Source organism: Dendrobates tinctorius, unplaced genomic scaffold (assembly GCF_039654945.1).
Source record: "Dendrobates tinctorius isolate UK_male_01 unplaced genomic scaffold, ASM3965494v1 ptg000041l, whole genome shotgun sequence".
In the NCBI taxonomy this organism is placed as follows: domain Eukaryota; kingdom Metazoa; phylum Chordata; class Amphibia; order Anura; family Dendrobatidae; genus Dendrobates; species Dendrobates tinctorius.
Window position 1 is genome coordinate 1,908,388 of NW_027361709.1, and position 243,793 is coordinate 2,152,180.

General features: G+C 46.1%; 5 protein-coding genes and 2 long non-coding RNA genes across 10 annotated transcripts; 4 read left to right on the plus strand and 3 right to left on the minus strand.

The window, feature by feature from the left end:
- Nucleotides 1-19,429: 19,429 nt before the first annotated feature.
- TRH (thyrotropin releasing hormone) lies at nucleotides 19,430-27,033 on the plus strand. Its single transcript, XM_073574977.1, has 3 exons — nucleotides 19,430-19,552; nucleotides 25,083-25,288; nucleotides 26,153-27,033. Exons 2-3 carry the CDS (start codon nucleotides 25,090-25,092, stop codon nucleotides 26,692-26,694), a joined length of 741 nt encoding a protein of 246 aa, XP_073431078.1. The 5' UTR covers nucleotides 19,430-19,552; nucleotides 25,083-25,089; the 3' UTR covers nucleotides 26,695-27,033.
- A 19,157-nt stretch (nucleotides 27,034-46,190) lies between these two features.
- Nucleotides 46,191-76,141, plus strand: RBSN (rabenosyn, RAB effector). Of its 2 annotated transcripts, none has more exons than XM_073574980.1 (12): nucleotides 46,191-46,347; nucleotides 55,949-56,186; nucleotides 56,738-56,881; nucleotides 57,285-57,385; nucleotides 57,920-57,965; nucleotides 58,164-58,325; nucleotides 58,429-58,673; nucleotides 59,942-60,012; nucleotides 60,306-60,392; nucleotides 62,272-62,374; nucleotides 62,523-62,627; nucleotides 68,497-76,141. In XM_073574980.1, the coding sequence occupies exons 2-12, from the start codon at nucleotides 56,024-56,026 to the stop codon at nucleotides 69,520-69,522; spliced, it is 2,253 nt and encodes a 750-aa protein (XP_073431081.1). In that variant the 5' UTR covers nucleotides 46,191-46,347; nucleotides 55,949-56,023; the 3' UTR covers nucleotides 69,523-76,141. The 2 variants fall into 2 exon arrangements, with proteins under 2 accessions (XP_073431081.1, XP_073431082.1); XM_073574981.1 differs by having other exon boundaries at nucleotides 46,336-46,408.
- A 1,366-nt stretch (nucleotides 76,142-77,507) lies between these two features.
- MRPS25 (mitochondrial ribosomal protein S25) lies at nucleotides 77,508-81,386 on the minus strand. Its single transcript, XM_073574984.1, has 4 exons — nucleotides 81,252-81,386; nucleotides 81,011-81,117; nucleotides 78,748-78,835; nucleotides 77,508-77,822 (listed from the first exon to the last, which is right to left on the minus strand). The coding sequence occupies exons 1-4, from the start codon at nucleotides 81,383-81,385 to the stop codon at nucleotides 77,630-77,632; spliced, it is 522 nt and encodes a 173-aa protein (XP_073431085.1). The 5' UTR covers nucleotide 81,386; the 3' UTR covers nucleotides 77,508-77,629.
- A 163-nt stretch (nucleotides 81,387-81,549) lies between these two features.
- On the plus strand, nucleotides 81,550-109,661 carry LOC141088801 (uncharacterized). Its single transcript, XR_012232065.1, has 2 exons — nucleotides 81,550-81,682; nucleotides 108,651-109,661. It is a non-coding gene; the product is annotated as an uncharacterized lncRNA (long non-coding RNA).
- On the minus strand, nucleotides 89,876-114,370 carry NR2C2 (nuclear receptor subfamily 2 group C member 2). Of its 2 annotated transcripts, XM_073574982.1 has the most exons (14): nucleotides 114,168-114,370; nucleotides 109,901-109,990; nucleotides 108,816-109,013; nucleotides 108,631-108,733; nucleotides 107,821-108,000; nucleotides 105,837-105,984; nucleotides 105,242-105,335; nucleotides 105,024-105,157; nucleotides 104,439-104,610; nucleotides 104,221-104,342; nucleotides 97,006-97,145; nucleotides 96,778-96,915; nucleotides 96,359-96,464; nucleotides 89,876-95,420 (listed from the first exon to the last, which is right to left on the minus strand). In XM_073574982.1, the coding sequence occupies exons 2-14, from the start codon at nucleotides 109,970-109,972 to the stop codon at nucleotides 95,246-95,248; spliced, it is 1,782 nt and encodes a 593-aa protein (XP_073431083.1). In that variant the 5' UTR covers nucleotides 109,973-109,990; nucleotides 114,168-114,370; the 3' UTR covers nucleotides 89,876-95,245. The 2 variants fall into 2 exon arrangements, with proteins under 2 accessions (XP_073431083.1, XP_073431084.1); XM_073574983.1 differs by lacking the exons at nucleotides 109,901-109,990; nucleotides 114,168-114,370 and adding an exon at nucleotides 109,261-109,319.
- Nucleotides 113,904-149,647, plus strand: LOC141088802 (uncharacterized). Its single transcript, XR_012232066.1, has 2 exons — nucleotides 113,904-114,019; nucleotides 149,169-149,647. It is a non-coding gene; the product is annotated as an uncharacterized lncRNA (long non-coding RNA).
- Nucleotides 121,474-229,311, minus strand: FGD5 (FYVE, RhoGEF and PH domain containing 5). 2 transcript variants are annotated; one of them, XM_073574978.1, is made up of 21 exons: nucleotides 229,135-229,310; nucleotides 221,347-224,143; nucleotides 183,505-183,634; nucleotides 169,701-169,759; nucleotides 169,311-169,341; nucleotides 152,697-152,848; nucleotides 149,446-149,602; nucleotides 149,217-149,304; nucleotides 145,162-145,212; nucleotides 142,361-142,419; nucleotides 140,847-140,918; nucleotides 136,899-136,967; nucleotides 133,467-133,550; nucleotides 133,125-133,204; nucleotides 131,213-131,309; nucleotides 129,297-129,434; nucleotides 129,024-129,126; nucleotides 127,888-128,018; nucleotides 124,911-125,039; nucleotides 123,718-123,872; nucleotides 121,474-122,513 (listed from the first exon to the last, which is right to left on the minus strand). In XM_073574978.1, exons 1-21 carry the CDS (start codon nucleotides 229,184-229,186, stop codon nucleotides 122,477-122,479), a joined length of 4,671 nt encoding a protein of 1,556 aa, XP_073431079.1. In that variant the 5' UTR covers nucleotides 229,187-229,310; the 3' UTR covers nucleotides 121,474-122,476. The 2 variants fall into 2 exon arrangements, with proteins under 2 accessions (XP_073431079.1, XP_073431080.1); XM_073574979.1 differs by lacking the exon at nucleotides 123,718-123,872 and having other exon boundaries at nucleotides 229,135-229,311.
- Nucleotides 229,312-243,793: the final 14,482 nt, after the last annotated feature.

Below are 243,793 nucleotides of genomic sequence, written 5' to 3' on the forward strand. Positions count from 1 at the left end.
AAGCTACATTCACACCATGGGCGTAGCCAGGATGAAACCTGGGGGGGGACAGAACCTCATACTGTTCCGCCGAACCTCATACTGCACACCCCTACACTTGAAAATAAAGCGTGCACCTTAAGAAGATGTGGTGAGGAATGCAGTCTATTTATTCCAACTATCAATTGATGTTGATGTGTTACTGAAGACAAGCAATGCCTGTCCTGGGCGTCCTTTTGGGCAGCTATGAGGTGTACCTGACTGGTGCTAAAAAAAAGGAGTGTTAGTCTGTGTACTACCCGGTTTTCATTCTTTTTGGTACAGATACGATATGGATAGACAGATATGGATCAATGGATATATAGATAGAGCAGATTTCTAATCTGCTTTTGCTATTGAAAACATTATCTATGAGCTCAAAAACTTTTCAGGTGATGCAGTTTTTTAAAAAGCTGATCTGCTTTTGCAGCTGAAAAACATATCCTAAAAAAAGCAGGAAAAACGCTGTGTGTGAATGTAGCCTTAGATCAGGAATAGAACAGCCATTTATAGGACATTTCATAACTTTCCCAAATTCCTATGAAAAAATATTCAGCACATTCTGCATTGAACTACTGTACCCAATTTATTATATATTTTAGGAGTCGGAGTCGGTCCATTTTATACCAACTCCAACTCCGACTCCACCAAAATGAGCACCGACTCCACAGCCCTGCTGAAAATGATTGCAAACACAAATTCTTTGGTATTATTATCTTCATTTAATTTGTCTTAAATTAAAAAACACAAAAGAGAATGAAGCAAAAAGCAAAACATTGATCATTTCACACAAAACTCCAAAAATGGGCCAGACAAAAGTATTGGCACCCTCAGCCTAATACTTGGTTGCACAACCTTTAACCAAAATAACTGCGACCAACCGCTTCCGGTAACCATCAATGAGTTTCTTACAATGCTCTGCTGGAATTTTAGACCATTCTTCTTTGGCAAACTGCTCCAGGTCCCTGATATTTGAAGGGTGCCTTCTCCAAACTGCCATTTTTAGATCTCTCCACAGGTGTTCTATGGGATTCAGGTCTGGACTCATTGCTGGCCACCTTAGAAGTCTCCAGTGCTTTCTCTCAAACCATTTTCTAGTGCTTTTTGAAGTGTGTTTTGGGTCATTGTCCTGCTGGAAGACCCATGACCTCTGAGGGAGACCCAGCTTTCTCACACTGGGCCCTACATTATGCTGCAAAATTTGTTGGTAGTCTTCAGACTTCATAATGCCATGCACACGGTCAAGCAGTCCAGTGCCAGAGGCAGCAAAGCAACCCCAAAACATCAGGGAACCTCCGCCATGTTTGACTGTAGGGACCGTGTTCTTTTCTTTGCCTCTTTTTTTCTCCTGTAAACTCTATGTTGATGCCTTTGCCCAAAAAGCTCTACTTTTGTCTCATCTGACCAGAGAACATTCTTCGGTTTTAGGCTTTTTCAGGTAAGATTTGGCAAACTCCAGCCTGGCTTTTTCATGTCTCGAGGTAAGAAGTGGGGTCTTCCTGGGTCTCCTACCGTACAGTCCCTTTTCATTCAGACGCTGACGGATAGTACGGGTTGACACTGTTGTACCCTCGGACTGCAGGGCAGCTTGAACTTGTTTGGATGTTAGTCGAGGTTCTTTATCCAACATCCGCACAATCTTGCGTTGAAATCTCTTGTCAATTTTTCTTTTCCCTCCACATCTAGGGAGGTTAGCCACAGTGCCATGGGCTTTACACTTCTTGATGACACTGCGCACGGTAGACACAGGAACATTCAGGTCTTTGGAGATGGACTTGTAGCCTTGAGATTGCTCATGCTTCCTCACAATTTGGTTTCTCAAGTCCTCAGACAGTTCTTTGGTCTTCTTTCTTTTCTCCATGCTCAATGTGGTACACACAAGGACACAGGACAGAGGTTGAGTCAACTTTAATCCATGTCAACTGGCTGCAAGTGTGATTTAGTTATTGCCAACTCCTGTTAGGTGCCACAGGTAAGTTACAGGTGCTGTTAATTACACAAATTAGAGAAGCATCACATGATTTTTCGAACAGTGCCAATACTTTTGTCCACCCTCTTTTTTATGTTTGGTGTGGAATTATATCCAATTTGGCTTTAGGACAATTCTTTTTGTGTTTTTTTCATTTAAGACAAATTAAATGAAGATAATAACAAAGAATTTGTGTTTGCAATCATTTTCAGGAAGAAACTGAGTATTATCTGACAGAACTGCAGGGGTGTCAATACTTTTGGCCACAACTGTATGTTCAGAGCACGCACGTGAATGAGAAACTGCAGCCTCGTATGTCCAGAGCCTGCACATGAATGAGAAACTGCAGCCTCATATGTCCTGAGCATGCACGTGAATGAGAAACTGCAGCCCCATATGTCCAGAGCACGCACGTGAATGAGAAACTGCAGCCTCATATGTCCAGAGCATGCACGTGAATGAGAAACTGCAGCCCCATATGTCCTGAGCATGCACGTGAATGAGAAACTGCAGCCCCATATGTCCAGAGCACGCACGTGAATGAGAAACTGCAGCCTCGTATGTCCAGAGCCTGCACATGAATGAGAAACTGCAGCCTCATATGTCCTGAGCATGCACGTGAAGGAGAAACTGCAGCCCCATATGTCCAGAGCATGCACGTGAATGAGAAACTTCAGCCTCATATGTCCAGAGCATGCACGTGAATGAGAAACTGCAGCCCCATATGTCCAGAGCATGCACGTGAATGAGAAACTGCAGCCTCATATATCCAGAGCATGCACGTGAATGAGAAACTGCAGCCCCATATGTCCAGAGCACGCACGTGAATGAGAAACTGCAGCCTCATATGTCCAGAGCATGCACGTGAATGAGAAACTGCAGCCCCATATGTCCAGAGCATGCACGTGAATGAGAAACTGCAGCCTCATATATCCAGAGCATGCACGTGAATGAGAAACTGCAGCCCCATATGTCCAGAGCATGCACGTGAATGAGAAACTGCAGCCTCATATGTCCAGAGCATGCACGTGAATGAGAAACTTCAGCCTCATATGTCCAGAGCATGCACGTGAATGAGAAACTGCAGCCCCATATGTCCAGAGCACGCACGTGAATGAGAAACTGCAGCCTCATATGTCCAGAGCACGCACGTGAATGAGAAACTTCAGCCTCATATGTCCAGAGCACGCACGTGAATGAGAAACTGCAGCCCCATATGTCCAGAGCATGCACGTGAATGAGAAACTTCAGCCTCATATGTCCAGAGCACGCACGTGAATGAGAAACTGCAGCCCCATATGTCCAGAGCATGCACATGAATGAGAAACTGCAGCCCCATATGTCCAGAGCATGCACATGAATGAGAAACTGCAGCCCCATATGTCCAGAGCACGCACGTGAATGAGAAACTGCAGCCCCATATGTCCAGAGCATGCACATGAATGAGAAACTGCAGCCCCATATGTCCAGAGAATGCACATGAATGAGAAACTGCAGCCCCATATGTCCAGAGCCTGCACGTGAATGAGAAACTGCAGCCCCATATGTCCAGAGCATGCACGTGAATGAGAAACTGCAGCCTCATATGTCCAGAGCCTGCACGTGAATGAGAAACTGCAGCCCCATATGTCCAGAGCCTGCACGTGAATGAGAAACTGCAGCCCCATATGTCCAGAGCCTGCACGTGAATGAGAAACTGCAGCCCCATATGTCGAGAGCACGCACGTGAATGAGAAACTGCAACCCCATATGTCCAGAGCACGCACGTGAATGAGAAACTGCAGCCCCATATGTCCAGGGTATGCAGGTGTATGAGAAACTGCAGCCTCATATGTCCAGAGCACGCATATGAATGAGAAACTGCAGCCCCGTATGTCCAGAGCATGCACCTCCGCCATGTTTGACTGTAGGGACCATGTTTTTTTTTCTTTGAATGCCTCTCTTTTTCTCCTGTAAACTCTATACAGAGAGATTGTGTACTTTCAACCCCTCATCCCCCAATAACATGTTGAATATTGAGGCTGGGATTATAATTTGCCCTTTCATCCTCTAGGGGTTCTTTTTACACTTTTTGCTGAAATCAGACGTGAAACTTAAAAAGTAAAGTTATGTATTTTTTTTTTAGATTATTATTTGTTTATGTAACTATCTTATTACCCCATCGTTATCTTTAACTCTGTTCTTAGCTCTTCCCTTACCGGGTTAGAAAATGTGTCCAAACATAAAAGCAGCTCTTAGTAATGAATGAAGCCGGCGCGGAGTCGTGTGCAGTTTCTTCATCCATTAGCTGCTCCACGTCTGTCATCTTGGTCACTCCTTACACAGACAGCTGCATTCCAGATGAATTTGTCATCCGCTGCTGCGCTCTTCATAGGCAGTGACCGAGATGAAAAAAGTGCACATCATTATGCTGAGATCTTTGTCATCTGTCTATGCAGAGCGCAGCAGCCAATGATAAAGTTCCACACTTGGAACGATACGTTACCCTGGCATGATGGGTCAATAAACCACTATATTTTGGACTTTTGGAGAGCTGCCGTCCTCTTTTCTGCATATGTTTTGAGGTTTGGTTTTGCCTGGTAGGCTTTGTACCGTTTATAATCTTTTACCTTTGCTGGTGCTGCACGCACCTATATTTTGCTAGATAAATAGATGGATAGACAGATATCCAGAAGAACGATGGATGTTTAGATGGATAAAGTTGTGTGAAAAAGTGTTTGCCCCCGTCCTGATTTCCTATTCTTTTGCATGTTTGTCACTTAAATGTTTCCGATCACCAAACAAATGTAAATATTAGACAAAGAACAAGAAAACACAAAATGCAATTTATAAATGAAGGTTTTTATTAAGGGAAAAAGAAATCCAAACCTCCAGGGTCCTGTGTGAAAAAGTGATTACCCCCTAAACCTAATAACTGGTTGGGCCACCCTTAGTTGCAACAACGGCAATCAAGCGTTTGCAATAACTGGCAATGAGTCTTATACAACGCTCTGGAGGAATTTTGGCTGCTCATCTCTGCAGAATTGTTGTAATTCAGCCACATTGAAGATTTCTGATCATGAACCGCCTTTTTAAGGTCACAGCATCCCAGTGGCATTAAGGTCACGACTTTGACTAGACCACTCCAAAGTCTTTAATTTTGTTTTTCTTAAGCCATTCAGAGGTGGACTTGCTGGTATGTTTTGGGTCATTGTCTTGCTGCATAATCCAAGTGTCTTCTTTCAGCTTGAGGTCATGAACAGAAGGCCGGGCATTCTCCTTCAGGATTTTTTGGTAAACAGCAGAATTCATGGTTCCATTTACCACAACAAGTCTTCCAGGTCCCGAAGCAGCAAAACCAAGCCATCACACTACCACCACCATATTTTACTGTTGGTATGATATTCCTTTTCTGAAATGCTGTGTTACTTCTGTGCCAGATGGAATGGGGCATACACCTTACAAAAAGTTCACATTTTGTCTCGTCAGTCCTCAGAGAATTCTCCTAAAACTCTTGGGGATCATCAAGATGTTTTCTGGCAAAACTGAGATGAGTCTTTATGTTCTTATTGCTCAGCAGTGGTTTTCTTCTTGGAACTCTACCATACCATGCAGGCCATTTTTGTCCAGTCTCTTTCTTATGGTGGAGTCATGAACACTGACCTTAACCGAGACAAGTGTGGCCTGCAGTTCTTTGGATATGTTGCGTGGTCTTTTGTGACCTCTTGGATGAGTTGTCCCTTCACTCTTGGGGTAATTTTGGTTGGCCAGCCACTCCTTGGAAGGTTCGTCACTGTTCTATGTTTTTGCCATTTGTGGATAATGTCTCACACTGTAGTTTGCTTCACTTTGTCAGGATGGTCCTATTTAAGTGATTTCTTGATTGAGAACAAGTGTGGCAGTAATCAGGCCAAAGATGTGACAAACCACAGTAAATTTATTTTTTAGGAGAGGGGCAATCACTTTTTCACAGATAGATAAATAGGTATATAGATGATGGATGGATGGATGAATGGGTAGGTAGATACTGAACTGTTTTCCAGGCTGTAGAGATAATTGATTTCCGTCTTGTGGATCTTACTCTTATGGATTTTAGTACAACCCTTCAGTGACTCAATTCTCTGTGCAGTTAATTTCCCAACGTAACAGACTTGCAAAAAAAAAAAAAAGAATAATAATTCACAGCATGAGAAATTCTCGGAGGATCCCTCTGGGCAATATAAATCTTCTATACAATCTCCTCCGCCCTCCAGAGCCACAGACAATATTACAATGTACAATCTTACAAATTGCCGGCGATTCGCATTCTCTTCACCCAGGAGGAGCCGCAGCCTCATTACCACAAGGAGGAAAGTTACAGAATACAAAACCTGGGGTGGAATATTCCGATCTGCGCTGAATATGATTAGTGATGGCCGCCACATTGAATTACAGATCAGACGCCAGCGACGCTCATTCTTAAATTGACTTCAGAAACTTCTGCCGTCGAGTCCCTCCGGTGTCTCCGCAGTATATTAAATCCTAATATTTCTCTGTCTAAGAGAGGACAGCGCACACCAGACCCCGCTGCAGACTCCCACTGCTGCCTCCTGTGAGCGACCGTGCTCCCATCCAAGTATATACCCCCCTATCATTTACCGTATCTATTATGGTGCACGGACCTCACTTCTTCTACCACTTTCAGGAAAGGTTAAGTGATAACCAATATGACCTCTATCTCGGCTTCCTCTGGGGTAATAACCCAGCAATCCAAAACTTAGAAGACTTGTACTAACTTATTGCTCATTGAGGGCCCAAACCCTGAAAACCCTGAAATGGGGCTCTAAAGGGATTTGTCTGAATACAGTGCAGGTCGACTGCCCCATTCACGCCCATGCTCTAGCACCCGTTCTTATGGTTTCTGGCTATCCCACCAGTCAGAGCCCCAGCAATCAATAAGTTATCCCCTACCCATCATTTGAGAACATTTTATTATTTTGGTACAAACCCTTTAACATCTCATGTGGTTGCACCCCTGGACTAGTGGTCTCCTTTCTCATCCCACAAGCTTGTGTATATCAGTATCCAAGGTGTCTCCTAACTCTTCCCCTTCTCCCTACCAGTCACATGTTATACCCCCTTCTCATTATCAGGCCTCTTTGTCTGCCACTGGAATGGCTCCATCTACTGTTGTGATACATTTGTAATACACAGCACACACAGACTTGAGGGATTCCTCCTCTCCTGTCTCTGGCAGGTGTTTAGATGCTGCAGTGACACGGAGGATGTTATAAAGGGGAACTAAACAGTGTGGCTGTGAATCCAACACTGAGGTGTGCTAAAACACATACTAGAAAGCAGCAGCATGGAGAACATTATACAGGGGTACTGTGCAGTGTAGCTGTTAATCTAGCACTGGGGTGATGTAAACACTTACTAGAATCATCAGCATGGAGGACATTATGGCTGTGAATTCAGCACTGGGGTGATATAAAACCATTAGAATCAGCAACATGGAGGACATTATACAGGAGTACTGAGCAGTGTAGCTGAGAAACCAGCAATAGGGTAATAAAAACACTTACTAGGATTAGCATGACATTATATAAGAGTACTGAATAGTGTGGCTGTGAATCCAGAACTGGGGTGATATAAATACATTAGCAGCAGCAGCATGGAGGACATTATACATGAGTACTAAAAAGTTTATCTGTGAATCCAGCACTGGGTATGATAAAAACATTTACTAGAATCAGCAGCAAGGAGTACATTATACAGGAGTACTGAGCAGTGTGGCTGTGAAACCAGCACTGGGGTGATATAAACCCATTAAAATCAGCAGCATGGAGGGTATTATACAGGAGTATTAATCAGTATGGCAATGAATACAGCACTGGGCATGTTACTAGAATCTGGGGCATGGAGGACATTATACAGGAGTACTGGGCAGTGCAGTTGTTAATCCAGCTCTGCAGCAATTTAAAACATTAGAATGAGCAGCACGGAGGACATTATACAGAAGTACCGAGCAGGGGTGAGATAAAACCCAGTAGAAAGAAGTATCACCTGTCTGATTGTGTCTCATCTCTCCCTTCCCTCTGCATAGACTTCCATAAACAGCTGTAATCAGATCCCTCACTGTTCTGGCAGTCTGTTTTGTTTTGACCAAGAAAGAGTTATTCAGAGAAAATGGTGAGTTCAGAGCAGAGGAAGGAGAAGAAATGTCTGATAAGTGGAGAAAGAAGCAGATTCCTCTGATAAGATAAATGACAAAGTTTCCTATATTCACTTGTAGTATTGATTTCTGCAGTTTACTGAAAGGACAGTGAACATTTAGCTGCAGACTTCTACCATCTGTATACCTAGAAATCAACCTGACTGTGGCAGAGCGTTCAGCACCGCGGACAGCGGCACAGCCCTATTGAGATTAATGAGGCTGCACCCAGAGGATGAGGAGGCTGAAGGCTGACTTGTGTAGATACAGGTCCAGTCCTATCACTCTGTTGTTTCACCTCTCCATTATACATGGCAGCTGTATTTTAATGGTCGCTATGAGCCGTGCTGTAGTTTGTTTTTTTTATTTGCACGGTTTTGTAATTTTCCACTATTGTGTATAGCGGGTATATATGTAAGATTGGTGCAAACCCATTATGGGAAGGGTGAAGAGGCGCAGACATGCACAATCTCATGGGCCCCGGTCAACCTTTATTGTGCAAAGCAGCAGGTAACCATAAAGTGGAGCTCCCCTTTAATACCCACTACCACACCTAACCCTGTGCCCCCACCGGTCACCAAGTCCGACCCTCGGTAATGTGTATACATCACTGGCCCACGTGAGGCCATCAGCGCCTCCGCTCCGGGGCACGCTGCCACTTCACATGAAATGCATCGTGACACATTGTGAGATTGTTGACAAATATATGAATATTAATATCCATGGTTCATATTCGACATGTCAGCCGGGGTCTCGCTCATTGTACGACGTCTTACGAAGACGCCATAGCCCCCGTGGGGGTAAGAAGCGTTTTGTTGACCGTGCTTATTAACTCTTTCTTCTTTGTGAATTGTGGGGTCGCCCATAAATCTTGTAGCGTCCTATCCTAAAATCTTCTCTGTGCGAAGGAGAGAATGGCGAATGAAATCAATTATTAACCCTACATAAGCTGGTTCAGGTGTTGTGTGACAAGATGGTGTCTGCGCACTTTCGAGTAACCCTCGAGGTGCCAAAATGTTTAAAGTAGGATGAAATATTACTTGTAGACATTTCAACAAAAACTCAGGAGGATCTGCTGCACCTCTAGGGTGGAAGAATAAAGTTTGCAAAAAAAATGTGCTCAACGATACCAGGTAATGGACCCCAGGTGTGCGCAGAAAGATGGGAGGAAAGGGGTTTTTTCACTTTAACTGGAACTTACAGAGGGAATAGAAGGAGCATGTCAGGGACAAAGCGGAGATAGTATGGCTGGTCACTGTCTGACAGCGGCTTCAGGTCGGTTTTATTCACATGGTGAGGTGGATTCTCATAGCCACAGGTTTGGATGAGCAGCACAGACCAATGGCGATGATGCAGCATAGACCAACTGCGCTGGATGGCACCTAGCGCAACGTGGAATAATCCATAATGGATGCAGCAGAGCCCAGCTGTAAAGCAGTGATGGATTTGTCAGTGCTGCTACACGACAATAATTAGGCACTGCTCTGCTGCTTCTACATGACAAGCTCAGCTCTGCTGCATGTAATAAAGTAAGCGCTGCTACATGACAAGCTCAGCTCTGCTGCATGTAATAAAGTAAGCGCTGCTACATGACAAGCTCAGCTCTGCTGCATGTAATAAAGTAAGCCCTGCTACATGACAAGCTCAGCTCTGCTGCATGTAATAAAGTAAGCGCTGCTACATGACAAGCTCAGCTCTGCTGCATGTAATAAAGTAAGCGCTGCTACATGACAAGCTCAGCTCTGCTGCATGTAATAAATTAAGCGCTGCTACATGACAAGCTCAGCTCTGCTGCATGTAATAAAGTAAGCGCTGCTACTCGACAAGCTCAGCTCTGCTGCATGTAATAAAGTAAGCGCTGCTACATGACAAGCTCAGCTCTGCTGCATGTAATAAAGTAAGCGCTGCTACGTGACAAGCTCAGCTCTGCTGCATGTAATAAAGTAAGCGCTGCTACTCGACAAGCTCAGCTCTGCTGCATGTAATAAAGTAAGCGCTGCTACTCGACAAGCTCAGCTCTGCTGCATGTAATAAAGTAAGCGCTGCTACATGACAAGCTCAGCTCTGCTGCATGTAATAAAGTAAGCGCTGCTACATGACAAGCTCAGCTCTGCTGCATGTAATAAAGTAAGCGCTGCTACGTGACAAGCTCAGCTCTGCTGCATGTAATAAAGTAAGCACTGCTACGTGACAAGCTCAGCTCTTCTGCATGTAATAAAGTAAGCACTGCTACACGACAAGCTCAGCTCTGCTGCATGTAATAAAGTAAGCGCTGCTACACGACAAGCTCAGCTCTGCTGCATGTAATAAAGTAAGCGCTGCTACACGACAAGCTCAGCTCTGCTGCATGTAATAAAGTAAGCGCTGCTACGTGACAAGCTCAGCTCTGCTGCATGTAATAAAGTAAGCGCTGCTACATGACAAGCTCAGCTCTTCTGCATGTAATAAAGTAAGCACTGCTACACGACAAGCTCAGCTCTGCTGCATGTAATAAAGTAAGCGCTGCTACACGACAAGCTCAGCTCTGCTGCATGTAATAAAGTAAGCGCTGCTACACGACAAGCTCAGCTCTGCTGCATGTAATAAAGTAAGCGCTGCTACATGACAAGCTCAGCTCTGCTGCATGTAATAAAGTAAGCGCTGCTACATGACAAGCTCAGCTCTGCTGCATGTAATAAAGTAAGCACTTCTACATGACAAGCTCAGCTCTTCTGCATGTAATAAAGTAAGCACTGCTACACAACAAGCTCAGTCTGCTGCATGTAATAAAGTAAGCGCTGCTACGTGACAAGCTCAGCTCTGCTGCATGTAATAAAGTAAGCACTGCTACGTGACAAGCTCAGCTCTTCTGCATGTAATAAAGTAAGCACTGCTACACGACAAGCTCAGCTCTGCTGCATGTAATAAAGTAAGCGCTGCTACACGACAAGCTCAGCTCTGCTGCATGTAATAAAGTAAGCGCTGCTACACGACAAGCTCAGCTCTCCTGCATGTAATAAAGTAAGCGCTGCTACATGACAAGCTCAGCTCTGCTGCATGTAATAAAGTAAGCGCTGCTACATGACAAGCTCAGCTCTGCTGCATGTAATAAAGTAAGCACTTCTACATGACAAGCTCAGCTCTGCTGCATGTAATAAAGTAAGCACTTCTACATGACAAGCTCAGCTCTTCTGCATGTAATAAAGTAAGCACTTCTACATGACAAGCTCAGCTCTTCTGCATGTAATAAAGTAAGCACTTCTACATGACAAGCTCAGCTCTTCTGCATGTAATAAAGTAAGCACTGCTACACAACAAGCTCAGTCTGCTGCATGTAATAAAGTAAGCGCTGCTACATGACAAGCTCAGCTCTGCTGCATGTAATAAAGTAAGCGCTGCTACATGACAAGCTCAGCTCTGCTGCATGTAATAAAGTAAGCGCTGCTACATGACAAGCTCAGCTCTGCTGCATGTAATAAAGTAAGCACTGCTACATGACAAGCTCAGCTCTGCTGCATGTAATAAAGTAAGCACTGCTACATGACAAGCTCAGCTCTGCTGCATGTAATAAAGTAAGCGCTGCTACATGACAAGCTCAGCTCTGTTGCATGTAATAAAGTAAGCTCTACTACAAGACAAGCTCAGCTCTGCTGCATGTAATAAAGTAAGCACTGCTACACGACAAGCTCAGCTCTGCTGCATGTAATAAAGTAAGCGCTGCTACATGACAAGCTCAGCTCTGCTGCATGTAATAAAGTAAGCGCTGCTACATGACAAGCTCAGCTCTGCTGCATGTAATAAAGTAAGCGCTGCTACATGACAAGCTCAGCACTGCTGCACGTAATAAAGTAAGCACTGCTACATGACAAGCTAAGCTCTGCTGCATGTAATAAAGTAAGCACTGCTACATGACAAGCTCAGCACTGCTGCATGTAATAAAGTAAGCGCTGCTACATGACAAGCTAAGCTCTGCTGCATGTAATAAAGTAAGCGCTGCTACATGACAAGCTCAGCTCTGCTGCATGTAATAAAGTAAGCGCTGCTACATGACAAGCTCAGCTCTGCTGCATGTAATAAAGTAAGCGCTGCTACATGACAAGCTCAGCTCTGCTGCATGTAATAAAGTAAGCTCTGCTACATGACAAGCTCAGCTCTGCTGCATGTAATAAAGTAAGCACTTCTACATGACAAGCTCAGCTCTTCTGCATGTAATAAAGTAAGCGCTGCTACACGACAAGCTCAGCTCTGCTGCATGTAATAAAGTTAGCTCTGCTACATGACAAGCTCAGCTCTGCTGCATGTAATAAAGTAAGCACTTCTACACGACAAGCTCAGCTCTGCTGCATGTAATAAAGTAAGCACTGCTACACGACAAGCTCAGCTCTGCTGCATGTAATAAAGTAAGCGCTGCTACATGACAAGCTCAGCTCTGCTGCATGTAATAAAGTAAGCACTGCTACATGACAAGCTCAGCTCTGCTGAATGTAATAAAGTAAGCGCTGCTACATGACAAGCTCAGCTCTGCTGCATGTAATAAAGTAAGCGCTGCTACATGACAAGCTCAGCTCTGCTGCATGTAATAAAGTAAGCACTGCTACATGACAAGCTCAGCTCTGCTGCATGTAATAAAGTAAGCGCTGCTACATGACAAGCTCAGCTCTGCTGCATGTAATAAAGTAATTTGTGCCAAATTTTTATCGCCTCTCTAAACTGCAGTACATAGTCTGTTCTCCCCCAGCCGACATCTTTTACACATCTTTGTTGTTGATATCAGTGCAATCAGAAAATTCCATAAATCATCCAGAATTTAACTTTTTAAGGATACATTTTATTGCAAATGTAGAAATTTACATATAGGAAAACCCGTCCCCCGCTCCGACCCCTCACCATAATATAAAAATACATGAAAAGAGAGAAAATTTCATCAAAATTCCCCACGGATCCATTTTGCACTTTCTATTGTACCAAATCCTCTTCCAAGATTTTGCCAATCCGCTGAGAACAGGATCGTAAGGCCTCTTTCACACATCAGTTTTTTGCCTTCAGGCGCGATCCGGCTTTTTTTGGAAAAAACGGATCCGGCAAAATGCAATGCCGGATCCGGTTTTTCCCCATTGACTTGCATTAGCGCCGGATCGTGCCGGATGGCATTGCGTTTCATCCGTTTTTTGCCGGATCCGGCAACTTGTCTCATTCCGGCGTCTTGAAAAAACGTCTACTGTAACGTTTTTTGTCTCCGGCGAAAAAGCCGGAAGCGCCGGATCCGGCGCTTCCAGCTTTTTGCTACAATGAAAGTCTATGGGCGCCGGAATGCGCCGGATCCAGAAAAAGACGGATCCAGCCACCGGATCCGTTTTTTTTAAGTCTGCGCATGCTCAGATCCAATTGGCCAGCCTCCAGGAACAGAGACGGATCCAGCAAAAAAAAAAAACGGATCCGTTTCTACAGTTCTCCAAAATTTATGCCGGATCCGTTTTTTCTAAAAAAAGCCGGATCATGCCTGACGGCAAAAAACTGATGTGTGAAAGTAGCATAGACAGAACGCTGCTCCGTGCATTGAAGGTTACGACCTCTGAAGACCAGAACACACTCAAGCAACAGATAAAAAGTCAAAATTGGGCTTTGAGGGCAATTACTGTCTTATATTTTCATGTTTTGAATTAAGACAGAGGAGTAATATTTACTATGGAAGAAATCACATTGGATCCAGCTGCGATTTGCACTAACAGCAATTAGTTGTGATTGGAATTATTACATTGTTTTATAAATTCACTCCGCGCCCTTCTCCCACTTTATTGGGCTTTTAAGTATAGATTTGTCATCACAGACTTAATAATAACGGAGTCAGATTGTCTTATGAGAAAATGATTTTTTTTTTCTAGAATGTTAACAATGACCATATCGTGCCGTGATGTGGATTGTGATAATTCTTTAAAAAAAAAAGACAGAAAACATCACTATCCCTGGTCATTCCATGGCTAAGGTTCTCCACATTTCAGCAGTTTTCCCCTCTGCTGTCTCTTCTCTGATTTTCACTTGTCTCTGAGCTGGTGGCTGGAGACTAAATGCTATGCTGTCTCTCATACACTGCACAAGTCCAGAAGCAGCTGCAGCATGGAGGACATTATTCAGCAATACTGTGCAGTGTAGCTGTGCATCCAGCTTTGGTTAAAACTTACCGGAAAGCAGCAACACAGTCTTTATGTAATTCTCTGCATCTCTATCCTGCTTTCTCCTTTCCCCATAGACTTTATTTGATAGCTGTAATGTGGTTCTTCAGTGAGCTGGTAGTCTGTGTTGAGAAAAATGGAACTGAGCTGTTTTTCTGAATGAATGGAGAGCTCAGGAGGCAAAAAAGTGTGCCTCTGGTAATAAAGCATAGTCACCATTTCAACTGTCCTGTGTCAGATAGATCTGCTCTGCTACAGCAGTGATGTGCAAAAAAAGCAAAGAATACAGCAGCACACTGGGTGTGCCAAGATTTATGCAAACATTGAATATTTGAATTAATGTAAAAGACAATTCCTTTATTTAAGTGCCAATTCATGTACGCCCACCAACCACGACAAGACACAACTTGCTTTGATGAGACCAAACCTATTTTTTATCAATCATACCAAGTCAAAAACCTATAAACTTAAATGGGCAGGTAGAATCCTGGACTAATTTAAAGCAACCTTATACTGACAGGAGGAACTCAGAAAAACACAGAGGCCATCACCACCTCCAAATATATAATGCAAACAACAAGAACTGACCACAACGTCCTGACAGAATGAAGTGTGAACAGATGAAAGTGACTTTGACTGCAGTGGATTGCAAAAGTGTTCACCCCCTTAGCATTTTCTCTATCCCTGTATTTTGCACCATTCATCTTTCCTTCAACTTGGACCATTTTCCTGTCCCTGCTGACAAAAAACATCCCCACAGCATGATGCTGCCACCACCATGTGTCACTGTGGGGATGGTGTTCTTGGGATGATGAGCTGTGTTGGTATGGTGCCAGATATAGCGTTTACCTTGGTGGCAAAAAAGCTCAATTTTGGTCTCATCTGACCACAGCACCTTCTTCCATACATTTGGGGAGTCTCCAACATGTCTTTTGGCAAACTCAAAACAAGCCTTACCATTTTTGTAAGTAAAGGCTTTTTTCTGGCCACTCTTCCATAAAGACCACCTTTGTGGAGTATACGGTTTATTGTGGTCATATAGACAGATACTCCAGTCTCTGCTTGGGAACTCTGCAGCTCCTTCAGGATTACTTTTGATCTCTGTCCTTCCTCTCAGATTTTTGCCCTCATTGCCCGGGCTGAGAGTTTTGGTGGACGCCCTCTCCTGGCAGGTTTGTTGTGGTGCCATGTTCTTTCCATGTGATGATAATGGAATTGATGGGGCTTCGGGGGATCATCAGTGATTGGGAGATTATTTTTATAACCCAACACTGACTTGTACTTCTCAACAACTTTGTCCCTGAATTGTCTGGAGATCTCATTGGTCTTTATGGTGGTGTTTGGAGATCTCATTGGTCTTCATGGTGTTGTTTGGAGATCTCGTTGGTCTTCATGGTGTGGTGGTGTTTAGAGATCTCCTTGGTCTTCATGGTGGTGTTTGGAGATCTTCTTGGTCTTTGTGGTGGTGTTTGGAGACCTCCTTGGTCTTCATGGTGGTGTTTGGTTAGTGGTGCCTCTTGTAATGGTGTTGCAGCCTCTGTGGCCTTTCAAAGAAGGTAAAGTGTATATACTGACAGATATCTGACACTTACAGTTAGGTCCATAAATATTTGGACAGAGACAACATTTTTCTAATTTTGCTTCTAGACATTACCACAATGAATTTTAAACAAAACAATTCAGATGCAGTTGAAGTTCAGACTTTCAGCTTTCATTTGAGGATATCCACATTAACACTGGATGAAGGGTTTAGGAGTTTCAGCTCCATGTGCCACCCTGTTTTTAAAAGGACCAAAAGTAATTGGACAGATTAAATAATTGTAAATAAAATGTTCATTTCTAGTACTTGGTTGAAAACCCTTTGTTGGCAATGACTGCCTGAAGTGTTGAACTCATGGACATCACCAGACGCTGTGTTTCCTCCTTTTTGATGCTCTGCCAGGCCTTCACTGCGGTGGTTTTCAGTTGCTGTTTGTTTGTGGGCCTTTCTGTCTGAAGTTTAGTCTTTAACAAGTGAAATGCATGCTCAGTTTGGTTGAGGTCAGGTGACTGACTTGGCCATTCAAGAATATTCCACTTCTTTGCTTTAATAAACTCCTGGGTTGCTTTGGCTTTATGTTTTGGGTCATTGTCCATCTGTAGTATGAAACGACGACCAATCAGTTTGGCTGCATTTGGCTGGATCTGAGCACACAGTATGGCTCTGAAGACCTCAGAATTCATTCGGCTGCTTCTGTCCTGTGTCACATCATCAATAAACACTAGTGACCCAGTGCCACTGGCAGCCATGCATGCCCAAGCCATCACACTGCCTCCGCCGTGTTTCACAGATGATGTGGTATGCTTTGGATCATGAGCTGTACCACGCCTTCGCCATACTTTTCTCTTTCCATCATTCTGGTAGAGGTTGATATTGGTTTCATCTGTCCATAGAATGTTCTTCCAGAACTGTGCTGGCTTTTTTAGATGTTCTTTAGCAGAGTCCAGTCTAGCCTTTTGATTCTTGATGCTTATGAGTGGCTTGCACCATGCAGTGACCCCTCTGTATTTACTTTCATGCAGTCTTCTCTTTATGGTAGATTTGGATATTGATACGCCTACCTCCTGGAGAGTGTTGGTCACTTGGTTGGCTGTTGTGAAGGGGTTTCTCTTCACCATGGAGACTATTCTGCGATCATCCACCACTGTTGTCTTCTGTGGGCGCTCAGGTCCTTTTGCATTGATGAGTTCACCAGTGCTTTCTTTCTTTCTCAGGATGGACCAAACTGTAGATTTTGCCGCTCCTAATGTTGTAGCAATTTCTCGGATGGGTTTTTTCTGTTTTTGCAGCTTAAGGATGGCTTGTTTCACCTGCATGGAGAGCTCCTTTGACCACATGTTTCCTTCACAGCAAAACCTCCAAATGCAGCACCACACCTCAAATCACCTCCAGGCCTTTTATCTGCTTAATTGAGAATGACATAATGAAGGGATTGCCCACACCTGTCCATGAAAGAGCCTTGGAGTCAATTGTCCAATTACTTTTGGTCCCTTTAAAAACAGGGTGGCACATGATAAGGAGCTGAAACTCCTAAACCCTTCATCCAGTGTTAATGTGGATACCCTCAAATGAAAGCTGAAAGTCTGAACTTCAACTGCATTGGAATTGTTCTGTAAATCTGCAGAACACCTGGAACGGGGAATATATTTCCCTCTTTGTACGGTTTTATCATTATCAATGTGAATAGGAGGTTTCATTCCTGTGTGTTCTGACGCTACACAACCCGTGCACTCAGCTCCTGAGTGACAGCCCCCTGACGCACGGGCACTGCAGCCCTCTGCACGCTGCGTCGCTGTGCTAATTGCACTTGGATATTGCCCTTGTTGAGGCAGGGGTCATATGCAGGGGCACAACGGGGTCATGTTGTGTGCTTGGGGATTAGATATTGACATTGGTGCTCTTATAAATGCAAAGAATAACCCTGCGACCATGGCGCACAATGACCCCCGGATTGTGGGAGAGCTGACCTTTTCCTTACGGGCACTGGCTGTTTATGAGCATTTTCCTGATATTTGATAGGACCTAACCCGTTGCTCATCACCCCTGGTCTAATGTTCTTTGTTTTTAGGAATTCCCTCTTTTAATGTGATATTAGGGATTTCTCTTTTCTGCTGATAGAAGTGACCGGGAGCAGCGTCCCACCAGGAGACCAGAGTTGCATTTTTACATCTTTTATTTTATGCTTTTTTAATACAAATTAAAGCTATGAGATTTTAGAAATCGCACGCACAGAATTGCTTATTTTTTTCCTGACTAAATTGGGAATCTGTTGCTTTTTAAAAAAAAAACTGCAGCGTGTCACTTCTTTCAGCATTTTTTCCACAATAGAAAGCAATGAGAACGTGCAAAAACCGCGACCGTGTACTGTAAACAAATGACACACTCTGCACCAAAAACGCAGCAAGAAACACAGCAAAACGTGCGAAAAGCAAGCACCTTTTTATTGCAAAGAGAGCAGGTTTTGGCTACAGAACCAAATGCAGAAAAAAAAAAAAAAAAAAGCAATGTGTGAACATAGCCTTATAGACGCTTTGGTCAGACAAACTGAACTGCGGATTTATTGGTAAGTCATCCTAACATCTGCTATGTACAGTGATACACAGAGGATGTAGAAGCCGAACAGCTACGTAGATTGTCATTACTGCACCCTACTTCAGCATCCTTATCCATCTGTGCCATATTGGTCAACACAACTCACCCTCATCATCCTCATCATCCAAATTCCTCTTCTCTCTCTTGCTCCTTCCATCTTGCATCTTCCCACAAGGACACAGCTTGGGTTTCCTGCACATGCAATGAAGGCAATGGGCCGTCCGTGAAATGCATGGACATGTGGGCTCCTTCAGGGCTTTATGATAATGATCACTAGGGCTTGGAATGGAGGAGCCCCCTCTATTTACTGGGAATCTCCTAGGGGTCTGCGCACATGTTACGTATTTACTGCACAAATTTCTGCACCATTTCTGCATCACTTGGCAGGAAAATCGAAGCCTAGAATACAAAGGTTTTCGATTTGTTTTTTGCATGTTTTTTTGTTGTTGCAGCTTTTCCCCCCACTCATTAGTATTTGTGAAACCTGCAGCAAAAATGCTGAAAGAATTGTCATTTAAATCTGCGAGTAAAAAATAAGTAACGTGTGCATGAGACTTCAGGAATGGCCTTCACTTTGCTGATACTAGGAAATCCTTCAGTGTTTGTGACAAAACTGCACAGACAACAATGAGGAAAAAAAACACAAGGTGTGCACAGGCCCTATTGTGTTCACAAAACATGTTTCATAAAGCAGAGGCCGGGTGGGTTACAGTCTGACATTAGTGGGGGATTGTGGAAAGTGCAGGAGTAGTGGACACACGGAGGACACTCTAGGTGAGGGAACAGCTATAATCTCTGGGTTTCTAGAAGTAAATCTACATTACACAGTCCAGTCTGCATTCTGTTGGTGCGCACGGTTTTCCCATCTGGAGCAGAAAAGGTTAAAGTTATTTTAAAATCTTTTCTGACATCAAACATATATGTATAATACAAGGAAAAAAAAAGAAGACGAAGACGTACCCCAATGACATCACAGACATCAACATAATTGGGCCAGGAGGGGTATAAATGAGCAGAGGCTGGAGGAGGCTGCAGAGCACAGAGCAGATCCCAGCCAGAAGCTGCTCCACAAGGAGGTGACATCCAGCCAGAAGACAGAGCCACACTGCCAGGTAACTGCCTCCCCTCCTGCTACCTCCCCACCTGCTGCCTCACTGCTGCCTCCCCACCTGCTGCCTCACTGCTGCCTCCCCTGCTGATGCCTCCCCACCTGCTGCCTCACTGCTGCCTCCCCTGCTGATGCCTCACTGCTGCCGCCCCACCTGCTGCCTCACCGCTGCCTCCCCTGCTGATGCCTCACCGCTGCCTCCCCTGCTGATGCCTCCCCACCTGCTGCCTCACTGCTGCCTCCCCTCCTGATGCCTCACTGCTGCCTCCCCTGCTGCTGCCTCCCCACCTGCTGCCTCACTGCTGCCTCCCCTGCTGATGCCTCACTGCTGCCGCCCCACCTGCTGCCTCACTGCTGCCTGCCTGGGATTTATAGCCCTGAAGTCTTTACAGAAGAGAAAGAATCTGAATAACTGAGGCTCAGAAATGGCCAAAGAGCAGAGGGGCAAGAGAAAGGGAAGGATAGATAGATCGATCAGCTGAAATGTAGTTCAATTATCCAAATTATCTCACTTGACAAAAATTAAAGTATTACTTTTTTGAGGTAGGAAAGGCATTATGGTTCCCCAAGTGGAGAAACATTTTTGAGGAGTTCTCCTTCAGTAAGAAGTGTATAGATAGATATTTATTTATTACATAGATATTAGGTAAATATATATATATGTATATAGATATCCAGATAGCAAGTAACAGGCAGCTACAAACAGAGATAGGTAGATAGATAGTCTGGTGATATTAGAAAATTAGATAAAAAAATAGATAAAGGATGGGTAGATTTATATTGAATTCTAGGCTAGGCTGGAAGGTTAGTTAGCTTAAAAAGATAGATAAAAGGTTAGGTTTGATAGACAGATAATAGATGGATAGATAAATAGACTTATAGATGATGGATAGATAATAGATATATACAGCTCTGGCAAAAAATTAAGAGACCACTTTCAAATGTTCATTTTGTCTGATTTTTCTCCTTATATTTTTGAGTAAAATGTAAATTGCTCTTTTATTCTATAAACTGCTGACCACATGTCTCCGAGTTTCCAAGCAAAAATTTTGTATTTATTTTCAGAAAATGATAAATGGTGAAAATAACAAAAATATGCAGAGTGCTGGCAGACCTCAAGTAATGCAAAGAAAACAAGTTCATAATCATGTAGAAACAACAATACTAATGTTTTAACTCAGGAAGAGTTCAGAGATCAATATTCTGTGGGATCCCCATGATTATTAACCCCAGCTTTCTTGCATCTTGGCTGCTTTCCTCCAGTCTCTCACGCTGCTTCTGGGTGACCTTATGCCACTCCTGGTACACACATGTCAGCAGTTCTTCTTTGTCTGATGGCTTGTGACTATCCTTCTTCCTCCTGATTACATTCCAGAGGTTTTCAGTGGGGTTCAGGTCTGGAGATTGGGCGGCCATGACAGGGATTGGATGTGGTGGTCTCTTAATTTTTGCCAGAGCTGTATATAGATAATGGATAGATTATAGATAGACAGATAGAAATGTTGGGGTCCTCCTATATTTTGGGATCAGTGCAGATTGGCAGGACTCACCTGGGCATTTTATATATGAGGCTGATGCTGGATCACAACTCTCCTCCTTTCCTAGGACTCATCATGTCCTTCATCTCCATCAGTCACAGTAAGGGTATGTGCACACGTTGCAGATATATGTGTGCGGATTTGGCCCTGCGGATTTGCTGCAGATTTGCAAGTGATGTACAGTACTATGTTAGCCTATGGAAAATAAAAACCGCTGTGCACATGCGGAAAATTCCACGCGGAAACACAGCGGTTTATTTTCCGCAGCATGTCAATTCTTTGTGCGGATTCCACAGCGTTTTTACACCTCTCCCATTCTAGGAATCCACAGGTGTAAAAACGCAGGCAAAATCCGCTGGAAATCCGCAGGTAAAACACAGGCATTTTGAGATGCGGATTCTGCAGATTCCGCATGGAAAAATCCGCACACAAATCCGCAATGTGTGCACATACCCTTATGGCACATTTCACTGCTCAGCCAGGAATACTAACAACCTCTGCGGAACTGTTTCTTGCAGTGCAGCTCCCGGGGCAGAGGGTGCAGATTTGGGGGATCAGTCATACATACACTGCATGTAATATAGTAACATCAGCTACATGACAAGCTCAGCTCTGCTACATGTAATATAGTAACATCTGCTACATGACAAGCTCAGCTTTGCTACATGTAATATAGTAACATCTGCTATATGAAAAGCTCAGCTCTGCTACATGTAATATAGTAACATCTGCTACATGACAAGCTCAGCACTGCTACATGTAATATTGTAACATCTGCTACATGACAAGCTCAGCTCTGCTACATGTAATATAGTAACATCTGCTACATGAAAAGCTCCACTACATGTAATATAGTAACATCTGCTACATCACAAGCTCAACTCTGCTACATGTAATATAGTAACATCTGCTATATGACAAGCTCAGCTCTGCTACATGTAATATAGTAACATCTGCTACATGACAAGCACAGCACTGCTACATGTAATATTGTAACATCTGCTACATGACGAGCTCAGCTCTGCTACATGTAATATAGTAACATCTGCTACATGAAAAGCTCTGCTCCATGTAATATTGTAACATCTGCTACATGACAAGCTCAGCTACATGTAATTGTAACATCTGCTACATGACAAGCTCAGCTACATGTAATATTGTAACATCTGCTACATGACAAGCTCAGCTACATGTAATATTGTAACATCTGCTACATGACAAGCTCAGCTCTGCTACATGTAATGAATTAAGCTCTTCTACATGACAAGCTCAGCTCTGCTATATGTAACATAGTAACATGTGCTATATGACAACTTCAGCTTTATTACATACAATATAATGCTTTCAGTGTGAAAAACAACACCATTTGTTAGCCATTGAAAGGTTCCAAGATTATCTTGTGTAATTCATTACTAACAGCTGCTTTAATGTTTTTACACTTTTTCTAAAGGTACGTGTGCATGTAATGACCGGCAGCCGTAAATGGCCGCTGATCAGCTCCCTGTTTGCTGATTGACACAATTATGTAATATTTTCTTTACACCCGTTTCACTGATAGACCGTTCAGTGCCCATAGGTCGCCATTGTCCTAGGCAGTGGAAATCCTGTTTACACAGGACAACGTGCTGCCGAGAACGATGATCTTTTGTGCAGACCAAATAATCAGTTCACCCAACAAATTAGCTTTTTGCCCGTTCATCGAGTGATCAGCAGCCTGTGTAGACGTCATGATTATCAGGAAATGAGGAATCTTGTAGTGTAAGGGCTAGCGTTATAAAGTTACATAAAAATGTAAGAAATGCAAAAAAAATAATAGAACAATGTTTAACTTTTTATTTTCACATATCAAGAAAAAAAAACGCTGAATCTATCGATCTATCTATCTATCTAGGCATTGTTTCCCTGCCAGGTACCGGCTGCATTGTCTAAGCAGTGATGACTTATGAGCCCTCTGCGCTGCGCTCATTATAAGCACATTGTCCAATTAGTAGATAATCCGCGGTGATACCTGCTGAGATACATCCGATGAATGATTCCACATATTATCTACACCTATTGATCTAAGAAGTGGTTAACAAGAAATCTATAGCAAGCTCTCACTTCTCCCTTCCATCATCTTTTCTACACGTTTCCAGAGCCGGGCGAGCGTTCATCCGTGTTTATTGCGCTACAACAATAGAGAAGCTGCAATCCCAAACCTGCTGATAGTTAATGGAGGCAACAAGTTTGTAGACAATTCCCTAAGGGCTTATTCACACCTCAGTATTTGGTCAGTATTTTTGCTTCCGTGTTTATGTTAATACCAGGAGTGAAGCTTACAGGGAAAAACTGTAATTGAAAGATTGACACCTGCTGTGTGTTTTGGAGACTTTCCTGCTTTTGCCGTACAAATACTGATGTGTTAATAAAGCCGATCTGTTTAGTTAAACACCTAAAATATAAAAGGGAGTAGTTTTCTCTAAATCAGAAGACTGTAGAGACTGGTGTAAAAGCTGCTAATTAAAGGGAATCTGTCACCCCTTTTTTCGAATATGAGCTGCCGTCACCGCCATCAGGGGCTTATCTGCAGCATTCTGTAATGCATTCTGTAACGCTGTAGATAAGCCCCCGATGTAACCTGAAAGGTAAGAAAAAAAGAGCTACATTATACTCCCCACGGCGTACGTTTCGGTCCGATGGGTGTCGCCGTCCGGTCCGGCGCCTCCTATCTTCATACGATGCCGTCCTCTTCTTTCCTTCCTGTCGTGGCTCCCGCGCAGGCGCACTGCTCTGCCCTGTTGAGGGCAGAGCAGAATACTGCAGTGCCCAGGCGCCAGGAAAGGTCAGAGAGGTCCGGCGCCTGCGCACTGCAGTATTCTGCTCTGCCCTCAACAGGGCAGAGCAGTGCGCCTGCACGGGAGCCACGACAGGAAGGAAAGAAGAGGAAGGCATTGTATAAAGATGGGAGGCGCCGGACGGCGAAACCATCGAACCGAAACGGACGCCGTGGTGAGTATAATCTAGCTCTTTTTTTCTTATCTTTCAGGTTACATCAGGGGCTTATCTACAGCATTAAAGAATGCATTACAGAATGCTGTAGATAAGCCCCTGATGGCGGTGCTGGCAGCTGATACTCGAAAAATGGGGTGACAGATTCCCTTTAATAGTTTGCATATCACCAGAATAATATCTGTGCAACTATAAGGTGCTGCTGAGAGATTTCAGCTCTGTAGAATTGGGAATGCAGCTCTGTATAAGATAAATAATGTGCATGACAACTGTGCATGATGACATCAAGCCATAGGACCCACACCCTCATTAATTTAGAGTGTTGGTCCTGCATAATCAGTTCATTCTTGTAATACACCAATTCCACCTTCTTGCCATATGCTCTTTATCTTGATGGCCAGTCCTGTTATTTGTATTGATGGCCAGTCCTGTTATTTGTAAGTGCTTTGGGGTAGGAATGATATATACTAATCTGCTGCAGCATCTCCAGGTTTAGAGGGGCTTTTGGGCACGGTCGGACCCCTGTCTCCTTCATCCTCCTAAACCCAACCCACGGTGCTGTCCACCCTTCCAACTCTGGAATAAACGTTCAAACTATGGGTTCACGAAAATGTCTTGGGACACTAAATATTCTCTGTATATTAAATACAAATCTGAGAAAGATTAGAAAATTATTTTTCCTCCAAAGGGGTTAACAACGTTCTCCTAAAGTTTGACTTAAATTTGCGTTTTCGGGTGATCTCTTTACAGCGTAATTACAGAGCGTGCTGCTCCCCGGAGACGGGTTCAGGGCTGTGCAGTAAATTATTGTGTTGATACGTAATAATTATCCTCTTGTTTTCCGTTTTATACACAAGGCGCTGATTTTTAGTAGATTGTGGTGCTACCTGCAGATTCCAGCACTGCACAGCGGTGATAATTATTTGCAGTAATGTGCAGCACGAAGGATGATTTTAGACCTTCTTGGGAACTAAAATAAAATCTAATTTCTTCATCCTTCTTCTGCAGTGCAGTTATGTCGTCGTTTACTTGGTGGTTGCTGCTTTTAGGGGCAGTTTTGTCCCATCTGGTGGTGGCTCAAGAACAACCTCTGCCCGATGAGGAAGACAATGCATCCGAGGACAGTATTGAAATCAGTAATGCACTAAAGAAAGCCCAGGGAAATCTAATCCGCAGTCTTATCCGTCGAATTGAAGAGGAGCAGAGTGACAGAGGTAATGATTTCACATGGGACAATACTTGTCCTGGGGTAGGACTGTGTATTTTGGGTACTTTGGTGGCACTGTCCATGGGAACAAATTATCTACGTGATCATCACCGCTATTATAATAGTGGCCTTTTCATATATTATAGGAACAACAGTAGCCCTTTCTAGGCATGGACCTTCCTACCGTGTCTGTCCATGAAAACAATCTGACTATGGCAGAGCGGTCTACTTTTAAGGGTATTTTAGATCTTACTATTGTGGTGGCATATACAATGACTTTTTATCACCTAGTGGTAGGAGACCAGGCTTTTATAGATGTACTGCTGAATTATATCACATGGCTACAGACTATGACAACCAATGTTCTTCCATTTCTATTGCCATCACAATAAGGCCGACTTCAAGTAAATTGATTTTTATTGAGATATTAAAGGAGTTCCCATAGATAAACCACCTTTTTTTTGTGTCCACTTGAAGGTGGATTCTTATCAGTTGCGCTACTACAATGTTATCCATGTCCTATGATTATTAACTTCGCTACTATATTGTTATCCATGTCATATGATATTGCAATATATTTATTTTTGCACCAAATGTTTCCAAATGGAGTACGCGGGTTGGTTAATTTTGCACAAAATAAAAATATTCTCGGTCTTTAACTTATTTAGTGCAACAAGTCACATGTTCCACTAAAATGTTATAAAGTTTGCAAATAGAATTTTTGGCAAACATAAAAAAAAAACCCAAAACAGGTAAAAGCATAAAACAAACTTTAAAAGTGAAAAACAGTAAAAAAGAATTACCAAAAATGGCACAAATGTAATAATGGATCTGACCGTTAATGTATACTTTTTGGCTTTGAATTTTGCAGATGCAGATTCTCCAGGGCTGGAATGGTTCTCCAAGAGGCAACATCCAGGTAAAAGACTTCTTGAAGAAGTGGAGAAAAGACAACACCCAGGCAAAAGAGAGGAAGGCGACTGGTATATGGAGCTTTCTAAGAGGCAGCACCCAGGCAGGAGGTCAATATTAGGTGATCAGTTTCTAGAGAACTCTATTCCTTCTTTCGGTCACATAAATGATGTCTCAAAGAGGCAACACCCAGGCAAGAGGAACCTGGCCTACACCAAGCGCCAACATCCCGGTAAGAGAAGCTGGGATGATGATGAATATACTGAGATGGGTGACTTCCAAGATGTAGAAAAACGTCAACATCCGGGTAAGAGGTATCTAGAGTCAGAGAATTTTGACTATGTGCCGCCATGTGACGGACCAGACCCTTTCAACTGTAGCAAGGGCACCCTCCTGCTGGAGCTTCTAGATAACGTGAACAAGGGACGGATGGAAGAGAAGAGACAACACCCCGGGAGGAGGTCAACTTGGGAGGCAGAAGTTCCTGTTGTCCAAGAGTAATGGTTCCAAGTTTTTTCTGACCAGTTCAAGTAGCACCTGAATTCACCCCTTCAATTGTGGAGACCACATCAACTCTACCTGCAACCATGAATCCAAGTGAGCCCACTCTAAGACCCTCTAATTATAACCGGCACTGTGTCCACAAGGAACCAACATTATGTTCCATCTCAACACAATTTTTGGTGTAAAATAATCAAACTTCCCTCCACTCTGTCCCCAAATCAACCCACCCCGTCAAAGGTGACATATCATTGCTAGTATCATTCCATCATTCGACCCCCCCCCCATATAATATTCTTAGTTTTCATGCTGTATTAATACACATTGGCCTTTGTTGGATCTTCCTTGTGTTGCGTATTAGTGTAAAAGCAGGTGATGAGCGTCAGGGTATAACATGGCGTCATACCCACCCAGACTTGCCCTATATCCAGATAAGTATGCCCCATATTTGTATACATCGCCCCGACAAATTTGCACCAATAGGAGAGAGATATAACTCTTGGTGAATTCCCTCTTAGGCTAGTTTCACATTAGCGTTTACGGCCGCAGCGTCGGGCTGCGCATGGCCGCCGCTAAGCCGCGCCTCCGCCGGTAGCTCTGCCTACGGACGCATGACGCTGCATGCGTTCCCTATCTTTAGCACTGGGGACGCAGGCTGTGCGCAGTATGCATTTGGCGGCGCATGCGTCCTTTTGACGCTGCGCCGACCAGCGCCAAACACAACAGGTTGCAATTTGGTGCGCTCTGCGCAGCGTCAAAAGGACGCATGCACCGCCAAATGCATACTGCGCACAGCCTGCGTCCCCAGTGCTAAAGATAAGGGACGCATGCAGCGTCATGCATCCGTAGGCAGAGCTACCGACAGAGGCGTAGCAGGGGGCGGGGCCTAGCGGCGGCCGTGCGCAGCCCAACGCTGCGGCCGTAAACGCTAATGTGAAACTAGCCTTACACCTTTGAGAGTAATACAAAATGGGGGTAGTTAGTAGAATATGGGTAACAGCAGTCACAAATGCAACCAGATCTCCGTCCCTGTCCCAAACTCTCCTAACACAAAGAAGGAAGAAATAGCAATGGTAGATCACTGTTATTTACCATCTTGTAGAAATCCTCCATTATTAAGGCTCATTTCCCTCACAGATTATCTTTAGCCAATGTAAAACAAGCAGAGCTGTAGTGTGAAGCATGGAGGAAGAACATGGCTTGAAAGTTTGGATTTCCGACAAGCTGTGATATAAAAAAAAAAAAATCATCACCATGATTACCCCAATGCAGCAAGTTTTATGATAGTTATACATATTTTTATCTGGTAAAATGCCATCTTTATGAATAAAATAGTGAAGGTTGTTACACACTCAACAATAACACAAAATCCAACTCTTAGATGTGTGAAAGTGGTAAGAAAATATATTTATTACATAATTTATTAGTATTAAACTTTAAGTTCAAGTTTTTTTTTCTGTTTTCTTTGTAATAGTGTTATAATCCCTGGACAAAAAAAAACAAAACAAAATTGTCTTAACTCCATCTTGGATGCCTGAAGCTGACTAGGCCTCATGTATAAGTGTTGCCTATAGCAACCAATCAGAATCTAGCTTTCATTTCTAAACCTGCTCTGGAAAAATGAAAGCTGAAATCTGATTGGTTGCTATAGGCAACACCTCTGCTGCTTGTTTACCTTTGTGGGTACACATGAGGCCTACATGAGGCTTTAAGTATTTCTTGATTCGTTTCACCCCGGTCAAATTCCCTAATACTACATGGGTGGTCTTTAATTGCAGCACAATTTCCCTTCCCTAAAGAGCAAATAACTAATAAAATGAATAAAAAAAATCCACCTAAACAATCCTCAGTAAATATAAATCCCTGAGCCGTTCTCTTCTGCCATGTTGTGGTAAATACTTTTCAATCATGCTATTCTATCTCCTGTTTCTAAGAAAGCTGAGAGGAGCCAACCAACATGGCTGCTGTTCTAGGCTTGATTGGGTTTCTGCTGAGCTCAGCGTTCCCCGGTACGCGCAGGGCCCGCTCCAGGTTTCTGCTGAGCTCAGCGTTCCCCTCTCCACTTTCGATTTTTCATCTTCATCGCCCAAGATCTGGAACTATTTTATTATTAGCTGAGTGAAATATATCAGGGCTGCTTTTTACACTACAAGCTCTAGTTTTAATCATTACCATTATAAGGTCCTTCTTACTTTCTGATCTAATTTTATTCCATTTTTTTATCATAAAACAGCAATTCTTGCTTTTCCATTTTTTTTTTTTGCTACAGCATTTAGCATAAGGGATAAATATTATAAAGTTTTATTAGTTCAGACAATTATACACAGCGATACCAAATAAGTTTTTTTTTCCCTCAGATTTTATTTAAGCATTGTGAAAAACGGGGCACGTTATATGAACTTTTAGATTTTTTTTTAATATTTTTCTTTTTGATGCTTTTATTTTTTTTTTTATTGGTTCATCTATGAGACATGAAAACTGTGATCGCTTCCACAATACACTGCAATACTATATGGTAGTGCATTGTAAAATTGCCAATATATTACGGAGCCAAAGGCTGGGCATAAATGGCAGACACGGAGGCCTTCATAGGCTGCCATGATAATGCATTCATGCACTACAATCATGTGGCAAGGGAGCATTGGGCATCCATGTCCCGTGCTCTCAGTGAGAGAAATCTTGATGGTACGATTGACAGTGGCATCTAAAAGGTTCTATTGCTGTGATCAGAGCTAGCTCCGATCTCAGCAGTTAGACTCGTGTGGCGGCTGTATACCACAGCCGGTGGCTGTATACCACAACCGCCACCTGCTTCATGTACAGGATGTTGCAAATTGAAACCTGAGCAGAGTAGTCCCCACCAAGTGCCGTGGGCCCCAAAATTTGCCTAAGTTGGACGCAGCGTCGGACTGGGGTGCCAAGGGCCCACCAGTAACCAACTCTTGAGCCCCACTGTTTAGCTACATGCAAATGTGAATTTTTCCTCAATCACAGATTTATATAACAAGGCTCTAGGGAAGATTGAAACAAATAAGATGCAGCCGTTGTCTGTTCATAGTGATTCAAGTACATAGTGCCAAGTACTGCTCATATAAGAGGGTGGTGGTACATCGGAGGATTCTCCTGTGAGCCAGCCCAAGTGCTGGGGTTAGCCCTAACTACACCAAAATAACATGGCTCTATCACTGCCAGATTTTATTCCGGGTCTCGAAGAGGTACATGGGGTTTATTTTCCTCATATTCCATGCAAATCTGCCAGAAAATCCCCCGTAAGAGTAGCACAGGGGAGCACGGCTCACGGAATGTATTATACTGGAGACAGGATCATATGTTTTTGCTCATAGTTACCCAAGTCCTGGAAATAAAAAAAAAAAAAATAATTCAATGAATGTGAAAAAGTATTTTTATAGCCCAAAAAAATGTTGTGTGTTGTCAGTAAATATCTGTGTATTCTGTACAGAACTATTTTATTATTGATATTGAGATCTTGTACATACGAGACACATGGTCCTTTTACAGCCTGTATATGATACAATAAAGGTTGCATCGAAAGATTGACGTCTCCGCAAAACACTCCATCCTCGAAGACCAAAACCAGAAATGTATGCTTTTATATTTAAGGTTTATGGTCTTTACTAAGGGGGTGTGGCTCACATGATCCTCGGGGGCGTGTCTTTAGACTGTTCTGTATAGTTATGCTGTGAGCACTGCCCCTTTGCAAAACCATAAAAATTAGCACTAAGTAAGAAAAAGCCCACAGAATTCCCAGGAGATCAGAAAAAAAAAACTAGGTGACACCAGGTGACAAGAGACTTTTGTGGAAGCCATTTTAAGGGTTACCTTTCATGGGAAATTACAGCTCATGGTACTGTCTTTCCTAAGCCTTTCTTCATGAACATACCAAAGGAAGCTGGGTCGAGTAAAAGCGGCATCACTGCACATGTTCACGAGGGCATCGCACACATGCGCAAGATTTGCAGCAAGGCAGAAATGATGCGGACCGTCGGGGACAACGTTGATTGCACCCAGGGGGCTATGCTTAAAGCAAATGAAGATAGACTAGCCCTATGTAATGTGTGTATGGCTATTTGACTGTAACTTGTTTGCACATAATCACATTGGTCTGGAGCATCGAATACATTATTAGATTACAGGAAGAGGGATGTAACGGTTATCAGTGACAGCTTTTGGGGACCTGATGGGCTCCCTTTTAAAGCAATGATGAGCCATATACATGCAACCACCAGGACCACAGTGGATTTCCCCTTTAAGGCTATAAACCTTTTTTAAAAAAGGATCTGTCACTCGCCATAAACAAGTAAGTTTTTTTTTTTTACATGGTGTAAATGCCGCTGTCCTCCTGAATCAGGTGATGTTTTTCTTTTGTCCCTGCTCCTCTCTGTTCCTGAGATATTGCCCTCCCTTCCCTGCATATAAAACTAGTCTTGTTAGCCAACTGGGCGTAGAAGAATGGATGAACTCCATTTATTCTCATTTGCACAAGGAAAGACTAGAAGCAATGGGATGAAACTGAATGGGAGGAGACACAGATTAGATATTAGAAAAAACTTTCTGACAGTTAGAGTGATCAATGAGTGGAACAGGCTGCCACGAGAAGTGGTGAGTTCTCCTTCAATGGAAGTCTTCAAACAGAGGCTGGACAGACATCTGACTGGGATGATTTAGCGAATCCTGCTTTGAGCAGGGGGTTGGACCAGATGGCCCAGGAGGTCCCTTCCAACTCTACGATTCTATGAACTCACCCCCTTGGCTAAAAAGACAAGCTTTCTATACATGGAGGAGGAGGAGGAGGCCATATCTCAGGAGTGCAAAGGAGTAGAAAAAAAAAGAAAAATATGGATGGAGTCAGGAGAACAGCAGCAATTATATCAGATAACTAATACATATTTATGGCAATTGACAGATTCTCTTTAATTCAATTTTGACCAAAAATAGAAAAAATAGTTAATTTAGCATGGGCCTTGAATGATCTGTCTGTTACTCTCTGGGGATTCAGCACATCGGGGGCCATGATTCATGAATGTCTTCCTCATCCTACCCCTAATTAGGTGCCCAATCAATTAATGGGAAAGGTTCGGGCAATTAGCAGCTCGAGAGCGAATCTTCAAACATGGCCTGTTAATGCAGAGTTCTGCACCAGGTACTTATAATCTGCGGGCACATCAAAGCCAGAGGATCGCCTGGCCTCCCCATGCACCGCGGCCCCCCGTGTTTTCATTAAAGTTTCCTTTTCCAATCCTAATGAGGGGAGAAAGTCGGAAAATCTATGCGAGCGGATCGTGGAGAATAATAAGTGAGGTCACGGAGAGACGAAAGAATCAACACATCTCAATGCAAACTTTCCAGGTTGGTGATTAGCGGCTGTGCAGTTAGGCTGTGTGCACACGTTGCGGATTCTGCTGCGTTTCCGCAGCGCTTTTGGCCCTGCGGAAACGCAGCAGTTCCGCAGACATGGTACAGTGTTAGGCTATGGCAATGCAAATCCACTGTGCTCACGCTGCGGTTTTTTTCCACGCAGTTTTGCTGCGGTTTACAAACCGCAGCATGTCAATTGTTTGTGCAGATTCCGCAGCGGTTTCATACCTTTAACATAGTAGAGGTGTGAAACCGCAGGGCAAAACTGCAGGCTAATCCGCAGGAAAACCGCAGGTCACTTTACCTGCGGTTTTACCTGCGGATCCCGCAGCGTGTGCACATAGCCTAATATAGGGCGAAAAACGGCCAAAAATAATGACCTGGAATCTGCGTCCTTACATCTACCCACCAATGCCATGGGCCAGTGCAAGGACTGATGCATGCTGCATGGATCCTTAATACAGTGCCCATACCCTGCATTGTGCCCGCAGGTGTCTTCAAGCGCATGCTGATAAATTTGTAGGTATGAATGAAAAAAGTAAGAAAAACATTAATGGCGTGCTCCGATGCAGAATGTGGCACCTTGATGGGTACTGGCCTTGCTGGGTGCAAACAAGCTCTAAATGAATGGCACAGGTCTCTCCCAGTACAATCAGTCACTCGGGGCTGCAGGACATGATTGCAGAGCAGGTAACCAAATACAGGTAGGGAAATGATAATGCCAGCCTTAATGTGTGCAACCGAGGGGGATCATGGAAACCAGCTCTGTGGGGGAGAACCGGACCCATGGAAATCCGATATCGACCCTAGAGACGTTAATCTGTCATATAATTTTAAGTCCTATCGGGGTGACATTCAGGCAATTTGCTTTATCAGACGTATTGTTCATTTTGTCCAGGACATCAGGAAAAGAAGAGTAAGGAGAGACGCGGCTGCTAACCTGCAACAGAAATCCCATAGAGCAAACATGTACCCTGCGGACCCTTTTATTATACCTGCCCCCAAAATTACATCTAATAATCTACTAATGAGAGAAGTAAAAGGGCAAAAACTGCAGCAAGTTGTGTAAAGTGTGAATATTCAATGGTTGTTGTCTCTGTGCTCCACCTACTGTCCAGGATGAAAATGACAACGTGTCCAGATAAAACATCACTAATTATACATACAGGGGGTTGGACAAAATAATGGAAACACCTAACGTTTTGGCATCATAATCTTCGAACATGTTATAAACATGCAAGCTGTGACATATGGTAATGTTTTGTAGTTGATTATTTGTGTTATGTGTATGTAAATTAATTTTGTTTTGCAGAATTGTAAGAACATTGATGAGAACCTGAAACCAATGGCAGACCTCTCGGATTTTCAAAGAGGCCAAATTGTTGGTGCTCGTATGGCAGGCGCTAGTGTAACAGAAAGTGCCCGAATGCTTGGCCTGTCAAGAGGTGCTGTCTCCATAGTAATGGCTGTGTTTGAAAGAGAAGGAAAAACGTCCGCAGCAAAGCACAGGTCCGGCCGAAAGTCGCAGTAGACTGAGAGAGACCGTCGGACTCTAAAGCGAACTGTGAGAGAGGATCGCAAGACCACGGCTCCGAAAATCACTGCTGAGCTCAATGAACACCTACAGAACCCAGTTTCCACGAAAACTGTTCGTCGGGAGCTGCACAAATCTGGATTCCACGGAAGAGCTGCAATTAGAAAACCGCTGCTCTCAATGACAAATGTTTCCAAGCGTTTAGAGTGGTGTAGAAGCCTCCAGAATAGGTCCCTCGAGCAGTGGAAACCTGGGATATTCTCAGACGAATCATCGTTTACCCTATTTCCGACCGAGTGTACGCTTGGAGACAGCCGAAAGAAGCATTCCATCCAGACTGCCTTCTCCCAACAGTAAAACATGGCGGAGGTTCTGTGACGATCTGGGGTGCTATTTCGTGGAGATCCGCCGGGCCAATGATATCCCTTCATGGAAGAATTAACAGCCGAGATTATTTAGGCATTTTGGGCGACCAAGTGCATCCTATGGTGCAAGCACTGTTCCCGGAGGGGAACGCCATCTTTCAGGATGATAATGCACCAATTCCTACAGCTAGAATCGGTAAAGCATGGCACGAGGAACATTGTAATGAAGTTGAGCATCTCATCTCGCCCCCACAATCCCCAGACCTCAACATTATTGAGCATTTATGGCCGATTTTAGAGATTCAAGTTAGACGTCGATTTCCGCCGCCATCGTCGCTCAAAGAACTGGAGGGTGTTTTACCTGAAGAATGGGCGACAATTCCTTTGGAAACAATTTACACCTTGTATGAATCCATACCTTGGAGAATTGAGGCTGTAATTGCCGCAAAAGGTGGACCTACACCATATTAAACTAACTGTTGTTGAGGTTTCCATTATTTTGTCCAACCCCTGTATATCCTTAATAATAATCTTTATTTCTATATAGCGCTAACATATTCCACAGCGCTTTACAAACTCCTTGCAGATGTTGTCTTTGGTGGGATGTGAACCCAGGACCCCAGCGCTGCAAGGCTGCAGTGCCAACCACTGAGCCACATGCTGATATTCGGGGGACAGGATAATGACGCTGACACTCGGGGTGCAGGATAATGACGCTGACACTCGGGGTACAGGATAATGACCCTGACACTCGGGGTACAGGATAATGACGCTGACACTCGGGGTACAGGATAATGACCCTGACACTCGGGGTATAGGATAATGACACTGACACTCGGGGTACAGGATAATGACCCTGACACTCGGGGTATAGGATAATGACACTGACACTCGGGGTACAGGATAATGACACTGACACTCGGGGTACAGGATAATGACACTGACACTCGGGGTACAGGATAATGACACTGACACTCGGGGTACAGGATAATGACACTGACACTCGGGGTACAGGATAATGACACTGACACTCGGGGTACAGGATAATGACCCTGACACTCGGGGTATAGGATAATGACACTGACACTCGGGGTACAGGATAATGACACTGACACTCGGGGTACAGGATAATGACACTGACACTCGGGGTACAGGATAATGACACTGACACTCGGGGTACAGGATAATGACACTGACACTCGGGGTACAGGATAATGACACTGACACTCGGGGTACAGGATAATGACACTGAGACTTGGGGCACAGGATAATGATGCTGAAACTCAGGGTACAGGATAATGACACAGACACTCGGGGTACAGGATAATGACGCTGACACTTGGGGTACAGGATAATGACGCTGATACTCAGGGTACAGGATAATAACACTGACACTGGAGGTACAGGATAATGACACTGACACTCCGGGTATGGGATAATGACACTGACACTCAGAGTGCAGGATAATGACGCTGACACTTGGGGTACACGATAATGACACTGAATAATGACGCTGACACTCGGGGTACGGGATAATGACGCTGACACTCGGGGTACGGGATAATGACGCTGACACTCGGGGTACAGGATAATGACGCTGACACTTGGGGTACAGGATAATGACGCTGACACTCGGGGTACGGGATAATGACGCTGACACTTGGGGTACAGGATAATGACGCTGACACTTGGGGTACAGGATAATGACGCTGACACTTGGGGTACACGATAATGACACTGAATAATGACGCTGACACTCGGGGTACGGGATAATGACGCTGACACTCGGGGTACAGGATAATGACACATTTATAGATACTTTTCTGCACATTGAGGTGAAACATTCCCATCTGGATTACATTATGAACATTCTTGCTCTCATATTGCACGTTCTTTGCTGGGGCTGGACATTCTGCAGATTACAGTTGTGGAGCAGAGAAACCTTTCTGGGTCTATGGAATAAAAAGACAATGACAGAAGATGTCAGAATACAAATGATTTGAACCTCAACGCTGGGGAGCGGCTGCCGTCGTTTCTGAGGGCCGAGGTGCTGATCCTCCAGTGTACTAAGCAGGACCGTCGGGCGACATATCTGCACTAAGTTTTACAATCCAGCATTCGCGGATGTTTCTTCACATAGAAACTATTCAATTCAACATTCTGAATAGTGAAAAAAAAAAAACTTGAAATGAGAATTTGCATTCATAGTGCCGGTCATGGAAGCCTCTTATCAGTAACCTACTATAAAGGATGGAAAGACTGTATCTTCAATGCTAGAATTACAGGTTCACGAAAAAATGGGCGCCCGCTGCCCTCCCCCATATTAATTGCCTTACACCCCCTACAATGCACATTACACCCCCCACGGCTCGCGATCGTCTTCTGTCCATGCGCTTGACTTTGATGAGTTAATCTTGCTCCATACACGCCTGATACATGATATAATACCCAAGATAATGGCTGCACCACAAATAAAGCGCAAATTAATATGGAAATGGCGCCGGGTGATGATTTACATAATCCTTTGCCATTATGTGACATGGACCTGAGAGAGATTGCAGGTTTGTGATGACCTTGTAGAATGGATAACACAGAGATGCAGCAGAGCTGAATGTGTCATTTCACTCTTAGGAGCCATATAGCGGTACGTTTGGCTGCAGTCCTATGTAATGCCACCATGAGCTGCGCCATGTCATAAACTTAGTACCTGGGTATAAGGTCACCCACCGGGTGGGCGGCAGCATTATAATGGGCCTACCACTTGCCTGAACTTCTTTCCATAATGGTGCAAGTTATGTTTTCAGTTTTTGTTGCATTTTTTTTTATTAGAAATAACGTTTTTACCAAAGAATCTAAAAAAAAAAAGGTGCAAAGTGTGAACAGACTCGAAGAAGGATGAGGGCAACTGTACGGTTTTCCACAATAATAACAAGCATGATTTATTATTCATTTTTTCAGAGTTTTTCAGGCACCTCTTTGCCGTACTTTATGGGTAACATGCAAAAAAAAAAAAAAAAGAAAATGTGACATTTTTTATTTGCGCCATTTACTCACCATTATAAATCTTTGCGTTATATGGCTGATATGTTTAGAGGATTTCTAGTGAACTGATATATATGTATAGGCAGGGGATAAATTACTGATCTCTGGTGGTCTGACCGCTGGGACCACCACTGATCCATTCATCATCTATAGGACCGCCAAGGACAGCCGAGCGCCGCACTGCTCTGTAGAGCCCGTTCTCAGGATCAGTTACACCCCCAGTGATCAGTAAGTCATCGGTTAAGGGCATTACTTATCTTCTTAGTACAGCCCCTTTAAGGGGGAACCAGATGTGTCAATGTTATATTCTGTGTTTTCATGGCTTCTTTTTTTTAATACATTGTTTGAAAATGTGTTTATTCTCATTGTTTTTATTGCTAGTTATTTTAGTCACTAAGCTTGTGATAAAAATCACTTATAACAATGCGACTTTCACTTTAGATTTTTTTTATCACCTGTAATGTTCTGACAAATAAGGATTTACTGTATCTGAATATAGCAGAGAAAAAGAATCCTCCTGGGATCATTGTATGGAGAATCCCCTCTCATAGACAGCAGTGCAGCCTGTCATCACTATTAGTGTCTCTGCCTCCCATACAGCAGTGCAGCCAGTGATCACTGTTAGTGTCTCTGCCTCCCATACAGCAGTGCAGCCTGTGATCACTGTTAGTGTCTCTGCCTCCCATACAGCAGTGCAGCCTGTGATCACTGTTAGTGTCTCTGCCTCCCATACAGCAGTGCAGCCTGTGATCACTGTTAGTGTCTCTGCCTCCCATACAGCAGTGCAGCCTGTGATCACTGTTAGTGTCTCTGCCTCCCATACAGCAGTGCAGCCTGTGATCACTGTTAGTGTCTCTGCCTCCCATACAGCAGTGCAGCCTGTGATCACTATTAGTGTCTCTGCCTCCCATACAGCAGTGCAGCCTGTGATCACTGTTAGTGTCTCTGCCTCCCATACAGCAGTGCAGCCTGTGATCACTGTTAGTGTCTCTGCCTCCCATACAGCAGTGCAGCCTGTGATCACTGTTAGTGTCTCTGCCTCCCATACAGCAGTGCAGCCTGTGATCACTGTTAGTGTCTCTGCCTCCCATACAGCAGTGCAGCCTGTGATCACTATTAGTGTCTCTGCCTCCCATACAGCAGTGCAGCCTGTGATCACTGTTAGTGTCTCTGCCTCCCATACAGCAGTGCAGCCTGTGATCACTATTAGTGTCTCTGCCTCCCATACAGCAGTGCAGCCTGTGATCACTGTTAGTGTCTCTGCCTCCCATACAGCAGTGCAGCCTGTGATCACTGTTAGTGTCTCTGCCTCCCATACAGCAGTGCAGCCAGTGATCACTGTTAGTGTCTCTGCCTCCCATACAGCAGTGCAGCCTGTGATCACTGTTAGTGTCTCTGCCTCCCATACAGCAGTGCAGCCTGTGATCACTATTAGTGTCTCTGCCTCCCATACAGCAGTGCAGCCTGTGATCACTGTTAGTGTCTCTGCCTCCCATACAGCAGTGCAGCCTGTGATCACTATTAGTGTCTCTGCCTCCCATAAAGCAGTGCAGCCTGTGATCACTATTAGTGTCTCTGCCTCCCATACAGCAGTGCAGCCTGTGATCACTATTAGTGTCTCTGCCTCCCATACAGCAGTGCAGCCTGTGATCACTATTAGTGTCACTCCCTCCCATAAAGCAGTGCAGTCTGTGATCACTGTTAGTGTCTCTGCCTCCCATACAGCAGTGCAGCCTGTGATCACTATTAGTGTCTCTGCCTCCCATACAGCAGTGCAGCCTGTGATCACTATTAGTGTCTCTGCCTCCCATACAGCAGTGCAGCCTGTGATCACTATTAGTGTCTCTGCCTCCCATACAGCAGTGCAGCCTGTGATCACTGTTAGTGTTCCTCCCATACAGTAGTGCAGCCTGTGATCACTGTTAGTGTCTCTGCCTCCCATACAGCAGTGCAGCCTGTGATCACTGTTAGTGTTTCTGCCTCGCATACAGCAGTGCAGCCTGTGATCACTGTTAGTGTCTCTGCCTCCCATAAAGCAGTGCAGCCTGTGATCACTGTTAGTGTCTCTGCCTCCCATACAGCAGTGCAGCCTGTGATCACTGTTAGTGTCTCTGCCTCCCATACAGCAGTGCAGCCTGTGATCACTGTTAGTGTCTCTACCTCCCATACAGTAGTGCAGCCTGTGATCACTGTTAGTGTCTCTGCCTCCCATACAGTAGTGCAGCCTGTGATCACTGTTAGTGTCTCTGCCTCCCATACAGTAGTGCAGCCTGTGATCACTGTTAGTGTCTCTACCTCCCATACAGTAGTGCAGCCTGTGATCACTGTTAGTGTCTCTACCTCCCATACAGCAGTGCAGCCTGTGATCACTGTTAGTGTCTCTGCCTCCCATACAGCAGTGCAGCCTGTGATCACTGTTAGTGTCTCTGCCTCCCATACAGCAGTGCAGCCTGTGATCACTGTTAGTGTCTCTGCCTCCCATACAGCAGTGCAGCCTGTGATCACTGTTAGTGTCTCTGCCTCCCATACAGTAGTGCAGCCTGTGATCACTGTTAGTGTCTCTGCCTCCCATACAGTAGTGCAGCCTGTGATCACTGTTAGTGTCTCTGCCTCCCATACAGCAGTGCAGCCTGTGATCACTATTAGTGTCTCTGCCTCCCATACAGCAGTGCAGCCTGTGATCACTATTAGTGTCTCTGCCTCCCATAAAGCAGTGCAGCCTGTGATCACTGTTAGTGTCTCTGCCTCCCATACAGTAGTGCAGCCTGTGATCACTGTTAGTGTCTCTGCCTCCCATACAGTAGTGCAGCCTGTGATCACTGTTAGTGTCTCTGCCTCCCATACAGTAGTGCAGCCTGTGATCACTGTTAGTGTCTCTGCCTCCCATACAGTAGTGCAGCCTGTGATCACTGTTAGTGTCTCTGCCTCCTATACAGTAGTGCAGCCTGTGATCACTGTTAGTGTCTCTACCTCCCATACAGCAGTGCAGCCTGTGATCACTGTTAGTGTCTCTGCCTCCCATAAAGCAGTGCAGCCTGTGATCACTGTTAGTGTCTCTGCCTCCCATACAGTAGTGCAGCCTGTGATCACTGTTAGTGTCTCTGCCTCCCATACAGTAGTGCAGCCTGTGATCACTATTAGTGTCTCTGCCTCCCATACAGCAGTACAGCCTGTGATCACTATTAGTGTCTCTGCCTCCCATAAAGCAGTGCAGCCTGTGATCACTATTAGTGTCTCTGCCTCCCAAACAGCAGTGCAGCCTGTGATCACTATTAGTGTCTCTGCCTCCCATAAAGCAGTGCAGCCTGTGATCACTGTTAGTGTCTCTACCTCCCATACAGTAGTGCAGCCTGTGATCACTGTTAGTGTCTCTACCTCCCATACAGCAGTGCAGCCTGTGATCACTGTTAGTGTCTCTGCCTCCCATACAGCAGTGCAGCCTGTGATCACTGTTAGTGTCTCTGCCTCCCATACAGCAGTGCAGCCTGTGATCACTGTTAGTGTCTCTGCCTCCCATACAGCAGTGCAGCCTGTGATCACTGTTAGTGTCTCTGCCTCCCATACAGTAGTGCAGCCTGTGATCACTGTTAGTGTCTCTGCCTCCCATACAGCAGTGCAGCCTGTGATCACTATTAGTGTCTCTGCCTCCCATACAGCAGTGCAGCCTGTGATCACTGTTAGTGTCTCTGCCTCCCATACAGCAGTGCAGCCTGTGATCACTATTAGTGTCTCTGCCTCCCATACAGCAGTGCAGCCTGTGATCACTGTTAGTGTCTCTGCCTCCCATACAGCAGTGCAGCCTGTGATCACTATTAGTGTCTCTGCCTCCCATAAAGCAGTGCAGCCTGTGATCACTATTAGTGTCTCTGCCTCCCATACAGCAGTGCAGCCTGTGATCACTATTAGTGTCTCTGCCTCCCATACAGCAGTGCAGCCTGTGATCACTATTAGTGTCACTCCCTCCCATAAAGCAGTGCAGTCTGTGATCACTGTTAGTGTCTCTGCCTCCCATACAGCAGTGCAGCCTGTGATCACTATTAGTGTCTCTGCCTCCCATACAGCAGTGCAGCCTGTGATCACTATTAGTGTCTCTGCCTCCCATACAGCAGTGCAGCCTGTGATCACTATTAGTGTCTCTGCCTCCCATACAGCAGTGCAGCCTGTGATCACTGTTAGTGTTCCTCCCATACAGTAGTGCAGCCTGTGATCACTGTTAGTGTCTCTGCCTCCCATACAGCAGTGCAGCCTGTGATCACTGTTAGTGTTTCTGCCTCGCATACAGCAGTGCAGCCTGTGATCACTGTTAGTGTCTCTGCCTCCCATAAAGCAGTGCAGCCTGTGATCACTGTTAGTGTCTCTGCCTCCCATACAGCAGTGCAGCCTGTGATCACTGTTAGTGTCTCTGCCTCCCATACAGCAGTGCAGCCTGTGATCACTGTTAGTGTCTCTACCTCCCATACAGTAGTGCAGCCTGTGATCACTGTTAGTGTCTCTGCCTCCCATACAGTAGTGCAGCCTGTGATCACTGTTAGTGTCTCTGCCTCCCATACAGTAGTGCAGCCTGTGATCACTGTTAGTGTCTCTACCTCCCATACAGTAGTGCAGCCTGTGATCACTGTTAGTGTCTCTACCTCCCATACAGCAGTGCAGCCTGTGATCACTGTTAGTGTCTCTGCCTCCCATACAGCAGTGCAGCCTGTGATCACTGTTAGTGTCTCTGCCTCCCATACAGCAGTGCAGCCTGTGATCACTGTTAGTGTCTCTGCCTCCCATACAGCAGTGCAGCCTGTGATCACTGTTAGTGTCTCTGCCTCCCATACAGTAGTGCAGCCTGTGATCACTGTTAGTGTCTCTGCCTCCCATACAGTAGTGCAGCCTGTGATCAATGTTAGTGTCTCTGCCTCCCATACAGCAGTGCAGCCTGTGATCACTATTAGTGTCTCTGCCTCCCATACAGCAGTGCAGCCTGTGATCACTATTAGTGTCTCTGCCTCCCATAAAGCAGTGCAGCCTGTGATCACTGTTAGTGTCTCTGCCTCCCATACAGTAGTGCAGCCTGTGATCACTGTTAGTGTCTCTGCCTCCCATACAGTAGTGCAGCCTGTGATCACTGTTAGTGTCTCTGCCTCCCATACAGTAGTGCAGCCTGTGATCACTGTTAGTGTCTCTGCCTCCCATACAGTAGTGCAGCCTGTGATCACTGTTAGTGTCTCTGCCTCCTATACAGTAGTGCAGCCTGTGATCACTGTTAGTGTCTCTACCTCCCATACAGCAGTGCAGCCTGTGATCACTGTTAGTGTCTCTGCCTCCCATAAAGCAGTGCAGCCTGTGATCACTGTTAGTGTCTCTGCCTCCCATACAGTAGTGCAGCCTGTGATCACTGTTAGTGTCTCTGCCTCCCATACAGTAGTGCAGCCTGTGATCACTATTAGTGTCTCTGCCTCCCATACAGCAGTGCAGCCTGTGATCACTATTAGTGTCTCTGCCTCCCATAAAGCAGTGCAGCCTGTGATCACTATTAGTGTCTCTGCCTCCCAAACAGCAGTGCAGCCTGTGATCACTATTAGTGTCTCTGCCTCCCATAAAGCAGTGCAGCCTGTGATCACTGTTAGTGTCTCTACCTCCCATACAGTAGTGCAGCCTGTGATCACTGTTAGTGTCTCTACCTCCCATACAGCAGTGCAGCCTGTGATCACTGTTAGTGTCTCTGCCTCCCATACAGCAGTGCAGCCTGTGATCACTGTTAGTGTCTCTGCCTCCCATACAGCAGTGCAGCCTGTGATCACTGTTAGTGTCTCTGCCTCCCATACAGCAGTGCAGCCTGTGATCACTGTTAGTGTCTCTGCCTCCCATACAGTAGTGCAGCCTGTGATCACTGTTAGTGTCTCTGCCTCCCATACAGTAGTGCAGCCTGTGATCACTGTTAGTGTCTCTGCCTCCCATACAGTAGTGCAGCCTGTGATCACTGTTAGTGTCTCTGCCTCCCATACAGTAGTGCAGCCTGTGATCACTGTTAGTGTCTCTGCCTCCCATACAGTAGTGCAGCCTGTGATCACTGTTAGTGTCTCTGCCTCCCATACAGTAGTGCAGCCTGTGATCACTGTTAGTGTCTCTACCTCCCATACAGTAGTGCAGCCTGTGATCACTGTTAGTGTCTCTGCCTCCCATACAGTAGTGCAGCCTGTGATCACTGTTAGTGTCTCTGCCTCCCATACAGCAGTGCAGCCTGTGATCACTGTTAGTGTCTCTGCCTCCCATACAGCAGTGCAGCCTGTGATCACTGTTAGTGTCTCTGCCTCCCATACAGTAGTGCAGCCTGTGATCACTGTTAGTGTCTCTGCCTCCCATACAGTAGTGCAGCCTGTGATCACTGTTAGTGTCTCTGCCTCCCATAAAGCAGTGCAGCCTGTGATCACTGTTAGTGTCTCTGCCTCCCATACAGTAGTGCAGCCTGTGATCACTGTTAGTGTCTCTGCCTCCCATACAGCAGTGCAGCCTGTGATCACTGTTAGTGTCTCTGCCTCCCATACAGTAGTGCAGCCTGTGATCACTGTTAGTGTCTCTACCTCCCATACAGTAGTGCAGCCTGTGATCACTGTTAGTGTCTCTGCCTCCCATAAAGCAGTGCAGCCTGTGATCACTGTTAGTGTCTCTGCCTCCCATACAGTAGTGCAGCCTGTGATCACTGTTAGTGTCTCTGCCTCCCATACAGCAGTGCAGCCTGTGATCACTGTTAGTGTCTCTGCCTCCCATACAGCAGTGCAGCCTGTGATCACTGTTAGTGTCTCTGCCTCCCATACAGTAGTGCAGCCTGTGATCACTGTTAGTGTCTCTGCCTCCCATAAAGCAGTGCAGCCTGTGATCACTGTTAGTGTCTCTGCCTCCCATACAGCAGTGCAGCCTGTGATCACTGTTAGTGTCTCTGCCTCCCATACAGCAGTGCAGCCTGTGATCACTGTTAGTGTCTCTGCCTCCTATACAGCAGTGCAGCCTGTGATCACTATTAGTGTCTCTGCCTCCCATAAAGCAGTGCAGCCTGTGATCACTGTTAGTGTCTCTGCCTCCCATACAGTAGTGCAGCCTGTGATCACTGTTAGTGTCTCTGCCTCCCATAAAGCAGTGCAGCCTGTGATCACTGTTAGTGTCTCTGCCTCCCATACAGTAGTGCAGCCTGTGATAACTGTTAGTGTCTCTGCCTCCCATACAGCAGTGCAGCCTGTGATCACTGTTAGTGTCTCTGCCTCCCATACAGTAGTGCAGCCTGTGATCACTGTTAGTGTCTCTGCCTTCCATAAAGCAGTGCAGCCTGTGATCACTGTTAGTGTCTCTGCCTCCCATACAGTAGTGCAGCCTGTGATCACTGTTAGTGTCTCTGCCTCCCATACAGCAGTGCAGCCTGTGATCACTATTAGTGTCTCTGCCTCACATACAGTAGTGCAGCCTGTGATCACTGTTAGTGTCTCTGCCTCCCATACAGTAGTGCAGCCTGTGATCACTGTTAGTGTCTCTGCCTCCCATACAGTAGTGCAGCCTGTGATCACTATTAGTGTCTCTGCCTCCCATACAGTAGTGCAGCCTGTGATCACTATTAGTGTCTCTGCCTCACATACAGTAGTGCAGCCTGTGATCACTGTTAGTGTCTCTGCCTCGCATACAGTAGTGCAGCCTGTGATCACTATTAGTGTCTCTGCCTCCCATACAGTAGTGCAGCCTGTGATCACTATTAGTGTCTCTGCCTCACATACAGTAGTGCAGCCTGTGATCACTGTTAGTGTCTCTGCCTCCCATAAAGCAGTGCAGCCTGTGATCACTGTTAGTGTCTCTGCCTCCCATACAGTAGTGCAGCCTGTGATCACTGTTAGTGTCTCTGCCTCCCATAAAGCAGTGCAGCCTGTGATCACTGTTAGTGTCTCTGCCTCCCATACAGTAGTGCAGCCTGTGATCACTGTTAGTGTCTCTGCCTCCCATACAGCAGTGCAGCCTGTGATCACTGTTAGTGTCTCTGCCTCCCATACAGTAGTGCAGCCTGTGATCACTATTAGTGTCTCTACCTCCCATACAGTAGTGCAGCCTGTGATCACTGTTAGTGTCTCTGCCTCCCATACAGCAGTGCAGCCTGTGATCACTGTTAGTGTCTCTGCCTCCCATACAGTAGTGCAGCCTGTGATCACTGTTAGTGTCTCTGCCTCCCATACAGCAGTGCAGCCTGTGATCACTGTTAGTGTCTCTGCCTCCCATACAGCAGTGCAGCCTGTGATCACTGTTAGTGTCTCTGCCTCCCATACAGCAGTGCAGCCTGTGATCACTGTTAGTGTCTCTGCCTCCCATACAGTAGTGCAGCCTGTGATCACTGTTAGTGTCTCTGCCTCCCATACAGCAGTGCAGCCTGTGATCACTGTTAGTGTCTCTGCCTCCCATACAGCAGTGCAGCCTGTGATCACTGTTAGTGTCTCTGCCTCCCATACTGCAGTGCAGCCTGTGATCACTGTTAGTGTCTCTGCCTCCCATACAGTAGTGCAGCCTGTGATCACTGTTAGTCTCTGCCTCCCATACAGCAGTGCAGCCTGTGATCACTGTTAGTGTCTCTGCCTCCCATACAGCAGTGCAGCCTGTGATCACTGTTAGTGTCTCTGCCTCCCATACAGTAGTGCAGCCTGTGATCACTGTTAGTGTCTCTGCCTCCCATACAGTAGTGCAGCCTGTGATCACTGTTAGTGTCTCTGCCTCCCATACAGTAGTGCAGCCTGTGATCACTGTTAGTGTCTCTGCCTCCCATACAGTAGTGCAGCCTGTGATCACTGTTAGTGTCTCTGCCTCCCATACAGCAGTGCAGCCTGTGATCACTGTTAGTGTCTCTGCCTCCCATACAGCAGTGCAGCCTGTGATCACTGTTAGTGTCTCTGCCTCCCATACAGCAGTGCAGCCTGTGATCACTATTAGTGTCTCTGCCTCACATACAGCAGAGGAAGTACCAATAAAGGACGTGGAGACTTTTGCAAGCAATAACATTGTGCATTATCTCACCGCTTTGCGTCTATTCCCCTAAATGTTACATGAATTGGAGCAAAATCAAAACCTCGTTATAAAAGTGACTGCAGCTTATAAATTAATTGCAATTATTGAACATATGAATGATACAGTGATGATGATGATGTCCTCACCAGCCCACACATGGATCTCCTCCTCTCTCCTGAGTGTCCGCCCACTATCACCATCCATTGCTCGGCGCTCTGCTCTCTGTCACTGCGGCCTAGGAGCGAGCGCCGAGCTATCGATTCCGGGAGTGACAGCGATGGCGTCCAGCAGAGGAAAAGGGAGGGACGGCGACACCCGGGGGTAAGAGGAGGCACGGGAACACCGAGGGGAGAGAGACAGCCTGGGAATAGGAGAGGCCGAGGTGAGAGAGACAGCTCTGTGATAGGAGAGAGACAGCTCTGGGATTGGAGAGGGGGAGAGAGAGAGACAGCTCTGGTATAGGAGAGGGACAGACAGCTCTGGGATAGGAGAGGGGGAGACAGCTCTGCGATGGGAGAGAGGGGGAGAGGGAGACAGCTCTGGGATGGGAGAGAGGGGGAGAGACAGCTCTGCGATGGGAGAGAGGGAGAGAGACAGCTCTGCGATGGGAGAGAGGGGGAGAGAGAGACAGCTCTGGGATGGGAGAGAGGGGGAGAGAGAGACAGCTCTGGGATGGGAGAGAGAGACAGCTCTGGGATGGGAGAGAGACAGCTCTGGGATTGGAGAGGGGGAGAGAGAGAGACAGCTCTGGGCTAGGAGAGGGAGAGACAGCTCTGGTATAGGAGAGGGACAGACAGCTCTGGGATAGGAGAGGGGGAGACAGCTCTGGGATGGGAGAGAGGGGGACAGAGAGACAGCTCTGGGATGGGAGAGAGGGGGACAGAGAGACAGCTCTGGGATGGGAGAGAGGGGGACAGAGAGACAGCTCTGGGATGGGAGAGAGGGGGACAGAGAGACAGCTCTGGGATGGGAGAGAGGGGGACAGAGAGACAGCTCTGGGATGGGAGAGAGGGGGACAGAGAGACAGCTCTGGGATGGGAGAGAGGGGGACAGAGAGACAGCTCTGGGATGGGAGAGAGGGGGACAGAGAGACAGCTCTGGGATGGGAGAGAGGGGGACAGAGAGACAGCTCTGGGATGGGAGAGAGGGGGACAGAGAGACAGCTCTGGGATGGGAGAGAGGGGGACAGAGAGACAGCTCTGGGATGGGAGAGAGGGGGACAGAGAGACAGCTCTGGGATGGGAGAGAGGGGGACAGAGAGACAGCTCTGGGATGGGAGAGAGGGGGACAGAGAGACAGCTCTGGGATGGGAGAGAGGGGGACAGAGAGACAGCTCTGGGATGGGAGAGAGGGGGACAGAGAGACAGCTCTGGGATGGGAGAGAGGGGGACAGAGAGACAGCTCTGGGATGGGAGAGAGGGGGACAGAGAGACAGCTCTGGGATGGGAGAGAGGGGGACAGAGAGACAGCTCTGGGATGGGAGAGAGGGGGACAGAGAGACAGCTCTGGGATGGGAGAGAGGGGGACAGAGAGACAGCTCTGGGATGGGAGAGAGGGGGACAGAGAGACAGCTCTGGGATGGGAGAGAGGGGGACAGAGAGACAGCTCTGGGATGGGAGAGAGGGGGACAGAGAGACAGCTCTGGGATGGGAGAGAGGGGGACAGAGAGACAGCTCTGGGATGGGAGAGAGGGGGACAGAGAGACAGCTCTGGGATGGGAGAGAGGGGGACAGAGAGACAGCTCTGGGATGGGAGAGAGGGAGAGAGAGAGAGACAGCTCTGGGATGGGAGAGAGGGAGAGAGAGAGAGACAGCTCTGGGATGGGAGAGAGGGAGAGAGAGAGAGACAGCTCTGGGATGGGAGAGAGGGAGAGAGAGAGAGACAGCTCTGGGATGGGAGAGAGGGAGAGAGAGAGAGACAGCTCTGGGATGGGAGAGAGGGAGAGAGAGAGAGACAGCTCTGGGATGGGAGAGAGGGAGAGAGAGAGAGACAGCTCTGGGATGGGAGAGAGGGAGAGAGAGAGAGACAGCTCTGGGATGGGAGAGAGGGAGAGAGAGAGAGACAGCTCTGGGATGGGAGAGAGGGAGAGAGAGAGAGACAGCTCTGGGATGGGAGAGAGGGAGAGAGAGAGAGACAGCTCTGGGATGGGAGAGAGGGAGAGAGAGAGAGACAGCTCTGGGATGGGAGAGAGGGAGAGAGAGAGAGACAGCTCTGGGATGGGAGAGAGGGAGAGAGAGAGAGACAGCTCTGGGATGGGAGAGAGGGAGAGAGAGAGAGACAGCTCTGGGATGGGAGAGAGGGAGAGAGAGAGAGACAGCTCTGGGATGGGAGAGAGGGAGAGAGAGAGAGACAGCTCTGGGATGGGAGAGAGGGAGAGAGAGAGAGACAGCTCTGGGATGGGAGAGAGGGAGAGAGAGAGAGACAGCTCTGGGATGGGAGAGAGGGAGAGAGAGAGAGACAGCTCTGGGATGGGAGAGAGGGAGAGAGAGAGAGACAGCTCTGGGATGGGAGAGAGGGAGAGAGAGAGAGACAGCTCTGGGATGGGAGAGAGGGAGAGAGAGAGAGACAGCTCTGGGATGGGAGAGAGGGAGAGAGAGAGAGACAGCTCTGGGATGGGAGAGAGGGAGAGAGAGAGAGAGACAGCTCTGGGATGGGAGAGAGGGAGAGAGAGAGAGAGACAGCTCTGGGATGGGAGAGAGGGAGAGAGAGAGAGACAGCTCTGGGATGGGAGAGAGGGAGAGAGAGAGAGAGACAGCTCTGGGATGGGAGAGAGGGAGAGAGAGAGAGAGACAGCTCTGGGATGGGAGAGAGGGAGAGAGAGAGAGAGACAGCTCTGGGATGGGAGAGAGGGAGAGAGAGAGAGAGACAGCTCTGGGATGGGAGAGAGGGAGAGAGAGAGAGAGACAGCTCTGGGATGGGAGAGAGGGAGAGAGAGAGAGAGACAGCTCTGGGATGGGAGAGAGGGAGAGAGAGAGAGAGACAGCTCTGGGATGGGAGAGAGGGAGAGAGAGAGAGAGACAGCTCTGGGATGGGAGAGAGGGAGAGAGAGAGAGAGACAGCTCTGGGATGGGAGAGAGGGAGAGAGAGAGAGAGACAGCTCTGGGATGGGAGAGAGGGAGAGAGAGAGAGAGACAGCTCTGGGATGGGAGAGAGGGAGAGAGAGAGAGAGACAGCTCTGGGATGGGAGAGAGGGAGAGAGAGAGAGAGACAGCTCTGGGATGGGAGAGAGGGAGAGAGAGAGAGAGACAGCTCTGGGATGGGAGAGAGGGAGAGAGAGAGAGAGACAGCTCTGGGATGGGAGAGAGGGAGAGAGAGAGAGAGACAGCTCTGGGATGGGAGAGAGGGAGAGAGAGAGAGAGACAGCTCTGGGATGGGAGAGAGGGAGAGAGAGAGAGAGACAGCTCTGGGATGGGAGAGAGGGAGAGAGAGAGAGAGACAGCTCTGGGATGGGAGAGAGGGAGAGACAGAGAGAGACAGCTCTGGGATGGGAGAGAGGGAGAGACAGCTCTGGGATGGGAGAGAGGGAGAGACAGCTCTGGGATGGGAGAGAGAGAGAGACAGCTCTGGGATGGGAGAGAGAGAGAGACAGCTCTGGGATGGGAGAGAGGGAGAGAGAGAGACAGCTCTGGGATGGGAGAGAGGGAGAGAGAGAGACAGCTCTGGGATGGGAGAGAGAGAGACAGCTCTGGGATGGGAGAGAGAGAGACAGCTCTGGGATGGGAGAGAGGGGGAGAGAGAGACAGCTCTGGGGGTAAGAGGAGGCACGGGAACGCCGAGGGGAGAGAGACAGCCTGGGAATAGAAGAGGCCGAGGTGAGAGAGACAGGTCTGTGATAGGAGAGAGAGAGAGAGAGAGACAGCTCTGGGATAGGAGAGGGAGAGACAGCTCTGGGATGGGAGAGAGGGGGAGAGAGAGACAGCTCTGGGATAGGAGAGGGAGAGACAGCTCTGGGATGGGAGAGAGGGGGAGAGAGAGAGACAGCTCTGGGATGGGAGAGAGGGGGAGAGAGAGAGACAGCGAGACAGCTCTGGGATGGGAGAGAGGGGGAGAGCGAGACAGCTCTGGGATGGGAGAGCGAGACAGCTCTGGGATGGGAGAGCGAGACAGCTCTGGGATGGGAGAGGGGGAGAGCTCTGGGATGGGAGAGGGGGAGAGCTCTGGGATGGGAGAGGGGGAGAGCTCTGGGAGGGGAGAGGGGGAGAGCTCTGGGAGGGGAGAGGGGGAGAGCTCTGGGAGGGGAGATGGGGAGAGCTCTCGGATGGGAGAGGGGGAGAGCGAGACAGCTCTCGGATGGGAGAGGGGGAGAGCGAGACAGCTCTGGGAGGGGAGAGGGGGGAGAGCGAGACAGCTCTGGGAGGGGAGAGGGGGAGAGCGAGACAGCTCTGGGAGGGGAGAGCGAGACAGCTCTGGGATGGGAGAGGGGGAGAGCGAGACAGCTCTGGGAGGGGAGAGGGGGAGAGCGAGACAGCTCTGGGATGGGAGAGAGGGAGAGAGAGAGAGACAGCTCTGGGATGGGAGAGAGGGAGAGAGAGAGAGACAGCTCTGGGATGGGAGAGAGGGAGAGAGAGAGAGACAGCTCTGGGATGGGAGAGAGGGAGAGAGAGAGAGACAGCTCTGGGATGGGAGAGAGGGAGAGAGAGAGAGACAGCTCTGGGATGGGAGAGAGGGAGAGAGAGAGAGACAGCTCTGGGATGGGAGAGAGGGAGAGAGAGAGAGACAGCTCTGGGATGGGAGAGAGGGAGAGAGAGAGAGACAGCTCTGGGATGGGAGAGAGGGAGAGAGAGAGAGACAGCTCTGGGATGGGAGAGAGGGAGAGAGAGAGAGACAGCTCTGGGATGGGAGAGAGGGAGAGAGAGAGAGACAGCTCTGGGATGGGAGAGAGGGAGAGAGAGAGAGACAGCTCTGGGATGGGAGAGAGGGAGAGAGAGAGAGACAGCTCTGGGATGGGAGAGAGGGAGAGAGAGAGAGACAGCTCTGGGATGGGAGAGAGGGAGAGAGAGAGAGACAGCTCTGGGATGGGAGAGAGGGAGAGAGAGAGAGACAGCTCTGGGATGGGAGAGAGGGAGAGAGAGAGAGACAGCTCTGGGATGGGAGAGAGGGAGAGAGAGAGAGACAGCTCTGGGATGGGAGAGAGGGAGAGAGAGAGAGACAGCTCTGGGATGGGAGAGAGGGAGAGAGAGAGAGACAGCTCTGGGATGGGAGAGAGGGAGAGAGAGAGAGACAGCTCTGGGATGGGAGAGAGGGAGAGAGAGAGAGACAGCTCTGGGATGGGAGAGAGGGAGAGAGAGAGAGACAGCTCTGGGATGGGAGAGAGGGAGAGAGAGAGAGACAGCTCTGGGATGGGAGAGAGGGAGAGAGAGAGAGACAGCTCTGGGATGGGAGAGAGGGAGAGAGAGAGAGACAGCTCTGGGATGGGAGAGAGGGAGAGAGAGAGAGACAGCTCTGGGATGGGAGAGAGGGAGAGAGAGAGAGACAGCTCTGGGATGGGAGAGAGGGAGAGAGAGAGAGACAGCTCTGGGATGGGAGAGAGGGAGAGAGAGAGAGACAGCTCTGGGATGGGAGAGAGGGAGAGAGAGAGAGACAGCTCTGGGATGGGAGAGAGGGAGAGAGAGAGAGACAGCTCTGGGATGGGAGAGAGGGAGAGAGAGAGAGACAGCTCTGGGATGGGAGAGAGGGAGAGAGAGAGAGACAGCTCTGGGATGGGAGAGAGGGAGAGAGAGAGAGACAGCTCTGGGATGGGAGAGAGGGAGAGAGAGAGAGACAGCTCTGGGATGGGAGAGAGGGAGAGAGAGAGAGACAGCTCTGGGATGGGAGAGAGGGAGAGAGAGAGAGACAGCTCTGGGATGGGAGAGAGGGAGAGAGAGAGAGACAGCTCTGGGATGGGAGAGAGGGAGAGAGAGAGAGACAGCTCTGGGATGGGAGAGAGGGAGAGAGAGAGAGACAGCTCTGGGATGGGAGAGAGGGAGAGAGAGAGAGACAGCTCTGGGATGGGAGAGAGGGAGAGAGAGAGAGAGACAGCTCTGGGATGGGAGAGAGGGAGAGAGAGAGAGAGAGACAGCTCTGGGATGGGAGAGAGGGAGAGAGAGAGAGAGACAGCTCTGGGATGGGAGAGAGGGAGAGAGAGAGAGAGACAGCTCTGGGATGGGAGAGAGGGAGAGAGAGAGAGAGACAGCTCTGGGATGGGAGAGAGGGAGAGAGAGAGAGAGACAGCTCTGGGATGGGAGAGAGGGAGAGAGAGAGAGAGACAGCTCTGGGATGGGAGAGAGGGAGAGAGAGAGAGAGACAGCTCTGGGATGGGAGAGAGGGAGAGAGAGAGAGAGACAGCTCTGGGATGGGAGAGAGGGAGAGAGAGAGAGAGACAGCTCTGGGATGGGAGAGAGGGAGAGAGAGAGAGAGACAGCTCTGGGATGGGAGAGAGGGAGAGAGAGAGAGAGACAGCTCTGGGATGGGAGAGAGGGAGAGAGAGAGAGAGACAGCTCTGGGATGGGAGAGAGGGAGAGAGAGAGAGAGACAGCTCTGGGATGGGAGAGAGGGAGAGAGAGAGAGAGACAGCTCTGGGATGGGAGAGAGGGAGAGAGAGAGAGACAGCTCTGGGATGGGAGAGAGGGAGAGACAGCTCTGGGATGGGAGAGAGAGAGAGACAGCTCTGGGATGGGAGAGAGAGAGAGACAGCTCTGGGATGGGAGAGAGAGAGAGACAGCTCTGGGATGGGAGAGAGGGAGAGAGAGAGACAGCTCTGGGATGGGAGAGAGGGAGAGAGAGAGACAGCTCTGGGATGGGAGAGAGAGAGACAGCTCTGGGATGGGAGAGAGAGAGACAGCTCTGGGATGGGAGAGAGGGGGAGAGAGAGACAGCTCTGGGGGTAAGAGGAGGCACGGGAACGCCGAGGGGAGAGAGACAGCCTGGGAATAGAAGAGGCCGAGGTGAGAGAGACAGGTCTGTGATAGGAGAGAGAGAGAGAGAGAGACAGCTCTGGGATAGGAGAGGGAGAGACAGCTCTGGGATGGGAGAGAGGGGGAGAGAGAGACAGCTCTGGGATAGGAGAGGGAGAGACAGCTCTGGGATGGGAGAGAGGGGGAGAGAGAGAGACAGCTCTGGGATGGGAGAGAGGGGGAGAGAGAGAGACAGCGAGACAGCTCTGGGATGGGAGAGAGGGGGAGAGCGAGACAGCTCTGGGATGGGAGAGCGAGACAGCTCTGGGATGGGAGAGCGAGACAGCTCTGGGATGGGAGAGGGGGAGAGCTCTGGGATGGGAGAGGGGGAGAGCTCTGGGATGGGAGAGGGGGAGAGCTCTGGGAGGGGAGAGGGGGAGAGCTCTGGGAGGGGAGAGGGGGAGAGCTCTGGGAGGGGAGATGGGGAGAGCTCTCGGATGGGAGAGGGGGAGAGCGAGACAGCTCTCGGATGGGAGAGGGGGAGAGCGAGACAGCTCTGGGAGGGGAGAGGGGGAGAGCGAGACAGCTCTGGGAGGGGAGAGGGGGAGAGCGAGACAGCTCTGGGAGGGGAGAGCGAGACAGCTCTGGGATGGGAGAGGGGGAGAGCGAGACAGCTCTGGGAGGGGAGAGGGGGAGAGCGAGACAGCTCTGGGAGGGGAAAGGGGGTGGGAGAGACAGCTCTGGGAGGGGAGAGGGGGTGGGAGAGACAGCTCTGGGAGGGGAGAGGGGGTGGGAGAGACAGCTCTGGGATGGGAGAGGGGGTGGGAGAGACAGCTCTGGGGTGGGAGAGACAGCTCTGGGATGGGAGAGGGGGAGAGCGAGACAGCTCTGGGATGGGAGAGGGGGAGAGAGAGACAGCTCTGTGATAGGTGCAGGTCATAAAAAGTTACGAAAACATGAAGTAACAAAATGACATACACACAAGACAAAAAGCCCTTAGGCTATGTGCACACGTAGTTTTAGGTGCTGCGGGTTTTTCCGTGCGGATTTCGAAAAATCCGCAGGCAAATTCTCAGGTCCAAAGACCTGCGGATTGCCTGTGGTTTAGCCCTGCGGTTTGACACCTCTACAATGGAGAAGGTGTGAAAACGCTGTGGATTCTGCACAAAGAACTGACATGCTGCGAATTTGAACCCGCAGCATGTGCACAGCGTTTTTCAGTTTACCATTGAAAACAATGGTACTGTACAACGCACCTAAATCTGCTGCGGACCCGCAGAGCCTGAAACGCTGCGGATCCGCAGCAGAATCTGCACCGTGTGCACATGGCCTTACAGATTAGATCAGGGAGTGACTCTTTGCAGAGGATAAGATGCACAGTCATGGCTGAAAGTGTTGTCAGCCTTGAAAATGTTCCAGAAAATGAAGTATTTCTCCCAGAAAATTATTACAATTACACACGTTTTGTTATATACATGTTTATTTCCTTTCTGTGTATTGGAACAACACAAAAAAACAGGAAAAAAGGCAAATTGGACATAATTGCACACAAAATCCCCAAAATGGGTCGGTTAAGATTGTTGGCACCTTTCCAAAATTTTGGGTAAACAACTTTGTTTCCAGCATGTGATGCTCGTTCGCACTCACCTGTGGCAAGTAACAGGTGTGGGCAATATGAAAATCACACCTGAAACCAGATTAAAAAAAAAGTGGAGAAGTTGATGCAATCTTTGCATTGTGTATCTGTGTGCCACACTAAGCATGGAGAAGAGAACTGTCTGAGGACTCGGGAACCAAAATTGTTGAACACTATCAACAATCTCAAAGTTACAAATCCATCTCCAGAGATCTTGATGTTCCTTTCTCAAGAGTGCACAACATAATCAAGACGTTTACAACCCATGACACTGTAGCTCCTCTCCGTGGATGAGGACGGTAGAGAAAAATAGACAAAAGGTTGCAATGCAGGATAGTCCGGATGGTGGATAAGCTCCAAGCAAGGTCCAAAGAATTACAGCTGTCCTGCAGGCTCAGGGGCATCATTGTCAGCGCAAACTATCCGTCCACATGTCAATGAAGTGAAACGCAATGGATGGAGACGCAAGAGAACTCGACTGCTAACACAGAGACATGAAAAAGGTGAACTTCAGTTTGCCAAAATGTACAGTACATGAGTAAGCCAAAATCCTCCTGGGAAAGCGTGTGGTGGACAGATGAGACCAAGAAAGAGCTTTTTGGTAAAGCACATCATTCTACAGTACAGTTTACCGAAAAATGAGGTCTACAAAGAAAAGAACACAGCATCTACAGTCAAATATGGTGGAGGTTCAAAGATGTTTTGGGGTTTTGTTGCCTCTGGCACTGGGTGCCTTTACTGTGAGCGAAGCATCATGAAATCTGAAGATTATAAAAGGCTTTTGGGTGGCAATGGAGTGCCCAGCGTCAGAAAGCTGAGTTTGCGTCCTAGGTCTTGGGTCTTCCAGCAGGACGATGACCCTAAAAGTACTTCAAGAAACCCCCAGAAATGGATGGAAACAAAGTGCTGGAGCGTTCTGAAGTGTCAGCAATGAGTCTGGATCTAAATCCCATTAATCACTTGTGGCGAGATCTTAAAATTGCTGTTCACATAGGAGAGACCTGGGGCAGATTGTAAGACGAGTCGTCCAAGATCCCGGCTGAGAGGAGTAAGAAGCCTGTTGGTTATAGAAAGAGATTGATTGCAGTTATTTATTCCGAAGGGTGCAACTAAATATTAAGTTGAGGGTGACAACAATTTTGCCCGGACCATTTTTTAGGTTTTGGGTGCAATTATGTCCGATTTTCCTTTTTTCCTCTTATTTTTGTTTTGCTCCAAAACACACAAAGGACATAAACGCGTATATAACAAAACATGGGGAATTGCAATCATTTTCTTGGAGAAATACTTCATTCTCTGGAACAATTCTTGGGTGCCAACACTTTTGGCCATGACTTTCTACAAAGGGGCTGCCCCTGGAGGACGACCCGTACAATCGCTGTTGCATGCGATCTGTCACCTTCTTCTGTCGTAGGTGCGTCTGAGGATCCGTAGGGGTCGTCGCGCATTCTCAGCCTCGTTTTAGAGGTGGGGTGTGCCCGGGTCGCTCATGGCGGCGCAGTATAATGCCCCGTTTGATGAAGAAGGTGAAGTTCGGGAAGGTTTCCTGTGCCCGCTGTGCCTGAAGGATCTGCAGTCCTTTTACCAGCTGCAGTGTCACTACGAGGAGGAGCACTCCAGCGAGGACCGGGATGTGAAGGGGCAACTCAAAAGTGAGTGGACATCTCCCCTACATCATCTGGGGTACAGGATGAGAAACATATCAGTCCTTTCTTCCCAAAACAGCGCCACCCCAGTGCAGAGATCATGGCTGGTACTGCGGTACCATTTATTAGAGCTGAGCAGTAATTCCAGATTTGCTGTGCGGTGTGGATTACTATAAGCTTCTACCTACAGACCTGGACGTCATTTTTGCTTTTTCCTTCCTTATTTCCAAGAGCCATACCTTTTTTCTATTTTTCTGTCCCCTTAGTCGTATGACGGCTTGGTTTTGATAGCACTAGTTGCATGGTATTACTTTGGGGTCCATACGACTTAAGGAAATTCCATTTTTGGGAGAATGAAATAAAGACGAAAATCGTTTTGCTGGATATTACATATCGATATTAGCAAATTGTGTTAATTCTGCCAATTATTAATACGACAGCGCAGCGCCATATGTTACTCTCTGGTGCCTGCAGTGTAAAACAGCCGGCATCTGCGCTCCTTACAAGTCTACATTGGATGACGCCAAGGGGTTAATATTTCTCTTTTTTTCTGTAAGATCTGGTGCAAATTGCTAAGAAAGCAAAAAACAAACTACTAAAGAAAGATGGAGGCGAGCGGGCCGAGGGTGGATCCCAGGATCGCTACGAGGCTTTCAGCTATGGAGGAGTGGACCCTTGTATGTGGGACCCGCAGGAAATTGGTGAGTGGACCAAAGTGCTAACTTAAAGGGGGCGTTGCGGAACTGGACGTGGTGACATCCTGTCCATTCAGTCACCCGACTGATGAATCCACTGATCGGCTGCAGGGTCCAGTGACTGATATGATTTAGACTCTGCAGCCAATCAGTGGACTGATGAGTCAGGTGACTAAATGGATGTGATATCATCACGTCTGGTCCTGGCAGAGTTATTGGAGTAGTCAATAACTTTGGAAAAGGGTGAACTTTCTACCTCTGCCGGCTGGGGTAGACGACTGCACCTAGAAGCAGAGTCGGAGAGGGGTGTCTGTTATACATTTGTGCTCCCCATCCCTTCATGAAACTTGGCGTGCAGATAAAAGAGCATTTTTTCTTTTCTATTCTAAACTTTTCCTTTTGTTCCCAGGGGCGGTGCGGAGTCACCTGTCTGACTTTAAGAGGAACCGAGCTGCTAGAATTGATCACTACGTGGTGGAAGTCAACAAGCTCATCATACGCCTGGAAAAGGTGAGTGTTCTCTGAGATGAAGATTACTTCCACCTTCACATCCATTTTTTTCCTCTCTTTGCCCCCAAAATATGAAATCAAGCAACTTTGTAATCAATTTTAAAGAAAAATTTCCTATTGTTTTGCGTATACAGCTCCTTTCATCTTGCCTAAGTGTCGCTTTAGGAACAGCGAATTAAACCCTGAGCATTATCATTCCCCACCTTTTATGCTTCATGAGATAAGTTACCAAGACGAATAATACAGAATGTGACTTGCGGCTCTGACTACGTCGGCTTTGTTGTCTGTTACCATGGAGACGCATAGGTCTGTATAGGAGCTGCAGAACCGAAACTGTAGGAAATCTGCAAAAATAGCGATTACAAAGCTGCTTCATTACTGATTGTAGATGCGGTTGGACAATAAATAATTGCCTCCTCCGCAGATTTCATGGTCTGATAGATTCATGTGTTCTGCGGTGGGATATAGTGAATCGTTAATATAACTCCGTTGTTTGCAGCACATCGAGGATTAACGTTCTCTGTTTGTCTCTAGCTAACGTCATTTGACCGCACTAATACAGAGTCTGCCAAGATAAGAGGTACGCCGCGCCGCCCCGCTGTTCTCACCACAGAGAGCAGTCAGTATTGGGATTAAAGGGGTATTCCGAGGATTATTAATCAGTGCTGACCATTGACATCTCCACTAGATGTTGTATTATTGCCGCCAGGGGCAAATGGATCAGAGAGTGATGGCGCGGCTTCTTCACCTACTAACCCGTGTCTTCCTTCTCTCTCAGCGATAGAGAGGTCTGTGGTGCCGTGGGTCAGCGACCAGGACGTGCCCTTCTGTCCAGACTGCGGGAACAAGTTCACCATCCGCAACAGGCGACACCACTGCCGGCTCTGCGGGTCCATCATGTGCCGGCGATGCACCGAGCTGATCACCATTCCATTTGCCAGTGAGATATGAGATGGTTTTGTCCCGTGGCGTCTGTCCGCGTCCTCTGCCCTTCGAGTGTCGTGGCTGCACGTCACTTCTGTCTCTCGCTTTTTCCTTCACAGATAAATTAACCAGCGCCAGCAAACACTCCGTCTCCACCCACGGCAGTCCCAACTTATCCCCTAACACTAGTGCTCAGACCTCCCGTCGGGGCAGCATCAGCAGTCTCAGCAGCGTCAGCTCCATCCTGGAGGAGAAGGATGACGACAAAATCCGCTGCTGTCAGCACTGCAAGGACACACTACTAAAGAGGGAGACGCAGATGGACGAGAAGGAGCACACCCCGGAAATTGTGAAAGTCTACCAGGTAAACTCAACACACGGATGCTGACACTGGGTGTATGGGATAATGGCACTGACAATCGGGGTACAGGATAATGGCACTGACACTGGGGAGTACAGGATAATGACGCCGACACTGGGGGTACCGGATAATGACGCCGACACTGGGGGTACCGGATAATGACGCCGACACTGGGGGTACCGGATAATGACGCCGACACTGGGGGTACCGGATAATGACGCCGACACTGGGGGTACCGGATAATGACGCCGACACTGGGGGTACCGGATAATGACGCCGACACTGGGGGTACCGGATAATGACGCCGACACTGGGGGTACCGGATAATGACGCCGACACTGGGGGTACCGGATAATGACGCCGACACTGGGGGTACCGGATAATGACGCCGACACTGGGGGTACCGGATAATGACGCCGACACTGGGGGTACCGGATAATGACGCCGACACTGGGGGTACCGGATAATGACGCCGACACTGGGGGTACCGGATAATGACGCCGACACTGGGGGTACCGGATAATGACGCCGACACTGGGGGTACCGGATAATGACGCCGACACTGGGGGTACCGGATAATGACGCCGACACTGGGGGTACCGGATAATGACGCCGACACTGGGGGTACCGGATAATGACGCCGACACTGGGGGTACCGGATAATGACGCCGACACTGGGGGTACCGGATAATGACGCCGACACTGGGGGTACCGGATAATGACGCCGACACTGGGGGTACCGGATAATGACGCCGACACTGGGGGTACCGGATAATGACGCCGACACTGGGGGTACCGGATAATGACGCCGACACTGGGGGTACCGGATAATGACGCCGACACTGGGGGTACCGGATAATGACGCCGACACTGGGGGTACCGGATAATGACGCCGACACTGGGGGTACCGGATAATGACGCCGACACTGGGGGTACCGGATAATGACGCCGACACTGGGGGTACCGGATAATGACGCCGACACTGGGGGTACCGGATAATGACGCCGACACTGGGGGTACCGGATAATGACGCCGACACTGGGGGTACCGGATAATGACGCCGACACTGGGGGTACCGGATAATGACGCCGACACTGGGGGTACCGGATAATGACGCCGACACTGGGGGTACCGGATAATGACGCCGACACTGGGGGTACCGGATAATGACGCCGACACTGGGGGTACCGGATAATGACGCCGACACTGGGGGTACCGGATAATGACGCCGACACTGGGGGTACCGGATAATGACACTTATTGTTCTGCAGAGGCTCCGGGCCTGTATGGAGAGAGTGGATGAAAAGGCTCCAGAATACATCCGCATGGCACAATCTATAAAGTAAGTCCTGTAATTCTAATTAGCAGTCAGTACATATCTGTCTGATCCGTACAATCCTGAGCTCTTGCACAGTTTCTGACTTTCCTTCGAGGATCCTTTACCTACGACCGGAGACGTCTCCTCTGATTTGCACTTTATTTCTCGCATTTACAAACAAAATGTTGATAATATAAGAAGTGAATGTGGGAGTGGAGGCTGTTCCGCGTCTCTCTGACACAAGCCCTATACTGCGACAGGCGATAATTATCTGACAAACAGTCTGCAAAATGCTTTGTGTTTCTTTTATTCTGCAGCGCTGGCGAGACAACCTACAATTTAGACCACGCCAACGGCCTGAGAGTGGAGGTGCAGAAACTCTATGAGCTAATAGATGCTTTAAGGTGAGAAGTGACACCGAGACGGGGGCTGCGGTGAGGAAACCTGGGGGCAGGGAAGGCTCTGGTGTCGCTCCATGCATGGGCCATGATTGCGGGGGGAAATAATAAATGTATGTGTGTATATAGCTAGATATCTGTATACACTGCTCAAAAAAATAAAGGGAACACTTAAACAACAGAATATAACTCCAAGTAAATCAATCTTCTGTGAAATCAAACTGTCCACTTAGGAAGCAACACTGATTGACAATCAATTTCACATGCTGCTGTGCAAATGGAATAGACAACAGATGGAAATTATTGGCAATTATCAAGACACCCTCAATAAAGGAGTGGCTCTGCAGATGAGGACCACAGACCACATCTCAGTACCAATGCTTTCTGGCTGATGTTTTGGTCACTTTTGAATGTTGGTTGTGCTTTCACACTCGTGGTAGCATGAGACGGACTCTACAACAACCCACACAAGTGGCTCAGGTAGTGCAGCTCATCCAGGATGGCACATCAATGCGAGCTGTGGCAAGAAGGTTTGCTGTGTCTGTCAGCGTAGTGTCCAGAGGCTGGAGGCGCTACCAGGAGACAGGCCAGTACACCAGGAGACGTGGAGGGGGCCGTAGGAGGACAACAACCCAGCAGCAGGACCGCTACCTCAGCCTTTGTGCAAGGAGTAACAGGATGAGCACTGCCAGAGCGCTGCAAAATGACCTCCAGCAGGCCACAAATGTGCATGTGTCTGCGCAAACAGTTAGAAACCGACTCCATGAGGATGGTCTGAGTGCCCGACGTCCACAGATGGGGGTTGTGCTCACAGCCCAACACCATGCAGGACGCTTGGCATTTGCCACAGAACATCAGGGATTGGCAAATTCGCCACTGGCGCCCTGTGCTCTTCACAGATGAAAGCAGGTTCACACTGAGCACATGTGACAGACGTGACAGAGTCTCGAGACGCCGTGGAGAGCGATCTGCTGCCTGCAACATCCTTCAGTATGACCGGTTTGGCAGTGGGTCAGTAATGGTGTGGGGTGGCATTTCTTTGGAGGGCCGCACAGCCCTCCATGTGCTCGCCAGAGGTAGCCTGACTGTGCCATTAGGTACGAAGATGAGATCCTCAGACCCCTTGTGAGACCATATGCTGGTGTGGTTGGTCCTGGGTTCCTCCTAATGCAGGACAATGCCAGACCTCATGTGGCTGGAGTGTGTCAGCAGTTCCTGCAAGATGAAGGCATTGAAGCTATGGACTGGCCCGCCCGTTCCCCAGAGCACATCTGGGACATCATGTCTCGCTCCATCCACCAACGTCACGTTGCACCACAGACTGTCCAGGAGTTGGCGGATGCTTTAGTCCAGGTCTGGGAGGAGAACCCTCAGGAGACCATCCGCCGCCTCATCAAGAGCATGCCCAGGCATTGTAGGGAGGTCATACAGGCACGTGGAGGCCACACACACTACTGAGCATCTTTTCCTTGTCTCTTTTCCACTGAAGTTGGATCAGCCTGTATTTTGATTTTCCACTTTGATTTTGAGTATCGTTCCAAACCAGACCTCCATGGGATATTCATTTTGATTTACATTGATAATTGTTATGTTTTATTGTTCTGAACACATTTCACTAAGCAATGAATAAAAATTTGCAACTGGAACATTTCATTCAGAGATATCTAGGATGTGGTATTTTAGTGTTCCCTTTATTTTTTGAGCAGTGTATATATACTGTATGTGCACGCACACTATATTTTCACCCCTTTTTGCATGCTAGAAAGGAACAGATTTATCAGTAAGTATCAAATTAGTAAACCCCAAAAAATGTAACTATTTGATAGAATTATTTTAATTATTTTTAGCAATTTAATCATTATCATTTATTTTTTATCTGCCACAGTAAGAAAATACTAACCTTGGGAATGAACCAAGAGCCCAAACCCCACCCCAAACATCTCCAGCTGCAGAAGATGGTCAGATACTCGGCGACGCTGTTTGTGCAGGTAAATACTGGAGGAAATGTCCGTCCATTGCACACCGTGACTGTTATATGCAGTGAGATCCCACCCTGCGGAGCCGCATATTGCATCAAATGATCCTCCATCACTTTTCTGTCCCTGGGAGGTACAACTTTTTTTTGTATTGCCTCAGGAAAAACTATTAGGTTTAATGTCGCTGCCAACTAAGGAGGCGTACGAGGAGTTAAAGGAAAAGCGGAAACTGGAAAATGAGCAAAAACTACAACGAGAACGACAGGTGAGATTGCATGTGTGAAATTGTACCTGACAGCAAGCAGAGATCTTGTAACTAGTAGGAAACTGTAAAGGTGGTAGGGTGACAAGGCCGACTGAGCCGCAATGTCTTACGCCAGAAATTGGTGTAAATCATAGCAGGGATCTACTCCAGCCCGTAGCCCCCATGTAGTTTGGCTGCGTATACACCGTATATACTTGTGTATAAGTCGACCCGATTATAAGCCAAGGCACCTAATTTTGCCACGAAAAACTGGGAAAATGTATTGACTCGAGTATAAGCCGGGTGTGCATTGTCTCCTCATCCCTGTTTGGTATGCATGGCTCCTTATCCCTCTCCTTGTATGCATGGCTCCTTATCCTCATCCTTGTCTGCATGGCTCCTCATCCCTGTCATGGTATGCATGGCTCCTTATCCCCATCCTTGTCTGCATGGCTCCTCATCACTATCCTTATCCCCATCCTTGTCTGCATGGCTCCTCATCCCCATCCTTGTCTGCATGGCTTCTTATCGCCATCCTTGTCTGCATGGCTCCTTATCGCCATCCTTGTCTGCATGGCTCCTTATCCCCATCCTTGTCTGCATGGCTCCTTATCGCCATCCTTGTCTGCATGGCTCCTTATCGCCATCCTTGTCTGCATGGCTCCTTATCGCCATCCTTGTCTGCATGGCTCCTTATCGCCATCCTTGTCTGCATGGCTCCTCATCCCCATCCTTGTCTGCATGGCTCCTCATCCCCATCCTTGTCTGCATGGCTCCTCATCCCCATCCTTGTCTGCATGGCTCCTCATCACTATCCTTGTCTGCATGGCTCCTTATCCCCATCCTTGTCTGCATGGCTCCTCATCCCCATCCTTGTCTGCATGGCTCCTCATCCCCATCCTTGTCTGCATGGCTCCTCATCCCCATCCTTGTCTGCATGGCTTCTTATCGCCATCCCTGTCTGCATGGCTCCTTATCGCCATCCTTGTCTGCATGGCTCCTTATCGCCATCCTTGTCTGCATGGCTCCTTATCGCCATCCTTGTCTGCATGGCTCCTTATCGCCATCCTTGTCTGCATGGCTCCTTATCGCCATCCTTGTCTGCATGGCTCCTTATCGCCATCCTTGTCTGCATGGCTCCTTATCGCCATCCTTGTCTGCATGGCTCCTTATCGCCATCCTTGTCTGCATGGCTCCTCATCCCCATCCTTGTCTGCATGGCTCCTTATCCCCATCCCCCATCCTTGTCTGCATGGCTCCTTATCGCCATCCTTGTCTGCATGGCTCCTCATCCCCATCCTTGTCTGCATGGCTCCTTATCCCCATCCTTGTCTGCATGGCTCCTTATCGCCATCCTTGTCTGCATGGCTCCTTATCGCCATCCTTGTCTGCATGGCTCCTTATCGCCATCCTTGTCTGCATGGCTCCTTATCGCCATCCTTGTCTGCATGGCTTCTTATCGCCATCCCTGTCTGCATGGCTCCTTATCGCCATCCTTGTCTGCATGGCTCCTTATCGCCATCCTTGTCTGCATGGCTCCTTATCGCCATCCTTGTCTGCATGGCTCCTTATCGCCATCCTTGTCTGCATGGCTCCTTATCGCCATCCTTGTCTGCATGGCTCCTTATCGCCATCCTTGTCTGCATGGCTCCTTATCGCCATCCTTGTCTGCATGGCTCCTTATCCCCATCCTTGTCTGCATGGCTCCTCATCCCCATCCTTGTCTGCATGGCTCCTTATCCCCATCCCCCATCCTTGTCTGCATGGCTCCTTATCCCCATCCTTGTCTGCATGGCTCCTTATCGCCATCCTTGTCTGCATGGCTCCTTATCGCCATCCTTGTCTGCATGGCTCCTTATCGCCATCCTTGTCTGCATGGCTCCTTATCGCCATCCTTGTCTGCATGGCTCCTTATCGCCATCCTTGTCTGCATGGCTCCTTATCGCCATCCTTGTCTGCATGGCTCCTCATCCCCATCCTTGTCTGCATGGCTCCTTATCCCCATCCCCCATCCTTGTCTGCATGGCTCCTTATCGCCATCCTTGTCTTCATGGCTCCTCATCCCCATCCTTGTCTGCATGGCTCCTTATCCCCATCCTTGTCTGCATGGCTCCTTATCGCCATCCTTGTCTGCATGGCTCCTTATCGCCATCCTTGTCTGCATGGCTCCTTATCGCCATCCTTGTCTGCATGGCTCCTTATCGCCATCCTTGTCTGCATGGCTCCTTATCGCCATCCTTGTCTGCATGGCTCCTTATCGCCATCCTTGTCTGCATGGCTCCTTATCGCCATCCTTGTCTGCATGGCTCCTTATCCCCATCCTTGTCTGCATGGCTCCTCATCCCCATCCTTGTCTGCATGGCTCCTTATCCCCATCCCCCATCCTTGTCTGCATGGCTCCTTATCGCCATCCTTGTCTGCATGGCTCCTTATCGCCATCCTTGTCTGCATGGCTCCTTATCGCCATCCTTGTCTGCATGGCTCCTTATCGCCATCCTTGTCTGCATGGCTCCTTATCGCCATCCTTGTCTGCATGGCTCCTTATCGCCATCCTTGTCTGCATGGCTCCTTATCCCCATCCTTGTCTGCATGGCTCCTCATCCCCATCCTTGTCTGCATGGCTCCTTATCCCCATCCCCCATCCTTGTCTGCATGGCTCCTTATCCCCATCCTTGTCTGCATGGCTCCTTATCGCCATCCTTGTCTGCATGGCTCCTTATCGCCATCCTTGTCTGCATGGCTCCTTATCGCCATCCTTGTCTGCATGGCTCCTTATCGCCATCCTTGTCTGCATGGCTCCTTATCGCCATCCTTGTCTGCATGGCTCCTTATCGCCATCCTTGTCTGCATGGCTCCTCATCCCCATCCTTGTCTGCATGGCTCCTTATCCCCATCCCCCATCCTTGTCTGCATGGCTCCTTATCGCCATCCTTGTCTGCATGGCTCCTCATCCCCATCCTTGTCTGCATGGCTCCTTATCGCCATCCTTGTCTGCATGGCTCCTTATCGCCATCCTTGTCTGCATGGCTCCTTATCGCCATCCTTGTCTGCATGGCTCCTTATCGCCATCCTTGTCTGCATGGCTCCTTATCGCCATCCTTGTCTGCATGGCTCCTTATCCCCATCCTTGTCTGCATGGCTCCTTATCGCCATCCTTGTCTGCATGGCTCCTTATCGCCATCCTTGTCTGCATGGCTCCTTATCGCCATCCTTGTCTGCATGGCTCCTTATCCCCATCCTTGTCTGCATGGCTCCTCATCCCCATCCTTGTCTGCATGGCTCCTTATCGCCATCCTTGTCTGCATGGCTCCTTATCGCCATCCTTGTCTGCATGGCTCCTTATCGCCATCCTTGTCTGCATGGCTCCTTATCCCCATCCTTGTCTGCATGGCTCCTCATCCCCATCCTTGTCTGCATGGCTCCTTATCCCCATCCCCCATCCTTGTCTGCATGGCTCCTTATCGCCATCCTTGTCTGCATGGCTCCTTATCCCCATCCTTGTCTGCATGGCTCCTCATCCCCATCCTTGTCTGCATGGCTCCTTATCCCCATCCCCCATCCTTGTCTGCATGGCTCCTTATCGCCATCCTTGTCTGCATGGCTCCTTATCGCCATCCTTGTCTGCATGGCTCCTTATCGCCATCCTTGTCTGCATGGCTCCTTATCGCCATCCTTGTCTGCATGGCTCCTTATCGCCATCCTTGTCTGCATGGCTCCTTATCGCCATCCTTGTCTGCATGGCTCCTTATCCCCATCCTTGTCTGCATGGCTCCTTATCCCCATCCTTGTCTGCATGGCTCCTTATCCCCATCCCCCATCCTTGTCTGCATGGCTCCTTATCCCCATCCTTGACTGCATGGCTCCTTATCCCCATCCTTGTCTGCATGGCTCCTCATCCCCATCCTTGTCTGCATGGCTCCTCATCCCCATCCTTGTCTGCATGGCTCCTCATCCCCATCCTTGTCTGCATGGCTCCTCATCCCCATCCTTGTCTGCATGGCTCCTCATCCCCATCCTTGTCTGCATGGCTCCTCATCCCCATCCTTGTCTGCATGGCTCCTCATCCCCATCCTTGTCTGCATGGCTCCTCATCCCCATCCTTGTCTGCATGGCTCCTTATCGCCATCCTTGTCTGCATGGCTCCTTATCCCCATCCTTGTCTGCATGGCTCCTCATCTCTATCCTTGTATACATGGCTCCTTATCCCCATCCTTGTCTGCATGGCTCCTCATCCCTATCCTTGTATGCATGGCTTCTTATCCCCATCCTTGTCTGCATGGCTCCTCGTCCCTATCCTTGTATGCGTGGCTCCTTATCCCCATCCTTGTCTGCATGGCTCCTCATCCCTATCTTTATATGCATGCCTCCTTTTCTCCATCCTTGTCTGCATGGTTCCTCATCCCTATCGTTGAATACATAGCCCCCAATGAGAAAAGCATAAAAAAACTCTCCTACTTACCATATACACTCACGTATAAGCCGAGATTTTCAGCCCATTTTTTGGGGCTGAAAGTCCCCATCTCGGCTTATACGGGAGTCATATATCGGGGGATGTCAGAGATCATACCCCCTCTTGGCGCATCTCTGCAGCCCCCCCCCCCCGCTTCTCTCACTGTCTCAGGCGCCTTCCTTCAGTGGTCACGTGGTACCGCTCATTAGTCATGAATATGCGCATATACATGACTTTAATGAGCGGTACCACGTGACCGCTGAAGGAAGAGCTGTGGGAGAAGTGGGCGGTTGCAGAGACCGCGCCAGGAGGAGGTAAGTATATGCTATATTCATCTGTCCCCGGTCCACCGCTGCTCTGTTCTCTGTCTGTGATGTTCAGGACAGAGGGCGCGATGAAGTGATTAGTGAGCACCGCGCCCTCTGCTTGAATAGTCACTGACAGAGGTACCCGGAATACAGAGCAGTGCACGGCGGTGGAACGGGGAGAGGTGAATATCTCAGGTGCTGGGGCCCTGAGCCAGCGGCAACACTGGCACCTGTCCCCCATAGCGCACTGGTGTCCCCGCCTGCTTCGGACACCGGCACCCTGGCCCGCAGCAACGAGAGGCGAGTATGTCATTTTTTTTTATATTTGCAGCAGCATATGGGGCAAAATCTATGGAGCATCTTATGGGGCAGCATGTGGGGCATAATCTATGGAGCATTTTATGGGGCCATAACCTTTATGGAGCAGCATTTGGGGCATATTATTCTATGGAGCATGTTATGGGGCCAATATTAACCTTTCTGCAGCATTATATGGGGTATATTTTGTATGGAGTATCTTATGGGGCCATCATGAACTGTATGAAGCATTATATGGGGCTCCTGATTCAATATGGATATTCAAAAACATTTAACCTACTGATGTCTCAATTAATTTTAGTTTTATTGGTATCTATTTTTATTTTTGAAATTTACCAGTAGCTGCTGCATTTTCCACCCTAGGCTTATACACGAGTCAATACGTTTTCCCAGTTTTTTGTGGCAAAATGGGGGGGGGCTTATACACGAGTATATACAGTACCTTCCCTGCGCACTCTCGCTGCATCTTGTTCTGGCTTCCAGCAGATCCTGTGGCCGAGCGATCAACAAAATGGAAATCAATGTCCGTTATTAACAGATTTAGATGGACTGAAATTTCGGGCCTAAATTTCCCCAAACCCGTCAGATCAATAGTGGCCATATCTAAACAAATTATAAAAAAAAAATATGTAAGTCACAATGTGTGACTTTCACACCAGAAAAATGACTCTAAACCTTTAATAAACTCCCCCCCCCCCCCCCTCCAAAGTTTTACAGACGTTTAATAACTTTATTGTAAATGCTAAGGAAAAAGTTTGGAAAAGTTGCTAATCTGTCGTTTTGTAACAGTGGCATACCACTTGTGTTTCTGCAGGCGGCTCTTGAAGCTCAGAGGAGGCGAGATGAGAAGAAGAGAGATGCCGTACCCCGCGCCTCCGAGGCCTTGAATGGAGAGCCTCGGCCAACGGGCCGCATTCGAAAGGTGGAAGGGTGGTTACCGACATCTGGTGTTCCTCGGAATCAAGAGACCTCCGACCCCCTCCTCCAGCAAATCGAGAACATCACCTCCTACATCCAGCAGGCTCAGGTGGTCGGACGCACGGATGAAGTCCGCATGTTAGAAGAAAATCTGAGGCAGCTGCAGGATGAGTACGACCAGCAGCAGGTGGAGACAGCTATAAGGATGTCCAAAGTGCTGGCGGAAGAGGAGGCCATGCAGAGAGAACAGCTGGAGGTACTGAGAAAGCGGGAGGAAATCCGGGAGCAGAAGAGGAGCTTGGCCCAGCACAGCAGAGCTCACTCCTTGGACTTTCGGGACCACCGACAGGTGGTGGCCTGGCAGGATAAGCACACGGCAGCGCTGGATCTCCAGCTCCCGAGACACGACCTCACTCCAGTACGGTTTCCAAGTCCTTCAGACACAAAACCAGACCTCTCCTTACACATCTCTCCGGTTCTTCCCAGCAAATCTCTGCCCTTAAACCCCTTTGAGGATGAGGAGGATGAGTCCGAACCGGTCCCTTCAGACCCAATCCAGCAAAACGGCAAAAGGGAATACAACCCATTTGATGAGGATGATGAGGAAGACCAAGACTGGAGCTGCTACAAAGTCACACAACCCTCTTCCAATCCATTTGAAACGTCACCAGAACGAGACTACTCACCACCGGCTACAAAAAACCCCTTTGAGAAGGACGAGGTCCCCTGCACTGGGAATCCCTTCGAGGAGCCGGATGAGGAGGTGATCGAGGAGGATCTGCTCCTACAACAGATCGATAACATCAAAGCCTACATATTTGACGCCAAGCACAGCGGACGTCTGGACGAGGTGGAGCTCCTGACCGAGAACCTTAGGGAACTGAAGAAGACTTTGGCCAAGCAGAAAGAACAGACCCAGTGAGAAAGACCCCACGATACCAGATTCTTACCAGCAAAGCCCATGGTATCAAGAGCATCACCCTGATTATACCAACGTGCTGCAGAATGATGGCGGAGCGCTGCTGCATGTCTCTGCGGAACAATGCACCGCACAGGTCAATGGAAATAGGTGGGTTGGATTGTTATCATACCTTGTGCTCCCTGATCGTATCACTCCTGAATGTGAAGAGCCCTTATAAAGGTTCTATGAGCCCATTATATGGATTAATCCGTGGGGGGAGGGAAGTAGCCACTGCCTATAGGAAGCGAACTTCAAGGACCAGAATATTGCGTGACGTGATTTCTGCAATACGATGTCTGGACGAAAGGTCTGCTCCAATTACCCTACACTACACATGGAGAACGCCGGCTGCCTGCTCCTGTCTAATCCGTGACCATTGTGGAAAAGACAGGAGATTTCTGGTATAGTCTGAACAAGGTTGTATCATTTTAAGGGTCAGTATGCCTCTGATCACCACAGATATATATATTCAGAACATCTACATAAAAAGTGGAGTCATGGTGTATATACATTGTTATCTAATGGTGAACTCCAGAGCTGCACTCACTATTCTGCTGGTGCAGTCACTGTGTACATACATTACATTACTGATCCTGAGTTACAGCCTGTATTATACCCAAGAGCTGCACTCACTATTCTGCTGGTGCAGTCACTGTGTACATACATTACTGATCCTGAGTTACATCCTGTATTATACCCAAGAGCTGCACTCACTATTCTGCTGGTGCAGTCACTGTGTACATACATTACTGATCCCGAGTTACATCCTGTATTATACCCCAGAGCTGCACTCACTATTCTGCTGGTGCAGTCACTGTGTACATACATTACTGATCCTGAGTTACAGCCTGTATTATACCCAAGAGCTGCACTCACTATTCTGCTGGTGCAGTCACTGTGTACATACATTACATTACTGATCCCGAGTTACATCCTGTATTATACCCCAGAGCTGCACTCACTATTCTGCTGGTGCAGTCACTGTGTACATACATTACTGATCCTGAGTTACATCCTGTATTATACCCCAGAGCTGCACTCACTATTCTGCTGGTGCAGTCACTGTGTACATACATTACATAACTGATCCTGTGTTACACTCCAGAGCTGCATTCACTATTCTGCACTCAGTGACTCCACCTTTTCTGTAGATATTCTAAGTTTGTAATTGGTGACTCTACAATACGTTGGGTAACTCCGTTCACTGCAGCATCCAGAACACTACATCGAGGTTGTGTGAGTCCTTACGGCTCTGGACGGTGGCAGTAATGTGAGTTATCTGTGGGGACCCCTGTAATGCAGCGTTAGTGCCCCTTTATCTGCGCCTTGGTGACACTTTGTACTTTTGCTGTTACATTGTGGTTGCTACATTGTATTAGTTTGTGTCGTGACCACAGGAGGGAAGTGAAGCGGCCGTAGAACTATAACCGTGGGATTGTAGGTCTCCGTTCTGCCCACTCCTCGATTTGGTCTCCTGTAGGAGACGGCATTGGTGCCCAATGTGACAGTGACTTAAAGGGGCGGTGTCATCAGGGCTGGGTCCTTTTAGATTAGGTCATCTCTCCAGGTCTTATCTGAGCGTAACTTGTGCTCTTTGCCTCAGTGCATCAGTCTGGAGTCTGTTTCGCTCAGGGAGGATTGTCCAGACCAGATAACATTGTAGCAAACCCTCTGCTGTGATGTTTATCACCCATACAATGTGCTAGCCTTCAGAATGTTCCCATTCACTGACAGGAAGCAGCGAGTCGAAACAAAGTATTTTTGGATGTTGCAGAACTTTATCATAATTGTAAGGATTCATGTTTTTCTGAGGCGTCAAGAAATTATGGCATTAAAGGGACGGATTCGCTTTATTTTGTTGGGATAATTAGTAGGGTACCTGAGCATATACCCCCACAAGTGCTAAAGTAAAGGGGCCTCTACTGAAAGTCATGCCAGAAAAAAATACAGGAGTGCTCTTGCTTTACTGCCTGCTGTGCTGCTTGGTGATTTTGCAGCGATTTTCTTTGTGGCACAAATTGTTCAGTATTTTTAGGTTCTGTTATAAGAAGCTCCAGTATTAGTGTGTGTGTCATGTCTGTGTGCTGTTGTCTCCGTTGTTTTATTTATTCCTGATCTGCTGCAGAATTGAGGAGGAAGGTTGTATAGCTCAGAGATCAAAGCGCCCCCCCCCCCCATTAGTGACCCTATACGGCTCCCTGCCCCCTCCTCCAGTCAGAGGGAGACACATAGGAAACCCCCACTGCAGCTTTTCTTTCATCTTACATCTTCTACTCTAGTCGCTTCCAAAGCGGCTTTCGAAACGCCACCTATCCCTGCGTTCAGTTCCGTCACATACTTGCCATCCAGGTATGATATGCAGCTTCGGATGTGACTAGAGAGGAAAACATAAAGGAGGGTGGGGGGGATATTTCTCTATCTCCCTGCACCATTTTGAGTCTCATCAGTGCAGGTCAGGGACACTTGCTCTTTCTGCCTTTTTATAGTCTTTTTTTTTTTTATACCTTGGGTTGCTGATGGGCAGCCATCTTGACTTCGTTTCCCCACAGCCTTAAGCATTACATGCTGACCGTTCATGACCAGCGCTGCGCACAAACCATTACAACCAATCGGCCGGATGACGCCAGATCCTCAATGAATGCCGACGGACTGATTGGGCAAACGACCGGCCTCCAGTGGCATTATTACTCTGCGGAGCTTTATTTCGTTTTTTCTATAATGGATTCATGGAGACAACAGGGGGCGCTGCTGACCTGCTAGAAAGGCTATGTGCACCTTTTCTACCATTGCAGTATTTTTGCTCCAACTTTAGATAAGCAATTTGGTCATTTTAAAAGTTTTGGTATACAGCTGCTATGATGAACTATGTATTTCCATGGTTACAGACTACAAACAAAACCTGTGTGCAGTCTGTCGTCTTCCTCTGTGATCAGCGCAGGTTGTTGTTCATATACAAAAAAAAAAAAAAAAAAATGAGGGGCATGACATACTAAGAAGGGAGAGAAAGAAGAGGAAATTTAGTCTAGAACATTGAGAGCAGGTCCACAGAGAATTTCCAAAATGAGATAGAATAAAACATTTCTGTCTGCAGCTAAACAAGCAGGGAGCGCTCACTGAGCTCTGAACATCCACTGGGCTCTGAATGTGTCACTCTTACAGCAGCGGACACCCACTGAGCACTGGACCTGCAGCTCTACAGTTAACATCCGTTAAACTCACACCCACAAGTTCACTGCTTGTGTAGCTGCAAGTTCAGTTTTCAATAAGTGCTCCTGTTTGTGGAGCTGCAGGTTCAGAGCTCAGTGCGTGCTCACTGCTTATATAGCTGAAGACAGGAATATCTTATTCTCTCATTTTGGAAACTGGGTGTATTCTGTTTGTGATGATTCATGCTTGTAGAGGCTAAACAAGTATAGAACTCACTGAGCTCTGAACCTGCAGCTGTAGAGGCAGAGAACACCCGCGGAGCTCTGAACCTGCAGCTGTAGAGGCAAAGAACACCCGCGGAGCTCTGAACCTGCAGCTGTAGAGGCAAAGAACACCCGTGGAGCTCTGAACCTGCAGCTGTAGAGGCAGAGAACACCCGCGGAGCTCTGAAGCTGTAGAGGCAGAGAACACCCGCGGAGGTCTGAAGCTGTAGAGGCAGAGAACACCCGCCGAGCTCTGAACCTGCAGCGGCAGAGAACACCCGCCGAGCTCTGAACTTGCAGCTGTAGAGGCAGAGAACACCCGCCGAGCTCTGAACCTGCAGCTGTAGAGGCAGAGAACACCCGCCGAGCTCTGAACCTGCAGCTGTAGAAGCAGGGAACACCCGCCGAGCTTTGAACCTGCAGCTGTAAAGGCAGAGTCCTCAATGAGCTCTGAAGCTGTAGAAGCAGAGAACACCCGCTGAGCTCTGAACCTGCAGCTGTAGAGGCAGAGAACACCCGCCGAGCTCTGAACCTGCAGCTGTAGAAGCAGGGAACACCCGCCAAGCTCTGAACCTGCAGCTGTAGAGGCAGAGTCCTCAATGAAATCTGAAGCTGTAGAAGCAGAGAACACCCGCTGAGCTCTGAACCTGCAGCTGTAGAAGCAGGGAACACCCACCGAGCTCTGAACCTGCAGCTGTAGAGGCAGAGTACTCAATGAGCTCTGAACCTGCAGCTGTAGAAACAGAGTACTCAATGAGCTCTGAACCTGCAGCTGTAGAAACAGAGTACTCAATGAGCTCTGAACCTGCAGCTGTAGAAACAGAGTACTCAATGAGCTCTGAACCTGCAGCTGTAGAAACAAGAGTCCTCAATGAGCTCTGAAGCTGTAGAAGCAGAGAACACCCACCGAGCTCTGAACCTGCAGCTGTAGAAGCAGGGAACACCCGCCGAGCTCTGAACCTGCAGCTGTAGAAGCAGGGAACACCCACCAAGCTCTGAACCTGCAGCTGTAGAGGCAGAGAACACCCGCTGAGCTCTGAACCTGCAGCTGTAGAGGCAGAGAACACCCGCTGAGCTCTGAACCTGCAGCTGTAGAAGCAGAGAACACCCGCTGAGCTCTGAACCTGTAGCTTTAGAAGCAGAGAACACACGCTGAGCTCTGAACCTGCAGAAGCAGAGAACACCCGCTGAGCTCTGAACCTGCAGCTGTAGAAGCAGAGAACACCCGCTGAGCTCTGAACCTGCAGCTATAGAAGCAGAGAACACCCGCTGAGCTCTGAACCTGCAGCTAAGCAAGCAGAGAATCAGAAAAAGTAATTTAATATTGAAATCAGCCAATAACAGAGCAGACTGCACCTGTCCTTATCTAAATAATAATTTCTATGTGCACATACACTTTAAGCTGCAGGTCTTGAAATGAAAGGTCTTTGCTCCAATATGGGTGCAGCTACTTGCGTCGTTTTCACTTTGCGCAAATGTTTTCGCAACTCTACCACAATCATACCCACTGTGCGTTTTTCTAGAGCGGACGCTGAATGGCGGCATTACAGATGTAGATGGCAGCGGAGAAAACCTGCAACCAGGACGCAAAAAATGTGCAATTGACAAACGGAAAAGTGCAAATGAGGTTTTTTGATTTAATATCTTAATGCCATAGTTATTACCTAGTAAGAAAAATGCTGCAAATAACTGCAAGTGTGATCCAGGACCAAGCTGGCAAGTCTTCTGTGTATTACTTATATTAATAGGGAGCAGTGGCCAACGCTGGGCCGGCACCGCTGCTCATTAACAAGCCAATTACTAACAGATGTGTAACGACTAAGCTAATCAGCCCTAATCTGAATCATTCATTGATTAATCGCCCAGTAAACACGATCAGTAGAACACATCTATCTAGGTAAGAGACCGCACCATAGAAGTTGTAGTTCTAAGAAACGCACGGGAGCCGCAGAATTACCCAGGACTGATCACATCCTATAAACCTGTGCGGTGGCCCGAGGACTACAGATCAGATGCAACTTATTTTTTGCCGTGACCCCCAATATTTTGGGGAGTGTTCTGCTGCCGCAGTAAGGGGTCTCGGTTTTAAAGGGCTTATAAAGTTTTGTCATCTGATATTGACTCCATTTTATATTCAAGATCTCCGATTGCTTTCGATGAACTGAGGCCGTTCTTGTTTATCTCACATAGGCCGGTTTCACATTTGCGTTTCAGGGCGCAGCGACGGCCTGCCCACCTCCGCCTATCGGCGCATGACGCTTCCTGCGTCCCCTATCTTTATCACTTTGGACGCAGGCCGTGCGCAGTATGCATTTGGCGGCGCATGCGTCCTTTTGACGGTGCGCCGACCAGTGCCAAATGCAACCTGTTGCAATTTGGTTGCGCTCGGCGCACCGTCAAAAGGACGCATGCGCCGCCAAACACATACTGCGCACGGCCTGCGTCCCCAGTGATAGGGGATGCATGCAGCGTCATGCGCCGATAGGCGGGGCAGGGCTTAGCGGCGCCGTGCGCTGGCCGTCGCTGCGCCCTGAAATGCAAATGTGAAACCGGACTTAATCTGTCTCACGACTGAGATTCTGCTACAATCGCATCCTCTCTATGAGAACTCCTGCACTGATACATTGTATCAAACATCAGCACCAGGAATTTTTTTTTTTTTTTTTACGGATATGATTGTAACAAACTCTCAGCTGTGAGAACTACTAGGTCTGTACCATTATCTGTCCCAGCACAAATCTCTCCCCTGTCCGATCAAGACTGGTTTACAATTGTAACAAACCCTCAGCTGTGTTAGATCTGTGCCGTCTTTAGCATCTGGATATAAACAAGATGCTCCAAATTCACTGCCAGCAAACGGAGATCTTGGAATACAAAGTATGTGAAGTCATTGCAGGATTTCTTTTTTCTACTTTACATAAAACTGGACTGCCCCTTTACATTTTCTCAACAGTCTCTTAAAGGGGCAATTCCCAGTGTTATGTTCTCACGTGACGGTGACCCTTTAATGCCGCCCGGAGCTCTCCCATCCTCTGTGAGAGTCTGACTGTAACTCATGTATTGAGGCGAAAGACCTTCCGCCGCGGCCGATTTTGCATGTGATGAACGTCTCATTCTTCTGTGACCACTGGAAACTTTTCTATAACTAAAAGTGAAATAAGTTGACTAAATGCCGTCTGTGTCATTTATTACAAAAAAAAAAACCCCACTCTGCCAAAGTCACATGTAACCGCTATAATCCAAGATGTCGTCTGGGAATGACACTAATCCAGAGAAAGCACCACCCCTGCCTACAGGTCGGGTGCGGTACTGCAGCATTCATTTTAATAGCGCTGACCCAACCTGTGGACAGAAGTGATGCTGTTTTTACAGGGCGGAAAATAAAACAGCTGATTTTCTAATCAGATCTGCTCACTTCCAAAGAGATGCCTGCAGGTGTCGTGGTCATCTTGCACGCATCTCATGGGGGGCGCACAGGAAGCGAGCGACTCTGGACAGCACATGATAACCCCAAAACTATTAAGAGAAGTGCAAGTCCCACCTGCTGATCCTCTCATGGTGCCTCTCCTGCTGTGCGGGGAAATGCAGCCACATTCCCCTATACTGCAGTTCCTCTGCACAGCAGCTGGCTGGCTGGGGGCGCTGCTGTTAGGTGGGAGCACCCTCCACTGAGACCCCTTCATTCTCAGCATCGGTGGAGAGGTTGGGTCACATCCTAATTGGCTGGTTGCATTTAATTGGCCACATATTTACTAAAACTTTCCAATGTGGCACAATGCAGATAACCTGTTGTCCACAGCAGGGATTGTGGCGTGATCTGCTGGGATTTGTAGTTCTGTCATAGGTGCAGAGACTGAAGGAAGGGTTAAGGCGCAGGATGAATACACAGCTGCCCTACTTCGGCGGAGGCGATACGTCCCTCTGATCTGCTTCCGTATCTGCGATCACCGCACGGCAGACATGGAAATGAGCCGCTAATTACTGCTCGCTGCGACATCAAAAGACCCCGGCTGATCAAAAGCCTCGGAGAACTCGGATGTAAATCCCCCCGGAATACCTGCCATCACACACCAGCGCACGGCGGGGCCGGGGGGACGACTGACGGAATCTGGAAAACTTCCTATGTTTTACTCCAGACGTTTCTGCACAATAAACAGAAATGTGGGAGCGGACCGGCTGCAAGATTGTACCCCATTACTCTATGCTGGTGGGCTCCAGCAAGGGGCAAATGAACAAGCGCCGGGTCCTGGTCGGTGCAGGGGTCTCCATTCACAACCCTGCAGCTGGCCGGGCATGCTGAGAGTTGTAGTACTGTAACAGCTGGAGGGCACCACACAGAGACCTGTCATTGATATTCAGTGGGGCAGTAGTTTTATCTCTGGGGCCTGCATCTCTCCTCCATTATGGCGGTGCAGCCAAACCTTAATATAGTGAATAGAGTCAGCCGGGACAGCAAAAGCAAACGTCTCTCCATCCAAATAAGGGGGGGGGGGGGACTCAAAAATTCATCCCCCACAACTGAGGACAAAACCGGCATGAAGATCGCCAGAATGACTTAATTTAATAGAGTATAGAAAAATATAACAATGATTAAAAAAAACAAAACAATGACCACGGGCTGGGGTCTCCCCCCACCGCAGAGCCTCGTTCTGGGGGGGTCACACCTCTGACCCGGCTTTTAGTTTAGCTTTGTATTTCCCAGTCATTTCTTTTGGCAGCGGCACCACTCCGGGGCACGGGACCTGCCCATCTACCTCACACAGACACTCACGCAGGTAGTACTTTTTGGGGCCAAAATTGGCAGGATTGGACAACACCATTTTCGCCTTTTCTTCTTCTTTTAGGGTCTCTCTGCAGAGAGAAAAAAAAAAAAAAAGGTTTACAATGAATAAGGGACTCGATAAGAAGCAGCCATCCTCATACTGGTGACTACAGACAGTCTTGCGTATCTCTGTATACAGGGAGCTCCCCCTAGTGGTGACTGCAGACAGGATCTTATCATGTATCTCTGTATACAGGAAGTTCCCCCTAGTGGTGGCTGCAGACAGGATCTTATCATGTATCTCTGTATACAGGGAGCTCCCCTAGTGGTGACTGCAGACAGGATCTTATCATGTATCTCTGTATACAGGGAGCTCCCCTAGTGGTGGCTGCAGACAGGATCTTATCATGTATCTCTGTATACAGGGAGCTCCCCCTAGTGGTGACTGCAGACAGGATCTTATCATGTATCTCTGTATACAGGGAGCTCCCCCTAGTGGTGACCATAGGCAGGGTCTTATGTATCTATACAGGGAGCTCCCCCTAGTGTTGGCTGCAGACAGGATCTTATCATGTATCTCTGTATACAGGGAGCTCCCCCTAGTGGTGGCTACAAGTCAACATAATTTTATCTTGTAATACGTCAGCTATTGAGTATTGATCATATGACACGGTGTTCATCAGTTTTCCTGTGATAATGACTTATTGTTTTTAAAAAATAATGAAATCGCATGACATACGTATACATAGAGGCCAATACTTGCAGCAGTTAGGGGTTTGTTGCAAAGTATCCAGTCTGTACAATCCTCTGTAAGCTGAACATTCCGGACTGATACATTGTAACAAACTATCAGGACAGCAGATTACTGGTGCTGATGATTTTGTCTCACACAGGGTAGGGTATGCAGGATGCAATTATAACAAACCCTCAGCTGTGAGCCATTAGATCTGTTCAGGATTTAAGCAGTATTTTACTCCATTCACTGACAGTAAGCAGATGATGCCGCCATCTTACTCTGTCTTGCCCAGGATTTTCTTTACATGATACAAGATTTCCGTCCGGCTTTTGTCTTCAATGTCAACCAGGACCTGCTGCCCGTCATCTGTGAGACAAGAGACGACTGAGTGCGGCGATGTGACTGTGCCTCCCGCCACAGTCTGCAGCATAGGTAACAGTGTAGCGTCTAGTGCTGTTCAGCCTGTGCCTCCTGGTGCATAGACAGTGAACACTGACACAGGCCGAGCAGCGGTGAGGGAGCGATGGTGGTGAGGGGTCGCTCAGGATGTGATCTCAGGAAGAGAAAATGAATAACGATCTATGATTGGTGCCCCTGCCCCACTCACACTCAGAGAAGAGGCGAGCGGCCCCCGCGCCCCACTCAGAGAAGAGGCGAGCGGCCCCCGCGCCCCACTCAGAGAAGAGGCGAGCGGCCCCCGCGCCCCACTCAGAGAAGAGGCGAGCGGCCCCCGCGCCCCACTCAGAGAAGAGGCGAGCGGCCCCCGCGCCCCACTCAGAGAAGAGGCGAGCGGCCCCCGCGCCCCACTCAGAGAAGAGGCGAGCGGCCCCCGCGCCCCACTCAGAGAAGAGGCGAGCGGCCCCCGCGCCCCACTCAGAGAAGAGGCGAGCGGCCCCCGCGCCCCACTCACAGAAGAGGCGAGCGGCCCCCGCGCCCCACTCACAGAAGAGGCGAGCGGCCCCCGCGCCCCACTCACAGAAGAGGCGAGCGGCCCCCGCGCCCCACTCACAGAAGAGGCGAGCGGCCCCCGCGCCCCACTCACAGAAGAGGCGAGCGGCCCCCGCGCCCCACTCACAGAAGAGGCGAGCGGCCCCCGCGCCCCACTCACAGAAGAGGCGAGCGGCCCCCGCGCCCCACTCACAGAAGAGGCGAGCGGCCCCCGCGCCCCACTCACAGAAGAGGCGAGCGGCCCCCGCGCCCCACTCACAGAAGAGGCGAGCGGCCCCCGCGCCCCACTCACAGAAGAGGCGAGCGGCCCCCGCGCCCCACTCACAGAAGAGGCGAGCGGCCCCCGCGCCCCACTCACAGAAGAGGCGAGCGGCCCCCGCGCCCCACTCACAGAAGAGGCGAGCGGCCCCCGCGCCCCACTCACACTCAGAGAAGAGGCGAGCGGCCCCGCGCCCCACTCACACTCAGAGAAGAGGCGAGCGGCCCCGCGCCCCACTCACAGAAGAGGCGAGCGGCCCCCGCGCCCCACTCACAGAAGAGGCGAGCGGCCCCCGCGCCCCACTCACAGAAGAGGCGAGCGGCCCCCGCGCCCCACTCACAGAAGAGGCGAGCGGCCCCCGCGCCCCACTCACAGAAGAGGCGAGCGGCCCCCGCGCCCCACTCACAGAAGAGGCGAGCGGCCCCCGCGCCCCACTCACAGAAGAGGCGAGCGGCCCCCGCGCCCCACTCAGAGAAGAGGCGAGCGGCCCCGCGCCCCACTCACACTCAGAGAAGAGGCGAGCGGCCCCGCGCCCCACTCACACTCAGAGAAGAGGCGAGCGGCCCCGCGCCCCACTCACACTCAGAGAAGAGGCGAGCGGCCCCGCGCCCCACTCACACTCAGAGAAGAGGCGAGCGGCCCCGCGCCCCACTCACACTCAGAGAAGAGGCGAGCGGCCCCGCGCCCCACTCACACTCAGAGAAGAGGCGAGCGGCCCCGCGCCCCACTCACACTCAGAGAAGAGGCGAGCGGCCCCGCGCCCCACTCACACTCAGAGAAGAGGCGAGCGGCCCCGCGCCCCACTCACACTCAGAGAAGAGGCGAGCGGCCCCGCGCCCCACTCACACTCAGAGAAGAGGCGAGCGGCCCCGCGCCCCACTCACACTCAGAGAAGAGGCGAGCGGCCCCGCGCCCCACTCACACTCAGAGAAGAGGCGAGCGGCCTCGCGCCCCACTCACACTCAGAGAAGAGGCGAGCGGCCCCGCGCCCCACTCACACTCAGAGAAGAGGCGAGCGGCCCCGCGCCCCACTCACACTCAGAGAAGAGGCGAGCGGCCCCGCGCCCCACTCACACTCAGAGAAGAGGCGAGCGGCCCCGCGCCCCACTCACACTCAGAGAAGAGGCGAGCGGCCCCGCGCCCCACTCACACTCAGAGAAGAGGCGAGCGGCCCCGCGCCCCACTCACACTCAGAGAAGAGGCGAGCGGCCCCGCGCCCCACTCACACTCAGAGAAGAGGCGAGCGGCCCCGCGCCCCACTCACACTCAGAGAAGAGGCGAGCGGCCCCGCGCCCCACTCACACTCAGAGAAGAGGCGAGCGTCCCCCACTCACCCAGGTAGAAGCGCAGGAAGGGGGACGGCGTCATGTTCTTCAGCAGCATTATCTGCAGCCAGGGGTTCTTATACTGGATCTGGGGGACCGAGAAGAAGACGAACTTCCTGCAAGAGAGAAACGGGGGAAACTGGGAGACAACCCGGGACCCCCCAGTCAGAGCCCCCCCACCACCACCGGAAGAGCCGCTCCATCCACCGCCCCCTGTGACCTGTTCACCCTTCTCCTGACCTCCGCTCACCTGGCGCCGTCTCCGTGCTCTCCCCGCGAGTTGTAATTGACGGTCATGATTTTGACGCTGTTCTTGAAGACGATGTCCCCGCTCTGCAGGTACTGGAGGGTGCGGCGGATCGGGAAGGGCCCCTTCATCGGCATCTCTGCGCCGGGACACCGAGGAGCACGGCCGCAATGCACGCTGGGTGGAGACAGCGGCCGCCGCAATGCACGCCGGGAACTACACAAGCTGACAGGAGACAGTGGCCGCCGCACTGCACGCTGGGAGGAGAGGACAGGCGGCCGCCGCACTGCACGCTGGGAAGTGGAGTCCTGTCACATCTGCCCACTCCAACTGTCATGTGACCTGCGCTCTGCTCCTGTGCTGCAGCCTGATCTCAAGAAAAAAGGCAGGAGAGGGGCCACAGGAAGAAGGAGGAACCTGCATCCACCAGAATAGTGAGTGCAGCTCTGGAGTATAATACAGGATGTAACTCAGGATCAGTACTGTAATGTATGTACACAGTGACTACACCAGCAGAATAGTGAGTGCAGCTCTGGAGTATAATATAGGATGTAACTCAGGATCAGTAATGTAATGTATGTACACAGCGCATGCACCAGCAGAATAGTGAGTGCAGCTCTAGGGGTATAATACAGGATGTAACTCAGGATCAGTAATGTATGTACACAGTGACTGGACCAGCAGAATAGTGAGTGCAGCTCTGGGGTATAATACAGGATGTAACTCAGGATCAGTAATGTATTGTATGTACACAGTGACAGGACCAGCAGAATAGTGAGTGCAGCTCTGGTGTATAATACAGGATGTAACTCAGGATCAGTAATGTAATGTATGTACACAGTGACAGGACCAGCAGAATAGTGAGTGCAGCTCTGGTGTATAATACAGGATGTAACTCAGGATCAGTAATGTAATGTATGTACACAGTGACTGCACCAGCAGAATAGTGAGTGCAGCTCTGGGGTATAATACAGGATGTAATTCAGGATCAGTAATGTAATGTATGTACACAGTGACTGCACCAGCAGAATAGTGATTGCAGCTCTGGAGTATAATACAGGATGTAACTCAGTAATGTAATGTATGTACACAGTGACAGGACCAGCAGAATAGTGAGTGCAGCTCTGGTGTATAATACAGGATGTAACTCAGGATCAGTAATGTAATGTATGTACACAGTGACTGCACCAGCAGAATAGTGATTGCAGCTCTGGAGTATAATACAGGATGTAACTCAGGATCAGTAATGTATGTACACAGTGACAGGACCAGCAGAATAGTGAGTGCAGCTCTGGTGTATAATACAGGATGTAATTCAGGATCAGTAATGTAATGTATGTACACAGTGACTGCACCAGCAGAATAGTGATTGCAGCTCTGGAGTATAATACAGGATGTAACTCAGGATCAGTAATGTATGTACACAGTGACAGGACCAGCAGAATAGTGAGTGCAGCTCTGGTGTATAATACAGGCTGTAACTCAGGATCAGTAATGTAATGTATGTACACAGTGAGTGCACCAGCAGAATAATGAGTGCAGCTCTGGGGTATAATACAGGATGTAATTCAGGATCAGTAATGTAATGTATGTACACAGTGACTGCACCAGCAGAATAGTGAGTGCAGCTCTGGAGTATAATACAGGATGTAACTCAGGATCAGTAATGTAATGTATGCACACAGTGACTGCACCAGCAGAATAGTGAGTGCAGCTCTGGTGTATAATACAGGATGTAACTCAGGATCAGTAATGTATGTACACAGTGACAGGACCAGCAGAATAGTGAGTGCAGCTCTGGGGTATAATACAGGATGTAACTCAGGATCAGTAATGTAATGTATGTACACAGTGAGTGCACCAGCAGAATAATGAGTGCAGCTCTGGGGTATAATACAGGATGTAATTCAGGATCAGTAATGTATGTACACAGTGACTGCACCAGCAGAATAGTGAGTGCAGCTCTGGAGTATAATACAGGATGTAACTCAGGATCAGTAATGTAATGTATGTACACAGTGACTGCACCAGCAGAATAGTGAGTGCAGCTCTGGAGTATAATACAGGATGTAACTCAGGATCAGTAATGTATGTACACAGTGACAGGACCAGCAGAATAGTGAGTGCAGCTCTGGAGTATAATACAGGATGTAACTCAGGATCAGTAATGTATGTACACAGTGACAGGACCAGCAGAATAGTGAGTGCAGCTCTGGTGTATAATACAGGATGTAACTCAGGATCAGTAATGTAATGTATGTACACAGTGACTGCACCAGCAGAATAGTGAGTGCAGCTCTGGAGTATAATACAGGATGTAACTCAGGATCAGTAATGTAATGTATGTACACAGTGACTGCACCAGCAGAATAGTGAGTGCAGCTCTGGTGTATAATACAGGATGTAACTCAGGATCAGTAATGTAATGTATGTACACAGTGACTGCACCAGCAGAATAATGAGTGCAGCTCTGGAGTATAATACAGGATGTAACTCAGGATCAGTAATGTATGTACACAGTGACTGCACCAGCAGAATAGTGAGTGCAGCTCTGGGGTATAATACAGGATGTAATTCAGGATCAGTAATGTAATGTATGTACACAGTGACTGCACCAGCAGAATAGTGAGTGCAGCTCTGGAGTATAATACAGGATGTAACTCAGGATCAGTAATGTAATGTATGCACACAGTGACTGCACCAGCAGAATAGTGAGTGCAGCTCTGGTGTATAATACAGGATGTAACTCAGGATCAGTAATGTATGTACACAGTGACAGGACCAGCAGAATAGTGAGTGCAGCTCTGGTGTATAATACAGGATGTAACTCAGGATCAGTAATGTAATGTATGTACACAGTGACTGCACCAGCAGAATAGTGATTGCAGCTCTGGAGTATAATACAGGATGTAACTCAGGATCAGTAATGTATGTACACAGTGACAGGACCAGCAGAATAGTGAGTGCAGCTCTGGTGTATAATACAGGATGTAATTCAGGATCAGTAATGTAATGTATGTACACAGTGACTGCACCAGCAGAATAGTGATTGCAGCTCTGGAGTATAATACAGGATGTAACTCAGGATCAGTAATGTATGTACACAGTGACAGGACCAGCAGAATAGTGAGTGCAGCTCTGGTGTATAATACAGGCTGTAACTCAGGATCAGTAATGTAATGTATGTACACAGTGAGTGCACCAGCAGAATAATGAGTGCAGCTCTGGGGTATAATACAGGATGTAATTCAGGATCAGTAATGTAATGTATGTACACAGTGACTGCACCAGCAGAATAGTGAGTGCAGCTCTGGAGTATAATACAGGATGTAACTCAGGATCAGTAATGTAATGTATGCACACAGTGACTGCACCAGCAGAATAGTGAGTGCAGCTCTGGTGTATAATACAGGATGTAACTCAGGATCAGTAATGTATGTACACAGTGACAGGACCAGCAGAATAGTGAGTGCAGCTCTGGGGTATAATACAGGATGTAACTCAGGATCAGTAATGTAATGTATGTACACAGTGAGTGCACCAGCAGAATAATGAGTGCAGCTCTGGGGTATAATACAGGATGTAATTCAGGATCAGTAATGTATGTACACAGTGACTGCACCAGCAGAATAGTGAGTGCAGCTCTGGAGTATAATACAGGATGTAACTCAGGATCAGTAATGTATGTACACAGTGACAGGACCAGCAGAATAGTGAGTGCAGCTCTGGAGTATAATACAGGATGTAACTCAGGATCAGTAATGTATGTACACAGTGACAGGACCAGCAGAATAGTGAGTGCAGCTCTGGTGTATAATACAGGATGTAACTCAGGATCAGTAATGTAATGTATGTACACAGTGACTGCACCAGCAGAATAGTGAGTGCAGCTCTGGAGTATAATACAGGATGTAACTCAGGATCAGTAATGTAATGTATGTACACAGTGACTGCACCAGCAGAATAGTGAGTGCAGCTCTGGTGTATAATACAGGATGTAACTCAGGATCAGTAATGTAATGTATGTACACAGTGACTGCACCAGCAGAATAATGAGTGCAGCTCTGGAGTATAATACAGGATGTAACTCAGGATCAGTAATGTATGTACACAGTGACTGCACCAGCAGAATAGTGAGTGCAGCTCTGGGGTATAATACAGGATGTAACTCAGTAATGTAATGTATGTACACAGTGACAGGACCAGCAGAATAGTGAGTGCAGCTCTGGTGTATAATACAGGATGTAACTCAGGATCAGTAATGTAATGTATGTACACAGTGAGTGCACCAGCAGAATAATGAGTGCAGCTCTGGGGTATAATACAGGATGTAATTCAGGATCAGTAATGTAATGTATGTACACAGTGACTGCACCAGCAGAATAGTGATTGCAGCTCTGGAGTATAATACAGGATGTAACTCAGGATCAGTAATGTATGTACACAGTGACAGGACCAGCAGAATAGTGAGTGCAGCTCTGGTGTATAATACAGGCTGTAACTCAGGATCAGTAATGTAATGTATGTACACAGTGAGTGCACCAGCAGAATAATGAGTGCAGCTCTGGGGTATAATACAGGATGTAATTCAGGATCAGTAATGTAATGTATGTACACAGTGACTGCACCAGCAGAATAGTGAGTGCAGCTCTGGAGTATAATACAGGATGTAACTCAGGATCAGTAATGTAATGTATGCACACAGTGACTGCACCAGCAGAATAGTGAGTGCAGCTCTGGTGTATAATACAGGATGTAACTCAGGATCAGTAATGTATGTACACAGTGACAGGACCAGCAGAATAGTGAGTGCAGCTCTGGGGTATAATACAGGATGTAACTCAGGATCAGTAATGTAATGTATGTACACAGTGAGTGCACCAGCAGAATAATGAGTGCAGCTCTGGGGTATAATACAGGATGTAATTCAGGATCAGTAATGTATGTACACAGTGACTGCACCAGCAGAATAGTGAGTGCAGCTCTGGAGTATAATACAGGATGTAACTCAGGATCAGTAATGTAATGTATGTACACAGTGACTGCACCAGCAGAATAGTGAGTGCAGCTCTGGAGTATAATACAGGATGTAACTCAGGATCAGTAATGTATGTACACAGTGACAGGACCAGCAGAATAGTGAGTGCAGCTCTGGAGTATAATACAGGATGTAACTCAGGATCAGTAATGTATGTACACAGTGACAGGACCAGCAGAATAGTGAGTGCAGCTCTGGTGTATAATACAGGATGTAACTCAGGATCAGTAATGTAATGTATGTACACAGTGACTGCACCAGCAGAATAGTGAGTGCAGCTCTGGAGTATAATACAGGATGTAACTCAGGATCAGTAATGTAATGTATGTACACAGTGACTGCACCAGCAGAATAGTGAGTGCAGCTCTGGTGTATAATACAGGATGTAACTCAGGATCAGTAATGTAATGTATGTACACAGTGACTGCACCAGCAGAATAATGAGTGCAGCTCTGGAGTATAATACAGGATGTAACTCAGGATCAGTAATGTATGTACACAGTGACTGCACCAGCAGAATAGTGAGTGCAGCTCTGGGGTATAATACAGGATGTAACTCAGTAATGTAATGTATGTACACAGTGACAGGACCAGCAGAATAGTGAGTGCAGCTCTGGTGTATAATACAGGATGTAACTCAGGATCAGTAATGTAATGTATGTACACAGTGAGTGCACCAGCAGAATAATGAGTGCAGCTCTGGGGTATAATACAGGATGTAATTCAGGATCAGTAATGTAATGTATGTACACAGTGACTGCACCAGCAGAATAGTGATTGCAGCTCTGGAGTATAATACAGGATGTAACTCAGGATCAGTAATGTATGTACACAGTGACAGGACCAGCAGAATAGTGAGTGCAGCTCTGGTGTATAATACAGGCTGTAACTCAGGATCAGTAATGTAATGTATGTACACAGTGAGTGCACCAGCAGAATAATGAGTGCAGCTCTGGGGTATAATACAGGATGTAATTCAGGATCAGTAATGTAATGTATGTACACAGTGACTGCACCAGCAGAATAGTGAGTGCAGCTCTGGAGTATAATACAGGATGTAACTCAGGATCAGTAATGTAATGTATGCACACAGTGACTGCACCAGCAGAATAGTGAGTGCAGCTCTGGTGTATAATACAGGATGTAACTCAGGATCAGTAATGTATGTACACAGTGACAGGACCAGCAGAATAGTGAGTGCAGCTCTGGGGTATAATACAGGATGTAACTCAGGATCAGTAATGTAATGTATGTACACAGTGAGTGCACCAGCAGAATAATGAGAGCAGCTCTGGGGTATAATACAGGATGTAATTCAGGATCAGTAATGTATGTACACAGTGACTGCACCAGCAGAATAGTGAGTGCAGCTCTGGAGTATAATACAGGATGTAACTCAGGATCAGTAATGTAATGTATGTACACAGTGACTGCACCAGCAGAATAGTGAGTGCAGCTCTGGAGTATAATACAGGATGTAACTCAGGATCAGTAATGTATGTACACAGTGACAGGACCAGCAGAATAGTGAGTGCAGCTCTGGAGTATAATACAGGATGTAACTCAGGATCAGTAATGTATGTACACAGTGACAGGACCAGCAGAATAGTGAGTGCAGCTCTGGTGTATAATACAGGCTGTAACTCAGGATCAGTAATGTAATGTATGTACACAGTGACTGCACCAGCAGAATAGTGAGTGCAGCTCTGGAGTATAATACAGGATGTAACTCAGGATCAGTAATGTAATGTATGTACACAGTGACTGCACCAGCAGAATAGTGAGTGCAGCTCTGGTGTATAATACAGGATGTAACTCAGGATCAGTAATGTAATGTATGTACACAGTGACTGCACCAGCAGAATAATGAGTGCAGCTCTGGAGTATAATACAGGATGTAACTCAGGATCAGTAATGTAATGTATGTACACAGTGACTGCACCAGCAGAATAGTGAGTGCAGCTCTGGAGTATAATACAGGATGTAACTCGGGATCAGTAATGTAATGTATGTACACAGTGACTGCACCAGCAGAATAGTGAGTGCAGCTCTGGAGTATAATACAGGATGTAACTCAGGATCAGTAATGTAATGTATGTACACAGTGACTGCACCAGCAGAATAGTGAGTGCAGCTCTGGAGTATAATACAGGATGTAACTCAGGATCAGTAATGTATGTACACAGTGACAGGACCAGCAGAATAGTGAGTGCAGCTCTGGTGTATAATACAGGATGTAACTCAGGATCAGTAATGTATGTACACAGTGAGTGCACCAGCAGAATAATGAGTGCAGCTCTGGGGTATAATACAGGATGTAATTCAGGATCAGTAATGTAATGTATGTACACAGTGACTGCACCAGCAGAATAGTGAGTGCAGCTCTGGAGTATAATACAGGATGTAACTCAGGATCAGTAATGTAATGTATGTACACAGTGACTGCACCAGCAGAACAGTGAGTGCAGCTCTGGTGTATAATACAGGATGTAACTCAGGATCAGTAATGTATGTACACAGTGACAGGACCAGCAGAACAGTGAGTGCAGCTCTGGTGTATAATACAGGATGTAACTCAGGATCAGTAATGTAATGTATGTACACAGTGAGTGCACCAGCAGAATAATGAGTGCAGCTCTGGGGTATAATACAGGATGTAATTCAGGATCAGTAATGTAATGTATGTACACAGTGACTGCACCAGCAGAATAGTGAGTGCAGCTCTGGAGTATAATACAGGATGTAACTCAGGATCAGTAATGTAATGTATGTACACAGTGACTGCACCAGCAGAATAGTGAGTGCAGCTCTGGAGTATAATACAGGATGTAACTCAGGATCAGTAATGTATGTACACAGTGACAGGACCAGCAGAATAGTGAGTGCAGCTCTGGTGTATAATACAGGATGTAACTCAGGATCAGTAATGTATGTATGTACACAGTGAGTGCACCAGCAGAATAATGAGTGCAGCTCTGGGGTATAATACAGGATGTAATTCAGGATCAGTAATGTAATGTATGTACACAGTGACTGCACCAGCAGAATAGTGAGTGCAGCTCTGGAGTATAATACAGGATGTAACTCAGGATCAGTAATGTAATGTATGTACACAGTGACAGCACCAGCAGAATAGTGAGTGCAGCTCTGGAGTATAATACAGGATGTAACTCAGGATCAGTAATGTATGTACACAGTGACTGCACCAGCAGAATAGTGAGTGCAGCTCTGGGGTATAATACAGGATGTAACTCAGGATCAGTAATGTATGTACACAGTGACTGCACCAGCAGAATAGTGAGTGCAGCTCTGGGGTATAATACAGGATGTAACTCAGGATCAGTAATGTAATGTATGTACACAGTGACTGCACCAGCAGAATAGTGAGTGCAGCTCTGGGGTATAATACAGGATGTAACTCAGGATCAGTAATGTAATGTATGTACACAGTGACTGCACCAGCAGAATAGTGAGTGCAGCTCTGGATTTGTACTGTATGTGCAGGGTGTATGGATGAGGATTCATGGTGACTATTAGTTGCTCTTTGGGCCCCAGCCATGAGATAAATGAGAGGACGCTGAGATTTGGGAAAGTTTGTTATCCACTTTAATAGTATAAACCTTCAGGAAGTTATTATGAAGCAACGAGAGGACAATGCCACGAGGAAGGAGCATTTGATAAAATGCGTCAGCTACTCCATGCACTGCAATACTCTATATACAAAACAACAATGCAGATCTCTCCGTGACGAAGAACATGATTAGATAGAAAAGTCAGGTAAAAAATAACACACATGCCGAAGTCTAGAACATCACAGAGACGGGGCTGGTGAGAGCGGAGGACTGAGGTGGAGGGCGGAGGAGCCCTGCTGTCCGGCTCAGACCCCCTCATCATATACAATGCCGCATCTGACAGGTGACGCTTCTGTCCTCCAGATCCTGCAGCCACCAGGGGCACCACATCCTTCAAATGCTAAAGCAGCAGAACCTCGGCCGCTAATACGCATGGTAGCAAATTATAAAAGAAAAATAAATGTTTTCGGCATAAAAACAGGAGTGAAAGTTACCGACCCGGAGAAAAGCCCTCAGTGCAATCGGGTGATGGATGGGGCTGAGCGACATGTGAGTGGGCATGTGGCTCCCGGGCCTTGCACGGACAACCCCACACCTAAGTTCTCAGTTGTCCATGATTTCCCGCTGTGGTTGCAACGTGGAGTGTGACTGTAGCATCTGACTACCATAGAAACACACAGCTCTGCAGAGGAGCTGCATACCCAAAACGGGAGATATTATTCATGATTATTTACAAAAGTTGCTGCATTAGAACAAAAAAAAAAAAAGAACAAGACTAGAAAGGAGTTACATGGCGTCTAATACGGCTTTCCTGCACAAAAAGACCGTCCGCTCTGCGAGCCTGGGCAGGTGGAGACAGAATGAAAATCAGCGGACCCCCCCACTACTAATCAGACCCCAACCATGGCATATCCTGTGGATTAGTACACGATCTGACCAGCAGGCGCCCCTTTGGGGTGGGGTACAGGGCGGACACGCCAGCGCTCCCACAGGCGGGGGTCTGTGCAGAGCTTCACCTGCCGCCTCCTGTGTAACGCATCAGTCATCGGCAGCATATAAGGCACATTAGGAATACTGCCCCCTGCTGGCCGTACTCGATGGATGTCAATCTGAGGTTCAGCTCCTTACAGATCATAAAATCGCTTCAATAGCAACTCCCTCACATCAAGTAATGGAATTAGGGCTGATGGAGAATGTTTGGGGGCACGTGGCGTCCATAGTTTCAGCACGCCATATGCCAACACAGGACAATGTATTCATTCTTGCAACCTTCTTAAAGGGATTGTCCAGGAATGCGATACTGATGGCCCAACCTTATTCATCAATGTCAGATTGGTGGAGGTCCAACCCCACGATCAGCTGCTACCGGCATCGGCAGTGACTGGATGTGAACAGTGTCCAGAGCCGAAGCCGCACAGCGCCGTACACTGTGTAGTGGCCGCTCTTGGTACTGCGTCTCACGTCAATAGACGCTAAGCTGCAGTACCAAGAACAGCCACTACACAGTGTACGGCGCTGCAGTGTTCTGGCTCCATCCACTCTGTACATCAGTGGGGAAAAGATGGGCCGGGCGTCAGAGCCCACCGACCTGATACTTGTGACTTATCCTAAGAAGAGGTCATCAACACCGACCTGATACTCGTGACTTAACCTAAGAAGAGGTCATCAACATCTCGTAACCTTACAATGTTTTTTTTTTTTTCATTTCTCCCCTTCTTAAAAGAGACATAACTTTTTTTTAATATTTTTTTTTTTAAATATGTTAAAATCTTTTTTAAGGTTTTTTTTCTTTTTTACTTTTCAATTTATTTTTTAGTTCCTCCAGAGGACTTGACCCTTTACATCAATACTGTGGTATATAGCAAAAGTCAGGGTTTCCTACGAAGCACACCCTATGCAAGGGGAGCACCAGATGGCGGTGACCCGGATCTTAAGCCCCTGAATGGACGCCCCCCTCTGGGATTACAGCACTTAAATGGCGCCGGTTTGATCTTTACGGCAAAGCTTCTCCAGGAAAGTACGACTGCAGCGGTAACAAACTTGTTTTGTTGGTTTTTTGTTATTTCAGAATTTTATTAAAAAAAAAAAGAAGAAAAAACCCAAAAAATAATTTATTTGTATCTTCTTTTTCTGACACCCGTAACTTTTTTCCTTCTTCCGCTGGCGGAGCCGTGCGAGGGTCTTTCTTATGTGTGTGCCGAGCCGCTGTGCTGTTTGGGGTACATGACAGCGTCTTGATCCTTTTTCTTTTATTGTGGGAGGTGTGGTGAGAAAAATAAAAAAAAAACAAAAAAAAACAGCAGCAATTTTTTTTTTCTCTATCTTTACACGTGTATGGGTGCGGCGAAACCGAGCACTTTTATTTTATTTTTTTTTGTTATTTTTTCATTGGGGAAAACCAGGGAGATTCTAGTTTTTTATTGACATTTTTTAAAACTATTTTTTAGTTTACTCTTTGTATTTTTAGTCCTTAGAGGACTTGGACCTGTGATTGTTTGATCGCTTGCTCTATATACTGCAGTATATAGTAGGAACGGCGGTCTCCCGGGTATGCTGAGGACCATGATGACAGAAACGAGGGGTCTTCAGCAGGTTCTCCACCCATTGGCAGCCTGCAATCACATCGCAGGGGGTGGCTGATGGGCACCTAAACGTACGTACAGCCAGGATCAATGACTTAAAGGGGTTGTTCGGTCTTACGTACAGACAGGTCATCAACATGTTAACTTTAAAGTCAAATAAAAAATAAAAGCAAAAAACAAAAACTATATAGAAATGACTTCCAGAGCCAAAACTTACGACAAAAAAACAGTTGTCAATCTGAATAACCAGCTACACATGAACAGAGCTGGTGGGGGCGCCAGGTGTCAGACCACCACCTATCCTATGGATAGGACATCAGTATGTTAAGAGTGGACAACCCCTTTAAATGCTTCTGTCTAAACAAAAACCTTATTATAAGTGCTTTCTCGTTCATAAGGGGTTAAAACAGGGGGGGTAAGTGCATCATTTCAGGAGTCAAATCCACATAAACAAAAAGGAGAGGAGCTAAATGAATGCAGCAGATTTGGATGTGAACAGAGAAAACAAGAATAAGGCCGGGGTCACACTGGCGAGGAATACGGGAGAGTGAGAGGCGCAAAAAGCACGCATTAGACACGGACCAATGATTTTCTATGGGGTCACTCGCACCAGCCGTATATTTCTCCTCAGTATCCTACGCTCCGTGCCACTCGCAGCATGCTGCGATTCTCAGCGTACTACGCTCGTAGTACGCCAATGCAAGTCTACGGGTGCGCAAAAAATACGGATTACACACGGACCACACGTGTGACTTGCGAGAAATACGCACCAGGTGTCTTTTAGCAAAGCCGGCAATTCAGTGCGCTATACAGTAAACTCACACTGACAGGTTTAATAAAGAAACGAAAGAATAGATATAGACACATAGAATACATATATATATAAAAATATATATATATATATATATATGCATTCTATGTGTCTATATCTATTCTTTCATTTCTTTATTAAAACTGTCATAGGGCTCCATTATATGTCCATTTTGCAAGCCTGCGAGAAAATCTCGCCATACGGATGCTGACATGCGCAAAATACGCGACCACACCTTGATTACGGATGACATACGGAGCACTGTTTAGGGGTCTGTCATCCGTATTACGCATGTAAAATACTGACCGTATTTTGCGCAGGTTAGTGTGACTCCAGCCTAACGGAAAAAGTATCTGCAAAGTTTTCCAACTTCTCCCGCAGGACTTCGCCTCGTCTCAGGACGCGGTCGGTCGGGTTGTGATTCTTTGTAATCAGCGATTAGTGCGCGATCGCTTTACTAACGACCTGGAAATGTTTCAGGTCAACCTGAAATGAGACGGACTGATGATTTGTAGCAATGGCAGCTCCAAGACGAAGAATAGGACTGATAGTATGAGCGGGTGCTGCACTACTACTCCCAGCGTGTACTCCTTGATGTCGAGCTTCCGGGAGGATCAAAAGTGGCACAAAAGACCTAAGTCATAACAAGTTCTGCAACTTTCTAACACACTTTGTGGATCAGCACCTCTGCTTGCTGTCAGTACATGGAAACATTCGATTTACAGCACAAGCGGAAGAGGTCTGACAATTCTCTCTCTTGTCCGGATAGTTTCATACACTTGATCTGCACTGATACATTGTAACAAACTCTCAGATATTATCCCTTTCTTCTCACAAAGGATTATGGAAAAGTGGCCACATCAATAGTACGAGGCCTGGCGGACCACCTCCGACCTGCCACCATCCCTGACGCCTCTTCTGATTAGGACGTCATGCGAGGGCTACAGATAAGAAAACGTGGACTATCATCGCGGCCGCTCGACCACAGTACTGCAAATTGATTTGCTCATCTTTAGTCTGTACAGGTTTCCTTAGGGAAAGCAAGAAGGTTTTCATTCACTGACAGCAATCAGAACGCTTGCTATTGGAAAGGTATTTAATCACAAAGGGGCAGATTCATCATTATTTTTGTAGGCCAAAAAAATATCCAAAAAAGCGACTTTTACACTTGGAATCTATTAAAATTATTTTTTGAGAGTTATTTTGGCCAATTCATCATCCGTTCAGTACAAAATTTGTTTAATAATTATTATTTTTTCGCATTAGTCGAAGATGAACCTGCAACATTTTATTGAAAGGACTGTTCAACTTATTACTCCGAAAAAGGCGCAAAAAAGGCAAAAAAATAATCTTTGAATCTGCGCCAATTCATCAGACATCCCGCGCCCATATTGATGAATTTGGGGCAAGAGGAAACACAAGACAAACAAAAAGAAAAGAGAAAAAAAACCACACAGATGATGAATTGGAGCCAAAATAATCTGTTAGAAAGTTGCAGAACTTTTATTAAGCACCAATTAAGTTTTAATTGGAAAATTAGGAGGAAAATTCTGACCGAAAAGGGAAATCTGGGAGAAGTCACCTCATTATAAAATATCCCCTCCGCCGTCCGTCTGTGCACGACAACATAAATACTTTCCGTGATGCGTTTCGGGAATCCTGGCCTCCATGTGGAATAGTATGTAGCATTACATAAAAAAGCGGGGGTACCTGGAATTCAGATACATGGGGGTACACAGCTAGAAAACATTGACCTGTAACAGATATACGCTCCTACCTGATCATCGGGTTATGGCTGCATAACAGCGTCACTGTCCGGTAATGGAAATAAGGGGTTACAGCTACTGAAATGTTCACTGGTTGAGGAAATAAAGGAAGGAGCGTCTACTCCTGAATGAGGGTCTATGTGTTCCCCAAAATGTTAGTGCGCTTTCTCACACCCTGAAAAGGGTACGATGAAAAGTGCTTGATCCGTGTGCAAGTGCTAGTTCCGGCTATACGCTGGTCCCCGTGATCTGCCCGTTGTATTCTGCCGTCTCCATCTTCAGGATGTAAGGGATGATGCTGTCAATAGGAACGTTGCCAATAAGGCCGGTAAAAAAGAGTTCTTCTGTTATGCTGGAGCTCATGAGTCTGAGAGCCGGGAGCCGCACCAGGATACGAGCCAGTCTGAGCAACAAGATGGGGAGATGACAGGGAAAAAGCAGAGATCAGAAAACAAGAAAAATTATAGAAAAAACCTACGTTGAATAATAAAAGTTACATCCTGTATTATACTCCAGAGCTGCACTCACTATTCTGCTGGTGCAGTCACTGTGTACATACATTACATTACAGATTCTGAGTTACCTCCTGTATTATACTCCAGAGCTGCACTCACTATTCTGCTGGTGCAGTCACTGTGTACATACATTACATTACTGATCCTGAGTTACCTCCTGTATTATACCCCAGAGCTGCAGTCACTATTCTGCTGGTGCAGTCACTGTGTACATACATTATATTACAGATCCTGAGTTACATCCTGTATTATACTCCAGAGCTGCACTCACTATTCTGCTGGAGCAGTCACTGTATACATACATTACATTACTGATCCTGAGTTACATCCTGTATTATACCCCAGAGATGCACTCACTATTCTGCTGGTGCAGTCACTGTGTACATACATTACATTACTGATCCTGAGTTACATCCTGTATTATACTCCAGAGCTGCACTCACTATTCTGCTGGGGCAGTCACTGTGTACACACGTTACTGATCCTGAGTTCCATCCTGTATTATACCCCAGAGCTGCACTCACTATTCTGCTGGTGCAGTCACTGTGTACATACATTACATTACTGATCCTGAGTTACATCCTGTATTATACTCCAGAGCTGCACTGACTATTCTGCTGGTGCAGTCACTGTGTACATACATTACTGATCCTGAGTTACATCCTGTATTATACTCCAGAGCTGCACTCACTATTCTGCTGGTGCAGTCGCTGTGTACACACATTACAGTACTGATCCTGAGTTACATCCTGTATTATACTCCAGAGCTGTGCTCACTGTTCTGCTGTTGCCTACATTACATGACTCCTCGGAGTGTGCTTTGTACCTGTACGTGTCCTCTGGATACGCTTTCTGTACATAATCTTGAAGCTCCATTTGTGCCTTTTCCTGGAACTTCTCGATCTGCTCGGTACTGGAGATACCGGGGTGATCTGTTAAGATATAACACGCAGTGGATTTATTTTTAAGCCTCAAAGATTAAAAAAGTCCTTAACTTAAAGGGGTTGTTTCTTCTCTGTATAAAGTATCTCATTTAAGGACCATTGATGAGCACGGGGGCCCATAGCCTGCTCTAGCACTGGGGTCATCTGCTCCCCTGTTCACACTAGGTATGGGGTCAGGCGTTGCTGTTTTAGGGTCTCCAATGCAATATTGCAGATGAGCCTCACAGCTTGCAAAAATCTTCAAACAGCAGCTTAGATCTGAGCTTCCTGCACTCACACCTAACAGACAAATCCTTCTAACCTGGGCTGAAGAGGACCACGGCCTTCAGATAGGCGTATTCGTAGCCGTCGATATCCAGTTTGGCCATACTGTTACAGAACTCCTGCAGCTTCCATATGTGCTCCATCACCTGCTTAATGCGCTCCCCGGAGAGTTTATCTGAAAGACGGAAAAAGAGAGACCGCAGTAAATCCGATCTACAAGCCCCTGCTCGGCCGCACGTGGAGCGGAACGTGGAGCAGAACGCACCTTCCTGGATGCTGTTTTGCAGATGGTTGACTATGGCGGCCAGAATGGTGGAGAGGCTCATCACCTGCGAGCACTGCGCCAGACCCAAGGTGAACAGTTCGTTCCAGCAGGCGCGGACGAGGCTTGTGTTACAATCCTGCCTGGAAGGAAACGGAAGAGAAAAAACTGCAGAAAGACAACTGGGAAATGTAGCAGGTTAGACACACGTGCTCCAAGGTTGTACACTGAGCCTCAAACTGTGCAGAAACTTCCAAACATAAAAGTAGCAAACTTTGAAAAAGTTTCGATTTCTCTATCGCTTCATTGGGGGACACAGGAAGCCATGGGTGTATGCTGCTGCCACTAGGAGGCTGACACCATGCAGAAAAAAAGTTAGCTCCTCCTCTGCAGTGTACACCCCACCGACAGGAAGTAGGATGTTCAGTTTAGCTTAGTGTCAGTAGGAGGTGGACACGGGTCTTTCACTAGACCCTTATCTACCTCAATGTGCGTCGTTTCTTTTCAGGTTTTCCGGAGGGATACAGTGTGAATGGTCACTACTGTACTCCCACACGGAGACTATGAGTACGGCGTGTACTGCCACCCCGTATCCTCATACGTCTGGACGGCAGGACCCCATTGCCTAGCACAGAAGCATGCTCAGGTGCTCCAGACCCGGTCCTGGCCCACCGTCTCCCACCTACTCGCCCAACAGAGCCTGTTAGTTGGATGAGACGTGACGTCCTGCAACAAGATTTTTCCGGATGTCTGGCATCACCAGGAAAAGAGGTACCTTTTCTTCCCTAGGCCCCGGCAGGACGACTTCATCATAAGAAGTTAGGTAAAGAAAAATGGTTATAGGGGACCCCCCTTGTCAGGTGTAGGGTCCGGAGCAGCCTACCACGGTCACCTTGTAATCTAGGTCCCGGCTTATATTCCGGCCTAATCCTCCCTTTACCCTGGCCGCTCTCCTGCTGAACTTGTGGGGAGCTCACTTCCCGGCCGAGTGTCGGCGAATAATTCTCCCATCTCTCGCCGGGCGCTGTGCGCTTCAGGCTTCCCCCAGTTAGGAATAGGCGATAGTGGGCAGCAGCCTGCTCTCCTCAGGGCGGTGTTCCCGCCCCACCGCTTCCTCCTGCACCCGGCTACCTTTCTGGTAGGATCCGGGTGATAGCACCAGCGTTCTGGGCCTCCGCGCCGCCCCCTCCCTCGGCGGTCTCCAGGGCCTAATCTAGGCCCCGGCCTCAATTGGGGCCTAGTCATCGGTAGCTCCGCCCCCCCGTCCTCTGTCTTCGGGCGGGATTTTTTCCTACCAGTCTCCCCTCAAAGCTCCTCCCACTCCACCCAGCCTCTCTGGCGGCGCAGACAAAGTAGCATCACCGCCATCTTCCTGCACCCAGAGCTGACGATTAGCTCTGCCCCCTTTCGGGCTGTACAGAGCGGTGTTTTTCTCAGCACGCCCATTCTTCTATTGGGGCAAGAAGGGTCGTCCTCGGCATCCACCACAGCGGTCGCATTCTCCCAGCTTGGCACACGGTTAGTGCCTTCACCGGACAGGACCAGCTCTTTCCTGCCTATCTCCCCTCAGCCGAATCAGGTATAATGCGGAGTATAAGCCCCTCATGGTAAAAGCAGGGCCACACTTTCCGCAGGTCCAGTGATGGAGCAGAGGATCCATCTCAGCTATTGCGTCTCATGTGAAATGCGCTATAGTCGTACAGTCTCCGGAGCCGTGCAGTCTCTAACGTAATGTGGAGCCGTGCAGTCTCTGAAGCAATAGTACTCTAGAGTCATGTAATTCACTGGCGTAATTGTAATCTTCTGCCGCAGTCTCTAGTGCGTCCGTATGTCTGGCACAGCACACAGAGGCTTGGAGAGCCACGCTGCTGTCTTCGGTATTTGCCGCATGGCCTTGGCCTGGTAGGAGGTTTCACTCGCACGTTTTTTCCTCGGAGACCTGGTTTTGTCACACGGTTGTTGTGTTTTCGGCCACTGCAGATATGTGCCTTGATTTCAGCAGAGCAAGACCCAACCATTGCTTCACACATAAAGGTGCTGGAGCCCTGGCATAGCATCTGCTCCCACATCTGCGGCTCACAGGCACTCGCCCTTCCTTTTTTACTGCAGCCCCCTCCGGACGCTGGCTTCATACTGCTCCAAGCAGAATAATGTGCGGCTTCTATCTCTTCGCGTCTGCAGTGTTTGGGCCGGACTTCCAGCTGGATAGAAGTCCGTGTTACCTGGCAATTGTCTACTGTGGTTCAGTGGATAGAGAAGCTGACCACAACTCGCTGGTCCAGAGGTTGGAACCATAGCACACAACAGAGAGTGCAGTTAGTCGCTTTCTGATCCCAGGCCTAATGTTCTACCGTCAGAAGAATTGACTGGTCAGAACCTACTTTTGCTACAGACTTCGTGGTACGGCTTACTACACGTGAAGCCGTTATTCTGCCTAATGCCGTCAGGTATCCAGGCCTAGACCGCACCGCAACACAGAAATGGCGGTCTCCTACACCCTTCTCCGGGTTCTCTCCATGCTGATTTGTTCACAGGATACTTAGAGCCAATGGCAGCTGTGCTATATCCGCTATACAGGCTTCAGACGCATCACCTACCAGGTACAGTAGTAGTTCAGACGGCCGTATTACTGTGAAAACGTGTCGGGGCTTGACTGCTTCAGTGGTTCTGTACCGTATTCAGGTGAGTTAGACGCTCTCGCCTTCAGGTTCCTCGTGCTCTATTGCAGCGGTATTCGATCCCTTATCGAGCACTTGGATAGACCTCTACCAGACATGTTTAGTCAATACATGCAGTCTCTCTGGTGACTCAAACGTACCTGAGGTCCATCTACTACACCAGTCCGGCTCTACTGTCCCATTTTCAGGTGAGTCAGGAGCGTCCTCTCTCACGTTCCTCTGGGTATTTTGCAGCTTTTGCCTAAGCTCCCGTCTAATCACCACTCGTGGTGAGGTGCCGGCATTTATTGCTCCTGACGGGCTGCAGCTGCGGTTACAAGACGCTTGAAAGGTGAGTCAAACACACCTCTCAGCTGCATATTTCATTGTCAATAACATCTGTGGTTAACGTAAGCACTACCATGTCCAAACGGAGCGGATCTCTGTCCCACAGAGCGGATCTCGGTAGCAACATATCTGGATACTCCACCTTCAGGTGGGTCAGACACTCTCGTGTCCGGTACGGATGGTCGTGGTTTGACTGCGGCATGCTCTGGACCCTGTGAGTTGCTCCACAGGAGTTTTTTTGCCACACCTTCTGATCAGTTTACCGTACTGTCCGCAGGCTGTCTTTACTGCCCGTGTTATGCCTATCATTAATGTTTGGCCAATAGTAGTTTATAAGTCCTAGTCTGTCCTAAGGGCCTTCGAGCTAACACAATGCCTAAGCTCCTTATCTGTCGGAACTTACCTATTCTTTCTTACAGACCCCGGGTAAAGCCTCCAGCAGCTCAGACAGGTAACTTCTGACCGTGACTGGAAAAAGTATCCCACCTCAGACAGGCGTGGGATCTGACTCTGCGCAAGCATCGACCAGGGTAGAAAGCGGCTCCAGTCTGGGATCCAAGGATGAGTCTGGTGATAACGCGTTTCTTCCTTCAGCTAGAATTGTATCTTTTCCCGGTTATCCTCGGGCGTGTTGTCTTAGACTTAGGTAAGCGGGTCTACTCACCGCAGTCCCCTCCCTGCTCCAGAGGGTCCAGGATGGATTCGGTCGTTTACATCGTCATACGGATTGACCTGCCTTTCGTCAGCCTAGTTGTCTTCTGGTGTCTATTTGATCTACCTAGAGCCAACTTTCCTTACAGTTGACATAATCCATGTTTTGCATGGACTTTCCTTGCTCGACTAATCGCTTTTCTAAGTCCAGCTGGACTATTTTTTCCATATCCACCCTCATCCCTGTATGATGGGTTTATCTTCCTTTTGATCTCAAACGTCATCCAGTAGTCTTCGTTCTACCTGCCTAGTCGAGCAATCAGTTGTTTCTTCATAGCCATCCTGAGCCTACATTGCGGCGATGAGATCCAGGTTATCCGCAGGTGCCATTCAGTACGTTTCCAGTGTTCGCCTCTTTAGCCGGTTCTCAGTGGCCTGCTCTCAGGTCCTGTCATTTTCTCACAGAATGGACTTCAGCCGTTTCCAAACAAGGGGGCGCCTCGGTATAGCTCTTTTCTACTGAGCGCTTCGCAAATTAGACTACTTCTGCGGCTACGAACCCTCCGGTTCCAAGTTTTCCACCACTATGGTCCTTCCTCTCCCCGAAGTGCATCCCTCAGGGATGCCAACGGCAAATTCACACAGTAGTTGGCAAGGGCAACCTTGAAACCACCCGCCGCTATATGGTGTCCTGCCTTAGTCTCCACCCGTGCTGCAAAATTCTATAGCCGCGTGGCCTAGCTTGCTCATCAGAGCATTCTTTCTGGAGACCGGTCGGAAGATTTGACCGTCCTCACTGTCCAAAAATTTTTCTTGCATGGAGACATGGGTTTTCGCCTAATCGTTCCTATCTAAGGTTCCATTTGGCTTTCGGTTTCACGAGCGAAATTATCCCCAAAGAAGTCCCTCACCAACTTTCCGCTCTTTCCGTGTGGCTCCAATAGGCCAAATTATTAAGGAGGTCACCGGAAAGACAAGCGCTCTCCTTCCTCAGGCTAAACCACGTCATTCTTCAGCGCATTTTCCTCAGCATGACGTTTGGGGATCTAGGTTTCAGTCCATACTTGTTTTTCTCAGGAAGAAATTTTCTTCGTTCAGCATTTGCCTCCTGTTAATCGCATGATTTTTCCCTTGTTCCATGAAGCCCTTATCCAGGTCCTGATTTCTTCAGGGCTTTGGCGATATCTGCGTTTGCAATGGACGGGTTCTTTTTCCTTCCAGTTGGTAGGCTGTCCTTTCAGACTCTCAACCACCCCTGGGGTCTCACAGAGTCTGTAACAGCTGTGGTACACTTCCTGTGGATCAAGGGTCCACTCTCCATCATTCTGAATTCCCTTTCTTTCGTCCGCCTTGGACTTTTCCTTCGTGACGCTCTCTCATCAGGCTACCTGGCCACCGCAACGGTACTTATCAAGCTCGGGCTTGAAGTGTAGAGGTCCTCTGGCCTCCAGGTCAGCGTCTGCTCGCAGAATCTGGTCGGCATCAGTAGGGTTGCCAGCTCAGGAAGGACTGCGTTCTTTTAAGTATGACGCACTCTGCCTGGGCAGTGTGTGTCCTCCTGGCGGTACTCTTTTTGGGCCTTCGGATGATATGTCCTCCACAGGTCTATGAGGTTTTTCAGAGCCCATGCCTAGCTTCGGCAAGTGCCGGTTGGGGTAAAAAGACTTCACAGGTGACCTTGCAGGTGATGAGGGTGACTTCCTTGTCCTGATTGGAGTTGTTTGCTGTTCCCTCCCCTTGGGGACTGCTTTGGGACGTCCCATGGTTTCCTGTGTCCCCCAATGAAGCGATAGAGAAAACAGGATTTTTAGTTGCTTACCGTAAAATCTGTTTCTCTGAGCCTTCATTGGGGACACAGCACCCTCCCAAGTTAAACAGCTCGGTTACTGCATAATATTGTTACAGTGTGGATTTGTGTTTTCTGTGGTTTTTATCTCGTTCATAGATTGCTTCTCCTACTGCTTTCTCACTAACTGAACATCCTACTTCCTGTCGGTGGGGTGTATACTGCGGAGGAGGAGCTAACTTTTTTCTGCATAGTGTCAGCCTCCTAGTGGCAGCAGCATACACCCATGGTTTCCTGTGTCCCCCAATGAAGGCTCAGAGAAACAGATTTTACGATAAGCAACTAAAAATCCTGTTTTCTGCACCGAAAGTTGAAAGAGAGGATAAGGAGAACCTGGAGGCAACAAGTTATAGGGCTTGTGCACATGCAGCATTTTCTTTGCATTTTTTTCAGTGTTTTTACTGTAGTTTATTCCCACTGAAATCAAAATTGTTTAGCAGTAAAAAAAAAAATCAATAAAAGCTAAAAGCGCATAAAACACGCAGGTAAATCCCGCTGTGGTTTTAGGTCCAATAGTCTGTTTTTGTTAGACAATAAGAAAAAAATGCATGAAAATTGCAGCGTGTGAACAAACCCTAAATCTTGCAAATTTCGTCAGATTTTCTGACTTTGGCCGGGGTCACACTTGCGAGTGCAATGCGAGGAACTCTCATCAATACCCGGCACTTGGGACCGGAGTGTGCGGCTGCACGTATTTCTATGCAGCTGGACGCTCAGGTCCCGAGTGCCGGGTATTGATGAGAGTTCCTCGCATTGCACTCGCAAGTGTGACCCCGGCCTTTAGGACAATCTAAAACTGCACACAATGGTTTAAGTGGGTTTCACCTTTCAGTAAATTTGGCGCCATTTCCTCCAATGATCTATGTATTTATGACACTGTTAGTAAATCTGCACAAGCAGATATGGCGCACAGTCACCACAAACGGACAGATTTCTGAAGTCTGGTGTTTTGTATAACAGCTTAAAAAAAAACAAAACCTCATAGGCAGAGGAGGATGCATGGCTGCGTCCATGATTGTCAGGACTGCCGGGGGTCCCTGAGGTCAGTCCTAGCATTATGCTGGCAATTTACAAACTGGAAATACATGTTTAGGGTAAGTTCACACTAGGCGTTTTTCAGCGTTCTTTTCTGCAGCAAGACCTGCTCTCTGTCAGGAAAGAAGCTGCAGAAAAAAGAGGTATTCCTTATTTTTTTTTTCTTTCTGCGGTTTTTGCATGCTACATTTGTCTCTTATGAATGCTGATAATGATTAGTGTTGGAAAAAAAAAGTCCTATTCCATAGAATAAGGTTTTGCCACAAAAAAAACGCAGCAAATCCTGATACCTTCATTTTTGGTGCATTTTTTAGTGATTTTTGTTTTCACCTCCCATTCATTTCAATGGTTGAAAAATGCTGAAAGTGACATGCTCCATTGTCCAAAAAACCATGCAAAGCACAAAATCCTGATGATTAAAAAAACAAGCTATGATCAAGAGATTTCTGAAGCCTCGTAGGCTTTGCTGGTACTGTAAAACGCAGCTGAACATTTGCATAAAAAAACCCAAAAAATACTGCAAACAAAACTAGTGTGAACTTAGCTCTTGAAATCGGGGAAAAATAGAATTTTCCTTGTTGTTGTGCCATCTAGTGGTGACCGATAGTAATACCAGGACACTAATGATGATGCACTCTCATGGGGCTACTGTATTTCCCCAGTCGGACAGGCAGTGCTTACCCCAAGGCCTGGAAGGCAGGTATAGAGCGAGCCCAGTGCATGGAAAGAAAAAGCAGGCGAGATGCGGACTCGCATATATAGTGTACGTTCAGATATTCTGGCATCGGGCTGGGCATTGTGAGCTGCAAGAGAGGAGGAATATCATAAGGCGGCCATAGCTGATACAGAGGAAGACCGAATGGTTAATAATTCACCCTCGCCCCTATTATCACACGGACCTTAAAAGTGACATGTGTGTCTGAGAGCAGCGGTCCTTCCACCTCCAGAATGGGTGTAGCCTGATCCCGACTAATGACGTGAATGTTCCCGCCGGCCGTCGTGTCAAAGCCGTCCGACACGTTCTGTCCAGCGTCCGGCGTGTTAAGTGCTTTCGCTAAGGTGTCAAACGCCCTGAAAGAGGGAACAGAAAACAGAATATTGATCCTCAGTCATTCTGAAAATCAGTAAGAAGGGATTCCACTTTTTATATACAGTTCCTATTTCCATTTCTCACTACTTTCAAGATCTCTGCTTGCTGACAGTGAATAGCCTCATCTCTATTTCCATGGAGCACAGAACTAACACTTCTCACAGCTATCGTGGGGTCGTTACAAATATAAGCCCCCCGCTGAGATGAACACATCGGACGCACAATTCCCTCTGCCCTTTATTGATAGTTTGTTACAATGTTTCAGGGCAGGTAAAATGTATCCGCCCGCAGACTCGTCACTATGTATCACAGCTATCTAAGGAGCGGTAGCATTCACTGACTGCAAGCAGAGAGCTTGGAATAAAATCAGAGTATAATACAGCATTGTACTCACCGGGTGATCTCGCTGGAGAATTGGTCCTCTTGTTGGACGGCCGACGAGTCCCCGTTATTCAATGACTCGGTCAGGTTGGCGAGGGACGTTACCACGTTTGCCAGGGTGCCCAGCCCGCTCTGACTCGTCTCTGTCTGCACGTTGTATGACACATTCACTCATACTTACAACCTATAGGAAACTAAGGTCCCCGCCACCCGGCAGATTCATCTCCTCACCTTGGCATCTGCAGACAGGACCACGGTGCCGTCTTCACGTATCAGCGGCTGCTGGATATTCACCAACATCCCCGGGTCTAAGAGTCCGGCTTGTCTGCAAGCGTCCATGCAAACACATAAAGCAGAATGCACCTTTAAGACTGAAACAATCGGCCCATAAGATTCAAATATGGTCTTTGGGATTAGCCCCAGTGATTATCCCGGGCCGTGCGGCAACAGGACATTAATGGTTGACAGGGCGGATGGCGGGAAAAAAAAACCTCAGAGAAAAGTGTTCTGAAGAGAAACTGACCCATCACCTCCCCTATATATCAGACGAGGGGGAATACATACACGACTGATGCAAAAACATTAATAGATTGGTCACCAGATAGCGAATATGACCCTGACAGTCACAAGGCAGAAATGAGACTAAGGCCGGGGTCACACCTGCGAGTGTGATGCGAGAAACTCACTCGGAACAGGAGTGTGCGGTTGCATGTATGTTTATGCAGCCTCACACTCCGGTCCTGAGTGCCGGGTATTGATGCGAGAGACTCGCATTGCACTCGCAAGTGTGACCCAGGCCTAAGACAACGGCTGCAGAGCCTCTCACCTCCCTCCTTCCTTGTCAGTCACAAATGTGGGTGTCGCTATGTGCGGGCTCCGCAGGTCTTTCCGGATGTAGATCTTCTCTGTGGAGGCTGCACAGTTTGAGGGTTTTTCCCGCTGGATGTCAAAGGGTTTCCTCTCACTCTGCACGGCTGAGAAAGAAGCACAAAAATATCTGATGCACAGGTACAGGGACCTATATACAGAGCGGACACGTCAATGTGACACCGTACTGGGCAGACAACAAAACCACTGTAATGTGAATACAGGTCCCACTCCAGAGCTGCACTCACTATTTTTCTGGTGCAGTCACTGTGTACATACATTACTGATCCTGAGTTACATCCTGTATTATACCCCAGAGCTGCACTCACTATTCTGCTGGTGCAGTCACTGTGTACACACATTACATTACTGATCCTGAGTTACATCCTGTATTATACTCCAGATCTGCGCTCACTATTCTGCTGGTGCAGTCACTGTTTACATACATTACATTACTGATCCTGAGTTACATCCTGTATTATACCCCAGAGCTGCACTCACTATTCTGCTGGTGCAGTCACTGTGTACATACATTACATTACTGATCCTGACTTACCTCCTGTATTATACTCCAGAGCTGCACTCACTATTCTGCTGGTGCAGTCACTGTTTACATACATTACATTACTGATCCTGAGTTACATCCTGTATTATACCCCAGAGCTGCACTCACTATTCTGCTGGTGCAGTCACTGTGTACATACATTACATTACTGATCCTGACTTACCTCCTGTATTATACTCCAGAGCTGCACTCACTATTCTGCTGGTGCAGTCACTGTGTACATACTTTACTGACCCTGAGTTACATCCTGTATTATACCCCAGAGCTGCACTCACTATTCTGCTGGTGCAATAACTGTGTACATACATTACTGATCCTGAGTTACATTCTGTATTATACTCCAGAGCTGCACTCACTATTCTGCTGGTGCAGTCACTGTGTACATACATTTCATTACTGATCCTGAGTTACATCCTGTATTATACTCCAGAGCTGCACTCACTATTCTGCTGGTGCAGTCACTGTGTACATACATTACATTACTGATCCTGAGTTACACCCTGTATTATACCCCAGAGCTGCAGTCACTATTCTGCTGGTGCAGTCATTGTGTTCATACATTACATTACTGATCCTGAGTTACATTCTGTATTATACTCCAGAGCTGCACTCACTATTCTGCTGGTGCAGTCACTGTGTACATACATTTCATTACTGATCCTGAGTTACATCCTGTATTATACCCCAGAGCTGCACTCACTATTCTGCTGGTGCAGTCACTGTGTACATACATTACATTACTGATCCTGAGTTACATCCTGTATTATACCCCAGAGCTGCACTCACTATTCTGCTGGTGGAGTCACTGTGTACATACATTACTGATCCTGAGATACATCCTGTATTATACTCCAGAGCTGCGCTCACTATTCTGCTGGCACAGTCACTGTGTACATACATTACATTACTGATCTGGAGTTACATCCTGCATTATACTCCAGAGCTGTGCTCACTATTCTGCTGGTGGAGTCACTGTGTACATACATTACTGATCTGGAGTTACATCCTGCATTATACTCCAGAGCTGCGCTCACTATTCTGCTGGCACAGTCACTGTGTACATACATTACATTACTGATCTGGAGTTACATCCTGCATTATACTCCAGAGCTGCGCTCACTATTCTGCTGGCACAGTCACTGTGTACATACATTACATTACTGATCTGGAGTTACATCCTGCATTATACTCCAGAGCTGCGCTCACTATTCTGCTGGTGCAGTCACTGTGTACATGTACACTATCCCTTCTAACAGCTCATTATTAACGGATGACAAGGGTTTATCCACTGATTGACAGAGGCCATTAGCTTGGTGGTCCCAGGACCCCCTTTTATCGGTTCTCTGTGCACCATTTATACCCCGGGAGCAGAACTCACATTCCATCTTCATGCCCATTTCTAAGCACTTTTTTAGCCGGCAGAACTGGCAGCGGTTCCTGTGGTGCTTGTTGATGACGCAGTCCTGGCTGCTGCGACAGCTGTATGTCAGGTTCTTCCTGACGCTTCTCTTAAAGAAGCCCTTACATCCTTCACAGCTAACGGCACCATAATGCCGGCCTACAGGGGAAGATCAGAAAAATGAAAACATAATGAAAATAGTCTATAGAGGGTGAACGGATGATGTCAGAGATGGGAGTTAGATTGTACTCTGTAACCACAGAGACACATAGATCTGCACAGGGGCTGTGTACACAAAATGGGCAGGAGGAGTGTAGTGAAGACTATTTGCAGCGCTGCTTCATCTTTTATTTTAGAAGCACTGGAAATATTTCCTTTTTCCCGATCTCTGCTTGCTGTCACTGGAAAAGGTTGAGTCTGATACTCGGCTCGTGGGAGCGCTGATTACTGTTCAGAACCCTGCGGCTGCTGCGCAATCAGATGGATTCATAGACAGCAAGCAGAGATGTGGAAAGCCCTGAGCAATTATCCATGTAAGGCTGGGATCACCCTACCGTGTGTCATGCGAGAAAGTCACACGAGTCTCTCGCATCAACACCCGGCGCTGCCGCCGGCACTCAGGACCGGAGCAGTGGCTGCATAGAAATAACATGTAGCCGCAGCTCCGCTTCCGAGTGCCGGCGGCAGCGCCGGGTGTTGATGCGAGACTTGTGTGAGTTTCACGCATCACACACTGTAGTGATCCCGGCCTAAGAGGACTACCAGTCCCATCATCCTCCCCACAATCACCTGATGCTTTGTCTCCACAGACCACACAGTACTCTACGATCTGCGGCCGCTGCACCTCCGTCTTGCCCAGCAGTCGCTCCACCGAGGCGGCATCTGTCACTATCTGGATCAATACAAAACACCAAGAGAATAAGAGCCCCCTGAAACCAAGCCAGAAGCAGAAGGACCCCCGAGCACCCCCACACCTGGATCCTCCCGGGCACAATGTTCTCCGTGGTGAAGATCAGCTGCTTGGCATTGGCAGAGTCGGGTGTGGCCAGGATCACCTTCCCTGTCCCAGATCCATCCGGGCTGGCCAAGATAAACTGCTGCTTGGGAGACACCGAGGAGTCGACGGACGTCACAATCTGGATCTTCTGCCCGGTCTGCTGATCTGTCACAATCTGCAAACACAGCATGAAGCGTCACTGAGACTGCTGCTCTGACCTCACTCCATGCTTTACATTGCAGCCCTGCTCCATGAGGACACAGGTTGTATCAGTGACTAAGCTGCACCCATAGAGGCTCAGGTGGCTGCTCTGACCTCACTCTATGCTTTACACTGCAGCTCTAGTCATTAGGTCACAGATCTCAGTAGTGACTTCAGCTTAGCTGCACCCTTACAAGCTCAGGTGGCTACTCTGACCTTACAGCATGCTTTACACTGCAGCTCTGCTTCATTAGGTCACAGCTATCATCAGAGACTTTAGCTTAACTGCACCCTTAGAGGCACAGGTGGTTGCTCTGACCATACACCATGCTTTATACTGCAGCTCTGCTTCAATAGGGCAGAGTTATTACCAATGACTTCAACTTATATGCACCCACACAGACTCAAATTGCTGCTATGACCCTACATCATTCTTTACACTACAGCCTGGCTCCAATATGACCCATCTATGATGCACACTTTATTCTAGTCTTTCCTTTCATCAGAGGCTTAGACGCTTGCTTTGTCCTCGTGTCATGCTTTACACTGCAGCTCTGCTCTGTGAGGACACAGCTTTGATCTACGACTACAGCTTACTTAAATATGGATCTTCAAACAATCATCTGTCTCATCAGACCTTTTCTCTGTATATCCTCCATGCTTTACACTGCACCTCTTCTTACTCAGAAAGCTTTAAGTAGGTGATAGGGGGAGGAGCCTCAATAAAGGGGCAGAGTAAAAAAACAGCGGCTTTACAAAAACATTTAGGTAGTCGGAAGTCCGCCTGTTTATTTTATTTTTTGGGGGGTGGGAGGGATAACCCTTTAACTGCTGGATTACAATCTTCTGACCAGACAGTACCTGGATGCGCTGCGGAGTGGAGACGGCGGAGTCGGTGGAGATTATTTGGATGCGCTGAGAGGAGCTGGTCATCACTGAAGATTCCTGAACCTGGAGGACGAAACCCACAAAGCGTGAACCTCAGACATAATTGGCAAGTATAAAGCATCAAGCACCCCCGACCGACCACATCACAATCTGTGCAAAACCGAACCTTAATGTCACCTTCAAGGGTGTAAACACTTTCACAACTTAAAAAAATAAAACTCTTCCCGTTTGGTGTATACAGCTCTGATGCAGAGCTACAGCATGTGTCTGTCCTTACTCCAATCCAGCCGCCTCCGCTCCTCGATCACCTGAGAGAAGAGCATAAAGAGCAACAGCGGGCTCACACCGTAGAGTCTGTTTCTCATCTGTAACCATGGAGACACGTAGTTCCGGATAGGAGCTGTATACACAGAACAGCAGGACGTTTGTAAATCAAGACCAAGGCAAAATTACAGAACATTATTTTTACTTTTGATAACAAAACTACTAAAGCAGAAATTAGTGCAATGGACAAAGTACAAGGGACGGCACCACAAAGTTACCGATATCGGCCTCGGAAATGATTTCTGATTTTTTTTTTTTTAAATTGCAATTCGAATGGAAAAGCGGCAACAAAAGCTCCAGACTCTGGATGAATGAACTCTGTGCCATCTATGTACGTTGGCCCCGTATACGTGTTTTATGTAAATATGTGGGGAATGTAGGACGATCAGGAGAGAGGCGCGATGCTCTGCATCAGGAGCGCCGTCTAATAAACCCTATGGGACGCTGGGGCTGATCGGGGAAAGCTAATTATAAGCCGAGGACCAGGAGGCGCCTCATTACTGCTCGTCCATCAGGGCACAAGGAAAACGGATTAAAGGGATGACGCCAAATCTGCACCGATCGGCAGCAACATTGAAATGTTGTCCAAAGGAAAGAAACAATAGAAGAATGGAGGAGCAGCCCCATTCTGATAGGTACAGAGGGGAAAAAAGTATTTATTCAGCCACCAATTGTGCAAGTTCTCCCACTTATAAAGATGAGAGCGGCCTGTAAGTGACATCATAGGTAGACCACAACTACGAGAGTCACAATGAGGAAACAAATCCAGAAAATCACCTAGTCTGATTTGGTAAGATTTATTTTTCAAATTATGGTGGAAAATAAGTATTTGGTCATTAACAAAAGTTCATCTCAATACTTTGTGATATATCCTTTGTTGGCAATGACAGAGGTCAAACATTTTCTGTAAGTCTTCACAAGGTTGCACACATTGCTGGTTCATTCCTCCATGCAGATCTCCTCTAGAGCAGTGATGTTTTGGGCATGTCGCTGGGCAACGCGGACTTTCTGGACTTTCAACTCCCTCCAAAAGGTTTTCTATGGGGTTGAGATCTGGAGACTGGCTAGGCAACTCTGGGACCTGCATATGCTTCTTATGAACCCACTCCTTCGTTGCCCTGGCGGTGTGCTTTGGATCTATGTCATGCTGAAAGACCCATCCACGTTTCATCTTCAATGCCCTTGCTGATGGAAGGTTTGCGCTCACGATACAAGGTCCCATTCATTCTTTCATGTACGCGGATCAGTCGTCCTGGACCCTTTGCAGAGAAACAGCTCCAAAGCATGATGTTGCCACCCCCATGCTTCACAGTAGGTATGGTGTTCTTTGGATGCAACTCAGCATTCTGTCTCCTCCAAACACGACGAGTTTTGTTTCTAATAAACAGTTCTACTTTGGTTTCATCATACTGTATTACATTCTCCCAATACTCTTCTGGATAATCCAAATGCTCTCTAGCAAACTTCAGATGGGCCCGGACATGTACAGGCTTAAGCAGGGGGACACAGCTGGCACTGCAGGATCTGAGTCCCTGGTGGCGTAGTGTGTTACTTATGGTAGCCTTTGTTACGGTGGCTCCAGCTCTATGCAGGTCATTCACTAGGTCCCCCGTGTGGTTCTGGGATTTTTGCTCACCGTTCTTGTGATCATTTTGACCCCACGGGGTGAGATCTTGCGTGGAGCCCCAGATCGAGGGAGATTATCAGTGGACTTGTATGTCTTCCATTTTCTAATTATTGCTCCCACAGTTGATTTCTTCACTCCAAGCTGCTTGCCTACTGCAGATTCAGTCTTCCCAGCCTGGTGCAGGGTGACAATTTTGTTTCTGGTGTCATTCGACAGCTCTTTGGTCTTCACCATAGTGGAGTTTGGAGTGTGACTGTTTGAGGTTGTGGACAGGTGTCTTTTATACTGATAACAAGGTCAAACAGGCGCCATTACTACAGGTAATGAGTGGAGGACAGAGGAGCCTCTTACAGAAGAAGTTACAGGTCTGTGAGAGAAAGTAATCTTGCAGGTTATTAGGTGACCAAATACTTATTTTCTACCATAATTTGCAAAATAAATCTTACCAAATCAGACAAGGAGATTTTCTGAATTTGTTTTCTTATTTTGTCTCTCATAGTTGTGGTCTACCTATGATGTCAATTACAGGCCGCTCTCATCTTTATAAGTGGGAGAACTTGCACAATTGGTGGCTGACTAAATACTTTTTTTTCCCCACTGTATGTTTTGGGCTTTTTTTTACATTACCATGGACGCATTGATTTGTTTAAATATAGCAGAAAACCCCTTTAATTACAAAATGAATAATCAGATCAGACAAACCCACATCATTTGTAAGAGCAGAGGAGCTGCCACATTCTGAGAGTTGCAATCGTTGCCTTTCATTGTTCTACGTTTTACATATAATAACCTAATACTTTTATTAATGTTTTGCACCAGGTTGGTACAAAAGTAAAAAAAAAAACATACCTAGCGGACCGGTACCACCCTTCCATTCTGTTTCTGGCGCTCCCAGCAGGATGCCTAGTACTACATTAGTTAGGTTGGAATTTCAAAGTTGATCAGCAGTCAATGATCGGCTGCAGCGGTCATATGGCAATTTGACATCCCCCCCCCCACAGGAAAAGTTAGCTAATGAGCCAGGTGGGCGATGCCAGCAACTAGGTGACGGGCACCACCATGGGACAAATAACAAAGTGTTTATAACTAGTGGACAAACCCCTTTAAGATTTTATTGGTGCCGATCAAAAATATGAAAATTCTCTGGGAAGAAAAAGGGTTAAATCAATGTTGCTTGAACCCCAATCCTGCACTCAGCTCTTCAAGGGCTCGTTCACACGTCCGATTTCCATGTGCGATTGCTATTCAGGGAGAGCGCACGTTCCGGTTATTGTCTATGTGGCCACTCACATGTCCCTGATGTTACATAGACCGAAAGCTGCGCGGAAAATCACGTACACATGATCAGAAATGGAAATGTAAGTCTATGGGTCCGTGAAAAAAAAACCCTATATGGTCAGAAAGCAAAAGGTGCAGAAACTATTCTTTATTTTATCCATGTACAAGAAAATCTGGTGACACTCGAACCAAATGCTGATCAGAGTAATCACTCCATTATTCTCATAGGTTGAAAAATAGGAGCCGTGAATGAGCCCTTACTCTTTCCACTGTGTTCGCCATATGTCACTGTCGATAAACGGAAGGAGATTTTCATTATCTCCCGATATAAAGAGATGCGGATGTTCTGTAGTCCCTAACTCAACAATATCGCCATATTTATCATCATCCACCCTCCATACATTCCTTCCAGCAAGTTCATCTGAGGTTACAGGATTTGGAGGAAAAAATAAAAAGCAATTGATTTTTTTCTGTTTTTGCGAAAAAATAAAAACCCTTCTGGGTGCAATTAGATTTTTTCACCACTAGATGGCGATAATCACAGTGAGCAGCATACCAATAACCCGTCACACTATTGCCACGCCCTCATAGCATGTGATAGGTCAGATTAACCGTCAGTTCTCACATAACACCGCCCACTTTAGAGAAGCTAAAAGCTAATTGGCTGTATGGATGCACCCGCCCACCCATGACGTCACTAAATAAATATATAAAGGCAGCGCGTTTGGCGGAGAAATATGGCGGCTGTTGGCGAGCTGCCAGCGGCGGGGACGGAGGGTGCGGACGGCGGAGAGCGCGGGCGGGGGAGCGGGAGTCGGCGCGGAGGGCGCAGAGCGGCGGTCAGAGGCGGCGGAGGTCATCAGGTGAGCGGACGTTCGGAGGCGCCGGGGCGGCCGCGGTGAGCGGAGGGTTACCGGGCTCCGGTCAGGCGCGCAGTTCGTGATATGCAGCGATTTTCCGTCAGTCCGGCCGCTCCGCGGAGGCCTCACCCGCGGCGCCGCTTCTCCTTACCTCACCGGACGGAGGTTCCTGTCACAGCCGCATCCCCTCAGCTCCTGGCGGCCCCCGCAGCTTCCCGCAGCCGGGAACGGCCCGTGAACCCCGAATCTTACGGTAGTTTGGAGTTTTACTCCTCGGTGAGAGGTCAGAGGTCGTGACCCCGCGCTCCGCCGCCTCTTCCCCCCTCTCCTGCTTCCTCTTCCCTCTCGCTCGGATGGGGGCGGGAAGATGACGTCACTAAAAGGGAAAAGGATTGGCCGCGCAGGCAATGGGCGTGGCTAGCATCGACCCCGCCCATTTCGGATGTCAAGGCCTAGCTTTATTGATATTACACTTTATACAGATGTCACAATTCAAACCAACTTTATCGGCAAAGAACAAACCTGTAACACTGTGAGGAGCAAGTAGCTGATAACATGGAGCAAGAGAGGACACTCAGCTTCCCAGTAGGAGGAGCCGAAGCTTTATTCAGGGATGTCAGCACACAAATTGTGGGATTGTATTTATTTTACCGATAAAAGGGGGAGGGTAAGGGGTTAATTATTATTCTATGATTCTATTATTATACATTTATATAGCGCCATTTATTCCATGGCGCTTTACATGGGAAAAGGGGAAATATAGACAAGTACAATAAACATGTGTAAGACAAGGGACCCACAAGTACAGAAGTAGAGAAGACCCTGCCTGCGAGGGCTCACAGTCTACAGGGTGAGGAAACACTAGGAGAGGGTAGAGCTGGTCGTGCGGTGGTTCAGTAGACCGAGGATCATTGCAGGCTGTAGGCTTGTCGGAACAGGTGGGTCTTCAGGTTCTTCTTGAAGGTTTCTGTTGATGGTGAGAGTCTGATGTGTTGCGGCAGAGAGTTCCAGAGTGTGGGGGAAGCACGGGAGAAGTCTTGTATGCGGTTGTGGGAAGAAGAGATAAGGGGGGAGTAGAGAAGGAGATCTTGAGAAGATTGAAGGTTGCGTGTGGGTAGGTACCTGGAGACCATGTCACAGATGTATGGAGGAGACAGGTTGTGGACGGCTTTGTATGTCATGGTTAGGGTTTTGAACTGGAGCCTCTGGGCAATAGGAAGCCAGTGAAGGGCCTGGCATAGGGGGGAGGCTGGGGAATAGTGGGGAGACAGGTGGATTAGTCGGGCAGCAGAGTGTAGGATGGACTGGAGCGGAGCCACAGTGCTAGAGGGGAGGCCAGAGAGTAGGAGGTTGCAGTAGTCGAGGCGGGAGATGATAAGGGCATGCGCTATAGTTTTTGTGGTTTCGTGGTTGAGGAATGCGCGGATCCGGGAAATATTTTTGAGTTTGAGGCGGCAGGAGGAGGCGAGGGTTAGGATATGTTTTTTGAAAGAGAGCGCAGAGTCGAGGATCACCCCAAGGCACCGAGCGTGCGGGACTGGGGAAAGCGAGCAGCCATTGACATTGATGGATAGTTCTGGTGGAGGGGTAGAGTGAGATGGGGGAAAGATGATGAATTCTGTTTTGTCCATGTTCATTTTGAGAAAGTGAGCAGAGAAGAAGGCTGAGATAGCAGACAGACATTGTGGGATGTCAGTCAGTAAGGAGGAGAGGTCAGGTCCAGATAGGTAGATCTGCGTGTCATCGGCATAGAGGTGATACTGCAAACCGTGGGATTCTATGAACCGTTCCAAGCCGAAGGTGTAGATGGAGAAGAGTAGGGGTCCTAGGACAGAGCCTTGAGGAACACCGACAGACAGGGGGCGAGGTGAGGAGGTGGTGTGTGAGAGGGAGACACTGTATGTTGAGATCCAGGATAGGGCCAAGTCAGTGATGCCAAGAGATGAGAGGGTCTGTAGCAGGAGGGAATGGTCCATGGTGTCGAAGGCAGAGGACAGGTCCAGGAGGAGGAGGACAGAGTAGTGTCGCTTGCTCTTGGCGGTTAGTAAGTCGTTAGTGACTTTAGTTAGGGCAGTTTCAGTTGAGTGATGCGGTCGGAAGCCAGATTGTAACCGGTCAAAGAGGGGGAGGATAGGTGGGAGGACAGTTCAAGATACAGATGTGGCCAAAAGTATTGACACCCCTGAAATTCTGTCAAATAATACTCCGTTTCTTCCTGAAAATGATTGCAATCACAAATTCTTTGGTATTATTATTTTCATTTAATTTGTCTTAAATGAAAAAACACAAAATAGAATGAAGCAAAAAGCAAAACATTGATCATTTCACACAAAACTCCAAAAATGGGCCAGACAAAAGTATTGGCACCTTTAGCCAAAATAACTGCGACCAACCGCTTCCGGTAACCATCAGTGAGTTTCTTACAATGCTCTGCTGGAATTTTAGACCATTCTTCTTTGGCAAACTGCTCCAGGTCCCTGATATTAGAAGGGTGCCTTCTCCAAACTGCCATTTTTAGATCTCTCCACAGGTGTTCTATGGGATTCAGGTCTGGACTCATTGCTGGCCACCTTAGAAGTCTCCAGTGCTTTCTCTCAAACCATTTTCTAGTGCTTTTTGAAGTGTGTTTTGGGTCATTGTCCTGCTGGAAGACCCATGACCTCTGAGGGAGACCCAGCTTTCTCACACTGGGCCCTACATTATGCTGCAAAATTTGTTGGTAGTCTTCTGACTTCATAATGCCATGCACACGGTCAAGCAGTCCAGTGCCAGAGGCAGCAAAGCAACCCCAAAACATCAGGGAACCTCCGCCATGTTTGACTGTAGGGACCGTGTTCTTTTCTTTGCCTCTTTTTTTTCTCCTGTAAACTCTATGTTGATGCTTTGCCCAAAAAGCTCTACTTTTGTCTCATCTGACCAGAGAACATTCTTCGGTTTTAGGCTTTTTCAGGTAAGATTTGGCAAACTCCAGCCTGGCGTTTTCATGTCTCGAGGTAAGAAGTGGAGTCTTCCTGGGTCTCCTACCGTACAGTCCCTTTTCATTCAGACGCTGACGGATAGTACGGGTTGACACTGTTGTACCCTCGGACTGCAGGGCAGCTTGAACTTGTTTGGATGTTAGTTGAGGTTCTTTATCCAACATCCGCACAATCTTGCGTTGAAATCTCTTGTCAATTTTTCTTTTCCCTCCACATCTAGGGAGGTTAGCCACAGTGCCATGGGCTTTACACTTCTTGATGACACTGTGCACGGTAGACACAGGAACATTCAGGTCTTTGGAGATGGACTTGTAGCCTTGAGATTGCTCATGCTTCCTCACAATTTGGTTTCTCAAGTCCTCAGACAGTTCTTTGGTCTTCTTTCTTTTCTCCATGCTCAATGTGGTACACACAAGGACACAGGACAGAGGTTGAGTCAACTTTAATCCATGTCAACTGGCTGCAAGTGTGATTTAGTTATTGCCAACACCTGTTAGGTGCCACAGGTAAGTTACAGGTGCTGTTAATTGCACAAATTAGAGAAGCATCACATGATTTTTCGAACAGTGCCAATACTTTTGTCCACCCTCTTTGTTATGTTTGGTGTGGAATTATATCCAATTTGGCTTTAGGACAATTCTTTTTGTGTTTTTTCATTTAAGACAAATTAAATGAAGATAATAATACCAAAGAATTTGTGTTTGCAATCATTTTCAGGAAGAAAATGAGTATTATCTGACAGAATTGCAGGGGTGTCAATACATTTGGCCACAACTGTATACATGCTGTTCCAGTAGTTCTGAGGCGTAAGGGAGAAGAGATAAAGACCAAAATAGAAACAGCAGTATTATAGTAGTTATATTCCTGTACATAGGGGCAGTATTATAGTAGTTATATTCTTGTACATAGGGGCAGTATTATAGTAGTTATATTCCTGTACATAGGGGCAGTATTATAGTAGTTATATTCCTGCACATAGGGGCAGTATTATAGTAGTTATATTCTTGTACATAGGGGGCAGTATTATAGTAGTTATATTCTTGTACATAGGGGGCAGTATTATAGTAGTTATATTCTTGTATATAGGGGCAGTATTATAGTAGTTATATTCTTGTATATAGGGGCAGTATTATAGTAGTTATATTCTTGTACATAGGGGCAGTATTATAGTAGTTATATTCTTGTACATAGGGGGCAGTATTATAGTAGTTATATTCTTGTACATAGGGGGCAGTATTATAGTAGTTATATTCTTGTACATAGGGGGCAGTATTATAGTAGTTATATTCTTGTACATAGGGGGCAGTATTATAGTAGTTATATTCTTGTACATAGGGGGCAGTATTATAATAGTTATATTCTTGTACATAGGGGGCAGTATTATAGTAGTTATATTCTTGTACATAGGGGGCAGTATTATAGTAGTTATATTCTTGTACATAGGGGGCAGTATTATAGTAGTTATATTCTTGTACATAGGGGGCAGTATTATAGTAGTTATATTCTTGTACATAGGGGGCAGTATTATAATAGTTATATTCTTGTACATAGGGGGCAGTATTATAGTAGTTATATTCTTGTACATAGGGGGCAGTATTATAGTAGTTATATTCTTGTACATAGGGGGCAGTATTATAGTAGTTATATTCTTGTACATAGGGGGCAGTATTATAGTAGTTATATTCTTGTACATAGGGGGCAGTATTATAGTAGTTATATTCTTGTACATAGGGGGCAGTATTATATTAGGTATATATTCTTGTACATAGGGGGCAGTATTGTAGTAGTTATATTCTTGTACATAGGGGGCAGTATTGTAGTAGTTATATTCTTGTACATAGGAGCAGTATTATAGTAGTTATATTCTTGTACATAGGAGCAGTATTATAGTAGTTATATTCTTGTACATAGGGGGCAGTATTATATTAGCTATATTCTTGTACATAGGGGGCAGTATTATATTAGCTATATTCTTGTACATAGGGGGCAGTATTATATTAGGTATATATTCTTGTACATAGGGGGCAGTATTATATTAGCTTTATTCTTGTACATAGGAGCAGTATTATAGTAGTTATATTGTTGTACATAGGAGCAGTATTATAGTAGTTATATTCTTGTACATAGGGGGCAGTATTATATTAGTTATAATACTGCCCCCTATGTACAAGAATATATTAGCTATATTCTTGTACATAGGGGCAGTATTATATTAGCTATATTCTTGTACATAGAGGGCAGTATTGTAGTAGTTATATTCTTGTACATAGGGGCAGTATTGTAGTAGTTATATTCTTGTACATAGGGGGCAGTATTGTAGTAGTTATATTCTTGTACATAGGAGCAGTATTATAGTAGTTATATTCTTGTACATAGGAGCAGTATTATAGTAGTTATATTCTTGTACATAGGGGGCAGTATTATATTAGCTATATTCTTGTACATAGGGGGCAGTATTATATTAGCTATATTCTTGTACATAGGGGGCAGTATTATATTAGGTATATATTCTTGTACATAGGGGGCAGTATTATATTAGCTTTATTCTTGTACATAGGAGCAGTATTATAGTAGTTATATTGTTGTACATAGGAGCAGTATTATAGTAGTTATATTCTTGTACATAGGGGGCAGTATTATATTAGTTATAATACTGCCCCCTATGTACAAGAATATATTAGCTATATTCTTGTACATAGGGGCAGTATTATATTAGCTATATTCTTGTACATAGAGGGCAGTATTGTAGTAGTTATATTCTTGTACATAGGGGCAGTATTATATTAGCTATATTCTTGTACATAGGGGGCAGTATTATATTAGGTATATATTCTTGTACATAGGGGGCAGTATTGTAGTAGTTACATTGTTGTACATAGGGAGCAGTATTAGCTATTTTCTTGTACGTAGGGGCAGTATTATAGTAGTTATATTCTTGTACATAGGGGGCAGTATTATAGTAGTTATATTCTTGCACATAGGAGGCAGTATTATAGTAGTTATATTCTTGTACATAGGGTGCAGTATTATAGTAGTTATATTCTTGTACATAGGGAGCAGTATTATAGTAGTTATATTCTTGTACATAGGGGGCAGTATTATAGTAGTTATATTCTTGTACATAGGGGCAGTATTATAGTAGTTATATTCTTGTACATAGTGGCAGTATTATAGTAGTTATATTCTTGTACATAGGGGCAGTATTATAGTAGTTATATTCTTGTACATAGGGAGCAGTATTATAGTAGTTATATTCTTGTACATAGGGGGCAGTATTATAGTAGTTATATTCTTGTACATAGGGGCAGTATTATAGTAGTTATATTCTTGTACATAGTGGCAGTATTATAGTAGTTATATTCTTGTACATAGGGGCAGTATTATAGTAGTTATATTCTTGTACATAGGGGCAGTATTATAGTAGTTATATTCTTGTACATAGGGGCAGTATTATAGTAGTTATATTCTTGTATATAGAGGCAGTATTATAGTAGTTATATTCTTGTACATAGAGGCAGTATTATAGTAGTTATATTCTTGTACATAGTGGCAGTATTATAGTAGTTATATTCTTGTACATAGGGGCAGTATTATAGTAGTTATATTCTTGTACATAGGAGCAGTATTATAGTAGTTATATTCTTGTACATAGAGGCAGTATTATAGTAGTTATATTCTTGTACATAGTGGCAGTATTATAGTAGTTATATTGGTACTATAAGCAGAGGTGTCAGGGTGGTGTAAGTAGGACTTGGAGAAGCATCTGAGGTGTTTGCGTGCCCTGACCTATAGGGGTATGTTCCCACGGTCAGTATTAGGCAGCGTTTTGAATGCCGCACGTCCTCTCCGTCCCTAGCGCTGCCGGCTTCTGAGCGCAGGTGAATCCGCATGTGATCACTGAACCGCGTGGAATCACCGTGTCTTATACATTGTATGGGTGACTTTATCTTGCGGAGACTGAGCGTTCTCCACAAGATGAATAGACCTGCTGCGGTCTGAAAAGACGTGCCACATGTGCGTGTACGCAGGCAAGCCGGAGGCGTCCCTGCAAGCATAGTGGAGACGGGATTTCATAAAATCCCATCCACTATGCTGTAACATCTGGCCACTGCGGGTTTGACGCGGCTGATGTATACAGCATCCAAGCTGCAGGGTACGTTCCCACGATCAGTAAACGCTAAGTGTTTGTGCACAGATCTTGGTCACTTGCCAGCGGCAGATCTCCGGATTCTCTTCTTTTTGGTCTTTTCTTTCCATTCTCTTTTGTGTGTGTGTGTTAGATACTTTTGTGTATAGCGTTCTTGCTGTGTGTAGGTAAGGAAGCAAAGCTGTAATGTAAAGCATGGAGGCAAGAACTAAACAGTTACTGCTATGTGCGGACACTTTGCAGCTTTTTACACTTTGAATATTTTATTAATCTCTTCTGCACTTTTCAATAGATTTGCTTTTTGTCAATTTAAAGGAACACGCACACACGTATAAGGACAACACTGTTAAACATCTTTATTCCTACACATATGTCTTACAGATTCTTATTACGAGGTGAATCTGGTTGTACATTTTTTTGTTTGTTTGTTTTATCTTGAATCTGATGCAAAGAACCAACGAGTCGTTTTAAGGCTTTTCGTATTGTAAAGGATAGCGAGTTCTCTGTAAACAGCGCGGCACAGCTCGTATGTCGGAGAAACTAGCCTGGTCTGCAATGTGGGGGACTACTAGATCCAGCATGACATCCAGGGTGTGTGAGCTTTCATGGATTGCAGCAACATATTCAGCATTGTCCTAGTTCTGCCCCTGTGCAGGGCCTGAAGTGACGTTCATCCTGAGCTTCCTGGTGCATGAGTATGCCAGTTTTATTGATGTTGGGGGCTTATATAAAGCTGGGGGGTGATTACAATCAGTGCCGGCTGGTCAGACCTCCATTACATCACCCAGATATGAGAATATGACACGAACAATCAGAGGTTTGCTAGATTTGTCTCCTAGAGGTTAATCAAGTTGCTTAAAGGGGCTCTCCGCCATTTATAGAACATCCTGTTATAGGCATGTGACAACGGATCATCATCGGCACAGAACACGGGTGGAGATCCCACCATGGTAATGGTAGATGTAGAGCCGCTCCTGGACACGGCCAACCAGCACCTGCCTCCAGCGAGGCCGATAAAAATCATATAAAATTGCCTGCTTAAATGCAAGTCACCTGGCAAGTGTAAACAGGGGGGTCCGGAGAGGAGCAGAGAGCCCCCCGGGGTAATAATGAGGCTGTTTTGCAAACTGAAAGGTCGTCGGAAGCGAGGGAGCAGATGCCGCTGGCACCCACAATACATTCCACTGGAGACCCAGAGAGCGGAGGCGTCCAGCCAGCAGGGGGCGCTGCCACGGATTCCACTTTTTACATTAAAAAAAAAAGTTGCTACTGGAAATAATTGAATTTACATTCTGATAATGAAGTCAGTCGGTCGAAGTCTGCGGAGAGCAAATGCTATAACACTGACGCGGCTTTAATGGCTTCAACCCACCTGCAAGAGACAAGAAGGAGAGCGTTATTGGGCAAAGGTAATGAAGACCGACCGGTGGTAAAGCGTCGGAACTGCTGAAAAGTTTAGTAATGAGGTATATAAAGGGTTAATACACAATGGTGTCCATTATTCAGAATGGTGCAGATCGCTTCTCGTTCCGGTGAATGATAAACCTCATTGGTCTCAATGCCAGTTATAGATAATTGTCTACAAGCCATAGAGAAGCGGTGCATCCACCTGAGCGCTGTCAGGGGCTGCAGAACTACAAATCCCAGCAAGTCAGTGCATTCTAGGACTTGTGGTATTGCAACCTGTAGGAATAAAGAGACACTGAACATTTGGCAAAAAATTAGCAGCAAGAAAAGAAAGGAAATGAGAAAAGAAAGAATAAGGATGGAAGATGAAGCCCTGTGAACTCGACAGTGACAGCCAGATCTGGAAAATCGCCTGTCAGGGTGGATCTAAGACAAATCTGCTCTGCACACACTGCTAGAGACGGGGATCCCTGCAGCAAAAGACGAGGATCCCCACAGCAAAAGACGGGGATCCCTGCAACAAAAGATGGTGATCCCGCAACAAAAGATGGTGATCCCCGCAGCAAAAGACAGGGATCCCTGCAGCAAGTGCCAGCGAATGGTGCAACTACGGGAGCGTTTATTAAGCCCAACATTTTTATACGCACATATGCCTTAAAAGGGGAAATGAGCTTGCTGCTGCATACTGGATTAATTATCCCCTATAATTGTGCAATCGGTCTGCAGAATGTTATTGTTAGTTACCATGGAGACACATCACTCTGCACTGGACCTGTATACACACAACTTGTGTATTTTTTGATTTCTGCAGATACAAGATGCCTGGCTCCTGGCGTCGCCTCTGGGTGTGACTCCAGCAGCAGTCAACACTTTTGGGCTTTTTGTGAGGGTCTCGAGCAGCGGGATGTCACAGCATGCACGTTTTGACACTGCAGCTAAGCTTTGAATATTTGATCTCGGCTCCCCCCACTCCACTGCTCTTAGGGGGCTTGATAAGGGTTGTTGGCTCATTGATTTCCAACTGCTGTGAAACTACAACTCCCAGCAGGCTCTGGCTGCCACAGACTGTTCAGTAGCTCTGGGACTATTTCCTCTAGAAGACAAGGATAGACCAGATAAAGAAGAGAGGCAGCAGCAGCGACCGGAGACGGCGGAGGCCGCGGTGGTACCTGATGGCTGCACTGGTGTCTGCTGCTTTGAAGTTATAGAACAGGGACTGCTTGTGGTAAAGCTGGAACACCGTGCCCAGTTTGGGGTTCTGGTCCCAGTTGTCGGGCACAATGTGGAAACCTAATAGGGGTAAACTTTCTGTGGCAATTTTGTCCTGAAAAGGATAAAGAAAAAATAATGTGAATCGGCACCGGGGGGGTGCACTTTCCCTGGGGGCTTTAATCAAACAAGACAGATGTGAATGGAGATCAAACCACGGGACGCAAATAAGATGTTACCCAGAATGGCTACATGGGTGTCTCGGAGGGGACATCGCGGGTAGGGGCCGGCTATTGCCCCCCACACTGCAGGGATTCTAATATTGCTGCTTGCTGTCAGTGAATGGTAACGTTTCTTGTTCGCATCCCGTGTATCCTGTCCAGACGGAGAACGTTTATCTGCACTGACACATTGTAACAAACTGGTAGGACAGGAGAGATTGGTGCTGTTGGTCTGGTTGGCTCACAGAGCATTGTGACAAACCCTCAGCTGTGAGAAGTGCCATGCTCCTACAGATGGAAGTAAGAAGGTTCCCGCGCACCGACGGCAAGCGGCGATCTTGTAGATATAAGGGGGAATCGCACCACAAAAGTTTGTTAGAAAGTTGCAAAACTTTTCATTATACTATAAGTAAGGGGGTTTTCCAGAACATATCCGTTCACTCTCTTTGTTCTTTATTTGCATGGGACTGGAGGACCCATTTAACTTTTATTTGCATGGGACTGGAGGACCCATTTAACTTTTATTTGCATGGGACTGGAGGACACATTTTAACCTTCATTTGCATGGGACTGAAGGACACATTTTAAGCTTTATTTGTATGGGACTGGAGGACCCATTTAAGCTTCATTTGCATGGGACTGCAGGACACATTTTAAGCTTTATTTTCATAGAAGTGGGGATTTCTTTGCAAATGTTCCTCCGATTCCATTTTGGCCTGGGCTCCCTCAGCTCCCGTGTGTATTATCGGCTGAGGACGATACCTCAGATGCTTTAGGTTTCTGCAGGGAATGACTAGTTGAGCAGTTTCCCAATGCTTCTCCGCTGCGCAGGGTTCGGGGCTGAGCATATAGACTCCCCCCCCCCCCCCCCCCCCCCCCCTGTAATATGTGGGATATGTTTTCACACTGTCAGGTGATGAGCGCCCCCTCACCTCGCAGGCCGTGTACGTGTATAGCACTTTGCCCTTAATAACGAACCAGCGTTTCTTCCAGTATTTCTTGCCCTTCTTGCACCGATGTAAATAACCAGTAATGGAGGCGCTCTCTCCGGACGCTGCGGCCTGTGAATAAAACAAAGGTTAGGAGGCTGAGAAATGACTGAAGAATAATCCGCATTGGTAAAGCGGCGCCGTACGGACAGTGAGAACACGGCTGTAGATGAATGGTGCTGGACTCCCCTATAGCGGGAATCCGAAACCTCCGGCTGGTGTGAAACTACAACTCCCAACCTGCTGTGATGGCTGCAGGGCATGCTGGGAGTTGTAGTGCTGGAGATTACTGACCCCTTCCCTACAGGTTCTAGCTGATTCTTCCCAGTTCCAGCAATAGAAAATCTTCCGTCAGACGCTATAAGAAAGTCTAACGTGAGAGTCCGGACAATGTCAGGCTGATTTCTAGAAGAAGTTTTTCCGCCCAAGATAAGCGGCTCCAGAGGAATCGGGCGGCTAGTTTCCTCCTCTTGTGCCATTAAAATGAAGATTCAACCATTAGTTATCAAATAGCCAATATGACGCCGCTGCCACACAGCGGAGGGTTTGTTACAATTGCATCCGGTCTGGACATCCTCTGACTCCAGAGTGATACATTGTAACAAGAATGACAGGAACATTCCCAACATTGTATCCAATAGGACATTCTCCACCTGTTGCACAACTGCAACTCCCAGGCGGTCCCCTGGGGATGCTGGGAGTAGTTACTGGGCATCGGGTGCAGTGAGGGTGTGTGCACACGCTGCGGATTGGGGTGTGGATTTGGCCGCGCGGATTTTGTAAAATCCGCAGGTCAAAAGACCTGCGGATTGCTCTGCGGTTTTTCATCTCTACAATGGAGGAGATGGCAAACCGCAGCGGAATCCGCAGAAAGAACTGACATGTCAATTCTTTCTGCGGTTTTGAAACCGCGGAAAAATCCGCACCGTCTGCACTGCGGTTTTTAATATCCATAGGGAATAATGGTACTGTACACCGCAGCAGAATCCGCAGCGTGTGCACACACCCTGAGCCGTTCACTGACAGCAAGGAGAGATCTTCATTATGCGATGATGAAGTGCTGTCCTCCGACTCTTCTCACATCACTGACGGTACATTTCCATATCTTCTACCTTCCAGCTGCTTCGCACATCGGCGCAATGTGTGTGCTACTAAAAAGCCGCTATGAGACGTGTCCTACGCTACGCTTGGAGAGGCAGAGGCGCGTAATTCCATATTTCCCAGGGGTACAATTAGATATATTCCTTCAGTCTGCGCTCATGAATATGCTAATTAGCGCTCACATTCCTGCCAGGTGCTTAATTTGTAGAAGCGCTAATCAACGTCCATGTGAGCGGATACAGATATTAGCTGCTGCCCCCTGGTGGGCCGCTGGGGGACTGCGCTCTCACTAGAGGTTAATGCGACCTCTATTTAGTTATTGTTTACCTCTTATCGGATCTGGGTGTCTAAAAATGTAGGAGTTAATATGAAAAAGGTCAAAAATCAATTGTACTATCCAGGAGCCTTACATCAGCTTAATGTCAGATATAAATTATATAAAATATAACCTTTATTAAACCTTTAACTAAAACAAGACAACCACATAGTGAAACAACCAACCGCACCACCTACCATGGCCCTAAATAGGAGCCAGTAATGTATGTACACAGTGACTGCACCAGCAGAATAGTGAGTGAAGCTCTGGATTATAATACAGGAGGTAACTCAGGATCAGTAATCTAATGTATGTACACAGTGACTGCACCAGCAGAATAGTGAGTGCAGCTCTGGGGTATAATACAGGATGTAACTCAGGATCAGTAATGTATGTACACAGTGACTGCACCAGCAGAATAGTGAGTGCAGCTCTGGAGTATAATACAGGATGTAACTCAGGATCAGTAATGTAATGTATGTACACAGTGACTGCACCAGCAGAATAGTGAGTGCAGCTCTGGATTATAATACAGGAGGTAACTCAGGATCAGTAATCTAATGTATGTACACAGTGACTGCACCAGCAGAATAGTGACTGCAGCTCTGGGGTATAACACAGGATGTAACTCAGGATCAGTAATGTATGTACACAGTGACTGCACCAGCAGAATAGTGAGTGCAGCTCTGGAGTATAATACAGGAGGTAACTCAGGATCAGTAATGTATGTATGTACACAGTGACTGCACCAGCAGAATAGTGAGTGCAGCTCTGGGGTATAATACAGGATGTAACTTTCTATGTAGCTTGTGACTTGCTGTACTTTACCATATAACAGAAGTTTGTGAGTCTTTATCTCTGTATTTGTCATTAATAGGAGACAATGCACTTTTACAGAAATAAAAAATACAGCTCTGAGGACGCGTCGTCTGCTCTCGTTGCTGCCATAAAATGTTTGTCACTTTAACTGTGATTTATCTTTTGCATTGAGAACTTCATTAGTGTAATAACCTTCTCCGAGTGCCGGATCCTAGGACTGAGCCGCCATTGTCAGTTTGTTACCACTGAATCTTTTCCTGCAGTTCTTATTTTCAGTCGTGTGGTTCTATTTTGTTCTGAGCACGCTCCCCAGCAGCACAGAGTATTTCAGGAGAGTTTGTCTTGTAATTTGACAATACTATGTGTCATAGTGACAGGATTTACTTATAAGAAAGGACATGGAGACAAACATAGGTCACTGAGACAAAGGAAATCCTGAAAACGTGATCTGTTGGTGGGCCTTGAGGACTGGAGTTGGGGGAACCCTGTTCTAGTGGGTGCCCGAGTCCTCCTATCAGCACATTGTGGGGGTCTCAGACTGTAGGTTACTTGGTGAAAGATGCACAGCAGCACAGAGTATTTCAGACATTTTATCTTCGCACTGAATGACATTGATGCCACAATACAGAGGACACATCACAATACGCAGAGTTCTTGCCTTTTCTCAGACAGCCTTGGCCCTACCTCCATCAGAGCTGACGGGACTTTTTTGTGTCTCTTGAAGGCAGACGGGTGAAAACTGTGGAGCATCGATGTAAAGGCGCTGCCGGCCGACCGCGGAGACGGCGGCGAGGAAGTGTTCGCTGATGCAAGATCTATTAATGACAATGAACCAGAGAGAAGTCAGAGCAGACACGAGCTAAAACTCCTGAAAACGGCATCACAGGGAGCCGAGGCTTCACCTCCAGGGCTGTTTTATCATCCTAATAATTTCTACTGAGGATTTATTCCATCTGAAAAGTGCTGCAGAACATACTGATGCTACAGAGATATATAGAGAAAATAAAATGTAATCCAGAAGTGATGCAGTAAAGGATTTCTGCAGTTACCTGCAGTACCAATAGTTTGCCACTAGGTGGTGATGTGCACTATCTATAGTTTGCCACTAGGTGGTGATGTGCACTATCTATAGTTTGCCACTAGGTGGTGATGTGCACTATCTATAGTTTGCCACTAGGTGGTGATGTGCACTATCTATAGTTTGCCACTAGGTGGTGATGTGCACTATCTATAGTTTGCCACTAGGTGGTGATGTGCACTATCTATAGTTTGCCACTAGGTGGTGATGTGCACTATCTATAGTTTGCCACTAGGTGGTGATGTGCACTATCTATAGTTTGCCACTAGGTGGTGATGTGCACTATCTATAGTTTGCCACTAGGTGGTGATGTGCACTATCTATAGTTTGCCACTAGGTGGTGATGTGCACTATCTATAGTTTGCCACTAGGTGGTGATGTGCACTATCTATAGTTTGCCACTAGGTGGTGATGTGCACTATCTATAGTTTGCCACTAGGTGGTGATGTGCACTATCTATAGTTTGCCACTAGGTGGTGATGTGCACTATCTATAGTTTGCCACTAGGTGGTGATGTGCACTATCTATAGTTTGCCACTAGGTGGTGATGTGCACTATCTATAGTTTGCCACTAGGTGGTGATGTGCACTATCTATAGTTTGCCACTAGGTGGTGATGTGCACTAGCTATAGTTTGCCACTAGGTGGTGATGTGCACTAGCTATAGTTTGCCACTAGGTGGTGATGTGCACTAGCTATAGTCTGCCACTAGGTGGCGCTGTGGTACAGATAGCCGTGCTCACCTCTTTTCCGCAGCTCCGCGTAGCAGCCATTGCAGACCTTAGATGGACGATCCTTCAGATATTTCAAAGGATATTTGTTCCTTGAACAACTGCGGCAAACGATCTGTGAAATAGACGGCAGAGATGGGATGAGGGCTCTGATCGCCATGTATCTGCTATGTATCCACTTGTGATCTGATTCCATCTTTCATCCTCTGACAGCGGCGTCTCTGTCTTCCTCCGGATTGTCACTGGCACACCCTGAGCTAATGGTTCTCGATCTCCGGCTCTCACCTTGCCGCAGGCGTGACAGTGATGACGTCGCAGGGTCAAGGTGAAGTCGCTGCCGCAGTTCATGCACATCATGACGTGGGACACGTGCGCCACACTGGGGGGCCGCTCCCCCAGGAACAGTCCTAATCGTTCCCTCATCTGCGAGGAAAGAAAAGACGACTCTTATCCACCATGACGGAGGCGCCATCCCCGTGTCTGGGAGCGGATATACTATCGCTATTGGAAAGACCTCTGCTTGCTGTCAGTGACCAGGAATTATTCTTGTTTGCACATAAACAATGATCCTGATCTGTTACTTCTCACATCTGCATTTTGTTACAATGTATCAGGTCCTGAACACGACGGGACAGATTCATGATTCCTCTCGGACGGTCGGACGTCAGGCTGATCACTACCCAGCGATCTGATGAATCTTATCTTCTTCTCCTTCATCTCTTGGATGATTTTCCATCAATATTTTGCGCCATTAATGAATGCGACTCTGCGGTCCGGAGTAAATCTGCCCGAGCCGCGTAAGGAATGTTTCCCCAATTTCAGTGAGGATTCTGGCTCGTTTTGCTTAGTAAATTTCTCCCCCTCTCTCTCCTGCACTGATACATTGTAACAAACTGCACTGATATACGGCAATTAAAGGGGGACAGCTCTGGCTCCTTACATTTTTTTTTTTTTTTATTCAAAAGCTTAAAAAAAAAAGTATAAAATACCTGAATAAATGTCTCCCTACTGATTCAGGCATCCAGCAATCACTTTGTGAAATGTGACCGCTGCAGCCAATCGCTGACTATAGCGGTCACATGTCATCATCATCAGGCTACAAAGATTAGCAGAGATCTAGGAGCGGTGGACGGAATGGTAAAGCGAGAAAAACATTTAAAGCCGCAGGACAATCTCCTTAAAGTGATTTTTTTCATGTGGAAGTAGTGATATGGCGGTATAGGATCTTGTCTCCTGATAAAATTGACACCTTTTTTTGTAGAGATCCGATGTGCCAGTCATGAGAAATCCAGCATAGAAGACATGCAGATCAGACTGGAAGTGCACTGGGGGCGTGTCAAGGGAAGAAGCCGTCCAAGTGCATTGACACGCCCCCAGTGCACTTCCAGCCTGATCTGCATATGGCTTCTGTACTGGATTTCTCATGTCTGGCACATCGGATCTCTACAAAAAAGGGGTCAATTTTATCAGGAGACAAGATCCTATACCGCCATATCACTACTTCCATGTGTAAAAATGTAAAAAAAAAAAAGGTTCTCATGGGGAAAACAAAGGGACGAGCAAGAGATCATTCCTTACACGACCGGCCGCAGAAAAGGGATCAACACTCTGATCAGCAGGATATTCACAGGGAGGATACACACCGCTCCTCTGACCTGACCGGTCACTAAACTGCGTGAATGGGCACGGAAATAAATGGGGGAGGGGAACAGTCACCAATTCCATTGTCCCTATTAAATATGGCTTCTAGAGTCAATGCAATGTCAAAATCTGAGACTAGACCCCATTCTTCATCCACCCAGGTGACAACGTACACAATGGGACCCAAGGGTATAATCAATGCAAGCAATGCTGCAGTGTAAAGCATAGAGAAGCGATGGCCAGAGATTAGGACAAGACACCTTTGAAATGTCCATTTATCATCGACGGTCGGTGTGGAGAAGACAAGTAATCCACCGCACGGCATTGTCAGAAGATAAGTATGTTCTCATCCAAGGCTCAGGCTGCTGTGCTGTTCTCCCCTATGCTTTACACTGCAGCTCTGACCGTTCACAATGGCTGCTGTGTATAAAGAAGAAGTCAGTGCAAGAGAGATGGTAATGATGTGTGGGGTGATGGCGGCTCAGAACTAAAAGTGAGTGAGGGTCTTGCACACGTGAACGCTCGCATTTCCTGGGCGCAAGCGCAGAGCCGTCACTTACCTCCACGTTGTTGTAGACGGATACAGTCGGCGCCTTGTAATACTCCTGCACGGTTCTGCTGATGCCACTGAACCAGTCGTCCCTCTCTGAGCAGGAGCTGCCAAGGAGAAGAGGACAGAGCGGTGAGCAGGGGGCCCAGGCCACTTGTGATAATTGGGGGCCCGGGGCCCCACTGGAGATTTTACATTGTAAATATCAACTACATGAAATGAATGACGGGAACGCACGGACTAATGTGTGAGCACATCAGCCACGACAAGGCGACCTGACAAGACCCAAACCCATTGTATCATACAGTCTACAAAGATAAAGGGCAGGTAGGATCCAGAACTAATGAAAAACAGACTTTGTTGTGTTCCGTGGGCTCACACACTATTTTGTGCATTGTTCACATTTCTGGGCTAGGCAGCCAGGCCGTTTAGGTCTCTTTCACGAGTCCTGATATTCCCGGTAGTAGAAAAACCCTGGCGTGTATCGGACACACTGACGTGTGAAAGAGCCCGTTCCGTTCACTGTTGTTCTAGCATTCTGTTCATGAATCAGGAGGCTCTGGCTGAACACATTCACAGTGCAGAGCATCATGAGATGTGAGTGATAAGATGAATTCCCGGATATAAGATATCATTAGTGGGTTCTGGTGTCTGCAGAGATGGCGAGGTAATAACCTGTCAGCGGCTTCACGGGGATAAACGTACGGTGCGGCTTAACAATCACCTACAGATTTCATTAGCGGAGCGCGGTATTCGCGGGGTCCGCAGCCGTCTCTGCATCATTTCACCGCTCCGGGTGATAATCGCACATCGTCAGCTGCCAACGCGCGCAGCAAACACATGTCCGCCGGCCTCCGGAGGTGACTGATGTGCAAATTGGTTCCACCTTTCACAAAAGTAACGGCGGTCACAGCGGCCGGATCACACGCGGAACGTTCAGAAGGTGGAAACGTAACGAGCTCTGGAGCAGAACTACTGCCCGAGGAGACGGCCAGAAATGTATTTATAGATGAGATCACCCGTTATCAACCGTCCGTGTGAACGGAGGCGCTGCAGGCCGGCCGCCACCTCTGCTTGCTGTCAGCACACAGGAGCATCAGTCCATGTTCCCACATAGCAGTTTTTATTTTTTTTTGCATTTACCAGTTGAAGCAGAGTGGGTGTGAGTGTAAAGACGCTTGTTGTACTTTTGTTTTTTTGTTTTTCCTTTTTTGGCCTTTTATGTTGAGCCTGAAAAAATACACATAAAAAATCTGATTGCATTTTAAGGTAGAAAAAAAAAAACAAACAAACCCTCCATATTTGTGCACTAAAAATGAATAAATAGTGTGAGCAAATGATTCTGCTGACAGTTTGTCACAATGTGTCGGTGCTCAGGTGTTTACTAAACAGAGAGGATACAATTGGAGCCAATCGTCAGCGGGTTCTCGGCTCAGCAATGCTTCCATTTACTGACAGCAAGCAGAGAAAAGAAGGAGAATGTAGAAGAGGAATAAGAAGCTGTAGAACTATGCCAAGGTTACAACTTATTGCCTATCCATAGGATATCGGACGACTGGGACCCCACTGACGACAAACACAGGGGTCCCCAGTCCCCCATTTGAGTGGAGGTTTAGCCTGTGCACTATCGTTCCATTCACTGCCTATGGGACTAAGAGAAATAGGGGGGCTATGGACCCCAGTGCTCGTGATTGATGGGGGTCCAACAGCGGGAAATTATATCTTAGCATAAAGAGAATATATGTATATAATCATATGAGACATTATATATGGTGCGTAATACTCCAGTTACATCCAGAGCTGCTGGTTTTCTGTGACTACTGCAGCTTTGGCTGTGACTAGAGTTTAGGCCACAGAGCAGCTCAGTGTTTGCAGGATCCGTGTCCCCCCCCCCCCCCCCCCCGTCTGCGGCGCCGTACTACCTGGCGGATAACATGAGGCAGCACTCCATGCACTCGATCTTCAGGACGTGTTGGGCGTTCTCCACTATCGGTCGACTCACCTACAGGGGAGGAAACGGGAACGAAAAATGCCACATTTACTACATACAGAGCACAATGAATATCACAAGGGGGGAGAGCGGCTGCAGCTGTAACAAACCCTCATCTGTGACTAGCATAAAGTATCTACAGGGATTTATCCGCTGGGTGTAAAAGGTTAGGCAGTAAGGAACGGATGTGCAAGGTATATTACGAACTTCCACTATTTCCATAATTTACATGGGACTGCACAATCCGTGCAGTTCCAGATTGGGGGCCACGTACCCGCATCCCAGGGATGGAGAGCGTATTCTTCAGCCGGTATTTGCCGTCCTTCTGTGCGTAGGTGTAAAGCAGAACGTCGTTCATCTAAGGAGGGAAATAAAGCCTGTAATATACGGTGAGGGGTGCGGGTATAAAGGGTTACAATGGGGAAAAATCTTTTAAAGGGACAGCGTCCTATTGGGCTGCTGTATGTAATCCTGTTCTGTGTGACACGCTTTCTCAGCCCCCATCATGTTACCATTTCTGTGATGTATCCATGTAGGGGCGATCGATCCTTCTCATTGCTGGAAATTATTTTTTTTTTTAATCCGAAGTCATAAATCTTATAACCACAGATCGCCCCCTGCCGCCGCCGCCCTTCACTCCCATCTCCATACAGACTCCCCTGATCCGACATGTCAGGAGCGCCGTGTCCATGAGCGATCCGCGGTGCCGGCGGTGATGGACGGCCGCATGGAAATTTTGGTTATTATAGAAGCCACAAGTGAATTTTTCTCGGAGCGACTCCACCCCCAGCGCCATCTGTGACCTTGGCTGCGGCGCCGCATCGTTATACACAATATTCCGTGTAAATAATGCATGTCCTCGTATGTAATAAGCGCACAGGCAGCGCTGCCGGACTTGTCAATCATCCCGGGCCGGGCGCCGTCTTACGCCAAAGGCCGAGGGGATTTATGTGCCGGCGAGTGACGGATGACGGGCCGACCAGTGACGGATGACGGGCCGGCCAGTGACGGATGACGGGCCGGCCAGTGACGGATGACGGGCCGGCCAGTGACGGATGACGGGCCGGCCAGTGACGGATGACGGGCCGGCCAGTGACGGATGACGGGCCGGCCAGTGACGGATGACGGGCCGGCGAGGGTTTATTCACTTTACTTATTGCTTTGTGAATTACATTCTTTGCTGACATTAATCTGATCGGCGACATCTCCGCCCGGCCGATCCCGGGATCCTCCGCGGAAGCGGCCGACGTATAGATCACATAACAATCAATGATCCGCGCCGCGTAAATGCTCACCGCTGGTGTTTACGAGGGATCAGATAAATCACAGGAGTCTGCGGTGACTTCTCATTGCAGATAAATCCAATTTATTTACTAAGAAATTACATAGGAGGGTTGTAAATATTGGCGGGAGTGTCCCTTTAAGATATTGCCAATAATCACATCATAAGAGGTGACAATCTGCCACTCATAGAAGCCTATGCCCCTTCTATTCATCCGCGGGACCCCCGTAACTGTCCCTTGTGTGGATGTGCTATACATTTTTTTTTATTATTATTTGGAATATCCATTTAAAGGGCCAGCTCATTTGGAAGAAGTATCACCCAAGAATAGGCTCACCTAACGCTGAGCCGCTGCTTAGACCCTAAGTGATCAGCCGTGATCGCTGAGATAAACTTGCAGCAAGTGTTTAATTCTTCTGCAGCGCCCCCAGAGGACTGGAGAAGCATTACATGACTTCTATTAAATGAATGGATTGCCATTTAATGGCATGGAGCTTCCAGGTTCTACTGATTGGGAAAATCGCTGCTTGTAGCTCTTCTGCCGTCACCCGTAAGTGCTGTAATAATACAGGCTACAAGAGCATGCTGGGAGTTGTAGTTCTGCAAGCCACTGTTTTAATGCACACTTTGCTCCCTGCAAGCTCAGCAGTAATCTGCTCTCCTCCAGTTTCATGTCATCTGTATTAATTGAGTCCATTTTTCACGGTCTGCACAGGAGGGAGGGGGATTATTTTAATGAGCGTGTCATCGGCTGTGGAGTTATGGATGACGACGATGGTCATGATTCCCCGAGCAGCGGAGAAAGTCCACAAAAACGGAGACTTAATCTGGGGATGATCATGGGGAAAGGGCCGATACAAACTCATTATTAGAAGGGGAAATGATGAAAGTCACTACTGATTTTTCACTGAAGTTTTTAACTATTATCTTCATTCAGTTCTTATTTATGTTTGATATTTTTTTATTATTATTCATCTTATCTCTTTATTTTACTGAATTTGATCTATCGAGAAGGTAAATGATTATTGCTATCTTCTTGATCCCCCTTCTAGAGACAGAGTAGGCAAAAATAATAAATTTTTACTATTGCTGTCGTGAAACATATACATGATAAGATCCTGTCTGCAGTCACCACTAGGGGGAGCTCCCTGTATACAGAGATACATGCTAAGATCCTGTCTGCAGCCACCACTAGGGGGAGCTCCCTGTATACAGAGATACATGATAAGATCCTGTCTGCAGTCACCACTAGGGGGAGGTCCCTGTATGCAGAGATACATGATAAGATCCTGTCTGCAGCCACCACTAGGGGGAGCTCCCTGTATACAGAGATACATAAGATCCTGTCTGCAGCCACCACGAGGGGGAGCTCTCTGTATAGAGATATATAAGATTCTGTCTGCAGCCACCACTAGGGGGAGCTCCCTGTATACAGAGATACATGATAAGATCCTGTCTGCAGCCACCACTAGGGGGAGCTCCCTGTATACAGAGATACATGATAAGATTCTGTCTGCAGCCACCACTAGTGGGAGCTCCCTGTATACAGAGATACATGATAAGATCCTGTCTGCAGCCACCACTAGAGGGAGCTCCCTGTATACAGAGATACATAAGATCCTGTCTGCAGACACCACTAGGGGGAGCTCCCTGTATACAGAGATACATGATAAGATTCTGTCTGCAGCCACCACTAGGGGGAGCTCCCTGTATACAGAGATACATGATAAGATCCTGTCTGCAGCCACCACTAGGGGGAGCTCCCTGTGTACAGAATACATGATAAGATCCTGTCTGCAGCCACCACTAGGGGGAGCTCCCTGTATACAGAGTTACTTGTTACCACCTAGACTTACGTCTGATCGCTGTTTCTGGGATTACGCCGCTTTCATCTGTGATAAGATCACAGTTGATGCTTATTCCAAGGCCGAGGCTTTACCTTGTCATATTGCGCTATAAGCCGCCTTTGTGGAGCGATTCTTGGAAGTGTCAGATAAGGGTCCGGGGCGGTGCGGAATTGCTGGGGTCAGGGAAGGGTCCTTGTTTTCTATCTGAGAACTTTTAACATCCCAGTAAACAATAGTCTGGAATCAGGAAATCGGCCCCAGGAGCGCGGGTAAATTTCCTGCCAGGATGCTCTTACATAGGAATGCCTGGAAGGGACTACAAGGCCCAGGACGGCCCGAACCCACTGCTGACTCTGGACACACGGGGAGGGACGGAGCCGGGAAATCTCCCTGCAAGAAGAAATCCGCTGCAGTAAAGATCTCTGGAGACGAATGTAACGTCTGCGCGATGACATAAAAGAAAACTGCCTAAATAGTGATTACAGTGACCGGATTGTGCACGTGGCGGATTATCAGATGTTCTCTGTTATTTATGGAATATCGCCATTTTGTGGCGCGGCTCAGACATGGATCTTACCAGGAACAAGTGACGAGGATGACGGTTCTTCCCAGACACTTTCATCAACGTCCCCTCCTTAACAAACTCCTGTGAGAATAGAAAGAGAAGAATGACGAGCAAAAGAACGAAGCGTCCGCTCGTCACATGACCGACGGCTGCCGGCAATCCAACTACCGCTAAAACTAGGATCATTTACACTCAGCCAGCACCAAGTGCACCGGAGCGTGCGAGACAAGCGAGCGCAAAATTATCAGTGTACCCCGAGTGTCAGCGTCATTATCCTGTACCCCGAGTGTCAGCGTCATTATCCGGTACCACGAGTGTCAGCGTCATTATCCGGTACCACGAGTGTCAGCGTCATTATCCGGTACCCCGAGTGTCAGCGTCATTATCCGGTACCACGAGTGTCAGCGTCATTATCCGGTACCACGAGTGTCAGCGTCATTATCCGGTACCACGAGTGTCAGCGTCATTATCCTGTACCCCGAGTGTCAGCGTCATTATCCGGTACCACGAGTGTCAGCGTCATTATCCGGTACCACGAGTGTCAGCGTCATTATCCGGTACCACGAGTGTCAGCGTCATTATCCTGCACCCCGAGTGTCAGCGTCATTATCCTGCACCCCGAGTGTCAGCGTCATTATCCTGTACCCCCAGTGTCAGCGTCATTATCCTGCACCCCGAGTGTCAGCGTCATTATCCTGCACCCCGAGTGTCAGCGTCATTATCCTGTACCCCGAGTGTCAGCGTCATTATCCTGTACCCCGAGTGTCAGTGTCATTATCCTGTACCCCGAGTGTCAGCGTCATTATCCTGTACCCCGAGTGTCAGCGTCATTATCCTGTACCCCGAGTGTGAGCGTCATCATCCTGTACCCCGAGTGTCAGTGTCATTATCCTGTACCCCGAGTGTCAGTGCCATTATCCTGTACCCCGAGTGTCATTATCCTGTACCCCGAGTGTCATTATCCTGTACCCCATGTGTCAGTGTCATCCTGTACCCCGAGTGTCAGCGTCATTATCCTGTACCCCGAATGTCAGCGCCATTATCCTGTACCCCGAGTGTCAGCGCCATTATCCTGTACCCCGAGTGTCAGCGCCATTATCCTGCATCCCGAGTGTCAGCGCCATTATCCTGTACCCAGTGTCAGCGCCATTATCCTGTACTCCGAATGTCAGCGTCATTATCCTGTACCCCGAGTGTCAGCGTCATCATCCTGTACCCCGAGTGTCAGCGTCATCATCCTGTACCCCGAGTGTCAGCGTCATCATCCTGTACCCCGAGTGTCAGTGTCATTATCCTGCACCCCGAGTGTCAGCGTCATCATCCTGTACCCCGAGTGTCAGCGCCATTATCCTGCACCCCGAGTGTCAGCGTCATTATCCTGTACCCAGAGTGTCAGAGTCATTCTCCTGTACCCCGAGTGTCAGCGCCATTATCCTGCACCCCGAGTATCAGCGTCATTATCCTGTACCCAGAGTGTCAGAGTCATTCTCCTGCACCCCGAGTGTCAGCGTCATTCTCCTGCACCCCCAGTGTCAGCGTCATCATTCTGTACCCAGAGTGTCAGCGTCATTATCCTGCACCCCGAGTGTCAGCGTCATTATCCTGTACCCAGAGTGTCAGCGCCATTATCCTGTACTCCGAATGTCAGCGTCATCATCCTGTACCCCGAGTGTCAGCGTCATCATCCTGTACCCCGAGTGTCAGCGTCATCATCCTGTACCCCGAGTGTCAGTGTCATTATCCTGTACCCCGAGTGTCAGCGTCATTATCCTGCACCCCGAGTGTCAGTGTCATCATCCTGTACCCCGAGTGTCAGCGCCATTATCCTGCACCCCGAGTGTCAGCGTCATTATCCTGTACCCAGAGTGTCAGAGTCATTCTCCTGCACCCCGAGTGTCAGCGTCATTCTCCTGCACCCCCAGTGTCAGCGTCATCATCCTGTACCCTGAGTGTCAGCGTCATTATCCTGTACCCCGAGTGTCAGCGTCATTATCCTGTACCCCGAGTGTCAGCGTCATTATCCTGTACCCCGAGTGTCAGCGCCATTATCCTGTACCCCGAGTGTCAGCGCCATTATCCTGCTGAGTGTCAGCGTCATTATCCTGTACCCAGAGTGTCAGCGCCATTATCCTGTACCCAGAGTGTCAGCGCCATTATCCTGTACCCCAAGTGTCATTATCCTGTACCCCATGTGTCAGTGTCATTATCCTGTACCCCGAGTGTCAGCGTCATTATCCTGTACCCCGAGTGTCAGCGCCATTATCCTGCTGAGTGTCAGCGTCATTATCCTGCATCCCGAGTGTCAGCGTCATTATCCTGCACCCCGAGTGTCAGCGCCATTATCCTGTACCCCAAGTGTCAGCGCCATTATCCTGCTGAGTGTCAGCGTCATTATCCTGCATCCTGAGTGTCAGCGTCATTATCCTGTACCCAGAGTGTCAGCGCCATTATCCTGTACTCCGAATGTCAGCGTCATTATCCTGTACCCCAAGTGTCATTATCCTGTACCCCATGTGTCAGTGTCATTATCCTGTACCCCGAGTGTCAGCGTCATTATCCTGTACCCCGAGTGTCAGCGTCATTATCCTGTACCCCGAGTGTCAGCGCCATTATCCTGCTGAGTGTCAGCGTCATTATCCTGCATCCCGAGTGTCAGCGTCATTATCCTGCACCCCGAGTGTCAGTGCCATTATCCTGTACCCCGAGTGTCAGCGCCATTATCCTGTACCCCGAGTGTCAGCGCCATTATCCTGCATCCCGAGTGTCAGCGCCATTATCCTGTACCCCGAGTGTCAGCGTCATTATCCTGTACCCAGAGTGTCAGCGCCATTATCCTGTACTCCGAATGTCAGCGTCATTATCCTGTACCCCGAATGTCAGCGTCATTATCCTGTACCCCGAGTGTCAGCGTCATCATCCTGTACCCCGAGTGTCAGCGTCATTATCCTGCACCCCGAGTGTCAGCGTCATTATCCTGCACCCCGAGTGTCAGCGCCATTATCCTGCACCCCGAGTGTCAGCGTCATTATCCTGTACCCTGAGTATCAGCGTCATTATCCTGTACCCAGAGTGTCGGCGTCATTATCCTGCACCCCGAGTGTCAGCGTCATCATCCTGCACCCCGAGTGTCAGCGTCATCATCCTGTACCCCGAGTGTCAGCGTCATTATCCTGCACCCCGAGTGTCAGCGTCATTATCCTGTACCCCGAGTGTCAGCGTCATTATCCTGCACCCCGAGTGTCAGTGTCATCATCCTGTACCCCGAGTGTCAGCGCCATTATCCTGCACCCCGAGTGTCAGTGTCATTATCCTGTACCCTGAGTATCAGCGTCATTATCCTGTACCCAGAGTGTCAGAGTCATTATCCTGCACCCCGAGTGTCAGTGTCATTCTCCTGCACCCCGAGTGTCAGCGTCATTATCCTGCACCCCGAGTGTCAGCGTCATTATCCTGCACCCCGAGTGTCGGTGTCATCATCCTGTACCCCGAGTGTCGGCGTCATTATCCTGCACCCCGAGTGTCAGCGTCATTATCCTGCACCCCGAGTGTCAGCGTCATTGATTCTTCATTCTTTTGTCTCCACAGTATGTGGCAGCAGATTCTGTGTAATCTGCCCACTGTCATGAATCCCCTGTATTCCCACTGTGATAGGCCGGTCATGTCTGTGTACAAGGATCGTGCTGGTCACCGGCTGTGACAAGTCTCGGACGCTTCTAGCAATAGGACTATGAGCAGCAGGCGACCGGCACTGAAAATCCCGGGACTGGTGATATTGGGCGCAGTGCACACTGTCACGATGCAGTTGGCTGCAGAAATGTGCGGAGATCCCAGAAAACCCCTTTAAGACCCCGGTATGCTGTCGCTCATCAGGAGGGGCCCAGGTGCTTTATGTCTCGATATAATAGGAGAGTAGATCAGATTGCTCCTGACCGGTGCGGATGGCGGCGGCGCGGTACTTACTCGCCCCGGCTGGAGGAGGCTGCGCTGTCCCCGGACGCTGTACTCGATCTGGACCAACTTCTGCAGATTCTCCTGCAACACAAGAGAAGACGATTCACCAAGTCCTCGCCGCCATCGCATCGATAAATGTGATTATAAAGTCATCGCTTGTGCTGCGGAGCCGCTAATGATCTGACAGCACAGTGCAACTCGTCTGATTAACAACCACAAGACGCTCAGCAGGTGGCGGAAAAAGAATACGGCAGCGGAATGTTGGGAGAAATATCCCCCTCCTCCATTACTATAATTGTGTCCTGATAGCTGGATATTAGAGTGACCTAACATTAGGGAATTGTTAGTCATGCGATTGCCTAACATATACTGTGTATAATACATTACCACCAGGGGGCAGTATACACCACTGAGTACAGCAGCAATAGGATCACAATAGAAAGTTCCTGCGCCCCTAGAGGTCGCTGCTGGTACTCCACTGTACAGTATTTAGGAGATTCCAGGCACCTGCTATTACCTCTGCCAGTTACCACCACTTGGGGGCGATCTCCATACAGAGAGATATTTGTGCAATTAGCAAAAAGACATAACCATATTTCTTAACCCTAGAATCCCATCATTGGATTTCATTAAAAATGTTGAACCATTTGGCTTTTACAGAATCTATATTTCCTGTTGAGTCAACTTTGATGCTGTCTGTGGTGATAAACCAGCTGCTGGTCAGACCTAAGAAGGAGCTCACTGACAGATTCTCAGTTAACTCTTTCTGCAGCCAGTGCAGCACAGAGGCTACAGAAGACGAACGGTGCAACAATATCAATGAAACTCAACTGCAAAAATGATTTTTAGCCAATAATACAAGTATGTAAGTGAAAAAAGAAGATTGTGCCCCAAGGTGGAGAAGACCGTTTTATAATATCTAGCGGACGCGCCGGTGGAGTGCGACGCATGGATCCGATATTCCCAGACGCTTCCGTCAGAATCGCTGCAGAAATGTTCTGCATCCGTCCCAGTGAGTGTGAACGTGTCCTAAAGGGGGCGGCAGTAAACTACGCGGGACGTCCGATATTTCGCCATTACGTCACGCTCAGATTTGGGAGAAGCGATGCCGCCGTCAGGTTTAGTAGATAAAGTCAATTCACAGTTGTATCTCATAAGAGCCGCTCACCCTCCCGACCACATCTGATGGACTTATTGATCTCGCCCCGTATCGACCTGCAATGAGAAAATGTCCAGATGGAGAAGAAAACTCTCCGGGCTCCCGCGGGGCCGACGTGTGCGCGGCCAGGAGATTTCTCAATGCTGACAAGTCGTCTCTGGAGAAAACGCAGACGATTAAAAGGTAAAAAGAAAGCAAAGACGTCATTAAAAAAAGGAGAAATGGAGGCGAGGAGAAAGACGAAAAATGGAACGACCTCCAAGGGTCCAGTTATCTGGAGTGTGACATGGCCACCTAGGGTGCTCTACGGCTGCCGGACCCCCAACATCCGCCATGGAAATAGAAGTTCTCCAGCGTGACTTACCCCGTGGCGCATGCTCTCAATGGCGCGATCTGCGACTTCAGAGACGATGAGCAGCGCGGCTGTAACAGAAGAGGAAGGACGACAATTACGGCTTACATATCAGTCTGCGCCCTGAACGCGGCGGACCCCCGCTGCCAGGTGTCAGGGTCCATACTTCAAACTTCACGCTCTTTCTACATTTAGGAGCCCCTTTCCCTATTGTTCGGGTTTATCGCCTCGTTCCATCAATTTTCATCACAGTCAATTGATTATGTGTCGGCGTGATGAAACAATTTTGCAGATTTTCCCCGTCTGCTTCTCTGCTCAATTCGGAGTTTGATAAATTGACTGCAACTAAATGTGCAGAGGAGTGCGGAGCGGCCGCCTGCGACTTCCCAAAGTGTGACATTGATGGAGAGACTCGGGCATTAATTAACCTCTATGACTGTCATCTGTATGGAGCCCTGCACCCAGGTAGCACATGTAATGTGTGGGACCTATAGGCACAGACTATATACCTGTATACACCTGTACATAATGCACCCTACAATGAGGAACGCACTGGGGCGCACGTCAGGAGCATTAGATTTCATTTCTTCCTCCATCCTCATTGCCCCAGTATATAACGACCCCCTGGTGTATAACGTCTAGCTCTGTTTCCACCCCCAGTGTATAAGGACTGGCCCTGTTTCCACCCCCAGTGTATAAGGTCTGGCCTTGTTTCCACCCCCAGTGTATAAGGTCTAGCCCTGTTTCCACCCCAGTGTATAACGTCTGGCCCTGTTTCCACCCCCAGTGTATAACATCTGGCTCTGTTTCCACCCCCCCAGTGTATAACGTCTGGCCCTGTTTCCACCCCCAGTGTATAACATCTGGCTCTGTTTCCACCCCCCAGTGTATAACATCTGGCCCTGTTTCCACCCCCAGTGTATAACATCTGGCTCTGTTTCCACCCCCCAGTGTATAACGTCTGGCCATGTTTCCACCCCCAGTGTATAAAGTCCGGCCCTGTTTCCATCCCTAGTGTATAAGGTCTGGCCCTGTTTCCACCCCCAGTGTATAACGTCTGGCCCTGTTTCCACCCCCAGTGTATAAAGTCCGGCCCTGTTTCCATCCCTAGTGTATAAGGTCTAGCCCTGTTTCCACCCCAGTGTATAACGTCTGGCCCTGTTTCCACCCCCAGTGTATAACATCTGGCTCTGATTCCACCCCCAGTGTATAACATCTGGCTCTGATTCCACCCCCCCAGTGTATAACGTCTGGCCCTGTTTCCACCCCCAGTGTATAACATCTGGCTCTGTTTCCACCCCCCAGTGTATAACGTCTGGCCCTGTTTCCACCCCCAGTGTATAACATCTGGCTCTGTTTCCACCCCCCAGTGTATAACGTCTGGCCCTGTTTCCACCCCCAGTGTATAACATCTGGCTCTGTTTCCACCCCCCAGTGTATAACGTCTGGCCCTGTTTCCACCCCCAGTGTATAAGGTCTGGCCCTGTTTCCACCCCCAGTGTATAACGTCTGGCCCTGTTTCCACCCCCAGTGTATAACGTCTGGCCCTGTTTCCACCCCCAGTGTATAACGGCTGGCCCTGTTTCCACCCCCAGTGTATAAAGTCCGGCCCTGTTTCCATCCCTAGTGTATAAGGTCTGGCCCTGTTTCCACCCCCAGTGTATAACGTCTGGCCCTGTTTCCACCCCCCGTGTATAACGTCTGGCCCTCTTTCCACCCCCAGTGTATAACGTCTGGCCCTCTTTCCACCCCCAGTGTATAACTTCTGGCCCGCTTTCCACCCCCAGTGTATAACGTCTGGCCCTGTTTCCACCCCCAGTGTATAACATCTGGCTCTGTTTCCACCCCCCAGTGTATAACGTCTGGCCCTGTTTCCACCCCCAGTGTATAACGTCTGGCCCTGTTTCCACCCCCAGTGTATAACGTCTGGCCCTGTTTCCACCCCCAGTGTATAACGTCTGGCTCTGTTTCCACCCCCAGTGTATAACGTCTGGCCCTGTTTCCACCCCCAGTGTATAACGTCTGGCTCTGTTTCCACCCCCAGTGTATAACGTCTGGCTCTGTTTCCACCCCCAGTGTATAACGTCTGGCTCTGTTTCCACCCCCAGTGTATAACGTCTGGCCCTGTTTCCACCCCCAGTGTATAACGTCTGGCCCTGTTTCCACCCCCAATGTATAACGTCTGGCTCTGTTTCCACCCCCAGTGTATAACGTCTGGCTCTGTTTCCACCCCCAGTGTATAACGTCTGGCCCTGTTTCCACCCCCAGTGTATAACGTCTGGCCCTGTTTCCACCCCCAGTGTATAACGTCTGGCCCTGTTTCCACCCCCAGTGTATAACGTCTGGCCCTGTTTCCACCCCCAGTGTATAATGTCTGGCTCTGTTTCCACCCCCAGTGTATAATGTCAGGGCCTTGCCCTCTCCCGGCATAAAACATACGACCCCCAGTATATAACCTCCAGCCCCCCGCCATGCCGTCTGCCTTTACTGACATATGACAGAGCGGCTGGAGGGGTGCAGAGCTCCCTGATACCAGCGCGGTCAGTACTGAGGAGCAGAAGGCAGAAAAGTCCCCACCGCTCTGCTGACCCCATAACTCCAGAGTCCAGACCTCTTCTGGTATCAGCACAGACATGGCACCCCTGCCAGGAGCTTTACAGGATGGGTGTCATCCGTACGTGCCTCTAACACTTCATACACAGAGAACAAAAAAGAAAATAAAACAAATAATAATAGTAATAAAAAAAGAAACGTTTACACAGAAATCGTTACTATGATACAAACATAGAATAAATAAATAATGTTTCGCCCACCCTGAGTGTCTTCATATTCCTCCAGATCAGGACACAGATTGTTGAGATAATCTGCCAGAAAGAAAGAAACGATTCAGTGTGAGAACGGCGAAAGGAGAAACGGATCTGCGCCTCTGTCTCCACCGTCCGCCATAGATACACGTGCGGACCCTATAGCGGCCATAAAGGGTCATTTGGACCCTGAGCTCCGGTGTCTGATCTGAGACACTAACAGCAAACACGTCATTGTGAAGAACTGCGAGACAAAGCTGCGTAATGAATTGTACGAGGATTATAGATTATATACAAAACTGGACAATTCCTTTAAGTAACGTTTTCAGTTCAGGCACGAAGCTCTACATAGTCACAGGAATTATTCTATCGTTTTATTAAAAATCGGGAGCATGACACCAATATGTCACAATGAGACGAGCCGCTCATAAATCTGCCCCCGACTCCGCACCGAGCTGATAATCTGATGGAACAATATTACATTTCTCAATTGTCTGAGGACGAGTGAGGGAGCGAAACCGCAGCTCAAGACACAGCTTTAAATTCATTACTGTCATAGACACAGGAGTCCCCGGGGCTGAGGAGCGGCGCTCAGAGGCACGGACGTCAGCGAGATTCATAAAGAACACACAACTTTATTACTAAAGTGATAATGATTTACCTTTATTAAAGTTGTATCTTGGTGGGTGACCGAGCGGGCAAAAGTAGCCACATTAGGGGGCAGTAGTATAATAGTTATATTCTTGTACATAGGGCGCAGTATTATAGTAGTTATATTCTTGTACATAGGGGGCAGTATTATAGTAGTTATATTCTTGTACATAGAGGGCAGTATTATAGTAGTTATATTCTTGTACATAGGGCGCAGTATTATAGTAGTTATATTCTTGTACATAGGGGGCAGTATTATAGTAGTTATATTCTTATATATAGGGGGCAGTATTATACTAGTTATATTCTTGTATATAGGGGGCAGTATTATAGTAGTTATATTCTTATACATAGGGGCAGTATTATAGTAGTTATATTCTTGTACATAGGAGCAGTATTATAGTAGTTATATTCTTGTACATAGGGAGCAGTATTATAGTAGTTATATTCTTGTATATAGGAGCAGTATTATAGTAGTTATATTCTTGTACATAGGAGCAGTATTATAGTAGTTATATTCTTGTATATAGGGGGCAGTATTATAGTAGTTATATTCTTGTATATAGGGGGCAGTATTATAGTAGTTATATTCTTGTACATAAGGGAAGTATTATAGTAGTTATATTCTTGTACATAAGGGAAGTATTATAGTAGTTATATTCTTGTACATAGGGGCAGTATTATAGTAGTTATATTCTTGTACATAGGAGCAGTATTATAGAAGTTATATTCTTGTACATAGGGACAGTATTATAGTAGTTATATTCTTGTACATAGGGGCAGTATTATAGTAGTTATATTCTTGTACATAAGGGAAGTATTATAGTAGTTATATTCTTGTACATAGGGGCAGTATTATAGTAGTTATATTCTTGTACATAGGAGCAGTATTATAGAAGTTATATTCTTGTACATAGGGACAGTATTATAGTAGTTATATTCTTGTACATAGGGGCAGTATTATAGTAGTTATATTCTTGTATATAGGGGGCAGTATTATAGTAGTTATATTCTTGTATATAGGGGGCAGTATTATAGTAGTTATATTCTTGTACATAGGAGCAGTATTATAGTAGTTATATTCTTGTACATAGGGACAGTATTATAGTAGTTATATTCTTGTACATAGGAGCAGTATTATAGTAGTTATATTCTTGTACATAGGGACAGTATTATAGTAGTTATATTCTTGTACATAGGGGCAGTATTATAGTAGTTATATTCTTGTATATAGGGAGCAGTATTATAGTAGTTATATTCTTGTATATAGGGGGCAGTATTATAGTAGTTATATTCTTGTACATAGGAGCAGTATTATAGTAGTTATATTCTTGTACATAGGGACAGTATTATAGTAGTTATATTCTTGTACATAGGGGCAGTATTATAGTAGTTATATTCTTGTACATAGGGGCAGTATTATAGTAGTTATATTCTTGTACATAGGAGCAGTATTATAGTAGTTATATTCTTGTACATAGGGACAGTATTATAGTAGTTATATTCTTGTACATAGGGGCAGTATTATAGTAGTTATATTCTTGTATATAGGGGGCAGTATTATAGTAGTTATATTCTTGTACATAGGAGCAGTATTATAGTAGTTATATTCTTGTACATAGGGACAGTATTATAGTAGTTATATTCTTGTACATAGGGGCAGTATTATAGTAGTTATATTCTTGTATATAGGGAGCAGTATTATAGTAGTTATATTCTTGTATATAGGGGGCAGTATTATAGTAGTTATATTCTTGTACATAGGAGCAGTATTATAGTAGTTATATTCTTGTACATAGGGACAGTATTATAGTAGTTATATTCTTGTACATAGGAGCAGTATTATAGTAGTGATATTCTTGTACATAGGAGCAGTATTATAGTAGTTATATTCTTGTATATAGGGAGCAGTATTATAGTAGTTATATTCTTGTATATAGGGACAGTATTATAGTAGTTATATTCTTGTACATAGGAGCAGTATTATAGTAGTTATATTCTTGTATATAGGGAGCAGTATTATAGTAGTTATATTCTTGTACATAGGGACAGTATTATAGTAGTTATATTCTTGTACATAGGAGCAGTATTATAGTAGTTATATTCTTGTACATAGGAGCAGTATTATAGTAGTTATATTCTTGTATATAGGGAGCAGTATTATAGTAGTTATATTCTTGTATATAGGGGGCAGTATTATAGTAGTTATATTCTTGTACATAGGAGCAGTATTATAGTAGTTATATTCTTGTACATAGGGACAGTATTATAGTAGTTATATTCTTGTACATAGGAGCAGTATTATAGTAGTTATATTCTTGTATATAGGGGGCAGTATTATAGTAGTTATATTCTTGTACATAGGAGCAGTATTATAGTAGTTATATTCTTGTACATAGGGACAGTATTATAGTAGTTATATTCTTGTACATAGGAGCAGTATTATAGTAGTTATATTCTTGTACATAGGGGGCAGTATTATAGTAGTTATATTCTTGTACATAGGGGCAGTATTATAGTAGTTATATTCTTGTATATAGGGAGCAGTATTATAGTAGTTATATTCTTGTATATAGGGGGCAGTATTATAGTAGTTATATTCTTGTACATAGGAGCAGTATTATAGTAGTTATATTCTTGTACATAGGGACAGTATTATAGTAGTTATATTCTTGTACATAGGGGCAGTATTATAGTAGTTATATTCTTGTACATAGGGGCAGTATTATAGTAGTTATATTCTTGTACATAGGGGGCAGTATTATAGTATATTCTTGTACATAGGGGCAGTATTATAGTAATTATATTCTTGTACATGGGGACAGTATTTTAATTACATTCTGTTTCCATTTTTAATTATCTGCAAAAAAAAAAAAAAGACTGATGACTTAGAGGAGATAAGGGCAGAAAACCCCTGTCCTAATGTTGCACTATGGCAGCAGTAACTATACTCCGCAGTTTTACGGGAAGTAAATTAATACTACACAGCGTTGCTAAAGATGAGGAGACGTTCTCAATGACTGCAAATATAATAAAAAAAAGTTAAGACCATAAAAAAATCCATGTGCAGTCAGAGACCAGGAATTTGGAAGAATTTCATTTTGTGGATCCGCTGGGATCGCTCTGGCAGCCGGACGCTGTGGTCATTTTTCTTGGGTACAGAGGTGTCAGCTCTGCGGTGTGGATATAATGTTACTGAACAGATGAAAAGTTCACCTATATAAAGGTAATAAAATCTTTCTCAAACTACTCACACAGCATTAAACTTAAAAGGTGTGTATATTTTCGCAATACATATAAAATAAAACAGTACAGCAAATAGTGCAGAGTAAAAATCTTTTCCGTTTTTTTTGTTTTGTCTACAGTTTAATATTTAAGACGCAGCGGAGAATACAAGACTGCTGGAAAGTTACCTGTGAGGATCATGTGATACTGGAAGATTCTCTGCACCACTTTCACCAGCTCATGTTTAACACTCGACTGTCCACGCTGGAAGTTTCTCTGTGCTCCACAATAAAGAACAAAAAACGACGAGCGCCAGTATTAATGTCTGTGCGTGTATGAAAGCCACTATAACACCGCCATTACTATCACAGCCTGCTACGCGGAATGAGGCCAATAACTGGTTCTGCTGGAACTGACCTCAAAGTCTCTGATGACGGCCGTGACCTGGGGGGTCTTCAGGTTACAATCTTCAAGGGCAGATATTGTTTTATCAAAGGCGACAATAAAGGCCGTATGATGCTGGAATTTGGATTCTCGGCTTAAAAACACATCTGTAATTTTTTGGTTTTCCTCCCTTTGAAAAAGAAATATATATAAGGATTACAAATATAAGTAATAATACATTTTATTTCTATAGCGCCGACATATTCCGCAGCACTTTACATTTCAGAGGGGATTTGTACAGACAATAGACATTACAGCATAACAATAATCACATAGATCATAACAGATACCAAGAGGAATGAGGGCCCTGCTCGCAAGCTTACAGTCTATGAGGAAAGAGGGGAGACACGAAAGGTGGGTGGTAACAGTTCTCCTGATTGTATGGACCAGCCATAATGTTAAGTGTGTAACAGTACAGACACAGAGGGCTAATGGCTGCATAAAGCATGTGGGAACATGATGCGGGGAACCTGGTTATGGTAAAACTTTTGGCTGTGCCACACAGGGATAGATTAGGTTAATGTGTTGAGGCGATAGGCCAGTCTGAATAAACGCGTTTTTAGGACACGCTTAAAATTGTGGGGATTGGGGACTAATCGTATTGACCTGGGAAGTGCATTCCAAAGAATTGTCGCAGCACGTGTAAAGTCTTGAAGACGGGAGTGGGAGGTTCTGACTATTGAGGATACTAATCTCAGGTCATCAGCAGAACGGAGGGCGCGGGTAGGGTGGTATACTGAAACAAGGGAGGAGATGTAGGGTGGTGCTGAGCCATGGAGGGCTTTTTGGGTGAGGGTGATAAGTTTGTACTGGATTCTGGAGTGGATGGGTAGCCAGTGTAATGACTGGCACAAGGTAGAGGCATCGGTGTAACGATTGGCGAGGAATATGATCCTGGCTGCAGCATTCAGGACAGACTGGAGAGGGGAGAGTTTGGTAAGAGGGAGACCGATTAGAAGAGAGTTACAATAGTCGAGACGAGAATGAATAAGAGAAACGGTAAGAGTTTTTGCAGAGTCAAAAGTAAGAAAAGGTCGAATTCTAGAAATGTTTTTGAGGTGCAGATGACAAGAGCGAGCCAGTGATCGAATGTGGGGGGCAAAGGAAAGCTCGGAATCAAGTATGACCCCAAGACAGCGGGCCTGTTGCTGGGGAGTAATAGTGGAACCACACACGGAAATAGCAATGTCGGGTATAGGTACATTAGTAGAGGGAGGAAACACAAGGAGTTCAGTCTTTGACAGCTTCAGTTTCAGATATAGTGAGGACATGATGTTAGACACAGCGTTTAGACAATCGCCGGTGTTTTCTAGAAAGGCTGGCGTGATGTCAGGAGAAGAAGCGTATAATTGGGTGTCGTCAGCATAGAGATGGTCCTGGAACCCAAATCTACTGATTGTTTGACCAATAGGGGCAGTGTACAAGGAGAAGAGGAGGGGGCCTAGGACTGATCCTTGATGAACCCCAACAGTATATAACAGGAATATAAACAGCTGTACTGATCCTGAGTGACATCCTGCATTATCCTCCAGAGCTGCACTCACTATTCTGCTGGTGCAGTCACTGTGTACATACATTACATTACTGATCCTGAGTTACATCCTGTACCCCAGAGCTGCATTCACTATTCTGCTGGTGCAGTCACTGTGTACATACATTACATTACTGATCCTGAGTGACATCCTGTATTATACTCCAGAGCTGCACTCACTATTCTGCTGGTGCAGTCACTGTGTACATACATTACATTACTGATCCTGAGTTACATCATGCATTATACTCCAGAGCTGCACTCACTATTCTGCTGGTGCAGTCACTGTGTACATACATTACTGATCCTGAGTTACATCCTGTATTATATTCCAGAGCTGCACTCACTATTCTGCTGGTGCAGTCACTGTGCACATACATTACATTACTGATCCTGAGTTACATCCTGTATTATACCCCAGAGCTGCACTCACTATTCTGCAGGTGCAGTCACTGTGTACATACATTACTGATCCTGAGTTACATCCTGTATTATATTCCAGAGCTGCACTCACTATTCTGCAGGTGCAGTCACTGTGTACATACATTACTGATCCTGAGTTACATCCTGTATTATATTCCAGAGCTGCACTCACTATTCTGCAGGTGCAGTCACTGTGTACATACATTACTGATCCTGAGTTACATCCTGTATTATACTAGCTGCACTCACTATTCTGCAGGTGCAGTCACTGTGTACATACATTACTGATCCTGAGTTACATCCTGTATTATACTCCAGAGCTGCACTCACTATTCTGCTGGTGCAGTCACTGTGCACATACATTACATTACTGATCCTGAGTTACATCCTGTATTATACCCCAGAGCTGCACTCACTATTCTGCAGGTGCAGTCACTGTGCACATACATTACATTACTGATCCTGAGTTACATCCTGTATTATATTCCAGAGCTGCACTCACTATTCTGCAGGTGCAGTCACTGTGTACATACATTACTGATCCTGAGTTACATCCTGTATTATACTCCAGAGCTGCACTCACTATTCTGCAGGTGCAGTCACTGTGTACATACATTACTGATCCTGAGTTACATCCTGTATTATACTCCAGAGCTGCACTCACTATTCTGCTGGTGCAGTCACTGTGCACATACATTACATTACTGATCCTGAGTTACATCCTGTATTATACCCCAGAGCTGCACTCACTATTCTGCAGGTGCAGTCACTGTGTACATACATTACTGATCCTGAGTTACATCCTGTATTATACTCCAGAGCTGCACTCACTATTCTGCTGGTGCAGTCACTGTGCACATACATTACATTACTGATCCTGAGTTACATCCTGTATTATACCCCAGAGCTGCACTCACTATTCTGCTGGTGCAGTCACTGTGTACATACATTACTGATCCTGAGTTATCTCCTGTATTATACTCCAGAGCTGCACTCACTATTCTGCTGGTGCAGTCACTGTGTACATACATTACATTACTGATCCTGAGTTGCCTCTTGTATTATATCTGATGTAGGCGCTAGGTTCACATCTGGCAATAAGATTACTGATTAAGCAACAACCAGCAGATTAGTGAGCGCTGCTCTGGAGTATAAATAGACACTTTCTCCTGGCCAATATGATATAAGTAATGTAAAGTTTTTGCAAAGTTCCTTAGTGTGATTCTTTCAGTGATCCAGGTTTGTGGAGTTCCTCCTCTTTCAGACCCACCAATGCTTTAATCTCTCTTCCAGCTCCTGCAGAACCTCTTCATGTAGCAGGTAGACGTCCAGCAGCTGGCTCAGTCCATGCCGCAGCCTCAGCTCTTCCTCCTCGTCTTCCTCCTCACTGCCGAGCACCCTGAGCATGGATGCATGGAATTGCTGGAAGAAAAACAAGGTGAGTTATTACTCCTAGTGTCTGTAATGTGCCTCACACCACATAGGAGGCGCCAGCGGTCTTCTGCCTCCGGACGCCATCTGTAAAGTGCATTTCCTAATATACAGAAGGTATTAAACCAGAGCGACCCAACAATGTGGAGCCGACACCTCTCAGATTCTTCTATCTGTGCGATTAGAAAAACTCCAAGGGCCAAGACCCCGAGGTGGAAGGAGCTGGAGGTGTGTAAAGTGGGCAACCAGGGTTTGTGCCCCAAGGGCAGGGGGCAAGGTGTTTTAGATCATTTTTAGGAATCCTGGCTAAGACTCTGCCAAGTGCACATGTATTCTCCTAAAGGAAAGGGATAAGTGGCTGCCGGACGCTGCTGATCTTCCAGGAAAAAGTGCAAAAATCCAACTTACTCCATCAGATCCGGTTTATTCATAGACTATCAGGGGCAGCAACAAGCATGGCTGCTCCGGTACTAAGAATGTTGTCGCCACCACAATTTGTGTCCATTTTGGCGGTGCCATCGTCCTGCATTGCGCCGCGCAGTCTGTACAGCGACCGTCGCCGCTCTTCACCCTCCTAGTTCAGAACAGAGCAGAGCGGGCACCTAATCTGCTGAAGAAATCTATAAAGCCTTAACTGGCAGAACACGAAAAAGCTGACAAATCCCCCCCGAGGCGCGTCGGGTGCAAAGCGTGTAAAGACGTTTTATCTGCATGGAGGATCCTCGCTTACAGGCTGACGAGACTACATCATAAGAGAAAGAGCTGCGCAGTGTAAAGGGAAGACCCGAGCAACCGCAGCAACGACAACGCACCGGCTCCCCGAATCTTCAGTCAATTGGAAAATGAAGGTACTTTCCCTTTAAAATTCACAGCTGCAGCAAGAAACCATGTAACCTGCTACAAGAGACATTGCAACCTGCTACAAAGAGACGTTGTAACTGCTACAAGAGGTATTGTAACCTGCTACAAGAGATGTTGTAACTGCTACAAGAGGTATTGTAACCTGCTACAAGAGATGTTGTAACCTGCTACAAGAGATGTTGTAACCTGCTACAAGAGACATTGTAACCTACTATTAGAGACATTATAACCTACTACAAGAGACATTGTAACCTGCTACAAAGAGACGTTGTAACTGCTACAAGAGGTATTGTAACCTGCTACAAAGAGACGTTGTAACTGCTACAAGAGGTATTGTAACCTGCTACAAGAGATGTTGTAACCTGCTACAAGAGATGTTGTAACCTGCTACAAGAGACGTTGTAACCTACTATTAGAGACATTATAACCTACTACAAGAGACATTGTAACCTGCTACAATATTGTAACCTGCTACAAGAGACATTGTAACCTGCTACAAAAAACGTTGTAACCTCCTACAAGAAACCATGTAACCTGCCACAAGAGACATTGTAACCTGCCACAAGAGACGTTGTAACCTGCTACAAGAGACATTGTAACCTGCTACAAAAAACGTTGTAACCTCCTACAAGAAACCATGTAACCTGCCACAAGAGACATTGTAACCTGCCACAAGAGACGTTGTAACCTGCTACAAGAGACATTGTAACCTGCTACAATAGATATTGTAACCTGCTACAAGAGACATTGTAACCTGCCACAAGAGACGTTGTAACCTGCTACAAGAGATGTTGTAATCTGCTACAAGAGACATTGTAACCTGCTACAAGAAACCATGTAACCTGCCACAAGAGACGTTGTAACCTGCCACAAGAGACGTTGTAACCTGCCACAAGAGACATTGTAACCTGCTACAAGAGATATTGTAACCTGCTACAAGAGACGTTGTAATCTGCCACAAGAGACGTTGTAACCTGCTACAAGAGACATTGTAACCTGCTACAAAAGACGTTGTAACCTGCTACAAGAGACATTGTAACCTACTATTAGAGACATTATAACCTACTACAAGAGACGTAACCTGCTACAATAGATATTGTAACCTGCTACAAGAGACATTGTAACCTGCTACAAGAGACATTGTAACCTGCTACAAGAAACGTTGTAACCTGCTACAAGAGACGATGTAACCTCCTACAAGAAACCATGTAACCTGCCACAAGAGACATTGTAACCTGCCACAAGAGACATTATAACCTACTACAAGAGACATTGTAACCTGCTACAATAGATATTGTAACCTGCTACAAGAGACATTGTAACCTGCCACAAGAGACGTTGTAACCTGCTACAAGAGATGTTGCAATCTGCTACAAGAGACATTGTAACCTGCTACAAGAAACCATGTAACCTGCCACAAGAGACGTTGTAACCTGCCACAAGAGACGTTGTAATCTGCCACAAGAGACATTGTAACCTGCTACAAGAGACATTGTAACCTGCTACAAGAGACATTGTAACCTGCTACAAGAAACCATGTAACCTGCTACAAGAGACATTGTAACCTGCTACAAGAAACCATGTAACCTGCTACAAGAGACATTGTAACCTGCTACAAGAAACCATGTAACCTGCTACAAGAGACATTGTAACCTGCTACAAGAAACCATGTAACCTGCTACAAGAGACATTGTAACCTATTTCCTCTTATTTGTAAATAGAGTTTAATAACAATAAATAGCAACTTTCTTACTAAGCCTTTGTCGCTTTCCTCATTTTCCAGACCTCTGCTTGCTGTCGGTGAATGCTAACATTCTTATTTGCATCTAGAGGCTCGATTAATCCAAACCTTATACTTTTCACAGCTGAAAGTTTGTTACAATTACATCCAATCTACAGTCAGCAGCTGAACTCTCCCTTTTGTCCTGATAGAATTTTACAATGTATCAATCTCACAGATGATTGTCTAAACTGGATGCAACTGTAACAAACCCTCAGCTGTGAAAAGAATTTGGTCTGCGCAGGTTGGAAAAAGTGTCATATAGAATTGCGCTGCAGCCATGTAATCCATCTTCTATGTTAGCACATCCCTACATTCAATGAGGGCATGCTGAGACCTGTAGTACTTAGTGATCTTTCTACATCGCCATATACAAAGAATTAAGGTATTAGACAATTATTCCGTGACCAGGAACAGCCCAATGTCCTAAATACGGATTCTCTAAAATCGCCCGGACGGTCGGAAACGTCACATGAGCGGCAGGAATTCAGGAAGCGTCCGTCCTTCCTGCCTTACATCGCTCTGTTCTTCTCGTGCAATGCAAGGTGGGGACCGGGAATAATGTCACCCTGAAACTTGGCGACCTTCATGTTGACTTCACGCATAGTTATTCCGGGAATATAGTGAGATTGGCGCAGGGGTGACCTTTGACCCCTACCAAAAAGAAATATTAATGGGAAAGTGTCTCCGGCTTTATTAGTATAGATCCACAATATCTGACGCTTTCAGGTCTAATGTCCCTGAGGATTCCCGGTCCAGGGGTCAAGTGAGAATCTGTGCGTCCTAATCAATCAGAAAGCGTAATTGGTTCCTGAATGTCCAATATCGTAAACAAAGAGGTTAAAGGCGACGCCGCAGGGTGACGACAGAATGGAGTCTGTGATGGACCCTCACCCTCATTCCTATTCACCTTAGAACATATGGGTGGTCGGACCGTCCGTACAATTCCACCATCCCGAGATTAGTCTGGACATAAGGAGATGGACCTATCCTCCCTTATATAAGGTAAGCACAGCCTATGAGGAAGGGGCCCTGAAAACCGGGCCCCTGAAAACCGGAGCCCCTCAAAACCGGAGCCCCTCCAAACCGGGGCCGATTCCAGTGCGGTTTGGTCTCCATCGGTGCGGCAACGTTAACAAATATTTGTAAACCATACAGGACACCAGGACTTTCCATTGTGGATGGGGTCAGGCAGGCTGCATTTTTGTCAAACCTCATAGGTTAGTGTTAAAACCCGCAAACCATTGGATAACCCTTTTAGGGTACATGCTGAGGGGCCCCACATTAAGGTGCTGGGAAAGAGGGGCTTTCTGCTATTTTTCCCTTTCTTGACCCATAGGTTAATTTCCCCACACTGTTGCCAGTAACGCAGTTCCTCAGGGGAGGGGAGTTCGCTACAGAATCCGACCAATCACCACTCAGAAACAAGACAAGACCACCCTGCCTGGGACCTCTGCCTCCCAGGGCCCATCAGCCTCTGGTATGAAGAAGAAACAAAAACTATTACTAAAAAAAAATATTTAAGAAAACAAATTTAACACAATAACCTGTTAGAAATAATACAACATTTTCCGATGATACATTTCCTTTTAAGGCGGATTTCTCCTTTAAGTACTTTAAGGCGGCGATAAAAGGGAAGAGTTAAATCAGCAGAAAAAAAAAATTGTCCTCATGATAAAAGCAGTTAGGGGAATAATAAAGGCAGTTAGCGGAGCGGTTACGGGAGTGTGCGGCGGATTTATAGGATCAGTTAACAGAACACCTATTTTCAACGTATTTAATTATTTAATTGATCTGATTATATCCAGCGGCAACGAGGAAACTGCAAGAAGAATTCCAATAATTACCCCTGGGCGCACGGCCATAGATGCAATGTTATCTGGGGTACGACCACGAGCCTCCTCTGTGATGGTCGACCCTCTAATATCATAAAGTGAATTTAATTCAGTTCTTCAATGCAAGGAGTGACTCTCCTCTATTCTATAGAGTCATTACACACAGAGTGATCTATTTCACGTGTTTATTTCTGGTAATGTTGATGATTACGGCTTACAGCCAATGAGAACCCAAAAGTCATTATCTCAGTAAATTAGAATACTTTATAACACCAGCTGGAAAAATGATTGTAAAATCTGAAATGTTGTCCTACTGAAATGTCTGTTCAGTAATTGCACTCAATACTTGGTCGGGATCCTTTTGCATCAATTACTGCATCAATGCGGTGTGGCATGGAGGCGATCAGCCTGTGGCAGTGCTGAGGGGTTATGGAAGCCCAGGTTGCTTTGATAGCAGCCTTCAGCTCGTCTGCATTGTTGGGTCTGGTGTCTCTCGTCTTCCTCTTGACAATACTCCATAGATTCTCTATGGGGTTACGGTCAGGCGAGTTTGCTGCCAATCAAGCCCAGTGATACTGTTGTGTGTACTCCAGGTGTTGGTACTTTTGGCAGTGTGGACAGGGGCCAAGTCCTGCTGGAGAATGACATTTCCATCTCCATAAAGCTTGTCGGCAGAGGGAAGCATGAAGAGCTCTAAAATGTCCTGGTAGACGGCTGCGCTGACTTTGGTCTTGATAAAACACCGTGGACCTACACCAGCAGATGACATGGCTCCCCAAACCATCACTGAGGGTGGAGACTTCACACCAGACCTCCAGCAGCTTGGATTGTGGCCTCTCCACTCTTCCTCCAGACTCTGGGACCGCGATTTCCAAATAAAATGCAAAATTTACTTTCATCTGAAAACAACACCTTGGACCACTGACAACAGTCCAGCTCTTTTCTCCTTGGCCCAGGTAAGACGCTTCTGGCGTTGTCTGTTGGTCATGAGTGGCTGACACAAGGAATGTGACACTTGTAGCCCATGTCCTGGATACGTCTGTGTGTGGTGTGAAGCAATGACTCCAGCAGCAGTCCACTCCTTGTGAATCTCCCCCACATTACTTTCTTAACAATCCTTTCCAGGCTGCGGTTATCCCGGTCGCTTGTGCACCTTTTTCTACCACACTTTTTCCTTCCACTCCACTTTCCATTAATATTCATGGATACAGCAATCTGTGAACAGCCGGCTTCTCTAGCAATGACCGTTTGTGGCTTCCCCTCCTTGTGGAGAGTGTCAGTGACTGCCTTCTGGACATCTGTCAGGTCAGCAGTCTTCCCCATGATTATGGAGCTACTGAAACAGACTAAGGGACCTTTATCTATTATCTATCCATCCATCCATACATTGCATGCAGCATATGACACATATTTGAGATTTCTCATTCTCCCCCTAATCTAGACCAAGTGTAGAATACCATTGATCTCCTGGAGCCCCCAGACCAATTACTCTAAAGTTGGCTGAACCCCCAAGGAATGGGTGGTCTCGGCCTCAGTCTTATGTACGTGGGAGATTCTGACTCATATGACGTCTGGGGAAATAAGGATCTGACATGTATGATTTCAGACTGCTGCTCCTTTTCTTCACCAGTAGACAAGTTTCCAGCAGACTGTGCGCTCCAGTATATGGAGGAGACGAGAGACATGACTGCTGTCTCGTGTGTGGGGGGCTATAAACATGATCCCAGTTTCCCAAAGTGTTGTATTCGGTCAGCCATTACCTCTCGCTCCAATAGAAGAACCCAGATAGTAATTTCATTGAAGACTGGACTGAATTATCCAAAACATCGGAAACATCCTCCAGTTAAAGGGCCAGCGACCGAAAGATGAATGATCAGCGTAGATAATGTTCATCCTGTGATTATACAGGACAACGGAAGCCCTAACCTGCGACACACAACGCTCACACCAAGCCCGTCACCCTCACAATGGCAGCACGAAGGTGAAAATTAAGTGTCGCACTTATCAACCCATCACATCGTACTAAAAATGTCTCCAACCAATGCTCTACATATAATTATCTAAGCGCAGTAACCACAGAACAAGAACAAACAAACTGATGCTCCAACTGCACAAAATCAAGGGGATGTCTACTTATAGTCACCACTGTGTACATAATTAATGATCCCGAGCTGCCGCCTGTATTATACTCCAGAGCTGCACTCTCTATTCTGCTGGTGGAGTCACTGTGTACATAATTAATGATCCTGAGTTACATCCTGTATTATACTCCAGAGCTGCACTCACAATTCTGCTGGTGCAGTCACTGTGTATATACATTACATTACAGATCCTGAGTTACATCCTGTATTATACTCCAGAGCTGCACTCACTATTCTGCTGGTGCAGTCACTGTGTACATACATTACAGTACTGATCCTGAGTTACCTCCTGTATTATACTCCAGAGCTGCACTCACTATTCTGCTGGTGCAGTCACTGTGTACATACATTGCATTACTGATCCTGAGTTACATCCTGTATTATACTCCGGAGCTGCACTCACCATTCTGCTGGTGCAGTCACTGTGTACATACATTACTGATCCTGAGTTACATCCTGTATTATGCTCCAGAGCTGCACTCACTATTCTGCACTTTCAGTTCTGAAATCTCCCCTTGTTCTCTCCAGATCTCTGTAGTTTGCTGATGCTTTGTACTTAGAAATAAGGTGTGAAAAAGTTTTCTAAAGCTTCTCCCAAAAAGGACAGATACAAGGACGTGTCCTCCGCTCTCCGCACATCAGTGTAGATGAGAAGGGACAGACAGGACCCTCATTTCCATCGATGTGACCAGTCGCCTGGATTCATGCCAAATCAGTGGCACCTCCAACCCCTCCGCCGCCATTCAGCTGAGACAGCCAGCATTGTGCTGCTCATGTCTGGTGCCCATAGGAAGGGCAGGGAGGGGATGTGGCGTTACCCCCAGTACCAGCCGCTGCCATATTTAGTATTTTGCTATATTCATTAACTGATTGATATCTGTAATCCCCACCCAATAACCCAACATCATACAAATTACCGGAATTTACACCACCCTCCAGTCACATCCAAAGCTGCATTAACACTGCGCTGGATTCCTACTATATCTCAGCTCTGAGTGGCAGAGAACCCTGCAGTTCACAGTCCCTGCTGGTTCAGTGTCTGTTCCAGACTCTGCTGTGTTACATTGTGGAAGATGTACTGTTTTCATCCATCACTGATCAGTACAGCAGTAGAAGGACATCTTCTGCAGCACCATAGAGCAGTATATGTTATAGTGGTACATATTATAGTGGTATATGTTATAGCGGTACATGTTATAGCGGTACATGTTATAGCGGTATATGTTATAGTGGTATATATTATAGCGGTACATGTTATAGCGGTACATATTATAGCAGTATATATTATAGCGGTACATATTATAGCGGTATATGTTATAGCGGTACATATTATAACGGTATATAATATAGTGGTACATATTATAGCGGTATATGTCATAACGGTACATATTATAGCAGTATATATTATAGCGGTACATATTATAGCGGTACATATTATAGCAGTATATATTATAGCGGTACATATTATAGCGGTACATATTATAGCGGTACATATTATAGCGGTATATGTTATAGCAGTATATATTATAGCAGTATATATTATAGCGGTACATATTATAGCGGTACATATTATAGCGGTATATGTTATAGTGGTATATGTTATAGCGGTACATATTATAGCAGTATATATTATAGCGGTGCATATTATAGCGGTATATGTTATAGCAGTACATGTTATAGCAGTACATGTTATAGCGGTACATGTTATAGCAGTACATGTTATAGCAGTACATATTTTAGCAGTATATGTTACAGCAGTATATGTTACAGTGGCATATATTATAGCGACATATGTTCTAGCAGTATATATTCTAGCGGTATATATTATAGTTGTATATGTTGTAACAGTATTTATTATAGCAGTATGTGTTATTGCAGTATATATTATGGCAGTATATGTTAAAGTTGTATATATTATAGCGGTATGTGTTATAGCAGTATATATTGCATGATAATACAATATTGACACTTTTTCCAGCAGCTTAATTTCGAACGCCGCTTTGGATGTGACTGGAGTATAAGAAATTATGGGAAGGTTCTTTCATAAGAAGAAAACTAAGACAATTGACATTATGTTCAGAAATGGAGCTAATCATTTGATTCTTCTCTCTTTTTATAGTTACTGCTTGCTGTCAGTGAATGGAAATAGTCTTCCGCAGCTGGACTCTGACCCCCAATCTCAGTGCTGTGGTTCTGTTATACTGACAGCCGTCACACGTCACTGGCACATTCATGTCGTCTTCATTACCATACGCAGCCGACGTTCCTCCACGTTGGGGTGTAATGACTGATTCGATTAGAGAGCCGAGGGCGAGAGGATGAATGAGGGAGGTCAGAGGAAGGGACGCGGCCGAGCTGCTTGACATTCCAAAATAGACAGAGGAGCGATTGGCCACATAAGTCCTCCATTGATGATCCGACAGATCCTCACCCAGGAATTGTTCTGCCAGGATACAGACCCGGAGATCCAGCGCTGCACATAAGTACGAACAGCTGGCACAAAGCGCCATCCCACAGAGCCAGCGGGCGTCACTCCGTAATGTGGAAACCTCTGTCCGGTCATTACACGAATGATAATGTGACATTGTGTGCTGCGTAGGAAACACGAGAACAACCCGAAGCCGCATGTCCAGAAATTCCTACAGATCTCCAGAATTAAATATACACTGTACATAGGAGCAGTATTATAGTAGTTATATTCTTGAACATAAGGGGCAGTATTATAGTAGTTATATTCTTGTATATAGGGGGCAGTATTATAGTAGTTATATTCTTGTACATAGGAGCAGTATTATAGTAGTTATATTCTTGTACATAGGGGCAGTATTATAGTAGTTATATTCTTGTACATAGGGGCAGTATTATAGTAGTTATATTCTTGTACATAGGGAGCAGTATTATAGTAGTTATATTCTTGTACATAGGGGGCAGTATTATAGTAGTTATATTCTTGAACATAAGGGGCAGTATTATAGTAGTTATATTCTTGTATATAGGGGGCAGTATTATAGTAGTTATATTCTTGTACATAGGAGCAGAATTATAGTAGTTATATTCTTGTACATAGGGGCAGTATTATAGTAGTTATATTCTTGTACATAGGAGCAGTATTATAGTAGTTATATTCTTGTACATAGGAGCAGTATTATAGTAGTTATATTCTTGTACATAGGGGCAGTATTATAGTAGTTATATTCTTGTACATAGGAGCAGTATTATAGTAGTTATATTCTTGTACATAGGAGCAGTATTATAGTAGTTATATTCTTGTACATAGGGAGCAGTATTATAGTAGTTATATTCTTGTACATAGGGGGCAGTATTATAGTAGTTATATTCTTGTATATAGGAGCAGAATTATAGTAGTTATATTCTTGTACATAGGGGCAGTATTATAGTAGTTATATTCTTGTACATAGGAGCAGTATTATAGTAGTTATATTCTTGTACATAGGAGTAGTATTATAGTAGTTATATTCTTGTACATGGGGCAGTATTATAGTAGTTATATTCTTGTACATAGGGGCAGTATTATAGTAGTTATATTCTTGTACATAGGGGCAGTATTATAGTAGTTATATTCTTGTACATAGGAGCAGTATTATAGTAGTTATATTCTTGTACATAGGAGCAGTATTATAGTAGTTATATTCTTGTACATAGGGGCAGTATTATAGTAGTTATATTCTTGTATATAGGGGCAGTATTATAGTAGTTATATTCTTGTACATAGGAGCAGTATTATAGTAGTTATATTCTTGTACATAGGAGCAGTATTATAGTAGTTATATTCTTGTACATAGGGGCAGTATTATAGTAGTTATATTCTTGTACATAGGGGCAGTATTATAGTAGTTATATTCTTGTACATAGGGGCAGTATTATAGTAGTTATATTCTTGTACATAGGGGCAGTATTATAGTAGCTATATTCTTGTACATAGGGGCAGTATTATAGTCGTTATATTCTTGTACATAGGGGCAGTATTATAGTAGTTATATTCTTGTACATAGGGGCAGTATTATAGTAGTTATATTCTTGTATATAGGGGCAGTATTATAGTAGCTATATTCTTGCACATAGGGGCAGTATTATAGTAGTTATATTCTTGTACATAGGGGCAGTATTATAGTAGTTATATTCTTGTATATAGGGGCAGTATTATAGTAGTTATATTCTTGTATATAGGGGCAGTATTATAGTAGTTATATTCTTGTATATAGGGGAAGTATTATAGTAGTTATATTCTTGTACATAGGGGCAGTATTATAGTAGTTATATTATTGTACATAGGAGCAGTATTATAGTAGTTATATTCTTGTACATAGGAGTAGTATTACAGCAGTTATATTCTTGTACATAGGAGCAGTATTATAGTAGTTATATTCTTGTACATAGGGGGCAGTATTATAGTAGTTATATTCCTCTACACAGGGGCAGTATTATAGTAGTTATATTCTTGTATATAGGAGCAGTATTATAGTAGTTATATTCCTCTACACAGGGGCAGTATTATAGCAGTTATATTCTTGTACATAGGAACAGTATTATAGTAGTTATATTCTTGTACATAGGGGCAGTATTATAGTAGTTATATTCTTGTATATAGGAGCAGTATTATAGCAGTTATATTCTTGTACATAGGAACAGTATTATAGTAGTTATATTCTTGTACATAGAGGCATTATTATAGTAGTTATATTCTTGTACATAGGGGCAGTATTATAGTAGTTGTATTCTTGTACATAGGGGCAGTATTATAGTAGTTATATTCTTGTACATAGGGGCAGTATTATAGTAGTTATAATCTTGTACATAGGGGGCAGTATTATAGTAGTTATATTCTTGTACATAGGGGCAGTATTATAGTAGTTATATTCTTGTACATCGGGAGCAGTATTATAGTAGTTATATTCTTGTATATAGGAGGCAGTATTATAGCAGTTATATTCTTGTACATAGGGGCAGTATTATAGTTGTTATATTCTTGTACATAGGGGCAGTATTATAGTAGTTATATTCCTGTATATTGGGGCAGTATTATAGAAGTTATATTCTTGTACATAGGAGCAGTATTATAGTAGTTATATTCTTGTACATAGGAGCAGTATTATAGTAGTTATATTCTTGTACATAGGAGCAGTATTATAGTAGTTATATTCTTGTACATAGAAGCAGTATTATAGTAGTTATATTCTTGTACATAGAAGCAGTATTATAATAGTTATATTCTTGTACATAGGAGGCAGTATTATAGTAGTTATATTCTTGTACATAGGGGCAGAATTATAGTAGTTATATTCTTGTACATAGGAGCAGTATTATTGTAGTTATATTCTTGTACATATGAGCAGTATTATAGTAGTTATATTCTTGTACATAGGGGCAGTATTATAGTAGTTATATTCTTGTACATAGGAGCAGTATTATAGTAGTTATATTATTGTACATATGGGCAGTATTATAGTAGTTATATTCTTGTACATAGGGGGCAGTATTATAGTAGTTATATTCCTGTACATAGGGGTAGTATTATAGTAGTTATATTCCTGTATATTGGGGCAGTATTATAGAAGTTATATTCTTGTACATAGGAGCAGTATTATAGTAGTTTTATTCTTGTACATAGGGGCAGTATTATAGTAGTTATATTCTTGTACATAGGGGTAGTATTATAGTAGTTATATTCTTGTACATAGGGGTAGTATTATAGTAGTTATATTCTTGTACATAGGGGGCAGTATTATAGTAGTTATATTCTTGTACATAGGGGCAGTATTATAGTAGTTATATTCTTGTACATAGGAGCAGTATTATAGTAGTTATATTCTTGCACATAGGGGCAGTATTATAGTAGTTATATTCCTGTATATAGGAGCAGTATTATAGTAGTTATATTCTTGTACATAGGAGCAGTATTATAGTAGTTATATTCTTGTACATAGGAGCAGTATTATAGTAGTTATATTCTTGTACATAGGGGCAGTATTATAGTAGTTATATTCCTGTACATAGGGGCAGTATTATAGTAGTTATATTCTTGTACATAGGGGCAGTATTATAGTAGTTATATTCTTGCACATAGGGGCAGTAGTATAGTAGTTATATTCCTGTATATAGGAGCAGTATTATCTTAGTTATATTCTTGTACATAGGAGCAGTATTATAGTAGTTATATTCTTGTACATAGGAGCAGTATTATAGTAGTTATATTCTTGTACATAGGGGCAGTATTATAGTAGTTATATTCCTGTACATAGGAGCAGTATTATAGTAGTTATATTCTTGTACATAGGGACAGTATTATAGTAGTTATATTCTTGTATATAGCAGCAGTATTATAGTAATTATAGTCTTGTACATAGGAGCAGTATTATAGTAGTTATATTCTTGTACATAGGAGCAGTATTATAGTAGTTATATTCTTGTATATAGGGGCAGTATTATAGTAGTTATATTCTTGTATATAGGAGCAGTATTATAGTAGTTATATTCTTGTACATAGGGGCAGTATTATAGTAGTTATATTCTTGTACATAGGGACAGTATTATAGTAGTTATATTCTTGTACATAGGAGCAGTATTATAGTAGTTATATTCTTGTACATAGGAGCAGTATTATAGTAGTTATATTCTTGTACATAGGGGACAGTATTATAGTAGTTATATTCTTGTACATAGGGGACAGTATTATAGTAGTTATATTCTTGTACATAGGGACAGTATTATAGTAGTTATATTCTTGTATATAGCGGCAGTATTATAGTAGTTATAGTCTTGTACATAGGGGCAGTATTATAGTAGTTATATTCTTGTACATAGGGGTCAGTATTATAGTAGTTATATTCTTGTACATAGGAGCAGTATTATAGTAGTTATATTCTTGTACATAGGAGCAGTATTATGGTAGTTATAGTCTTGTACATAGGGGGCAGTATTATAGTAGTTATATTCTTGTACATAGGAGCAGTATTATAGTAGTTATATTATTGTACATAGGGGGCAGTATTATAGTAGTTATATTCTTGTACATAGGAGCAGTATTATAGCAGTTATATTCTTGTACATAGGAGCAGACTTGGCTCCATCAGCAGATTTGGCTTTCATACCATCTTTATGCTGATGACACACAACTGTACACATCATCCCCTGACCTTACCTCCGCTGTACTACAGAACGCCAGTGACTGTCCGCAGTCTCCAATATCATGTCCGCTCTCTATCTGAAACTCAACCTCTCCAAAACTGAACTTCTTCTGCTCCCACAATCTACTAACCTCCCTAAATCTGACATTTCCCTCTCTGTGGGTGGCACCATAATAACACCCCGACAGCAGGCACGCTGTCTGGGTGTTATGTTCGACTCCGATCTCTCCTTCACCTCCCATATACAATCTCTTGCCCGCTCATGCCGCTTACACCTAAAGAACATCTCTAGAATCCGCCCTTTTCTCACCATGGAAACAACAAAAACTCTCACTGTCGCCCTGATCCACTCCCGCCTGGACTACTGTAATGCTCTATTAATTGGCCTCCCTCTCACTCGACTCTCCCCTCTCCAGTCTATCCTTAATGCAGCAGCCAGGGTTGTCCATCTGGCTAATCGTTACTCAGACGCGTCCGCTCTTCGCCAGTCGTTACACTGGCTGCCAATTCATTACAGGGTACAATTCAAAGTACTTGTTCTCACCCACAAAGCTCTCCACAGTGCGGCACCCCCTTACATCTCCTCCCTCATTTCTGTCTATCGGCCTAACCGACCGCTGCGCTCTGCAAATGACTTTCGACTAACCTCTGCCCTAATCCGTACCTCCCGACTCCAAGACTTCTCCCGTGCTGCGCCAATCCTCTGGAATGCTCTACCCCAAGATATTAGGATCATCCACAATTTGCATAGTTTTAGGCGCTCGCTCAAAACACATTTGTTCAGAGCGGCCTATCACATTCAGTAATCAAAGTCATGTTATGTTTGTGTGTGTGTAGCCCATTCACTATCTCCATCTATTCCCACCCCCTGAAGATGGCTGGACCATCATTGTAAATACATCATTGTAAATACAAACCTGTCCTCTGTATCTCCCCCACCTCATTGTAGATTGTAAGCTCCACAAGCAGGGTCGTCTTATTTCGCTTTAATTATTGTATTGTTAACGTTGTTACTTATGACTGTTGTGTTTGAAACTGTTCAACTGTAAAGCGCTGCGGAATATGTTGGCGCTATATAAATAAAGATTATTATTATTATTATTAGGAGGCAGTATTATAGTAGTTATATTCTTGTACATAGGGAGCAGTATTATAGTAGTTATATTCTTGTACATAGGGTCAGTATTATAGTAGTTATATTCTTGTACATAGGGAGCAGTATTATAGTAGTTATATTCTTGTACATAGGGGGCAGTATTATAGTAGTTATATTCTTGTACATAGGGAGCAGTATTATAGTAGTTATATTCTTGTAGATAGGAGCAGTATTATAGTAGTTATATTCTTGTACATAGGAGCAGTATTATAGTAGTTATATTCTTGTACATAGGAGGCAGTATTATAGTAGTTATATTCTTGTACATAGGGGTCAGTATTATAGTAGTTATATTCTTGTAGATAGGAGCAGTATTATAGTAGTTATATTCTTGTACATAGGAGCAGTATTATAGTAGTTATATTCTTGTACATAGGGGCAGTATTATAGTAGTTATATTCTTGTACATAGGAGGCAGTATTATAGTAGTTATATTCTTGTACATAGGGGTCAGTATTATAGTAGTTATATTCTTGTACATAGGGGCAGTATTATAGTAGTTATATTCTTGTACATAGGAGCAGTATTATAGTAGTTATATTCTTGTACATAGGAGCAGTATTATAGTAGTTATATTCTTGTACATAGGGGTCAGTATTATAGTAGTTATATTCTTGTACATAGGAGCAGTATTATAGTAGTTATATTCTTGTACATAGGAGCAGTATTATAGTAGTTATATTCTTGTACATAGGAGCAGTATTATAGTAGTTATATTCTTGTACATAGGAGCAGTATTATAGTAGTTATATTCTTGTACATAGGGGTCAGTATTATAGTAGTTATATTCTTGTACATAGGGTACGACCGGGGACAATGTTCATGTCTCTTCGTTATATTTCCTCAGCCACCAGCACAATATACCGCAGTGTCCCCTGAGTCCCCGGATCTGTGACTCTGTGGCCGCTCGGTGTGGATGTCCTTCTCTCAGCGCTGTGATAATGTTGCATGTCGCTGGATGTTGTATTATGCATGTGACGATGTGTTTAGCGCTTTAACTTTCCAGAACATTAAAGCTGTGGCTGACTGTTTTATTATTGATTATTTTTGCCTCCTGGGGGTTGTTATTGCCATCAGCACCGGGTCCTCAGTGTATAGAGGAGTAAACCCTGTATCTATATTCCAGGCTGTGACAATGTACAAGAGGACATCGGCTCGTTTGCAGCAGTTTTGATAAATCTTTAGGCCGGATGGTGTTAGACCCATTATCCTTGCAGCCTGACCTCACTGGGATTCTGGACGTGCAATCAGGGGACTGAAGTGGATAATAAAGAGGGAAGGAGCAATCCAAGGGCATTAACCCGCCCCCATGCACTCCCTGCCTAATTGGCATATGGCTTCATCTCTTGATTTATCAGCCCTGGATCACTGGATCTGTACAAAATAAAGGTATAATCTGTATTGTTGGACACTGACTTGTGCAATCACTCCACAAGCGTCTTGTCTAAAATACCCCAGATGGACCCCCTGTAACGGGTCCTAGCCCCCCTGCAGTAGTGACCCTCTACACAGTAATTACAAATGTATCTACTTACCGTGTGCAGACGTCGCAGGATCTCCACATATCTGCAAGAGAAAAGAAGACGCCCGGATTACCCCGTGACTCATTCTTTATTATTGTATATTTATATATTATTATTTATGATTATTCTTTATATAATACACTTCCTTTCTATCATTCAATAATCCATAAATCTGATAATCTGGGAAGTAACAATCCAACGCTATCACAGGATGAAATCCTTTCTCATCTCCTTTCCTACCTGCACAGATACATAGGAACCAGGAGAGGACGGATCACAGATTTACAACGTTCATTCTCCAGAGGTTTGAGAACTACAACTCCCAGTGTGCTCTGATGGATGCTGGGAGATGTAGTTCCACCACGGCCGGATCGCTGCAGGTCCAGGCTGAGCCGTACTTACACTTTCTCCGATGTCACCAGCTCTTCCACAATGTCGCACGCTCGCGTCGGTCCGTCCTTCTGTCAGAGAGAAGTAACAATGACGTCACATGTAACAGATGAGCGACAACGGACGCCGTTACTGGGGGTGACATCTGCGCCCCTCACGGACCCCGCTGATGGGACATCAAGGGTTTGCATGGGAGATTGTCGCTATCAGCTTGGACTTGACCCCGATCCTCCCATTAGTCACTGACTATAGATCCTTATCAGACTAATAGAGAGTCAATAATCAGATGTCATTTATAGATCTGTAGGATCCAACATCTGACATCAGCTTAGATACACGGCTCAGCAGACAGTATCACACAGGATAGGATTAGATACACGGCTCAGCAGTCAGTATCACACAGGATAGGATTAGATACACGGCTCAGCAGACAGTATCACACAGGATAGGATTAGATACACAGCTCAGCAGTCAGTATCACACAGGAGAGGATTAGATACACAGCTCAGCAGTCAGTATCACACAGGATAGGATTAGATACACGGCTCAGCAGTCAGTATCACACAGGATAGGATTAGATACGCGGCTCAGCAGTCAGTATCACACAGGATAGGATTAGATACACGGCTCAGCAGTCAGTATCACACAGGATAGGATTAGATACACGGCTCAGCAGTCAGTATCACACAGGATAGGATTAGATACACGGCTCAGCAGTCAGTATCACACAGGATAGGATTAGATACACGGCTCAGCAGTCAGTATCACACAGGATAGGATTAGATACACAGCTCAGCAGTCAGTATCACACAGGATAGGATTAGATACACGGCTCAGCAGTCAGTATCACACAGGATAGGATTAGATACACGGCTCAGCAGTCAGTATCACGCAGGATAGGATTAGATACACGGCTCAGCAGTCAGTATCACACAGGAGAGGATTAGATACACGGCTCAGCAGACAGTATCACACAGGATAGGATTAGATACATGGCTCAGCAGTCAGTATCACACAGGAGAGGCTTAGATACACAACAGCAGTCAGTATCACACAGGATAGGATTAGATACACGGCTCAGCAGTCAGTATCTCACAGGATAGGATTAGATACACGGCTCAGCAGTCAGTGTCACGCAGGATAGGATTAGATACACGGCTCAGCAGTCAGTATCACACAGGAGAGGATTAGATACACGGCTCAGCAGACAGTATCACACAGGATAGGATTAGATACATGGCTCAGCAGTCAGTATCACACAGGAGAGGCTTAGATACACAACAGCAGTCAGTATCACACAGGATAGGATTAGATACACGGCTCAGCAGTCAGTATCTCACAGGATAGGATTAGATACACGGCTCAGCAGTCAGTATCACGCAGGATAGGATTAGATACACGGCTCAGCAGTCAGTATCACACAGGATAGGATTAGATACACGGCTCGGCAGTCAGTATCACACAGGATAGGATTAGATACACAGCTCAGCAGTCAGTATCACACAGGAGAGTATTAGATACACGGCTCAGCAGTCAGTATCACACATGATAGGATTAGATACACGGCTCAGCAGTCAGTATAACACAGGATAGGATTAGATACACGGCTCAGCAGTCAGTATAACACAGGATAGGATTAGATACACAGCTCAGCAGTCAGTATCACACAGGAGAGGATTAGATACACGGCTCAGCAGACAGTATCACACAGGATAGGATTAGATACATGGCTCAGCAGTCAGTATCACACAGGAGAGGCTTAGATACACAACAGCAGTCAGTATCACACAGGAGAGGCTTAAATACACAACAGCAGTCAGTATCACACAGGATAGGATTAGATACACAACAGCAGACAGTATCACACAGGATAGGATTAGATACACAGCTCAACAGTCAGTATCACACAGGATAGGATTAGATACACGTCTCAGCAGTCATTATCACACAGGAGAGGATTAGATACATGGATCAGCAGACAGTATCACACAGGATAGGTTTAGATACACGGCTCAGCAGTCAGTATCACACAGGATATGATTAGATACACGGCTCAGCAGTCAGTATCACACAGGAGAGGATTAGATACACGGCTCAGCAGTCAGTATCACACAGGAGAGGATTAGATACACGGCTTAGCAGTCAGTATCACACAGGAGAGGATTAGATACACGGCTCAGCAGTCAGTTTCACACAGGATAGGATTAGATACACGGCTCAGCAGTCAGTATCACACAGGATAGGAATAGATACACGGCTCAGCAGTCAGTATCACACAGGAGAGGATTAGATACACGGCTCAGCAGTCAGTATCACACAGGAGAGGATTAGATACATGGCTCAGCAGTCAGTATCACACAGGATAGGATTAGATACACGGCTCAGCAGTCAGTATCACACAGGATAGGATTAGATACACGGCTCAGCAGTCAGTATCACACAGGTTAGGATTAGATACGCGGCTCATCAGTCAGTATCACACAGGAGAGGATTAGATACACTGTCTGTGGAGATCATTTATAGATGCTGGTAACGCTTTACATATCTACAGGAACATGATCTGTCAAATCTGTAAGTGACTGAGGATCCTGCATCTAATAACATCTCGCACATCTGTCCAGATAGATAGATAATATATATATATAGATAGAAGATAGATAATAGATATAGATAATAGACTGATATTAGATCTCCCATGATGGATTATTGGATTTCTCGCGCTCTTCTATGTCGCCGTGCACGCAGTGGAGCGGCGCCCGGTCAGGCTGGCATGGCGCTGGGGTTATAATGAGGCACTGGGCGCTCCGCACGTCCTCATATCCCCACTGTGGCCGGTGCCAAGTTCTCGGGGAGGCCCCACTTCCACCGTGTGAGGTCATCCTCTGATTGATAAGTCTTCGTGCCCGGCAGATCACATGACCCTCGGACATGATGGGGAAGGAAGTGCCCATTACTGCTGACAGAATCCAGCATTAACCCCTTATATGGTCATATTAAGCAGACCCAGTATTGGCTGAGCAGCCATAACATTCTGGTGTAATTAAAATAAAATTGGCACCTTGAAATCTAAACATGCCAAGGTTTTGAGCCACTTGTCTTAAGATATTAATGAACTACTTTGAAACACTGATATGAAGTTTCCTGATTCTCAGATGTTTGTTGTGTGAGTTTTGTTTAGTTGTGTATTGTTTTGTTTTTAATAATACTTAAGCCGCCGGCTTCACTTTCTTATTTCAGTAGAGCTGAGCTGCAGTACCAGACACAACCCATGGGGGCGCTATATTTGTCTAATCCTGGTGGGTGCAGTAACACCTATCAGCCACTAGGGGTGTAGTTATATTCCATTTTGGCAGGCAGACCCCTGAGTCCCCTCCGGCATCAGGGTCTCTGCACAGCTGCAATCTCTTCAGCCTCCAGGGGACAGTAATGTGGGATTATAGCGCTGGTTATGAGGATTTTAGCTGATGGAGACAGCAGGAAAATACTATCTGGGATAAGACAGGAAGCCATTAAATGGATGAGCGCTGGGGGTACAGAGAGGTCATGGGGAGATCGCTATGTGGACATCAGTTTATAATGTGAATGGAGCCGTGTCTGCGGCCGGAGCACAGATTTCCGCAACTCCCATTCAGAAGAACGAGCGAACACAGAAAACTGCAATAAATCTGCAGCGTGTGAATAGCGGCTTTTAAGACCATGTATCTAATCCTCTCGTGTGTGGTACTGTCAGTGATGAGGGGGTACTGTTACTTCTCTTACTGTAGGTGCCCCTATTCCATAGTGATGCAACATCATTCCTACATATGCCAACAGAACTTGCAGTCCCATGTAAAAGTACCACATCTTCAATGTTATCATGGAATCTAAGACATCTGAGCATAAAACTGTCACCTCCAAAGACGAAAGGCAAACTCAAAATTTAGAGACAGTGAGGTTCCAAAATATTACAGTATGTTCACGTATTCCTTAATTGCATTTAGAGGTCTTTATTTTCTAATGTCAATGACATATTAAGTTTACTACATGTGACAAACACAGTCCTGCTACATGTACTAAAAACAGCGCTGCAACATCTGACAAATACAGCACTGCTACATCTTGTAAACACAGCTCTGCAACATCTGACAAATACAGCACTGCTAAATCTTGTAAGCACAGCACTGCAACATCTGACAAATACAGCACTGCTACATCTTGTAAACACAGCTCTGCAACATCTGACAAATACAGCACTGCTACATCTTGTAAACACAGCTCTGCAACATCTGACAAATACAGCACTGCTACATCTTGTAAGCACAGCTCTGCAACATCTGACAAATACAGTACTGCTACATCTTGTAAACACAGCTCTGCAACATCTGACAAATACAGCACTGCTACATCTTGTAAACACAGCTCTGCAACATCTGACAAATACAGCACTGCTACATCTTGTAAACACAGCTCTGCAACATCTGACAAATACAGCACTGCTACATCTTGTAAGCACAGCTCTGCAACATCTGACAAATACAGTACTGCTACATCTTGTAAGCACAGCTCTGCAACATCTGACAAATACAGCACTGCTACATCTTGTAAACACAGCTCTGCAACATCTGACAAATACAGCACTGCTACATCTTGTAAACACAGCTCTGCAACATCTGACAAATACAGCACTGCTAAATCTTGTAAGCACAGCACTGCAACATCTGACAAATACAGCACTGCTACATCTTGTAAACACAGCTCTGCAACATCTGACAAATACAGCACTGCTACATCTTGTAAACACAGCTCTGCAACATCTGACAAATACAGTACTGCTACATCTTGTAAACACAGCTCTGCAACATCTGACAAATACAGTACTGCTACATCTTGTAAACACAGCTCTGCAACATCTGACAAATACAGCACTGCTACATCTTGTAAGCACAGCTCTGCAACATCTGACAAATACAGCACTCTACATCTTGTAAGCACAGCACTGCAACATCTGACAAATACAGCACTGCTACATCTTCTAAGCACAGCACTGCAACATCTGACAAATACAGCACTCTACATCTTGTAAGCACAGCACTGCAACATCTGACAAATACAGCACTGCTACATCTTGTAAGCACAGCACTGCAACATCTGACAAATACAGCACTGCTACATCTTGTAAACACAGCTCTGCAACATCTGACAAATACAGCACTGCTACATCTTGTAAACACAGCTCTGCAACATCTGACAAATACAGTACTGCTACATCTTGTAAACACAGCTCTGCAACATCTGACAAATACAGCACTGCTACATCTTGTAAGCACAGCACTGCAACATCTGACAAATACAGCACTGCTACATCTTGTAAGCACAGCACTGCAACATCTGACAAATACAGCACTGCTACATCTTGTAAGCACAGCACTGCAACATCTGACAAATACAGCACTGCTACATCTTGTAAGCACAGCACTGCAACATCTGACAAATACAGCACTGCTACATCTTGTAAGCACAGCACTGCAACATCTGACAAATACAGCACTGCTACATCTTGTAAGCACAGCACTGCAACATCTGACAAATACAGCACTGCTACATCTTGTAAGCACAGCACTGCAACATCTGACAAATACAGCACTGCTACATCTTGTAAGCACAGCACTGCAACATCTGACAAATACAGCACTGCTACATCTTGTAAGCACAGCACTGCAACATCTGACAAATACAGCACTGCTACATCTTGTAAGCACAGCACTGCAACATCTGACAAATACAGCACTGCTACATCTTGTAAGCACAGCACTGCAACATCTGACAAATACAGCACTGCTACATCTTGTAAGCACAGCACTGCAACATCTGACAAATACAGCACTGCTACATCTTGTAAGCACAGCACTGCAACATCTGACAAATACAGCACTGCTACATCTTGTAAGCACAGCACTGCAACATCTGACAAATACAGCACTGCTACATCTTGTAAGCACAGCACTGCAACATCTGACAAATACAGCACTGCTACATCTTGTAAACACAGCTCTGTCACATGTAACAAACACAACCCTGTTACATCTTGCAAACACAGCTCTGTTACATCCAACAAACACAGCTCAATGACATTTTTACAATATGTAGTTTTTCCGGATGACGGATACAGCTTTTTGCTACATCTGAAAATCTGGGCTCTGCTACATCTGTATGTAGAATCCATTGATGAGCCCCTCGGACTATCTATCCCTGGACATCAGGTCTACATCTCCCGCAGTCATAGGGGGATCGTCCGCGCTCCGATCCGTCGCTGCTCTTTTCTGTCCTTTGTATTTACAAACAACCACAGAGGAATTGACGCCCTGAGAAGGTTCCATTATATTCCGTCCATTGTCTGTGACTGCGCTATTTACACCGGCGCGGCGGGCCGGGCGCTGTATGGGCGAGGGAAGGATATTTCTGTTTATCAGTTTCTGCAGGGCGAGGGGGGGTGAAAACATTTTATTAAAAATAGAGCGCGCCTCCACCCTTTCCTTGCCAGCAAATCCTGCGACAACGCATCTCCAGTACCAGACCCAGGTCACAGGAGCTTACAATCTACGACAATGGCCCAGAATAAATCATCCTCTTCTCACTATCTGTATCTGGGAAAGCTGGGTGACTACCAATATGGCAGCACCGCTTATGCTCAGCTCACCACACTGTGCAGCGATATATATGGGGGTGGGAAAGGGGGCCCCATATAAGGCACCAAAGAGGGGCCCCTTACGATGCTAAAATCCATAGTTGTCCCTTGCGCTTAATGCCTCCTCCTATGTTTGCAAATTATGGCACCTAAGTAATTGGAGTCCTTCTCCGGTTCTTGCCACCAAATAGCAAAGGAGAAGGGGCGTAACAATGGGGGGGTGTAGGGGATGCAGCGGCAGAAAAACCCAGGGGGTCCAAAAGGTCATTTTGGTCCAGTCGAGAAAACCAAAATTGTTAATGACCTGTGATAGTTGGAGATTTTGCATTAGGGGCGACCATGACTGGACCCTTTCTCCTGGGCCCCCATACAGGCGGCCTCTAAAGAACCCCCTTATTCCATAATTAGGCAGGTCTGCCATGCAGGCTCCTGGGAAATCTGGGTATTATCCTCTGCAGGGATGGTACCTGAATGTATCTGCATCCTCACACCTGCTGATGGCCTCCCTGTCACTTAAGAAATATCCGTCCCCGGCACAAGACGATGCATTGTGCATTAACCTGGAGGGTAAGAGCTCCGGCAACGAGCCCTGAGAGTGCTGACTGCGGAGCAATAACGTAATAACACGGTGACAGGCGCTGACGGATGGGTCACTGCTCCGAATAAGAGGACAACGTGATACACTGGATCTATTATTCATGGCCGGACATGGAGACTCTCCAGACGGCTGCAATCCTCCCTGCAGGCCTGATGTTACGGCACGAAGGTCGAGAACGCCAATACGACAGTAGGGGTAAATGGCAGACCGAACGGGAATTTACCCCCCAAAACGAAAAACCCAGGAGTAGTCCCCCTGCAATATATCTGCATATACTGTATACACATCACAGCAAAACGTCCTCAATCTGCATCCAGTAATCCAGAGTCTATAACAGGCTCATATATACTGTATATATATATATATATATATATACACGTCTGCACGGTGCAGAATTAAAGAAAGAATCCAGTGTAACAAACGTGCGGCAGATCGGGAATCCATAGCACCTACATAGATCTGCAGAGGAAAAGTCACGAGTATTATACTGGTGTCTGATCCTACTGTGTATAGGGGAGCAGTGGGGACATCATACTGTGTATAGGGGAGCAGTGGGGGCATCATACTGTGTATAGGGGAGCAGTGGGGGCATCATACTGTGTATAGGGGAGCAGTGGGGACATCATACTGTGTATAGGGGAGCAGTGGGGGCATCATACTGTGTATAGGGGAGCAGTGGGGACATCATACTGTGTATAGGGGAGCAGTGGGGGCATCATACTGTGTATAGGGGAGCAGTGGGGGCATCATACTGTGTATAGGGGAGCAGTGGGGACATCATACTGTGTATAGGGGAGCAGTGGGGACATCATACTGTGTATAGGGGAGCAGTGGGGGCATCATACTGTGTATAGGGGAGCAGTGGGGACATCATACTGTGTATAGGGGAGCAGTGGGGACATCATACTGTGTATAGGGGAGCAGTGGGGGCATCATACTGTGTATAGGGGAGCAGTGGGGGCATCATACTGTGTATAGGGGAGCAGTGGGGGCATCATACTGTGTATAGGGGAGCAGTGGGGACATCATACTGTGTATAGGGGAGCAGTGGGGACATCATACTGTGTATAGGGGAGCAGTGGGGACATCATACTGTGTATAGGGGAGCAGTGGGGGCATCATACTGTGTATAGGGGAGCAGTGGGGGCATCATACTGTGTATAGGGGAGCAGTGGGGGCATCATACTGTGTATAGGGGAGCAGTGGGGACATCATACTGTGTATAGGGGAGCAGTGGGGACATCATACTGTGTATAGGGGAGCAGTGGGGGCATCATACTGTGTATAGGGGAGCAGTGGGGGCATCATACTGTGTATAGGGGAGCAGTGGGGGCATCATACTGTGTATAGGGGAGCAGTGGGGCATCATACTGTGTATAGGGGAGCAGTGGGGACATCATACTGTGTATAGGGGAGCAGTGGGGGCATCATACTGTGTATAGGAGAGCAGTGGGGACATCATACTGTGTATAGGGGAGCAGTGGGGCATCATACTGTGTATAGGGGAGCAGTGGGGGCATCATACTGTGTATAGGGGAGCAGTGGGGACATCATACTGTGTATAGGGGAGCAGTGGGGGCATCATACTGTGTATAGGGGAGCAGTGGGGGCATCATACTGTGTATAGGGGAGCAGTGGGGGCATCATACTGTGTATAGGGGAGCAGTGGGGACATCATACTGTGTATAGGGGAGCAGTGGGGACATCATACTGTGTATAGGGGAGCAGTGGGGGCATCATACTGTGTATAGGGGAGCAGTGGGGACATCATACTGTGTATAGGGGAGCAGTGGGGACATCATACTGTGTATAGGGGAGCAGTGGGGGCATCATACTGTGTATAGGGGAGCAGTGGGGGCATCATACTGTGTATAGGGGAGCAGTGGGGGCATCATACTGTGTATAGGGGAGCAGTGGGGGAATCATACTGTGTATAGGGGAGCAGTGGGGACATCATACTGTGTATAGGGGAGCAGTGGGGACATCATACTGTGTATAGGGGAGCAGTGGGGGCATCATACTGTGTATAGGGGAGCAGTGGGGGCATCGTACTGTGTATAGGGGAGCAGTGGGGACATCGTACTGTGTATAGGGGAGCAGTGGGGACATCGTACTGTGTATAGGGGAGCAGTGGGGGCATCGTACTGTGTATAGGGGAGCAGTGGGGACATCATACTGTGTATAGGGGAGCAGTGGGGGCATCATACTGTGTATAGGGGAGCAGTGGGGACATCATACTGTGTATAGGGTAGCAGTGGGGACATCATACTGTATATAGGGGAGCAGTGGGGACATCATACTGTGTATAGGGGAGCAGTGGGGACATCATACTGTGTATAGAGGAGCAGTGGGGACATCATACTGTGTATAGGGGAGCAGTGGGGACATCATACTGTGTATAGGGGAGCAGTGGGGGCATCATACTGTGTATAGGGGAGAAGTGGGGACATCATACTGTATATAGGGGAGCAGTGGGGACATCATACTGTGTATAGGGGAGCAGTGGGGACATCATACTGTGTATAGGGGAGCAGTGGGGACATCATACTGTATATAGGGGAGCAGTGGGGGCATCATACTGTGTATAGGGGAGCAGTGGGGACATCATACTGTGTATAGGGGAGCAGTGGGGACATCATACTGTGTATAGGGGAGCAGTGGGGACATCATACTGTGTATAGGGGAGCAGTGGGGACATCATACTGTATATAGGGGAGCAGTGGGGGCATCATACTGTGTATAGGGGAGCAGTAGGGACATCATACTGTATATAGGGGAGCAGTGGGGACATCATACTGTGTATATGGGAACAGTGGGGCATCATACTGTGTATAGAGGAGCAGTGGGGACATCATACTGTGTATAGGGGAGCAGTGGGGGACATCATACTGTGTATAGGGGAGCAGTGGGGACATCATACTGTGTATAGGGGAGCAGTGGGGACATCATACTGTGTATAGGCGAGCAGTGGGGACATCATACTGTGTATAGGGGAGCAGTGGGGCATCATACTGTATATAGGGGAGCAATGGGGGCATCATACTGTGTATCGGGGAGCAGTGGGGCATCATACTGTATATAGGGAAGCAGTGGGGCATCATACTGTGTATAGGGGAGCAGTGGAGCATCATACTGTGTATAGGGGAGCAGTGGGGGCATCATACTGTGTATAGGGGAGCAGTGGGGACATCATACTGTGTATATGGGAGCAGTGGGGCATCATACTGTGTATAGGGGAGCAGTGGGGACATCATACTGTGTATATGGGAGCAGTGGGGCATCATATTGTGTATAGGGGAGCAGTGGGGACATCATACTGTGTATAGGGGAGCAGTGGGGGCATCATACTGTGTATAGGGGAGCAGTGGGGCATCATACTGTGTATAGGGGAGCAGTGGGGCATCATACTGTGTATAGGGGAGCAGTGGGGCATCATACTGTGTATAGGGGAGCAGTGGGGGTATCATACTGTGTATAGGGGAGCAGTGGGGCATCATACTGTGTATAGGGGAGCAGTGGGGCATCATACTGTGTATAGGGGAGCAGTGGGGGCATCATACTGTGTATAGGGGAGCAGTAGGGCATCATACTGTGTATAGGGGAGCAGTGGGGGCATCATACTGTGTATAGGGGAGCAGTGGGGGCATCATACTGTGTATAGGGGAGCAGTGGGGGCATCATACTATGTATAGTGGAGCAGTGGGGCATCATACTGTGTATAGGGGAGCAGTGGGGAATCATACTGTGTATAGGGGAGCAGTGGGGCATCATTCTGTGTATAGGGGAGCAGTGGGGCATCATACTGTGTATAGGGGAGCAGTGGGGCATCATACTGTGTATAGGGGAGCAGTGGGGGCATCATACTGTGTATAGTGGAGCAGTAGGGCATCATACTGTGTAGAAGGGAGCAGTGGGGCATCATACTGTGTATAGGGGAGCAGTGGGGCATCATACTGTGTATAGGGGAGCAGTGGGGGCATCATACTGTGTATAGGGGAGCAGTGGGGCATCATACTGTGTATAGGGGAGCAGTGGGGGCATCATACTGTGTATAGGGGAGCAGTGGGGACATCATACTGTGTATAGGGGAGCAGTGGGGCATCATACTGTGTATAGGGGAGCAGTGGGGCATCATACTGTGTATAGGGGAGCAGTGGGGCATCATACTGTGTATAGGGGAGCAGTGGGGCATCATACTGTGTATAGGGGAGCAGTGGGGGCATCATACTGTGTATAGTGGAGCAGTGGGGCATCATACTGTGTATAGGGGAGCAGTGGGGCATCATACTGTATATAGGGGAGCTGTGGGGACATCATACTGTATATAGAGGAGCAGTGGGGACATCATACTGTATATAGGGGAGCTGTGGGGACATCATACTGTATATAGGCGAGCTGTGGGGACATCATACTGTATATAGGGGAGCTGTGGGGATATCATACTGTATATAGGGGAGCAGTGGGAACAACCTACTGTGTATAGGGGAGCAGTGGGGACATCATGCTGTATATAGGGGAGCAGTGGTGACATCATACTGTGTATAGGGGTTCAACAATTCTGAGATCTGGGCTCTGCAACCAAGGAACAGAGGCTCTGCGGACTCCATCATGCCGGAGACTGCAGGAAATATCCATGTACAGTTCTACGATATTTCCTACAGCCCCATAGACAATGAATGGAGCGGAGGCCGAGTGTGTGTGTGTGCACATCTATAATGGGGATGCAGCGCCCTGTCTCAGACTTGTGAGTGGCCCCAGCGGTCGGACATCCAGTGATGAGTAAGTTATCCGTTATATGGGGAGAATTTATTACTTTGGGAATAACCCTTCAATGGCCATCTGATAATCTGTAATATTTGATAATTTGGCACTTTTCAAAGTCCATTGTTACAAGATTGATGGAACTTTACTGTATTCATATACACTGCACTTATACATTGTATGTATATACAGTATATATTACATGTGCATCTACATATATATACATACACATGCATACTCATCTACAAACACATTTACATACTGTAGCAGAACCAGGTAGGACAGGGTTAAGTCCTACCTCTGCAGGATTTGATTAGATGCACCTGCCTAGATCTTTACTAGAGCTAGGACCTGTGGTCACTAGGTGAGTCAGTCTGCTGGATGGAGCAGAGTTGTGTGTGCTGCTGGGGAGTGACCAGCCAAAATGTGAGCTGTATGTGGGAGAGAGATGTGCCAGGGTATCTGTCTGAATGGCGACTGCATGGGTCAGCTAGGAAAGCTGAGCAGTCTGGGTGTTAGAGCTGCAGACTGTGGAAGCTGCAGCCTGATCAGTGTGAACTGTGCCCGGAGTTGAACACTTCTATTTTGCACTGGAAGCTTCTGGAGCTCGGATTGAAGGGGATACAGAGACTGATGGGATCGGGCCTCTTCTGTATATGATGCTTGCTCCGGGACAAAGGACTGTGCTCTGTTGGGATGAGCTGCACTGACATAAGTGCCTGATGAGTGTACTGTCTATTTGCTGTGATATCTTTGCTTTCAGTTTTGAATTGCTTGGAGTCTGTACTGCACCTGTTTAGATCAAACCACACTGCCTGTGTGAACGCTGCCTAATGCCTATCTAAGAGTGTGAATCCCTGCAATACATATAGTGATGAGGGATGGGAGAACCTGAAGTTATGAGTTCAGCATCCGTACTGGACAGTTGCTGTCTGGTGCTAAACTCCGAATACAGACTTTCCCCAGAAGTCCTGACCAATGTTCGCAGACCCGGGGTAAAGAGAGAGACTTTCCCTTTCCCAGTTCGGGTAACTTTTATTTTCAATGGGGTTTGGGTCCTGGTTGAAGTTCAGATTCTGTTCTGGTACCCGAACTTATGTTCGGGTTGGGTACCAAAACCTGCACTTCCACCTGTCCGCCCTAATAGTGACACACTGGTGCATATTTTGTAACGCATACACACACACTATATACATACACACACTATATACATACACATATATATACACACGATACATTTACAGCTGGGGGTCCGGACTGGGATAAAGGCTCAGTGTACCCGATGCAGAGACGTTCCCATCAATGAGACCCTCTGTTTTCTTGCTCTTTGAGACAACATGTGCAGCTGGAGGAAGCGGGTGAGGGGCACATCTGCCGGAGAAAGGGCGACATCTGCATACTAGGTGGGTGAGTGTGGAGCTGCGGCTATGGGGGGCGCAGAGGTCGCAGTCTCACCCAGTGTCATGATATAAAGGGGCAGTGTGATGAGGTTTTCCTATCAGCGCAGACAGAGCTAACTGAGCGTACACATGTATATCACCGCTATAATGTGTATATAACGTATGCACAGTGTGAGGTCGTGGCATGTAAATGTAGGGAGTAAATCTATCCGGGGGTCCACTGGAAATATGGGGAAGCCCTGATGGATATTAAAGAACACCTTAGCCTGATATGGCTGATAACAGCGAGCAGTAGCTTGCACTTCTGTAAGGTATGAGGATCAGGTGGACGTTCTGTGGGGCAGTAAATAATCCCATAAATCGTGGGAATTAGACCAGTATAGATCCCAGTACCTTGTGCACCCCTCCATTTCCTCCGGAGCTGCACTCCTCGCCTTCAGAGCTTTTCTGGTCCTCGTCAGACGTGATGTCCTCGATGTTGTTGATGGGGATGGGACAGACCTTGTAGGGCTCCGTGTAGGCACTGAATATAGAGAGACAATGTGTCAGCAGAAAGTAACAGGGTAGAAATTTCTGCCATGAGACATTCCATTGTTATTCTATTATTTTGCCTTAATTGCCACAAAATTGCAGCGTTTTCCTTTCACGTCCCACAAATAATAATAATAATAATAATAATATCAGTTCTGTCCAACAGGGCAAACCCCTGGGCGGAAGCGATTATTAGGGGTCTTTTCAATGTCCCCCCTCCGAGCGGCCGGGACGCTGTGATTTGCGCATCGTTACTTTCTGCACTTTATCACTTGGATGATTTCACAACTTTTTGTGACTTTTTTTTCAATTCCTCACATGTCATCGAGCTTAAGCCTCATTTCATGGTTAGAAACGGCCAAATCGGCGCTAAATCAGAAAAAGTTACACATTTTTTAGCAAAATGTCGAGCACCAAAATAATGTGCTAATTTTTGATGATTAAATGCTGGAACAAAAGTCTTGATACTTCTCTCCCCAGGTGTCAATGGACCAGACAGATGGATCCTGTGCTGGGTCGTTTAATCTCACTATTACTCTGCTTGCTGACAGTGAATGGAAACCTCTCTGATTACAGCCAAGCTCTACAAACAGGTCTAGTACTTCTCACAGCTGAGGGTTTGCTACAGTTGTATCCAGTCTGGACAATCCTCTGTGAACTGAACATCTGGACTGATACATTGTAACAAGCTCATGATGTGCAGGATACAATTGTAGCAAATCTTCAGCTGTGAGAAGCCGGATTTTAGCGTTGATCTAGAGCAGTATATTGGGATATACTGCGGAGACGGTGACACTGGGGCGCAGCAGGCTTGGGGTAATCGCCTGCAGCGCTGCCATCTGCACTACATTACGGTGCAATACCGCCGGCCCGGTCATAAGACGGTACACATTGCAGCACTGGAGGACACAGACAGGAGGGGCCCCCATGCAAGAACAATATATGGGCCCCATCAGTCAAATAGCTCCTTATGACCTGTTTTGGAGGCAGTAGTGGCCCCCTGACTTCTTGGGCCCCTGGGTGGGTGCACAGGTTGCACCAATGATATGTCAGCACCTGCATTGCAGAGGCGCAGGCTGTAACCGCTGCCACCGCTTCTCATACAAGTCGATCATGGTCTCAGAAGACGGACGGACACATCAGGAGCAATAGAACAGGACAGCAAAGATATAGGGCGGTGATCACACAGCGCAGCGCCGCTATCCGGGAAGGCAATCCATAATGTTATTATTGAGGGGTCGAGAGAAAATCGCCCCCTGGGGCAGCGACTGATGGACGGCAGCGGATGTGGATAGTGAAAAACACCTTCCAATTAGAGCAAAGTCTCGGAGGGGCGAGGGCTGATTTATGGGGTCGCCTGCCTTTTTATTACTGGGGGCTTCATGTCTGCGGAGACAAAGATGACAATGTGCAAAAAAATCCCAATCACTGAACTGCACGACTGATGGCAGCACTACAACTCCCATCATGTAATGTCACAAAATAATGAGCTGGCGTCTCCATGTATCTGAGCCTAGAAAATGTGATACTATCCCAACAGCCATGTATGTATCATGTGTGATACTGTCTGCTGAGCCGTGTATCTAATCCTCTCCTGTGTGATACTGCTGGGCCATGTATCTAATCCTCTTCTGTGTGATACTGCTGGGCCATGTATCTAATCCTCTCCTGTGTGATACTGCTGAGCCGTGTATCTAATTCTCTCCTGTGTGATACTGTCTGCTGAGACGTGTATCTAATCTTATCCTGTGTGATACTGCTGGGCCATGTATCTAATCCTCTCCTGTGTGATACTGTCTGCTGAGCCGTGTATCTAATCCTATCCTGTGTGATACTGACTGCTGAGCGATGTATCTAATCCTCTCCTGTGTGATACTGTCTGCTGAGCCGTGTATCTAATCCTCTCCTGTGTGATACTGCTGGGCCATGTATCTAATCCTCTTCTGTGTGATACTGCTGGGCCATGTATCTAATCCTCTCCTGTGTGATACTGCTGAGCCGTGTATCTAATTCTCTCCTGTGTGATACTGTCTGCTGAGACGTGTATCTAATCTTATCCTGTGTGATACTGCTGGGCCATGTATCTAATCCTCTCCTGTGTGATACTGTCTGCTGAGCCGTGTATCTAATCCTATCCTGTGTGATACTGACTGCTGAGCGATGTATCTAATCCTCTCCTGTGTGATACTGTCTGCTGAGCTGTGTATCTAATCCTATCCTGTGTGATACTGTCTGCTGAGCTGTGTATCTAATCCTCTCCTGTGTGATACTGACTGCTGAGCCGTGTATCTTATCCTATCCTGTGTGATACTGACTGCTGAGCCGTGTATCTAATCCTATCCTGTGTGATACTGTCTGCTGAGCCGTGTATCTAAACCTATCCTGTGTGATACTGTCTGCTGAGCTGTGTATCTAATCCTCTCCTGTGTGATACTGACTGCTGAGCCGTGTATCTAATCCTATCCTGTGTGATACTGTCTGCCGAGCTGTGTATATAATCCTACCCTGTGTGTTACTGACTGCTAAGCCGTGTATATAATCCTATCCTGTGTGATACTGACTGCTGAGCCGTGTATCTAATCCTGTCCTGTGTGATACTGACTGCTGAGCTGTGTATCTAATCCACTCCTGTGTGATGCTGAGCCGTGTATTTAATCCTCTCCTGTGTGATACTGACTGCTGAGCTGTGTATCTAATCCTATCCTGTGTGATACTGACTGCTGAGCTGTGTATCTAATCCTATCCTGTGTGATACTGTCTGCTGAGCCGTGTATTTAATCCTCTCCTGTGTGATACTGACTGCTGAGCTGCGTATCTAATCCTATCCTGTGTGATACTGACTGCTGAGCCGTGTATCTAATCCTCTCCTGTGTGATACTGACTGCTGAGCTGTGTATCTAATCCTATCCTGTGTGATACTGACTGCTGAGCTGCGTATCTAATCCTATCATGTGTGATACTGACTGCTGAGCTGTGTATCTAATCCTATCCTGTGTGATACTGTCTGCTGAGCCGTGTATTTAATCCTCTCCTGTGTGATACTGACTGCTGAGCTGTGTATCTAATCCTATCCTGTGTGATACTGACTGCTGAGCTGTGTATCTAATCCTATCCTGTGTGATACTGTCTGCTGAGCTGTGTATCTAATCCTATCCTGTGTGATACTGACTGCTGAGCTGCGTATCTAATCCTATCCTGTGTGATACTGACTGCTGAGCTGCGTATCTAATCCTATCCTGTGTGATACTGACTGCTGAGCTGCGTATCTAATCCTATCCTGTGTGATACTGTCTGCTGGACATGTTTGTAGATGTAGTGTGTGATACACTTGCGCACAGCTGACTTTCTGGTTGTGGTGTATTGGAGGGGTCAGTACATGGTGCAGTAAGGGGTTAATAATTAATTGGGCAGCTTTCTCTGGGAGAAGTGTCAGATGAGCCTCAGGAGGCGCCTGGAGATGCTTTCCTCCTCTCCACAGTCTCATCCCCTGATAATACCTCCACTTGTAGTAATGATATGGCTGAGTGATACCAGATTGCAGCTAGAGGGTGAATGAGGCCAAGATTAAAATCCACCAGGGAGAAGAAGCACCAGACCAGAGCTAACTGCAAGCCAGCACCCAGACTAAGGTATGCCAGGGCAAGGATCCACACTAATGGAAATTAGCACCGAGACAATGTACATCATGACTAAGGATCAGGATCACATAATGTATGTACAGTGACTGCACCAGCAGAACAGTGAGCACAGCTCTGGAGTATAATACAGGATGTAACTCAGGATCAGTAATGTAGTGTATGTACACAGTGACCGCACCAGCAGAATAGTGAGTGCAGCTCTGGGGTATAATACAGGATGTAACTCAGGATCAGTAATGTAATGTATGTACACAGTGACTGCACCAGCAGAATAGTGAGTGCAGCTCTGGAGTATAATACAGGATGTAACTCAGGATCAGTAATGTAATGTATGTACACAGTGACTGCACCAGCAGAATAGTGAGTGCAGCTCTGGGGTATAATACAGGAGGTAACTCAGGATCAGTAATGTGTAATGTATGTACACAGTGACTGCACCAGCAGAATAGTGAGTGCGGCTCTGGGGTATAATACAGGATGTAACTCAGGATCAGTAATGTAATGTATGTACACAGTGACTGCACCAGCAGAACAGTAAGTGCAGCTCTGGAGTATAATATAGGATGTAACTCAGGATCAGTAATGTAGTGTATGTACACAGTGACTGCACCAGCAGAATAGTGAGTGCAGCTCTGGGGTATAATACAGGATGTAGCTCAGGATCAGTAATGTATGTACACAGTGACTGCACCAGCAGAATAGTGAGTGCAGCTCTGGGGTATAATACAGGATGTAACTCAGGATCAGTAATGTATGTACACAGTGACTGCACCAGCAGAATAGTGAGTGCAGCTCTGGAGTATAATACAGGATGTAACTCAGGATCAGTAATGTAGTGTATGTACACAGTGACTGCACCAGCAGAATAGTGAGTGCAGCTCTGGGGTATAATACAGGATGTAACTCAGGATCAGTAATGTAATGTATGTACACAGTGACTGCACCAGCAGAACAGTGAGCACAGCTCTGGAGTATAATAGAGGATGTAACTCAGGATCAGTAATGTAGTGTATGTACACAGTGACCGCACCAGCAGAATAGTGAGTGCAGCTCTGGGGTATAATACAGGATGTAACTCAGGATCAGTAATGTAATGTATGTACACAGTGACTGCACCAGCAGAACAGTGAGTGCAGCTCTGGAGTATAATACAGGATGTAACTCAGGATCAGTAATGTAGTGTATGTACACAGTGACTGCACCAGCAGAATAGTGAGTGCAGCTCTGGGGTATAATACAGGAGGTAACTCAGGATCAGTAATGTAATGTATGTACACAGTGACCGCACCAGCAGAATAGTGAGTGCAGCTCTGGAGTATAATACAGGATGTAGCTCAGGATCAGTAATGTATGTACACAGTGACTGCACCAGCAGAATAGTGAGTGCAGCTCTGGGGTATAATACAGGATGTAACTCAGGATCAGTAATGTAATGTATGTACACAGTGACTGCACCAGCAGAATAGTGAGTGCAGCTCTGGAGTATAATACAGGATGTAACTCAGGATCAGTAATGTAATGTATGTACACAGTGACTGCACCAGCAGAATAATGAGTGCAGCTCTGGAGTATAATACAGGATGTTACTCATGATCAGTAATGTAATGTATGTACACAGTGACTGCACCAGCAGAATAGTGAGTGCAGCTCTGGAGTATAATACAGGATGTAACTCAGGATCAGTAATGTAATGTATGTACACAGTGACTGCACCAGCAGAATAGTGAGTGCAGCTCTGGAGTATAATACAGGATGTAGCTCAGGATCAGTAATGTATGTACACAGTGACTGCACCAGCAGAATAGTGAGTGCAGCTCTGGGGTATAATACAGGATGTAACTCAGGATCAGTAATGTAATGTATGTACACAGTGACTGCACCAGCAGAATAGTGAGTGCAGCTCTGGAGTATAATACAGGATGTAACTCAGGATCAGTAATGTAGTGTATGTACACAGTGACTGCACCAGCAGAATAGTGAGTGCAGCTCTGGGGTATAATACAGGAGGTAACTCAGGATCAGTAATGTAATGTATGTACACAGTGACCGCACCAGCAGAATAGTGAGTGCAGCTCTGGAGTATAATACAGGATGTAGCTCAGGATCAGTAATGTATGTACACAGTGACTGCACCAGCAGAATAGTGAGTGCAGCTCTGGGGTATAATACAGGATGTAACTCAGGATCAGTAATGTAATGTATGTACACAGTGACTCCACCAGCAGAATAGTGAGCGCAGCTCTGGAGTATAATACAGGATGTAACTCAGGATCAGTAATGTAATGTATGTACACAGTGACTGCACCAGCAGAATACTGAGTGCAGCTCTGGGGTATAATACAGGAGGTAACTCAGGATCAGTAATGTAATGTATGTAGAGTGACTGCACCAGCAGGATAGTGAGTGCAGCTCTGGAGTATAATACAGGATGTTACTCATGATCAGTAATGTAATGTATGTACACAGTGACTGCACCAGCAGAATAGTGAGTGCAGCTCTGGAGTATAATACAGGATGTAACTCAGGATCAGTAATGTAATGTATGTACACAGTGACTGCACCAGCAGAATAGTGAGTGCAGCTCTGCTCAGCTGTTGCTCGCTGTGGTGATTGTGGGTGTGTTGATTGCTGATTCTGCTGAGTGCTCCTGAGAAACACAATCTCTCCACCCGGGGACCTGCTCTCTCTCTTACCCAGGGAGGGAGTGGGTTTCCTGGGATGAGCAATGGAGCCAAGTCTCAGGCTTGTTTCCCAGACCAGGCCAGCGGGGGGCAGGAGAAACCAGCAACCGGCCTGCAAATCAGAGGACACGGGGGTTGGACGCTCCACCAGGAGTCGCAGCAATGTGGCTCCTACTCCCATAGCTCCCAACCGTCCCGGATCTGGCGGGATAGTCCCGTTTTTTACTGCCTGCCTCGCTGTCCCTGGCGGGAACTTATTTTTCCTGTATTGCACTGATAAGTCGCACTTTCCACTCTTTCTTTCTCTCTCCTTCTCTGTTCTTTCTTTCCCTTCTTTTTCTCTCTCTGTTCTTTTTTTCTGTCCACTCTCTTTCTGTCTCTGTTCTTTTTCTTTCTTTATTTCTTTCTTTCTCCTCTTTCTTTCTCTCTGTTCTTTCCTCTTTCTTTGTCTTTCTTTCGCTCTGTTCTTTCCCCTCTTTTTTTCTCTCTCTAATCTTTTTCTCTCTGTTCTCTTTCTTCCCCCTCTTTCTTTCTTTCCCCTTTTTCTTTCTCTTTCTATATCTGTTCTTTCTTTCTCTTTCTGCTGTTTATTGCTCTATGTTCTTTCTTTCTTTCTCTCTCTGTTCTTTCCTATCTTTCTCTCTGTTCTTTCTTTCTTCCCCTCTTTCTTACTCTCTGTTCTTTCTTTCCGGTCTTTCTTTCTCTCTGCTCTCTTTCTTTCCCCTCTTTCTTTCTCTCTCTCCCTCTTTGTTCTTTCGTTCCCCTCTTTCTTTTTTTCTCTCTGTTCTTTTTTCTGTCCCCTCTTTCTCTCTGCTCTTTCTTTCTCTGTTCTTTCTTTCTCTCTCCCTCTCTGGTTTCTTTCTTTCCTCTCTTTTTTTCTCTCTGTTCTTTTTTTCTGTCCCCTCATTTTTCTCTCTGTTCTTTCTCTCTCTGTTTCTTTCATTCTTTCTTTGTTCTTTCTTTCCCCTCTTTCTTTCTCTGTTCTCTTTCTTTCTCTCTCTCTCTGTTCTTTCTTTCCCCTTTCTTTCTCTCTCTGTTCTTTCTCTCTCCTTTCTCTTTCTCTCTCTGTTTTCTTTTTTCTCTCTTTCTCTGTTCTTTCTTTTCCTTAGTATTAGTTAGTGTGCCCACAGTACCAGCCACTCTGCACATAATGTCAGCCACTGTGCCCTCAGTACCAGTCAGTGTGATCAGCAGTGCTAAATGGGTGTGATTGGGGCATGGCCATGGGTGTGACTAGTTGTGAAATGGGTGTGGTCATGGGCATGGCCTAAAGGGTCAGATCCCTGTATAAGCCCCGTTGCCCAGCCCAGATTCTGCTGTGGATGCGGTGCAAAGGCGAGGGGAGATTACAAAGCATTGTAGTGAGGCACAGAGCTCCGTCTCTGCTTGTAGTAGCACAGACTTAACAGGAGGTGCATCAGCCAAGACATTGGACAGTGAGGACGGCCCGGCGGCGGGCATACGGTCAGGCCACGATACTGTGACGCACTCCTCAGTGGGAGGGGGAGCGGCCCAGTGTTGGGAGCAGCTTCGGTAGCCTCGGCACACCTGAATACTGTTGCCGCTGATCACTTAGTTGAGAAGTGGCGGCAGCATGAGGGGGTTGTCGGGGCTGGGCGTTCCGATCCTCCTAAAGTCCTATTCTGTGTTAGTGCCACTGGTCAACAAGATACTGATATAAAGGATCAGAGGCACTGCACAGCAGCAAAAGATCAGCGGTGTCTGATGTAAAATGTTAAACAGCGGAAATTACCAGCTGATGATGTGGAGGGCACACGTAAGACCAGGGATGAGGTCGCCACCAGTTCTGTGGAGGAGACTGAGCCCCTTGAGCCTGATGATGCGGAGGTCAAAATGTCACCCCCTGTTGTCACTGGTCCAGCAGGAGTGAATGTTGTGGGAGGTGTGGATGAGGAAATTTTTTCTCTAGTGGTGTGGTTGCTGGTTTGGAGGAAGGTGAGGGGGGTTATGGAGGTGGGTAATAATGGCACTGTTGGTGTTGATGTGGTCACTGGTCTGGTTGCAGCACCCGTTAGTAGTTATGCCACTGTGGAGCTCCTGCTGAAGATGGGCTACAAGGCAATTGACATCTACGCCTTGATACATCCCTATTCCACGCCTGAGTTTGATGTCAGTTTTGTTCGGCCAGAGGGGCTTGAGCTCTTCTGGTCAAATTATGAGTTGGCAAAAAATGAGCCCGGCTGGCGAGACTTTGCCATCCAGGCGGTGTGTCGCCAAAATCAAGTCAATAAAGTGACCGTGATGACTTGTAACGAGTCACTTTCTTGTTATGACATCATGACGTGGCTTGGCAGATATGGAGAAGTGGTGGAAATGCCAAAGAAAAACCGCGATGAGTATGGCATCTGGTCAGGGGCCTGGACGTTTATAGTAAAACTTAAACGTTCAGGTGGTACGGTTGCCCACATTCCATCATCTGCCTTCCTGGGTAGGGATCGTATCCAGGTCTTCTACCAAGGGCAGCCGAAGCTCTGTCACAGGTGCGGCAACCCCGCACACTTCAGTGCAAACTGCACTGTGCAGAAATGTGCATTGTGTGGGGATATCGGCCATCTAGCTGCATCTTGTGTGGAGATTAGGTGCCACCTGTGTGGTGAGTTAGGTCACCCGTTGTCCTTGCTCCTTCGCTACTGCAGTCGTGACCCTGGTGGGAGAAAGCTGTGATGCTGATTCTGCTGGGGAAGGGACTAGCAGGGGTGAGGGAGCTAAGGGGCCAAAGAGGAAAAGCAATAAAAAGACGCCTGCCCAGCTGAGGCGTCTAGACAAGCGCAAACAGGAGAGGGAGCTGGGCAAGTCCCGGGCTACTGCGGTGACCCCTGTCCTGGTTGCCAGTCTTGCTGCTGAGGCCCCGAGGGATGATGAGTTGAATTAGGAGGCCAGGAGGATCCACAGGGAGGAAACTGCCACTGCCTCCGAATCCTCCCATTATGAAGGTATGGATGAGGATAATAGGCAGCGGCTGGAGGACAAGCGTAGGCTCGGTACCAAAAAGAAGAGAAAGAAGGGATATAAAACATCTTCTCCCGCTCCGACCAAGGTACCTAAGGAAGGAAAAACTGACTCCCCTCTGCTTGGTCTTTCTAACCGGTTCCAAGCCCTTGAGAACATCTCTTCCTCTGAGGAGGAAGCTGAGGGTGAGGTTCCGGCTTTGGCGGGGCTTACAGTTAGCGCAGTGGTTAGGTATCACACGTGGAATGTACGGTGCTTAGTATCAACGCAATGGAAAATCCTCCCGGTGGACGATGTGTTTAGGACCATACTCAGTGACCTGGTGAAAGTGCGCTCTCTGGAGTATGAGAGACTGGGCACACGTAGGACCGCTCTCCTCTGGAGGGGCTTTTCTTTTAGTGTGCCCTAGTCCGGTCATCTCCTTTCCTGGCGGTGGGCTGCCGCTGACACTGTAGATTTTTGTTTTGTGATCGGTATACAGTGTTGTAGGGCTACAGGCGCCGAACTTGGGCTTTGTGATTTGTGGGTGTTGTAGTGTTTGTTTCTGTATATATTGTATATAGGGATATAGATTTGGGTGTAGGTGTTAGGTTGGGTGGTGGGAAAAGGGGGGAGGTGGGTTTATCTTGCGGGACTATGGGACACTGGGGTGTTTGGGGAAGCACTGGCACTGCCTGATCTGGCCTATGGACGTTGGACATGGACTGAGGCATGAGACGCAGGACCAGCTCTCAGGTCAGTGCGGGGGTGGGGAGTGGTGGGCTTGAGTGTGGGGTTTTAGTTTAGTCTTGTATGTATTTGTATAGTTTGTGGTTATTTTATTTAAATTAAAAAAATATTACAAAAAACTAAAAAAAAAAATATGTATGTATTTAGTTTTTGTTTGCTATTGTTTATTTTCTTTATTAGTTTGGTGACCGACCCGGAAGGTGTAAGTACTTAATATTAGTTATTCTGTATATACGTATAATATGTGTGAGAGGAGGGAATGAGCGGCGGGACCAGTGTTCAGTATACGGATCATTTCTGGCTGATATTCTTGTATTGTTTCTGTTATTGTTATGTTTTTCAGGGTCATGAATATATGCAGACATTGCCCTGTTGTGGACTGTGATGTGATTTCTAGGACTCTCATCATTGTGGAGGTATAAGATAAAATCGATGCTAATCTGAATGTTCCCGACTCTCGTCAGATTGCAAACATTTTACATTAATTATTATTAAAACATAAAATCCAACAATCCGGAAACCCTGTGATGTAATTGGTTTTGCAATGAGGAAATGTTCCAGTTTTTTGCCAGTAAGGGCCATGAACCAGGAATATTTAACCCTGTGATCGTCATCCGGTCCTGAAGGGGTTACAGACAGTCAGTGTCCCGCCTTTCCCACCGCCAGAGACCCCTGTGCTGCATTTCCTGTAAACAGGGAGTCTTTTCCTCCCTAGAGATAACCTGGCAATGAACCGCAGGAGACTGACGTTGGGCTGGCGGCACACCCTGGACCACTCCAAGCCAAGGCTCTCGCACGGTGCCCCTTAACCCCTTCACCTCCCAAGTCATCTAAGAGTTAAATGTTTTTACTGTAATAAATGTTAAAAAAAAAAAAACAATGGCAGCTTAAATGAGCAATTCCTGTACCAACAGGTGCATCAAGGTGACCAAAAAGCAACACATTGGTGCAGGGCCGGACTGGCCATCTGGCAATTCTGGCAAATGCCAGAAGGGCCGGTCTGGTCGTGGGCTGCCTTGTCTGCTACATTGCTTACAGAATCGGTGTTCTAAAGACATCCATACTGTTAAGAGTTGTGACGGAGCACCAAGTCGCTGACTCCATCACTTACCCCAGCAGGCCACGGGTATCATTAGAAATATTGGTCTGGTAGTAAATCTTGCTTTCCTCCATCCAGGGTAATATTAGTAATATCTCCCATCTGGAGCTTGGGGACGGGGACTGCATAGGCCTGTGTGATTCCGAATGCCAGGGCAGAATTTCAGCCCCAGTCCGGACTTACATCGGTGCCTGCTGACATTTGTCTTCCCCATCACATGTCCGGGATGGAGACCCTCATGGTAGAGAACAGGAATTATTGCATTGTAAAAAGTTCTGCAACTTTCTAATAGACTTTAGGTCTGATACATTATTGCTCTTGCGCCTTTGGATTTCTATTTTTTGGTGTTATCCGCTTGTTTTCCATTTGTGCCTGTTTGTAAGTCAACTATCAATGTGTTCGCCGTGGTTTGGGGTTTTCAGATGTTTGACTGATATCACTTGCAACTTTTTTTTTTGCTTTGCTTTGCTTTTTTGTGTGGATGTGCTCCGAGTCCAGACCCCTCTCCACAGTGATTTTATGGCCGTCTGAAATTTTTCGAGCAAATTTTGTGCCATTTTAGTGGAACATGCAAATTTTTGCAAAAGCTGAAAGACAACAAGAAAAAGTGTGCGCACAATGAATGAACGGCGTGAATAATATAGCGCAGAAAAAACAGCAATGAATAGCATAACACGAAAAAAGAAGTGACTTAAATGATGTATCCGGACCTTTATGTAGCCTTCCTTGACTGTTTCCAAGATCTCTCCTTGCTGTTAGTGAACTCAAACTTTCTGACCATCTGTTTTAAATAACCTTTCACAACTGGAGGGTTTGCAGAGATTTTAGCTCATGTAGACAATAATTTATCACAGTGGGTCATTAGGCCTCAATCTATGGCTGGTATGGGTCATTGGGTACCTTCAAAGACCTGCAAAATTCCACTATTGCTGCTTATTTCAGTACCCAAGACAGCGATCACAGAATCAGGAATAGCCACAGTTCCAGTCACAGCCTCAGTACCAGGCAAAGCTGCAGTACCAGGCAAAGCTGCAGTACCAGGCAAAGCTGCAGTACCAGGCACAGTCACAGTACTAGGCATAGCCTTAATACCAGGCACAGCCACAGTACTAGGCACAACCTCAGTACCAGGCACAGCTACAGTACCATACACAGCTCCAGTACAAGGCACAGCCTCAGTACCATGCACAGCTACAGTACAAGGCACAGCCTCAGTACCATGCACAGCTACAGTACAAGGCACAGCCTCAGTACCATGCACAGCTACAGTACAAGGCACAGCCTCAGTACCAGGCAAAGCTGCAGTACCAGGCACAGTCACAGTACTAGGCATAGCCTTAATACCAGGCACAGCCACAGTACAAGGCACAGCCTCAGTACCAGGCAAAGCTGCAGTACCAGGCACAGTCACAGTACTAGGCATAGCCTTAATACCAGGCACAGCCACAGTACTAGGCACAGCCTCAGTACCAGGCACAGCCTCAGTACAAGGCACAGCTACAGTACAAGGCGCAACCTCAGTACCATGCACAGCTACAGTACAAGGCACAGCCTCAGTACCATGCACAGCTACAGTACAAGGCACAGCCTCAGTACCAGGCAAAGCTGCAGTACCAGGCACAGTCACAGTACTAGGCATAGCCTTAATACCAGGCACAGCCTCAGTACCAGGCACAGCCTCAGTACCAGGCACAGCCTCAGTACAAGGCACAGCTACAGTACAAGGCGCAACCATAGACCGAGACAAAGCCTCAGTAGCAGGAACATTTGGGGCTGTAGGTTTTCAGAGAACAGATCAGTGGTAGGACCCTAGCTGACAGCCTATCCTAATGGTAGGCCATGTGTGTAACATATTGTAAACGCCCTTAACTGCAGACTGATACAATTTATCAGTCCAATGAAATGTATCAAACTATCAGTAAGGAGAGCGAATCGTATATACGACTTTCCTCATAGTTTTTAATGTTAGTTTGTATCATCTGATCGGTTCTGTGAAGTGAGTGCGGCAGAGTGATGGTTAATGCTTTCTTGGAGCAAAGCGTCAGGATTAGGAAAGAAAATGTTCCAAATCAGCAGTACAAAGTCCGAAACGGAAGCAAGAGGACCAAAGACGGCTCATTATTCCAGTGAGAGCGTGTTCAGCATGGGCATTAATCAGAAGCTGTGTGACTTCATCCATCACGTGGTGGCTGGACACCCGGACTCTGCTCCAACCTTCGCCTCCTACGTGTGCACCGCTAATACGGCCATTTTATGGTCATGGATTCACAGTCAGTGGAGAAGCTATAGGAGGTGCAGAAGAAGCAGCTACACACCGGCCCCGAGGCCTCAGGGGCCACAATGGCCCTTGTACCATATGAGAAGTCACCAGTATTATAAATGGCATAAAATAGGTGGTGGCCCATGCTACAGATTTTGCATTCGTGCCCAGGAGCTACCAAATGTCACTCTTACCATTTATCTGGGTGGTCCCCGGATATTGATGGATTATCTGGACAACCCCATTAATTGGGCATTCACTTACAGTACAGCACTTTGCAAGGAAAGGGATACTCTACCCTTATTATGTAGCTATAAAGGTCCCCACTAGACCACCAGGGAGTATAAAGGAGGATATGTACACTGCACGATTATTCGAGGAAGGAAGCACCCTGGTTATGCAGGGCTCAGACCACCAAAGACATAAGTAGTATGTAATGGTAAGGTAGCCCTTGGGGACCTTAAAGTTACACCTCTGCTACCCTCTTCTACTGGACACCAGGTAATCTCTCCCACCAGACTGTCAGACTGTAGCCAACACTTGACTAGTAGAGATTATAGGATCCCCGCAGAACCACAATAGAGTAGAAAAGAAAATAAACTGTTCTCCCAACCATTAGGAATCATAAGTACCCTGGACCACCAGGGCTCAGGCTAAAAAATACACCACTATAAATCATATGCAATAACCAGTAAGCCCAGGACCTCAGCTCAGCTATCTACTGGACATCGGGACTATAACCAAGCTGACATTATAACCAAAACCAGACCAGAAGGTGTTAAATGATCCTCATAGGACCTAGAGAAAGTATAAAAAGAATAAATTCTCCTCTAGATCATTAGGGAAAATAGTCACCCAGAGATCCCCAAAGGACCACCAAGAAGTGTAGAGAGGAATACATTCTACTCTGGACCATAAGAGATAATAGAAGTCACTCACTTGGACCACCAGGTATCAAACAACCTCTTGAACATCAAGCACTATAACCTACAGTAAACCAACAGGGACTATAAGATTCCCACAAGATCACTAGAGGGCGTAAAGAAAAATAAATATGACTCTGGACCATTAGGACTAAAAGAACACTGAACCACCAGGGCTCGGACAGCCACTTGACATCAGGGATAATACTCTACACTAGACCATCAGGGATCATAAGATTCCCACAAGACCACTAGGAGATGTAAAGAAGATCACATTTGACTTTGGACTATAATAGCTGATAGATACCCTGGACCACCAAGGCTCAGGCAACCCCTTGAATATCAGGGACTACAACCAACCACACTCGACTGTAATTTGCAACACTAGGCCAGCAGGGATTATGAGATTCCCACCAGACCCCTATTAAGTATGAAGAAGAATACATTCTGCTCTGGACCATCATGGATACTAGACTTCCTGGACGACTATTGCTTGGACACCACTAGACCATCAGGGACAATGTGCTAAAATCACAACTGCGCCAGGATACTTTGATGTAGGATTTTACAACGGTGGTACTACAGGAAAGTTATATCTGTATTTTTACTTGGCATGAAATGGGTTAAAGCTGGTGGAATCTTAATTAATGCACCTAATTAAAACAATGAAAAGGTTATCTGATGAGCGTCTCCGATGGCGAACAGACATCGCCTCTTAAGTATATTTTACCACTCATTAATTCTAATTGATCTATAAAGATACGAAGCTTTGATGTCTGTCACAATGTTAACAACTTATAAAATCCCCCTCCTGTAAAACCTCGAATAAAACTTTCCTAATGAGCCAATAAACCGAAAACATAAATTGGCTTTTTATTAAAGAGCGATGGTAAAATTCCTATAATCTGGCACCTAATGGTCCCGAGAACCCAATGATCTGGCACCTCCACCTAAACTGGAAAGCGCCTGAAGGCCCAGAGTCTCCAGTGTCTATAGCTGCAGACGCGACTAGAGATCTGTAGTGAACGGCATCACTCGAATATTTCCCATCCCCCACATACTGGGATCTGGATCTCGTCCTATTAAGTTCTGCTCCATTTGGACACTATTTTTACCTGGCAATGTCTTAGTTACATTGTCTAAGGTCGTGTAGAATCCAACTGCTGACTTATGAGAGGTTCATGTTGTTGCTGCGTCTCTCCTCCATGCTTTACACAGAAGCACTTCTTGCTACATCTCATTTTAAAACTTTACTTATTTTCACAACTAGACGTTTGCTATGGTAGCATCAACTTTACATAATCCACTGCGAACTAGACACATCAGCGGGCAAATCTCTTCAGTCCTGATGGTTTGTTACAATGTATCAGCGCAGATAAGAAGTCAGACTGGAGCACAGACGATTGTTTATACTGGATAAGACTGGAACGAAACATCAGCTGTGAGAAGTATTAGGCCAGGGTCAGACTTGCGAGAAACTCGCACGAGTGTCGCACCTTAATACCCGACACTGACGCTGGCACTTGGGACCGGAGTGAGCAGCTGCATAGAAATACATGCAGCCGCACACTCCGGTCCCGAGTGCCGGGTAGAAATACATGCAGCCGTACACTCCGGTCCCGAGTGCCGAGTAGAAATACATGCAGCCGTACACTCCGGTCCCGAGTGCCGGGTAGAAATACATGCAGCCGCGCGCTCTGGTCTCGAGTGCCGGGTAGAAATACATGCAGCCGCGCACTCCGGTCCCGAGTGCCGGGTAGAAATACATGCAGCCGCACACTCCGGTCCCGAGTGCCGGGTAGAAATACATGCAGCCGCACGCTCCGGTCCCGAGTGCCGGGTAGAAATACATGCAGCCGCGCGCTCCGGTCCCGAGTTCTGGGTAGAAATACATGCAGCCGCGCGCTCTGGTCTCGAGTGCCGGGTAGAAATACATGCAGCCGCACGCTCCGGTCCCGAGTGCCGGGTAGAAATACATGCAGCCGCGCGCTCCGGTCCCGAGTTCTGGGTAGAAATACATGCAGCCGCGCGCTCCGGTCCCGAGTTCTGGGTAGAAATACATGCAGCCGCGCGCTCCGGTCCCGAGTGCCGGGTAGAAATACATGCAGCCGCGCGCTCTGGTCTCGAGTGCCGGGTAGAAATACATGCAGCCGCGCACTCCGGTCCCGAGTGCCGGGTAGAAATACATGCAGCCGCACACTCCGGTCCCGAGTGCCGGGTAGAAATACATGCAGCCGCACGCTCCGGTCCCGAGTGCCGGGTAGAAATACATGCAGCCGCGCGCTCCGGTCCCGAGTTCTGGGTAGAAATACATGCAGCCGCGCGCTCCGGTCCCGAGTGCCGGGTAGAAATACATGCAGCCGCGCGCTCTGGTCTCGAGTGCCGGGTAGAAATACATGCAGCCGCACGCTCCGGTCCTGAGTGCTGGGTAGAAATACATGCAGCCGCACGCTCCGGTCCTGAGTGCCGGGTAGAAATACATGCAGCCGCACGCTCCGGTCCTGAGTGCCGGGTAGAAATACATGCAGCCGCACGCTCCGGTCCTGAGTGCCGGGTAGAAATACATGCAGCCGCGCGCTCCGGTCCTGAGTGCCGGGTAGAAATACATGCAGCCGCGCGCTCCGGTCCCGAGTTCTGGGTAGAAATACATGCAGCCGCGCACTCCGGTCCCGAGTGCTGGGTAGAAATACATGCAGCCGCGCGCTCTGGTCTCGAGTGCCGGGTAGAAATACATGCAGCCGCACGCTCCGGTCCTGAGTGCCGGGTAGAAATACATGCAGCCGCGCACTCCGGTCCCGAGTTCTGGGTAGAAATACATGCAGCCGCGCGCTCCGGTCCCGAGTGCTGGGTAGAAATACATGCAGCCGCGCGCTCCGGTCCCGAGTGCCGGGTAGAAATACATGCAGCAGCGCGCTCCGGTCCCGAGGGCTGGGTAGAAATACATGCAGTCATGCGCTCTGGTCTCGAGTGCCGGGTAGAAATACATGCAGCCGCGCGCTCCGGTCCCGAGTGCTGGGTAGAAATACATGCAGCCGCGCGCTCCGGTCCCGAGTGCCGGGTAGAAATACATGCAGCCGCGCGCTCCGGTCCCGAGTGCCGGGTAGAAATACATGCAGCTGTGCGCTCCGGTCCCGAGTGCCGGGTATTAAGATGCGAGACTCGTGCGAGTTTCTCGCAAGTCTGACCCCGGCCTTAGGTTATGTTCACATGTTGCATTTTTGCAGCGTTTTTTATGAAAATTAAAAATAGCTTTTTACAGACCCAGCAGAAGCCTCACGATTTCAGCAATCTCATGCACACCACCATGGCTTATTTTTCACCATTTCTTTTTTTACAGTCTGCTGTGTGTCAATTATTTCAGCGTTTATGTAGTGTTTTTTCACCATAGAAATCAATGAAAAAGTGCAAAACATGCTGCAAAAACTGCAACCGTGCGTTTCTGCTGCTTTTCAGAGAAAGAAACTAACTTTATTAAACATGTACTGTAGACAAATGACAGGTATAACCTGTAGCAAAACCTACTTTTTGTAAGCAGCTTTTTTTTTTACTGCCAAGAGAGCAGATTCTGGCTGCAGAAAAAAATGCAGAAAAAAAGCAACGTGTGAACACAGCCGTAAGTTGCATCAGGTTTTCATCCTCTTGAAGTGAACAAGATTGTTCCTATTCATTGACAACAAGCAGAAATCTTAAAAAAAAAAAAACGTGAATGGTGCTGCATATAAACGTGGACTTATATTTCTTACAGCTGAGGGTTCTTCTATCCTGATAAACTGTTACAATGTATCAGTGCTGGGGGGGACTATCAGTCTGGGGTCAGTTTAGCTTACAGACTGGATACAAATGTAGCAAACATCCAGCTGTGAGAATGAATATTCTGCACAGGTTTTCAGCCCTTTGAAATAATAACATTGACTTTCATTGACAGCAAGCAGAGATCAAGAATTGTAGAAATGTTATTTAGTAAACAGTTTATCTGCGGTTAAAATGTTTTTCATAGAATATGTTTTTTCTTTTGTTGGTTTTTATTAATGCCAGATCCTTCAGAGGATGCGGTTACATGGCTGCGGCAGGGTCTGTTCCCACAACCACACGTCATTCTTTCAGATTTCTACTATTTCTATATCGTTCATATCCAGATGATTATCCAATGATAATTAATGCATTTTCCAAGACAGGTTTGTCTTAGGAAAAATATGAACAAGCTTTGTGACAAGCTGACCTAAAAAAGACATAAAAGAGACATCTTCTGGTCCCGTACTAATGGCAATTACAGAAAAAAAAAACCAAAACACAGTAGTATTTATATCTGTAAAGTGTAGGACAGGAAAACCGCAGGATCCTCCGAAGAAGCTGAGCAAAACGCGCGTCGGGGCAGAGGGACGTCCAGGGATCTCCACCAGCTGACATACTGGTATGCAACAGGTTTAGCCATATACCTCCACACAGCATTCAATGCATTGTATTGCTAGGTTAGTTCAATAGGATGGGATTGTAGCTGCACACCAGCCCTCTTCATTATAATTAATTTGTGGTACCATTTTTTTTCACTTTATGGTCACCATAAGAGTGATATAGGATCCTTATCCAGGCAACATAAGAGAAACACGGAAGATGGGAAGTTTTATCATCCAAGTTATGTCTGACCTACAGGAAGTCATCCCACTACTTCACTATGGCGCCCCCTATAGGCAGGTTTACAAACCACGATATCCCTATGTGATTATTTAGGGAGAGTCACCTCAGGCTGGGGCTTATCCTATAGGAATATTTCTTTCACACGGAGATAAGCGGCAAAATCTGAGTTTGCCGCCGCTTATCTCAGTCTATTTAAATAACTGCACCAATCGCTGTCTAAAATTCTGTGGCCACCAGCTACATCTCTGCCCCATTACAGGAGGCCAGAACTGTGAAATTATGTTTTATAGATCTTAAATTAGGGCTGCTGGTATCTGGCATGTTGGATAAGTAGTCCGTGGGGGGCTATAAGATGGTGTTTTTGCTTCCCCCCTTGCCTTGCTGCTTACTGAGCATTTTTCAGCAGCCTTACAGCAAATTCTCGCAGTACTGGAGAGATATGGTGCAATAAACACAATCTTGCTGCAATGTCATTAAACAGCTATTAAATAAGATATACAAATGAAAAGAAACAGTTGCAGTTTGGTTTCAATGGCAGCCCTGCAGCTGTTCTTACTCGCAACGGCTTCTTTCAATAACCATTATTGACACGCGCCTGTCCACAACCGCTATTTATAACTAGAAGTGCTGAATTCTGGAAAGTGAAGATATAATGTGAGAATGGAAGACAAGAAAAAAACATTGTTCCCACAGAATGATCGCACGCCGATCCAAAGTATGGTAAGCCCTTCACTTACAAAACCACCTGAAATAGAGCCAGACATTAAAAGGGCCAAATAAACAATGGAAGAGTAGGTTTTATAGAAATGGGAAAATGTACAAATATATAACTACTATAATACTGCCCCTATGTACAAGAATATAACTACTATAATACTGCCCCTATGTACAAGAATATAACTACTATAATACTGCTCCTATGTACAAGAATATAACTACTATAATACTGCCCCTATGTACAAGAATATATCTACTATAATACTGCCCCTATGTACAACAATATAACTACTATAATACTGCTCCTATGTACAAGAACATAACTACTATAATACTGCCCCTATGTACAAGAATATAACTACTATAATACTGCTCCTATGTACAAGAACATAACTACTATAATACTGCCCCTATGTACAAGAATATAACTACTATAATACTGCCCCCTATGTACAAGAATATAACTACTATAATACTGCCCCTATGTACAAGAATATAACTACTATAATATTGCTACTATGTACAAGAATATACAGTGCCTACAAGTAGTATTCAACCCCCTGCAGATTTAGCAGGTTTACACATTCGGAATTAACTTGGCATTGTGACATTTGGACTGTAGATCAGCCTGGAAGTGTGAAATGCACTGCAGCAAAAAAGAATGTTATTTCTTTGTTTCATTTTTTTTAAAATTGTGAAAAGTTTATTCAGAGGGTCATTTATTATTCAACCCCTCAAACCACCAGAATTCTGTTTGGTTCCCCTAAAGTATTAAGAAGTATTTCAGGCACAAAGAACAATGAGCTTCACATGTTTGGATTAATTATCTCTTTTTCCAGCCTTTTCTGACTATTTAAGACCCTCCCCAAACTTGTGAACAGCACTCATACATGGTCAACATGGGAAAGACAAAGGAGCATTCCAAGGCCATCAGAGACAAGATCGTGGAGGGTCACAAGGCTGGCAAGGGGTACAAAACCCTTTCCAAGGAGTTGGGCCTACCTGTCTCCACTGTTGGGAGCATCATCCGGAAGTGGAAGGCTTATGGAACTACAGTTAGCCTTCCACGGCCTGGACAGCCTTTGAAAGTCTCCTCCCGTGCCGAGGCCAGGCTTGTCTGAAGAGTCAAGGCTAACCCAAGGACAACAAGGAAGGAGCTCCGGGAAGATCTCATGGCAGTGGGGACATTGGTTTCAGTCAATACCATAAGTAACGTACTCTACCGCAATGGTCTCCGTTCCAGACGAGCCCGTAAGGTACCTTTACTTTCAAAGTGTCATGTCAAGGCTTGTCTACAGTTTGCTCATGATCACTTGGAGGACTCTGAGACAGACTGGTTCAAGGTTCTCTGGTCTGATGAGACCAAGATCAAGATCTTTGGTGCCAACCACACACGAGACGTTTGGAGACTGGATGGCACTGCATACGACCCCAAGAATACCATCCCTACAGTCAAGCATGGTGGTGGCAGCATCATGCTGTGGGGCTGTTTCTCAGCCAAGGGGCTTGGCCATCTGGTCTGCATACATGGGAAGATGGATAGCACGGCCTACCAGGAGATTTTGGCCAAGAACCTCCGCTCCTCCATCAAGGATCTTAAGATGGGTCGTCATTTCATCTTCCAACAAGACAACGACCCAAAGCACACAGCCAAGAAAACCAAGGCCTGGTTCAAGAGGCAAAAAATCAAGGTGTTGGAGTGGCCTAGTCAGTCTCCTGACCTTAACCCAATTGAAAACTTGTGGAAGGAGCTCAAGATTAAAGTCCACATGAGACACCCAAAGAACCTAGATAACTTGGAGAAGATCTGCATGGAGGAGTGGGCCAAGATACCTCCAGAGACCTGTGCCGGCATGATCAGGTCTTATAAAAGACGATTATTAGCTGTAATTGCAAACAAGGGTTATTCCACAAAATATTAAACCTAGGGGTTGAATAATAATTGACCCACACTTTTATGTTTAAAATTTTTTAACATTTAACTGAGCAACATAACTTTTTGGTTTGTAAGATTTATGCATCTGTTAATAAATCCTGCTCTTGTGTGAAGTTTGAAGGCTCTAACTTATTTGCATCTTATCAAACCTGCTAAATCTGCAGGGGGTAGAATACTACTTGTAGGCACTGTAACTACTATAATACTGCACCATATGTACAGTAGAAAATAACTACTATAATACTGCCCCCTATGTACAAGAATATAACTACTATAATACTGCTCCTATGTACAAGAATATAACTACTATAATACTGCCCCCTATGTACAGAAGAATATAACTACTATAATACTGCTCCTATGTACAAGAATATAACTACTATAATATTGCCCCTATGTACAAGAATATAACTACTATAATACTGCCCCTATATACAAGAATATAACTACTATAATATTGCTACTATGTACAAGAATATAACTACTATAATACTGCGCCATATGTACAGTAGAAAATAACTACTATAATACTGCCCCCTATGTACAAGAATATAACTACTATAATACTGCCCCCTATGTACAGTAGAAAATAACTACTATAATACTGCCCCCTATGTACAGAAGAATATAACTACTATAAAACTGCCCCTATGTACAAGAATATAACTACTATAATACTGCCCCCTATGTACAAGAATATAACTACTATAATACTGCCCCCTATGTACAAGAATATAACTACTATAATACTGCCCCCTATGTACAAGAATATAACTACTATAATACTGCTCCTATGTACAAGAATATAACTACTATAATACTGCCCCCTATGTACAAGAATATAACTACTATAATACTGCCCCCTATGTACAAGAATATAACTACTATAATACTGCCCCCTATGTACAAGAATATAACTACTATAATACTGCTCCTATGTACAAGAATATAACTACTATAATACTGCCCCCTATGTACAAGAATATAACTACTATAATACTGCCCCAATGTACAAGAATATAACTACTATAATACTGCCCCAATGTACAAGAATATAACTACTATAATACTGCCCCCTATGTACAAGAATATAACTACTATAATACTGCTCCTATGTACAAGAATATAACTACTATAATACTGCTCCTATATACAAGAATATAACTACTATAATACTGCTCCTATGTACAAGAATATAATGATTATAATACTGCCCCCTATATACAAGAATATATCTACTATAATACTGCCCCCTATGTACAAGAATATAACTACTATAATACTGCTCCTATGTACAAGAATATAACTACTATAATACTGCCCCCTATGTACAAGAATATAACTACTATAATACTGCTCCTATATACAAGAATATAACTACTATAATACTGCTCCTATGTACAAGAATATAACGATTATAATACTGCCCCCTATATACAAGAATATATCTACTATAATACTGCCCCCTATGTACAAGAATATAACTACTATAATACTGCTCCTATGTACAAGAATATAACTACTATAATACTGCTCCTATGTACAAGAATATAACTACTATAATACTGCCCCTATATACAAGAATATAACTACTATAATACTGCTCCTATGTACAAGAATATAACTACTATAATACTGCCCCTATGCACAAGAATATAACTGCTATAATACTGCCCCTATATACAAGAATATAACTGCTATAATACTGCCCCTATATACAAGAATATAACTACTATAATACTGCCCCTATGTACAAGAATATAACTACTATAATACTGCCCCTATATACAAGAATATAACTGCTATAATACTGCCCCTATATACAAGAATATAACTACTATAATACTGCTCCTATGTACAAAAATATAACTACTGTAATACTGCCCCCTATATACAAGAATATATCTACTATAATACTGCCCCCTATGTACAAGAATATAACTACTATAATACTGCTCCTATGTACAAGAATATAACTGCTATAATACTGCCCCCTATATACAAGAATATAACTACTATAATACTGCCCCCTATATACAAGAATATAACTGCTATAATACTGCCCCTATATACAAGAATATAACTACTATAATACTGCTCCTATGTACAAAAATATAACTACTGTAATACTGCCCCCTATATACAAGAATATATCTACTATAATACTGCCCCCTATGTACAAGAATATAACTACTATAATACTGCTCCTATGTACAATAATATAACTACTATAATACTGCTCCTATGTACAAGAATATAACTACTATAATACTGCTCCTATGTACAATAATATAACTACTATAATACTGCTCCTATGTACAAGAATATAACTACTATAATACTGCCCCCTATGTACAAGAATATAACTACTATAATACTGCCCCTATATACAAGAATATAACTACTATAATACTGCTCCTATGTACAAGAATATAACTACTATAATACTGCTCCTATGTACAATAATATAACTAATATAATACTGCTCCTATGTACAAGAATATAACTACTATAATACTGCCCCCTATGTACAAGAATATAACTACTATAATACTGCCCCTATATACAAGAATATAACTACTATAATACTGCCCCTATGTACAAGAATATAACTACTATAATACTGCCCCTATATACAAGAATATAACTACTATAATACTGCTCATATGTACAAGAATATAACTACTATAATACTGCTCCTATGTACAATAATATAACTACTATAATACTGCTCCTATGTACAAGAATATAACTACTATAATACTGCCCCCTATGTACAAGAATATAACTACTATAATACTGCCCCTATATACAAGAATATAACTACTATAATACTGCCCCTATGTACAAGAATATAACTACTATAATACTGCCCCTATATACAAGAATATAACTACTATAATACTGCTCCTATGTACAAGAATATAACTACTATAATACTGCTCCTATGTACAATAATATAACTAATATAATACTGCTCCTATGTACAAGAATATAACTACTATAATACTGCCCCCTATGTACAAGAATATAACTACTATAATACTGCTCCTATGTACAAGAATATAACTACTATAATACTGCTCCTATGTACAATAATATAACTACTATAATACTGCTCCTATGTACAAGAATATAACTACTATAATACTGCCCCCTATGTACAAGAATATAACTACTATAATACTGCCCCTATATACAAGAATATAACTACTATAATACTGCCCCTATGTACAAGAATATAACTACTATAATACTGCTCCTATGTGCAAGAATCTAACTACTATAATACTGGCCCCTATGCAGTGGCGGATTATAATGAGGTCAATTTGGGCAGTTGCCCCGGGCCCAGTGGGGTTAAGGGGCCCACAGCCCAGGCCAGTAAATTGCCCCATTATAATCCGCCACCGCGCAGGGCCGGATTATAGGCAGGGCAGGCGGGGCTTCAGCCCCGGGGCCCCCACCACAAGAGCTTCTAAGGGGGCCCCCACCACATTCCTGCTGGCTGCTGCAATGGCAGTCCATCTTCTCCCCACCTAAAAGTGAGTGACCGTGGGGGCGGCATTATGTGCTCTGCTACCAGCAGCATCTACAAGTAGCGTGAACGCTGATGCTGCTGGTAGCGTGCAAAGGCTTGTGATGAGATCACAGGAGGTAAGGTGTCAGGCCCCCGATCATGTGACCCCTGTCTCCTCCCCTCCTGTGACCTCATCACAGGTCCTGTGCGCACAGCACTGAGAGCAGCCATGTATGTGGAGTGCGGCTCTGCGGGTGGAGGTCGGTGCTGGAGGCTCCATTATTCTCTATGTGGAGTGCGGCTCTGCGGGTGGAGGTCGGTGCTGGAGGCTCCATTATTCTCTATGTGGAGTGCGGCTCTGCGGGTGGAGGTCGGTGCTGGAGGCTCCATTATTCTCTATGTGGAGTGTGGCTCTGCGGGTGGAGGTCGGTGCTGGAGGCTCCATTATTCTCTATGTGGAGTGTGGCTCTGCGGGTGGAGGTCGGTGCTGGAGGCTCCATTATTCTCTATGTGGAGTGGGGCTCTGCGGGTGGAGGTCGGTGCTGGAGGCTCCATTATTCTCTATGTGGAGTGCGGCTCTGCGGGTGGAGGTCGGTGCTGGAGGCTCCATTATTCTCTATGTGGAGTGTGGCTCTGCGGGTGGAGGTCGGTGCAGGAGGCTCCATTATTCTCTATGTAGAGTGTGGCTCTGCGGGTGGAGGTCGGTGCTGGAGGCCCCATTATTCTCTATGTGGAGTGTGGCTCTGCGGGTGGAGGTCGGTGCTGGAGGCTCCATTATTCTCTATGTGGAGTGCGGCTCTGCGGTGGAGGTCGGTGCTGGAGGCTCCATTATTCTCTATGTGGAGTGTGGCTCTGCGGGTGGAGGTCGGTGCTGGAGGCTCCATTATTCTCTATGTGGAGTGCGGCTCTGCGGGTGGAGGTCGGTGCTGGAGGCCCCATTATTCTCTATGTGGAGTGCGGCTCTGCGGGTGGAGGTCGGTGCTGGAGGCTCCATTATTCTCTATGTGGAGTGCGGCTCTGCGGGTGGAGGTCGGTGCTGGAGGCTCCATTATTCTCTATGTGGAGTGCGGCTCTGCGGGTGGAGGTCGGTGCTGGAGGCTCCATTATTCTCTATGTGGAGTGTGGCTCTGCGGGTGGAGGTCGGTGCTGGAGGCTCCATTATTCTCTATGTGGAGTGTGGCTCTGCGGGTGGAGGTCGGTGCTGGAGGCTCCATTATTCTCTATGTGGAGTGGGGCTCTGCGGGTGGAGGTCGGTGCTGGAGGCTCCATTATTCTCTATGTGGAGTGCGGCTCTGCGGGTGGAGGTCGGTGCTGGAGGCTCCATTATTCTCTATGTGGAGTGGGGCTCTGCGGGTGGAGGTCGGTGCTGGAGGCTCCATTATTCTCTATGTGGAGTGTGGCTCTGCGGGTGGAGGTCGGTGCTGGAGGCTCCATTATTCTCTATGTGGAGTGCGGCTCTGCGGGTGGAGGTCGGTGCTGGAGGCTCCATTATTCTCTATGTGGAGTGTGGCTCTGCGGGTGGAGGTCGGTGCAGGAGGCTCCATTATTCTCTATGTAGAGTGTGGCTCTGCGGGTGGAGGTCGGTGCTGGAGGCCCCATTATTCTCTATGTGGAGTGTGGCTCTGCGGGTGGAGGTCGGTGCTGGAGGCTCCATTATTCTCTATGTGGAGTGCGGCTCTGCGGTGGAGGTCGGTGCTGGAGGCTCCATTATTCTCTATGTGGAGTGTGGCTCTGCGGGTGGAGGTCGGTGCTGGAGGCTCCATTATTCTCTATGTGGAGTGCGGCTCTGCGGGTGGAGGTCGGTGCTGGAGGCCCCATTATTCTCTATGTGGAGTGCGGCTCTGCGGGTGGAGGTCGGTGCTGGAGGCTCCATTATTCTCTATGTGGAGTGGGGCTCTGCGGGTGGAGGTCGGTGCAGGAGGCTCCATTATTCTCTATGTAGAGTGTGGCTCTGCGGGTGGAGGTCGGTGCTGGAGGCCCCATTATTCTCTATGTGGAGTGTGGCTCTGCGGGTGGAGGTCGGTGCAGGAGGCTCCATTATTCTCTATGTGGAGTGCGGCTCTGCGGTGGAGGTCGGTGCTGGAGGCTCCATTATTCTCTATGTGGAGTGTGGCTCTGCGGATGGAGGTTGGTGCTAGAGGCCCCATTCTCTATGTGGAGTGTGGCTCTGCGGGTGGAGGTCGGTGCTGGAGGCTCCATTATTCTCTATGTAGAGTGTGGCTCTGCGGGTGGAGGTCTGTGCTGGAGGCCCCATTATTCTCTATGTGGAGTGTGGCTCTGCGGGTGGAGGTCGGTGCAGGAGGCTCCATTATTCTCTATGTGGAGTGCGGCTCTGCGGTGGAGGTCGGTGCTGGAGGCTCCATTATTCTCTATGTGGAGTGTGGCTCTGCGGATGGAGGTTGGTGCTAGAGGCCCCATTCTCTATGTGGAGTGTGGCTCTGCGGGTGGAGGTCGGTGCTGGAGGCTCCATTATTCTCTATGTGGAGTGCGGCTCTGCGGGTGGAGGTCGGTGCTGGAGGCTCCATTATTCTCTATGTGGAGTGCGGCTCTGCGGGTGGAGGTCGGTGCTGGAGGCTCCATTATTCTCTATGTGGAGTGCGGCTCTGCGGGTGGAGGTCGGTGCTGGAGGCTCCATTATTCTCTATGTGGAGTGCGGCTCTGCGGGTGGAGGTCGGTGCTGGAGGCTCCATTATTCTCTATGTGGAGTGGGGCTCTGCAGGTGGAGGTCGGTGCTGGAGGCTCCATTATTCTCTATGTGGAGTGTGGCTCTGCGGGTGGAGGTCGGTGCTGGAGGCTCCATTATTCTCTATGTGGAGTGCGGCTCTGCGGGTGGAGGTAGGTGCTGGAGGCCCCATTATTCTCTATGTGGAGTGCGGCTCTGCGGGTGGAGGTCGGTGCCGGAGGCTCCATTATTCTCTATGTGGAGTGCGGCTCTGCGGGTGGAGGTCTGTGCTGGAGGCCCCATTATTCTCTATGTGGAGTGCGGCTCTGCGGGTGGAGGTCGGTGCTGGAGGCCCCATTATTCTCTATGTAGAGTGTGGCTCTGCGGGTGGAGGTCGGTGCTGGAGGCTCCATTATTCTCTATGTGGAGTGCGGCTCTGCTGGTGGAGGTCTGTGCTGGAGGCCCCATTATTCTCTATGTGGAGTGTGGCTCTGCGGGTGGAGGTCGGTGCTGGAGGCTCCATTATTCTCTATGTAGAGTGTGGCTCTGCGGGTGGAGGTCGGTGCTGGAGGCCCCATTATTCTCTATGTGGAGTGCGGCTCTGCTGGTGGAGGTCTGTGCTGGAGGCCCCATTATTCTCTATGTGGAGTGTGGCTCTGCGGGTGGAGGTCGGTGCTGGAGGCTCCATTATTCTCTATGTGGAGTGTGGCTCTGCGGGTGGAGGTCGGTGCTGGAGGCCCCATTATTCTCTATGTGGAGTGTGGCTCTGCGGGTGGAGGTCGGTGCTGGAGGCCCCATTATTCTCTATGTAGAGTGTGGCTCTGCGGGTGGAGGTCGGTGCTGGAGGCCCCATTATTCTCTATGTGGAGTGCGGCTCTGCTGGTGGAGGTCTGTGCTGGAGGCCCCATTATTCTCTATGTGGAGTGTGGCTCTGCGGGTGGAGGTCGGTGCTGGAGGCTCCATTATTCTCTATGTGGAGTGTGGCTCTGCGGGTGGAGGTTGGTGCTAGAGGCCCCATTCTCTATGTGGAGTGCGGCTCTGCGGGTGGAGGTCGGTGCTGGAGGCTCCATTATTCTCTATGTGGAGTGCGGCTCTGCGGGTGGAGGTCGGTGCTGGAGGCTCCATTATTCTCTATGTGGAGTGCGGCTCTGCGGGTGGAGGTCGGTGCTGGAGGCTCCATTATTCTCTATGTGGAGTGGGGCTCTGCAGGTGGAGGTCGGTGCTGGAGGCTCCATTATTCTCTATGTGGAGTGCGGCTCTGCGGGTGGAGGTCTGTGCTGGAGGCCCCATTATTCTCTATGTGGAGTGCGGCTCTGCGGGTGGAGGTCGGTGCTGGAGGCCCCATTATTCTCTATGTAGAGTGTGGCTCTGCGGGTGGAGGTCGGTGCTGGAGGCCCCATTATTCTCTATGTGGAGTGCGGCTCTGCTGGTGGAGGTCTGTGCTGGAGGCCCCATTATTCTCTATGTGGAGTGTGGCTCTGCGGGTGGAGGTCGGTGCTGGAGGCTCCATTATTCTCTATGTAGAGTGTGGCTCTGCGGGTGGAGGTCTGTGCTGGAGGCCCAATAATTCTCTATGTGGAGTGCGGCTCTGCTGGTGGAGGTCTGTGCTGGAGGCCCCATTATTCTCTATGTGGAGTGTGGCTCTGCGGGTGGAGGTCGGTGCTGGCGGCTCCATTATTCTCTATGTGGAGTGCGGCTCTGCGGGTGGAGGTCGGTGCTGGAGGCTCCATTATTCTCTATGTGGAGTGCGGCTCTGCGGGTGGAGGTCGGTGCAGGAGGCTCCATTATTCTCTATGTGGAGTGTGGCTCTGCGGGTGGAGGTCGGTGCTGGAGGCTCCATTATTCTCTATGTGGAGTGCGGCTCTGCGGGTGGAGGTAGGTGCTGGAGGCTCCATTATTCTCTATGTGGAGTGCGGCTCTGCGGGTGGAGGTCGGTGCTGGAGGCCCCATTATTCTCTATGTGGAGTGTGGCTCTGCGGGTGGAGGTCGGTGCTGGAGGCTCCATTATTCTCTGTGTGGAGTGTGGCTCTGCGGGTGGAGGTTGGTGCTGGAGGCTCCATTATTCTCTATGTGGAGTGTGGCTCTGCGGGTGGAGGTCGGTGCTGGAGGCTCCATTATTCTCTATGTGGAGTGCGGCTCTGCGGGTGGAGGTCGGTGCTGGAGGCTCCATTATTCTCTATGTGGAGTGCGGCTCTGCGGGTGGAGGTCGGTGCTGGAGGCCCCATTATTCTCTATGTGGAGTGCGGCTCTGCGGGTGGAGGTCGGTGCTGGAGGCTCCATTATTCTCTATGTGGATTGCGGCTCTGCGGGTGGAGGTCGGTGCTGGAGGCCCCATTATTCTCTATGTGGAGTGCGGCTCTGCGGGTGGAGGTCGGTGCTGGAGGCCCCATTATTCTCTATGTGGAGTGTAGCTCTGAGGGTGGAGGTCGGTGCTGGAGGCTCCATTATTCTCTATGTGGATTGCGGCTCTGCGGGTGGAGGTTGGTGCTGGAGGCCCCATTCTCTATGTGGAGTGTGGCTCTGCGGGTGGAGGTAGGTGCTGGAGGCTCCATTATTCTCTATGTGCAGTGTGGCTCTGCGGGTGGAGGTCGGTGCTGGAGGCCCCATTATTCTCTATGTGGAGTGTGGCTCTGCGGGTGGAGGTCGGTGCTGGAGGCTCCATTATTCTCTATGTGGAGTGCGGCTCTGCGGGTGGAGGTCGGTGCTGGAGGCTCCATTATTCTCTATGTGGAGTGCGGCTCTGCGGGTGGAGGTTGGTGCTGGAGGCCCCATTATTCTCTATGTGGAGTGCGGCTCTGCGGGTGGAGGTCGGTGCTGGAGGCTCCATTATTCTCTATGTGGAGTGCGGCTCTGCGGGTGGAGGTCGGTGCTGGAGGCCCCATTATTCTCTATGTGGAGTGCGGCTCTGCGGGTGGAGGTCGGTGCTGGAGGCTCCATTATTCTCTATGTGTAGTGCGGCTCTGCGGGTGGAGGTCGGTGCTGGAGGCTCCATTATTCTCTATGTGGAGTGCGGCTCTGCGGGTGGAGGTCGGTGCAGGAGGCTCCATTATTCTCTATGTGGAGTGCGGCTCTGCGGGTGGAGGTCGGTGCTGGAGGCTCCATTATTCTCTATGTGGAGTGCGGCTCTGCGGGTGGAGGTCGGTGCTGGAGGCTCCATTATTCTCTATGTGGAGTGCGGCTCTGCGGGTGGAGGTCGGTGCTGGAGGCTCCATTATTCTCTATGTGGAGTGCGGCTCTGCGGGTGGAGGTCGGTGCAGGAGGCTCCATTATTCTCTATGTGGAGTGTGGCTCTGCGGGTGGAGGTCGGTGCTGGAGGCTCCATTATTCTCTATGTGGAGTGCGGCTCTGTGGGTGGAGGTAGGTGCTGGAGGCTCCATTATTCTCTATGTGGAGTGTGGCTCTGCGGGTGGAGGTCGGTGCTGGAGGCCCCATTATTCTCTATGTGGAGTGCGGCTCTGCGGGTGGAGGTCGGTGCTGGAGGCCCCATTATTCTCTATGTGGAGTGCGGCTCTGCGGGTGGAGGTCGGTGCTGGAGGCCCCATTATTCTCTATGTAGAGTGTGGCTCTACGATTCGTGACCCCCGTCACGTGACGAGGGGGGCCCACAGAGTCTGAACTGCCCCGGGCCCTGGCTACCCTTAATCCACCCCTGCCCCTATGTACAAGAATATAACTACTATAATACTGGCCCCTAGGTACAATAATATAACTACTATAATACTGGCCCCTAGGTACAAGAATATAACTACTATAATACTGCCCCTATGTACAAGAATATAAATACCATAATACTGCCCCTATGTACAAGAATATAACTACTATAATACTGCTCCTATGTACAAGAATATAACGATTATAATACTGGCCCCTAGGTACAATAATATAACTACTATAATACTGGCCCCTAGGTACAATAATATAACTACTATAATACTGCTCCTATGTACAAGAATATAACGATTATAATACTGGCCCCTAGGTACAATAATATAACTACTATAATACTGGCCCCTAGGTACAATAATATAACTACTATAATACTGCCCCTATATACAAGAATATAACTACTATAATACTGCCCCTATGTACAAGAATATAAATACCATAATACTGGCCCCTATGTACAAGAATATAACGATTATAATACTGGCCCCTAGGTACAATAATATAACTACTATAATACTGCCCCTATATACAAGAATATAACTACTATAATACTGGCCCCTATGTACAAGAATATAAATACCATAATACTGGCCCCTATGTACAAGAATATAACGATTATAATACTGGCCCCTAGGTACAATAATATAACTACTATAATACTGGCCCCTAGGTACAATAATATAACTACTATAATACTGCCCCTATATACAAGAATATAACTACTATAATACTGCCCCTATGTACAAGAATATAAATACCATAATACTGCCCCTATGTACAAGAATATAACTACTATAATACTGCTCCTATGTACAAGAATATAAATACCATAATACTGCCCCTATGTACAAGAATATAACGATTATAATACTGGCCCCTAGGTACAATAATATAACTACTATAATACTGGCCCCTATGTACAAGAATATAAATACCATAATACTGGCCCCTATGTACAAGAATATAACGATTATAATACTGGCCCCTAGGTACAATAATATAACTACTATAATACTGGCCCCTATGTATAAGAATATAAATACCATAATACTGGCCCCTATGTACAAGAATATAACTACTATAATACTGCTCCTATGTACAAGAATATAACTACTATAATACTGCCCCTATGTACAGGAATATAACTACTATAATACTGCCCCCTATGTACAAGAATATAACTACTATAATACTGCCCCTATGTACAGGAATATAACTACTATAATACTGCCCCTATGTACAAGAATATAACTACTATAATACTGCTCCTATGTACAAGAATATAACTACTATAATACTGCCCCTATGTACAGGAATATAACTACTATAATACTGCCCCCTATGTACAAGAATATAACTACTATAATACTGCTCCCTATGTACAAGAATATTACTACTATAATACTGCTCCTATGTACAAGAATATAACTACTATAATACTGCTCCTATGTACAAGAATATAACTACTATAATACTGCCCCTATGTACAGGAATATAACTACTATAATACTGCTCCTATGTACAAGAATATAACTACTATAATACTACTCCTATGTACAAGAATATAACTACTATAATACTGCCCCTATGTACAGGAATATAACTACTATAATACTGCCCCTATGTACAGGAATATAACTACTATAATACTGCCCCTATGTACAGGAATATAACTACTATAATACTGCTCCTATGTACAAGAATATAACTACTATAATACTGCCCCTATGTACAGGAATATAACTACTATAATACTGCTCCTATGTACAAGAATATAACTACTATAATACTGCTCCTATGTACAAGAATATAACTACTATAACACTGCACCTATGTACAGGAATATAACTACTATAATACTGCCCCCTATGTACAAGAATATAACTACTATAATACTGCCCCTATGTACAAGAATATAACTACTATAATACTGCTCCTATGTACAAGAATATAACTACTATAATACTGCCCCTATGTACAGGAATATAACTACTATAATACTGCCCCCTATGTACAAGAATATAACTACTATAATACTGCTCCCTATGTACAAGAATATTACTACTATAATACTGCTCCTATGTACAAGAATATAACTACTATAATACTGCTCCTATGTACAAGAATATAACTACTATAATACTGCCCCTATGTACAGGAATATAACTACTATAATACTGCTCCTATGTACAAGAATATAACTACTATAATACTGCTCCTATGTACAAGAATATAACTACTATAACACTGCACCTATGTACAGGAATATAACTACTATAATACTGCCCCCTATGTACAAGAATATAACTACTATAATACTGCCCCTATGTACAAGAATATAACTACTATAATACTGCTCCTATGTACAGGAATATAACTACTATAATACTGCCCCTATGTACAAGAATATAACTACTATAATACTGCTCCTATGTACAAGAATATAACTACTATAATACTGCCCCTATGTACAGGAATATAACTACTATAATACTGCTCCTATGTACAAGAATATAACTACTATAATACTGCTCCTATGTACAAGAATATAACTACTATAACACTGCACCTATGTACAGGAATATAACTACTATAATACTGCCCCCTATGTACAAGAATATAACTACTATAATACTGCCCCTATGTACAAGAATATAACTACTATAATACTGCTCCTATGTACAGGAATATAACTACTATAATACTGCCCCTATGTACAAGAATATAACTACTATAATACTGCCCCTATGTACAGGAATATAACTACTATAATACTGCCCCTATGTACAAGAATATAACTACTATAATACTGCTCCTATGTACAAGAATATAACTACTATAATACTGCCCCTATGTACAGGAATATAACTACTATAATACTGCTCCTATGTACAGGAATATAACTACTATAATACTGCTCCTATGTACAAGAATATAACTACTATAACACTGCACCTATGTACAGGAATATAACTACTATAATACTGCCCCCTATGTACAAGAATATAACTACTATAATACTGCCCCTATGTACAAGAATATAACTACTATAATACTGCTCCTATGTACAAGAATATAACTACTATAATACTGCCCCTATGTACAGGAATATAACTACTATAATACTGCCCCCTATGTACAAGAATATAACTACTATAATACTGCTCCCTATGTACAAGAATATTACTACTATAATACTGCTCCTATGTACAAGAATATAACTACTATAATACTGCTCCTATGTACAAGAATATAACTACTATAATACTGCCCCTATGTACAGGAATATAACTACTATAATACTGCTCCTATGTACAAGAATATAACTACTATAATACTGCTCCTATGTACAAGAATATAACTACTATAACACTGCACCTATGTACAGGAATATAACTACTATAATACTGCCCCCTATGTACAAGAATATAACTACTATAATACTGCCCCTATGTACAGGAATATAACTACTATAATACTGCCCCCTATGTACAGGAATATAACTACTATAATACTGCTCCTATGTACAGGAATATAACTACTATAACACTGCACCTATGTACAGGAATATAACTACTATAATACTGCCCCCTATGTACAAGAATATAACTACTATAATACTGCCCCTATGTACAGGAATATAAGTACTATAATACTGCCCCTATGTACAAGAATATAACTACTATAATACTGCCCCTATGTACAGGAATATAACTACTATAATACTGCTCCTATGTACAAGAATATAACTACTATACTGCCCCCTATGTACAAGAATATAACTACTATAATACTGCCCCTATGTACAGGAATATAACTACTATAACGCTGTGGTCCGTGTTGGTGGTGAGTGTGCTCTGGCTCATATTCACACCTGCGCTGTGCACATCAGTGACGATTCACTGTCATTACTGCCTCCCTCTCATTATCCTGTCTGCAGATCACTGTGGCTTCGCGTCTTGCGTTCTCCCCGGGGGTCGATTTAGTAACCGCAGATCCATTATTATCAAGTGAGTAATATCTTAATATTTGACTCTGGCCCCTCCCATCTGATGACATCACTGGGCGTTATCCAATCAGCATTGGCTCGGGGATGATTAGCGAAGCGGAACGTCTCATCAGGCGCCTGAATCTTATGATGAAGTCTCAGGATATCTCGCAGATAATAGGTAGAACTGAATGTGATATTATCCGGCCGCTCCACGGAAAAATGCAGCCTGCGAACCACATGGGGAAAGTTGTGTGGAGTCAGCAGCTCAGCCCCCAGCACTGCAGCGCGGCCTGTCAGCCTCAGCAATTACTGTACTGCAAAAACCAATCAACCCTGCGACAAAGGCGACTAACGCGCCCACTGCTGATAATTGTATGGAGCCATCATCCCCCGATCACACATCTATTAGAGCCGAGGGTTGCGCTGTCACACGTGTAAATTGCAGTTTAAATCATGTGATATCCCAGCGTAGCCCAGGGGAAGTGCGCGCAGAACGTCCGGCGCCGCGCCTTTAAGAAAGCCCCAGATCACACCCTGTAAAACCAAAGGGGGCAACTTACTATAGAATTGAAACAAAAAGGAAGCACACTGTAGCGCCATAGCATGCAAATATGAAATATGAAAAATGAATTGCATTACTGCATTAGAAATATGAAAAATTGAGAAAGCTTAGCGCATAAAATGGTCAATTTATGTGTACCTGGTAGCCACGGTAAGGCGTTTCTCGTTTTCCAGGACCCTAACCTAATGCCAATCCTCACTTAGACTAAAGTCTTCATCTCTATGGGTACCTATGTAAATCATCTCCTGAAATCTATCTCTCTGTGGAGGGGTGGTGGCCCTGCTGTGATTAAAAACACCTGAAATATAGATTTCAGCCTAAGGAGAGGATTTACATAGGTTCCCATACAGATGAAGACTTTAGTCTAAGTGAGGATTGACATTAGGTTAGGGTCCTGGAAAACGAGAAACGCCTTACCGTGGCTTCCAGGTACACATAAATTGGCCATTTTATGCGCTAAGCTTTCTCAATTTTTCATATTTCTAATGCAGTAATGCAATTCATTTTTCATATTCCATGTTTGCATGTTATGGCGCTACAGTGTGCTTCCTTTTTGCTTGAATGTATGTGAGTTGGTGACTCTAGGTTAAGCACCTGTTCACACTATGCTTATACTTGGATGTGACAGTCAGTTTTCTGAAATTTGAAATTACTATAGAATTATAACTAATTTCCAACCATAATTGCCCCCGAGATTCTGTCACCTTCACAACATGTACCTGAAAGGGGTATTCCAGCACAAGTTATGGGGTGGTGACATTGTAAGGCACTGGAGCCCCCGTCAATTGATACAACAGGGGTCCCACGTCCCGCCACTTCCCTCCAGGCCATGCACCCTACAGCACTATTCAAGTCCATGTTGGCGGTGCACAGCAGCTTTTTTTGGACGCGGTATTGCAGCTGGGGAACAATGGGGGAAAGAGGAACAGAACAGATTTCCAAAATACTTTGTCAGTTCCTCACATTATTCTGTTTGCTGCCAGTGAATAGGAAACAAAACTGGAGGCTGAACACCTGTATAGACCTAATACGTCTAATAAAGTCTAGTAAAGTCTCTACATAAATCTCCTTCCTGTTCTGATAGTTTGCCACAATGTATCAGCACTCAGAAAATCGCCTACACGGGATACAACTGTAGCAAAATCCTCAGTGTTCCTCATATAACTTTCAACAATTCCTCTTCCTAAAAGTGCCAAGATTCTTCAGCCTGGAATCCTGGCTGTGTGCACACGTTGCATTTTTTTTTTTTTTCAGTGCAGATTTGTCACAAAATCTGAAGGGTTTCCTGATGCAGCAAAGTGAATGGGAATCCTGAAGACTCGTGCACACGTTGTACATTTGTGACTTGCAGATTTATATCTGCAGTGTCATTTCTTTAATCGTTTTTGCTACAGATTTCACCATACTAATGAATGTGAAAAAATCTGCACCAAAAAAAACGCAAGTAAAAAACACAGCAATATTGGGGCAAAACGCGCCGCTGCGTTTTTACTGCCAAGAGATGCAGAAATGGTGCATCAATTTCTGCACCAAATACCTAAAAGTTTGCATATACCCTAAAGGGTATGTTCTAGGAGGCGCAGAGGCAGCAGTCACCGGACCTCGGCATCTGTGGTCCTATCGGGCAGATTCTCTGTGTAGTGTAGACCTAGGATCACACATAATGTGACACGCGCTCAAAAAAAAAAAAATCAAATTTTTCAGGTTTTGCACCATACCTTTCAGCTTCTTGCTCGGCTGTAAACTGCTGTTTGACTTCAAAAGTATTGAAGCTGCTCATATCCACATATCCATCATTCTCATTGGCGGAAGACAAGGCTCTGGTGGGATCCTCAAAGAATTCGGTGAAAGTGCTGGCCCTGGCAGGTCTTCGCGGTGGTATCTGTATGTTCTCATAATCAGATGTCATGGCTGGGATATTCTCGTAATCTGAAGTGTCCGCATTGGGGAAAGAAATAGACCTGGGTTTAGTTAAAGGTAAAGGCATAAATGGTGGTCGGGAGCGGTCCTCAAAGGACTCCACCCTGGCAACACTCCTGTTAAAGGCCTTGGAGGTTCCTTTCCTCTTCATGTCCTTGTAGAAGAGCATGGCGGTTGGAGAATCTGGATGGCACGGCATCCCGGAGCGACTCGGCAACTGAGGAGAATTCCCAACACTTCTTCTCTCCAGGTCCATTAACCTTGAGGGACCATGGTAACTCGACTCTGAAGACGACCTGGAGCACGACACATTGACGTCCACGTGGACCTTGTTTTCTGTCTTCTTCTTGAACTTCAAAGTGAGGAACTTTTTGAATGAGGATTTTTTCTTCTTGAAACCTTTCTCCGAACAGTCATTCTCAAACAGCGAAGGAGAACTTTTGGTTATTGGCTTTTTTGTAATACTGGCAAGCTGGAAGGGTGGAGGGATGTCCACCAAAGAGGTCGGTGTGGACATCCCACTGTGTGTATGGTAGTTTCTCTGGGAAAAGCTGCCGGATGAGCTAATGATGTACGGGGAAAAGTTGACATCGGACTCTATATACATTGAAGCTGCATTTTCCCTGCCTTCCACTGAGTAGGACCGGGGATATACTATAAAACGACTTGGTTTCCTTGGTAAGGCCCTTATGAAATCTAAAGGCTTAGAAGGCATCTTCTCAGACTTGGCATTCATCAAGAGGTCAGTATTGCATGGTTGAGCCTCCATTTCTGCAACAGTCTCCTCCGGCACGGTCTCAGGAACATTACCTGGGATTTTTCCCGAGTAGGATCTTGTCCTTGTGACAATATTCTTTCTGTCTATGTTGACTACATGGTTGCCCTCATCATGGTTGAATTCTTCCATGATGGTCTCTTCCTCTTTCTTGTTGGGAGGATTGCCCTCTGTACTGAGCAGCTTCCTACTTCGGGATTGTGCACTATCCTCCAGGACATATGGGTTGCTGTCATCCTCTTCTGCCTCCTCAATGATTTCCTTGACCCTCGCATCCTGATCTTCAGGTGTCTTCTCTGCTGCATCAACTTCATCCTTTGGAAATAATGTATTACTCTGAGTATCTAAAGCTGGGTCAGCATCATTACCCTTACTTCCTTCATCATCTGCAGTGTCCTCAGAAGAGTCTTCTTTTACCTGCTCAATCTTGGCCAAGGTGGTGTCTTGCACATTTTCTGCCTCTGGTGTGTCTTCCGGTAGCTCATTGATGTCGTCATTACCTACACATTCAAATGGGATTATCTGACAGTTGTCATCAATGTTGTCATCTCCAGAAACTTCCTTTGTTTCTTCAATGTCATGACCAAACACAATACCCACATCTGATGCTTCTTCTTTAGCTTCCATGACATTGACCGTAGTGTCTTCATTAGTTTCTTGCTGAACTTCCTCTTCAATATCAGGATCTGATACAATGTTGCCTAAGTCTTCATTGCAGCCATCCAATTCTTCATCAATATTAGTATCCTCTATGGTCTCTACTCCATTGACTAAAACGTCTGCTGCAAAGTCTTGCTCAGTTTTTTCATTTTCTTCACATTGGGAAGTCTCATCCTCACACTGGGTTTCTTCATCCTCGTTTTGGGCTGTCTCCTCTGTCTTATCCTCACACTGGACTTTCTCGGAGACTATTGAGATTTCAGTAGACCCAATATCTAAAGGTTCAGGATCAGATGTTCCATTGGATCCATCATCATCACTGTAATTATTGCATTGAGTCTCAGCCAAAGAGACCTCATAGTCATTGACATCATTGACAATGCCATCGCTGAAGGACAGGCTATCTGCACTTGTGTCTTGTGTCAAAATAACCTCATCACACCCCATATTATTTATGTCCTGTTCTTCCCCAGGTTTTGCATTACATTCATTACTGTCCAAAGTTAAAAAATCATCCATATCTCCAAGGTCATTTTTAAATTGCATTGAACCAGAATGAGACACCAAGCTGTCCGCCTCAGCGGTGGATGAAGACCTCAAGCTGAGGGCATCTGTGTTGTCACTGTCATCAACCTCTGTAGAGTCCGCAGAATCCACTTCTTTCAAGGGTGCACTATCTGGGAGTCCACTGTCTTCCTCTCCAGCTTGAGAAGGACTAAGACTTGTGATGTCCCCTTCCCCTGAAGTTGCAGTCCAAGGGTCTCCAAGCCCCTCAGAAGATGAACTTTTTTCACAATCAAAGTCCGTACATTCCTCATCTGTCAACTGAGACTCTGGAACCGAAATATAATCCTCATAAGTCATGTCCAAAGATTCCGGCTCATCACACAACGATCTATAGTGGTCGGCATCGTAGATCTCCACCGGACACACGACATCCCCATTGGAACACTTGTTTAAGGAATTGTTCTCGTTCTCTAGGCATCTCCTCTCTGTAGCTGGAGACAACACCGGTTTAGGGGCGATCGGAGGCTTGGGACCCCTGGACATAGACTTTGCTTGGTGGACAAGACCAGCTTTTGAGAGAAGTGGAGATGAGAACTTGGGACTGAATGAATCCAGACCTTGTGGCTTTGGTGCAAGAGCAGGCTTGGTGACTTCTAAAAGATAAAAAGAAAAGACAAATTTTGTAAATAAAGAACTTAAGTGAATGGTAAATCTTAAATTGTACGCGGGAGAATAGACAAGAATGATCAAGGAAGAGAAATCAGGATTTAAGGTCTCATACACATTAGAGTAAAGTTGAACAAATGTAATAAATTAAGCAGCACTAGCCGACAGAGGAGTCTGGAGGGGAAAGAAGATTCTGGGAGTGACGGAAGAGTCTTGAGAAGAGAGAGGAATCTTGAGGGGAAAGAGGGGTCTGGAGGAGAAAGAGGGATCTGGAGGGGAGAGAAGAGTCTGGAAGGCACAGAGGAATCTGGAAGGCACAGAGGAATCTGGAAGGCACAGAGGAATCTGGAAGGCACAGAGGAATCTGGAAGGGACAGAGGAATCTGGAAGGCACAGAGGAATCTGGAAGGCACAGAGGAATCTGGAAGGGACAGAGGAATCTGGAAGGGACAGAGGAATCTGGAAGGGAGAGAAAAGTCTGGAAGGGACAGAGGAATCTGGAAGGGAGAGAAGAGTCTGGAAGGGACAGCGGAATCTGGAAGGGGCAGCGGAATCTGGAAGGGACAGAGGGATCTGGAAGGGACAGAGGGATCTGGAAGGGACAGAGGGATCTGGAAAGGACAGAGGGATCTGGAGGTGAGAGAAGAGTCTGGAGGGGACAGAGGGATCTGGAGGGGACAGAGGAATCTGGAGGGGACAGAGGAATCTGGAGGGGACAGAGGAATCTGGAGGGGACAGAGGAATCTGGAGGGGACAGAGGGATCTGGAGAGGAGAGAAGAGTCTGGAAGGGACAGAGGGATCTGGAGGTGAGAGAAAAGTCTGGAAGGGACAGAGGGATCTGGAGGGGACAGAGGAATCTGGAAGGGACAGAGGGATCTGGAGGGGACAGAGGGATCTGGAGGGGACAGAGGGATCTGGAGAGGAGAGAAGAGTCTGGGGAACAGAGGGATCTGGAGGGGACAGAGGAGTCGGAGGGGACAGAGGGATCTGGAGTGGAGAGATGAGTCTGGAGGGGAAAGAGGCGTCTGGAGGGGACAGAGGGATCTGGAGGGGACAGAGATCTGGTGAGGCAGAGGGATCTGGAGGGTGGAGAAGGGTCTGGAGGGTAGAGAAGGGTCTGCAGTGGACAGAGGAGTCTGGAGAGGACAGAGAAGTCTGGTGGGGACAGAGGGATCTGGTGGGGACAGAGGGATCTGGTGGGGACAGAGGGATCTGGAGGACAGAAGGGTCTGGAGGGGACAGAAGAGTCTGGTGGACTCTGGAGGAGACAGAGGAGCCTGGAAGGGACAGCAGGATCTGGAGGAGACAGAGGTGTCTGAAGGGGTAAAAAGTGCCTGAAGAGGAAAGAGGGGTCTGGAGGTGAAAAAAGAGAGGAGGGGAAAAAGGGATCTGGAGGGGAGATAAGAGTCTGGAGGGGGGAGGAGTCTGACAGCGGATCACATCCCTATTCCCATTTTACAACACATGCATTTTTGTCCAAACTGAGTATGCATGTGTATAGAAGGGAGAAAGGAAGAGCCCTCCGCCAATAGCTGTTGTAGGTATATGGCCATCTTTTTTTTGCTGAGAACAGAGCCATAGCTATAGGGGTTACTACAAGGGGATCTTTAAGATCATAACAAAGAAGAGAGAGGTCACAGAGAAAAGAGCACAATGAGCCCTGTATGATAGTGCTGAGCATTGCTACCAATGAGAGAAGGTTTTAGTCCTGCTTGGACTGGCCCACCAGAGAACAGGAGAATCCTCCGGTGGGCCCTGTGCAGGAGCCGCCTCCACCCGCTTATATGAGCAGCACTGGGCACAATATACAGGAGTCACTATGTGGAGACAGAGGCGCCATCTCATTCATCTAACAACCTACAGTTCATTGTTATAGAAATTTGTGATTGAGGAGAATGTCACATTTGCATGCAGCTGAGAAGTGGGGCCTTGGAGTTGGTCACTGGTGGGCCCTTGGCAGCCCAGTCCGACACTGGTTTTACTGTTTGCTGAGGGGGCTGACACCCCTATCTGCAGGGTCTCCCCCGCAGCTGCGTAGTCTTTTTTGCATATACATCAATACTAGGTGGATCCTAGAAAAATTGTTCTTGGTGCCAACCATTATTTTATGTATTGGCCAATCTTTGTGCTTTCTTACAGCAGTAAATTACAATGATCATTCTTATTTTTTTGATACATTTTTGTGAAGATTCTCATTTTGCATCATGACAAACTCAAGGCCTAAATAAAGCTCCACGGCGACGAATTATGTAAATGATGGAGCCTGGAATATAAGAAATATATGAATAATGTGTGCATGATGGTGCAACAAACAAAATCGATTCCCCTTTTTTGTATCTGACAATTCAGCGATGATTTATCCTCCTAAACCTCATTATTTCTCCGTCTTAGAGGTTTTAGTGCATATTTTAATGTCAGGATTAGAAAGGGACGTGATTTATCATTTCTATGAGTCCTAATCTCGTTATCCCCAGAACTATATGAGGAATTTGTAGGCATCGACCTCCAGGGAAATGCTTCCTTCCTGCACCCTTGGGACATATGATCTAGTTTCCTAGTAAACAGCATGGCGGCTCGGGCTGATTGTTGGCAGGAAGTTGAGCGGGACAATATATAATCAGTCACTGAGGTCACTTCCTGCCCAGAATAACATTTTGTGACATTCTTCACCGCGGCTCCGAAATCAGTGAGAACATGCGCCGGACTCGATTAGAACTCCCTGACACGGTGTGATTCATCAATTCTAATAGGAAGGCTATAATATGACATCAGAAAAGAGACTTTTAATAGAAGCCCTTTAAATGGGAAAAAGCTATGTAGGAAATAGGAAAAGAGTAAGTCATAATGGAAATCCTGGGCTGCTGTGCTTACATTGAGGGAGGGACTGATACCAAGGATCAGATGCATATCTTGACTCTCTTGGGTCCCAAATTTGTAACCGTGACCCCAATACCATGTATCATTTATAATTCCGGTGTCTTCATATGTGCCTGATCGATACAATTGCTTCCTCTGCACCCTCTATACCTACACCCATGGCACCCTCCTGAGCACAAATGTTGGTGCCCTTGGATACGACAGATATCAGATCTACCCGACTGTACTTTTTTTTCTAATTTATTATATTAAGGCGCCTCATTTTCCTATGTATGGGAATACAGGAGAGGATAGTGATGGATACCAGGGTCCTGACAACATGTAGGATTATCCTGATCCCGCACATCTGCTATTTTACTGCCGATCAAAGAATTTGCTTCTGTCTTTCCAAGTGGATGTAATAACAATAGCCTGCCACTTACACACCACCAGCGCCTAGAGGGTTAAAAACACTCCAGAGACTTTTAGCAATGGCAGGAAGGAAGAAATGGATCTGTAGGCCACATCCTGTTACTATGACCCACTCCCAAATCTCAGGGACACACTCACAGAGAGAGGCTCTGTCCCCAGGACACATGATGTGTACTGTACAACCATGGAGGGAGCGCAAGCTGCCAGGCTGCCCCCTGCTGGTGCGACATTGTGCCCGCAGCCAGATATTACTATAGAAATTGGGATTAATGGTTTTATCTTCTGAAGTGCACCTGTGTCATTAAGAATTCATTCACTATGTGCGGTTGGATAAATGAGGCTGCGCTGTGAGGATCTGCAAGGGGAATATCAAGCGTAGTGTGAAGAATGAGGGAATGCAGGGTTCGAAGGTTATATCATATGGAAAAAAATGTGGAGTTCAGCTAAGAAAAAAAAAAAAGTGTATGAGCTTCATCAATATTTAATGCAGAATTAATATAAATTATAACATGTGCAAAACTAATTTCTAATAGCTGTCACGCATCTATCATCTATCTATTTCTATCTCATATCTGTCTATTATTTATCTATTCTCTATCAATCTATCTCATATCTATTTTTCTCTATCATCTATTATCTGTCTATCTATCTTCTATTATCTATCGATTCTCTAATGATCTTGCAATATTTACTTTTGATCTCGTCTGATCTTGAACTAATATTGGAAACTACAACCTTTGAGGACCAGAGAGATATAACAGTGACCAGATTTAGGGGTGGACATAGCATTGGCGCAGCAACCTGTGCATCCAGGGGCCCAAGAGGTCAGGGGACCCCGATTTGACTTCTAAAGCAGTAAGCAACTTTTGTCATAGACACAAAGAAGATACTGTTCTTGCACAGGAACCTTTTTCTGATGGTGTCCGCTATTGATCAGATATCTGATTGTCCCTGTAATTTGGAAGCTCCAATTTACATTTAAAAAATAAAACCCTATTTAGTACCATTGCTACCTACACAAAGTACAAAATCTACTCCCAAATCGATTCCTCTGACTTGATAATCCCTGATGTGTAACAGAGCTAAATATGATAGTAATGATAATTACCTGAAATGATTAAGTTTTGCCTGCAGTCCCATGTAAACGCATTGAGTGCACAGTGGGGCTAAACGACCATTTCAGCTCTGCTGCATCTGACAAACTCATCTCTGATTACAGCCTGAAGCCTACTCCACACCTATCCAGGCTGCTAAACAAAAGCAGGTTCAGTCTGCTCCCAAAGTGGAACACAATGGCCTCCTAATAACTAATAGCAATCATGGAGTGTAACTTGGGAAGGGAGTGATGAGATATCAGCCCGAACCTGCAGAGCTGACACTCTAAATGCCCTCATGTGGCAGACAGTGACCGGCTGCAGACAGTGACCGGCTGCAGACAGTGAAAACATCAACGTTCTATTTGTTTATTTTTACCGGAAATCAAATTGTTACAAATTGTATCACTGGAGCAGAATCCTGCGGCAATCTCCAGTCACTTCTAGGGCTCTGATGCACCATGTGTATGATGGCACATCCTGCCAGTGCATATAGCCTGCTGTATACAGTGCCCAGCACACACAGACATAGAAGCCACCGTATAGATAGCTCATCTCCCCCCAAATCCCCCCTCCTGGACTCTGCTGGACCTACCTGTGCTCATCTTCCCTGCTCCTGAGAAGTTCTCCAGAGCTGTCCCCAGCATTCACACCATCTCCTGGCATCTGCTGGGCACACACAGCCCTGGCACTAGATCCTCTGTGCACTGAGCTGCTGCTGCTGCTGGAGCTGGCATGTCCCTTCCTGCAGCACACAAGGACTCGGAGATTTAAAGAGACACCACTTGTTCTGCGTCTTCTGGTGACTGGATGCAGCAGCTGGAGGGTCACGTGTCTGCACAGTCAGAGCTTCACCCCCCCAAATGCAAGCAGCACTACTGTATAGCGAGCAGCTAGAGAAGTCATTAACTGCAGGCTGAGCTCATTACAGGCACACCAGCACTCACTGCACTCTGCCATGCCATTACTCACAAATCCCTGTACACAGCCACAGACAATAATGCACAGGGATCCCCAGCAAGGGCTGTACAATGTGTGTGAAATACAATGTATAGATCAAGGGAAATAATGAAAAAGGGGATTCTAACATTTCAGATCCTTTTGCTATTGGGGCCGCCACTGATTCCCAGAACGAGACACCGCCATACTCCATCATGAGCCAGATCCACCGCAGCGTTGCATTCCGTAACACATCATATATGACTTTTCCATGATGGATTTGGCGCCTTACCGTGCAATAACAAAATGGAGCAGTTACCTGTGGGCGCTAATATATATGCAAATAATGTATATTTCCATCATTGCGGCCTTATTTATGTGTGAGGTTCTCTGATCACATTGTGTGACGCTCCTGCAATGCCACAGAGGCCTCATATAGAGGGGTCCTTACATTAAGGTTAGGTTCACACATGGCAAATTCACCACTGCAGCAAAATCTGTGGCGCGTGCAGCTGCTGATTTTACTGCATGTTCACCACAGTTTTCACCATCCTCTAACATTATAGATTAAATCCAAAGAGGAATTCTGCAACAGAAATTAGCATGTTGCAGTTTTTTAATTCATAGCTGAAAAGTCCAAAACGTGAACATATGTCAGATTAGCTAAAATCTCATCCGCCTGCCCGCTACTGTATTCCACTGTGGATTTTCCATGCAGCTTTTCCATCCCAGGTGGACCGTCCTTACAGGATGCTCATTTACAAGCCTTGCTCCAAGTAATAGACTGTTAATGAACTTTATATTCAGAGCTTGCATATATCTTAACGCCCGCAGAATATTGATGCTTTGTTGAATGTAATGCAGTCAGGGCACAGTCTCATCTGTCCATTTATTTCACTCTCTAAAACTGGGCTACATGGAAATTGATGGAGGATCTGATCCCATTATTTGCAATAGGATTGTTCCCACCTGTCCCACAGTTGTTGCAGGCGTCAGTCCAGATACTGCATATTTCATATAAGGCCTCATTCATACTCTCAGTATTTTACATCAGTATTTGTAAGCCAAAACCAGAAATGGGAACAAAAGGTAAAGAATTGGTGACGTGTTTGTATTACACTTTTCCTCCAATTGTTCCACTCCTGGTTTTGGCTTACAATTACTAATTGGGAAAATAGCATTATAGCAACTGATGCAACAGATACATGCAGACTGGGGTGCCTGGCGCCCACCATAGGAATTGTTTTCAGGGGTCTGTCCTGTCTCGGATGGTGACCTAGCTCCATCTTGGATTACACTGAATCTGAGCTTCCTGCTGTCATTATGTCGTAGAAGTTTCAGCGTTTACTCTAGACTGTGGACTGACCAGCAGCAGCGTTTTCAGAAGACTATGGGCTCACCAGTGTCAGAGTTTACATTGGACCATGGATTGAATGGAGGCAGCGTTAACAATAGATTGTGGACTGACTGGCAGCAGTGTTTGCACTAGACTATAGATTTACTGGACACCAGAATATGGACTGACCGTCGGCAGCATTTATAGACCATATGGACTGATTGTCAGCAGTGTTTATTCCAGACTATAGACTGATTGGCAGCAACTTTTTAAAACAGACTGTGGACTGACTGGCAGCAGCATTTACAAAAGATTATGAACTGAACAGTGGCAGAAATCAAACTGATTCCAGGGCCCACGAGGGGAATCACCGCCTCCCTGGTGGCCAGTCTGAGCTTGGTTATATGAGGGCCTACAATTACTAGATGAAGACTATGATCAGTTTCACTTGGTTGTCACACAAGTGCTTCTGACTAAATTATGGTGTGTGCAGACGCTGCGGAATCCACTGCGGATTAATCCGCACGGATTTTGCAAAAACCGCAGGATTATCTGCGGTTTAGCCTGCGGTTTGGTCCTGCAGTTTCACTATCTCCACAATGGTGGAGATAGGAAACCGCTGCGGATTCCGCAGAAAGAATTGACATGTCAATTCTTTCTGCGGTTTCAAAACCGCAGGAAAACCGCGCGGATTAATCCGCACCGTCTACACAGCGGTATTTGGTTACCATTCATTTGAATGGTACTGTACACCGCAGCTAAAACTGCTGCGGGTCCGCAGCGGCCAAAACCAAGTCATTACACACAGAGTGATCTATGTCACGTGTTTATTTCTGGTAATGTTGATGATTACGGCTTACAGCGAATTAAATCCCAAAAGTCATTATCTCAGTAAATTAAAATACTTTATAACACCAGCTTCCAAAATGATTGTAAAATCTGAAATGTTGTCCTACTAAAATGTATGATCAGTAAATGCACTCAATACGTAGTCAGGCTCCTTTTGCATCAATTACTGCATCAATGCGGTGTGGCATGGAGGCGATCAGCCTGTGGCACTGCTGAGGGGTTATGGAAGCCCAGGTTGCTTTGATCGCAGCCTTCAGCTCGTCTGCATTATGGGGTCTGGTGTCTCTCACCTTCCTCTTGACAATACTCCATAGATTCTCTATGGGGTTAAGGTCAGGCGAGTTTGCTGCCAATCAAGCCCAGTGATACTGTTGTTCTTACACCAGGTGTTGGTACTTTTGGCAGTGTGGACAGGGGCCAAGTCCTGCTGGAGAATGACATTTCCATCTCCATAAAGCTTGTCGGCAGAAGGAAGCATGAAGAGCTCTAAAATGTCCTGGTAGATGGCTGCGCTGACTTTGGTCTTGATAAAACACAGTGGACCTACACCAGCAGATGACATGGCTCCCCAAACCATCACTGATTGTGGAGACTTCACACCAGACCTCCAGCAGCTTGGATTGTGGCCTCTCCACTCTTCCTCCAGACTCTGGGACCGCGATTTCCAAATGAAATGCAGAATTTACTTTCATCTGAAAACAACACCTTGGACCACTGACAACAGTCCAGCTCTTTTCTCCTTGGCCCAGGTAAGACGCTTCTGGCGTTGTCTATTGGTCATGAGTGGCTGACACAAGGAATGTGACACTTGTAGCCCATGTCCTGGATACGTCTGTGTGTGGTGTGAAGCAATGACTCCAGCAGCAGTCCACTCCTTGTGAATCTCCCCCACATTACTGAATGGCCTTTCTTAACAATCCTTTCGAGGCTGCGGTTATCCCGGTTGCTTGTGCACCTTTTTCTACCACACTTTTTCCTTCCACTCCACTTTCCATTAATATTCTTGGATCCAGCACTCTGTGAACAGCCGGCTTCTGTAGCAATGACCTTTTGTGGCTTCCCCTCCTTGTGGAGTGTGTCAGTGACTGCCTTCTGGACATCTGTCAGGTCAGCAGTCTTCCCCATGATTGTGGAGATATTGAAACAGACTAAGGGACCTTTATAAACACTTAGGAGCCTTTACAGGTGTTTTTTTGTTAATTATTCTAATTTACTGAGATAATGACTCTTGGGTTCTCATTGGCTGTAAGCCATAATCATCAACATTACCAGAAATAAACACATGACATAGATCACTCTGTGTGTATTGACTCTATAGAATAGAGGAGAGCCACTTTTGTATTGAAGAACTGAAATAAATTCACTTTTTGATGATATTCTAATTTTGGGAGATGCACTTGATTTGCTGAAATATTCAGAACTACTGTACCAAGCATGCACCACCATAAACGCTACAGTTCCAAGAACCGTGGGCATCGGGGTACAGGACGATAATGTGGTATAAGGAAGATTAACCCCCTAAGCCCATCACACCAGTGATGGCTCATACTTGCACCCATGGTACTGGAGGAATGCTTTGACAGGTTCATGCGATCTTATACTGCTGCTTTCATAGTGCTGGAGTCCGGGATCGGAGAATGGTTCTATATTGTGTCCAGAATAAGAGATGAATGTAGAAATCGCTCGGTGAAATGCTCATTCATGTCTTGCCGGACTTTCCGGGGTCCGGTGTAATTATCACAAGAGAAGATTGGAAAGTGGAGCCGGGTGGGCTCTTATCATAAATTGTTGGGGAATGAAAGTGGGTGGAATTAATTGTAAGCCGCCCCCTCCCCCGCAGACGATATAAATGACAGGACCTGGAATTACATTACTTGCTTCATGCTAGTGACTTGCAGCTGAACAGCTAATTCCCAGATCAAATCAGTCACCTCTGACATCGAGGACATAAATATTTCATTTACTAACAAGTTACAGAATAATAACCAGTAAAAGAATTAGAGAACTGATTGAGTAGCAGGAGGTTAACCCTTCATGAGGCCACATAAGTGCTGGAAATACATCAAACTAGATAAATACCCAGGTTATACCATCATAGGCCACAAACTGTACACAAGAAGATGTGTAACGGATACAAGCTGCACATATAATTATATACAGGAGATGCCCAGGTTATACCAGCTGTACATATATAATTATATACAGGAGATGTCCAGGTTATACCAGCTGTACATATATAATTATATACAGGAGATGTCCAGGTTATACCAGCTGTACATATATAATTATATACAGGAGATGTCCAGGTTATACCAGCTGTACATATATAATTATATACAGGAGATGTCCAGGTTATACCAGCTGTACATATATAATTATATACAGGAGATGCCCATGTTATACCAGCTGTACATATATAATTATATACAGGAGATGCCCAGGTTATACCGGCTGTACATATATAATTATATACAGGAGATGCCCAGGTTATACCAGCTGTACATATATAATTATATACAGGAGATGCCCAGGTTATACCAGCGGTACATATATAATTATATACAGGAGATGCCCAGGTTATACCGGCTGTACATATATAATTATATACAGGAGATGCCCAGGATATACCAGCTGTACATATATAATTATATACAGGAGATGCCCAGGTTATACCGGCTGTACATATATAATTATATACAGGAGATGCCCAGGTTATACCGGCTGTACATATATAATTATATACAGGAGATGTCCAGGTTATACCAGCTGCACATATAATTATATACAGGAGATGCCCAGGTTATACCAGCTGTACATATATAATTATATACAGGAGATGCCCAGGTTATACCAGCTGTACATATATAATTATATACAGGAGATGCCCAGGTTATACCGGCTGTACATATATAATTATATACAGGAGATGCCCAGGTTATACCGGCTGTACATATATAATTATATACGAGATGCCCAGGTTATAGCAGCTGTACATATATAATTATATACAGGAGATGCCCAGGTTATACCGGCTGTACATATATAATTATATACAGGAGATGCCCAGGTTATACCAGCTGTACATATATAATTATATACAGGAGATACCCAGGTTATACCAGCTGTACATATATAATTATATACAGGAGATGCCCAGGTTATACCGGCTGTACATATATAATTATATACAGGAGATACCCAGGTTATACAGGCTGTACATATATAATTATATACAGGAGATGCCCAGGTTATACCAGCTGTACATATATAATTATATACAGGAGATACCCAGGTTATACCAGCTGTACATATATAATTATATACAGGAGATGCCCAGGTTATACCAGCTGTACATATATAATTATATACAGGAGATGCCCAGGTTATACCAGCTGTACATATATAATTATATACAGGAGATGCCCAGGTTATACCAGCTGTACATATATAATTATATACAGGAGATACCCAGGTTATACCAGCTGTACATATATAATTATATACAGGAGATGCCCAGGTTATACCAGCTGTACATATATAATTATATACAGGAGATACCCAGGTTATACCAGCTGTACATATATAATTATATACAGGAGATGCCCAGGTTATACCAGCTGTACATATATAATTATATACAGGAGATACCCAGGTTATACCAGCTGTACATATATAATTATATACAGGAGATGCCCAGGTTATACCAGCTGTACATATATAATTATATACAGGAGATGCCCAGGTTATACCAGCTGTACATATATAATTATATACAGGAGATGTCCAGGTTATACCAGCTGTACATATATAATTATATACAGGAGATACCCAGGTTATACCAGCTGTACATATATAATTATATACAGGAGATGCCCAGGTTATACCAGCTGTACATATATAATTATATACAGGAGATGCCCAGGTTATAGCAGCCTAGTCATAGGCTTGATGTAGGAAGTGACATGGTTAATGTCCGTCGGTCTGGGCGCTATGGCAGCAGCTGTATTGAGGTTCTGAGCTGCTGTCACCTGTCAGTTATTATAATGACGCAATTAATTATTCAGAATATTGACTAAACACGAGGATAATCCCAGAAAAATGAATGATATTATCACCATCAACATAGAGGAGGTGACTGTAGCGTCAGGTGTTACATGGTCCTGGTATGTGGACACCTTAGGACAGTTACTTAGTGTGGTCCTACCACGTGGGCAGTACACTATAAGTCATCGGGCATGGATATACCAAATAGAGACTGTATGTTATTATGTGTGATGCTGTGTGGTTGGTGCTTGGCACGCTGGCGCTACGTCCGTACCGAGCTGTCGTTATTGAGCACCTTACTATGGAGCGGGCACTGTATGGCGGTTATATGGTAATGTTATGTGGGTGCGGTATTGTGATTACGTGGCAAGGAATAAAGTAGTGGAAGGGCAACACGCCGGTCACTTGGCATGTACTGCTGTGTGGGCAGTGCACGATAATTATTGAGCTATTCAGCGTACTACTATTATGTGGGTGCTGTGCGGTATTTATTGGCATGATATTACAATGTATCTAGCATGTATTTGCTATTTGACATTTGCAGGATACTGCTGTGTAGGTGTTATAGTGCGGGTCAGAGGCCAGGCACCAAAGTGCTATAAAAAATCAATCTGGAAAACAGCAAAAGTATTGAGCTGCAGGTAGAGCACGGTACTATTATGTGTGCACTGTGTGGCGTTTCTTTGGCGTAGTACTATTATGTGGTTTCGGGCGGCTCTACTATGCAGACAGTGCAGAGCATTTATTTAGCATTTTACCACTATGACTGTACTATGACTGGTCATTTTTCGGCAGGGCGGCACTACCTGGGTATGATGTGTTCTTGTGGCACGGTTATATGGGAGAGAGTACTACAGTGCCTTGAGAAAGTATTCAGCCCCCTGGAACTTTTCAACCTTTTCCCACATATCAGGCTTCAAACATAAAGATACCAAATGTAAATTTTTGGTGAAGAATCAACAAGTGGGACACAATTGTGAAGTTGAACGAAATTTATTGATTATTTTAAATTTTTGTGGAAAGTCAAAATCTGAAAAGTGGGGCGTGCAATATTATTCGGCCCCTTTACTTTCAGTGCAGAAAACTCACTCCAGAAGTTCATTGTGGATCTCTGAATGATCCAATGTTGTCCTAAATGACTAATGATGATAAATATAATCCACCTGTGTGTAATCAAGTCTCCGTATAAATGCACCTGCTCTGTGATAGTCTCAGGGTTCTGTTTGATGCACAGAGAGCATCATGAAGACCAAGGAACACAACAGGCAGGTCCGTGATACTGTTGTGGAGAAGTTTAGAGCCGGATTTGGATACAAAATGATTTCCAAAACTTTAAACATCCCAAGGAGCTCTGTTCAAGCGATCATATTGAAATGGAAGGAGTATCATACCACTGCAAATCTACCAAGACCCGGCCGTCCCTCTAAACTTTCATCTCAAACAAGGATAAGACTGATCAGAGATGCAGCCAAGAGGCCCATGATCACTCTGGATGAACTGCAGAGATCTACAGCTGAGGTGGGACAGTCTGTCCATAGGACAACAATCAGTTGTACACTGCACAAATCTGGCCTTTATGGAAGAGTGGCAAGAAGAAAGCCATTTCTCCAAGATATCCATGAAAAGTGTCATTTAAACTTTGCAACAAGCCACCTGGGAGACACACCAAACATGTGGAAGAAGGTGCTCTGGTCAGATGAAACCAAAATCAAACTTTTTGGCAACAATGCCAAACGATATGTTTGGCGTAAAGGCAACACAGCTCATCACCCTGAACACACCATCCCCACTGTCAGACATGGTGGTGGCAGCATCATGGGTTGGGCCTGCTTTTCTTCAGCAAAAACAGGGAAGATGGTTAAAATTGATGGGAAGATGGATGGAGCCAAATACAGGACCATTCATGAAGAAAATCTGTTGGAGTCTGCAAAAGACCTGAGACTGGGACGGAGATTTGTCTTCCAACAAGACAATGATCCCAAACATAAAGCAAAATCTACAATGGAATGGTTCACAAACAAACATATCCAGGTGTTAGAATGGCCAAGTCACAGTCCAAACCTGAATCCAATCGAGAATCTGTGGAAAGAGCTGAAAACTGCTGTTCACAAACGATCTCCATCCAACCTCACTGAGCGCGAGCTGTTTGCCGAGGAAGAATGGGCGAGAATTTCAGTCTCTCGATGTACAAAACTGATAGAGACATTCCCCAAGAGACTGCAGCTGTAATCGCAGCAAAAGGTGGCGCAACAAAGTATTAAGGTAAAGGGGCTGAATAATATTGCACGCCCCACTTTTCAGTTTTTGAATTTCCACAAAAATTTAAAATAACCAATAAATTTCATTCAACTTCACAATTGTGTCCCAGTTGTTGATTCTTCACCAAAAATTTCTTTATGTTTGAAGCATGATATGTGGGAAAAGGTCGTAGAGTTCCAGGGGGCCGAATACTTTCGCAAGGCACTGTATGTGATGTTATTCGGCATGACACTAATATTTCACGACCGTGTAGTTTTCACACTGTAGATACTGCCTGGTATAATTGCATGGTAATGACACGGTGTCACCACTTCATTACCGCGTAGCTGTTACGGTTTTCACAGTTGTGATACTTTGTGGATAATTTTTGGAATAATTTTTGATGTTTACTATATATCATCGTTACTTTGGATGGCACCATATCAGTCCTGGCTGTTTTCACCATATGGCGGTATCATGTTAGCACAGTGTTGAGAATCTTTGACTTAACATCAACTCCAGATCTGCAGCGCCAGCACCGAGCCCGCGCCGTCACTTCTTCCTGCCAATGTCCGCACTATATGATTGGAGTGAAGTAACACTGCAACCTTCATAACAGGAAAAGGCCCTTCTGGTTTCCTGAAGTCCAGGAACCATTTCTCAGGCAAGCCTGGAAGACAGTAGTTAACCCCTGCAACTCCGCTCTCTGGAGTGGGTAAAGCCTCCAACATTGTTTGTGACCGGAAACGTGTTACTTTGCTTTTTTATTTGCTTGTTAGAAGTAAATTAAATCTTTTCAGTAAATGAATGAGATTCAACTGTGTGAGCGATGAATTATGTAGTGTTACTCCAAGAGGAGAAAACGCAGATTCCTGCAAGTGTAAAGTCAGAGATAAAAGCGTAATTTAATTACATTTTCATCATAGTAGTTATATTCTTGTACATAGGGGCAGTATTATAGTAGTTATATTCTTGTATATAGGGGGCAGTATTATAGTAGTTATATTCTTGTACATAGGGGCAGTATTATAGTAGTTATATTCTTGTACATAGGGGCAGTATTATAGTAGTTATATTCTTGTACATAGGGGCAGTATTACAGTAGTTATATTCTTGTACATAGGGGCAGTATTGTAGTAGTTATATTCTTGTATATAGGGGCAGTATTATAGTAGTTATATTCTTGTACATAGGGGCAGTATTATAGTAGTTATATTCTTGTACATAGGGGCAGTATTACAGTAGTTATATTCTTGTACATAGGAGCAGTATTATAGTAGTTATATTCTTGTACATAGGAGGCAGTATTATAGTAGCTATATTCTTGTACATAGGGGCAGTATTATAGTAGTTATATTCTTGTACATAGGAGCAGTATTATAGTAGTTATATTCTTGTACATAGGGGGCAGTATTATAGTAGTTATATTCTTGTACGTAGGGGGCAGTATTATAGTAGTTATATTCTTGTACATAGGGAGCAGTATTATAGTAGTTATATTCTTGTACATAGGGGGCAGTATTATAGTAGTTATATTCTTGTACATAGGGGCATTATTATAGTAGTTACATTCTTGTACATAGGGGGTAGTATTATAGTAGTTATATTCTTGTACATAGGGGCAGTATTATAGTAGTTATATTCTTGTACATAGGGGCAGTATTATAGCAGTTATATTCTTGTACATAGGGGCAGTATTATAGTAGTTATACTCTTGTACATAGGGGCAGTATTATAGCAGTTATATTCTTGTACATAGGGGCAGTATTACAGTAGTTATATTCTTGTACATAGGAGCAGTATTATAGTAGTTATATTCTTGTACATAGGAGGCAGTATTATAGTAGCTATATTCTTGTACATAGGGGCAGTATTATAGTAGTTATATTCTTGTACATAGGAGCAGTATTATAGTAGTTATATTCTTGTACATAGGGGGCAGTATTATAGTAGTTATATTCTTGTACGTAGGGGGCAGTATTATAGTAGTTATATTCTTGTACATAGGGAGCAGTATTATAGTAGTTATATTCTTGTACATAGGGGGCAGTATTATAGTAGTTATATTCTTGTACATAGGGGCATTATTATAGTAGTTACATTCTTGTACATAGGGGGTAGTATTATAGTAGTTATATTCTTGTACATAGGGGCAGTATTATAGTAGTTATATTCTTGTACATAGGGGCAGTATTATAGCAGTTATATTCTTGTACATAGGGGCAGTATTATAGTAGTTATACTCTTGTACATAGGGGCAGTATTATAGCAGTTATATTCTTGTACATAGGGGCAGTATTATAGTAGTTATATTCTTGTATATAGGGGCAGTATTATAGTAGTTATATTCTTGTACATAGGGACAGTATTATAGTAGTTATATTCTTGTACATAGGGGCATTATTATAGTAGTGACATTCTTGTACATAGGGGGTAGTATTATAGTAGTTATATTCTTGTACATAGGGGCAGTATTATAGTAGTTATATTCTTGTACATAGGGGCAGTATTACCGTAGTGTTATTCTTGTACATAGGGGCAGTATTATAGTAGTTATATTCTTGTACATAGGGGGTAGTATTATAGTAGTTATATTCTTGTACATAGGAGCAGTATTATAGTAGTTATATTCTTGTACATAGGAGCAGTATTATAGTAGTTATATTCTTGTACATAGGGGCATTATTATAGTAGTTACATTCCTGTACATAGGGGGTAGTATTATAGTAGTTATATTCTTGTACATAGGGGCAGTATTATAGTAGTTATATTCTTGTACATAGGGGCAGTATTATAGTAGTTATATTCTTGTACATAGGGACAGTATTATAGTAGCTATATTCTTGTACATAGTGTAAGGTAGCGCTGTCATTCGGGTAGGGGATACTCGCTTGGCAGCCAATAAATCACATCCGGCACAGGTTTTCCATAAAACCAAAACAGTCCATGCGGTTTATTCAGGCATCATAAACCACAGCAGCAACATAAAGTTCATATAAACAGCATAGCGTCCATGATAGAGCTTCACTCTGCTAAGCCTGTGGTCACACAGGTTACACAATGTCCAGTGCTCAGGCTCTTCAGCCTCTCAGATATCTCACCCGTCAGGGTTAACTCATGGTTCTTTCTCCATGCTGCTGACGTCCTTTCCCTCCAGGGAATTGCCAGGCACGTCTAGCCATTACACACAGCGTTCACTTGCTGTCTGAAGGCAGCCCCATCTCTCTCAGACGGGACCTTCCAAAACGGACCAACCAGGTCCCTGCATTCTCCTCATGTGACCTACCCTGGCCACCTTATATGGTCCGTAGCCACGCCCACCAGGTCACATGGCTATGACCTCATCACAGGTCCTTCACACACACATATACACTTTACAATAGCGTTATTAAACACACCCCCTGGGTGGGTTTGTAGGTAACTAGTCCCTGACACTTTGAAAGAGCACCTCAGCAGTATCACTGCTGATTAACACACACATAAATCTCCATCTCAAGGCCACCCACCTTGAGATACATAACGGTCATTCCGTATTTTGCCATTCATCCACTCTCCTGAGACATCCATACATCGCCCCCTAGCGGACACAGTAGTCACTACACCACATACCTCCTCCCTCTGTTCAAACTTGTGGGGTTGAACACACAACCTTACACCAGGCTCTTGAAACCGGGCACTCACTACACCTTTCCCCACAGGTCGAAAGAACCGTCTCCATCTGTCTTACAGCCTCCCCCGCCCCCAGCGGTCATAAGTCTTAGTTAAGCCTGAGTCTGACTCATTCATCGTCTCACAGGAGCTACGGTCTCTCAACGTCGTCCTGCCAGTCGATCTACCACTTGCTGACATTCTTCGGCCATCTGCCATGTCACTTCTTGGAGGAACCCTTACATCTTACATCTTGGGTTGAAGGCGGCCGCCACCTGGTATTCCGTACCTCTTCATTGATTCGCCGACGGTCCAGCCTCAACTGCTCAATCTCTTGCAGGTACCCCACTTGATACTCCAAGAGCATCCGAAAGTTTCTCAGGCTTTCCACGAAGCCCACCACCAGGACGAGACTCCTACCCTCTTCACTGGATACCTGGTCTTTATCATCAGGAGGGATCATCACCCTCACCACACCGGAAATATTCACAAGGTCTTGCATTACCTTCCCGAATCTTCCAATGATTCTCCCAATCAGACCTTTGGGACCCGGAACTACCTCTTTCCGCAAACCCAGCCGATCCATAGCCTCCCTTGCTAACTCTAGGCGTCGAGCATCTTTCATATTACTCCGCCTAACCAGCTGTTTGGTGTGAAGACATTGCAGATGCATGTTTTTCAGGACAGCCACCCACTTTGCTGTGTCTTCCCTGGCTGATATTGTCACCAACTGCCGAGTCTCAGGCGCCCAGTGCACCTTACACGCTTTGACCGCCTCTTTGAAAGCCTCATGCACACCTTCCTCAGCACAGGCTTCTTGCATGTCTTCTGGTACATCAATCACAAACTTGAAGGTCGTGGCCTTGCTCTCTTCCAAGCCAGGGGGCTCTGGCTTTAACACAAACACTTCCCTCAGTACAGTTGCCCCGACCAGGTGACTGTCTTCTTCAGTTCTCAGCTCCTCAACCTCACGAGATCTCATCTCTTCTCGACCGTCTGCCAAGACGGGCACAGGCAGCTCCGTTCTACCACCAGTCGGACCCGGCCGCTGTTCATCACTGTCCAAGTTCTTCTCCCGCAGAAGACCACTTACAGTTTCTTTGAGCTCCAAGACCTCTTTCTCGGGCTCCTCAACCCTGTGCTCGGCCATTTGTCTCAGGACTCTTTCCCGTTCGAGATGTCCTTCCACTGTCTCCTTTATCAGCTGAATCTCACGATCCTGTTCTCTTTTGGCCAGCACGTGTCTCACCACTACCTCTAATTATATTGTCAAAGGGTACCACTGGGTCAGTCACACCAGTCGAGTGAACCCTCCAGTTACCGTCCACCACCAATGTGTCTAGTCCAGTTGTCTCATCTCCCAGCCCGCCATCCGTCATGTCACGAGACGTCAGGTCCGTAAGTTGGGCAGATGTACTTCTTCTGGTCAGTTCTACCTCTGACCTGTCCATGTCAGGAGCCGTCACCGTCTCAATATCTGTTGGCCCCACAGTCGACACGTCTCCATCGCCCGACCATACATCATCAAACAACACAAAGTCCTGGCCCCTCTCCAAGTCATAGAATAAATCCCGTGGTATCCCGCCCCCTTGGCCCTCACCACCTTTGGTCCCCTCGAGCATTACTGTAACGGGGTCCTTCTCTGGTATCACACAAGCAACAGAGCAAGCGAAGAGTGAACAATTCCAAGACCTTTATTCAGGCAAAAATACGAAAAGGTCCATATTCAGTCCACCACACAAAGGATAAGATAGTCCAGAATAAGAATGCAGTCCAGTATCAGGATAAAATGTCCAGGGAAACGAGATTCCACAACTCTAACATCCAGAGGATAAAAATGGGTCCTTCTCTCTGAAATGCAGCCTTTTCACCATCTTGTCTATACCGGAACTGACTTGTCCAGCTGCCGTTCTTCCCCCCACCCCCTTCCTTGTCCAGGGGTAGTCAAACAAGTTGCCTCCCAGAAGAGAACAAAGGGCCTTAGGGATTAATGCACTACAGGGGGTCATCAAGAGACAGATACAGTGAGGCTGTAGACTTACAAGGTAATAAGAAAAACACTATGAAAATAACTGGAATTGTTAAAAATAGGAATATACAAAAAATGACATCCACAGAACATATCACACCATCACAACCACTCTGTCTACTGCATAGTTCACGTGACCCCGTGTTTACAGCGAACCCTGACGTTTTTCTC

Excerpts from the sequence above, each read along its gene's own strand:
- RBSN (XM_073574980.1), top strand. The coding sequence starts at position 56,024 with ATGGCGGCGCAGTATAATGCCCCGTTTGATGAAGAAGGTGAAGTTCGG. Across the intron at positions 57,386-57,919 it reads TCATCATACGCCTGGAAAAG|CTAACGTCATTTGACCGCAC; the intron begins GTGAGTGTTCTC and ends GTTTGTCTCTAG. Across the intron at positions 57,966-58,163 it reads AGAGTCTGCCAAGATAAGAG|CGATAGAGAGGTCTGTGGTG; the intron begins GTACGCCGCGCC and ends CTTCTCTCTCAG.
- FGD5 (XM_073574978.1), bottom strand. The coding sequence starts at position 229,186 with ATGCTGGGGACAGCTCTGGAGAACTTCTCAGGAGCAGGGAAGATGAGC. Across the intron at positions 136,968-140,846 it reads GCCTCCTCCAGCCGGGGCGA|GAGTTTGTTAAGGAGGGGAC; the intron begins GTAAGTACCGCG and ends CTATTCTCACAG. Across the intron at positions 131,310-133,124 it reads TGCCTCATGTTATCCGCCAG|CTCCTGCTCAGAGAGGGACG; the intron begins GTAGTACGGCGC and ends TCTCCTTGGCAG.
- TRH (XM_073574977.1), top strand. The coding sequence starts at position 25,090 with ATGTCGTCGTTTACTTGGTGGTTGCTGCTTTTAGGGGCAGTTTTGTCC. Across the intron at positions 25,289-26,152 it reads AGAGGAGCAGAGTGACAGAG|ATGCAGATTCTCCAGGGCTG; the intron begins GTAATGATTTCA and ends TGAATTTTGCAG.
- NR2C2 (XM_073574982.1), bottom strand. The coding sequence starts at position 109,972 with ATGACCAGCTCCTCTCAGCGCATCCAAATAATCTCCACCGACTCCGCC. Across the intron at positions 108,734-108,815 it reads TTGTGCCCGGGAGGATCCAG|ATAGTGACAGATGCCGCCTC; the intron begins GTGTGGGGGTGC and ends GTATTGATCCAG. Across the intron at positions 105,985-107,820 it reads AATGGGCATGAAGATGGAAT|CCGTGCAGAGTGAGAGGAAA; the intron begins GTGAGTTCTGCT and ends CTTCTTTCTCAG.
- MRPS25 (XM_073574984.1), bottom strand. The coding sequence starts at position 81,385 with ATGCCGATGAAGGGGCCCTTCCCGATCCGCCGCACCCTCCAGTACCTG. Across the intron at positions 78,836-81,010 it reads CTTCCTGCGCTTCTACCTGG|ATGACGGGCAGCAGGTCCTG; the intron begins GTGAGTGGGGGA and ends CTTGTCTCACAG. Across the intron at positions 77,823-78,747 it reads AAAATCCTGGGCAAGACAGA|AGAGACCCTAAAAGAAGAAG; the intron begins GTAAGATGGCGG and ends TTCTCTCTGCAG.